Source organism: Gossypium hirsutum, chromosome A12 (genome assembly GCF_007990345.1).
Source record: "Gossypium hirsutum isolate 1008001.06 chromosome A12, Gossypium_hirsutum_v2.1, whole genome shotgun sequence".
Classification (NCBI taxonomy): Eukaryota; Viridiplantae; Streptophyta; class Magnoliopsida; order Malvales; family Malvaceae; genus Gossypium; species Gossypium hirsutum.
Window position 1 is genome coordinate 108,703,188 of NC_053435.1, and position 288,358 is coordinate 108,991,545.

Sequence of the window (288,358 nt, forward strand, 5' to 3'; positions counted from 1 at the left end):
ATCCCAAAATCCACCACAGCTTATAATCAACTCTCATTTCGTATTTGTGTAACTTACTTACCGTCTAATCATAAAATATTAATCGTTGGGAGAACTTTGCCTTCAAAATTCGAAACTAAGAGCTGTCAAATTTGAAAAAATTGAATCGAAATAGAATCTCAACTAGAAATTTTCAAGTTCATGGATGCTGACAAGGATGCAATCGAAGAAGGAAAAAAATACCTACATATGAATTTTCATTAACTCAATGATCACATTTTAAATTATTTTCTTTTCTTTTTTTACTAGTTTCTGCCACAACAATGAAGATGAAGCTTGACCTAAATTCAATCAAATACTACATTCTATAGGGCAAAAATTTTCATGCTGTCTGAAATTTTAGCAATGTCATTGGCAGAGTAATGTACTGACAAATTACATGTCTTATTTACTTGCTGGGGTATGCCCCATTATAAAAATTAGTCAATATTCGACAAATTCCTGCTTCTTTGTTCCTTTGTTTGGCCCGACATAATGTGAAAATTTTCTATTCTTTCGATTGTGTTTTCAAACTTTATTCAAACCTTAAATACGATATGAATATTTGAAACCCTAATCCTTTTCAACATGATATAAACATTAGACGTTAAATCTAATATAATCCTTTACTTGGTCTAATGTAATACAAAAAGTTGTTGACCCGATAATGTGAGATGTTATTTATTGATAGCTGCATAAAATTTATACACCGATGATGAATTGGATATTATTTTTATTATAATCGGTAAAAGTAATGTGGAACCAAGTAAGATTGTATTTTCTCTCATTTATTCAACAAATGAGTAAATTAATCCTTATATATTAGATCAATGAGTAAATTCGTTATTTCTATTAAAAATTTTATTCATTTTTACTATTAAAAACTGACATGGCTGACAAAATAACCAGACAGTTTTGTTACATGTACCTCACGCTAATGTACATGGATTAGTTTTTAACAGTAAAAATGGATATAATTTTTATTAGAATGACTAGTTTGCTCTTCGATCTAATGCACAAAGATTAATTTGTCCATTTTTTTAGTAGAGGAGACAAAAATGTAATCTGACTTTTAGTATAAGGACCTCTATGATACTTTTATATTAATTATAATCCGATTTTTTTCCTTTTGATATTTTTTCAGCCACCTTTATTAATTATTAAAATTTTTTTAATAATCTTATTATAAGTTCTGATTATATTAGCTATTTTTGATACAATGCCTAGAACTACCCATAATCCCTTCCTAATCCATAAATAAGAAAATAATGCGCTTCAACTTACTTAATAATACCTATACCAATCGAGCTAAGACTCAATCGACATTTATCATCTTCTTCTTATATTACATGTGTATATATATATTTCAATAAGTCAATTTGTGGGTCTACTAATTTTATTTTATTTTATTTTTTTAAATTTAGCTAGAAATCTATTAGCTTAATTTAGTATATAACCCCATTGCATAATTACGTGATTCTAATTAAAATCAAAGTATTTGGTAATCAAAATTAAGGATTTGATTCTAGAAACAGAATTTCTTAAGCTAATTAATGTTATTGACAGGAGAGATGTAGTTGCTTCGAATTTGACATTAGCTAAAATCGGCTCACTCACTCTTTTCATGAGTGATTTGTAAATTATATTTAATATAGTCATAATATATAATTTTATATGATGTTAGTAAATTAGATGCTTTTTTATGGTACATATTATAAATTGGAAGAAGGATGATAACAACAGGGTTTGACCTCTAGTGGTAAAAATTAGACAAATTCAGAAAATTTTATAAATTCACTGTAATTGAATTATAAATTTTTGAAAAGTTAAAAATATAAAATTATTATGCATTAATTTATAATTTTATTATTTTTAAGGGACTAAACATATATTTTTGAGTTTTAAATATTTTATTGCAAAAAAAAGTTATATGGAAATAAGAATGGCACACAAAGCACCAAAGATAAAAAGGAAAAAGTGTAAAAGATTAGAAAAAGAAGAAGCAATGTATAAGAATATAAATAAATGTGCAATTAAAAAGAGAAACTATAAAGAAGAAACTATGGATGCGACTGATGATGTCTCCCAATATTCCAAAGGACTCACATAATATCATATAATTATATATATACACCCTTCATCCTAGATTTATAACATCGACATAATCTTCATAGGTAAGATTTGATAATTTATATATACACCTATTTAAAAAGAAAAAAAAATATAGATAGGCTAGATTTCACGTATTAAAGAAAAACATGGACAATATAGTTAAAGTTTAGGGAAGATTATCTTTTTATACTTTAAATTAGTATCGTAGAAGCATTATATTAAGAGTTTAATTACATTTTGTTCATTTTATTAAAAGAATAGGTAAATTAATCTATGTATGTTAGATTAAAAAAGCAAACTAGCCTTTTTTATTATTATTAAAGTTTTTATCCATTTCTACAGTTAAAAACTGGTATAGCTATGTTGATGTATAGAGACTATGTTTGCTTTTTGATCTAATATGCAGATACTAATTTGCCCATTTTTTGAGTAGAGGGGGTAAAATACAATCCAACTCTTAGTAGAATGGCCTCCATGGTACTTTAACCTAAATTTAAGCTATGTATAAACATATTAAAAACTCTATACATTTCTATTGTTAAAAACTATTCATTATATGTTAGAAAGAGATACTCGTGATATGCCACATATAATTATTTGGTTATTCTAATAGTCATGTCAATTTTTAACGGAAGAAATAATAAAATTTTTAACAAAAAAAAAGAGACCAATTTACTCTATAATATTAATTTGCTCAATTTTTTAAATAAAAAATAAAAAACAATCTAATTAGTAATACAAATAACACCAAAATACATGTACCAATTAATACCTTCATTAGCAATTCAAATGAAACATTAATATAAAATTTTCCTCATGTACCCATCATTTTCAACTTATATTTTCTCATTTATTTTGGGTGACTTTTCAAAAAAGAGCATAAATTCGAATAACAACTCTAAATTATGATTAACTAGAAAGAAGAGAGAGAGAGAGAGGGGGGAGAGAGAGGAGAATTTGTTTTCTTATAAAATTGACTACAAATAAGATTTTACAAATTTCACTACCAAAAAAAAAAGGAAAAGAAAACATTTGCAATGATACCCTCGATTTTCTTTTCTTTTTCGTGGCTTTGAATTTTCAACGAGGGGTTTTAATTTCTTCGCATCTTTGACCCTAAAAAAAGGGGCTTTCTTTGGTTGGCTTTAATTTTGAGGTGATGCCATAAATTCTTTGATACCGGTCATGCCCCCACTTCATATACCCAATAAAATGTAGTACACTAGCGTTATGGGCAAAGCTATTAGCATCCCAAAAATTACACTGCAATTAAAACGTAAATAATATATTAATTTTAAATATATAATAATAAAATAATTTTACAAAAAGAATAAAATATATATAAGGCTTACGCTGTGCTGAGAATATCAGGGTGTACGTTGTATTCCTTGGCAAAGACAAAAGGGACAATTCCTTGTGGGAGAGCTGCCTGTTATTTATTTATTTATAATAATAATAATAATAATAATTTTTAAGAAAAATAGATGCAAAGCCAAAAAAAAAAAAGACAAGTTAAAATTTGTATAAATGTGTAATACTATTTTTATTGAATTTTAGTTTTACTTATATTTTAATTTGACATGATTTGATTGTTTTAGTTTATATAATAGTTAGTTAGATGGACTAATTAAAGATATTATAAAAAATTAAATTATGTCTAATGAAAATATTGAGACTAAATTATAAAATTGAACATAATAAAAGTACCAAAATTGAAATTTGACTTTTTTTTCAGAGGCAATTACTGTGTCTAATTCAGATTTTAATTTATGAGATAGAACAATATCTAGCCCGACAACTATTTTTTATCATTTGAAAATTTTAAAAATTTTATATAAAATTTAAAATTAAAAAAAAATCTCAGGGTGGCATATCAAATTAGGACCAAATTAAAAACTGTTTAAGAGATCAAGATGAGAAAAATTACTAAGTTTAGTGACTAAATATTACCCTTATTTATTTAGGCAAAGTGAATGGAAAAGAAAAAAAGGAAAGGAAAAAATAAGTGACCTGGACAATGGCAACGTGTAAGAGAACGCCTTTAAGACCAACAGCAATGGAAGCAGCAGCCATGACAGCTGGTCCTGTAAGGAATCTCACGGCCATTGCAAAAGCTGCAACCGAATTCCCACATGCTATGATCTTTGGTTGCAATGCCATAAACAGACCTGTCATTCACATCAAACCGTGCCATGCACCCGCCAGCATTAGATTTTAAAACATTTAAATGAGAAAAAACACCTTTCATCATTATTTCAACATATATATTATCATTACCAAACACAGTTTTTTCTTTGTTTTCTTTAAAAAATGATTTGTTGTTTGTAATAAGAGACACTGACCAAGACTGAACATAGCCATGCCGAGACCTGCATCTGACAGTATAGATATCGACTTTGCTATTATTGCAGGCATTTCCACATTCCACCTTCAAAAACAAAAAAGACAAGTAACAACAAAGCTTCATTACGAATGATGCACAATCAGGGAGGTGGATCTCGTAACCTCAAATAGTAAAAGTATTATGAATGGAGTGTTTATGTTGGATTTTACATTTTGGGTTTTTATTTTTTAATTTTGAGAAGAGTTTAATGGGTTTATTGAGTTTGAAAAAATTTTGGTGAGATTTAAATTTTTGCCCTTAAATGATATTAATAAGTAAAAATACTATCAGTTAATTAATTAAATTTCATAAACTCGTTAAAATTTTCTCGAAATTGAAAGATGAAAAATCGAAAATAAAATTAAATATGAACACCTTAAACATAATACCTTTATTATTTGAAGATCATTTGAGTAATGGATATTGAGCTCCATCATATAATAAAAAAGGTTTATAGTTTCATACCTGAATGAGATTAATGACCAAGTGAGACCAATTAAGCTTGAATAAGTATTGGGGTTTCTAATAAGTTTTCTCCAAACCATAATCAATATAAGCCTTGTCATTACACTCGTTGGTGGCATGGTTTTAGGGTTAGCAATGGCAATGGCTTCCCCAACTTTGTTGTTTTCACCACTTTCTTGGACATTGTTCATTTCTCTTCTGTTCCCAAAACTGAACTCATCTCTTTCCATAAACTCCTCTTGATTATCTCTATGTCCTTCCACTGTCAACAAAACAAACAATCATATATATATGTTAAAAAAATCAGTTAAATGCCGTATAAATAGTCTTTAAATTATGAATGACTTATTTAAAAATTAAATCAATTAATTTTATACATTAAATTAAAAAATAAATTAATATTCTCTATTAAATCTTTTAGCTATTTTATTAATAAAAATTATCTAAAATTTTTAATTAAAAACATTAATTCACTCTTTAATCTAATCTCCATCTAATTTTACCATTCATGTGTAGGTATTAAAAAACCAGGTCAAAAGATTGTACCTTTGCCAGGGGAGACAGCTAACCGAACTTCTTTCTGGTCGGTAACACCATATTCATAGCCGCCGCCGAACACATCTGATACCGGAGAAGCACTTGAACTCCAAACAAACATATGAAGATCCTTACCACCACCATCTTCAACCTTTTGATGAGCTTGTCCATTAGGTTTCTTAACACCTTTAGACCCAGTTGGTGAAAACATACCCGGATTAGGAGCCGGGTAGTGTCCCGTTACACCACTTTGTCCATGGTAATGGAACCTCGGCTTACCAGAACCATCTTCCTCGTAATTTGATGGTCTGGGTGTCGGTCCACGTGAAGCAGACATACCATAAACATCACCGGAACCAAAGTTCGAGTTCCGACCACCGGCCATCATAGAATAAAAATCAGTATGGTTAAAACTCGAACCTCTCGGTGTTGGATTCCTCGATGATTGTAAAGAGTAAATCTCAGCATTCGTTAAATTCGAAGGCCGGGGGGTAGTCGAAGACAAACCTTGTGACCTTCTCGAAAAAATATCAGACCTCGAAGCATTAGATTTTCGGACCGTAACATGCAACTTACCGTCGTCTTTAATCTCAGCTTCGGTTTCTAACGGCTGCCGACCGTCGAGCGACATGATGTCGGAATCGACATGGATAGACACAATAGAACCAGCAGTGTCGGGGAATTGTTCAGAGATTAACATCTTAGCACCTCGATATTCAAACATAAATAGCATTAAAGTATACCAAATGATACATTGAAGTACAACGATTTGTACCATTAAACTCCCTGAAAATTCACCATACATACCTTTAAGTAAAGGTATACCCATAACTAAAGTATTGGGTAATGTTGAAAGTGAAAATAATGTTATGGTCCATTCTAAACAACCCCTTTTACTTACTTTGGACCAAATGGCTAACACGACTAAAACTATAATCTTTTGTAGTGTATCAGCTGCTATGAACCGGAAGTTCATGGTGTACGGATTGTTTGAAGCTATGAAATGAAATGAAAGTAATGGAACGGCGAAAAGAGCAACAAACCGGTTGATGCCGGAACATTGGTCGGGTGTGAAGATTTTCCACCATTTCACTGAACCGTAAGCTAAAATCATGGCCACGTAAAGTGGTACCATTGCGGTCATAACATGGTAAAAATCTGTTAAAGTGATCATCTTTGAAACACCCTGCTTACAAGCTTACTAATAAAAGAGACCCAAAATTTTACAAGAAGAAGAGAGTTGGTGGCGATGATGAGGGAAGAAGAGCATGTGTTTTTGGGGTTTAGAGAGGAAAGTGAGAACAAGAGGGGGGGGGGGATTTTTTTTTTATACACTAAAACAGCTCTTGAGAGATGTGAGCAAGCTTTGCACTTCCAGTCCCCAATGCTTTTGAAAGGAATAAGGGGATGGGGGGTTGCTTTTTTATGGTAGATTTTGGAGTTTTTGGCTTTTGTTTTGGTTAAATTTTATTTTAAGTTGTTGTATTTTTTTATAAAATTAGAATTTAGTTTTTGTATTTTTATTTCTTTTAAATTTAGTCTTTTTTATTTTAGATTTTAAAATTTAAATCTAATTATTAATATTGTTTAAATTATTTTATTAAATTCAAGTTCATGTCATGTTTTTTAGTTACACTATTACTAAGTAATGACAAATCTAAAAAATTGCTTTATGGGACAAAGATAAATCATAATTTTTTTAGTAGAGATGAATCATTAATTTTTGGTTAGTCAAAGTACAAATTTATTATTATACTAACTTCAAATTTTTAGATTTTGAAAAGTCTATATGATAATTTTACTAGTTTTGAGAGGTTAAGGCCACTGCCTCTCCTTTATCTACGCCCTTATTATTAAGTAAATTTTTTTCTTATAAATATTACATTAACAAATTTAATATAAAAAAATTAATAATGTTAATATTCAACTTAAATTTATATTTTAATTTTGAATTTAATATTTTTATTGGATTTGATAAATCTTGGTATATTTGTATTGGTGAAGTATACTATCGATGGCTCTATATTCGATGAACTCTCATGTCCAAAGTTTAGTAGAAAATAAGAAAAAAGAGAAAGGCATTTTGGTTGGGAGAGGTGAGTGGGATGTGTCTCCAAGTATTTGTTTGGGGTACACAACACTTTATTTTTTATTTTCAAGCATTAAAAAGAGGACCCTCAACTTTTCCTCTTTTCTTCTTGGATTCGCTTTTCTGCTCATGGATTCTAGATGGCTTATGGCTCTGCCTACCCTTTTTTTTTTTTGGGTAAATACAATTCAATATCATTTAATTATTGATAAATTTATGTTTTAATTACTCAATTTTAAAAAGTTATAAAGTAGTCACTGAATTATCTGAAAGTCTTCATTTAAGTCATTAGACTATTAAAATCGATAATGATATTTTTATTTGAACCACCTGCATTAATCGATAAATCTTCTTCTACTTTTCTTTTATAGTTCTTTTATTTTCATGAAACAATTTGAACGTCATGAATCTATGAACCAAAATCTAGACAACTTTCTTCTTTAATCTTCAACATTGACTATTAGATTGACTTGGATCTAAGGCGTTTTATTTTGGGTTAATTAGCCGAAAATGCCGAATTTAAAAGATAACGAGGGAATTAGGTCGGTTTTTTCACAAATCAAGGGATATAAGCCAATTTTAGAGAGACAAACAGAAAATGCTTCCACCAAGAAATGTTTTCGTCGTTCCAATAATTATTATTATTATTTAGGTGTAGGAAATTTAGGGAGAAAGGTTATTTGTGTTTGTGTTTTAAGGAGAAATTGTGATAATTTTAATGTATGTTTGAGTTCATGGTGATGAGGTGGAGTTTGGAGACCTACACATTTCATTTCTCATGTGGGAAGTGCACTATCACCTTAGAAAATGTCGCATTGAAATTTAGGCTCCTAATTCGCGATGGTTATATGATCACGGGTTCAAGTATAACTCGGGTCCCCAGTTGATAGTGGTTATGCGATCACGGGTTCAAGTTCCATGCCACTCAAAAAGGATGCTTTATAAACCCTATACATAAGTTTGAGATTATAATCATTGGGAAAAAAAGGGTTCACCAGTATAATCAACTTATTCTTTTTCTCCATTAAAGTAGTATTATCAACCTCATTGTCCAAAACCTGTGTCAGAGGTGGGGACAAGAAGACTTTCAAGGGTGAAGTGGCTGTGACAGTGGAGAAAAGCTGAAATTGACTTGGGGAGATTGATGTGATTAAAGAACTACAACCACTGTCGCCCCAAGTCGCATTTCAGCTTTTTTCCATCACCACTCCCCGTTGAAAGTCTTATTGCCCTACCTCTAACACAAGTTTTGGACAATGAGGTTAATGGTATTACTTTGGTGGAGAAAAAGAATAATTTGATTATACTAGTGAGCCCCCTTTTTCCTATGGTTATGATCTCAAATTTATGTATAAGGTTTATAAAGCATCCTCTTCTGGTGGCATGAAACTTGAACTTGTGCGCATAACCACCATCAATTGGGAGCTCGAGTTATACTTAAACTCGTGATTGTTAGGGGCGTTTACTCGGGGATGTAAAAATGGTAGGCGGTATCATGCCCATGACTAAATAAGAAGTATGTAACTTTATACTGATTTTAATTTTTTATGATTTCGTTGCCCGACACATCTCTTGATACAATGTCACAAACATAACAAATCCCCACTCGAGTCTTCCCGCTTCTTTTAAGTTGACTAGTTGTAGGAGTCACCTTAAATGTATTAGATTTCAAGATCCATCTGGCATTAGAAGACCTCTGATTAACCTCAGTATGAATGCTCACGCGTATTGTTGTCTTTGAACGGCACTAGTGGAGTTGTCGATATATGAGAAATTATATTCTAATCATTTCATCTCTATCTGACTACCACTAAACTTGTTCGACACATTGCCTAATAATTGGTTGCAAATTGCCCTTCAAACGCCAACGCCTATTATCCTTATAACACCTTTTGCCCGACCCGATTGTCAGGTCTAATATACAAGTTGTTACATTTGTTGCCGGAGCAATTATAATCAGATTTGCAATAAACCTTTTAACATGAATCAACCTTTCACTTAAAGTAATGTTTGATTTGGGTTCAAAATAGAAGGATAAAGCTTTTATTTAGGTATGAAAAGGAATAGGGGCTTTTTAAATAAAGTGATAAAGTTGAGGGGCTTTTTAAGTATTTTAGATAAAAATATTTATTTAATATTTAATATTTAAAATTTTTTATAGGACTGGCATTTCATCAATTACTAAAAAGTTTAAAATTTAAAATATAAAAATGAATGATAAATGTTGAAAAATAAAAAGATGGCAATTATGAAAATTTTGAATTAAATAAAATGAGATAGACATATTACTCTCCCTGACTCATATTCTACATCACCCATTCCTTCTTCTTCTTATTGTAGGATTTAAGAGAGAAAAAGAATAATTTTAGTGTTTTTTTAAAGAATTTTGTTAAGAGATTTTCGATTAGTTTGACACGAGTTTGTGAAGTGTAATTTGCTTGGAATCGATGAAATTTGTTATTGGAGATAAAATTAAAGTTTTAAAATTTTGACGGGTTAAAGGTAAAAATTTTGTTTTAAAAAGGCTTAAATTATATATAAGGTTTATATTTTGGTTATTTAATTTAAAATAAATTATAAAATAATTATTGAATTATTTGAAAGTTTTTGGTTTTTTCTATTTGTATCATTTGTATTGCATCAAATGAAAACTTTCTCTTGTATTGTTTATTTTTTTCATGAAACAATTTTAAATATCACAAATCTACAAATATTTTAATGGCTTTAGTATTTTTTTTGAATAATTTATTAATTATTTTATAATTTTTTAAAATTTAGGGAGTCGAATTTATTAATAATTTAATTATTTGAGAATAGTATACGGTATACCCATCATTTTATTCTCTTTTTAACAGATTATGCTTTGTTGTATTATTATCAGAGAAGTAAATACCGGTGCCGGCCGGTACGTCTCGTAGCAGTAGTAAAACGAAACCTTAGGTTGTACTTCCCGTTCCGGTTAATTTTCCGGCCGTACTGGCGAGTTTGGTTCTATTTCGGCTGTACCGCCCGAAATGCTGAAACTTGAATATTTTGTCGGTGGTTTGAGGGTTTCTCGTATGGCTTTAAAAAAGAAATAATAAAGATGAAGATTTGGGTTGTGAATGGAATCAATATTTGCTGGGTTTTGTTCGCTAATCTATGAGGTAATGTAATATGAGAAAAGGGAATGGTGGTAAAGGGCCAGGTTGAAGGAGTGAGAAGCTGATTGTGATGGTTCATTTTTGGGGTTATATAGCAGGTAGTAACTGGTCTTTTTGGAACGAGAATGAGGAGAAAGTTTTGTGGTTATCAACGACAAACCACATAGCTGGATTTTATTTTCTCTTTTTACAAATTTCTATTGCTTTTATCTACAGTTGATATGGTTTCTCTATAAATATTGATTGTTGTTATGTAGTTTTGGCGGAATTCTGGGATTTAGGTTTAAAGAAGTTAATACTTGAAATAGATAGTATTAAAGTTATCAAAGTTATCAAAGTCATCTGAGCAAATGAAAATGAACAATTTTTTTTAGTTGTGGAGCATACCATTAAAGACCTTCTTAAACGTTCATGAATAATCTGCATTAAACATGTGTTTAGAGAAGGACATAACACTGGGGAAGAATTGACAAAAATACAGTTTGGTTTTAATGGAGACTCACTGCCATAATTTTGTATTACTGTCTTGGAAATTTAATATTATATTTGTAATTGATATATATTAAAATCTTTGAAAATAATGATATATACTAATATTAATATTAATAAAAAATAATACGTACATCTTACTAAGCAATATATTTTGATAGTAATTTGAAAACGGAAAAAGATATATTTGAAAATCATTTTTGGGAGAACTGAATGAATCCACGCGCTTAAATATGCGGCGGCGGCTAAATTTGGAGCGGTGCATCACAAAAGTAAGAAGAGTATTCACGTGGACCCTAATTTGTCCTAATCCAACAATTAATATATAATAATCCAAGTTACAAAAAATTAGTAGAATTTGTATTTTATGAATGAAAAAAAAAAAGCATTAACCGAATTTATTCCTCATTTAATGATTCAATCTTAAATTTGATGGTGGTCGTAGGGGCCACGTCAAGGGACTTGGTAGGGGTTTGTCCCTAAAATTAAAATTTTTAGTTACGGGCCACGTTAAGAATTTTCTTTTTACAAATCCAAATTAACTTAGAAATTTTACAAATTCACATTTTTATATTTTTAGGCAAGTCATCTATATTAATTTGTAACTTTAAATTTTAGAGGGATTAAAACATAAATTATCCATTTTATGGTGTCAAAGACCCTATTTGCCCTCTCTAGTGTTGCTCTTATTTGTGGCCCTTTAAAATTTATAAAGTTTTAAATTAGTACATAGTAAAATTATACTTTAATCCCATAAGATAATAACACTTTGATTTAGCTCAAAAAAGTCTTAAATATATAAGCTATTAAGATGGTAAAATTACATTTTACCTCAAAAAATGATAAACCTTAATTTCAACCTAATGTTTTTTAGCTTCACCTCTACGTAGTCCAATGTAATTATCAAATATAAAAAATGTCTCAAACAGAAGGACATAATATAATAACAAATTAACATAACATAATTATATTATGACATAATTTTTTTCATATCGAATCAAGTTATTTATTCGGAAAGAATGATTACATCAATAGGATTTGAATCTTGATTATTGGGGTGCGGACAAATGGCTTAATCACTACTCTCTAGCAGGTAATAAGTTTAGGCTTTTTAGCAAATTGGCCCCTAAAGTAGAGCTAATTCCCAAAATTATCCTCAAAGTTTTTTTAGTCAAAAGTGGATCTTAAACTATCAATTTTATCCTTCCTTACACAAAAAACGATATAAACTAATAAAAACGTGACATATAGCACCTTTTTTATCGGATGCCGAACATTTTTTGATAAAAAATTTAAGGACCACTTCTAACAAAAAGAAAACTTTAAGGAAAAATTTGAACATTGGGTATAATTTAGAGGTCAATTTACTAATAATGCCAAAAAATTATCACTACATCTTTCTTGCCATTTCCAATCCTTCCAATTCAATTTCCCCTTGGGTTTTTTTTTTATGGGATAGAGCAACCTTTAGTCTTTGAATTTGGTAAATTTATTCAATTTGATCCTTGAACTTTTTTTTATTCAAATTACTCCCTAAATTTAGAATTTATTAAACAATTTTTTGGGAAAAAATGACTAAATAGTCACAATTTAACAAGTCGATAAAGACATGAACCAAGAATGACCAAATCCACAACTTATAATATAAAAATTAATAGTAGTATTAGAGGTAAAAGTACCATGGAGACCTCTATATTGTGAGTCAAATTGCATTTTGCCCCATGTACTCAAAAAATAGGCAAAATTGTATCTATACATTAAATCAAATAGCAAACCTGTCCTTTCTATTAAAAAAATTCATTCATTTCTACTATTAAAAATTGACGTGGCTAATGTATAAGGACTAGTTTTTAACAGTAAAAATGGATGAAATTTTTAACAAATGAACCAATTTACTCTTTGATCTAACATACAGGGACTAGTTTGACTATTTTTCATGTAGATGGAACAAATACAATCTGAATCCTAATATAAAGGTCTTTATGATACTTTTGTCTAGTGTTGATATAGTGTACAACAATAGAGGAGTAATGAGGAAAGGAGAGTGATTGCTACTGGGGCCGGTTCATCCAATCATGTGGAAAGCCAAAGGTTATGAAAGGTGCTAGTGAAGAGAACATAAAGGTTTAGAGCTAAGAGTGTGTTGACAGAGTGTGGATTTAGTATTCTTGAAGGGTCAATCCTTTCTTCATCATTCCGTGATGCTTGGTAATCCAAAGACTTTATGTTTCCAATGAAAACTAGACCATCTGTTGTCCGGGTAGTCATCCCAAGAAGGTGAATTCACATGTGACCTCTAGACTTGTTGGTTGTAAATTTACTATTCAAACGTCTTTTAAGCTTGCCACGTGTCCTAATACGGATAAATATATAACACCTAACATTTAAACATTTAATTTTAATGAATTGCTAGATTTTCCTCCACATTCGAGATGATATGCTCGCTTTTCATTTTTCCCATCAACATGGGAAATTAAAATCGGATTATCGATTTATTAGAGATTAGTGTTTATTGGAATTAGGATAACGTGGCTTGTTGGCTATCTCTTAAAAAAAAGACCATTCCTTGGTTTAAATTATTAAGTATATTTTGACCCTAATATTGATAGTAAATGGATTAAAAAATGTGGTTATTGTTTATCAAACAAAACAATGTGTAAGAAAATTATTGAAAATAGGAATTTCTAAATCCCATAAATCATAATTAAATATGTCACATATCCCCCCAACAAAATAAATATTTATTATATGATAATTAAATGAAATTCAACAAAATATTATTACAATAATTAAATAAATATTTTTAGTTTGAAGCCAGTTTCAGAATGATGGAGTGAAGAGCTTTAGCCTTTCTGGATAAGGGAACAAATATTAGTTGTCACCTATTTTCAACACAAGTCAACTGCCAGAGTAAAAGATTCTAAAAAGACAGACACGTGTTTTATAAAGGTGAAATGAGTCGAAATTAAATTATATATTTTTATGATAATAAAAATAAAATTTTATTATTTTAATAGTTTATATTTTTATAATTTTTAAATGTTTAAATTAAGTTTTTTTTTGAGAAGTTAAAGTATAATTTTACCGTATATTAATTTAAAATTTTTAAAATTATAAAAAAAACTAAACATGAAAATTTTTATTTTAGAAGAGGTCGAAGCCTCCGATAACTCCCCTTGACTCCACCTAATTATGTCTAAAAACATGTATAAAAGATTCATTTTTAATTTTTTTATATTATTATACTTTACCTTCTAAATATAAAATTTTAATTTAATCTTTAAAATTTTAAAAAATATATAAAATAATAAATTTATATTTTAACTATAATAAAAAAATATATAATTTAATTTCCATCCCTTTGAAATTATTTTTTACTTTGCTCGTCTCTAAGCCTCCACGTATGGACACCTAGCAATGGATATATAAGACCATTAAGATTAGAATCTCTCAGAAACCAAAAAAAAAAAAAAACACTAAAATATTAAGACTCCATTTCCTAGAAACCCAGAATCTCCCAAAACTGCTAAAAACCTCTTGACGATTCCTTACACAACCACCATCCATGGCCGTAAGAATGAAGAGTAACAAGCCAGCTTGAGAATGATAGAGCTAAATGCTTTACCCTTTGTTGCTCACTCAGAGTCGGCCAAGAGAACAAATATTGGTTATCATCTATTAGCACAAGAGTCAACCGCCATGCAAACTAGAAGACCCTGAAAAGACTTGTTCAATCTCACGACGCCCATTATAACTCAGTCTCTAAAACTCTATATATGGATACCTGGCAATGAGTATATAAGACTACGAACAACATTAGAATCTCTAGGAAATTAGAAAAAAAACACTAAAATATTGAGACTCACTTCATCAAGAACCAGAACTCACAAAACCTCTTAACGACTCTCCGCACTTAAATGCAATTCCCTCTTGCCAAGTAAGAGGTATTCAAGGAATAACATGTACCATTGTTTTGGTGTTACATCTCTTTGCCAACACCACTTTAATGGAAAACCTCAATTTTTTGTTGGAATTCATTTGCAGAGATTAGTGAAATGAAAGCAGAATCTTTGAAATGGTGTTTGTCCACAAGGTCATGTGAACTTTTTGGTGAAAACCAAAACGAGGTCATTTTCAAACAACAAATGAGATATCTTTCATGTTCTTACACCTTTAGGATATATAACTTTACAACCTATGAACAACAAATTGAAGTTACAATGATATTCCACTGCTGGCAATTTGATAAGGGGGACAAGTGGTTCCGTTCCTTTTTCTTCTTTAATGAATTCAACCCTACCATTTTCCAAATATTCTTTTAGAAAAGTCTGGAATTGAATTATAAATATGTGAGAAATTAAAATTGAATTATAAATTTATATTTTCATCATTTCTGAAAAAATCAAATTGATTTTTTTAAAGGAATCCAAAACGTAATTTTACTATATTGTAATTTTCCTATTATCGAAACCACCGTCTACACTAACAATCGAGAACTTCGGAGAATTAGCATTTATGATTATTTTGATGCCACGCCATATTATATTTGTTGATGTCTTTTGAGGGCTACACCTGAAATTGACTGGTCGGAAATGGTAAGCTAGACCCGGAACCTAGGTGTCGCCCCTACAAAGTACACAAAAGTCTTAAATGTGTTCCAAGAAAAGAGTAGAAAGGATAATCGGAGTAAGAGCTATTCATGAACTCTTCGGCACATGATCATTGATTGGTTGTCTAAGTGCACTAACTTATATAGTAAAAAATATCATCAAAATTCTTGTAATAGGAATCTTTACCCTTTTACACAAAACGTGGACAAACTATTTCTTACATGTTTAAGAAAAGAACAAATTAATCATTCTGTTAAAAATTTCCTTCATTTTTCTATTAAAAATCAATCCTTGTACATCAATATAAGATACATATAGTACATCACATACCTCTGTCTGATTATTTCATCAACCTCGCCAGTTTTTAACACTACAAATGGATAAAAATTTAACAAAAAAGGGCCAATTTGTCCATTTCTTGAATAAAAGTGACAAAATACATCTTGGCTCAGTACAAGGCTTCCATTATACTTTCACCTTCCTATCTGACCTGCTTAGTGATCAATTTGTTGACTCTACGTCTTCGAATTAGGCAATTTTTTATCCTCAATTAGTATATAAAAACAAGTAAAATGGAAGTATAATTTCATAATCCAAAATTTACAGAATCATAAGATAAGTATTGAAGACTGTTCAAAAAGGAAAAGCTTCTGACAAAGACCTGAAGCTCAGAAAATTAAATTGTACAAAAGGCAATTACTTCACTTTGGGGGGGGGGGTATACGGTGCTCGGTATTAGAAGCTCCCCAAACCTGCAACAAAAAACATAACGAGATGGAACGAAACCGCATTTTTATGAACACACACTTCATGATAAACCTTTAGACCCGGGAAGTTCAATCCATTGAAGTTGGATTTCCACTTCACCGCACTCCACGTTTCTCAATCGGAGGCAAATGTCTTGCACAACCTTCCTGTCGACCAAAGTGATGGCACTCTCCTCGGACAGGCAGTTGGTCCTGCAAGGTTGCACTCTGGCTATCGTGGTTCCATTCGGGATACCATCCACATCCACTTTCAAGGCTTCTATGTACGGCCTGATGTCAATCTCTGCATTTCCCATTTTATCATCCTTGCTAAAAGTGTCATGGTCATAAACTGTCTGGAGTCGTGCAGAACATAAAAATACCGTGAATGACACTAATGGCAGAAATGGCCTTGTACGTTAAAATGACAAAAGAAAAAAACATGATCATAGCACTAATAGAGAGAGCAAGAGGATTTGAGAGTAGATATGAGCCGACAAATTCACAATACTTAAAAAATAATTACTAATAAGAAATTTCTAAGCATTCCATTGGCTTTATTTGATTTTCTTGCCAGCACGAATATTAGAATCAGTAGGAAATTAAAAGTAAATGAAAAACAAACAAATAATAAAAACTGGGCTAGAAGCACATTGAGTTACGCTTGTTCTTTCTTGTTTTGTTTACTTTTGTTCATTAAACCGATGCTAAGTGAACCAATCATGCATGCAGGCAAATATTCTATTATTTAAGCCAATTTTGCCGTCTATCATCAATGTGAAAATTGGCAGAAGGGCAACTACACAAGAAACCACTAAAACAGCAAAATGCTCGTATAGTTCCTCGATGGTTAACCAACTAGAAAAAGAAATTTGGTATCAGCATATATTGCCATTAATTACAGTTTTGGCAGTTTTCACTAATAACATCTCTGCAAAGAACAGACATTAACCCACCCAAGGAAAAAAAATAATGAAATAGCATTAGCATCATTAAGAAAGCAAACGGCAATTTAAGCATATAAACAATGAGTCGATCAAAAACTTATATTAAAGATTAATAGAGAATCAGCAACTGAGATGAACCAAAAATGAGTTTCATATTTTAATGAAGTAATAGAATCAAAATCAACAAAACATGAGCTATCTTGCAATATAAAGATAAAGGTTTAGCATATCTAATAGGGGAAAATGAAATACATATACACGCATTGTGCAAATTCCTAATTACTAGTTGAAACCATAAATGTTTTTCTAATATATATAGGTAACAAGCATCGTTATGCATCGGAAAAAAATTGGTTACAATGAAAATCTAGAAGCTATAGAACATTGGGAATGGTTATCTAGGAAAAGAAGCAGCTTCAGAATCTAAGCACAGAATGTTCTCCTATATGATCCGAGTGTTGGTTTATCAAATCACATTTCTGTTATGCACTCCATCGATATAGTAACTAGTAGTTGAAAACTTACCAGTTTTATTGGAGTACTAGGATCTGTTATGGAAAGAGTTAAATCCTCATTCCACTCAGGATTAACATCCTTCTTTATTACACGAGTCTTCAATTTCTGCAAGCAATAGTTACACACGAAAAAAATTAGAACTGAGCAAGTTGCTCGAAAATGACTCCAAAAACAAAAAAGGGTGAAAAATGGGAATTACGATATCATGTTCAGGCTGCACGGTCCAAGTAAGACTAAAGGGAATTACGGTATAAAAGCAAATGAGGGCTTCTCGATTCAAGATTGTTCGATGAAAAGAATGAATACCGTAGATGATCTTAATACAATAAATAATTTTACATGGTTAAAAAAATTATAAATTGTTACCTTCAATCTAATGACTAACATCGAATTTTCCAAGATTATTACTGATTTTAAAGTGAGATTCAATGTGAAAGTCAACTGGATGAATTAGGGCTTTACCAAAAAAAGATTTTTAAAAATCTTTGAGATTCATCAATCAAAAGAACCCTATTTTCACCTTATTAATTTCCATACATTCAATAATCAAATTCAGCCAAAGAAGAAAAGAATCTAAACCATATAAAAACACTAAAATTCCTTCTTCTTTTTTTTTAAATTTAAACATTTCTAGTTGCTTTTGAGTTCTGAATTTTGATAAAAACCCAAAATTCTAAAGCTCTTAGGAGGCAATTCGTAGCAACAAAGTGATTTTCATCATAAAATAACATATAGTTTCACCAAAAAAAAAGGATTTCCCTGCAAATTAATTACTGATTACAAATAAATAAAAACGGACCTGTTTATCCAATTTAACAACAACGTAAGGATCGCTGCTTCGAACATCACGAACGGCGAGGTTAACGCCCCGTTTAATCCGAATCCGAAGAAGGCCCAATAAGTTATCCATCAACGATGAGCTCTTCGTTTTTTCTGAGCCTGGAGAATCAGCCATGTCTTTTTTGTCTCCCTTTTGTATTTATACCCAAAAGAAAGAAGAGTTCTTTTCCCCTAGTTTTAACTTTACCAAACAAAAATTCAAAATAAATAAAATATTAAATTTACATTTAAGTTGGTTTTATTATTATAATTTAAGGGTAAACTACTTAGTTAGTCATCCAATTTTCATAAGTTTTCATTTTAGGTACTGAAAATAAAAAAATTTCATTTTAAGCACCACCGTTAAAATCTATTTTTTTTTGGTCAGGTTAGACAATGTTATTTTATACTTATTTTAGTCACCTAAGTTTTTCCTTATAAAAATCGAGGTAATTTTATGTAAAACACGAGTTTTCCACTTTTAATAGGAAAAATGAAAATTACTTCACAAAATAAAATAAAGGAAGTTAAAAATATAAAATGAGTGACTAAAATAAAAATTTACTAAAGTTGAGTGATTAAAATGAACATTGAATTAGCGGTAGGTGACCAAAATGAAAATGTTCGTTAACGATAATGCCTAATTTTTATTTTTTATTTTTACTTTTGGAGCCTAAAATGAAAACTTATGAAAGTTGAATGACCAAATATGGAATTTACCCTCATTTAATTTGAGCTAATTTCACGAGAAGATAAGTTTTAAATTGATTTCCAACTTCCAAATATTTCAATTGAGTTCTCAAAATATTAGTATCAAATCAATCTGGATATTCCATTAGCTTAGTTATCATCTACAATGATCAACACCAACTCAAACCTAATTTGAATCAATTTGTAAATATGTGTAAATTTATTGAAAAAAAATTGGGATCTCGAGAACCAAAGGTAAAAATTTTGTTTTAAAAGGGGCTTAAATTGAATACCTTGTAACTAAAAGAGACTAAAGTTGATAATATACCATTTAGTTAAGGGGACAAAGGTCCCTTCCCGCCCCTTAAACTAAATATGCTTCACATAAAATCCAAACCATTATTTAGCACATAAATTGACAACTAGGTTAATTGAAAGACCCAAATTAATACAATAACAATACTTTGAGAACTCAATTAAAATGTTTTAAAATTTAGGGACTAATTATAAATATAAGCAAAAGTTTGGGACTAATTAAAAAATAGAAGGTACCTGATCTCTCTTGGTTGAGAGAAACTTTCTTTTGGAAAGTGTGGGAATTTTATTTAAGCTATAAGAAAAGTGTAGGACGGAAACGCGGAGAGATGCTGTGGGACCCAGGGATGGGGGGAATATGGGGGTAATATCCTAGGAAAGTAATCGGGAAAATCGGTAACCAGTCGAGAAATATCTGGACGTGAATTGGTCGTCGTTATAATTAGTGGAGGGTTTGACTAAGAAATTAGGCCATGAATGACGCTTTGTTTGTCGAGAAATATTGCAATTCTATTCTATATATAAAAAAGTCAACTATATCATGTAATAAAATCATTAATTAATTAAAGATTAAATCGTTATTTGGATACTGAATTTCACAGTTTTTTTTTATATTGGGATTGAAATATTTTTTTATTTAAATTAGTCCCATAAATATTTTTATATTAAAGCATGAATTTTAAAATTTTTAAAGAAAAATGAAGGAAAATTTATTAGTAAACTAAGAAATAGGCCGAGAATGACGCTTTCTTTGTCGAGAAATTCTGCAATTCTATATATATAAAAAGTTAACTATATCATGTAATAAAATCATTAATTAATGAGTAATTTACATCTAAAAATTATTAGTGAATTAATGTTTTAATCATTTAGCTTTAAAAAATTATAAAATAACTATTAAATTATTTTAGTTTTTTTATTTAAATGATTAAATTGTTAAATTTGATGGTGTATGACATTCACTTTTTGTACTTTATGCACCATTAAAATTATATTTGCAATTTATAATAGCTTAATCAAATCTTTTTGTTTTTTCTTAATAGTTCATAATTCATTATTTGATAATAATAAAAAGCATATAAAAAGAATTAAAGCTTAAACCTAGAGTATATAAATTATTTAAACCAACTTAATTGAACTAAACTCAAGTAATTCAATATCATTTCGAGTTGAGCTAGAGCTCAAATAATAGTATACATCAATTAATTTTGAGTTAAGCTAGTAGATTGCATTACATATATTTCAAACATATTTATTGGTTAAAGTACTTGGGAGGTTCTTGTGTTATAAGGACTTTGATCAAACTAGTCTCTATAATTAAAGGGATTAATCTAGCACCTATATTATTAAAAATAATTAAATAAGTCCAAATTGTAACAAAATTAACATTTACCGTATAAAAACAGTCTTGAAAATTATTTCTTTTTTCAATTGGAGTTCAATTCTAAACAAAATATTTCATTTACAGAACTATAAAAGCTTTTAAAATGTTAGCTTTGTTAAATAATAAATGGGTAAAAATACTTTTCCAGTCCCTTTCAATTTTGAAATTGAGCAAATTGATCTCTCTCAAAAAAATCGAAGCAATTTACTCAATGTCAAATTTGAAAATGAGCAACTAAGGATAATTATGTCAGCGCTAATGTCTCGCGTCAATTTACATATTTTGATTAGTATAATAAAAATTTTAGCCCGTGTTTACATATCTCGTCAATTTGACATTCGTTCTAAAAAACCAACAAATTTAATCTAAGTTTTTATACATTTACACAAATGTTGCAGGTTAAATTTATTAAATCAAGACTAAATTAATAGAATGTGTAAATTTTAAGGGCTAAATTTACTATTATATCAGTCAAATTTATGCATAATTGACTAAAAATATTAACGTCGTGATAAATTATCGTTAATTGCTTACTTTCAAATTTGATAAGGACCATTTTGCTCAATATTTAAATTGAGAGGCATTGAAGAAGTCTTTTGACCCGGTAAATGATATATTTTAAACAGCCAATGTTAGTGTTATTCCAATTTGGGTTTATTTGATTATTTTTAATAGTATAATAATAAATTAATCCATATAATATAATAATAGAGGGACTAATTTGATCAGTTCTCTATAATAGAGCACCTCTAGCTACATTCACCCATATTTATTATTTATGCAATTATTTATTGCATCTTCATCGATGCACATATGCTAGCTACGCTCTTCTTCTCCGGTGATCTCCAATAAGGCTATTTCTAACATTGTGAAGCTCTCTCAGCACATCTCCGATTATCATTCGCTCAATCGGCGAATCAGCAGAGCATGCGACTCCGATGCCAAGGACTGAGCCCAACCATTTCCCAGTGTTGCCGGTGCCACCGCCGCTGCTTTGGCCATTTTGATCGAAGGCTTCATTTTCAAAATTGAGCCAAGGATCGGCTATCTCCGCCGCACGATCAGGCAGCGCCGCCTTAACGTAATCACGTAGGCTAAGCTCTCCCGTAAACATGCTGTCAGTGGGTCTTTTGCCAGTAAACAACTCCATTAAAACGACGCCGTAGCTGTACACATCACCGAATGTGGATATTTCCTTTCCCATTCCATATTCTGTAATTCCAAACATCGTTCACATGAATATCAAATACAAAAGGTCTAATTCTGATTTTAGTTCCTCTATTATGCTGAAATTAAGTTTTAATCTATATATTTTAATTTAGTATAATTTAATCCTTTACAATGTCATAGTAAGTTTAAATTGATATTAAAGTGAAGTCCATAAATTTTTTATTGTTATTTGATTACTTAATCAGGGTATGTAAAATTATAATAAATCATATTTAACTAATTTTTTTTTACAAAGTTCCTAACTGAATTAAATACTATTTTTTATTTAGTTTATAATTTTATGGCATTAAACTAAATGTTTTATATTTAAAATATAAAAATGATTTCTCAATCATTTATTCTAAATTAAATTTTTTATAAATATTTATGGAAAAATTTTAAATCTTTATCTAATAATATTCAAAATCCATAAACTAAGAAAATAAAATCTAAAAATTTAAAAACCAAAATTAGTAACTGAAATAAATTATTATGAACAACTCGACCGAATCAAACTCAGCCCTAAATCAATTTAGGATCAAATTAGAGTAAAAAGATTTAAGATTTCAGCTTTTTACCTGGAGGGATATATCCCATGGTTCCTCTTATTCCAATGGAACTGCTTTGCTCACCAATGGAGAACTCAGCTGTCATTGTAAGAAACTGCGTTAGTCCGAAATCACTAACATAAGCAGTTAAGTCGCCGTCAAGAAGAACGTTGCTCGGCTTTAAATCACAATGGACGACCGGATTGCCGAATTGGGAATGAAGATAATGCTAAAGCAACATCAATGGCGATGTTGAGTCTATGAGTTAGATTTAGCCTCGTTGAATGGTTTAACTCAGTTGAACTTGGATGTAACCAGGTTTCTAAGCTCCCATTTGGCATGAACTCGAACACCAAAGCTTTAAAATCGTTGCCTTGAAAATCGATGCTTGAGCAAGAAGTAATGACCTTGACAAGATTACGATGTTTAAGGTTCTTAAGGACTTGGCATTCGGACTTGAAAGTCCGTTCGGCACCACGTTGTTGGAGATCGAGTACTTTCACAGCGATAGGTTTTTGACAGTCGGAAGTTAGAGTACCTTTATAGACCGAACCATATCTTCCCTTGCCGATTAAGTTGGCCGAAGAGAAACCATCGGTCGCATGAAGGAGTTCGGCGTAGGAAAGTTTCGGGTGTTTCTTATCCAACGGGGAGGCAATGCCCTCTTTCTTTCGTGACCAGTTAGCCCGTTGTTTGATCACGAAGAGACATATCGAGAACAAAACGACGAAGAGTATGACACTGGTTGCAATTATCACCTTATGTGGGAAGTTCTTCCCTTTCGTTTCGGTTTCCCTAGGACAAACAGGCAACCGGAGCGGCTTAATTCCTCCGCATAACTTCTTGTTCCCAATAACCGAGAATGCACTTATGTTGCCAAACACTCCATTCATGGGCACTTCACCTTCGAACATATTGAAAGACAGGTTGAGATCAGTGACAAGAGGGACTTCGGCTAGAAACATTGGTATTCGCCCTGAAAAATCATTATTCGAAAGATCAAGAACTTGTATGCTTCTTAATCTTTTGAATGAAGAAGGAATGGTTCCATTAAAAGAGTTTCCTTGCAGAGAAAGCAACTCGAGCATCAAGCAATTCTCGAGCGAGCTAGGAATTTCCCCATAAAGATTATTGTTTGATACATCCAACAAGATGAGATTTTTGCAGTTTCCAACCTCTGATGGTAAAGTCCCTGTTAAACCATTTGAAGCAAAGCTAACGGCTATAATGGACGAACAGAGACCAAAAACTTCCTTCGGTATTGTGGCGTTAAGACGATTCTGAGATAGATCCAGTTGTTCCAAGTGAATGAAGTTACCCATTGTTACAGGTATGTTTCCTTGTAACAAATTATCCTCAATGCTAAGAACAATTAGTTGGGTCATGTTCCCTAAAGATAAAGGAATTTCCCCTGTAATTCTGTTTGTGTATGCGTATAAATATTTCAACTAGGACATTTTGCCTATAGAATCAGGGATGGTGCTTGTGAACATGTTTTCAAACAATCCAAGGTATTCCAAGCCTGCAAGGTTTCCTATCCCTTTCGGTATAGCACCGGAAATGAAGTTGGTTTCTATCCGGAATTGATTGAGATTCGTAGAGAGGTTTCCGATCGAGTCTGGCAAAACACCGGTCAGGTTATTTTTGTATAACCATAAGAGACTGAGATTGGTACAATTAGTCAATGAACTGAGGAAACTCAAATCATTGGAGCTATCAAGGAAGTTGTCGCCGAAATTCAATGCTTGTAGATTCTGAAGGCTTCCCAAGTTCGGTATCGGTCCAGACAACTCGTTTGAACCCATATCGAGTTGTATGAGCCCAGTTGCATTGGCTATTGATGTTGGAATTGGCCCTGAAAACTTGTTTTTCCCAAGGTAAATGAACCTAAGGTTAGGGAGGCTCAAGCTTATATAAGGAGGGACCTGGCCTTGTAACTGGTTATCAGCTAAACCAAAGGAAAAAATGGACGAGATATTGTATAGTTCTTTAGGAACTGTACCAGAGAACTTATTTGAAGCTAATTGAAGAAATCGCAAGTTCGAGAGATGACCGAGCTCAATCGGTATGCGTCCTTCAAGCTGGTTCTGCATTAACGAAAGATACTGAAGGGAAGAGATGTTCCCTATTGAAGGTGGAATTGTTCCTATGAAGTTATTCATGGCTAGTTGAAGCATACGGAGCTTCGACAAAGAACCGAGCTCAGCGTGTATTTCCCCTCCGAGAGCGTTTCCGTTTAAGTTGACAAATTTTAGGTTCGAACAACGAGCAAGGTGCCTTGGAAGTTCACCATGGAAAGAGTTGTTGGCAAGAACCAATTCCTCTAAACGATGCAATTGAGTAACTTCTAGAGGGATCGGACCACGGAAACTATTGTTCCCGACGTTGATCACTTTAAGGAACGTAAGATAGGCTATGCAAGGAGATAGATCGCCTACCAAATTGAGTGACGGTAGACGCAAGGCGGTCACACGTCGATGCCGTCTACCACAAGTTACTCCTGGCCAGTCGCAAAAATGTCGAGAACCATTCCAAGAAACAAAGACCTCGTAAGGATCAATGAGTATTCGAGCCTTGATTGCAAGCAACGCTTGTGTTTCGGTCTCGTTTATGGACCGAGAAGTGGCTGCACTCAGAATGGAAAAGAGGAAAAGAGAAAAACATAACAGGTTTGACATAATGGGGACTTGTTCGATCAATAGGCAAATTTGAAGTCCCCACTTGAATTTGCTTCTCCTTTTAAAGGCTACATAATACTGTGCCTCGTCTACCACTTGAAGTCCCCTCAATGGACTTTTGCCCCATAGCTTTTAGATTTGGCCGTTGATTTTATAAACTATAATTATAGGTTTTTTTTTGTCAATAATTATAATTATAGTTGGTTTCAGTCTCTTTTCTTCTTCATACGAGTATACGAGGAAGAAAATAGAGAAAATTTTATCTATTTTTGTTGGTAAAAAAATGGGTTTCTATACATCAGTATGAAGTATACATAGCATATTATGTATTAATATTTAATTATTTTATCAATTACATTAGTTTTAACAATACAAATTAATAAAACTTTTAACAGCAAAAATTAATTTACTTTTTTATCAAATATATAATGTCTAATTTTTCTTTTTTTCTTTTTTAAGTAAAGAAGAAAAATATAATCCAAGACTAAGATTTTTATGATTTCAAGATAAACTAAAATCATAAATAGTAAACCTTTGTCCCATAGCTTTTAGATTTGATAACAAGTCAAGAAAAAGACGACATATCATAAAGTTGGTCTGCAGTCTGATCACTAAGGTCTTTGGTCTTCCTAGGAAAATAATGAGGACTAACTTGTAATAAGTTCTTAGCCTCTTGCAAGAAAGTCTCAAAGAGTTTACAATAAAATTACTTTTATATTTCTTTTTTTTTAGCGAAATACCTTGAGTGGGTAGGTTAAAGATGTGACTGATGACAGTGAGAACTGGGGAAATTTGAATAAAATATAGGTCAAAGATGTCATTGATGAAAGTGTGAACTAGGGAAGTTTGAAGAAAATTCATGAGATTTTCCAAGTAGCAAACATATATTGAGTCAATTTGATTGAATTGGATTCTACTTTTTAATGGGATAAATGTTTAGTTTAATGTGTAAATGTATATAGAAATTTTAATTTAGTGTAATTATATACATGAAATTTTAATTGTGGTTTAAATGTATTTTTAAAATTTTAATTTTGATTTAATCATACATATTTAAAGAAATAAATATATCAATTTATTTTTATATTAGATAAATATAATTATTCATGTATACAATATGTAAACATAAAATAATGTTATATCAATAATTGTGGTAATAATTTATAAGAATTAGATCAAATCAAAATTTCATATATAAAATTGCACAAAATCAAAGTTCAAGTATACAATTGCACATTAAACCATAATTCATGTATAATTTTGAGATTTTTCCCTTTAAAAAAAATATTTGGAGCTAAAGAGAGTTGATCTAATTTTTTGATTAATCAAATCCGATTTAGAAGAAAAACTACCCTCCCTATCTCGAGATAATTGTCAAATTATCGTTAAATATATATAATAAAATTCAAGTTGGGTATATGTTGTAAATTCCATTTTTAAACTTCTATTTATATTAATATACAAATACTACTATTAAGTAATTCTTTTAGCAACCTAAACCCATAACATGAGTACAAAGATGAACACCATTAATCAATGAATTCAACCGTAAAAGTTAAGTATTTTCCTTTTCAAAACTAAAAAAGTTAATTCAGATTTTCAATCGTGTCTATCTAAAAATATAAGAGATACTCAAAATTAGATATGTTCATAAGCAAAACTGAGTTGAATCAAACATAACTCTAAACTAATTTATAGACTCAAATTTAAGGTCAACCTACCTAGACTCATCCAAATAACTTGTTTTATTATTTAAAAATAATAAATTTCATTTAAATTTAATAATAAAACTATATTATAATTTATTATTATTTTAATATATTATATATTTTTATTATTTAAAAAAAAAACAAATCGAATCATACCAACTCAGACCAAATCGACCAGGCCATCTGAACTGCCGGCCCATTAATATCTCTACTTAAAACTCAGTTAAGCAAACTCAAGAAAAAGGGGCCAGCCCAGTTTAATTCTGCTAAAATACGCGGTGGGATGACACTGGCACTCCCACACTCCGTCTTGCGGCCCAAGGATATTCGTTTGCCTTTTTAACCATTAAAAAGAAACTCTCAAGTTCGGCGGCTCAACCCACCACCACCGCTTTGATTCGCTTGAGGTTTTTTTCTCAGTATTCTTCTGCAGAGTTGGAGTTTTTTTTTTTAAATGGCGGCGTCCAACTCTGAAAACGATTTAAAAACCGAAGTTTCAAGCTCACATGAAGCAGAACAGCCTCAGATTCAAGCTATTCGAATGCCAAGCATGGAGGAAATCCGTGCCCAAGAAGTTTGGAATAACTGTGCCGTTCGTAGTGTCGCCAGTGGAGTAATGGGTAAAGTCCCAATTCGGCTTTCATTTATTTTTTTAAAATAGTTTTTGTTTTAAATAAATTCTTTTTGAATGATAATCTGTTTGGCAATAAAGAAAAAAATTGGTAAATCCCAATTTGATGTCAAGTTGTTTTTATTTGGAATTATTTGAAAAAAAAAGCAATAAAGATTTAACCTCTGCGTTTTACTGCCTTCAATTAATTGTAGGGTTTAAGTGAGGTTTAGGGTTTTAATATATATGATTATATTTGCAGGTGGCGGGCTTGGATTCATGATGGGTATGTTTTTGGGTGCATTGGATAATCCTGTAATGCAAGATCAAATGAGTGGAAAGCAACAATTACTCTATAATTTGAAGCAAATGGGTTCAAGAAGCTGGAGTTCTGCAAAAACATTTGCAGTTATGGGTGTAGTGTTTTCTGCTGTTGAATGTGTTGTTGAGAAGGTAATATATAGAAACTAGAAATCAAAATCACACATATAGACATTGAAATTGAATTAGAAACTGAACTTCATATTCCGTTGTTTGCTTTTTAAAGGCTCGGGCGAAACATGACACGACGAATACCGTTGTTGCTGGTTGTGTAACAGGGGGAACTATGTCGGCAAAAGGTATCTACTTCTCTTACTCTTCTTGGTATTACTTGTGATGGTCTCCATGATCTTAGTAAGCAGCTTTCTAATGTAGATTTCGTGTTGACATTATTCTATAAATTGATTGATGTGAGTGGAAATGCTGTACCTTGTTCGCTAACAAACCCTTTAATGCTAAAGCTAATATATCAGAAATGTTGAATATGAACAAGCTGACGTTCTTTTATAAAGTAAATTAACATGACTAAAGAAAACTCGATTCGGATATGTTGTTTATGAATAGTATAACAGAAATGCTATTGAGACACCGTTTTATTGATTCTTTTGAGCATCTTATACCTGTCGACCTTTTTCTTCTTTTAATATCAGTATGAAATGTCTTGATAAAATAATGTTGATGTGTTCATAGTTGACGTTTCTTAGTCGATTGATTTTGGCATTTTCATTAATGGTTTCATTGGTTACCAATTGATTTACCACATTCCCTTAATTTGCATTCTAAACAAACATGAACATATTACTGAACATTTGCCCTTGCATTATTCGTTATTATCATATCCTCCCTATGATTTGCTACAAAGCAATTTACTTCGAGCCTAATGAACTGAATTATGTTGTTTTCTGATATGTTTTCCTGTCGGAGAATTAGTATGCCATGTCTCTCTCTTAGGCTTATCAATTCCAAGTTTAATATAGAATCATTAGTCTCTTTTCATTCGAGTGACATGCCCTTGAAACTCATTTAAGTGAAACTGATAAAGGCCTGACGGAGAGCTTTCTCACTTTGCCTTTTCTTTGTGTACTTTTCACATACTTTAGAACCCTCTAAACTGGCACTTAAAAACCTTAGCAGCCTGCCCTCGGCGTTTCACATGGTATTAGGCAACTAAATATACCCTGCATTTATGAGGAAACCTTAATGCAGCTTCGATGATAGCTATTTGATGTAATGAAATTTTGAGAATGATTTTATCAAATACAATAGCTACAATTGAACATAAGAGAAAGAAAAAGAAAAACCAAAACCAGCCGGAGAAGTGTCGTTCTTCCAATAGTATCCTTGGTTAGGCAAAATTTTAGTTTAAGTAAGCTTTTTGCTCATATGAATGTTGGTCCCAACAAATACTTATATCTTCACATTGTTTTCGGTAAAATTACCGTAGAAGCCCTTGTACTAGGAGTCAAATTGTATTTTGTCCCCTCTATTCAAAAGATGGGCAAATTAGTCCTTGTACTTTAAACCAAAAAGCAAATTGGTCCTTTCTGTTAAAAATTTCATCCATTTGTACTGTTAAAATTTAGCGTGGCTAATGGACTAACCAGATAATGCCATGTGTACCTTATGTGTAGGGACCAGTTTTTAATAGTAGAAATGGATGGAATTTTTACCAGAATGATCAATTTGCACTTTCATCTAACATATAGGGACTAATTTGCCCATTTTTTGAGTAGATAGGGTGAAATGCAATCTGATTCTTAGTACAAGGGCCTATGCACTTCTACTGTCAAATGTTAAATCTCCCACATTTGCACAGCTTATATGATTTTGTTCTGTTTCGGGTTTCCCCTATTTATCTTACATCGCATTCCTCTCGTGCATTGTTGATAGCTGGTCCGAAAGCTGCATGCGTCGGTTGTGTGGGTTTTGCTGCATTCTCAGTTGCGATCGAGAAGTTTTTCGATAGACACACTTGATGGTAGAATTATCCTTTTGCTCCAATTTTGCGTACACCTTTATTTATAGCTGACCTGCTAAATTTTTGTCATAAAATATTTTTGTGCAATTTTAATTGATTCAGAATAACAATTTAAAAAGTGTTGTTATGTTTTGATTTTTGATTCACACTATACGTCTCTGAATCACAGGATGTACACCCCTAATATAATGAATTGGATATTGGAGATCATTTATATTGTCTGAGAGCCCATCATATGCTATTCACATCCTTCAACTTTATTTGGTTGGTTTTCAATTTTTAAATTATTTTGTTGATGCAATTAACTTCACAACATTGTTAAAGCTTTACTGTATGTAATTTTAATAGGGATAAATTTTAAAATTATACATGAATTTCGATTTAATGTGTAATTGTATACAAGTAATAGTTCTGATGTATATTTGAAACTTTAATTTTGATTTAATTATGCACATTAAAAAAATAAATACATTAATTTATTTTTATATTTGATAAATATAAATATTTATGTATGTAATATATAAATAAAAATAAAATTATATTAATAATTGTGTTAATAATTTATAAGAATTAGATTAAATTAAAATTTTATGTGTAAAATTATACAAAATTAAAATTCATGTATATAATTGTACGTTAAATTATAGTTCATGTATAGATTTAAGATTTATTCCTTTTTAATACTACTTATTTTTGTACTAAAATTTTAGTATTACCCATTCCTATTCCTTAAATAATTCGAGATGGGCATAATTGGAATGTTATATATTTACTTATTAATATAAAATAAGAATTATCATAATTATAAAAAAAAACCGAGACTAAAAAATATTAAAATAATTAATTATTAATTTTTTAAAAAAATATTTTTTATATTTCGTGAACTAAATACTAAAATATTACATTCAACCCCCAGAAAGTTAACAGACCCAACCTTCCATACTGTAGACTTACATAATCTTTTGTCGGATACATATATTTCGAATATTTTTCAGTTTGAATTTAAGATGGTTTCCAATTAATTTTAAATCAGAAAAACATTTTATTGATTCTAGAAAACCGTGACAGATGTCAATAGAACCACCTTTCGATGAATTTAAAATCGAAAATATAAAGAAAATGAACAATAACGAATTCAACCCAAAATATTTACTTTTCTTTTTTTTTATCATTTTAATCCTAATTCTTCTTCTTTTTATCAAATTGTCTTCAATCTTTAAATTTTAGTTAAAATGCTTTTTCTTAATTAGAAGAATTGAGTAGACTGTAAAATTTTTAATAACAATTAATCAACCCGCATTTCACAAAAAATTTAAAAAAATTATATATATTTAAAAAAAACTATCGACATTAACAATGAAATGCATATAGAATATTACGCAAGTATTCACTTCAATGTCCTTAAAATTTTAATAAGTTAATTACTTTTTACATTAAAAAAAAAAGTAATCCGACTGAAATGTAAAAGTGAAGTCAAAATGAAGCAAAAAATTAAGACCAAAGTGGCAAAGGAAGTAAATATTAGGGACTAAATTTCGTATTTTGCGTAAAGAAAAAGGGATGGAAAAAAGGCATAAGATAGGTGGACAAAGGCAAGGCAACGATAATGATGTCATTCACAATCCAAAAGCTAAAAGAAAACAACACTTTATCTATCAGTATCACCATTTTTTTTTTTAGCTTCAATTAAGCCCTTCAATCACCAATCCATGTCTTTTTCTCTTATAATCCCTTAAATTCCCGTAAAGAACCCATATTATATACCATCAGAAAATGCTAGATCCAGCCTCCGATATGCTTCCGCCGCCGTCTTCCCCCACCATCTCTTCCGTTTCCTCTTCTGATCTCGACACTGAGGTAAATTTCTTTATTACCCTTGTTTTTCACTTCTGTTTTTCAATTTAATCCTTTGTTCATGCAATTTTTGGGGGTAAATGAAGTCGACAGGTTCATTTTTCCATGATAGAAGCACTACATTGGGTACTCTAATGGGTGTGAGTTTTCCGGCCATTGCTTTCCGAGCACCGTCACGGCACAACCACCGCGAGACGCAACTCGCGAACTCCGGTTCTTCCACGGCGAAACCCAAGAAGAGGAGGGCGTTGACGGCGGCTTTCGGGTCGGAGCGTTCAGGTAGACGGCGGAGGAAGTGGTGGCAGATCTGCCGGGATGGGGATTCAAAGCCGGCTTCTCTGGGTGAGTTTCTGGAGGTTGAGCGGAGGTTCGGCGACGGAGCGTTTTACGGTGCGACGGCGGAACTGGAAGGAGTGATGGGGACGGGTCACGATGAGAATCACGAGGCGAGGAATGGACGGTCGTTGTTTGCTGATGGAAGGGTATTGCCTCCTCCTTCGGCGGCGGCAGCTCCTCCGGCCGGTGATGACGACGACGAGAAATCGACGGCTCTTTGTAGATTCCCGGTGTCGCTCACGGGGATATGTAGCGGCGGCGTTGGATAAAGTGTACTTTTTTGCCTTTTCCACTCCTTTACCTTTTCATTTTTTATTTGTTTAATTATAATCTAATCCACCGCATTGCCCATTGAAACTAATTTAATTTATATCTTTCTTTAAAAAAGACAATTTAATTTGGCTTTATTTATTTCAATAATTTATATTTTCTTCTTAATTCTATTTTATTTTTATACATTTACTTTTCCTTCAATTAAAAATCATTATGTTTAGCTTAGCTAATATTCATTTAATCAAAACTATATATTTCATTTGAATTTAGGTCTCCACTTTTTATATCTATTATTTTCAATTTTGGAATTTAGTTATTTTATTTTTAATTTCAATAATTTGTTAATTTAAATATTAAAGTCTAATTCACTTGTTATATTAGAGTTGGATTGAATTTTGTTATCTCTATTTAAAAAATAAAAAATATTAATCCTTAAATATTAATCAAAAAGAAAATTAATCTTTTTTGTTAATAATTTTATCCTTTTCTACTACTAACAGATGACTCTTTATAAGATACACGTGACATGTCATGTATAATTATCTGATTATTTTATCGACTATATCAATTTTTAACAATAAAAAAATTAATTTTTTAACAGAAATAATTAGTTTATTATTTTATTTACTATGAACATTAATTTATTTATTTTTTAAATAAAGAGAATAAAATGTAATTAAACTACCATAAATATAACTTTTCTGTCAGTGTAATCATTGAGGGACTAGATTCTTTAGGCTTTTATTTTTATTTTTTAAAAAGTTATTTACTTTTTCTTTGTATGATTTTAAATTTTCCCTTTTGCTAAATTAGGGGGAAATGATTATAATTTATAGGAATAAAAAATTTAAAGTGTAAACTATAAAAATATTATTAAATTATTGCTTTCATTGTATTTTAGTCATTCAACTATTAATTTTTTCTATTTAGTTGGTAAACTTTTTGAAATAAAATATTTTGGTTACTTAAAATTGATTTGGGTTTTTTATTAATTTAATAACAAATTTAACCCTTCAATATTTATATATTATATTAATTTTATTCAAGATATAAATTATTTAAAAAATTTAGTCTCTAATGTTTATAAAATTTGTCATTTTAGTTTAAATTATAAAAATTCAATAAATTTAGCCTTCAATTTTTACAAAATTTATCAATTTAATTATAATTCGAAAAAAACTCAATAAAATAATTTTGGTCCTTTACAAAAATTAATAATTTAAGCTTCTTAACTGAGAAATCTTAGCTTTTAAGTTTCAAAATTTTATAATTTTATGCTACTCCAATATAAAGTTTCTAACATCGATTTCGGCATAGACTGTCTTTATACAATTATTTTTCAACCCAACACATGAAAAAGGGAAAAAATGAAAGAAAAAAACACCATATAGTAACAATATTTAAAACGTTACAATTGATGAAGTAAAGTTGATTACAATTTTGTAAAGGCTACAACAGCCAAGCAGCCACCTTATAATAAAAACCATCACAAAACAACAAAATTCAATACTTGAAATAGAAAAAAAGTGAGCTCAAGTTGTCATCTCCAGCTTCAAAACAGAAGACAAAATTATGATAAATGGATTGTTTAGTTATAGATAAAGTTATGTGAATTTTTTAGAATTCGAACTAAAATAATAAAATTTGTAAATATTGAAGATTAAATTTGTTGAATATTGTATATTTAGGATTAAATTGATATAATGTGCAAACATTGGAGGGATAAAAAAAATTATTAGACCAATTAAATAAAAAAACCCAAATCAATTTTGAGTCACCAAAATATATAATTTCTAAAATTTTAATGTCTAAACCGAAAAAATTAATAATTTAATGAACATTTTTATAGCTTATCCAAATTTAAAATTCCCAAAATACAGGTATTATTTTAAAATTCCCAAAATTTTATATGAAAAATTTCCTAATCATTATCTATGGCAAAACTTTATTTAATTTTAGTTATAAAAAGATTTCTAAAATGTTAGAATATAAATATAAAAAATAATTTTTATATTTACTTTCTTATCCACCTGCCACCTACTCCACACTGTACCACCTTCCCCCCCCCCCCTTTCTTATTCTACCAAATCCATGCAATATCTATGGTTGAATCCAATCCAATATGTAAAGTGTACATCATTAAATTGACCAATGAACATTGGAACGCCAAAAACAATTTTCTTCAACTGAAACATAGTATTATATATCATCATCATCATTATAAAAATAATTAATGTGCTCAATAATGGACCCTTAGCTACCATGAAGCTTGAGTGCTAGGAAAGTAAATGGAACATCCCAAGTAATCACTACACTATTTCTCGGATTTTTAGCATTTCAGAAATGTAAGGTGAAATCAGAAATTTTATTTAATAAAATTATAAATTTTTGAAGGAGCTGAAATTAAAAAGGGTTAAATTGTATTGTTATTATTTCTAGAGAGGCGAAAACTGGAATTTTTCCCATTCAATTAAGAACTAAAGAAACTAAATAGCATGATTTAATGTTTGCGAGCGGCTCAAGGGAAATTTTCCTATTTAACGTTGGGACCTTGGTCAAAACAAATAAAATTTGAGGAGCCTTTTAAGTAAAATTTTCAAAAATTGTAGGAGTTTAATGAATATTTCAAAAACTTACAGGATATTTAATTAAAATTTTCAAAAAGTTTAAAAGACATATTTAGAATTTTAAATTTATTTTTAAAGTCTAACCAAAATTTTCAAAAAATTTAGGAGCCGTAATCCCAGTCTTCAATAGGTACAGATAATCGAGTTAATTCCATAAAAAATTACTAAGTTATGTTCCAAATTTAAAATCAACCCTTAAACTTCAAAATGTTTTAATCAAGATTGTATCAATTAGATTTTCCATCAATCTAACACCATTTTGAGTCATAGCTTAAATTTTGATCTGTGTTCTATACTCACAGGTAAATTAGTGGAAAGATATTAATAATAAAAAATTAGTAGTTTAAGGACTTAATCCTCATTATTATTACAAAAAAAAAATTGTAGAGGGGCATTTTCAATATAAAATCTACATGCAATTTGGTAGTGCCAAATATTCTTATTTTTAAAATTTTAATTGAAAATGTTTAACTAATACACCAAGAAAATAGCAACTTCACCATCCCATAATCTTCCAACAACTCCATGCATATAACATAATGATACTATATGGTCTCTCTATTTAAAGACCATGTTTCACATAATGATGGCATGTTAATAAAAAAAAACCCTAACACACCAGCCACTGATATCGTACCATTCGAGCCCCACCCCAAAAAAAAACACTACAAAAATGGTGATGAAACAATCTCCACTTTTCATTACATTACTTATTGCTACCGTCTACATGGTGAGTTGCATGGCTGCTGTAAACCCAGCAACAGCAACAGGTGAAGAACCAATTCTTGAGTTCTACATGCATGATATTTTAGGTGGTGGTAGCCCCACAGCTAGGCCAATCACTGGTTTACTTGGCAACATTTATGGCGGTCAAGTCCCTTTTGCTAAGCCAGTTGGGTTCTTACCACCCGACGGTGCCGTCCCGATCCCCAACGCAAATGGTGCTATCCCAACCGTTAATGGTGTCACTGGTCTCCCGTTGGGGACCGGTTTAGCCGGGACGGCTTTTGCGGGAAACCCTAACCAGAATGGTCAGCCTCAATTCCCTGTAGGACCAGATGGGTTAGGATTAGGGTTCGGGACGATTACCGTCATCGACGATGTGTTAACCGTTAGCCCTGACTTGGGGTCTCAAGTAATAGGGAAAGCTCAAGGGGTTTATGTGGCAAGCTCAGCTGATGGGACAACACAAATGATGGCGTTCGCGGCGATGATCGAAGGTGGTGAATATAACGATAACCTTAACTTTTACGGTGTGTACAAGATCGGGAGCGCCGTGTCGCAAGTGTCAGTGATTGGTGGGACCGGGAAGTTTAAGAATGCTTGTGGTATTGCTGAGGTCCGACCACTTATACCACCTGGGCAACATGTTACTGATGGTGTTGAAACATTGTTGAGGGTCACTGTCCATCTTAAATACTAGGGTTTGCATTATTACATATACTTGTTTTGAAAATTTTATGTGTGGGATTGTGTGAAAGAAAAAGTTAACATATATGGGTCTCGTTTGTGAGTTGCATTAATCTTTCAGTATGTAACTATTACTACTAGGGTTCAAAATATTTCTTCTTTAAATTTCTCAGTATTCCCCCTTGCTCCATTCAGACACATATATATAGAAATTGAAATGGCTAAATATTTTGCAATTAGCTTGCATCTGAATTTTTAAATATATCATTTGGTATGTGGGGTTTGTTTCAATATCTAATTTAGTATTTGATTTTTTTTATTATCTCAATTTGGTACTTTGATCAAATTACATCACGTGGTCCATTGAATAATTGATAGGTGTACTTTAGTAAAAGAAATTATAGGTACTTAATTGGGATTAAAAACCCTCAATTTTCAAATTGAACATTGAACCCAAACTTATAATGTGCTTAATTAAGAAAAAAAACTCAAATATCAAATTAAAAAAACTTAGACACTAATTTAAATATTAAAATCAAATGCAGGTATCAAATTAAAAAAATTAAAAAACTAAATTTAACATTAAAATTAAATTCAAATAAATTTATTAAAGCAGTATAATATAACAGTTGCTAGTTACAAATAGAGGAGCCTATAATAACATAAATTATTAATATATTAAAATCATATAAATAATAATTTAAACACAATTACATTATGTAAAAATTAGAAGAAAAAAAAAAGAAACTTTAAATGATATATACAAATATTTTAAAAAAAGTAATATATATTTATTTATTTTTAAAAGAGAGGTAAGATTTTTAAAAGAAACTAAATTCAATAAACCACTTAATTAATAATAATATAAATATATACAAATACGACATAAATATATGAATTGTCGATAAATTATAAAAAAAAAAGTTGTAAAATAAACAAAGAAGCATCGAGTAGTTGTCGGAGAAAACTACTGTATATGGGACATAAACAAATGGTGCTAGTCAAAGAAAAGTTAGGAGTAGCCCTCCCAAAAAAAAACTACTGTTATTTAGTACTTACCCAAAATTATAATTTATTCCTCTCAAAATTTAAGGAAAAATTGTTTAATCTCTTTAAAAATGATAAAATTATAAGTTAACACATATAAATTTTATACTTTACCTCTCAAAATTTAAAATTTCATTCCACCCCCTAAACATATTTTCAATTTCGCCTTTTCCGCTTAGACCTGTTCATAGATTGGGTTAACCATCTAAACCTGAAGGCTTGCCTGAAATTTAAGAGAGGTTGGGCAAAAATCTTAAGCTCGAAAATTGGACTTGGGTAAAAAAAATAGGCTCGTTTAAAATATGGGTCGAGCTCAAACTTAAGCATTTAAGGTCCGAGCCCTACCTGACCTGTTTTAAGTTTATAATACTTTGTATTATGTTATTTTTATTTATTATATAATTTAAAACACATTAAAAAATAAATATATACTAAATATATAATACTACTTTAATGTAAACATTAAAATAATGTTAAGATGACAATATAAAAAATTTCAATAAATAAAAAATATATAAAATTATTAAATATTAAAATAAAATAATATAAATATTTTTTAAAAAAATTAAAAATAATATGAGTGAGCCTAAAATGGACTTGGGTTAGTCTTTTGCAAATTTAGGTGGATTTAGGCAAAATTTTAGGCCTAAATTTTGGACCGAGCTTAGCTAAATTTGAACAAACATAAAGTACGATAATATTATGCTTAAGCTCAATCCGAACCGGTCCATGAGCACCTCTACTGCCACCTCTGAGCACAAGAGAAGAAGATGGATATGCGAAGCATGGTTGGTTCACAGCCTTAATTACCAATTCGAAACATCCTATGAAATTGGTTATACGACTTAAGAGTGATGTTTGTCCATCGGTTTTGCAAGTCTTTAAAAATACAAGACATAATGTTTACCCCAAGGGCAGTGGTAGAGATGGCAAGTTCTGGTCCCCTTAAAATAGAAAAATAAATTTTACAATTTTTATAATTTTAAATTAGTATATAATAAAATTACACATTAACTTTTTGAAAATAATAAAATTTTAGTTTAATCTTTAAAAATAGTAAAAAAAATATACGTTATTAAAATAATAAAATTAAAATTTAACTCTTATAAAAATATAAATATAAAATTTAATAATCGCGTCTTAAAAAATTATCTGAGGGACCACCTGTTTGAACCCATCATCAACATCATCCTAATTGGAATCATCGTCAACAAAGGTAGGATCTTAATGGCAAGGTCGAGGGCTAAAGTCGCAGTGCCATGGCCATAGGTGAAGGCTGGTTGGGTACTTCTATTCGTGTCGAGTGTGCAAGGATAGTATTAAAAAAGCTACTGCATTAATGCTTTTTTTATACATAGTAGACAATTAGTTGGAATATGTTTTTTTAAGACCAAGACTAGTTTTGTCCTAAGAAACACAAGTTGTCAAATGATAAAATCCTTAAACCATAGCTGGAAGTGGCATATTATCAAACAGGTTAAGTGCACGGTTAGAGTAGGTGAAACCGTGAAAGCTACTCTTTTTTTGTATATAATAATATGTTAATCATGGAACCAGTGAGGTGGGGAGCTATCATACAGTCTGTCATTTCTTCTACTTTTTTGTCCATTCCAATACTTTTCGAGGACTAATTTTAAGCTAATAAAAACGTAAACGATTTTTTGGTGAGAAGTGGAATCAATAATGATTGTTATTGTTTGTTGTTGAAATTTTGTTTTTCTAACTCTGACGAGAGCAGGGGAGAGTATTCGTAATTTTTAGGTTGATTTAATCGGTTTTTTATTAAATTTGACTTAACTGATCATAATCTACAAACACTGATCTAGTTAAATTAAAGCTCAAGAGATATATAAACGAACTAACTTTAGGTTGATCGGTTAATTAACTTTAATTATTGAGTTTGAATAATATATTTATTTTATAGATTATAAATTATATATAATTAAAAAATGTTAAATTAAGTTAATTTTTTAGTCGGGTTGGTTTGAAAAAATGATAACCGATCAAAATAATCTCTTAAACCAAACTCATAATTAAAAAATCACCTAAACTGACTAAATCAATTCAATCGGTTAATCAGTCTTTACCAAAATTTACTTTGATAGATGAAAGCCTAAATGCTTTAAATTACTTGTAGAAGTGATGAACTTAATAAAGTCGAGCTTAATTTAAAAGGTGAACTATAAAAATAGTTACTTATATTTAATTAACATTTTAATCAAACATTTAAGGCATTACAATTTAGGATTAAGATATTGTAGATTAGTACATCTAAGTAAAAAATAGCAATTTTAAATTGGAGTGTAGCTTAGTTGATTACAAAGATAAATGTATATAGACATTGTTATTTGATACACTATGAGTAAAATAGATTAAAATCGTATTTATTTTTTATATTTTCAAATATCAAAATAAAGACACATATTAACTTATTAATTCGAAAAAGAAAAAAAAACTCCACCGTTGGATGTATGGATGTACAAAATTAGTTGGTCTAACATTGCCTACAAGGGGTTTCAACTTTCAACAATGGTCTCCAACGCCGGTTTCCACGATCTCTGCTTCGAAAACCTCACCACGACGGAATCTTTCGCACCGTCGTTCACGGCGTTTTGCGGCGGGGACTTAGCTTCAAACGGGAAAATGCAAAACTCATTAAAAACAGGTAAAATCTTCCCAATATTAAAGCTCGCATGTTTCAACGCCTTATCTGCCTTACAACTGAGGCAACTCATTTCCTCTTCCGTCAGCACCGAGTAAAGCAATTCCATGGGAAGAAGGAAATAAAGTCGCCGCCGTTCCAACTCTTCATCTGCCGTCAGCCCATGAACCCGAAAACCCACTTTTAAACCGCCGGAATCGCACACGAACTGACCCGGATTCTCCACCATTAGATCCGCCGCTTTGACTGATTTCGTATACATCTGAATGTTCCCATTTGGAAACACCACTTTCACTGCTCCACCGCCGGAGATGATCGACGGCGTACAAGAAACTGCATTCCCCATTTATCAATAATATATAAAAGAGAATTATAGGAATAGAGGAAGTTGCTAGGAAAATGAGAGACCCTTATGAAATTAATGATGAAGAGGTGGATGATATATGTGCATGCAAAGATGGTGGTTGAGCGATAAAAGGAAGGGTACTTATTTATTTATTGGATTGTGGGTTAATATTTTTTTAGTCCTTCAACTTTGTAATTAAGTCCATTTTGGCATCTGTATTTTTTTTAACTTGCAAATGTAAAATTTTGGTTCTTTTTCTAAATAAAAATATACAAGAAAACGCATAAAAAAAAGAAAAGAAAAAGAAGGGCTCAAAATTGCAAAAAATTTCTCTACAAGAACAATTTGTCTATTGGAACTTCAACTCCAATGAGATTAAAAGACTCTAAACCGTCCAACATTGAAAAAAAAAATGCTTAAAACAAGATTGTTTTAATTGAATCGGATCAATTAGATAGAGAACCATTCGAATTAGACAGATTAGTCGAACTAGTGATTTAATCAATTTGACCACCAATTTGATTCTAAAAATCTTGGCTTAGATACCTAAAGTTTTATTTTTGATCAAAACTGATTGTTAAAATATTAATTTTGTCTCATTTTATCCAAAAATTGTACGATATCTCATAAGAACATGTCATGTCTCATGGTATTATTGGCTCGTGCAATTTTCTGAGGTAAAATGAGATAAAATTAATAGCTTAAATATCACTTTTGACTAAAAAACTTTAGGAACCTAAATAAAAAATAGTATGGTTTAAGGACCAGCTTTGTATTTAAACCTTTATTTGATATACTTTTAGAGCTTCACATATCGCTATCAGACAACCAAGATGCAGGCAGATTTTCATGAATTGAGGACCTGATGGGACACTTGTCATCAATACAGTTTACTGCCTTTTGGTATATTTCTCTTTTTTCAGGTCAAATTGTAATTTTGGTCCCTATATTATGCTCAAGTTTGAAATTTAATCTTGTATACTATTATTAACTAGTACAAATAATTAACACTGTTAACTAATTATGTTGAAATTTTGACATAGATTTTTCGTAAAAACACTCCTTCTAACAAAAAAATAATGAGTTAGAACGAGTGTTAAGAAAAGAAATTTACATCAATACTTTAACCATTTAGAATAACTAATGACATTATAAAAATAAATGGATCAAATTATGCTGAACTGAAGTATAAAAAACTAAAATTAAGTTCTAAAATTTAAGTTTAAGCAATAGTAAAAGGACCAAAACAAAAATTTGACTTTTCTTTTGTTATTATTACTATTATTATTAAAGAAATCAAAGTTAAGTATAATGATTTAACTGCCACAAATATATTAGAATTATCAATTAACCATACAACTTACAATGATATGATAACTAATTTCATTAAAGGAATTTTTAGGGAAAATTACGCCCAAGTTGACTAAACTATTAGTAAGTTTAATTTTGGTCACTCAACTTCAAAAAGTTACAAAATAGTCATTGAACTATTCAAAAGTTTTCATTTAAATTACTAAACTATTTGAACGTTTTTATTTAAGTCACTGAACTAATTGAATATTTTTGTTTAAGTCACTGAACTGTTAAGTTACTTTTTAAAGCCCGGCTAGTAAGATCCAAGCAACGATTTGTCCAATGGATCAATATCCATCAACGGGTAGAAGAACATACCTTAAATCTAAATTAATCTGACAATCAACATCGGAAATTGGAGAGAAAAAATTGGTGTAGGCGATGTGAATAGAGAAGGCCATACAATAGTAATCCCTAATGACTTAAATGAAAACTTTCGAATAGTTAAATGATCAATTTGTAACATTTTAAAGTTGAGTGACCAGAACATAGAGTTACTAATAATTTAATGATGTTGGGTGTAAATTACCCATTTTTCGGGGGTTAAATATGACAAAAAAAAATAGTATAAATAAAATGAAGCACATGTAGAGGGATGGAGCAAAATGCTAAATACCCAAATGTAATGGGTATTTGGGAAAACGACACTAACAACCCTTATGATTAGATATGGTAAGAAGCAATTTTTTGGATTGCATACTCTGCGGCTCATCACCTAACTTTACTTTTAAATCATTAATCATTACAAACTAATTTGTTTGTTTTTTTGGGGGTTTTATAAGATGACAAAAAGTTTAGGAATATTTAGACAGCAAATTGATTTTCATGTCAAATCTTTTCTATTCTTGTTGCTAGCTTGCAAAATCTCTTTTATATATATTCTTTTATTTGATATGAGGTAGTGATAGGCGTTGTTTAACATCAAATTTGAGGGATGGATAATGTTTAGGGATTGACTCTAACACTTAATCTCAATCACTACTTCATTTCAATGAAAGTCTTTTTTCATTATATTACGGGTTTAATTGACAATATTAGTTAAATTTTGTTTGGGACTTAATGTTAGCTGTGACTTTATTTCAACAAAAGTCTTTTGTTATTACACCTCGGGGTCAATTGATAAAGTTAAAATTTGTCGAGTAAAACTTCATTTCAATGAAAGTCTTTTGTCATTACACCACGAGCTCAATTGACAATGGTAGATAAAAATTTAAATGCAAGTCCTTTGCTATCCCAACATTATATAAATCTAATACTTAAATTCAATTCATTCATATAATTAATTTTTGTTGGTAAATGTAGAAACCACCGGTATTTAAACTACGACCATTTTAGGTACTATAAAACCATCCAAATCATCATGTAGAATTTGAATAATTGCATCAGGTACAGTGGTGGAATTAGAAAAACAATTTTGGGGTCAAAATTAAATTTTATATTTTTTCGATAATAAAAATATAATTTCACTATCTTTATAATTTTTAAAGGATTAAATTAAATTTTTATTATTTTTGAGTGAAAGACTACCATATCCGCTAGTTGATATCTTGCAAATCCTGAGTGCGAAACACCATTTTCATCTTTGGCTAATCCTCCAACTGATGTAAAACCTTTCAAATTGTCTAGCACCGTCTGTGTTCACTTTGAGGAACAGATATCAAAACTCATATAATTATTTTTAGTGATTAATTCATTTGGTGTCAAAACTCAATACTTTTTTTTTTTTGTGTGTGTGTGTTTATTTTTATGATTTATTTTAATCTATGACTTCATTTGGGAAAAAATGAAGAGGAAAACTTCAGTTCTTCATGTCATATATAAATATATATATATTTCATAGTATAATTCTTTATAAGTTTATATTTAAACATATATTTCATAATATGAATCTAAACAATAGATATCAAATCAAAATGTAATAAATATTTACATACTTTTAGATATAATGATTTCCATGCATGTATTTATATTATAATTTAACTTTTCTTTATTTATACCATACTTTTAAATCATAATTAAAAAGAAAAGTCTATAGCTATCCTGCTCTAAAACATTTCACTAAGTTCCTTTTTTTATAAATTATCTTATATTTTAATTTTACCATCCATAAACTACAAATTATATTCTTTATTTTTCTTTTGCCATAATCAGTACAACCCACAAGTTCAAAAAGGTAAACTGTCGATCATGAAATGCGTCCCATTCTCATGAGCAACGATTAAACTTCCGACCACCCAACCACGTGAAATGAGATGAGCAAGCAGAAGAGTTTGTCTATTTTCCCCAAAAAAAGGATTAACTCAAGAAACTGAAAATCTGCAACTCAAAAATCATGTCCACAAAGACAGGGCCTAATAAGAAAGAGGGAAATAATATGTAGTCAATCCTCACGCCACATCTTTTCGCATTTCAAGCACTGATAGAATGTTGTTGCCGGCTCATCAGCTGACCGGATCTGCACCTGTGAGAAAAGCGCCCTCCCATGGCTACAAGAAGGGCATGTTGCTGCAAGACAATAAAGAAAGAACGTTTACAAGGCAGCAATAGCAAGGGACGGCACTTAAAAATGACTTTCTCAAACAGCAATCAACCACGAGAGTTAGAACACATAAAAGATGATTGTGGCTCAGCCTTGCAACTCTCAACTGCCAATTTTTACATAAGATTTCTATCCCAACAAGAATGGATAATTATACGACAGTCGAAAAGAGGTTGAAGAAGTAGACGAGATCAATCCTCGTGTCCAGTACAGTGATATAGGGATATCCTCCAAACACACAGAAAATTCTAACTATCTCGAGAATCCCCCATGAGAAAAGATCATCGAAAGAATCATAACTACTACAACCAAGCGTTCAATACATCAACAACATGGTTTTGACTTCAATTCAGCATAATCATGTATCTCATAGAACCAAACAAACACCCAAAATTTCACATTTCACAATTTATAACCACAAAAGGCAATGAAGAATAAGAAGCAACATTCAGGAATAAAAATATTATATTACCATCAGTCTCAGACCCGCCCATTTTCATATCTTCTTTGTTGAAAACGGGTTCTATTTCTTTCTTAACAAGATGCTGCCTTCCCTTTATTTTAACCTATTACAAAAATCAAAATCAATCCACAAAAAAATAAAAAATTTGACAACATTCGCGAAAATAAACTCGCATTAATTCAAAAAAAAAAAACCTTGTTCTCAAGGTGACAAACGTAAGGACAAGTCGGGCAAAAGAACCCCGAAGGCCGACCCATATGCGGCAACTCATACTGTAACATGTTCCCACAACTTGGGCAAAACTCCATTTTTTTACCACAGTCGGAAAACCTAAGAACTTGTGTTTTTTTTTTCTCGATTCCTCTGTTTTTGGGAAGCTTCAACCAATGTTCTGTTCTTCACTTCTCTCAACTGAAGGTGACCCTTTGTTTCGGCCGCCGTCTCAAGTTGGTATCGCCACCGGAGAAAAGTGCAAGATGGGGAGAACGACAAATCAAAGTGAAGAGGGAGAGAATAGAAAAAAGAAGTAAAGAAAAAAATTGATCAATTTATATTGGGCCATATTATATTAGGTTAAAAAGCATCATCTGGTTCAAATGGATAGAAATGGGCCTTATAATTTTTATTTTTCAAATTATATTTTATTGTTTTGTTTTTTCATTTCTTTTATTTTTAATATTGAACCGGTAGTGGGATTGGAAATTGGTAGTTTAACCGGTTCAAACATCAATCCAATTATAAAAATATTGGTTTCAACTATAATTTATATAAAAACATAATTTCAAAAAAACTTATGAATTAATGAAAATACCCTTTATTATTAATTATATTACTAAATTGATATTTATATAATAATTTATTAATATTGTTAGGTGATAATCATAAAAGTAATATTATGCTATATTACAAAATTTTAGATAATAGAGTTAAATTATTTGATAAAGGATAATAAAGTTTTAAATGAAATAAAATAAACAAGATTTTGCAAGCTAGATCGAATTTGAAAATATATTTTTTTATTATTTTGATACGAGGGATAGGTAATGTTTAGGGATCAAATCTAAACCCTAAACTAAAATTTCATTTTAATGATTATCTTTTATCATTACACCACCAGAGACTCAATTGACAACATTATATAAATCTAATACGTAATTCAATTTGTTCATATAATCAATTTTAAGAAAATGATATTTAATTTATGTGAACTTAAATTTCGAATTTTGTTGTTTGTTTTCATGATTTTATCTTAATCTAAGACTTCATTTAGGGAAAAGTTAGGAAAACTTCAATTCCCTTTTTTGCATATTTGTATATAAAAAAATATCACTGTTATCTTTAGGTATCAAAATGTATTGATCTCTACCAAATACAGGTATCATATTCGACTAAGAAACACTCGGGTACCAAATTATAAAGGAAAAAAAGTGTCTAAGTACCAAATTAGAAAAAGAAATGTCTAATTCAGGTAACAAATGATATATTTAATCTTTACAATACCATTAGAAAGAACTTTCCAAGCAACTACTTGTACATCTTGGGCAAACACCCAAGAGAACATACTCTTAATCAAAATATGCAGAAATTTGGCAAGACTAAATATGATGCGACTAAAAAATTCTCAACATCCATAAATTTGATTGGCTAAATCTACACACTGTACTATACCTGTACATGTGAAATTTTTTTCACTTCTAAAAAGAATACAAATCAAAGAATACTAACACAAAGTCATGAACTTTGGCGCACACAAACACACCATGACCAACCACAAACAAAAATCTCACACAAATGAAAGCACCCAATTAAAAGAATGAAATGAATATGGAACATGAAAGGAAAAAAATAAAAATAAAATAACACTAAAAAGACACTCATGATTTATATCTTACAAGCAATGGAGATAATGTCATCCCTAGATGGATTGCCTTCACTAATGCCACAAATTGGGATAGACTTTCTTGAGAGAACCACTTCAGTTTCCACTTCTTACTACTCAGACCGGCCCTTTTTTGCGTTTTGGTCGATGAACCGGCTTTCGATGTGCTGGACTTAATGGCCAATGTTATACAACACGTCTCTCCTTGCTCGATGACCTAAAAAGTACAAACCGGATTAACAATTTCCTTTCCTAGACTCAACATCGATGGTAAGTAAAACGAAAAAGGAAATTGTGTATGTCATGGTACATATAATCCCACTTTCTACATGGATTTTAGAAACAACAGAAAAGGAGATTTTGGGTAAAAATACCCTGGAAGCCCTTGTACTAGGTATCAGATTGCATTTTGCCCCCTCTACTCAAAAAATAGGTAAATTAGTCTATGTACATTAAATCAAAGAGCAAGAAAGTTCCATCCATTTCTATTATTAAATAATAGCATGGCTAACAGAAGAACCAAACAGTGAATTGTAGTGTGTCATGTGTACGTCTGCGGGACCAATTATTAATAGTAGAAATAGATGAAATTTTTAATAGAATGATAGTTTGCTCTTTCATCTAATGTATAAGGACTAAACTGCTATTTTTTAGTAGAGGGGACAAAATGCAATCTGACTCCTAATATAAGAGCCTCTATTGGTACTTTTACCGGAGATGTTGCTGTCTATTTTGAATGGCTTATAAACGTCTTAATGAACATCTAATAGGGAAAATAATTATTCTCACGGAATGTATAAAGTATAAACCAAAAAATATGGTCATCTTCTACATGCAATTATAACCATTGGTTGCAGAATGCAAGACAAAAATAACAGAAAGGTTACCATCTCTGATATGCCTGCGATGTTGCAGCTTGAATCAAGGGAGAAATATGGACTGGAACATGCATTGTTTAGGAGAGAACTAAACTGAAAGATGTCTTCAACGCACACAAGCACATGTCCTCCGATAACAAACAATGATCTTGAAAACCACGGTTCCTCTGTCCAGTTTTCACACAAAATAAGATTAAGCATTATCAAGTCCAAGGTTCATGTGTATATACCTTTGCATTCGCATGCAAGTGGGAGCTTAAGAATGCTAGATGAATAGTTGATAATCAAGTGTTGTCATATAATCCAAAGAATATGAACTGCTAAATATAATCATACAACTGGTAAAAGTACCATGGAGGCCTTTGTACTAGGAGTCGGATAGCATTTTGCCGCCTCTACTAAAAAATGGGTAAATTATTCCCTCTATATTAAATCAAAGAGTAAATTGGTCCTTATGATAAAAATTCCATCTATTTCTACTGTTAAAAATTGGTTCTTGTATGTCAAAATGAGGTATACATAGCACACCACATAAAATTGTCAAGTTATTCTAATAGCAACACCAATTTTTAATAGTAGAAATGGATGAAATTTTTAACAGAAATGACCAATTCGCTTTTTGATAGAATGTACAAGGAATAATTTGCCATTAAAGGAGGGAAAATGCAATATGACTCCTAATACAGAGGCCTCCATGGTACTTTTACCTCATACAACCACCTTTTCGTCTGAATGCATGTATGTATACACAAGAACAAAGGTATCAGCATTCACAACCAAGATACTATGCAAGCAAGACAATGATATTCATGCAGAAGTTATAACCAAAAGATATCCCAACATCGTAAACTATGAACATACTTTCTCACAAACTGAAAGCATTTTACTTTTAGCCCTCGGAGAAGGAAACATATGAGACCTCCTACAAATTAGTCAAGGGTTCTGGACAAACAAACACGGAAACACAGACTCCGCAATAGAATCTTATCGGCAAATACAACCTGTTGACATCTTCCTATTGACATTTTCAAACAAACACCAAGTCAAGTCAACCAATCCCATTCATCTAAAGTTTCATGTTAAGAGCAACCAAAAGTTCATCAGGATTTGAAAGAACAGAACTTTTCAATCCTTCCCGTTCCACACAAAATTATTAGTAACATTATAGAGATGACAAGTAAATTAAATAAAACAAATCATAACAGGATAAAATTCATTGAACATACCTTCATGGCCACCTTGCCAGAAAAGCACCATGGAATATTGGAAAATGCTTAATTTTAAACCCCCACAAATTTGTTTCTCAAACAACTCAGCCTGAACCTGCTCCAAACTGCCATTTAAATTTCCAAACCTCAATCTATCATGACAAAGAAAATGTACGTTGTATGGCAGTTATTGAAGTCAAAACTAATCATTATTATAATCCACGTCCCATTCGTTGTAAGATTGTTGATCTAGAGTTGTTTTTGGAGCAGTGCATGCAACTTATCCACATTCATTGAGACATAGGTAAGGAAAAATATTTGAACATAGAGATAAATAAACCAACACTAATATGAAATCTAGGAAACACAGACATGGACACATAATATGGGTAGAACATGAGTTCCATAAAATACAAGGTTCCATTCAATGTTGATTCCATTTGAGAGGGAAAAGAAAAACTTTATTATGCACCTAGGCATTTTATGTGCCATCACATGTCCAACATATTTTGCCACATTGGAGTGGTGTTCATGTCGGACACATGTTCGACACTTGAATACTCCTGACAGAAGTGTCGCTACTTCATAGTATGAAATTCATTTTAGGATGGATGTCCAGAAAAGTATTTATGTCACATAAACACATAGAGACACATACGGCTGGTATTTTAAGCATTAAGTTTCATGGTTAAGTAAAAGAGTATTGAAATCACCTTCTTAAAGGACATTTATCATTTGGTGTGGATGAATCAGAAGCTTTCAACATGTAAAGTAATTGACTTGATTTCTTGATGCTCCTTGTTATGAACAAGTATGCTACATTCCCTTTGACATACACCCTATTCAACAATAGAAAATATATGGTTATAGAGGAACGATTAGTTTCTTAACTTCCATTGAAGTTATAAATCACTAACCTCACAACCTGAAGACTCAGACCAACTAAAACCTCTCTTATATCTTCAACCCTATGGGAACCTAATAAATCCAAGATACTCTCTGCAAAGAAATCAAAGAGCACACCATAATGAAATTTGGCAATCCGCACAAGAAATTTTGTCAACAAACACTGAAAAGACTATCAACAAATGACTACTTCATAATCCAACCTGATCCATCAAATGTGACGCCAACAAGCAGCACATATAACTTCTCCTCACTGCTCAATACTAGAGCTACTTCTCTGCAGAAACAAGGAAAGCAAGGAATTATTTAGAATGCCAAGACCTCAATTTACAAGAATGACCTGGTTGGTGCGGGTTTATGACAAATCATAGCTAATATAGAAACACTCCAAAACCATAACAAGCAAATAAGATCAATGATTTGCACAAGTACCCAATGTAAACACTTCTATTTTACTACAGGCATCCAAGAAATGACCTAGAAAAATCTAGCCTAAAACACATTAGAAAACCACGAAGATTAGCACCAAAAAGAGAGAAAATTTCCTCAGAGAAATAGGTTCACTAAAATACATGAAGGGCAAATACAAATGCAAAAAGAATATAAAATGGTAATTGATTGACACAACTTCACAAAAAATTCCTTCGTAAGACAATAATATTAGATGCTATTGTGCATTGAAACTCATTATCAAAGTAGTGTCAATCTATCGCCACTAATATGATTTTGAATTCCCTAGCAGGAGACTGGAAAGGCCTCATCACAACAAAGTAAAACCCTTTTTCCTTTTTTTGGCAGTACTTACCGTTCTCCACAAAAAGGTTGGTCAACCATGCAATTGCAACGCATGTATGACCTACAAGCCTCATGAACTGTCAAATCAGCAACATTTTTATTGAAATAGTCCTCAATAAAATCGTTCTTCCCCTGAGAAGAGCACTCAGCACCAGAATATCTCACAGCATTATCAACTTGTGGTATTGAAATAGCTTTTTTAATCTGGTTTTTATCAAAACCTTTTTTATGATCACTACCATTTAAAGAGCGCTTCCCTTTGATTTCTTCAATATCAACCCTACTAACCTCCAAGGTGCCGTTTGATTCTTGTGGTACCTGTTGACAGCTATTCTCTTCCAACAGTGAAATCACTCTTCTTTTTGGTTTCCTTCCGCTTTTTCTCTTTTCAAACCAATCAGCCTCTCGGTTCACAAAAGAAGATATCTCTGGATAATTAGAACCTGTATCTAACTTACTGTATGGTTGCAGGGATTGGTTCATACTTACAATTTTGTTGATCCTGAGGGTTTGTTCAGTGCATGAATCAATTATGCCAATGCCATTTTGACTCCCATGTGAAGTGTTATTTCCTTTTTCATAATAAGTATGTGCAAAAGAATGCAATGGAGAATGCCCTTCAGTGCTCCCATTGGGATATTCCTGGACAGGTATCCCAGCTTCAGAGTAATCATCTTCACTGCAGCTTGTATCACTGTCAGATGATGCTGCTGAATAGGACTCTGCTGATAACTGCAGAATTTCTTCCACCAAATTATGACGACGGTGCAGAAGGTCCTTCTGATAATGAGGTGGCGATCCAGGGTTAGCAGATGAAGAATTAGACTCGGTCATAATACCAACAGTATTCAAATGTGATACTACGGCATTTTGAACCATTCTATTACTTTCGTCAAGGGCAAAAATATTACGATGAGAACTCTCAGCTAAAACGGATCCGCTACTAGCCTCATCGTGCAAGTAAGATTTCTGATACTCGTGTTTTACATCCATTGTTCTCAAGCCTGGTAAAGTGAACCCACCAGTAATACCTGACGAAAAAATAGGGTCACAATATCTGTTGGCATTCACACTGCCAGACGTATCTGCAAAAGAATTATCAGATTCCAAAATGTTCATACTACTTTCATCTCCTGAAGCTTGAACAGAATCTGAAACATATCTAGAACCTTCACTAAGATGCCTCTCGCTTTTCCCACCTTTCTTATAATTTTCTTTCCCAGGATGTAACATAGCCACATTAAAATTATCATCATCAGCAAAATTCTCAGAAGCATGATCCATCCAGTCCTTGAACTCTCGCAACCAAAGAATAGAACGCTCTTTCTTCAATTGTTCTACTCTTTGCATCAAATCAACTATTTCAGCCTCATCCTCAGATATGATGTTCTCTTCTCCACTTCGCATTTCATTACCGCATGACAAAGAATCTTGATCAGAACAGATGTAAGTACTATGTTGTTCATTCTCAATCAAAGCAAGTCGAGACGCCTTTCTCTGCAATAAATTAAAAAGATAACCACCTATTAACAATCATAAACAAGTTATAATAAATTATGAAGTACATGAACAACCAACATTGCATCAAATGCATCCAAAAGACTAATCAGTGTGCCAAAATTTCACCACAAGGAGATGGAGGATGGATGACTGCAAAGTTAAAAAAACATACAAATTTGAGAATTAGTAAAGCTTTACGCACCCTCTTTTTGTTGATACCCTCCTCTCCTTCTGCACCTTTTGCAGGAGAGTAGAATCCAAAGCTGGAAGGTCGCTTCTGTCTGCTGGCAACAATAATCTTCCTCTTCCAATACTCTCTGGTGCTGATTGCTTTGTCATCTAATTTCAACTAGTCAACCATATAATAGAACAATGAATAACGGTATGAATAGCAGGAAAACAAGATAGAAAATAAAAATATAAAATGTTTTACCAAAGAAGCACAGAAGTTCAACAACCAAAACATCCATTTCCAAATAGATACCTGTAAAACTTACATTTTCAGGACAACTGAAGTAGCTGAATACTTGTGCGCGATACCATCGGGCACAACATAGTGGATTCCCTTCAAGCCATAAGCTTCGAAGAGATGGGAGCCCTCCAAGGAACTCCAACTCTAAAAAATTGGAAATAATATTGTAGGAAACATCAAGCCCTTCAAGAGACTTCAAATTTTCAATCTCACGCAGCGTCGTTAGAGAATTGTTCCTCAAAACAAGTTTAACAACTTGACAGGAGACCTGCATTTTTCATCAACAATGATGTGTAGGCCCAAATAGAATTCCTATATCAAAATATTTGGTCAAAACATAAAGGCAAAGACCTTGTAATAAAAATAAAAAAAAGTTTAAGAAAGTTTTCCATACACAATTAAATGAATGTCAGACCACTGAATCTTTAAAGAGACATATAATACCTTAGCTAACTGAAAAGCCCCCTTTCTTTTATGCAGGTTTCCAACTTTCCCCATTCTTTCCTTTCCTTTACCTACCCTCCCAATAATCTAAAATTGGTGTTAAAGTAGAACTCATAATTTCCTTAATGAGTTCTTTTATGAATAATACCTAACAAGCTTCTTTCGTCAATAGCTCCACAATCTTTCAAAAATGATTAAAGCAAAACAGGAAGTACTAAAATGAAACTCTGACAAAATGGATGCCATATGGGCAATTGCACAAGTAAAAACACAGCAAAAAGCAGTCAATTTAACAAAAGTACTATGTGAAAGAAACCTAGAGTCAAGGCAGTTGATAATGCCATACCAAATACATACATCCATTTATAAATTTTTGAGCATCAAGTCACAATCAAAGTCACAATTTCATTAGTAAATAATCCAAGTAACTTACCTCACTAAATGATGAGATGGATCGCAGTTGATTGAATCCAAGGTCCAAGTGCTTCAACTTCACACATTTCCGAAGATTATCCACCTTTGCAAACCTGTTTCGACTTAAATCAAGCGTTTCAACAGCAGGAAGAAGGTTCAAAGACTCATCCATTAGTAACAAGCCATTGCATGCACAAGAAACAAAGGACAACCGGTTCCACTGTGGAGAGCCCTTTATCTCAGCAATTCTACTAGCAAACACATGTCGCAGAGCATCCTACATAATTTTGAAAAACAAACATAACCCATGAATTATTCTGAAATTCTAGCAGTAATTCACCTACTATTAATATTACTAAACTGTCATTAAGAGACCAAAAGAAGGAATAGTATATTACAGTTCATAATACTATAAACTAAAATAAGGGCAATTGATTCTTAGTTCGTTGGTTTAATAAATGCAAAACATCCCAAATAAACTCACAGTTGAATTATGACAAACAATCTTTTCCAAAGTATGCCTCAATTCAAGCAACCCTTTAGCTGCTGAAGTAGACAAATCACAGCCTCTAAGTTCCAAAACCTTCAATCTCCCAAACGGCAACAGAGAGAGAGGAGTGGGATCACGCGCAGGCGGTGGCAAAGCAGACACCACCTTCAGAGTCGTCAACAGCCGCAGAATCCGACGAAGTTGTTCAAGCGCCCGGTGGTCCCCAAGGTCCGACACGTAAGCCCGTAGATAGTCAACTGGAGCTCCGGCTAAAAGCCTCTCGAGTTCCTGCAACGCCTCGAGCCGTGACTGTACGTAGTGAAGCCCTGCCGGGTTAAGCTTCAATACCTTGGTCCCTTCGATCAAAGCCCCAGCCTGGTCATCAACAAATTTAACCAGCTTCTCAAGGTAGCGATCCCCTGTGACGATCGCCATTGGGTAAAGTAGTAGAATTAGAGTTTAGAAACAGAAGGAAATCATCCGTTGGCTCGCATCAAAGCTCACACATTCAACTCCCACACTACACGCACATGTATATATATATATCAGAATTCTTAAACGAATTCAAAATAAGAGATCAAAGGGAAAGAGAAATGGATTCAAAAGAGTGATGAGGTTTTTGCTTTTGTTATTAAAATCATAACATAATTATAGGAAAAGCGGTTCAAAGGAAGATTTGGGACTGGGGAGATAGGCACACGGCCTTGAGATGGGCAGAGATTTTCTTTTTTGGGGTTTTCTCTATTTTCAAAGGGGATTTTGAGGATGAAGATGATGATTAATTGGGTGAAATGATTTGAGTTAAACTTTAAAAGACTTTGGCATTTGTGAAGAACTGGTTTTTTTTTCTTTCGAATTTCCAAGGGGATTGAAAGGAAGTTTCTTTACTATGTAAATAAGATATTTTATGTTTGTACATTATTGGAAATAATTTTGACAATAAGTTTGGTTTGGTGTCGGTGGGCTCCACCTAATCCCTCTCTATCCCGTGTTTGGTTTAAAGTATTGGTAATACGGGTGTAATCGGTTACTTTCCTAATCGCTGAAAATCACCGATTTCTATTCCCCCTTTTGCCCAGATTAGGAACGGCTTCAGCAAACCCTCCCTGTTTTACCCTCCCCCGATCCCCTGTGTTCCTCTTCCGTTCCTTCAAGCTTGCTCCCCCGTTTCATTTCTTTTCTTTTTCGGCCGATTTGCTCTCTGTCGATTTGCTCTCTGTTTTACCCTCCCGATTGCCTTCCCCATTGTCTTCATTCCTTCTACCTTCTGCCCATTTGCTCAAGTTTCAACTGATTTCCTTCTACCTTCTCCCTTCTTTTCTTTTTCTTTACAACTTCTCTGTCACTCTTTCGATTGGCCTTCTCAACCAGTCGACACTCTTTCGATTGCTCTCAAGTAGTGGGTTTCGACACTCTTTCGACCGATTGCTCTCTCGAAAGGTAAAGGTTACTGCCTTGTTAGTGCATTCACTTCTTCAACTTTTGTGTTTAGACTGTTCTAGTGGATGAGACTCCAATTTGGAGTTTGTAACTCGAATCTTATTGAGCAAATGTAACACAAAAGTGAGGGTGATTTGCTAGTTTGATTAGACCAATTTTCTCTGATGCTTCTTTGATGCTACTGAGATTCCCCTAGACAGGTGGACATTAATTTTTTACTTTCACTTTGTAATCTTGTTTCCTTTAGGTCACACAAGGGATTTGCTAGTTCATGCCAACACCTTCTGAGAACCGTGAATGTTGCAAGAACAAATATAATGTCCAACATACAGTACTGGTATGCATTTTGTGCATTCTATTTGGTTAATTAGATGTTGTAGGTTGCTATTGTGTTTATTCTTGGGAACCTACATCTGTTTTTTGGTGAAGTTCAACTTTGACACAATTGATGAAACTGATCTCCTTGAAGAGACATTGTTTGAGACGTTTTGAAGAGTAATTGCCCAAATTTTGTGGTAAGTTGATTCTGTGCAGGCACACAGTTTATTGAAAATATAATTATGTGATAATTATCTATTGATATCTATTGATGGTTTGAAAGATTTTACATGTGATAATTTGGTTGAATGGGGACTGATATAGTAAATTAGATTGAAGCTGCAATGAGTTTGATATGCGTCATTCACATATACTTACCGTTCTTATGCAATTTTAGCTAATTTCTAAACATTTTCTCTCAAAGAAGTAGAATTCTGTTTATTGATCATTAGATTGAACTTTTTATCCTATACTTTCTTGTAAAGGACAAGATGATACTGGGTTTACTGCTATCTTTTCTTAAGTTGTATTATCTTTGTCATACTGGTTAATGTCTCAGCATTTGGAAACTGTTATCAAGTCTAGAATCCCTGGCATTCAGTCCCTTATTAATAAAACAATTGCTGAACTTGAAACCGAATTGAGTCGCCTTGGAAAGCCTATTGCAGCTGATGCGGGTGTAAGTGTGCTCTTGTGTGTGGAGTTTGGAATTCTTTGGCTATTCCACTTGCAGTTGATTATTAGTTATAAGCTCTTTAGGAATTACTGATGATTGAGATGCTTATACAGGGGAAGTTGTACACAATTATGGAGATTTGCCGTATTTTTTATCAAAATTTCAGAGAACATTTGGATGGGGTGTATGTATCACGTCTTGTTTGTTTTACCTTCCTTAATACACCTGTCTTCAACATCATTCAATTTTGCTAATTTTGTTAGAGATTTTGTCTTGACTTTCAATGTTGTTCACAGGCGTACTGGTGGTGATAAGGTTTACAATGTTTTCGACAACCAACTTCCTGCTGCTTTGAAAATGTTGCAATTTGACAGGCAACTATCAATGGAGAATATTAGGAAGCTCATTATTGAAGCTGATGGCTATCAACCACATTTAATAGCTCCTGAACAAGGATACCGTTGTTTGATTGAATCTACTTTAGTTACTATCAGAGGTCCAGCTGAGGCTGCTGTTGATGCGGTATGAAAGTAAATTTTAGAAAAAATGCTATATCTGTCATATTCAATTTGGCATGCCAAGATCATCTGGTTTTCTTTTTCTTTCAGCATCAGTTCAGTTGTGATTCTTAAAACACATTTTTTTTCTTTCAAGTATCAATATTCTTGCTATCCTCTACTATTTAGTTGTCTTACATAAAAAATGTTGATAATTTTTAACTGCTATTAAGGTCTCGGTTTACTAGGGATCATGTTGGTCATAGACTGATGCTTCAAATTGGATTGATTTCATTTGTTACATTTTTCAGACTCATTCCATTCTGAAGGATCTGGTTCACAAGGCTATGAGTGAAACTCCGGTATATTCCCATCTTTGCTTATATTGTTCATGTACCAAATAAAATTTGCCTGCTATTTTTCTATCTTTTGACATTGAGTTTAGTATTCTTCAAGGTTTATAAGAGTCAACTTACCGTCTGTTACTTATTTTGGTGAAACAGATGATCAGTGAATGATTTCTAGGAAATTTTTTTTGTAGCAAAAACGATTATCGGCATTACTGAATGAGGATCCAGCAATCATGGAACGCCGATCCGCTCTTGCGAAGAGACTGGAATTATATAGGAGTGCACAAGCTGAAATCGATACGGTCGCTTGGTCGAAGTAAGAGTGGGTAAATTTAGAACCATGGGGCATGGTATTGGGATCTGTTTTGTTGTATTTTCGTTAAAGCAATATATTTTTTACCATATTTTAGAATGCAAACATCATTTGTTGTGTATTCTAAGTTTCTTTAAAGCTGTATAATATGCAAATGTTTTGCCACTTTATCGCTTATGTGATTTTTCATTCATTAATTTAAGCATCCGAACACATTTTGGAAATAACTTGAGTCTGACCCAAATACCTCTCGATTTTTTCTTTTTTCTTTTTGCAATTTATTAATTTAAGCATTTTTGAGATAAATTTTAAAATTACTAGATAAATCCTCTTCCCATGCTTCGGAAAATTAGTCATATTTTGACTAAGATAATAATTATTTTAAATTATACAAATTCATATAAGATAATTTATTAGTTATAATTATTTTAAATTTTATTAAATCATATATTTTAATTAAAATATATTTAATATTAATTATTTCAAATTATCTTTTATAGTATCATATATTATGATTTGAGTAAATTCATATAAGAATATTAATTATTAAGAATTTTATTAAATTATATATTTTAATTATAATATATTTAATAATAATTATGTTAATTTATATTTTATAGTATCATATATTATTATTTGAGTAAATTCATATAAGAATATTGATTATTAAGAATTTTATTAAATTCTATATTTTAATTATAATATATCTAATAATAATTATGTTTAAATATGATTAAATTATTTATTATTAATAATAATAATCTTATTAAAATTTAAATAACAATAACAATAATCATTTACCAAAACAAATTTATGGTAAGGGTATTCTAGTCATTTTAGTTTTTTCCATTATGCTATTACACCTCTATTCCATTCAACCAAACACAAGATTACTATTACGCCTCTATTCCATTACATTCAACCAAACAGTTGATTTGTTATTACACCTCTAATCCAATACAACTCTAATCCAATACTTCAATGTTAAGTTAAATTTAAAGGGATAAACTAGTATTTAGTCCTTAAATTTAATAACCTTTTTCACTTTAGTCTTTGAACTTTTTTATTCATATTAGTCCTTGATTCGTAAACTTGAATTCCATACAATGTGACATTATAAGATTAATTTGAAATTAGTAATTTTTTTTTTGTCTTTAAACATTTTTATTCATATTAATCTTTAAATACCACGTGTTTTTGTAATTTAATTCATGATTAATGCGACATTATAATATTGTGCTGCCATTACCTAAAAGTTTTGATTTTTTTTTTAAATTTTGATCTTTTTATTTTTATTTTTTAAATTTATTTTAGTCTTTCAACTTTTTTATCTTTGAACACAGCAAGTTTTTCTAACTTGATTCGTAACCTTAGATTTTATTAAAATATAATGATATAACAGTGTAAGATTATACCAAATTTAATAATTTTTTTTCATTTTAATTTTTGAATTTTTTTATATTAGTCCTTGAACACAATAATTTTTTTTTATTTTGATTCGTAAACTTGAATTTCATTAAAAGTATGATATGAAATTAAAATTAAAATTAAAATTAAATATAAAAATTCTAAATTTGTTTTTATTAACTGAATCAGCTTAATTTAGTTTATTCTTATATATTTTATATTTATATTGAATTAAAATCTAATCAAAATTTTAAAATAAAATTGAGCCCAAAATTTAAGTTGTAGTTAGCTAAATTCAGTTACATTTTTTTATCGCTACTCTGTTAAAATATCTCTAATCAGTATTCACTTCATTTTTTTTAAACTCTTTATTAACTTAGGTATCAGAAAACGTAAGTTCTAATGCCTCGTAACTTACTCTCTTTTTTTCTTTTTCTTTTTTGCAAAGCTTCCAATGATCTTAGTCCAAACAACTTACTCTCAATCCAAAATTTTACTAAAAAATATAAATAATATGTACCATTTGTGAGGACATAATTTGAATCTATCTTACTCTTGATAAAAACACAATCCACAACTTTGTAGTGGTATGAGGAGGGGGATCCCACTTAATCAACTAAAATTATATTATGAAATTGCTAAGTAATTATTCTCATATTAATGTTTAATATTTTTATCTAAGTTAGTCATTGAAAACCCTATAGTTTAAATTTCAATGTGGAAACAATTACCAACATCAAAGCTTAATTTGAATAAAAAAATTTTATGCCCAATATAAAAAAATTTACCAAATTTAAACCCCAAAAATAATTTAACCCTATAGAAATTCTCACCTTCCTTCAAAGAGGAGGTTTTTTTTAAAGAACAAATCTTCAAAGAGGAGGGTTTTTTTAAAAGAACAAAACTTTTGGTGCATTATCACTATCCTTATGTAAACCTTCTATAAACTTTGTTATTAATTTTTGAGGTTTAATTTTTTTTCCAGTAGTAAATTTGACAAATGTTCTCACATTAATATCTAAATTAGGTAATTATTCTCACATTGTGGCTTGAATTTTTTTATCAAAATTATTCCTTGAACTTGGTAATTGTTCCCATATTGAAGTTTGAATTTGACAATTGTTCCCACATTGAGCTCTTAACTTTAATGTTTTAAAGGAAATATCAGGGATAAATTTAGACAAAAAAAGTTTAAGCCCCAACACGGAAATAATTGTTAAGTTTAGGGTCTAACTTATACTAAAAAAAATTCAAACTCTAATACGAAAACAATTGCGAAGTTTAGTGATTAACTTAGAAAAAAACAATTCAACCCCTATAATTACCAAAATTAAACCTAAAAAGTGATTTTACACCTTAATAAATTGAGCAATATATTTAAATTTTTTTGAGATATCTTTTACCAATTATTACCCACAAATATCTCAATTTAATATTTGATGTTACGAATAAAAACTTTCGAATGGTTCAGAGATTATTTTGTAATTTTTTAAAAGTGAGTGACCAAAAGTAAACTTACTAATACTAGTGACCTTGGGTGTAATTTACCCTATTATATAAGTTTTTTTTTTTCTTCTTTCAATTACTATTACAGCATTGACGTGCACGTAATGTGATTTTAACATAAAATGGTATTTAATGTGCGTACAAGATTATATTACTATATACATACATATAAACCATAAAATTAAAAGAAATTATATTACTATTTATTATTTTAGTTTTTAACAATAAATTATAAATAAACATATTTTTATTAAATAATATGAAAATAAAAAATAATTTAATATAATCATTTAGAAATAATTAATCGGCACATGTGAGATGACACAAAATTTAAGTATTACCTAAATAGCATCACAAATAAATATAAATATAAAAACTAAAACTAAAATGTACCTGAATTTATATAATAAATGTTAATTAGGTGCCAAAGTTTGTATTTATAATACTTTAAATGTGATTATAGTAATACATGTATTCACAATTTTTAATTATATAACTAGTTTAAAATATATTATTTTAGTAAAAGAATCTTTTGTAGTTATAGCATCGAGGGATTGAAAGAATATTCGTGTTATAGAAATTTGAGGAGAGCAAAATATAGGCTATTTTACTAAACTAACTTAAAAATTTTTATTATTTATAAAAATAAATCAAGTTTAAAAACAATTACTAAAATGACTTGAAATGAACATTAGAATAGGGTTTTGACCTTTTAATGGCCGGCACCACATCGTATTTTGATCCCATGATTGTCTGGTGATTGTGTCAGGCTTTAAAAAATTGATTTTTTTGGTTTTGGCCTTCCAATTGCCGACACTAGGGTTTTTTTTTAAATCGTATCATACTAGTATACAAAAATACGAGAACTTAAAAAAAAATTTTGGTGCTGGCCTTATAATGGCCGACACCAGTACGAGTATTTAAAAAAAAATTTTGGTGCTGGCCTTGTAATGGCCAACACCAGTACGAGTATTTAAAAAAAAATTACCTTCTGTTAGAATTAAATGACCCGAATCCTTATTTAAATAAAATACAGTGATAAAATAAAATAAAAGAAGAATTCATATAGAATTACACTTCTTTTATTTTATTTAGAATAAGGTTTTTTAAACCTTATTATTAAATTCTATCTATTTGATATTGATTAGAATAACGTATTTCAGTCTTACTAGAATATAGCTTTACAAGCCTATAAATAGACATAGTCTATTTCTCTTGTAATTAATTCGAATTCGACATAGCGAATTTTCTTCTTCTCTGTCCGTGGTTTTTTCCTGAAAGAGTTTCCATGTAAAATATGTGTGTTCTTTATTTTGTTTTATTTTCACACCTTCTAATGGTCGGCACCAGTACGAGTATTTAAAAAAAAATTGGTGCTGGCCTTATAACCGCCGGCACCAGTACGAATAAAAAAATCAAAACTTTTTTGTGCTGGCCTTGTAATGGCCGGCACCAGTACAAATATTTTAAAAAAAAATGGTTTTGGCCTTCTAATGGCTGACACCAGTACGAAAAAAAATTCATTTTTTTTTGTGCTGGCCTTCTAATGGCCGACACCAAAACTTATATATATAGTGGGTGGCTTGAGTTCTGATTGTAACACCTTTAACTCGTATCCATCGCCGAAACAAGGTTTCAGAGTATTACCAAAATTTACAGATTATTTAACAGAAATTTCGCTTCACATAACATTCATACCTGTAATTAATCAAATTTAATCATAGTGTCCCTTATGTGAGCCATCGAGGCTCAAAATATATATCGGTACTTAACCGAAAACTCGGAAATTTATTCGAAAATATTTAAAATTTTTCAACACTATAGGGGTCACGCAGCTGTGTGGCCAAGCCGTGTGGTTCAAACAATACTCATAAAGCTATATTCATCAATTTACAAGGTGAATAAATCCACAGCATCACTTATACATATCATCTCTAACTTAGTAAGATTTTAAATAATTTTAACTCTTCGTAGTTTCTTTATTTTCATATGTATCTCTTTACTTTCCACACTCATTCCTTATGTATAACACACTGGTCATAAGCATACTATACCATTATAACCACAAGCTAGTGCAGTTGAGCATAACTCTTTTCAATTAATCATATGATAAGCCATTTCATAAGATATTGCGTAACTTAAAATTTGCCACTCTCTTACGATCACAAGTATATTTTCATTTGAGCACTTGTCCTTTCAACACATCATATAAATAAACATATTATCATTTAACCAATAGCTTGCCACTTGTCTAAAAATCAACAGTAACACTTGTTAGCATACTTAAACATATTCATATAAATTCAACATAGATAAACTTATTTTCTCATCATATTACACTTGAGTTTATTGCTCAACTCAACATACATAATTTCCTTGTAGCAACATATCAAAGATAATCACATTTTTACATGTCACGATACCTATCATTCTTTTGTTGTTTCTTTATAAACATATATCATTCATTTCATTATATCAATATCTTACGCACCATCATTTCCATATATTTCAGGTATATACCTGTGATAATTCATTTCAAACTAATGTTATCTCATATCAGAACTTTACCCATTGAATCATTTAAATATCAATGGTACACTTATTTTAGATCAATATCAATAATAACCATAAGTCTTCTAATACTACTTTCATATGTCACTTACCAATATTTGTCAAATTAGAGAACGTCTTGCGAATTTGAGTCCATTGTTTGCTCAGTGCCACGATTCACAACTCAGTATGGAAACACCATACCTATGTTTCACAGCTCGGTATGGAAATACCATACTTACGTTTCACACATTGCCATGGATCAACCATGGTCTTATTCGTCAATTCATCACTAATCACTGAACACTTTGCTATGTTTGGCAGACTATATCACTTTGTCATGATTGGCACACTTTATCACTTTGTCATGATTGGCTCACTTTATCACTTTGCCATTGTTCAACTATGGACTTGCACTTCCACACTTTTACTTGTCACTGATCAGATAAGTGTAGCTAAAGCTACCACTTATCACTTGTCACTTTTAGCCGAAGCTACCACTATTCACTGATCAGGTAGCTGGAGCTACCACTTTTCACTAATCAGGTAGTCGAAGCTACTACTTTTCACTAATCAGGTAGCCGAAGCTACCACTTTTCACATTGTACACATAAGGCATACATTTCCTTTTCAAGTGTACACACAAAGTGTACGTTTCATTTTTAAGTTGTACACACACAGTGTACATTTCCTTTTCCAGTTGTACCTTTTAGGTACATGTATCCTTTTCAAGTGTCACCCTTTCAGGTGAAATTCTTTTTCATAATGATATCATATGATTACTCCTTTCGGAATAACCTTTACTGCAACACATGCAAGACCTCATTTATAAGGGTAATCACCTGTCCAATTGAAATTCAATATTCAAACGGATTCTTGTACCCTTTTTATCAATCACATATATCATATGTTAACATTTTCATGCTACATATTCATGTCATTTACATATCATAATTCTCACAAGTAAATAATCAAATCAATACATTTTCATACTTAATTAAGTTATATGAGCTTACCTGGCTAAATTACAGAAATATCAAGATTCAGGGACATTTTGGTAATTTTTCATTTTACCAGATTTTTCACCTGATCTTGATCTAAATTAATAATTCCATTCAATTTATTAATTTAAACGCTAAAACAATTCATTTTCTTCAATTTGGATTTTTTATATTTTTACAAAATTACCCCTAAAGTTTTACTCTTATTCAATTTAGTCCATGAACCTAAAACATGCAAATTAGCCATTTTTAAAGTAAACCCATACTAACTGAATATTCATATATTTTCCTCCTCTTCCTCTCCATTCCAAATCCTTAATTTATACATGTAATAGCCTAAATTTTCAGTGGTGTCGGAATAGTGATTCGAGATCACTAAATCCGACAAATGAGTAGAAAATATTAATAATTTAGTGAATATAAGTTAAGTGTGAAGTTAGGAAAATTTTTGAAATAGCGAATAGTGTACTAGAAATAAAAAATTTTAAAAATTAGAATCGGAAATGAGATATCAAGAGTTTGAAAATTTAAAAACGAGCCATAAATATTTTTATAAATATTTATGGAGTGTTAATAAGTTAGTATTAAAGTTTCGTTAAGAAATTTTAAAGTTTCGATAGTTAATTGAATAAAAAGGATTAAATTGTAACAAATGTAAAATTATGGGAAATGATTAAATAGCTTAAATGATAAAAGAAAGAGGGTTTAAAAGGCAAATAGACCCAAGGTCTATTTGGGCTGGACGGCAAGGTGCATGAAATCAGCAGGAAAATTGATGAATTAAGGGCAAAATTGGAATATTGCAAAATTTACTTAATAAACTAGGACTAAAGTGGAATTATCTAGAATTCTCATTATTTTTCTGCATTCTCATCAGAAAAAACACCATATAAGGGTTTTATTAAGCTGTTTTTTCATATTTTTGCTGCAAGTAAGTTCAATTCTTGATTATTTCTTGAAATTTTTGTGTTTTATGACTTTTACAACTAGGTCCACTTGTTGAATTCATTAGTTTTTAATTCTATGAAAGAAATTGGAAGTTGTTATGAATATGTGTTGGAAGTATATGATGATTTAGCATGGAATTAGAGTTTTAAATTGTTTATATGTTGATTTTATTGAAAGAATTGAATAGAAAGTGAATGTTTGGGACCTAATGTTGAAAGAGTTTGAAGTTAGGGTTTTATGTGGAAATTATGAATTTAAATAATTGTAAAATAACTTATAATGTCTAGGTAAAGCATTAATTGGAAAAAATTAGCTTCATTGAGGGATTAATTGAGCAAGGACTGAATTGTATGAACTGTGAAATTTGGGGCAAAAATCGAAATCAACATTTGCACTAAAACAGTTTTGGACAGCAGCAGTAATCTAACTTTGAAAAATCACCATAAATTGTAGAAATATAATTAGAAGATGAAAAAAACATGACATTAAATATTATTGAGCCTAGTTTCTCATAGAAGAAACGGTGTAAGCAACGGAATTGTAGATCATGAGATATAATAGATTTTGTGAGACAATGTTAGAATAATTTCGGGTTCCCCTGTTCTGAATTTGGAAAATCATAAAAAATTGGATAAAAATAATTAGAGGCTTAAATTTATATTTTTAAAATCCTTAATTAGTCTATTTTCAATATAAATAAACATGGACATCATCCGAATTCTGTACGAAGAGATAATTAATTTTTAGTGAAGAAGGGTCGGAAATGTCAGACAGCAGAATAGGGGTGACTTTAAAGAATAAACTGTACTTATTGGCTAAACCAAAAATTATAAAAATTTTATGATAAGAAGATATATGAGTCTAGTTTCAGAGAAAATTAGCGGATCTTAATTTGGAGTTCTGTAGCTAAAGATAAAAATAATTTAGTAACTATGGCACTGATGGGCAACATTGGAATATACATAAGTAAATAATGAAATTATAGATAATATTACTTATAAGCAGGTTAAAGATGAAGTCAATACTGATAAGTGAATGATTTTACAATGATAGATCGAGAACCCGAAGCAAGTCGAGGAAAAGAAAAAGTAGCTGATTAGTCCCTGAACTTTCACAAATTTTGCAAATCGACCTAGGTAAGTTCATATGGTTGAAGTTTAATGATTATATGTTAATTTTATGAATTATATAATGTAATATGTATGATGAAATATATTTATTGATAAATAGATAATAAAATAACAACACGAAAATCGAATAAATGATTAAATTGAGCGGAATGTCGGATTTGAGTACTTCTGATCAGTGACAAGTGATAAGTGGTAGCCTCAGCTACACTTATCTGATCAGTGATAAGTGACAAGCGACAAGCGACAAGTGATAAGTGGTAGCTTTAGCTACACTTATCTTATCAGTGACAAGTGATAAGTGGTAGCTTTAGCTACTCTTATCTGATCAGTGACAAGTGATAAGTGATAAGTGGTAGTTTTAGCTACACTTATCTGATCAGTGACAAGTGATAAATGTGATCAGTGTAAGACCGTGGTAGGACTATGACTTCAAAAGGTGATAAGTGATCATACGCAATACCATAGTTATACCATGGCAAAGTGAAAGTGAAGTACTCAATTTTCCATAACCATTCCCTAATTTGGTTAAAGAATGATATGTGACAAATGGGCCCAAAAGAATTAAAGGAAATGGATAAGTAGTAGTAAGTTTATACAAGGGAACTCACCAATGGCTATGGTTGACAGGTGAACTTAATAATTGTGTATATTGTATAAGTGTATAAATATTTGGTAAGATTTATGTTTTATGCCTATGAACTTACTAAGCTTCTATAAGCTTACATGAGTGTAATCAATGTCTCTTGTAGATTGACGTGGAAGTATACAGAGGATCGGATCAACACAGAGGATCACACTATCCAGATTATCTCCGGTAGCTTTTGTAAATTTCTTTTTGATTTATATGGCATGTATAAGGTTTGATGATTATATAAATACTAAGACTTGTTTAAGAAATATACATTAAAGTAAAGAATGATGAATATGTTAAATAGTATAATTATAATAATAGTATAATTTGGTATCAAATTGATTGAAATGAATTGGTTGGTTGGATTGGTCTCGGTTTTAAAATTTGCAGGGAAGGTTAGATATTTATAAAGGGGTTATATTGAGCAAAAAAAAACTTTGAGATTTTGCGAAAAATTCCCTATGGTTTCGATTTAATTCTAGTTTGATCTCGAAGTATGTTTTGGGCTTTGGAGGCCCATCTAAAGGACGCCATGACATGTTTTAGTAAATGAATAGTATTTAACTCGTATTAATGGAAAATTAATTCGGTAAACTTCGGTAATGCCTCCTACCCTATTCCGGCGATGAATACGGGTAAGGGGTGTTACATTTAGTGGTATCAGAGCCCGATTTAGTCGGTTCTTGGAACATGTGTTACGTGTAAAGTGTTTAGAAATACATGCCATATAAATCTGTGATAGTGTGATGTGTATGATCCGATCTAATCTTTGTCATTTTTATAGATATTCTTCGATTATAAAGATGTCAGATAGACCTGAACGTACTGAACAGGAGGAAGTTAACAGTAGAGTGCAGACTTCTGAACAAGGAACAAGTAGTGATATTCCAATTTTTATGATGCGAGAGCGAGAACTTAAAAATATGATTTATGGAGTTATGAATCAGTGGTATAAGGAGATGATACAAGAAAGAAGTCAGGCTCAACCACCTCTTCCCCCTACTGCACCACCTGTGGTACCTCCGGTTGCTCCTCCACCTCCTTCAATAATTGAAACTAGTAAACGTTCTCCGATTGAAAAGCTTAGGAAGTTTGGAGCTGAGGAATTTCGAGGGAGATTAGATGATGACCCTGTAAAAGCTGAGTATTGGCTATAGAGTTTGGTAAGAATTTTTAAACAGATAGCTTATTCTCCGGAGGATTATCTACGATGTGCTGTCTCATTGTTAAAGGAAGAAGCATATAACTGGTGGGAAACTGTGGAAGCTGTAGTACCTGCAGAGAAACTTACTTGGGAATTTTTCCAGAACGAGTTTAAAAAGAAATATGTGGGGAAATCTAGACAAGAAAAAGAGAGAATTTCTTGATTTACGGCAGGGAAATAAGTCAGTGGCTGAATACGAAAGAGAATTTGTCTACCTCAGCAAATATGCTCGAGACATTGTACCTACTGAAGAAGAAATGTGTATCAGATTTGAAGAAAGGTTAAATGATGAGATTAGAATGATGATTGGGGGTAATGAAATACGGGAATTCATTTTTCTGTTAGACCGTACTCAAAAGCTCGAAGAAATATATAACAGAAAAATGTAACGAGATCGGAAAAATAAAGAGTCATTTTCAGATTTGCCGGTGAAGAAATTTAGAGAAGAAATTAGTCAAACTACATCCGTGCCGGGAAGATTGGGTAGAGGTAGATCAAGACAATCTGATTTCAGGGTATTTGATAGACTTGCAGCAAGTGTGAGCAGTGTTCAGAATACTCCCCGGCCTAAGTGTCAATATTGTGGAAGACATCATTTCGGTGAATGCAGGACTAAGATGGGGGCTTGTTATAAATGTGGGGCTACTGATCATCTTATTCGAGATTGTCCCCAGCTGCAAAAAGATGAAGTGGATCAGAAAAAGATACAGAGAACCACTCCCCAAATAAGTAGACGTTCGAGCCAGAGCAGTGCTACAGGGGCTACCCGTTCGGGTATAAGAGAACCAGTTAGTCAATCAGATAATAGAGCACCAGCACGTACCTATGCCATTCGAGCAAGGGAAGAGGCTACGGCTCCTGATGTAATTGCTGGTATTTTCTATCTTTATGATGTTACTGTTTATGCATTAATAGACCCTGGGTCTACTCATTCATATATTTCCAATATGCTAGCATCTGAAAAGAAATTATCTGTTGAGTCCACTAATTATGATTTACAAGTCACTAATCCATTAGGTCAAAGTGTGATGGTTAATTTAATATGTCGTAGTTGTCCACTGAAAGTGAAAGGCTGTGAATTCCCTGCTGATTTGATGTTGTTACCCTTTCAGGAATTTGATATTATTCTGGGGATGGATTGGTTAACAAAACATGACGTTGTAGTAAACTGTCGAGAGAAACGGATTGATTTGAAAAATCAGACAGGAGAAATAATTTCGACTGAGTTTGGAAATATGAAAGATAATGTCCGAATTATTTCAACCTTTTCAGCTCAGAAGCTAATACCGAAGGGTAATGAGCATATTTAGCTTATATTCTTGATACTCGGGATTCTGAATCAAAATTGAAACAGTTGCCAGTTGTTAATGAATTTGCTGATGTGTTTCCTGAGGAATTGCCGGGTTTACCACCAGATTGCAAAGTTGAGTTTGTGATTGATGTGATCCTGGGAACAGCTCCAATATCCGTAACACCATACAGAATGGCACCGACTGAATTAAAAGAGTTAAAGACTCAGTTGCAAGAATTGTTAGATAAGGGGTTTATTAGACCGAGTACATCTCCTTGGGGTGCACCTGTTTTGTTTGTGAAAAAGAAAGATGGTTCGTTGAGATTGTGTATAGATTACAGACAATTAAATAAGGTTACAATCAAGAACAAATATCTTTTGCCCCGCATTGATGATTTGTTCGATCAATTGAAAGGTGCTGCTGTGTTTTCAAAAATAGATCTTCGATCTGGGTATTATCAGCTGAAAGTTAAAGAATGTGACGTGCCAAAAACTGCCTTCAGAACTCGGTATGGTCATTATGAGTTTCTGGTAATGCCATTTGGTTTAACTAATGCCCCTGCTGCATTTATGGACTTGATGAATCAGATTTTCAACCTTATTTTGATAGATTCATGGTTGTATTTATTGATGATATACTGATCTATTCGAAGACCAAGCTTGATCATGCACAACACTTGAGAAGTGTGTTACAGACTTTGAGAGAGAAGCAGTTGTATGCAAAGTTCAGCAAGTGTGAATTTTGGCTACATGAGGTTGGATTTCTAGGTCATATGTAATAACCCGAATTTTACCGTTACCGAAACAGTGTATTTTCGGGTCTTCGTTTCTGAAAAACGGATTCGTAAATATTTATTAAAAATATTTACGAAGTAAAATGAGTGGTTAATTAGAGTTTAATTAAGTAAATTTAGCTTAATTAAGAGTAATTAGGAAAAATGACTAAATTGAATAAAGGATGAAAGTTGAATTGTAGATTAAAAGAAAATGAAGATGACCAAAATGGCAATTATGCCATTTGTCCTAAGTGAGGCGGTATAAACATAAAAATCTGAGATTTTTATGTGTTAAAATATATATTAAATTATTATTATTTATTATAGTTTTATATTTAATTATTATTGTTATTTTTGTTATTATTTAAATTGATATTATATTATAAAATGAATAAAAGTAAGACAAGTGTGTGGTAAAAAAAAAATTATATGTGTACCAATGATATACATACACTTGTAATACACATATATGTTTACTTATTATATAAGTATATTATATATTATTAAAAGTAAAGTAAATAAAAAGGAAATAAAGGAAAGAAACAGAATGAAAAGAAACAGAATGTGGGAATGAAACAGAGAAGAAACAGGGGAGAAAGAAAGAAAGAAAAAGGAAAAGGAAAATTTGGGGTTTCAAGGTTCAAAGTTAATTTGGTAAGTCAATTTAGCCCATTTTCTTGTAAATTTTGAGTTTATGGAATCCTAGAGATGAATACTACTTGATTTAAGTGAAAATTTTGAAAGTTGTTAGCTTTTTAGATATTGTTCTTTTTGAATAAAAAGATGAATTAATGGCTAAATTGATAGGAATTCAAGTTAGAAATGAAATAAGGATTAAATTGTAAAGTGATTCATAAGTTTTATGCTTTAAGGACTAAATTGAAAGAATTTCAAAATTGTGGTTTTATGATGAAAAATAGATAATTATGTCTAAGTTTGGTTAAAAATTGAATAGAAATGAAGTATGAATTGAGATAGAAAAAGTAAGTGAAATCTAGTTAAGATTAAATTGAAATTAAAGTAGAAATTGAATAAAAATTGTATTAATTAGATATAAATTAGTAGTGAATTAACGAATATGAATTGTTTTAATTCCCGTAGCTAATGTTGTCTCGAGAAGTTTCGGCTAAGTAAGAAAATAGCAAAGTTGACTCGGAAAAGCTTGGAAAAGCTCGGAAAATACGGTTTGTATTTCTATAATCCGAACCTAGTTATTATTTGTTATATTTATATACATATGACAATTGTTAGTGTTAGAATTATGATGTTTTACTATTGAAATGGATTGATTTTGGTATGTAATGAATTTATCAAATTTATATTGATTGAAATCATTTTGATTGAATTTATATTGATTGAAATTATAATATATATACATATATATACATATATATATGATCTATGTAAAAATTTGAATATTAAATGAATGTTATATTGAAAAATTATACTGATTGGAAATATGAGGGAATTGATATGAATATATGAGATTTGTGATAATTGAATATTTGATATTGAAAAGTGAATTGAGCTGTATTGGATTATGAATTAATGTGAATAATTGAAATATATTTGTTATATTGAATGAAAATGTATGAAATTGTGAAAATGTGTGAAAATATGTGATTATTAGAATGGTATATTGATGAAAGATTTATTAAATTGAGAAAGTGAATCAAATACCCTATTAACAGTATTGGACCAGATTGGATACAAATGGCATGCCATTGGATTTGTGATGTGACGAGGAGATTGTAGTTCGGCCGAGAAGATGTTTCTGTTATTATATACTTCGATTTATCCGAAGAGGCATTTAATGCCTTATTGGTGTGTTTGGGAGGATATGATATACTAGTGTGTTATGGAGGATTTATAATATTCCGGGTGTGTTTGGGTTGGATATTCTGGTGTGTTTGGGAGGAATCCGCGTATCTATCAGAGTCCGAGTCTTGTTAATAGGGGTAAATAAGTGAAAAGATAAATCGAGTGAATTTGATTGATTGAGCTATTGGAATGAAATGAGAAATTGAATTGAGAATTGGAATTGAGATATGAGAATTAAAATATGAACCAAAAGGTTCATGAAATGAGTGAAGTTCAAATGGATGATAATTGATGCCACTTAATGAATTGAAATGTGAATTGAGATATATGAATTGTATGTATTTAGTGAAAGCTATCTGGAATAGCACGTTGATATGTTATAAATGATAATGATTGATGTTAGAATGAATTAAAATGATATATTGTATAGAATTTATACGGTAAGTAAATGAAAAGAATTGAACAAATATGTTATTGTGTTTGTTATATGACTTGTATAGAATTTTTATGGTAAGTAAATGAAATTTATCTATAAAACAAATAAATGAATACTTATAATTGTTATTGTGATCTTAAGTTTAATTGTTATATTATTAAGTGTTCGGATTATAGAAATACCATTGAGTATACCATACTCAGCGTACGGTTTGTTTCCATGCGCAGGTTTAGTAAAGATAGAACGTTGAATCAGCATCCCAGTTCGATCCCGAATTCATTAAGGTAAAGTGTGTTAATTATTGGTAATGGCATGTACCTAGGATGTCTTATGTGTGTGTCATTTTGAAATTGTAAATGTAAGGATGAAATGATATTGTATGGATTTAGTGAATAATAGTGGTAAATGAATAAATATGACCTTCAGTAGTGTAACTTTTGAAATTCACCATAAATTGTGGAAATTGAATTAAGGGCTGAATAAAATATGAGATTAAAGCCTGATGAGTCTAGTTTCATATAGAGGAAACAGTGCATGCAATTGGATTTTATGTTATGAGATATTTAAATTGTTGTGAGACAGAGTTTGAATGACTTCGAGATCCTCTGTTATAATTTTAGAAAATCATTAGAAATTATAAAAAAATAATTATGAGTTTTAATTTATATAGTTAAAATCCTTATCGAGTCTATTTTCAAGAGGGATAGATAGGAACATCATCCGAGTCCCAAATTATGAGATAAATAATTTTTAGTGAAGAGAGGTCAGAACTGTTGGACAGCGAAACAGGGGAAACTTTTAGAAATAAACTGTACTAATTGGCTAAATCAAAAATTCTGAAAATTTTATTGTAGAAAGGTATATGAGTCTAGTTTTAAGGAAAATTAATGGAACATAATTTGGAGTTTCTTAGCTCCAGATATAAATATTTTAGTGACTGTTGCTCAAGAAGACAGTTTTGACATGAACATAAGAAAATAATAGAATTATGTGTAATTATTCTGTAAACTCCGGTAATGCTCCATAACCCTCTTCCGGGACGGTTTAGGGTTAGGGGGTGTTACATCATATTGTTTCATCTGAAGGAATTCGAGTAGATCCAAGTAAAGTGTCAGCAGTGGTAAATTGGAAAACTCCAAAGAACGTAACAGAAGTGCGAAGTTTCCTGGGATTAGCGGGATAGTACCGCCGATTTGTTAAAAATTTTTCAATGATTGCCTTGCCGATGACTCGACTACTTCAGAAGAATGTTGAATTTGTATGGTCTGAAGAGTGCCAACAAAGTTTTGACCAGTTGAAGAAGATGTTGACAGAAGCTCCAGTGTTAACTCAGCCAGAATCAGGTATACCATATGTTGTGTATAGTGATGCATCTTTAAATGGTTTAGGTTGTGTTTTAATGCAATCAGGGAAAGTAGTGGCATATGCTTCTCGACAATTAAAACCGCACGAGAAAAATTACCCTACCCATGATTTGGAGTTGGCCGCAATTGTGTTTGCTTTAAAAATCTGGAGACATTATTTATATGGGGAAAATGTTATGTGTATACCGATCACAAAAGTCTGAAATATTTGATGACACAGAAAGAGCTGAACTTGAGACAGAGACGGTGGCTCGAACTATTGAAAGATTATGATCTTGTTATTGATTATCACCCGGGGAAAGCTAATGTAGTCGCTGATGCACTTAGTCGAAAATCATCATTGTTTGCACTTCGAGCAATGAATGTTCATTTGCTTATTAATGAAGATGGCTCAGTATTAGCAGAATTGAAAGCTTCCTTCAACAGATCCGTGAATTACAGAGTGATTATCCGAAAATAGTGCTGAAACGACAAACGGTTCAGGATAATTTGAGTTCAGAATATAGCGTTGATGATGGTGGTATGTTGCGTTATCGTAATAGAATTTGTGTTCCGAATAATCCAGAATTGAAAAATGATATTCTTGCTGAAGCTCATATAGTAAGTATTCTATTCATCCGGGTAGTACAAAAATGTATTGCGATTTAAAAAGAATGTACTGGTGGCCTGGTATGAAGCGAGAGATTTGTGAATTTGTTGCAAAATGTTTAATCTGTCAGCAGGTGAAAGCAGAGCATCAAGTACCAACGGGTTTATTACAACCTATTATGATTCCTGAATGAAAGTGGGAACACATTACGATGGATTTTGTATCAGGATTGCCTGTGACTTCGAAAAGGAAAGATTCAATCTGGGTTATCGTTGATAGATTGACAAAGTCGGCACATTTTATTCCAGTCAGATCAAATTTTTCATTGGAGAAGTTAGCGGAATTGTATATTTCTGAAATTGCGAGATTACATGGAGTTCCAATATCTATTATTTTGGATCGAGATCCGAGATTTACTTCGAGATTTTGGAATAAATTACAGGAGGCTTTGGGCACTAAATTAAATTTCAGTACAGCTTTTCATCCTCAGACAGACGGGCAGTCAGAGCGAGTGATTCAGATTTTAGAAGATATGTTAAGGTGTTGTGTGCTTGAGTTTGGCGGCAGCTGGGAAAGGTATTTACCTTTAGTCGAATTTGCTTATAATAATAGTTATCAAACTAGTATTAAAATGGCACCATTTGAAGCTCTGTATGGAAGAAAGTGTAGAACTCCATTATATTGGTCTGAATTAAGTGAACGGAAACTAATGGGAGTGGACTTGATTCGAGAAACTGAAGAAAAAGTTCGTATTATTCGAGATTGTTTAAAAGCTGCCTCCGATCGGCAAAAATCATATGCATATTTAAAGAGAAGAGATATAGAGTTTAATGTGGGTGATCGTGTATTCTTGAAAGTGTCACCGTGGAAGAAAGTTTTGCGGTTCGGTAGAAAGGGAAAACTCAGCCCACGATTTATCGGGCCGTATGAAATCATTGAAAGAATCGGTCCGGTAGCTTATAGATTGGCTTTGCCCCCGGAGCTTGAAAAGATTCATAACGTGTTTCATGTGTCTATGTTATGATGGTACAGATCAGATCCATCACATGTAATCCCTCATACAGAAATAGAGCTCCAACCCGACATGACTTATTCAGAAGAACCGGTGAAAATTCTAGCTTGGGAAATTAAAGAGTTAAGGAACAAACGGGTACCGTTAGTAAAAGTGTTGTGGCATCGACATGGTGTGGAGGAGGCAACCTGGGAAACAGAGGAATCAATGAGATCACAATATCCGAACCTATTTAAAGCTAAAGCTACCACTTATCACTTGTCACTTTTAGCCGAAGCTACCACTATTCACTGATCAGGTAGCTGGAGCTACCACTTTTCACTAATCAGGTAGCCGAAGCTACTACTTTTCACTAATCAGGTAGCCGAAGCTACCACTTTTCACTGATCAGGTAGCCGAAACTACCACTTTTCACATTGTACACATAAGGCATACATTTCCTTTTCAAGTGTACACACAAAGTGTACGTTTCCTTTTTAAGTTGTACACACACAGTGTACATTTCCTTTTCCAGTTGTACCTTTTAGGTACATGTATCCTTTTCAAGTGTCACCCTTTCAGGTGAAATTCTTTTTCATAATGATATCATATGATTACTCCTTTCGGAATAACCTTTACTGCAACACATGCAAGACCTCATTTATAAGGGTAATCACCTGTCCAATTGGAATTCAATATTCGAACGGATTCTTGTACCCTTTTTATCAATCACATATATCATATGTTAACATTTTCATGCTACTTATTCATGTCATTTACATATCATAATTCTCACAAGTCAATAATCAAATCAATACATTTTCATACTTAATTAAGTTATATGAGCTTACCTGGCTAAATTACAGAAATATCAAGATTCAGGGACATTTTGGTAATTTTTCATTTTACCAGATTTTTCACTTGATCTTGATCTAAATTAATAATTTCATTCAATTTATTAATTTAAACGCTAAAACAATTCATTTTCTTCAATTTGGACTTTTTTGATATTTTTACAAAATTACCCCTAAAGTTTTACTCTTATTCAATTTAGTCCATGAACCTAAAACATGCAAATTAGCCATTTTTAAAGTAAACCCATACTAACTGAATATTCATATATTTTCCTCCTCTTCCTCTCCATTCCAAATCCTTAATTTATACATGTAATAGCCTAAATTTTCAGTGGTGTCGGAATAGTGATTCGAGATCACTAAATCCGACAAATGAGTAGAAAATATTAATAATTTAGTGAATATAAGTTAAGTGTGAAGTTAGGAAAATTTTTGAAATAGCGAATAGTGTACTAGAAATAAAAAATTTTAAAAATTAGAATCGGAAATGAGATATCGAGAGTTTGAAAATTTAAAAACGAGCCATAAATATTTTTAAAAATATTTATGGAGTGTTAATAAGTTAGTAGTAAAGTTTCGTTAAGAAATTTTAAAGTTTCGATAGTTAATTGAATAAAAAGGATTAAATTGTAACAAATGTAAAATTATGGGAAACAATTAAATAGCTTAAATGATAAAAGAAAGAGGGTTTAAAAGGAAAATAGACCTAAGTTCTATTCGGGCTGGATGGCAAGGTGCATGAAATCAGCAGGAAAATTGATGAATTAAGGGCAAAATTGGAATATTGCAAAATTTACTTAATAAACTAGGACTAAAGTGGAATTCTCTAGAATTCTCATTATTTTTCTGCATTCTCATCAGCAAAAACACCATATAAGGGTTTTCTTAAGCTGGTTTTTCATATTTTTACTGCAAGTAAGTTCAATTCTTGATTATTTCTTGAAATTTTTGTGTTTTTATGACTTTTACAACTAGGTCCACTTGTTGAATTCATTAGTTTTTGATTCTATGAAAGAAATTGGAAGTTGTTATGAATATGTGTTGGAATTATATGATGATTTAGCATGGAATTAGAGTTTAAATTGTTTATATGCTGATTTTATTGAAAGAATTGAATAGAAAGTGAATGTTTGGGACCTAATGTTGAAAGAGTTTGAAGTTAGGGCTTTATGTAGAAATTATGAATTTAAATAATTGTGAAATAACTTATAATGTCTAGGTAAAGCATTAATTGGAAAAAATTAGCTTCATTGAGGGATTAATTGAGCAAGGACTGAATTGTATGAACTGTGAAATTTGGGGCAAAAATCGAAATCAACATTTGCACTAAAACAGTTTTGGACAGCAGCAGTAGTCTAACTTTGAAAAATCACCATAAATTTTATAAATTGAATTAGAAGATAAAAAAATATGAAATTAAATCTTATTGAGTCTATTTTCTCATAGAAGAAACGGTGTAAGCAACAGAATTGTAGATCATGAGATATAATAGATTTTGTGAGACAATGTCAGAATGATTTCGGGTTCCCCTGTTCTGACTTTGGAAAATCATAAAAAATTGGATAAAAATAATTATGGGCTTAAATTTATATTTTTAAAATCCTTAATGAGTATATTTTCAATAGAAACAAACATGGACATCATCCAAATTCTGTACGAAGAGATAATTAATTTTTAGTGAAGAAGGGTCGGAATTGTCAGACAGCAGAACAGGGGTGACTTTAAAGAATAAACTGTACTTATTGGCTAAACCAAAAATTCTAAAAATTTTATGATAAGAAGATATATGAGTCTAGTTTTAGGAAAAATTAGCGGATCTTAATTTGGAGTTCTGTAGCTAAAGATAAAAATAATTTAGTGACTATGGCACTGATGGGCAGCATTGGAATATACATAAGTAAATAATGAAATTATAGATAATATTACTTATAAGCGGGTTGAAGATGAAGTCAATACTGATAAGTGAATGATTTTACAATGATAGATCGAGAACCAGAAGCAAGTCGAGGAAAAGAAAAAGTAGCTGATTAGTCCCTGAACTTTCACAAATTTTGCAAATCGACCCAAGTAAGTTCATATGGTTGAAGTTTAATGATTATATGTTAATTTTATGAATTATATAATGTAATATGTATGATGAAATATATTTATTGATAAATAGAGAATAAAATAACAACACGAAAATCGAATAAATGATTAAATTGAGCGGAATGTCGGATTTGAGTACTTCTGATCAGTGACAAGTAATAAGTGGTAGCCTCAGCTACACTTATTTGATCGGTGATAAGTGACAACCGACAAGCGACAAGTGATAAGTGGTAGCTTTAGCTACACTTATCTGATCAGTGACAAGTGATAAGTGATAAGTGGTAGTTTTAGCTACACTTATCTGATCAGTGACAAGTGATAAATGTGATCAGTGTAAGACCGTGGTAGGACTATGACTTCAAAAGGTGATAAGTGATCATACGCAAGACCATAGTTATACTATGGCAAAGTGAAAGCGAAGTACTCAATTTTCCATAACCATTCCCTAATTTGGTTAAAGAATGATATGTGACAAATGGACCCAAAAGAATTAAAGGAAATGGATAACTAGTAGTAAGTTTATACAAGGGAACTCACCAATGGCTGTGATTGACAGGTGAACTTAATAATTGTGTATATTGTATAAGTGTACAAATATTTGGTAAGATTTATGTTTTATGCCTATGAACTTACTAAGCTTCTATAAGCTTACATGAGTGTAATCAATGTCTCTTGTAGATTGACGTGGAAGTATACGGAGGATCGGATCAACACAGAGGATCACACTATCCAGATTATCTCCGGTAGCTTTTGTAAATTTCTTTTTGATTTATATGGCATGTATAAGGTTTGATGATTATATAAATACTAAGACTTGTTTAAGAAATATACATTAAAGTAAAGAATGATGAATATGTTAAATAGTATAATTTGGTATCAAATTGATTGAAATGAATTGGTTGGTTGGATTGGTCTCGGTTTTAAAATTTGCAGGGAATGTTAGATACTTATAAAGGGGTTATATTGAGAAAAAAAAACTTTGGGATTTTGCGAAAAATTCCCTATGGTTTCGATTTAATTCTAGTTTGATCTCGAAGTTTGTTTTGGGCTTTGGAGGCTCATCTAAAGGACGCAATGACATGTTTTAGTAAGTGAATAGTATTTAACTCGTATTAATGGAAAATTAATTCGGTAAACTCCGGTAATGCCTCTTACCCTATTCCGGCGACGAATACGGGTAAGGGGTGTTACAATACATAATTCCACTATTTACTTATATGTTCACATCAAGCTGTCTACTTGAGTCATAGTCACTAAATCATTTATATCATGAGGTACAGAACTTGAAATTAAGATCTACTAATTTTCCCTAAAACTAGACTTACATATCTTATTACCATAAAATTTTCAGAATTTTTGATTTAGCCAAAAAATACAGTTTATTCTTTAAATTCACCTATGTTCTGCTGTCTAACAGTTCCGATCCTTCTTTACTAAAAATTAATTATCTCCTCATACAAGATTAGAATGATGTTCCCATTTGTTTATCTTGAAAATAGACTCATTCAGGATTCTAAAAATATCAATTTAAGCCCCTAATTATTTTTCTAAAATTTTTTATGATTTTCCAAAGTCAGAACAAGGGAACCTGAAATCAATCTGACCTTGTCTAACTAAATTTTTTATATCTCAAAATTTACTATTTCATTGCTTACACAATTTATCCTATAAAAAACTAGACTTATTAAGATTTAATTTCATATTTTATCCAACTTCTAATTCATTTTCCACAATTTTTGGTGATTTTTCAAAATTAGACCACTGCTGCTGTCCAAAACTGTTTTAGTGCAATATATTAATTACCATGTTTATAACACCCTTATTTTCTTTCTCTACACTATTTCTCATCACTTTCTCTTGTTTTCTCTTCACTAACATATTAAGAACATAGGACCATATGTAAGGAAACATCAATCCCATGCTTTTTCAATAATATCAAACTTAAAAATATATTGATATCATGATCTTACCTTGTTCTAATCTTCATATTTATTTTCTCTCTCCTCCAGCTTCTATTTCTTGAATCCAATTTGATATTCTAACTCCCCATAGTCTCCTTAACATTTTTCTCTCTTGGTAGCTATGAAATTTCTTTTGATTTCTAGGTGAAAATAGTAAATTTTTGGTGGAAGGACTAAATTGTAAAGAAAAGAAAATTTTCTTTCTTTTGTTCTCCTCTAATGTTTGCATGCATCGAAAGATGATGAGAATTCTTCATCTTTCCTTCCTTATATACTAAATAAATAATAATAAAATAATAATAAATATCTACTAAAATATTAAAAAAAATAATATTTATCTAATTAATTAATTTAAAATATCATCAACATAATCATTACGTTCTAGAATTCTCTCTCTTACTAATTGACCATTTTGCCCTTCATGATCTTTTAGAATTCCATCCTTGAGTCATCACTTAATTTGGTAAAATTACCATTTAGTCCCTCATAAATTTTCACCTATTCAATTTGGTCCTAATTCATCCATTTTCCTTAGTTTCTAGATCATTCCACCCTTAAAATATTTTCACTATTGGTCCTTCAACTTTTTTCATATTTACATTTCAACCCCTCAAATTTTGAGTATTTACTTTTGTGCAACAAGACTTTTCTCGTCTTTACAATTTAGTCCTTTCTTGAATTAATATATCATAATATACTTCCTAAGGTTGACACAACTCAAAATTTTTCTTTTTGTCAATTTATTTTCTTATTTTACTATGTCAAGGATAATATCTTATTATAAAAATTGTCGGGGTATTACACAGATAGTGTAAATGGATAATTTTTTTTTGAGAGGCATTAAAATGAGAGTGTTTTGTAGTATATCATAAGATGAGGGCTATTTTACCAAACTGACCCAAAAATTTTAATATTTATAAAAATGACCCAGGTTCAAAAACAATCACCAAAATGACCTGAAATGAACAGTAGAATGGGGTTTTGGCCTTTAATAGCAGGCACCACCTCGTATTTTGACTCCATGATTACCTGATGATTATGTCAGGCTTTAAAAAATTGATTTTTTTGGTTTTGGCCTTCCAATTGCCAGCACCAATATATATATATATTTTTAAATCGTATCATACTGATATACAAAAATAAGAGTATTTAAAAGAAAAAAAAATTGGTGCTGGCCTTGTAATGGTCGGTACCAATACGAGTATTTTAAAAAATATATATTTTTGGTGTTGGCCTTGTAATGGCCGGCACCAGTACAAGTATTTAAAAAAAATTTGGCTTTCTAATGGTCGGCACTAGTACGAGTATTTAAAAAAAAATTGGTGCTGGCCTTATAATGGCTGGCATTAGTACGAGTATTTAAAAAAATGGTTTTAGCCTTCTAATGGCCGACACCAGTACGAAAAAAATTTCAAAATCTTTTGGTGCTGGTCTTATAATAGCTGGCACTAGTACGAGTATTTTTTTTTTAAAAAAATTGGTTTTGGCCTTCTAATGGCCGACACCAGTACGAAAAAAAATTCAAATTTTCTTGGTGGAGGCCTTCTAATGGTTGGCACCAAAACTTATATATAGTGGGTGGTTTGGGGTCTGATAGTGTAAATGGATAAAAAAAAATTTTTGAGAGAGGCATCAAAATGAGAGTGTTTTGTAGTATATCATCAAATGAGGGCTATTTTACCAAATTGACCAAAAAAATTTTTATATTTGCAAAAATGACCTAGGTTCAAAAATAATTATAAAAATGACCTGAAATGAACAGTAGAATGGGGTTTTGGCCTTCTAATGGCCGGTACCACCTCGTATTTTGACCCCCTGATTGCCTGATGATTGTGTCAGGCTTTAAAAAATTGATTTTTTTTTTGTTTTGGCCTTCCAATAGCCAGCACCAGGGTATTTTTTTAAAATCGTATCATACTAGTATACAAAAATACAAGTATTTTAAAAAAAGAATTTGGTGCTGGCCTTGTAATGACCGGCACCAAACTACCACTATTAAATTTTTATTTTTTTTGTTTTGGCCTTCTAATGGTCGGCGCTAGTACGAGAATTTAAAAAAAAATTTGGTGCCGGCCTTTATTTAAAAATAAAAAGTTTTCTTTTTAGTTTTGGCCTTCTAATGGCCAGCACCAGTACGAGTATTTAAAAAAATAATTTTTGGAGTTGGCCCTTTAATGGCCGGCACCAGTACGAATATTTTAATTTTTTTTGTGCTGGCCTTGTAATGGCCGGCACCAGTACGAGTATTTATTTTTTATTTTTTGGTTTTAACCTTCTAATGACCGGCACCAGTACGAGTATTTAAAAAAAAATAGTGCTGGCATTGTAATGGCCGACACTGTAACGCCCCAAAAATTGGGCCTAGAAGAGTTGGGCTTTGAGTCTGGGATTCGGATAGAAGAAAACCTGAATATTGAGAAGTTTTAAATATTACTAGTGTTTAAAAAAAAATATATTGATAAAATATTTATGTTATTACTAATATTTTAATTTTTATGAAAATTATTATCATTATAATTATTAGATACAAATATATTTATAAAATTATTGATGTTAATTTAATGTTTAAATTAACATATTATTAAAAAATTTTACTGTATCTATTTTTATTGAGTTATGGAAATTATAATTATTATTATTATTAGGAAATATATATATATATTATCGTATTTGAAATTTTCATTATTATGGTTATTATTATTATTTTAGTTTTTAAATAAAATATGAAGGGCTTATAGTGTGGGAAAAAGTCCGGGGCTTAGCCCATAACTTTAGCAAAATTTTAAATTTTGCCTCTTAAGGGAATCTGGGAAGTAGGCCTTATTAATAATTTGGGCTGAGTTTTCGCATAAAGGAGCACCTAGCCTAGTGGCTAAGCATGCTAGGTAGTGGGAAGGAGAGTTTTATTTTTTCTTTATATCAGGGAACGACGCAGGAAAGTGTTATATAAACTTGGGGTTAAAATGTAACACAAAAGGCAAGCTTGGCCCAGTGGCAGAGGCGTTGGGAGTGTGGTATAGTGCCTAGGTTCGAGGGTTGGCAAACGCAAAGGCTTGTTTTTATTTTAATAAGCCAGATCGCACTAAAGTAAGGTTTAAGCATATTTGCGACCGAGCTATGGCACAAGAAGCGCCTGTAGCTCAGTGGCTGTAGCGTGCTGGGCATATAGAGAGGGCGCAGGCGAATTCTGTTTAATTTTTAAAGTGGGTCAGAACTGAAGCGGATAAAGGTTAAAACTAAATGTGAAAGGATTATGTCATGAAAGAAGCTTTGGTGCAGTGGCAAGCAACGTGAGTGTGTGGTTAGAAGGTCGCGGGTTCAAGTCGCGTGGAGGGCGCTCTTTTATTTTTAAGCGGACCAAAGCTTCAGGGGATAAGGTTTATAATTAAATGTAACCATATACTTGTAAAAGAGAGCGTGGTGCAGTGGCCAGCAGCTTGGGCATAAGGCTCAAGGCGGACGGAGGTCTGGGGTTCGAGCTGCAGTTCGCGCGCGCAAGGTTTGAAATTTTGCTGCTCACGTGGGGAAGAGTCAGAGTTTGACTGGAACTCTCCTAGCGTTGGATTGAGTCGGTTGAGCGGTGGACTGCTGCTCAGCAGTGGATGAGCTTGAATTAAATTCAGACTTAGAATTTAGCCTTGAATTAAGGAGATAATGAAGGAATTAAAATTGGAAAAGGACCTTTTTTTTTTCTAATCTAATCTCATTTCTTTTTCTCTTATTCTTTTCTATTTTTCCAAAAGTTGAACAATTCTCTCCTTTTCTATTTTCTTTCCTTGAAGCCAAATTCTTTCTACTACAACTTTTTCTTCTCAAATATTGGTTGCCGATTACTCTTTTGGTTGAAACCATACTCCTTTCTTTTTATCTTTTCCCTTATTTTCCTTTCTTCATTATTTCTCAAAAGCCGAATCTTGCTATAGCCGAATTTCTATCCTTTTCCTTTTTCTTTCAAAAGCCGAAAACCTTCATATCTGGGGTGTAGGAAGCTGAATCATTGGCTACTTGAACCTGTCTCTTCGGACTACGGTAGATCGGGATTAGAATCATAGATAAGAACACTCTCTTGGATAGAGCAACGATTGGTAAGTATTCGAATCACTTTCGTTAGTTATTCATGGTTTAAGATAAAAGTCGAAACCCTTTAAGGGTGGCTAACGTTTGGACTAAGGGTGTTGGTGCCTTTTTCTTTTTCATTGTATAAGCATTAGCGTGGACAATGGGGCGTACAGCAAAAAAAAGGGCTTGAAGACTGTTTCGGTTGGATCTTTGGATTTAACCCATATTTCGGCAAAAAGGTAAATAACTCTGGGATCTAAGGCTGTGTTGGAGTATGGTAAGAGGTTAAATAAGTAGTTTGTTTTCGATATTTAGATTGACGTGGTAGTAATACAATTGTAGGCAGTTCGTGTGTGGATCTCGCCAACATATCGTTCTAAATCAGGTGTGTAAACGACACCCACTCATAGACTAGATTCGCAAAAGTCGAAAAGCCGGCATTTATGAACTTGCGAGCGTGCGAGCGCTTGTGAGGTGGTTTGGTTGTTAATTTTGATAATTGCAAGTAGTATGATTGCAGAGTGCGTAATTCCGTGCACTTCGATATATTTGGGCTTAATGGGCTGAAAACGGGTTAATGGGCCAACAGGCCCGATTTGGTAAAAACGCTCAGTAAGTGCTTCTGTTAATGTGTTAATGGTTAGAATATGTATGTAAACTCTAGAATAGTAAATTTTATTAAACTACCCTTAAGTATGGAAATTACCGTTTTACCCCTAGGTGCAAAATGACCGTTATACCCCTAGGGTTAATTTTGATTGAAATGCATGATATTCTGATTATGTTTGTTGTATGCCATGACATGTATATCTGTTGCATGGGGTTGGGTTTTGTTATGGAGGAAGAACCCGTTCTGGTGGCTGTGCCACATATTCTGATATAAGCAGCTTTGCTGCGGATTATAGTTAGTGCCGCAATCGGTGCTAACACTGTAAGTGTAGGGATGGCGTGGGTGATTTATTCCCCACAGGAAGTGTAGGGATGGACGGAGGCAAGTGCAGGGTTGGATGGGGTTATCATGCATTAATCATATGAGACTGTTCTGTTATAGGCCAATTGTATTGAAATGGGCCCAACTGTGTTGATATGGGCAAGGCCCAATATATCTCGACTTGTATAGGGCTATGGCCCAGATTGATACTGATATGGGCTAGGCCCAGTATACTCTATTACTGTAAGGGGCTATGGCCCAGATTGATACTGATATGGGCTAGGCCCAGTATACTCTGTTACTGTAAGGGGCTATGGCCCAGATTAATATTGATATGGGCTAAGGCCCAGTTAACACTAAATTCTGAATAGGGTTTAGGCCCAGTAAAGCTTGAACTGATTTGGGCTCTGGTTGGGATACTTTACACACTGAGTTTTCCAAACTCACCCCCTTTTTCCCATCTTTGCAGGTGAGCCTTAGATCGATGGACTTGGAGCTGGGCGGGATTCAGAGTGGCCACGAAGATTAAGTTTATGTTTTCTTTAAAATAAGTTTCGCATTTATTATTTTGATAATTTTTATTCTGGTTTAAGTTGTAATAAGGCCGCTCTTTTTTATTATTTTTAATATTTTGGGTTATTAAATTGGTTAGCTCTAAAGCGCTTTTTGTAAAATTACTTATTTTCAAAATATCACGATTTCCGAGCAAAGCTTCCGCAACGTAAATGTTTTCAAAGGAAATAAATATTTTAAATAGACTTAAACTTAATTTGTTGTTCGTGGACAAGTAATAGGCTTAAAGTGTGGCAATGGATGTGTGCATGTCTAGGATTGGATCATGGAAGAGCTAGGTACTTAAGCAGTCTAATTGACTCACCTCCTCTTTTCTTGAATCCTACCTGGTGCGTAGTATCCATTCACTTTAAGCCGTGACAAAGAAGGTTTGATACTTAACTGTTTTTTTAAAATAACATGATTCTGCCACTACAAAGGTTTACAAGTTTTCAAAGTTTCCCATAAGATTTTACAAGGTTGTTAACAATGTTTTGATTATTACAATGAATCACGTTTTGGAAAAAAATAAGGCTAAGGTTTTATTCAAGTTTAAACGATGAAAGTTTCTAAACAACAAGAAGGGTTTCAATGAAAACATGGTTTTCGAAAAACACTTCAATGTGACACGCCGGATTCGGTCGTAACGTCTGGGCCGGGTTTGGAGTGTTACAGACACCATTATGAGTATTTTTTTTGGCCTTCTAATGGCCGGCACTAGGACGAGTATTTAAAAAAAAAATTTGGTGCAGGCCTTGTAATAGCCGGCACTAGTACGAAAAAAAATTCAAAATTTTTTGGTGCTGACATTGTAATGGCCGGCACCAATACGAGTATTTAAAAAAAGAAAATTTAATTTTGGACTTCTAATGGCCAACACCAGTACGAAAAAAGTCAAAATTTTTTTGTGCTGGCCTTCTAATGGACGGCATCATTACAAAAAATAAATTCAATTTTTTTTTTGTGCTGGCCTTCTAATGGCCAGCACCAAAACTTATATATATATATAGTTGGTGGTTTGGGTTCTGATAGTGTAAATGGATAAGAAATTTTTTTTTTGAGAGAGGCATCAAAATGAGAGTGTTTTGTAGTATATCATCAAATGACGTCTATTTTACCAAACTGACCCAAAAATTTTAATATTTACAAAAATAACCCAAGTTCAAAAACAACACAAAAATAACCCAAGTTCAAAAACAATCACAAAAATGACCTAAAATGAACAGTAAAATGGGGTTTTGGCCTTCTAATGGCTGGCACCACCTCGTATTTTGACCCCATGATTGCCTGATAATTGTATCAGGCTTTAAAAAATTGATTTTTTTTTGTTCTGACCTTCCAATAGTCGGCAACAGGGTATTTTTTTTTAAATCGTATCATACTAGTATGCAAAAATATGAGTATTTAAAAAAAAAATTTGGTGATGGCCTTGTAATGGCCTAACCGGGGGTGTCACAGGTGGTACGGTTAGGGGAGTGGTGGTTGAGCCTGACTTCTTTTTTGTATCGTCTCTCTATACCACTGGTTCATAACCCCATAAATCATATTTTTAAATTCTCGTTCTCACATCAAGGAAATTGGAACATCACTACTTGTTCATTGTTCAGAAGTCTGCGCTCTACTGTTAGCTTCTTCCTGTTCAGTACGTTCAGGTCTATCTGACATCTTTATAATCGGAGAGTATCTATAAAAGTAACAAAGATTAGATCGGATCATACACATCATACTATCACAGATTTATATGGCATGTATTTCTAAACACTTTACACATCACACATGTTCCGAGAACCGACTAAACCGGGCTCTGATACCACTAAATGTAACACCCTTTACCCGTATTCGTCGCCGAAATAGGGTACGGGGCATTACCAGAGTTTGCCAAATTAATTTTCTATTATTACGAGTTAAATACTATTCATTTACCAAAACATGTCATGACGTCTTTTAGATGGGCCTCCAAAGCCCAAAACATACTTCAGGACTAAACCGAAATTAAATCGAAACCAAAGGAAATTTTCGTAAAATCCCAAAGTTTTTTTTATAAGTTCAATATAACCCTTTTATAAATATCCAACCTTCCTTGCAATTTTAAAACCGAGACCAATCCAAACCAAACAATCCATTTCAACCAATTTGATACCAAATCATACTTCTATTATAATTATTCATCACTCTTTACTTTAATACATATCCATTAAACAAGTCTTAGCATTTATATAATCATCAAACCATATACATGCCATATAAATTAAAAAGGAAATTTACAAAAGCTACCGGAGATAATTTGGATAGTGTGATACTCAGTGTTGATCCGATTCTTCGTATATTTTCATGTCAATCTACAAGAGGCATTGAATACACTCAAATAAGCTTATAGAAGCTTAGTAAGTTCATAAGCATAAAACATAAATCTTACCAAACATTCATACACTTATACAATATGTAACACCCTTAACCCCGTCCCGTTATCGGAACAGGACTACAGAGTATTACCAGTCATTACAGTACATTTGCACTTAAAACAAGAATAAACGAAATTCTATACATCTAAACATAGATTTAATGGGCCTACAGTACTTATTATACACAATTAAAATAAATCGGGGCTCGATCGAGAGCTTAGTAAATTTTTCGTGAAATTTAAAAATTTATTCTTTTAAACAGTACCACACGCCCGTGTCCTAAACCCGTGTGCGACACTGATTTTTAAACACGGCCATGACACACGTCCGTGTGGCCTGTGTAACGCCCCTTACCCGAGACCGTCGCCGGAGTCGAGCACAAGGCACTACTAAACTTATTTGAGCACTTAATCAAATTCAGATAATTTATATCATACTTTTCAGACAAGCTGTCCAACTGCGTCATAGTTGCTAAAAAAATCATATCTTGAGTTATAAAACTCGAAATTAAAATCCGTAAATTTTACTTGAATTTAGACTCATATATATACTTAAAAACATTTTTATATAATTTTTGGTTGGTCCAATTAGTACAGTTTATTAGTTAAATTCTCCCCTATTTCAGGGTTTGGCTACTTTGACCCCTGTGCACTACGAACCAAATTTCTCCCTGTACAGAATTCAAATAACCATGCCGTTTGTTTCTCTTAGAAATAGACCCAATGAGGAATCCATACATATATAGTATGACTCATAATTATTTTTTTGAAATTTTTAATGGTTTTTACAAATTAGAACAAGGGAACTCGAAGTCATTCAGACTCTGTCTCACAACAATTTAAATATCTCATAACATAAAATCCAATTGCATGCACCGTTTCCTCTATATGAAACTAGACTCATTAGGCTTTAATCTCATTTTTTTCTCAGGCCTTAACTCAATTTCCACAATTTATGGTGAATTTTCAAAGTCAAACTACTGCTACTTACCAAAAACTATTTTAGTACAAATATTGTTAACTAGTTTATAACATCTTTTCTTCAATTCATTCAAACTCTATACATGCCATATAAATCTTTAAACATAAAACAAAAACTACCGGAATTGATCTGAATAGTGTCCCTTGTTGTGTTGATCCGATCTACCAACTTCTCTTTAATTCAATCTACAAAAGAAATTATCAAACACACACAAGTAAGCTTATTGAAGCTTAGTAAGCTCATAGGCATAAAAACACAAATCTTATCAAATATTGTACACAATCATATATCTATTAGTTTAACTATTTCATCCTCCAAATCACAATTTCATTAATAACTCATTTGAATAATTTCCATATGGCTACTCACAATTTAACTCCCTTAGGCCCATTTCTCATTTACTTCATTGTCAAATTAGGGAACAATAAGGGAATTGAGTGCTCCATTATCACATTGCCATAGTAAACTATGGACTTTCACATTGTTACACATCACACACCGAAGCCATAGCCTTGCCATGGTCTTACACGATTCACATATCATACCGAAGCCATATCCCAGACATGGTCTTATACAGAATCACATTATCACATTATACCGATGCCATAGCCCAGCTATGGTCTTATACGGAGTCACATTATCACATTGCAATGATGCCATAGCCCAGCTATCGTCTTAAACGGGCGCACTTATCACATATTTTTCATCAATTCATTAGGGTCACAAAATAGAAGCACTCAAATCCATTGTTCCTACTAATTTGTACTTTTAGTTACACATTATTTATTAGTTAATGCAAATTAATAGTATTCATCAACAATAAAATACTTTAACAATCATAAGATTTTCATAACAAAACATTGAACTTTGCCATATGAACTTACCTGGGCTAATTTGCAAAAGTCGTAGAAATTCAGGGACTATTCTAGATTTTTTCCTTTCCACGATTCAGTTCGTTTTCTTGATCTATAATTATAAAATCATTCCTTCATTAGCATCCATTTCAATTCTATTCTATTTCACAATTTATGCCCTTAAATTTTTGAAATTACACAATTACCCTAAACTTTTCAATTTTTACAATTTAGTCCCTGCTCAATTTATTCAACAATTGAACTTTTCCTTCTCAAATAACACTTTATTTAAACATTATAAACTATCTCGCAGCTTTTGACATTCAAAGTTTCATCACAAAACCCTAATTTCACAACTTTCACAATTAGGTCCTAAATATTTATTTCTAAAAAAAATCTCTTCATAAAATCATCATATAATAAAATTAAAACCTCAATTCCATGATAAATCATCATAAAATTTCAGCACTTGTTCATGGCAACTTTCAAAATTATCCATATAATCAAAAACTAATGAATTAAACTCTTGAGCCCTCATCATATAATATGAAGAGATCTCTAGATTCTTCAATTTTGTTCTTATTTTATATGTTAAAGTTGTAAAATTTCCAATTTTGCCCTTATTTCTCTTATTTTTATGCTGATTTTCTTGCCTTTGCCGTCCAGCCTATTCACTTTTAGGCTTAATTTCCCTTTAAATCTTCCTTCTTTTAACACTTAGCTATTTAATCCTTTTAGCAAAATTTATTTTTATTACAATTTAGTTCTTTTTATTTAATTGACTACGTAATGATTAAAATTTCTCAACCAAACTTTAATACTAGCTAAATGAAACTTCATAAATATTTATAAAAATATTTATAGCTTGATTTTCAAATTCGAGGTCTCGATACCTCGTTTTTGACCCATTTGACCTAATAAATTCTTTTAATTCACTAATTTCACCATTTCACAAATTCTTCTAAATTCTTACTTGACTCATAAATATTAAATTACTATCTTGTTCAATCTTATTTGTCGGATTTAGTGATCTCAAATCACCATTTCCGACACCACTGAAAATTAGGCCGTTACAGCTTGCCCGTGTACTAAACTGACTTTAAGACACGGTCGTGGCAACCAAGACACACGCCCGTGTGACAAACTATGTGAACTCAAAATGAACCTTGTATTTTAAAAATTTACCAATCCCGAAAATTTCAATCTACAACCAATACAAATACCAATGTTAAACCAATCCAAACGCATTTTATATATTATCTAATACTTAACTTTAAACACTTATTATGTATCATTATCAATTACCAATTTACTTACTTCGTTATTACAATCACAATCTAAAATAAGACACTTAAGATATCCTAGGTACATGTCATTATCATCAATTAACATACTTTACCTTATTGAGTTCAGGATCGGCCTGGGATGCTGATTCAACGATCTGACTTTACCTTAACCTGCGCACGGAAACAAACTGTACGCTGAGTATGAACTAAGTGGTATTTCTATAAACCAATACTTAAAATATAATATATTCATAAAATCATATAATGATCATAATTATTTAATCATTCAATTCATAAATAAACTCTTCATAATTCACTTAATCTTTATCATTTATTAACTCGATTAGCTTTTCAAATGAAATCATAAATCATCTAAACATTAATACTTTCCATTCGTATGTTTTACTCATACTTCAGTCCTCGATTCAGTATCAATAAACATTTATAGTATCAATTAATTTATCGATTTTATGTAATAACATTCCTTCACTCTGTAACAATCAGTTATGCAGTAACAGTCATTTATTCAAGAACAGTCAATTATTCCGTAGCAGTCAACCTTTAATACTTTTAATTACCCCTATTAACATGACTCGGATCTAGACGGATACACGGATCCAACCCACACACACCGAGGATGGTATACAGTGTTTCATCGGCCAAAGCCGAAATACACCGTAACGATAACAGTAACAGTAACAGTAGCAGTAGCAGTACACAAAGTACCTCATCGGAACAAATCCGAAACAGTAACAGTAACAGTCAAGTACAGAGTACCTCTTCGGAACGAATCCGGAACAGTCACAGTAGTCGACACATATAGTGTCTCATCGACACACAGTCGAAATATCCCTGAACACTTCCAATCCTGTGGCATGCCAATTATATTCGACTAGTCCGATACTGTTAATAGGGATTTTAGTAAACTTTCAAATTTTCAGTTTCATTTCAATACACTTTTCCATATCAATTCACATGCAATTCAATTTCAATACAATATACATATTTCAATTTTAATACAACATACCTTTTAATTCATTTTCCAATAATCACACATTCAAGTATTTCATACTTTAATTACTGGTCACATATCAATCATGATACAACAATTAATAATCAAATTCAATAAATTATAAAACATTATAATTCTTACCTTAGCATTTCCATTCTCAAGCCCAAGCTTCAAAATCCCTATTTCCCCTTTTTCCTTTCTTTCCTTTCTTTTTCTCCTTCTTTCTCCCCTGTTTCGTTTCTTCTTTATTTCTTTCTATTCCTTTTTCTTTTTCTTTTACTTTGTTTTATATATATATATATAATAACAATAATAATAACTTAATAATATACTTATATAATAAGTAAATATACATGTATTTTTCAAATGTACATATACTAATATTACACTTGTTACTATACATACCATACATTTGTCAACTTTTTATTTATTTTTCACATAAAAATATTAGTGTATGTATTTTTATTAATACACTTGTACCCAATCATTAGCACACATTTGTCTTACTTTTATTTATTTATCATATAATATTAATTTAATAATAAATACATTAATATTTACTTAAATAATAAGTAAATGCATACATGTATTACAAATGTGTGTATTATATTTATTACACTTGTATTTATTTTTTCCATACACTTGGCGCTCTTTTTGGCTTATTTACTTATTTAGTCCTTTCAATTTTCTTTATTCTATAATTAAACTTTCACAATTCATTCAATTTAATCCTTTTATCCAATTATCCTTAATTTAAGCTAATTCACTTAATTAAACTCTAATTAACCACTCGATTAACTTCATAAATATTTTTAATAAATATTTACGAATCCATTTTTCAGAAACGGAGACCCGAAAATACACTTTTTCTGTAACGGTAAAATTCGGGTCGTTACACAGTATACACAATTATTAAGTTCACCTGTCAACCACAATTTCACATGATGAATTCATTTCATTGAGCTCAATTTCAAATATCAAATATCCAATCGTATTCCAGCATTTAGCTTCAACTATCACTTACCAACACTTTTCAAATTAGAGAATGTCTTACGGATTTGAGTACGTTGTTCACTCGTTGTCACATTTCACTTTGCCATATTTGGCACATTTTATCACTTTTTCATGTTTGGCACACTTTATTACACTTTGCCATGTTTGGCACACTTTATCACTTTGCCATAGTTCAACTATGGATTTGCACTTTCACACTTTTCACTTGAACACTTTGTCACATTGCCATAGCTTAGCTATGGTCTTTGTAACAGCCTAATTTTCAGTGGTGTCGGAACAGTGATTCGAGATCACTAAATCTGAAAAATGAGTAGGAAATATTATTAATTTAGTGAGTATAAGTTAAATATGAAGTTAGGAAAAATTTTGAAATAGTAAAATGTACTAAAAATATATATTAAAATAATTAAAATTGAAAACGAGGTATCGAGACCTCGGGAATTTTAAATAGAGCCATAAATATTTTTATAGATATTTATGGAGTGTTAATAAGTTAGTATTAAAGTTTCGTCAAGAAATTTTAAAGTACTGATAGCTAATTGAACAAAAAGGACTAAATTGTATCAAATGCAAAATTGTGGGAAATGATTAAATAGCTTAAATGATAAAAGAAAGAGGGTTTAAAAGGCAAATAGACCCAAGTTCTATTTGGGCTGGACGGCAAGAGCATGAAATCACCAAGAAAATAAGGGGAATTAAGGGTAAAATTGGAAAATTGCAAAATTTACTTAATAAAGCTAGGACTAAAGTGGAATTATCCAGATTTCTCTTTATTTTTCTGCATTCTCATCAGCAAAAACACCAAGGAAGAGTTCCCTTAAGCTGGTTTTTCATTTTTTTTACTGCAAGTAAGTTCAGTTCTTTATTATTTATTGAAATTTTTGTGTTTTTGTGACTTTTACAACTAGGTCCATTTGTTGAATTCATTAGTTCTTGATTCTATGAAAGAAATTGAAAGTTTCTATGAATATGTGCTGGAAGTATATGATGATTTGACATAGAATTAGAGCTTTGAATTGTTTATATGCTGATTTTATTGAAAGGATTGAATAGAAAGTGAATGTTTGGGACCTAAATTGTAAAAGAGTTCGAAGTTAGAGTTTTATGTGGAAATTCTGAATTTCAATAGTTATGAAATAACTTATAATGTCTAGGAAAAGTATTAATTGAGAAAATTAGTTTAATTGAGGGGTTAATTAAGTAAGGGCTGAATTGTATGAACTGTGAAATTTGGGGCAAAATGAAAATCAACATTTTGCACTAAAATAGTTTTGGACAGCAGCAATAGTCTAACTTTGAAAAATCTCCAAAAATTGTAAAAATCTAATTAGAGGATGAATAAAATATGAAATTAAATCTTATTGAGTCTAGTTTCTTATAGAAGAAACGGTGTAAGCAATGGAATTGTAAATCATGAGATATAATAAGTTTTGTGAGACAATGTCAGAATGATTTCGGGTTCCCCTGTTTTGACTTTGGAAAATCATAAAAAATTGGATAAAAATAATTAAGGGATTAAATTTATATGTTTAAAATCTTTAAAGAGTATATTTTCAATAGAAATAAACGGGAACATCATCCGAATCTCGTACGATGAGATAATTAATTCTTAGTGAAGAAGGGTCGGAACTGTCAGACAGCAGAACAGGGGCAACTTTAAAGAATAAACTGTACTTATTGGCTAAACCAAAAATTCTGAAAATTTTATGGTAATAAGATAAGTAAGTATAGTTTCAGAGAAAATTAGCGGATCTTAATTTCGAGTTCTGTAGCTTAAGATATAAATAATTTAGTGACTATGACGCAAATGGACAGTTTTGAATATACATAAGTAAATAGTGAAATTATTGATAATGTTACTTGTTGCATGTTATATAAATTAAGGATGTGGAATGGAGAGGAGGAGGAGGAAAATATGTATGAATATTCAGCTAGCATGGCTAATTTGTATGTTTTAGGCTCATGGACTAAATTGAATAAAAGTAAAATTTTATGGGCAATTTTGTAAAAAAAATGTTAGAAATGACCAATTTGCATGAAATGGATTATTTTATTATTTAAATTACAAAATTGAATGAAATTATTAATTTAGCTCAAGATCAGGGAAAAACATGTTTTAAGGATTAAATTGAAAAGTGTTGAAATTATGGAAAATTCTGACATTTTATAGAATTCATAGGTTGTTATCAATTTGTGTGAGAATAACGGCTGGAAATAAGGATTAAATTGCAATAATTTTATTTTATTTTAACCTAAGGATGAAATCGTCATTAATTAAAAGTTTAAGGGTAAAATGATAATTTTGTTTAGAGCATTAGTTGAATGTATTATAGCATGAAATAAATGAAAACGACGATCAAATTTCTTTATAAAGATCCGGATGACTTGAATACGAGAATTGAACGTCGAAAAGAAAATATATCAGATTAATGAAATATCTGATAAATGAATCGTTAACTCCGGTAATGCTCTGTGACTCTATTCCGGTGACGGATTCGGGTTAGGGGCGTTACATTTATTGGTATCAGAGCTAAGGTTTAGTCGGTTCTCGGACCGAACGTAGCATATGTGAAGTCTAGAAATACATGCCATTATATAACTTGTGATAAGATAATTTAATATCTTCCAGCTCTAATGAGATTTATTTTACTTAAAGATAGAGATACTTTCCCAACCGAGCTAATTACGATAATGTTGAAAGCGATACTCAAATATATGAGCAAAAGTAGATTGTGATGAGTCGGAACTCATAAATGTATGAATAAATGTTATATTTAAATTTATGTGTATAGTAAGTAAAATTTTAAGGTAAGTATCAATATTGAATTAAATTTGTATGGATATATGTGATTGATGTGGAAATAGAATTTTGGATATATGTTATATTTGAAAAATTTATTGATTGGGAATATGATGAAATTGATATGAATATGTGATTAATTGAAATGTGTATTGATTGGAAACTGAAAAGTGAATTGAATACCCTATTAACTGTACTGGACTGAGTCGGATATAGTTGGCATGCCATAGGATTTTGAGAAGGGATTTGGAGATGAGATTTGGATATGCTGATGTTTATATCCTTCGGATTTATCGGAAGAGGCACTTTGTGCTATTCTGGTGTGTTTTGGACGGATTATATAATTCTGGTGTGTTTGGGAGGATTATATGATACTGGTGTGTTTTGGAGGATTATACTGGTGTGTTTTGGTTGGACATTTTGGTGTGTTTGGATGGAATCCGTGTATCCGCCAAAGTCCGAGTCTTGTTAATAGGGGTAAATATGAATATTAAGTGAAATTGAAATGAGAATTGAATTCCCTATTAACTTGTCGGACTAGTCGGATATAATTGGCATGCCATAGGAACTGGAAGTGTACGGGATTTGTCGGCTTTACTGATCAGGCACTTTATGTGTCGTATTTCAGGCACCTTGTGTGTCGCAGCAGGCACCTCGTGTGTCGTTTAGGCACTTATGTGTCGTATTTTGATCAGGTACTATGTACCGTTTTAGGCGCAATGTGTCTTACTAGTGTGTTTGGTTGGATCCGTGTATCCGTCTGAGTCCGAGTTATGTTAATAGGGTTGAGTAAATGAAATGAGAAAATCGAATGAATTTGAGCGATTAAACTATTGAAAGTGTGAAAAAGTGGAATTATGAAAAGAAATGTGAATTGTGAATTGAAATAGAGATATGAGATTGAAAGCTTGAACCAAAGGTTCAGGAATTGATTAAAGATAATATAGATGATATATGATGCCATTTGATGAAAGAATATTGCCGAGATATGAAATTAAAGCATAATTAACACATATGACTTATATTGTTACATGTTTGATGTCTATTATTTATTATAGTATTTATAATTTGAATTATGGTAATACCACTGAGTACAAACATACTCAACGTACGATTGTATTACTATAATTCAAATTATTTATTATTAAATGTTAATTTTAAATTATGTATATGGTAAGAGAAGTATAAGTTAGTGATATTGAGATATTTGAAATGTGTTTATGATTAGAAGGAACTTAGAAATGTAAGAATAGAAGTTCATGATATGTATGTGACAATGTACGAAATGAGATAATCAAAAGTTGATAAATGATGAAACATGAATGAAATGAAAGTTTATATTGTGATAAACTTATCTATGTTTGTGTGGCATTCATATGATATTATGTTTCTGACTTGTTTGGTTAAGTAAATGCTATGAGTAAATTTACTCAAAATTCATGGAATGTATGTTTAAGTACACTAGTTTGAAATGGATAATTGAAAAGTTCGTGTAACATAATCATGTATGTTAATTTGCTTGAAGTGAATCATGTAATTGTGATGATATGATGTTGATGATAAACGCTAAGTTATATGTGTGTATTTATGAGAACTCAGCTAGAGGCTTTACGACCTCACCCTCTTACCAATGTAGTATTTTATAATGAAAGTTTACAAAAAAAATGTTGAATAAGTTCACAAATGTGAAACTAATGAGTACAGTAATGGAATAATTAATAATGCAGACGGAGTTAAAAATAGTTTGACAAGTGAATACAGTTTTGAAAAAAAAAAGATATTAGATTATTCTAAAGATCATTCAGATTACGTAATGTCACGGTTAAAGAAAAAGTTAACCTCGGCTAGTCGACTTATTCAAATACGATGTCTGAAGTATATGTTTGCTGAAATTTTTCCCGAATTGGTTTTCGTTAGTGAATGGAATGATGCAGGGTTCATGATGACAGAATTAGTAAAAAAAAATGATAATTGAGTAGTAAAGATGTCTGTGTGTGATAGTTACAGTTGAAACGAATATGATCATCTTTTTTGGGTATTCTATATTTTTTTTTATCCTCAGAGATATGTGTGTGGTTGTTCAGTCTCTGGTGGAGTTCTGATGTTTTGAGAATGCTAGTTAATTATGATGTTAGACGAAAGCCCTATTGGTCTGGTCGGTTTATGATCGTCATTTCTTCATCTTCTTGGAATTCTATTTTAATATGTTGGAAATGAAGTTACTGGTAAAAATTTATGTGAGACTATTCTTATGTTTCTACTGATTATGATTTTGTTTTATACATGCGGGAAATATATTATCTCTGTTATGATGGAAGTCCAGAGTCGGTAAGCAGTGTTTTTCTTCTGGCTTTCTTTGAGAAATTATCAAGATCTTTATTATCTTCTTGTGAGTTAGATGTACTAGTGATTGTACGAGCGTTACATAATATCTTTGAGTTCATGTTCAAATGTCTCTTTGTTAGCAAGTAAGCCGAACATTAAGAACATTTAGGATTATTGCACTCAATGATAATACTAGTGTGTTATGAGATAGAATGACTATAGATTTCGAATTGGGATTGTCATTAACATCGGAAAGAAAAATGTTATTTAGTTTATGGTTGTTCATTTGACAAAGAAAGATCTGTATGATCATTTCAGTAGGTACAGAGTTTTCATTTGACAGATCAGCTGAGTATATGTATCCCTGAGAGGGTAATTTAGAATTTTGACATGTGTTCCAACATTGTGTTCTAGAGTTCAAAGGTGAATGGAAAAAGATATTCGAGGTTAAATCAAATTGTGATTCTGAGAAGTTAGTAAAGGTGTTTTATGAGTGTTGAAAGCAACTTCTTCTGGTAAGATTTTCTGGGACGAAAATCCCTAAAGGGGGGGAGAGTTTAACAACCTAATTTTCAGTGGTGTCGGAACAGTGATTCGAGATCACTAAATCCAACAAATGAGTAGGAAATATTATTAATTTAGTGAGTATAAGTTAAATATGAAGTTAGGAAAAATTTTGAAATAGTAAAATGTACTAAAAATATATATATTAAAATAATTAAAATTGAAAACGAGGTATCGAGACCTCGGGAATTTTAAATAGAGCCATAAATATTTTTATAAATATTTATGGAGTGTTTATAAGTTAGTATTAAAGTTTTGTCAAGAAATTTTAAAGTACTGATAGCTAATTGAACAAAAAGGACTAAATTGTATCAAATGCAAAATTGTGGGAAATGATTAAATAGCTTAAATGATAAAAGAAAGAGGGTTTAAAAGGCAAATACACCTAAGGTCTATTTGGGCTGGACGGCAAGAGTATGAAATCACCAAGAAAATAAGGGGAATTAAGGGTAAAATTAGAAAATTGCAAAATTTACTTAATAAAGCTAGGACTAAAGTGGAATTATCCAGATTTCTTTTTATTTTTCTGCATTCTAATAAGCAAAAACACCAAGGAAGAGTTCTCTTAAGCTGGTTTTTCATATTTTTACTGCAAGTAAGTTCAATTCTTGATTATTTCTTGAAATTTTTGTGTTTTTGTGACTTTTACAACTAAGTCCATTTGTTGAATTCATTAGTTCTTGATTCTATGAAAGAAATTGAAAGTTTCTATGAATATGTGCTGGAAGTATATGATGATTTGACATAGAATTAGTGCTTTGAATTGTTTATATGCTGATTTTATTGAAAGGATTGAATAGAAAGTGAATGTTTGGGACCTAAATTGTAAAAGAGTTTGAAGTTAGAGTTTTATGTGGAAATTCTGAATTTCAATAGTTATGAAATAACTTATAATGTCTAGGAAAAGTATTAATTGAGAAAATTAGTTTAATTGAGGGGTTAATTAAGTAAGGACTGAATTGTATGAACTGTGAAATGTGGGGCAAAATGAAAATTAACATTTTGCGCTAAAACAGTTTTGGACAGCAGCAATAGTCTAACTTTGAAAAATCTCCAAAAATTGTAAAAATCTAATTAGAGGATGAATAAAATATGAAATTAAAGCTTATTGAGTCTAGTTTCTTATAGAAGAAACGGTGTAAGCAATGGAATTGTAAATCATGAGATATAATAAGTTTTGTGAGACAATGTCAGAATGATTTCGGGTTCCCCTGTTCTGACTTTGGAAAATCATCAAAAATTTGATAAAAATAATTAAGGGATTAAATTTATATGTTTAAAATCCTTAAAGAGTATATTTTCAATAGAAATAAGCGGGAACATCATCCGAATCTCGTACGATGAGATAATTAATTCTTAGTGAAGAAGGGTCGGAACTGTCAGACAGCAAAACAGGGGCAACTTTAAAGAATAAACTGTACTTATTGGCTAAACCAAAAATTCTGAAAATTTTATGGTAATAAGATAAGTAAGTATAGTTTCAGAGAAAATTAGCGGATCTTAATTTCGAGTTCTGTAGCTTAAGATATAAATAATTTAGTGACTATGACGCAAATGGACAGTTTTGAATATACATAAGTAAATAGTGAAATTATTGATAATGTTACTTGTTGCATGTTATATAAATTAAGGATGTGGAATGGAGAGGAGGAGGAGGAAAATATGTATGAATATTCAGCTAGCATGGCTAATTTGTATGTTTTAGGCTCATGGACTAAATTGAATAAAAGTAAAATTTTATGGGAAATTTTGTAAAAAAAATGTTAGAAATGACCAATTTGCATGAAATGGATTATTTTATTATTTAAATTGCAAAATTGAATGAAATTATTAATTTAGCTCAAGATCAGGGAAAAACATGTTTTAAGGATTAAATTGAAAAGTGTTGAAATTATGGAAAATTCTGACATTTTATAGAATTCATAGGTTGTTATCAATTTGTGTGAGAATAACGGCTGGAAATAAGGATTAAATTGTAATAATTTTATTTTATTTTAACCTAAGGATGAAATCATCATTAATTAAAAGTTTGGGGGTAAAATGATAATTTTGTTTAGAGCATTAGTTGAATGTATTATAACATGAAATAAATGAAAACGACGATCAAATTTCTTTATAAAGATCCGGATGACTTGAATACGAGACTTGAACGTCGAAAAGAAAAGATATCGGATTAATGAAATATCTGATAAATGAATCGGTAACTCCGGTAATGCTCTGTAACTCTATTCCAGTGACGGATTCGGGTTAGGGGCGTTACAGTCTTACACTTGAACACTTGCACATTGCCATGATATAATCATGGTTTCATCCGTCAATTCGTCTCTATTCACTAAACAACCGTACTCAATCCTGCGTTCTGCTAAATTTGAACTTTTGCTTCGATTTTCATATTATTACAATATTCATGATTCAATAACAAATATATATACAATAATACATTTAACCATTCTTAGTTTAGCAAATAATTATGAAAGTTTAGGGACTAATCAGCTACTTTTTCTTTTCCTCGACTTGCTTCGGGTTCTCGATCTATCATTGTAAAATCCTTCACTTATCAGTATTGACTTCACATTTACTCTATTTCACATCTTTAATGTTTATAACCCACTTATAAGTAACATTATCTGTAATTTCACTATTTACTTATGTATATTCAATGCTGTTCATCTGTGTCATAGTCACCAATTTATTTTTATCTTGAGCTACAGAACTCCAAATTAGGATCCGCTAATTTTTCCTAAAACTAGCCTCATGTATCTTATTACCATAAAATTTTCAAAATTTTTGGTTTAGCCAATAAGTACAGTTTATTCTTTAAATTCACCCCTGTTCTGCTGTCTGACAATTTCGATCCTTCATCACTAAAAATTAATATTCTCCTTGTACGGGATTCAGATGATGTTCCCATTTGTTTATTTTGAAAATAGACTCATTTAATATTTTAAAAATATAAATTTAAGACCCCAATTATTTTTATCCAATTTTTTATGATTTTCCAAATTCAGAATAGGGGAACCCGAAATCATTCTGACATTGTCTCACAAAATTTATTATATCTCATTATTTACAATTTCATTGCTTACATAGTTTCTTCTATAAGAAACTAGACTCAATAAGCTTTAATTTCATATTTTATTCATCCTCTAATTCAATTTCTACATTTTTTGGTGATTTTTCAAAGTTAGACTACTGCTGCTGTCCAAAACAGTTTTAGTGCAAAATATTGATTTCTATTTCGCCCCAAATTTCACAGTTCATACAATTCAGTCTTTACTCAGTTAACCCGTCAATTAAGCTAATTTTTCTCAATTAATACTTTACCTAGACATTATAAGTTATTTCACAACTATTGAAATTTTGAATTTCCACATAAAACCCTAACTTCAAACTCTTTTACAATTAGGTCCCAAACATTCACTTTCTATTCAATTATTTCAATAAAATCAGCATATAAACAATTTAAAGCTCTAATTTCATGCTAAATCATCATATACTTCTAGCATATATTCATAGCAACTTTCAGTTTCTTTCATAGAATCAAAAACTAATGAATTCAACAAGTGGACCTAGTTGTAAAAGTCAAAAAAACACAAAAATTTCAAGAAATAATCAATAATTACTTACTTTCAGTAAAAATATGAAAAAAATCTTAAGGAAACCCTTATATGGTGTTTATAAACCGCTTATAAGTAACATTATCTGTAATTTCACTATTTACTTATGTATATTCAATGCTGTCCATCTGTGTCATAGTCACTAAATTATTTTTATCTTGAGCTACAGAACTCCAAATTAGGATCCGCTAACTTTTCCTGAAACTAGGCTCACATATCTTCTTACCATAAAATTTTCAAAATTTTTAGTTTAGCCAATAAGTACAGTTTATTCTTTAAATTCACCCCTGTTCTGCTGTCTGACAATTCCGATCCTTCATCACTAAAAATTAATATTCTCCTTGTACGGGATTCAGATGATGTTCCCATTTGTTTATTTTGAAAATAGACTCATTTAAGATTTTAAAAATATAAATTTAAGACCCTAATTATTTTTCTCCAATTTTTTATGATTTTCCCAATTCAGAATAGGGGAACCCGAAATCATTCTGACCTTGTCTCACAAAATTTATTATATCTCATGATTTACAATTCCATTGCTTACATAGTTTCTTCTATAAGAAACTAGACTCAATAAGCTTTAATTTCATATTTTATTCATCCTCTAATTCAATTTGTACATTTTTTGGTGATTTTTCAAAGTTAGACTACCGCTGCTGTCCAAAACAGTTTTAGTGCAAAATATTGATTTTTATTTCGCCCCAAATTTCACAGTTCATACAATTCAGTCTTTGCTCAGTTAACCCCTCAATTAAGCTAATTTTTCTCAATTAATACTTTACCTAGACATTATAAGTTATTTCACAACTATTGAAATTTTGAATTTCCACATAAAACCCTAACTTCAAACTCTTTTGCAATTAGGTCCCAAACATTCACTTTCTATTCAATTATTTCAATAAAATCAGCATATAAACAATTTAAAGCTCTAATTTCATGCTAAATCATCATATACTTCTAGCATATATTCATAGCAACTTTCAGTTTCTTTCATAGAATCAAAAATTAATGAATTCAACAAGTGGACCTAGTTGTAAAAGTCACAAAAACACAAAAATTTCAAGAAATAATCAATAATTACTTACTTTCAGTAAAAATATGAAAAAAAGCTTAAGGAAACCCTTATATGGTGTTTATAAACCGCTTATAAGTAACATTATCTGTAATTTCACTATTTACTTATGTATATTCAATGCTGTCCATCTGTGTCATAGTCACTAAATTATTTTTATCTTGAGCTACAGAACTCCAAATTAGGATCCGCTAATTTTTCCTGAAACTAGGCTCATATATCTTCTTACCATAAAATTTTCAAAATTTTTGGTTTAGCCAATAAGTACAGTTTATTCTTTAAATTCACCCCTATTCTGCTGTCTGACAGTTCCAACCCTTCTTCACTAAAAATTAATTATCTCCTCATACGGGATTCGGATGATGTTCTCGTTTGTTTCTATTGAAAATAGACTCATTCAGGATTTTAAACATATAAATTTAAGCCCATAATTATTTTTATCCAATTTTTGATGATTTTATAAAGTTAGAACAGGGTCGATTGAGTTTTTACTCGATTGATGTAATTGTTAATATAAAAAATGTAAATTTAAATGCGCTGAAACATATTATATTTATATTTAAGAACATAAATAGTTGTAAGTATTGTATCAAAAATGAAATATATGATCATATGGACTATAGTTACGGTGCCATGAAATCTTTTGTCTCATAGCGACGAAAATTTTTGCTCCAACAAGAAAAGCCACGTGTAAAATGTCATTTTCCATTAGATGAAAATAAATAATAATAATAATAATAATATAATAAAAAGTAGTAGGTGCTTAAATGGAACAAAAGGCTTTATCATCTTTACGGTAACACCAAGGCAAAAAATTGACAACCCCAATGGAGCAAAGAAACACATAGCTCATTATTACCGTCCATTTCTTTGTTTTTTCTTCTTTGTCTACAATCTTTCATTACATATTTCCAGGCCAGCAGCTTACCCTTTTGTCCACACTTCATTTTCCCTTCTTTATAACCCCTACACATTTTCAACTCTTAAAAAACTTCAAGGCCTTCATAACTAGCCATAGTTCAAGCAAGTCTTGATTTTCCAATGGCGAAGACAGGGCGGCACACGGCGAACAAAAGTCTAGAGAGTCTTTTAGACATGGACAAATCAGCTGCCACAGTTGGTGGAGGAGGAAGGAAGAGTAATGCCATGGCGCCGCCTATGCCTGTAAGGAAGACGATATCGGGTCATGGGTTCGAGTTCAGTAACCTGTCTTACAGTGTTATCAAGAAACAAAAGAAAGATGGTGAGTGGATCAAGAAAGAAGCTTATCTTCTTAATGATATATCAGGTCAAGCTATGAGAGGTGAAGTGATGGCTATTATGGGACCTAGTGGTGCTGGGAAGTCCACGTTCCTTGATGCTTTGGCTGGTCGGATTGCTAGAGGGAGTCTCCAAGGTTCTGTCAGAATTGATGGCAAGCCGGTCAGTAAATACATACATGTATATATATATATGATATAATTATATACCCTTTTTCAAAGCAGGTTACTGTATGACCTCCATTTCAGTAATTTTCCTTTTAGGACAGAGCAATAAACCTCTTGGATAGGGGCGGAGAGAGGGGCAGACAGTAGTCTTTTCCCTCCAAAAATGAAAATTTGCTATATAGTCTATTTAATTTTTGGGAAATCATAAGTTTATATAGTGATAAATTTACATTTTGACTTTTCAAAAAAAAATTATTCATTTTTTCCCTAATCTATTTTAACAAACTGACCCAAAAAATTTTAATATTTACAAAAATGACCCAGTTTCAAAAACAATCACCAAAATGACCTAAAATGAACAGTAGAATGGGGTTTTGGCCTTCTAATGGCCGGCACCACCTTGTATTTTGACCCCATGATTGCCTGATGATTGTGTCAGGCTTTAAAATTTTGATTTTTTTTTGTTTTGGCATTCCAATGGCCGGCACCAAGGTATTTTTTTTAAATTCATATCATATTGGTATACAAAAATACGAGTATTTAAAAAAAATTAGTGCTGGCATTGTATGGCCGGCACTAGACTACCACAATTAAAAAAAAATTTTGATGCTGGCCTTGTGATAGCTGACGCCAGTACGAGTATTTAAAAAAAATTGATGTTTGCCTTGTAATGACCGGCACCAATACGAGTATTTAAAAAATTTAAATAAAATTGGTGCTAGACTTGTAACGGCCAGCACCAGTACGAGCATTTAAAAAAAAATGGTTTTAGCCTTCTAATGGTCGGCACCAGTACGAATATTTATTTATTTATTTTGTTTTGGCCTTGTAATGACCGGAACCAGTATGAAAAAAAATTCAAAATTTTTTGGTGCTGGCCTTCTAATTGCCGGCACTAGTACGAGTATTTAAAAAAAATGGTTTTGGCCTTCTAATGGCCGACACCAGATACTAGTATTTAAAAAAATTCTGGTGCTAGCCTTCTAATGACCGGCACCTGTACGAAATTTTTTTTCCTGGTGTACGTGCTTCGGGATGGACCTTCGGGTGGTATGAGGATGATCCGGATCGTGTCGAATGTTGAGGCTCGAGGTCATCACCAAAAATATCATCGAACAATGGAGGAATTTCTTGCAGCAGATTCTGATCCAGGTGGTATGATGATGAGCCAGATGCTTAATATTGGGGCTCGAGATCGGGGTTCGAGGCAGTATCGGGCCAGTACCAAAAAAAATTATTTTTAAATACTGGTATCTGGTGCCGGCCATTAGAAGTCCAACACCAAATTTTTTTTTAAATACTCGTACTGGTGCCGGCCATTAGAAGGCCAGCATAAAAAAATTTAAATACTCGTATTTTTGTATACCAGTATGATACGATTTTAAAAAAAATACCCTGGTGCCGGCCATTAGAAGGACAAAACCAGAAAAATCAATTTTTGAAAGCCAGACACAATCATCAAGCAATCATGGGGTCAAAATACAAGGTGGTGCCGGCCATTAGAAGGCCAAAACCCTATTCTACTGTTCATTTCATGTCATTTTGGTGATTGTTTTTAAACCTGAGTTATTTTTGTAAATATTAAAATTTTTTGGGTCAGTTTGATAAAATAGCCGTATTCTTAAGGAGCCCCATTGGCTCAACACTCATAAAGACCCTACCTATTAACCGTTATTTGAGATAATCACTATATCTCATCTGAGATGATTGAAAAAATGTCAAATCACTACCCTACCTATGATTATAGTGGCCAACCATTTGGGTACTTGGCTCTGACCCTTTCATAGGAACTCAACACGTGGCATCTTAAAATCAAGCTAAGAGTAAATAAAATTTAAAGCTACTCAAAACCCAGAGTCTCTCTCTCTCTTCGTATGTCCTTCCTCAACTTTTCTCGCTTTTTCTTATCTCAACCACCTTACACTAAGCGAGACGAATTGCCGATCCTCGCCACCATCTTTGCACAGTTCGATTAACACATCAACAATACATAATTGATTATGGGATATATTGCTTATATTGTTTTTGGTTCAGGTAACTACAAGCTACATGAAGATGATTTCGTCCTATGTAATGCAAGAGGACCAACTTTTTCCAATGTTGACGGTTCAAGAAACCTTCATGTTTGCGGCTGAGGTGCGATTGCCACCTTCTATTTCTAGGGCGGAGAAGAAAAAAAGAGTCAATGAGCTACTAAGTCAATTAGGCTTAGAGGTAAAGTCTTCTGCTCAGCCTTTTACTACATACAATAGGATAGATAATATTTACATTATTATGTAGACTGCAGCACATACATATATTGGGGATGAAGGAAGAAGAGGAGTATCAGGAGGAGAGAGGCGAAGGGTGTCGATTGGCATCGACATCATTCATAAACCACCATTGTTATTCCTCGACGAACCGACATCTGGTCTCGACTCTACGAGCGCTTATAGTGTGGTGGAGAAGGTGAAGGATATAGCTCGAGGTGGTAGCATCATTCTCATGACCATACATCAACCTTCTTTTAGGATTCAATTGCTATTAGATTGTATCACCGTCTTAGCAAGGTACAATGCTTTAAATTATCAATCTCTCTTCATGCTAGAAAGTTTTAGAATATGATTGGTGATGAATCTATAGATTTTACCAGGTGATAGTGGCTTATAAATATACAAAATTGACTTCAAATATATTTTAAATACGTAGACATGTCGGTAAAAGTAACATAGAGGTCCTTATATTAGGAGTCAGACTGCATTTTGCCCCTTCTACTAAAAAAATTGACAAATTAGACCTTAAATGTTAAATAAAAGAGCAAATTGGTCATTTTTTTAAAATTTTTTATCCATTTGTACTGTTCAAAATAGGGCATGGTTGATTGAATAACAAACACGGCACATGTACCTAAGGCTGATGTACAGGGATAGGTTTTAAATAGTAGAAATGGATAGAAGTTTTAATAGAAGGATTAATTTGCTTTTTAATCTAATGTATATGGACCGATTTGCCATTTTTTTAATAGAAGGAGCAAAATGCAATCCAACTCCCAGTATAGAGACTTCCATATGGTACTTTTATAGTAAACATGTTTGTATTAAGAGGTGTGGATCTTTATAAGAGTTAGGACTTTGGACCTCAAAATATTTGAAAAATTATCATTAAGCCCTTCAAAATTTTGAAATTTTTTCTAAAATCTTTTAAAATTTTAATTGAACCCTCCATGTGTATTTAAAATTGTCATATAGATGCATGTATTTAAAAGTTCATCCACATGCTTTATACTATTTGAGCTCTAATGGCTAGGCTAATGAAAGCACTTATGAAACATTTTAAGGTTTAGGACCAATTTAAAATTTAGACCATAGTTTAAGGGCATCTTATGAGATTAACCCAAAATTAAAACATATATAAAGGTGCTATCATTGACATTAGGTTTGAAATAAGATTAGAACCCATGAAAATGTTAACAATATAATGGATGGTAGTACTTTATTATGTACATATACACATTGTTACTAATGAACTAAGCTATGTATATATTTACAAAATGTTACAGGGGTAGACTAATATATATGGGAAGCCCAGCCTCTCTCCCGGCTCACCTTTCTGGTTTCGGAAGACCAGTTCCCGACGGTGAGAACAGTCTTGAATATCTCCTCGACTTAATCAAAGAATACGATGAATCAACTGTCGGACTGGACCCTCTCGTAGTGTACCAATGTAATGGTATCAAACCAGACCAAGTTGCACGAACACCGGTTCCAAAAACACCCAAAACACCTAAAACACCGAAGAACATGAAAACACCTGGTTCCAGACATGCTATTAACCTACGCAGCAATGCTTTCTCTCTTACAAATCAATCACAGTCCGGCCAATTTGATTACAACGAAGATGAAGATGAAGAAGAAGAAAACTTTAATTACTCATTGGAACGGAAATCATCCCGGTGGCGACCTCAGACTCCAATGAGTACTTCACACAGTGGTGCTTACCCACGTTTGGCTTCTCAATTCTATAAAGATTTCTCCATTTGGGTTTACCGTGGTGTTACCGGAACTCCTCGTCGTGCACCATCGTGGACACCGACGACAACTCCTGGTGTAACACCGGCTACAACTCCTGGTGTAAGAAGCTATGTTTTCGGCCGACAGCATGCAATGGCTCAACCCCAAACACCTTCACACTACCGAAAGACCCCGATTGCTTACAGTTCGTCATACGAAGAATTTGACATGGAAGAAGTGTTGGACAAGCCAGAACACGGCCCCAAGTTCGCTAACCCATGGCTGAGAGAAGTCGCAGTGCTGTCGTGGAGGACGGCGCTTAACGTGGTTCGTACACCGGAGCTTTTCCTTTCTCGGGAAATCGTATTGACGGTCATGGCGGTGATTTTATCTTCCCTATTCCGAAACTTAAGCCATCACGATTTTCAGACGATCAACCGGCTGTTAAATTTCTACATCTTCGCCATTTGTTTAGTCTTTTTCTCCTCCAACGATGCCGTCCCAACTTTCATCCAAGAACGGTTCATCTTCATTAGAGAGACCTCTCATAACGCTTATCGTGCGTCATCTTATGTCATCTCTTCCCTCATTGTCTACCTCCCGTTCTTCGCTATCCAAGGCTTCACATTCGCCGCCATTACCAAATATTGGCTTCGCCTACAAAGCAGCGTATTAAACTTCTGGTTAATTCTGTACGCTTCTCTAATCACCACCAATGCTTACGTCATGCTAGTGAGTGCACTCGTCCCGAGTTACATCACTGGTTACGCCGTCGTAATCGCTACCACAGCTCTTTTCTTCCTCACTTGTGGGTTCTTTCTTAAAGGTAACAAAATACCCATTTATTGGAGATGGTTACATTACATTTCCGCCATTAAATACCCTTTTGAAGCTTTGTTGGTGAATGAGTTTAAAGATAAAGAAATTTGTATTTCCGGTAACCCATCGGATCTTTCGCCGGGTCCTTTAGGGGAGTTGAAACATAGTGATTTGCACCTTAAAAACAAAGCACTTGCAGATTGCACCATGATAGGAGAAGACGTGATATCATCTATGGGGATTAAATTGGAGAATCTTTGGTATGATATCCTTATATTGTTAGCTTGGGGTGTACTTTACCGCCTATTTTTCTACGTGGTTCTTAGATTTTATTCTAAGAACGAGAGAAAATAAAAAAAAGTGTAAAAGCGTGTTTTATCTTTCTGGGATTTTTGTCCCATGTTTGTAACTTTGAAGGTTTCAAGTTCATTGCTAATGCATCAACATATCATTGTCATTTAATTAAAGTACACTTTTTAGAGACACCATTTAACTAGATTACCATGATTAGAGAAATTAATTATACAATAATTAATTGAATCATATGTTTGTGTCATTGTCTTTATGACAAGGAAGTCCTCAAACATTTTTTCCTCAACAAAAAATTGGTATGCACTGTTAATTTGCATTATTATTATTTTACGATATCTAATTTCATCACTATCTAAACTGAAGTCATCACCGCTAAGGGTGAGTTTGGATGGGCGATACGTTTACCTGCGGTTAGTGTAAAAATAGTGGTGACAGTGAGATTAGATACTGTAACGTGAGATAAAAAGTAAGCTAAACGCACCACACCGCCGCCCCAAACGCACTCTAAGAAAACTAATCCCATTGCATATTCAAATGAATTTATATATAAAAATATAACGAACACACTTAATTATACTAGAAATAAAATTATATTTTATTCTCTTTATTGAAAAATATATAAATTAATCTTTATACGATAAATTTAAAAATAAACTAATCATTTCTCTTAAAAAATTATTCAATTAAATGAATAATCTAAAAAATAATAATAAGTTTGAGCGTGGCGAAACCTTATTGGGCCTTTAGGATTTAACTGATCGTTTGTCGTCACTCTCTCTGAAGCCCGCGAATCTTAATATTAAAACCTTATTTTGGCTAGTGAATATATAAATATATAATTTTTTGTTTGTTCGAAATTTTCGCTCGTGAATCATTGTTTACTCACTCAACAAATCTCATTTTACGAGATAATATATTGTAAGACATCGTGGCTTTTTAATTAACAATAATGGATTTTTTTTAATTAATTTAAGGAGTTGAAAACAAATCTCACTATTATTATTATTTTTTAAACCCACATGGCTTCTACGGTGTAACCTGTTAGTGTTTTTCTTCTCTTTTTTACTTCACAATTGTTTAAAATTTATGATTATTATATTGTTTTATATTTAAGTTTAATTTGAATATTCAATTTTTTTCATATTAAAAATTTTATTGAAAATTTAATCATTTATATATTTATGTTGATATTTTTCTCATATTATGTTATATTATATTTTAATTATTTTTATGAAATAAAGTAATAGTTATTCTCCCAATTAGATAAAATTTTCCTTTTTATTTTTGAATTTTTTTCGAGGCTTGATAAGTTGAGAATCATCACTTCAAAGTTTCAAGTTTTTTTTAGATTTTATATAAAATTTTTAAAAATTTCAGACATTATTACAACTTAACAAAAATATAAGTCAGAAACTAAATTTAAAAAGTTAGGACAGATTAAAAAAATTAAATACCAATTTGAAAAGAATTACAAAATACAAGGAAAGGAAATAAAAAAAAGTGATCTTTAAAAATATTTTTAAAAAATAATAGTTCAGTCCACACTCCACCATGTGATTTTCATTAAAGTTAAAAAGTCAGACTCTCTCTCTCTCTCTCTTTTTCTCCTTCCACGCCCTTTAATTTAATTTAATTATAATACAAAAACATATATAATATATTTATATAGTGCTTCCTCTTCTCTTTTGTTCCTTTGCTTCCCTTCTCTTCCATACCTTTTTTTCTCCTGCTCCAAGAAGCTAAGCATTGTCTTTTTTAAGAGAAAATTTTCCATTCGATTTTTGTTTTTTTTTGGTAGATTTTATATATTTTAAGCCCTTTTCTTTTGGAGATTATGGAGAGAGATTTTATCGGTTTGAGGTCCAAAAATGCTGCAATTACAATCAAAGTAGAGCCTTCCAATGCTCAGCCTGATGATTCAGGTAATTGATTTTATTTCGGAATTTTTTAAATATTTTTTGCTGTTGAAATAATGACGGTGTTGAATTAGGCTACGTATATTTAGTTTTTGTATTCGTTTTTCTTCTTTGAGTAATTTAATGCATTTTCTCGAGTTTCTCAAGTTTCTCGGGAACCAAACAAGTGGTAAGGTAGGGTAGGAAAAGTTTTGCGCCAACAAGAAAACCCACGAGTAAAATGTCCTTTTCGTTTAAATGAAAATAAATAATAACAATATAATAAACATTTTTTAAAAAAAAAAGCGCGTTGGGGTACAACCCTTGGATTTACACAAGGTACAATTACTTTAATGCAGTCCTAGGTACTTTTAATAAAGCTTGACAATTTGTCAGTGGCTGTATGTTGCTTTGAGCGTTAGATTCTTAGTTTTGGTTAGGTGTTACTCGGTGTACTTTACCATTAAATATATATATTATTTAATATATAGTATTTTTTTTATATCCTCTGTCCATACTATTTAATAGATTAATGGTAAAATTTATTAATTCTAAAAATGAAAATAAAAAATGGTTATGTGTTTTATTTATCATTTTTAATTTTCAAACATTAATTGGTGGCACATGTTAGTTTATTTACCTGTTAAAATATTTAATGATATATGTATCAAATAATTATTTTTAAAAAATAAAATTAAAATTAAAATTAAAATTGTACATTAACTTTTATTTTATGTAATTTTATAAATAAAATTTTAATTTAATTTAATTTTTATAAATTATTAATATAATTATTAATATAACATTATTTTTTATATTTATGTATTACGTACACAAATAATTATATTTCTCTAATTTAAAGTTATTTGATGTATTTATTTTTTTAAATATATATAATTATACTAAATCTAAATTTATGTATTAAATTACAAATTAAAAAATAAAAATCGTATCTAGAAAAGTCTAGAATTCTTGTGAAATTTTTGCATAATATGTCTAATAATAATATAATAATAATTTATATTTGTCGAAAATAATGCTATGTATGTTTAATAAAATAATAAAAAATATTATTCAAGTGATGATTGATAATTGAAAATGTAATTATAAATTAATTTTTTATTTGCGACAAATACTAATGTGAGCAGTCGGTGCGTGGTAAACAATAACCCGGAATCATTTTTGTCTCTGTAAGCAAAAGCTTGTCCTTTTTTTTTTTTTACTCGATTTAAAAACGAATAAAAAGAAAGATGCAAAAAATATTTTAAATCAATTTTTAAATTTAGTTGTTGAGTACATATTAAAATGCGGCATATTGAGTTGTCGAGACTAGGGATTCTAGTGGTATATTTATTGTTTATTAAAATATCTGAAGCCATTAAATATTTCATATAAGGGAATTCAAATAACGTAATTGACATATTTGATACTATTTAATCTAAAGCCAATATTCGAATTATGATGTACAATTTTTTTATTAAATTAGTTTATTTTATTTTATTTATATGTGAAAAGAAATAAATTTTAGTTAAGATTTTATTTTAATAAAATATTTAAAATTTATATTTAATAGTATTATTAATATATTATAATTTTTAACTTAAAAATTTTAAAAAAATCGATATGATTTAAATTTTAAATGTTATTATAATGATCTCAAATGCTGGTATTATAGTTTTGTACAAATCTCCTCTTTGAGTTGTGAATATTAAATATTTTAAATTATTAAATTACGTTATCATTAATTGTGCTTGGATTAGATCATTTGAGATAAAATAATATATAAGGCTATAAAAAAGACAATTTTATTATAAAATGTTAACAGATAACATGGTTGCGTGTTAATAAAAATAACATGGGTGGGTACAACATGATTAAATAATGCTCTTATCAAGGACTTAAATTATTAAGCTTTATTTTTTTTTTCATAAATGTGGCATTTAGAGAGGTAATGACATGTGATATGAACATATTTTTTTATGGAAATACTCATTAAATAAATTATTTTATTTACAATGTGATGAATAATATATTTTATTCCAATGCCATAGATGATCTGACCAATGGGTTCCTTTTTTTTTTATTTCTTTTCCAGTACTTGGCAAGGTGTTGTACTTTTTTTTTCTCTATCCATCTATTAAAATAAACAACATGAATTGGATTCTTCATGATATGATGTATGGTAGTTTTGGCTTCATATATATATTTTTAATTTAGTCTTATTTTTTTAAAATGTCAATAAATGCTTCATTTACAATTCTAATAATTGTAAGAAGCAAGCTCTTTTGACCTTATTCTATAAGTTCTATAAGGTCCCCAATCAACAACATAAACATTTATATATTTTTCATCTTGAACCAAATAAGATTAGCTGTGTTTATGTAATAGAAAAATCATATTTTGGTTTCTACAGTGTTGTTGAGGGGTTCAGGGATGCAGTTGTCTTTCTCAAACAAGGTATCTACAGTTCCTCAGTTCTTGTCGTTTGATGGTGCTCGAGACGATAAACCGAGAAAAGCCACGCATGACACTCTGTTGTCATCCGGTTTTATGACTATTCCAGCTGCTGATTCTAACAAGAAACCGCATCCTGGCTTGACTCAGGTTTGTCGATTCACATCATGAACTTCTTGGTTCAACGATTTCTTTATTCATATAACTGGTTGGCTTTTAGTTTCATTGCTAGTTTACTGATTTTTCGTCCTATGACTGGCAGAAACAAGGGGGAAACCACTATGCGGCTACCACCTATGGTCTCCAACAACTCGATGGACACCAATCCCGCCTTTCCCACGAAGCAAGGATATTTCCAAGTTCAAGTCAGCCGAATCACACGATTACGGTTTCCATGAACACTCCTCTTCTCCAACCCCATCTTGCTTCCCCCGGACAGAACATAATCGGTCATACTATAAACCCGCAACCTTTTACCGGAGTTCCAATCATGGCTGCACCTGTATCTGTTGTTCCTCCATCAAGTCCTATCATCGGTACTACCGATCTTAGGTATCTAAACTTCCATTGCAAGTTATTTGTTGAATCTGAATAACAGTATGATAAATATTTAGCTTAAACCTGCAACCTTCTGTAGGAATGCTGCCAAATCTTCTAGGGCACCAGCTCAATTGACTATCTTTTATGCTGGATCTGTATGTGTGTACGATGATGTATCTCCCGACAAGGTGACCATATTACTTCTTCGTATTTTGTTGAACTGTTGGACACAGTTAATATTTAGTTCTTTGCTTCCATATCTAGGCCCAAGCTATTATGTTACTTGCTGGAAACGTTTCTTCTACGACTCAAAGTAAAACGGCACCTGTGACTCAACCGCAGACACATATTCCACGACCTTGTACCTTGTCCCCTTTCTCGGGTCTTCCAAATCACCTTTCTGTAACCTCCCATGTCAGTTTACAGCCTGTTGCAGGATCTAGTGGCACCAATGAACTAACAGCTGCAACAAGGATAGGAGCTTTAGCATCTACTAATAACCAACCAGATCCTCCAAAATTGGTTAATCCTGCAGGTACTAACCTCTTTCTTTTCAGGTAGGATTCTCCGGTACTCTGCTTTTGTTTTCTGAGAGTCATGTTATCTTTTCTTGCAGTTGCTGTGCCTCAGGCTCGTAAAGCATCCTTGGCTCGATTTTTAGAGAAGCGTAAAGAAAGGTATTTGCTTGTTTTATCAATTTGATGACAATCATTTGAATGTTCATTGAAATGGTACATATTAGATGCCTGTGAAAATATGTTACCATAATGTATTTCAAAAGAACTTATCTTACGTCACTTAGATATGCCTCTTGACAGCCACAATGAGGGTAAAAGTATCATGGAGACTGTTGTAGTAGGAGTTATATTGCATTTTGCCTCTTTTACTGAACAAAATGAATAAATTAGTCCCTACATATTAAATTAAAGAGGAAACTAGTTCTTTCAGTTAAAATTTTCATTTATTTTTACTGTTAAAAACTGACATAGTTGATGGAATAAATAGTTACACATTAAGTGCCATGTGTATCTCATGACAACGTACAGAGACTAGTTTTTAACCGTAAAAATGAAAAAAAATTTTAATAGGACCAATTTGCTCTTTGATCTAATATAGATGAAATAATTTGCTCATTTTTTAATAGAGGGGGCAAAATGCAATCTGACTCCTAGTACAAGGACCTCTATAGTACTTTTACCCCATAATGAGTTATTAGGTGAGTAAGAACCAAAAGAAAGAAATGCCTCATGTGCACTAGAACTATGCCCGATGTACAAGAATATGGCGAAGCCTTGCTTTTGCTTTTGTTCTTCCTGTTCCTTTTGAAATGCGGTGTTCTACATGCCTCAAGCATTATTTCCAGTTTCTATCACCTTGATCCATTGTTTTTACTACCACCCTTGCAGTACGGATTTTGGTGGTACCGAGAATACACACACTCACACACATATACATATACAGTTAGAAAATGAGAATTGAACATTTATGCTGCATTGCAAATCTGAGTTTCCAAGACTTTACATTACTCCGGTTTACATTTCAGGGTATCAAACACCTCACCGTACAACATCTGCAAAAGATCTGAATCTGGCCCTCTTGCATCTGATGGCATAAGTTTTTCCGTGACTTCTGCTGGATCTAGTCCTTTACAAGCCATCAATTAAGGATCGAGCCTCGAGACTTTTTTGGACCGTGGGTCTAATAGATAATGTAAGAGCTCATTGCAGACATTTGTTTTTGTTGATAATCAAATGAATTCGATTATTTTGATGTCAAATTTTAGGTCGAGTTATATACATACATATATATATATATATGGTGGTCATATGTTTTTGGTTTTCTTGTTCCGAAATGCTTAGATTCGGAGTTTTTTTTGTATCAGTTTTCTTTTGGGATGACTTTTTAGAACATCATGTAACTCTTATTGTTGTATGTTCTACACGTTGATTGTAGAAAGCATAATTTTGTATTCATCTGTGCTAATAATATGTTGCCGGATTTTGATATTCCAGTTGAGAATATGGGTGCTCATTTCTTGCATATCTTTGTGTTACATGTATAAATATCACTGAAGCTGCGCAACTTATGGAATTTTCTTTCCTTTGGATATACGTAAAGCTATGTAGAAAATAAATAGGTTAAATAACTGTTTGGAACTTATACTTGGCAACAACTTTCACTTGTCTAAGTTAGTCCCTAAACTTCACAATTGTTTCCACATTGAAACCTAAACTTTGGAGTTTTAAGAAAATAAACTTGGATAAAAAAAAATTCAAGTCCCAATGTGAAAACAATTACTAAGTTCATGTACTAGTTTAGACACAAAGAAAACTTTAAAACCTAGTGTGGAAATAATTATCAAGTTCAAAAATTAATTAAGATAAAAAAAATTCAAATTTCAATATAAAAGTAGTTACCTAATTCAAACCTCAAAAAGTAATTCAAACTTATATAGGTAAAAGAAACTTATGAATAAATTTAATTTGATACAGGCAAATTTTTTGAATTTTGAAATAGTTAGATGATAATTTAGTTTGGCTCAATTTTTTATTTTTATATTAATTTTGAGTTCTTACTTTTTTTAATAGAATGAAATTTATTTTATTTGATAAAAGTTTTAAAAAAGAATTTATAAACATTACTAAAAATTAATTTTACAAATATACAAAAAAAATCATTATTATTTATATTCTATTTCGGTTTCTCAGCTGTTCTTAACCAATTTCCGATTTCACAACTTTTCTTTCTTGGTTATATTGCCATCTATATCGTTTTCATTTCTCTTTTCATTTTTTTTTAAATTTGATAATTAAATCTTTTTTATACCTGTATTTGTTTTTGTCCTCTTTGACATTTGAACTTGATACTTTATTTCTTTTGTCCCCTTTAATATTTGATTTTAATCCCTAAACTTGAATCTAATTAAGATTTGAAGACACGATTATACAATATAATTACTTTTAAAAGATCAAGTGATAATAATATAATCTCATAATATCACATCGAACTTTAAAATGATCAAAGTTGAGAAACTAAAATAAAACTAATTACCAAATTCAGTTAGATAAAAAGTAAAAATAATATAAACCTAGTAACCAAAGTTTAAGGACCAAAACTTGGTCATAATAATTTACAAACCTTCCTCGAAGGCTAATTTATTACAATCAATATGATAATCTGAAGAATCGGATTTAATGCTTGATTTTAAATTAAAAAAATGCATATCAATAAAAAAAAATCCTTAAAAGTAATATAATAAGTGCAAACATACAGACATGGAAAAATATATATTTGTTTAAATAGTCTAAAATTAAATTACAGCTAAAAATTGCTAACATTTTTCATGGGCAAGTCTTTAAATCCTAAGCAAACATTGCAAGTCCAAAAATAAAACAGTATCAAGTTGGCAAAGTACAACTGCTGATCTACCTGTTTGTTCAAATAAGCATAGAAAAAGCTGGGTGTAAGCACTATACGGTATTATTTGAATCCTTAAAACGATTAAATAAAGGAGAATCATTTCATACACTGCCACTAGGGTTGTAATCGAGCCAAGCCAAGCTCAGATACTGTCAACCTCGAGCTTGACTCAAAATTCAGAGTTCGATATTCAACTTGACTCGACTCAAGATATAATCAAGCTACTCAGGCTCAAGCTCGATTAACCTTGTTTACTATAAATTAGAGAGAAGTTCATAGGCCGTGTATATAATTACCCGTAAATAAAATGATAAAAGAATTCATTCATTCAGACAGAAAATAATAATCTAGAACTTTTTAATCATAATAGGCATGTAGAGGACAAAAGGTATATAGATGTAACGAACTTACTTTCAGCTGTCAATGGAACATGTCCTATAAGAAGCTCTCTATATCAAGTTCCAAGAAGGAGCATGGGTCCGGAATGTCGAAATTATTCAACACCTGCACGCCACACAACAAAAAAGAATATATATTTATATATATTAGTCATCAAGGCACTTTAATTTGAAGTCATATAATGTTGATGCTGACCCAGTTTCAGAGTATTCATTTTAATATGTAACAAGAAAATGAAAGGGAGGGGACCAATTTGGAGCAAAAATCATCTATAATGTCCAATATGGTTAGAGCAAGAACTATAAATTAGAGATTTTCAAAAGACTGAAAATGAGCCAAAATTTTTTTTAAGAAAGATGTTTTACAAATTTCCTGAAAAACTAAGGGAAGGCCATTTTAAGCCAAAATCTAAGAAAAATAAAAAATAAACTCCGATAGATCTCTCCATTGGCAAAATAAATTAACAAAAGGTTGAGAAAAGAATCAAGGGAACACACGTAACCTCCAACCACAATAGTAAAATACCTCAGGGTGCACGATACCAAAGATGCCAATGCGCCCTCCTTTGTAAATGATTTTCGCTTGCCTACCTGACAGAAATTCAGGCTCCTGAAGTAAACATAAATACCGTAAGTACACCATGATTAAAAGTAGGTGGTAAAGAACATGTCTTTTCGTTCATGCCGTTTCCCTCTCCCTCTTGCACTAAAGAAAATAGAGAACAGAAAACTACACTCTTACATTAGAAAGCTCTATAAAATATCCTGATTTATCGCCAACTGGAACAAAAGGAGTCCCCATAACTTCCATGATTCTGTCCACCAGGCTATGAATCAACTGTAGACAAGAGGTACTTACTTCATTAGGTTCCATCAAAGCATAGGGAAAAAACAAATAATTGTTGTGCTTTGAATGTTTTGACATTACATAGTGCTTAAACTGCACAGAATAGCTAAACTGTAGCAGATAGTTGTAACCACTATAAGTTACAATAAATTTTAGGGTTAGGAGAGGTCTATGACATCATGTAATAATAATTTTAATTGGCTGATAAACAACAATGTAATGGTTGACATTTACATAGTTGTCTTGTTCAATTAGACCAGTTGAACCATTTGGACCAGGTCACACCTCTTAAACATGTTTAATTTAAATCCAAGCTTAAAAACAGATAGAATTAAGTGCACATAATACTATTAATAAAGTGATGAAAACTTATTAGCGCATGAAGAAAATAATCATTTACATGGAACTTTATCTGGTTTGGTTTTCAAGGAGTAAAGGTGAAGAGAAAAAAAACAAAAGGCCCCTTGAGAAGGAAAGACTAGAGTACCACCACTCCAAACTGGAAACTCTTAAAGGAGAGGGTAGAGGGTCTAGAGGGCATAACTTTTTGCCCTTTGTATTTCTCCAAGCTCTCATTGATTTTTGTTTTTCCCCCCTACAGACTCGAGTACCATCTCTCAAATTTCGAAACTCTTAAGGACAGGGTAGAGGGTTTTGAAGGCATAACTTATCCCCTGTTGTACCTCTCTGAGCTCCACACCATCACAATGTCCATATATATGCCCAGACGAAGTTCACTAATGGCTTCACTCTTAAAGCTCCTAGCTCATTTTCTTTCCCCCTCTAATTTCTATGGGTGGGTATGACGGCTAGCTCTCAACCAAAGACCATTCAGAGACATGCGTGGACAAGATGGAATTAGAGTTCACCAACTTAAACAAGAACTGACAATTAAAGATTACAATAATTCACATGGAGTTATCTAATTACAAAAACAAGAGGTTTACCTCAAAACCAGAGTTAGCACCACAATATAATGCACCAAGTAGGCGGCGGTTTGATGCACCAACATCTTTCTTCTCATCCAAAAGTACTACATCACCCACTTCATAAATCTGGACATGTTCAAAAATATAGAAAAAATATATGTAAGTGGTGAGCATAATTTAAGAATGAAGTCAAACTTGAGAAGCATAACAGTAAAATAGTAATCCAAGAACTTTTAATTTTAAGGGACCATCTTCCAATGAAATATGTGTAAAAGAAATAGCTATAACAACTATTACAGAAGGTGCCATAGTTCAAAAAAGTAAAATTCTAACACTATATTCTGCGAGTGTTTCAGCCTGAATTATTTAAAACCAAAACTGTACCTTGATGGGCTTTGGATGGTCTTTGTTATGTCCAACAGTCTTCAGCATGCCAGGCATGAGACTTGTGCGGACCACCTATGCAAACAGAATAAGCAATCTTCAATATTCTTTTAGAAAGAGTTCCAATAAAGGCTTCTAGGAAAAACACAGTTCCTTTTTTTCCTTCCCTTTTCTCCTTTCATCCTTCAAATGGACCAAATATTTATCACTCCTCAATTGACTGTTCAATTTTGAAGTCATGTCAAAAATAAATTTGTCACAAACATAGGCATGCATGATGTTCCAAGAAGTCTTGAGAAAATATTTTTAGGTTGACACAGAATAGTGAAAGCTACCACTCATCTCAAGCAGTCTAAAATGCAAACCTCAAAATCAGAAGAGCGAGGGTTTCCAATGATCACTGCAGTGGATTTATCATCCTTCCGGTTTAACATCTCAAAATTCTCTTTCTTAGAACATAAAATCCATGTCAACACCTCAGTAAAACCATTCATCGCAATCTAAAAAGAAAATTAGGGCATTAGAAAAAAATGTACAATAAAAAGAAAATTCTACGGATAAAAATAAACAAGCAGTAGAATGCTGAATAATTAAGCTTAGGCAACTGTGTGTTTAGGCACCTCATATCTAATAAGATCACTGAGCTGATTCAAGGGAAGGGGCTTCAAAGAAGAAAGCGTTCTCTTTGGAATATTATTATAGCCATAAGCAATTGCAACATCCTGAAAAGTATCAAGAGCCTCATTTAAAGAAACCCACAAGGGATGAGCCCAACAACATTTCCCCCAAAAATGTGTCAGCAAACTACGATTCATTTGTTCATTACCTCCATAACATCACATGGATGAAGAATGTCACTTCTGGTTGGAGGTACAGACACACTGATCTTAGCTTCACCCGATTCAGCTTTTTCAGCATGCAATTGCATTCGTTTTAATAGACTTGTGACCTGTTTAGCGAAGACAATGGAAAAACATATTAGCAATAGCTAGCTACAAAGGTATGGTTATCAAATTACATCCAATAAGCAGGCTTCTAGATGATGAGCAGACAGGAAGAATAGCCCCCAGAGGTGCCTAGGGAGGCATCGTAAGGCTGGTTCAAATGTCAAAGCCTTGATTGACCACATGCCTAATGATGGGAAGCTTAGGTGTGAAGCTTAGGGGCTTATTCTCTAGCTCTATTTTCTCTCTGTTCAGTTTTCCCTATTTTCCTCGAGAAGTTAGGAACACGCTATAAAACCTATTCACCCACCTTTACTAGATCATCATCACTAGAGGAACTGAAACATTAAAATGAGCAGTTTGGTGAACAATCTCAGACAAAATATACCAGTTTACAACACATAAAAAGATCAAAACAAAAACAATCAAATCAACATGAGTGGAACTCCATTAACAATTATTTTCACTATATGACAACATAAAAGATAACAAAGAAATATGAGGCAAATGAAAATGGAAGCAAAACCTCATCTACTTCCAGAGGAACTCCAATGGAACCGGTAATATATGATAGTGGAACTTCCATATTATATTCTGATAAATCTGGATAAACACTTGACTTTCCATCAAATGATATCACTTCAACAGGTTCCACCTCAAATTTCCTTTTGCAGTATGTTGAAAATGTTGTTACCTGTGGAAAGAAAGAAATTTCATTCTTACCACTACTTGTATAAAGGTGAGGACAGAAGCTAACAGCACTCAATTCCTTACCATTGTATTTAAAACAATTTTGGCTTTTGTTAAATCAGTTGCAGTGCATTCAATGAAGACATTTTTTGTCTTCAAAGTGATTGCCGAGTGTGCACTATTGATAATTGGTGGTAAAGACAAAATAGTTCTGCGTAAAGACAAGAAAAACAGAAAGTTCATCCAGCTGTATTTCAGTACACGATTCAAAAGGAGTAAACGTTGGTAGAAGGTTAAGTAGCTATAGTTTAATGTGAAATCGGCTGTTGTCACAAAGCTAAAATCAATAATCAGATGCACATTACCAAAATCACCCATACCTATTGCGGTCATAAATGACGGGGTACACACTTGAATTCTCAATAATGTGCAAGAACTTCTTCAACTTCAAATCTGACTGTCATATTAGTACTACATATTAGTATAACCCTTCAGTGAAATAAAAGTAGTCAAATTCCATCTAAAACTAGGAGAAACAAGCGCAAAAGGTACAGACAGAAATACCAAGATACTAGTAGCTTAATAAAGCAACTTCACAGGTAAGCACAACAAATAAGCTTTTATGAAAATTTACCTTGTAAAATTCCATCAGCTCATCAGCTCTGAAGTTCTTCGCCTAAATTAAAAAGATCAATTCCAGGGAAATCAGTTTGCTCAGAGGACTGAGGAAGGTTTTTCAAATGAATAGAAGTGTGCAGAAGATTAACAAGAGGAATAAAGGAGTTCATGATCAACAAAGAATGCTCAAGTAAAGACTAACTGCTATCCCTGAAAAATGAAGGTAGTTTAAACAGAAGAAGGCACCCTTAAGAAGCTTTGTTCCTAAAACATCAAAGCATTACGTGGCCAAGATTATAAAGCAATGTAACAATTTCCAGAAACAGTTTTTAAATTCAAACAATACCCAAAAAACTAATAATAATCATTTTCCATCTAGTATAAGCAAAGTTCCTAATACTCGAACAAATGAAAATAAAAGTGACCAGGTACAAATAGATATTTTAGTCAATAAGAACATTGTAAATAGTATCACTCAGAAAATGGTAATACCTGTTTCAGTGGAACAAAATTTATCTCTGGAGGTGGCAACGCCTGGAATAAACATACAAATTTAAGTAGTTGCTTACAAATTAGAAGATCAAAGATCAAAGCAAACTTTACATTCGTTCAACAATTCCCTATCAAACAGTATATTCTCGGTTGATAATTTGAAAGGGTAGAGAAAAAAAGAACTCAAGGAGTTTGAGCAAACTATATGAATTGTAACAATTACACTAGCAGTTAACAAAATAGAGAAAAAAAAAATTATTACTAACATTGCCAACTTGCCAATAGACAATCGACAGCTCAGTTGATGCAAAGTAAATAAAAAATAACAAATAAACCTCTACTAGCCAACGAAAATACAAAAATGAAAAGATATCTCATCTACTGCATAGGCTGCTTGACCAAATTAACAACAGACACCAGATTTCAGCCTTGGGAAGGAGCAACTGCCCTTTACCCCTCAAGGATTGACCTTCAACAAGGCTCTAAAGCATGTTCAACTATTTGAATGCCCAACATTTCAACGTGCCATAAGAAATTTACCAAAACAATTATATTAATAAAAAATGTATTAGACTATTAGGAAACACACCTCATACGTAAAAGGCCCTTGTAATGTATCCAAGTCATGTGTCCCAATAGCAACTAGTGTCCGTTTCCTGAACGGATAAAGTAAATGTAAGCAGAATAACTTGAAAAAAAAATGTGAAACCTTTGTACAATAATAATTGGATGCTTTAGTTTATAAAGTTTTGAAGCATTAACACTTGAGGAGTTAAAAATGAAAGAAAGAAAGTCTGAAAAGTACATAAATTTAAGGTCCCCGTAAACAAGTTCGATGATAAAAATTCAGATTTAGCCTTCATTTCTTCATTGTCAGCACTTTCAGTTTTCAACAATGTAATTTCTTTCTAAACTTAATCATTTCGGATTATTGTGACAAAACAAAGAAATCATCTTTGTCTTCATCAAAAACATTTCAAGAGTAAAGTGATTGTCAAAATTACTTTAAATTAAAATCCAGGCGCAAGAATCCTGCTCCAATTGGAAGCGAATATCAGTTTTAGTGCTGGAAAAATTCTAAATGGATGCGACACTCATTTCAACAGCTGAATGCAGCTACCACTCCCAAAATAACTTCCCATGCATAGAGAAATGAATTGCTCTGCATAGGGGCTAAATTAAATTTCAGTATCGTGAAGATGAAACTCATACATGTTGCTTTATACCAAATTTTGTGCACAAATTTCCCCCTTTTGATTACTTTTCACCCCACCCTGTCATCCCAACAAAGGTCATGCTAATTTATTTTGCTGGTTCAAGCATAAACAAACAGAGGCTACATAGAAAATGGTAAGCAGATTTACTAGGTAGATGAGGATACCTGCAAATGTTTTGGTGCAGCTTATCCTGGAGATCAATGAAGCTGTTATAGCTTGCTTCATCAAAAGTTATGCCCCTCAAAACCGCACAGGCAATAAAAGGCCGGATTAGAGATGTCTGCAAGCCAAGGGAAATAACTAAGCTATCGGTAACTTCCAAAAGTATGTCAATACCCAAAACCAATTTTTTAACCTTCAAAACTACCTCTTTTTTCACATGCATTTTAAGCATCGATGCCTTACTAATGTTGGCAACTGTGTATTTAGGTATCTTCTCCTTTCCATTGAAAACTAGAAGGGCTTGTGCAAGACCTTCCAAACAAAGTAAATCGTACCTGTCCAGGAATCAAAGAAACCTTCATTGAATTTTTTTCTTTTTAATTTGCACGAATTATCAAGTTCCAAGTAATTCTCCCCAATTTTCACGTAGATTAATTTCAAGTTGGAGCTATTTTTGCAAACGAATCTAACAGTTACTAGACTAATGGCCTTAATAAGATTAAAATAAACACATAAACAACATTCGAGAAGCTACCTACATTGTTCTATTCCTTCAAAATCATTAGAACGAAATCAAAGTAACATAAAATTTCATAAAGATAAGCAGTGATAAAACCTGTTAGCAGGCACTTCAATCTTGTAAATGATTTCATCATCAGCAGTAGGTTTTTCCTCTTCCAAATGTTTTTCTTTCGAAATTATTGCTTTCTCCGTTGTCTGATTCACAATATCAAATTCACTCTTCAAAATTTCAATACACATAAACGGTTTTCATAAATACAAATCGTAAGAAAACAAAAACACTCACCACATCATCAAGTTCAATCCCGAAACTGAAACACAGATCTTCAAACTCTTCTTGAGCTGAGAATTTTTATTTTTATTTTTTCACTTCCGTTAGATGCTAAAGAGAAAATTCGATTAAAAAATGAGGAAAATGAGGCTTTATTTAATTAGAGACTCACTGTAAGATCTGCCAAGAGCTGTGAAAAGACGATCCCTCCCAACGCTGACGGTAGGCATGGCGGCAGCTGTGTTTGTTTCTCAAAGCAAACACAGTCACGAAAAGGGTTTTAGCTATCGAAACTAGATTCCTATTGGGTGAATTTACCTGATAGGTACTCTATTATGGACATCTTATCAAATTAGTCTTTATACTATTAAATTTGAATGAACGACGACTCTCCAAATGATGGGTAGCCGTGGGGCCCGATAGGCCTTGGATAAAAATTTTCACACTTCGAGACTTAGCCTGAATTTAACTTAAATAATATAAATATTTTTTAAATTTAAATTTAATTAAATATATAATATAATTAAAAATATAATATTAAATATTTTAAGCTTATTATATAAAAAATATCCTTTAAAAATAATTTAATAATTAATTAATCCCTCAATCAAAAATAAAATTCATTGAGCCTTCAATCGAATTTAAACAATCTATTAACATTTCATCTTTTTACACCATTAACATTTTTGTTAAGTTCACCTTGGCCACGTGGCATGCAGTGAAATCTAATCATTTCTAGTATGTTTTTTTAAAAATAGTAAATATTCAAAAAAAATTAGATTTCTTAAATTTTTATTTTTTTATTAGTGAAAACAATTAAGAATTAATTGAGTATTGCTTAAATTTAAATATCAATTAAGAGATTTCATTGATTGAGAATTCACCCGTTCCAAAAATATTTATAAAAATATCCTTAATATATGTATATGTTAAGTTATTGATTTCAATAAATAAATATTTTAAATTTAAACTAAAAAAAATTTATTTATTTCAAAAATAAAAAAAAATAAAATAATTAAATTAAATTTTGATTAGGTTAGGAGTCAAGTATTCTGTTAAATTTCAAGTTTTGCATTTAGGGTGAAATTTTTTTTTGTTAAGAGCGGGAGTCAAAGGAGGCAAAAATTCGTCTCCTCCCACTGCATCCCTAAGTATTACCTTTAATATTTAACAATGGTTAGAAAAAATGTTGTTATATTTATATGAGTTTGAAATTTAATTAATTTATTTAAAGTGGAAAATTATTATAAATATGATGGCCCTTCCAAAAGGATGGTATTTTCAAATTTTGTAATTTGAGTTTGAAGGTTACTTTTATTATTTTTTAGGATAAAGTAATATGTATTATTCGAATATGATTACGTAGTGTTTTGAGATTGTGTCAAGTTTTGAGATTCACGTGGACTAAAAAGATATCCGTTGACTAAGTAAAATTTGTTAAGTTCAGAGACTAAATATTGTTTTACCTCAGTTATTTTTAAACAATATCTAAACTACTTCTAACTCAAAATCCTTAAAAGTAAATTATATTCCATGTTCTAGCATGTTCAGATCCATATCCTTTAAATTACAATAGCATTACAATAGTAATAGCAATAAAATTAACTGTACAAAGATTTAGTCCAATAATTTTATAATTATGCAATAAATAAATGAAAAATCATTATCGGGATTAATTTTGTACAAAGAATGAATATATATTTTTACATACACAAAAGAATATTTTGAAAAATCAAAAGATATTTGTACATACGAGATTCTTTTGCCTACAATCTTCAAATGCATTTATGCATCGTTCTTCAACTTTATTTTTCTTCTTACTTGTGGCACCAATAGAAAGAACCCAAAAAATGGTGGACCAAGTACTTAGAATTTACACTAAACGAATCCCATGATTGCTATAAATTTTTTTTCCCCTTCACTTTGCAAGTTCTTTCAATTTACTTTCTCATCCGTTGCCGGCTGCATATGGCGGCGGACTAACTCTTCTAAAGCTTCTTTCATCCACAAATGTGGGCATTCTTCTCTAGCTTTGGAGATGGTTACCTACATAAACAAAATAACATTAGTCTCAAATTCCAAATCTTATCTTAAAGTATCAATATTGTATTAATTAGCTTCTTTCATTAACCTAATCGTCAAATTATGTGTTAAATACATGAATGGCACCAGGGGAGAGGGCAAAAAAGGAAAAGATTTTAGGGGCCTAAATAGATTTATAAATTTTAACAGACTAAAAAATATTTTTACCATCATACTAATTTATATTTCCATGATTTTCAAAAGAACATAAAAGCAATTTTACCAAAGAGGGCAACCCCCATTGCTTGGTAAAATTGTGCCTTTATGTATAAAGTTGTAACTAATAAACGTAAATTTTGTCTTTTGGCCCCTAGTATAAAATTTATGACATCACCTTTTGAGTGTATTTATTATATGAATAGTTTAGATTTGATGTGTTAAAAACAAATAATTCATTAAAATTCAAGAAGTTCGTTGCTTTCTTAACATATCAAATTCAAGTTATTCATGCAATTAGTATAATCATATTTAAAATTTGATCAAGTGTTTTAAAATTGATCCACATCAAACTCGATTTAGTATTTAATGTCCAAACTAACAATTGTTTTAAGAAAATTGACTTGATTTATATGATATTTATATATATATATGATGATTTCTTACTTACCCATTTCCTTTCTCGGATGTTTTTCTCAGGCCATGGATCTAATTCTTTCTTCACAAGCAAAGGAAACATATGGCCTTCATGGAAGATACTTTGCCTCTTGCTTTTGTACGACCATTTCCCTAATTTGCACTATAATATACATACATTGAAATGGTAAGGTTAAAATCAAGAAATGGTAAAAAAGAATCGTAGACATATTTATAGGTTGAGTAGCTAGTCCAGTTCACTTTGGGCTAGATTTGGATTTAGATTTTTTTAATTTCAAATCAGCTCAATTCGGCTTGTGTAAAATATAAAAAAAATAATTGTATATATATTAAACAGTAATATAAATCATTTGGGTGGGGTAAGCTTGGGCACGAGCTTGGAAAAGTTTTAGAACCGAATTTAGATTTAGCCCAATCAATGAACACTTCTCATCACCTGTCAAAATGTAAAGATTTATATTTAAGTCTTCAATTAACACTTCCCTAAAATTCGTCCCCTTGACAACCTTTACTTTTTATCGGCATAGATAGAGGACAAAGTAGAATCATTGTCCCCTTAATTAATTGAAATAATATTGATTTGGTCCAATGAAGTTCTTTTAAAACATTCTTTTTAAATTTAATCCCTCAAAATTTTATTATTTTATTTCAATCCCTTAAATTTCTAATTTCTAATTTCATCCTTACCTTTATCCGTATATATAAAAAAAAGGGCTTGGTTTGGTATGAAATACTAACTTCAATAATGCCAAGGACACCAGCTTCTTCAAGTGTCTCACGAATGGCAGCATCTTCCATGGATTCATCATTTTCCCATCCACCTTTGGGGAACAACATGCCTTTACCATTTTGTGCACTGATCACAAGCACTTCAATCTCTTCTTCATTTGAACTTGCCTCTTCAAGTTTCTTGTATCTGTATGGTATACACCTGATCCAACGATTATAATATCAAGTTACAGTGTTTTTTTTTGTTTTTTTTATTTATCAAAATTTAAGTCTTTGTAATTTGATTTACGCGTTTAAAAACATATTTCAGGTTAGATTTATTTAACATATTTAATGCTATGTTGATGAAAAACTTGATTAGATTGATGTTGACTACTTTAATGATCTCGATTAAAACATTTTGAAGTGTGTGGGATCGATTTAAAATATGAATAATAGTTTGAGGACTCTAATGCAATGAACCCTTTTTTGTATTAGACCCCACAAGGCAAAAATAACACTAAGGCTTTTATACTAGAAGTCAAATTGCATTTTGTCCCCTCAACTAAAAAAAGGGGTCAAATTAGTCTCTGTATTTTTAATAGAAATAATTTCTTCTTTTTTAGTAGTGGAGGCAAAATACAATCTGACTCTTGATATAAGAGTCTTCATAATTAGAAATTTCATTTTAGGAAAAAAAGAACGTAATTATAAAGTTATAAATTCCATTTAAATTCAAGGTATTCAAAATCGGATCAATGGTCGAATTGGTTAGGCTTCCAATTCTTCAATCCTACCAGTTCGTTTGGTTCGATTGAATAAACCATTAAAAAATCATAAAAATTAAAAAATATATATTAAAAGTTTGGTTCAACTCTTTATTTTTTTGCTTGGTTCAATTAGTTTTTACCGGTTTTCAAATCAATCGATTCAATCTATTTCTTCAAATAGATACCTTAATTAGTTCTTAATCCAACCGGTCTGACCAACTAGTTTAGTATTGTTCAAACAATCATGAATTCCAGCAACAACAAAAAAAAAAAAAGGAGGAAAAAGGGAAAAAGATTTTACCCAACAACTAAACGAAAGCCTCTGTTATCATAGCGTTGCAAATGCCTACCAGTACGAGGATAAGAAACATAAGAAACCATTTTCTCAAGAGGGATTGGTAATTTGACAGGGATTTTTTCAAGGATTGATTCGAAAAGATTGGTAAATGGGGAAAAATTTGTGAGAAATCCAGAGATTCCCCCCATTTTGTTAGAATTTTAGTGACAAAATAATTGAAAAAAATTTGGGGAATTTTTTTTTCCAAATGCATTGGGATTGTGCTGATTATATACATCACACCCTTCAACTAAATTTAGAGTTTGAATTTGTAAATTATTTGTAACTATTTCTAACAATTCTCAAATTATTGGGGAAATTGTGGATAACAAATGAGGACCAAATTTGGTGTTTCTATTTTAACTATATAATTTAACTTTTTTTTCTTTTTTTCTAGCAAAACATATTCATAGAATGATTGGAAAAACACAAAACATCACCGTATCAATAAAAAAAACACCACAAAAATAATAGAGGAAGAAAAGTCTAACAAAGATAAACAAACAGATATAAAATCGACTCTACCAAAGTGAGACCGAACCTAAAACTATCAAACATGTTTTTTCATGTTAAAAAATATAAATATGTTTTGAAATGTTAGTTACAATTTTACATAAAAGTTTCCTTGGTGAGGTTTGGTTCAATGGTAAATTTCAACTTTGAGATCATATATTTTAATGATTAAATTATGTTATTAATTTTTATATTTTATGAAAATTATGAGTTTAGTCACTATGCTTCAAATTGATCATTTTCAGTCTACATACTTTTTAAATTTTAAAATTTCAATATTTATCAAATGATAACTATTAAATTTGCTAAGTTAAATTTTGGTATTTTCAAAATTTGACGTGGCAGTCTAATGTTATGTCAATTTGTTGTTTCCGCATATTAGTTATTCAAAATCTAGTTAACGATTGTCATTTGAGTTAAGATTCAAATTTTGAAAAAGGTCTAGAGACTTAGAATGATTCCATTGGAGAATATGAACTAAACATATAATCACATACATAGTACGTGATAAGTAATTTAATTTAGCCAAATATATTTAATTGCTACTATTTGGGTCGATACTAAAATTCCATGTTACTTCTAAATTGGACAAATTAGTTTGTATGCATTAGATCCAAGATCAAATTGATTCTTTCTGTTAATAATTTCATCTAGTTTTAGTATTAAAAACTGGCGTGACTTATAGAATAACCAGAAAGTTACACGTTGTGTATCATATGTACCTTATTTTGATGTACTTAGACTAATTTCTAACAATAAAAATGAATGAAACTTTTAACAGAATGATTGGTTAGCATTAGTCATTTTTAATAAAATAGGCAAAATGTAATCCAACTTTTAATATAAAATCCATCGAAATACTTTTATCATCAAATTAATTACTCGGTTTAATGAAGCAAAACTTGCAGTAATTATGTGTATACAACGAGGTGATGGTTGTGACCAAATAAATTTATTATCATCGGCTAACAAAATAAACTTAGTTAGCTGATTGTCTATTTTATTCTCGTTAGGAAACACATGATGGCTACTTAATTTCCTTAATTATAGGTTTAATGAAATTTTTTGTTATTAATGTTTGCATGTTTTGTTAAAACAGTCTTAATTATATTTTTGAGTTTCTTTTGCCATCAACTTTTATTTTTTATTTTTAAACTGTATTTTCTAATAGATTTGATAAAAACACCGCTAAAAAAGTTAATAGGAGTGATGTGAAATTTCATATGTGAAATATTTAGTGAGATATAATTTATTATTTAGATAATTTAATAAAATAATTAAATGCGGGAAATAATAAAATAAATAAATAATACATGAAATTAAATAAAAAAACTCTTAATTTAAAGAAAATCATTCAAGGTTTCAACCTTATTTTTTCAAAAATTTTAATTATTCATATGTTGTTTATTTAGAATTTTTTTAAATAATTATATTTATTCTCTTTAAATTAAAAATTATTTTTTAATTTAATGTATTATTTATTTTATTATTTCCAGCATATAATATATCTAACTGTTTTAAAAAGGGAGCAACTTAAGTCGTGGAATAAAAAAATGGATTAAATAAAACGTGAAAAAAATGAAAATTGATACAAAAAGAAAATGTTGGAATGGATTTTATAAAATTTGAAATATTATTAAACCTAGGATGGAATAAAAAAATGGATAGATGTTTGGTATGAGGTAGGATGTAAGGTCAATTAAGTCTGGAAATTTTAATTATGTTTGGTAAACGAATGTAATGGCACGTGGCAAAAAAAAAGGGCGCAACTTAAGTCTAACCGCCTAAAACCGACCGTGTAAACGGCATTTTGAAATTTCCAGATATAGAAAGCCGGCTTTCTATTTTCAACCTAGAAAGCAGCCCAGCCCCCTTTGAAATTTTGACCGTTCCACTTTCTTCGATTCAACAGAATCTGACTTATTATTTGGAAAATTCGCTGAACTAAGTTTAGCTTAGATTTATTGTTAATCTAATATGGTTTCATTTCATTGGATTCAACACCTTAAATTAATATTATAATTTTATTAAGTTACTAAATTTTAATTTAGGACTCCCCCTTCGTTATTATTGACAGATTTGTTTATCTAAATTAATTTTTGTATTAAAAAGTAAATTAATTTATTCTTTGTTGTAACATATAATAATTTATTTATTTAATTTTTTAAAAAAGGATAAAAGTATAATTTAACTCTTAATATAGAGGTTTCTATGGTAATTTTTACAATTGTTAAAATGAGGGGAAAATCCAAGCACGACTTGGAGTAAGCAAATGACAAGAAACAGAAAGTGACTCATATTGACATCTTGTTTAGTTAATATGTTTTTTTGTGAATTTGGCCCTCAATATTTACTTTTTTGGTCAATTTGAAAGGTTGAAAGTCAAATTTAACTAAAAAAAGGAATAATGATCAAATTGACAAAAGATATAAGAGGACCAAATTTGATATTATACCTTTTATTTTTTTCATTTGATTTGATATGTACCAAAAAAAATTACAGTCAAATTTTTAATAATGTAAATTTATTTTTTAATTTAATTATAATATATATAATTGATTTATCCAATTTTATTTTAATTTAACTCCAAACACATCTCGCCTTTAAATCCATAAAGTAGTATATTTTATAGGAGAAATGATTGTATGAAATAGTGACGTCATGTCAACTGTATTCCTTTCCAATAGTTTTATGCCACATCAGTACTGTTATTCTGAATTTCAGGATTTTATCCTGAAAAAAATCTAATCTAAATTAAAATACTGAAATTCAAGATAAGAGTATTGATATGACATAAAACTATTAAAAATAGATACAAATGATATAGCGTCACTATTTTTTACAATCTTTTCTCATTTTATAGAGGTAAACACTTAAAAAAAATGGTGAAGTTGACTAGATACGTCATATAAGAAAATGGTTATGGGAATGGGTCTTTAGTATTTATCCATTTACAACAGAAAGGCATCAAATAACATTCGATGGGCAGTCAAATGAAATTAATGCTTTAGTTTGGCACATTTTGGGTGAACGTCTCCGCCGCTTATTTTTATATTTGAATTCAACCAGTCTACATTATTATACTTTCAATATATAAAATATTATATAATATATGTTTTAATTCTCGATTTAGTTTTTAAAATATATTAATTTTTTATTTTGACATTTAATTTCCTCTATTTTTAATTCATTTTGTAATAGCCATTAAAAAAAATCTGTTAAACCATTACGAATCAAAAAGTGCCAATAAAAAAATATCATGTGGCATTTAAATTTATTTAAAATAAAAATATTAAATTTAAATTAAAAAAAATTATACTATTAAATAACATAGTTGACTTTAACCAATCATGGACTTGCCATGTGACACTATTAGAATACATCATGTGTCTTTTTTTTAATTATTATATATATTATATTACTTAAAAATGTAAAAAATCATTTATATTATATAAAAAAATTATAAAGTATAGTTTTTCATAAAATTATAAAATTTAAAAAAGTCAAAATAATACATAAAAATTGAAAGTTATCGTAAAATTTTAAAAAGTATTTAAATTTCAAGTAATTACAAAAGAAACCTTAAAATTTAAATACCTTTTTAGAATTTTATAAAATAAATTTATTTTTAAACTCTTTAAAAATATTTTTTTACAATTTTTTATAATTTCTACAATCTTTTTACAATTTTTTGTAATAATATTATTAATTTCAATTAATTTCTTTTCAATTATCATATTTTCTTGTAAATTTTATTTTTATAATTTATATATTTTTCTAGATTTTATATAAATTTATGAATTTTTATATATTTATTTCCATTGTTATATTTTTTAATGTGTATATATATATTTAATAAAAGAAAATATTTATATTTTTACATAAAACTCCCACATGGCATTTTGAGATTGACTATCATATTTTTTTAAATGTTTGTTAAAAAATGGACTAAAAAATATAATGAAAGCATACTTTAGATACTAAATTGGGAAGTGGTTGATACTTTAGGTATCAAATTGGGACAAAAAAATTTAGGTACCAAAATGAGAATATAGATATACTTCAGGGGCCAAATAGTGAATTAAGCCTTTGATATACTGCTAATAGTCAGGGGGCAACCAATTTCTTTTAGGGGTGAAACTAAATTATAAAATTTTTGAGAGATCAAAATGTAATTTTGACATGTATTAATTTATAATTCCATTATTTTGAAGGGGTTATAAATTATTTAATATTTTGAGGCCAAAGTTCAAATCTACAATAAATTAACTTGTTCTTTTATTATTTCTAAAGGGACTAAACTGAAATTTTTTTTAGAGGGGCAAGGCCCTTGCCAGCACCCTAGTTATGAGTGTAATTGAGCCAAGCTGAGCTCGATATTTGGCTCAAATCAATCAAATATTTATTTTTTAAGTTCTAGTTTGGCTCAAAATATAATCAAACTACTCGAATTTGATTAAACTCGTTTATCAATTTTTATATTCAAGCTTGAGCTCGACTTGATAATTAAGATTAACCCAATAATATATATTAAGTGCAACAATATAATTTAATAATTAAAATAATTAAAATATATATTAAAAAAATCAATAAGACTCTAAAGCCATTCAAGCCAATTATTACTAAGAATGGCCAAAGTCGAAATTTTTTTATGAAGAGTAAGAATTAAATTATATATTTTTATGAGAATTAAAATACAAATTTATCATTTTAATGACTCATATCTTTTAATTTTTCAAAGAACTAAATTGAAATTTTATCATTTTTGAAAAGATAAATATACTTTTACCATGCACTAATTTAAAATTTTTTAAGTTTTGAGATTTTCCATTTTAAAGCTCTGTACCCTTAGTATGAATTCTGTAACTAAACTCAAATTCAACTCCAACAATACCTCAGACTACTGGAACTTAAACACAATTCCATAATTACCGAATTAAATTTATTTTTTAATCAAACCCGAATAAATTACAAATACAAATATTTCATTTATGTCTCTTTCTAAATGCTTTTCAACATAGTCAATGGTATTTGATCCGCAGGAAAAAAAGAAGAAAAGGAAGATATTTATTCCCCCACCAAACCACTTCGATCTTTCCCTGTACTGCCAACCTACGTCTCCTCATCCCTATCCTTTTCTTCTCTCTATATAAATAATTAATATATTTATAACCATCGACATAGTTTTGAAGAAACAGAGATGGAGCTAAACAACAACTACAACAAGAGTAATAATTTCAAAGGAAAAGAAGACATGGTTAGTGTTCCAATTCATAGCCAAGTTCGAAAAATAAAGCAAGAATCGGAGCATATCATTGACCGGTCGCCTGGACAGCCTGAGATGATGAAGAGACCTGTTCTTAGATATATTTCCCGACAACAGATTTCTCGGTCTCCTTTGGGGCTAAGCGACACAACAATCTCTGTTGGTCACTAGGTTTGTTGGATCTAAAGCTAATAAATCTGTGTTTAAACAATATAGGGAAGACGACTTAATCCCCTGTTTTTTTTTCTTTTCATAATACAATTTTCATAGCTATTTTATTTTTTTATTTTCTTTGCATATCTTTGTGTATATATATATGCATGGATATAAAATGGAATTTAAATAACTTTGAATCTTTGCATATATCTAAATTAATCTTCGTATTCGTTTTTTTATGAATCAAGTGTTTTTTCTTGTGGAAGCCTCACTAATTGATGTCATCATATTCATAGGCATAAAATTTTCGAGTAAAAGTAGGACAAGGGAGAATGCAGACAGAATGGGTTTCTAAATTTATTGGGACCCAAAATGAAAATTTACCATTTTTGTAAATCTTAAAGGGATACAAACATAATTTCACCTTTTTTGGGCCAAGGGTTCCGTATTGTCATCCAAACCAAAATGACTGAATTTTCAAAAAATTCAGCTACAATTCAAACTAGAGTAGCCGTAGGTGTTCAATCCACGAATTTCGCTATTAATTGAATCTTAAAACTCTTAATATTTGAATCCATTGTGTTTGATTGATGCTTAAGGTGTTCTCCATTTCGATCGAAGTTTAGGTTTAAATCTTGATAATTCTACGGATTGTTAGTATTTTACCCTATTTTTGTAATTTATCAAAAAGCTCATATAATTTATCAAAAAACTCATAATGATTCATTGAACCAAACCAATTTTTTCTTTTAAATAATTAACCAAATCAAGCTAAATCAGTTGATTTTCTGAAATTGGTCTCATTTTAGTTCAAACAAGTTAACAACATGACAATGAAAACACTAAAAAAACATAATATCAAACATTCTCTAAGTTGTTCAAAGTGTTTTTGTTAATTGTTATATTTTATTTTATTTCAATTCATAATATAGATTCTACTGTGGGCAATTATATCAAAATTTATTGAGTATATATTATATATAATTTTGATTAATAAATTAATTCGACTAATTAACTGTTTTTCAATTAAATTGATCACTAATTAAATTTTTTAAACTTTAACTTTGAATCAAATTATTTTCGATAACAAATTGATTAATTGAACTAATTCGATTTAACTTATTAATTCAATTTTAATTGAACAATGCACATCCTTAAGCCAAAATTATTGAAAACTACAATTTATTTTGGTATTCACAAAGAAAACAACCAAGCTACCAACAAGTTGTTGGTTGCAATGGTAAGGCATATTGTACTGATCTCTAATGAGGATACGCAGGTTTGAACTTTGAAGACGATATTGTATATATTTTTCTACTCAATAACTTCACAAATTATATTATATAGACCATACCAACTTCCACCAATGCTGCATGAGGGATGTTCAATGCCACATGAGGTTCTCTGCAATTTTTATCGAAGAAAACATATACCATTATGAGGAATCGCTTGATAAAGTTTGAGCCGTTACGTACCGCTATATGTGATTGACCCAAGAAATATGCTGTCCCGCTTTCCCTCGCATCAACCAGTTCGTTTAGTTCTTCCCGCACTGACGAACGCATTTTTGGGCTATTAGCCGGCAACATGAATCGTACCTTTTTCCTCTTTCTTTTCAGTTTAGTATCCTCGGTTGTGTTTATGTTCGTTTGAGTTGATGCACAGGGCGAGCTTGTGGCTCCTGTATAGTGTAATGGTATCAAAGCATCCCCTTCGGGGAGTTGTTTACCTACGATGATCATTTTTCCTTCGGTTGACATCAAAGACTCGGCGTCGTGTTCTTCCAAGGAAATGAACTCTCCGATCGAGCGGATGATTTGTTCCTCAAAATCATCTGAGTCTCTGATGTGATCGTGGTATCCGTATCGTACGATGCATCGGTAAATTTTATTATCTCTATTACCAACTCTGCCTATAAGGTAACGCTTAGTTGGTGAAACAAAAGGTTCCGGCAATGACTTGAATGACACAAAAATCAGCACTTGATGAAAAGCAGGTACATTCGTGATGAAATGGGAGAAGAAAGCTGGGATTCCGGTTACTATGTCGGTGTAAACAAAGCCTATTCCGGGCACCCTGGAAACTCTGAGACCTGAGCTGGGATCCGTAAGCCATTCCATAGACACCTTGTTTTCTATATCAAACTGGTATTTCTTCAATGTCCCATAATGCCATGCAACCATGGTAGTCAAGCTTAGTGCCAAAAGAACAGCAAGATACCATGCTCCTTTGTGAAAATTCAACAAGTTCGATGACAAATAAACGGCTTCAATCGACCCAAAAAACACCAAAAAGCAAGTGGACAGCAGCAGACTCTTTTCCCAGTATAGAGCAATCACAAGTGACATTAAACAAGTTGTTACCAACATGCCAGAGACTATAGCCATGCCCGATGCATTTCCAATTCGCACGATATCATGGAAACCGATTGTAATACCGAGGCTAAGAATCATTATCATCCAGTTAAGATCCGGGATATAGACCTGGCCGTGTATCTTATCTGATGTATGAATCACTTTTACTCTCGGGAAGCAACCAAGCGCTAGGCATTGGTTTACGATCGAAAAACATGCAGTTATCGTTGCTTGGCTTCCGATTGCCGATGCAAGTAGAGATAAAATCGTGAATACGTAGTGAATATGATCTGCAATTGCCGAATCAATCTTCGGTTTAGTGATAAAAATGCTAATGTGAAGTGTAGAATAGAAAGTAAATGAGTGAATTTACCGGGTACGGATCTATAAAAATGGTTATAATCATCTATAGCGAAGGATGAATCCTTTATGGAGAGTGCGTGGGAGATGAATGCGGCTTGACCGGCATAACTTAAAATAAGAACCGGGTAAATCAAGCATATGAACGTCATCTGTCGGAACCAAGAAAAGTTAATATAAAGCTTGCATTTTTAATGTAGTGGCTTAGAATGTGAACTAAGATTGAGCACCTTGATCGATTTCATCGAGAAATGACCGATATCGGCAAACATTGCTTCCGATCCTGCGACACAAAGAGTAATACTGCCAAATGATCTCCAACTACGCCAGCTTGTACTTTGGAAAAACTTGTACATGTACTTCGGGGAAATTGCAAATACGATATGTGGATCGTAGTGAAAAATGTTATATATACCGACTCCGGTAATAAATAAAAGCCATAATATGACTACTGGAGCGAATATCGACCCGATTCTATGGCTGCCGTATTGTTGTAGAGTGAAAAGGCAAACCAATATGGCACATGCAGTAGGCACAGGTACGTCTGAAATAAATAAGAGGCTGAGTCACGATACATCGATATCAAAAACATCGAGTTTCGTAAAAACTTACATTTCCTTAGATCTTTCAATATCGAATCCTCTGTTTCACGGGATGACGAATCTGCAGAAACAACATAAAAAGTTTATTATCAGTGGTTGAAAAACATTAACTTGTATGTTCCTATTACTTAGTTCTTACATTTGATATCCGTTAACGATCGTCGAAGACCCGATGCAGCCGATAAAACTGCCGAAAGAAAACAAAAAAACGAAACATAAACACAAGAAGGTATTAAACTACAATGTGACATTGAAAGGAGACAATCAAACCCGAAATAGCCGGAGTAAGGACCGCGTCGCATATTATCATGCAAGAACCGAACAATGCTAAGAACAACATCAAGTAATGACTACTCTTATGTTTTGCGATAGCCCTTCGTGCTCTTGATTCGGCTTTGGTTCGGGAAGGACTTCCAGTCTCGCTATTTGTAACATCATCGGAAGTTTTATCGTTAGGGAGTAGACCGACTTTTGCATGCTTACACAATAGTGAGTACAAAGCAAAAGTACCACCTGCAAAGATATCATTCGAAGGTGAAATTCGGTTTTGTGATTGGTTTATAAGTTGCCGAAAGGTCATCGGTACGTACCTTCTCCGTCATTGTCGGCTTTGAGTACTATGAAGGTATACTTCACTAACGAAAGGACCGTTAACGTCCAGAAGATAAACGAGAAGTATTCGTACGCACTCTCATCAGATATGAAGTCGTTTTGAGGGATCGAACCGAAGACGTATAAAGGAGCAGTACTCAATCGACCGTAAACTACTCCGATGCTTTGGAATGACAGAAGGATTGTATGCATCCAGGTTTCCTTCTATACATCATTAAACGAATCAAACACATAATCAAACCGGTATAGACACTGTAACAAGCACCTCTGACAGGCAACAAACTATCCAAACAATTTTTCATAAAAAACAACCAAGTTCAGTAAGAACAAAATAACAACAACAAAAATCGAAGACACTTCTTAACATCATAAAACATCAACTGTTATGAATCTCCATCACAAATTCACACACAATTCGAATATCCCCTCCAGAAGCGTAAAGTTAGAGTGGGCAAGGGGCCTTGGCACCCCCCAATTTGGCTCCCTAATTCTTGAAAAATCTCATTCTGCCTCGTAATTTCAAAATTCTCAATCTCACAAAAAATTTGAAATTTTTAACTAGATCCCAATATTTTTTTAAAATTTTAACTAGATCCACTCACTGAATTTCCTCGAGAGATAATCAAGCACTTATCCTAAGGTACTGCAGATGATTCAACTGAAACTAATACAACATATATCAGATTTTTTATAAGATGCCATCACTTTAATGAATCAAATATGGAATCAAATAAAATAATACTAAAATGGGTTATTGATTAACACTAGAAACTGCATTTGGATTATGATAAAAACAAAGCAAAAACTGAAACAAAACATGCAGAAAGCAAAAGAAGAAGAAGAAGAAAACAGGTTAAAGTATCTGTGTTTGGAAAAACAAACCTTGAAGGGATAACAGTAGGTTCCATGTCTCAATGGAGAATCCATTAACAGATAACAGTGGCTAAGTTACAGGTAACCGAAAAGCTTTCATTGGGAAAAAAAAAAGGAGCTTAAAGACAAGATTGGGAATTAAGGAGCGGTCGAGTCTATGTAGTTTGGTTGACATAAACAAAGTGAAAGGTCGGCGGATTTCAAGACAATTTGCTGTTTTTTGTATGGATATTTGAATGCCGAACTGACAGTGACGCCTGAGATTCTATTTCATTTATATATATATATATATATAAAGGAACAGAACAAGAACAAGAAATGGAGTGATCACGTTTTCACATGCAGACCATGAAAACAGCTTTACATGTAATGATTTATATCATTAGATGATTTTTGCATTTCTTTAATCTTTGGGTAAACTATACCCAATGTCAAATTTTACGTTTTAATAGTTTAATTTTAACAAGTTACAACATAGTTATTAAATTATTCAAAAGTTTTCATTTAAATTAACGAACTATTCAAAAATTTTTATTTAAGTTTTTATGCTGATTCGTTTTTTTTTTTAATTTCGACTAGTGAACTCCAAGTAACAATTCAACAATAAATCAATACATCGACGAGTAGAATAATATATCATAGATCAAAATCTATTTGACAACCAATAGAGGAGATTGAAGAAAAAAGCTGTATGGATTTTGATTCACAAATTCGTGATGATTAAATATGTTTTCATAAAAAAAATTGAATTATAAAAAAAAAAGGAAAAGAAATGTTTTTGATTGGTGCAGGCAATGTGAATAGAAAAGACTATACAACAACAATTTTAATAGCTTAATGACTTAAATAAAAACTTTCGAATAATTTAATAATCATTTTGTAACTTTTTTAAAAAGCTCATCCAACGTAAAACTATGAGGCATTCTGAATGGCTTAAAGCTCATCCAACGCAAAGGTCATAACAACGTGACTATTCATTCTGATAGTTTGGAGGTAATCAAAGCTATTATGTAAATGTTCCGAAGAGCTCAACCTCTGCTCTGATCAGGAGAATACACTGGATTTTGTCTCAAGAAAGCCAATGGATTCTACGACACATTCTCCGGGAAGATAATAAATGCGCAAACTATCTTGCTAAATTGGCTTTTGAAAGAGATGAGGTTTTACGCCTGTTTAATTCTCTTCCAAATGATGTGTTAGATTTCTTTTAAGTCTAATAAAGAGAGGAGCATTGCACCTCTTGAGTATTCCTTGTAATTTAATTTTATTATATTTTTTTTTCACCCAAAAAAAATATTTTTTTCACAAAAAAAAAAGCGATCAAAACATGCTTCTTCTTTTTCTTTTTCTTTTTCTTTTTAATTGTGAAAAACTATAAATGCTAAGGTATTCCTCACGTGTATATTATAAAATAACATTAGATCTAATTGGTACAAGGTTTGATCAATTAGAAGATTGGATGGATAGTAGAGGTTTATAAAAATTTGATTAATAAATAATTCATGATCTGCAATTGCTAATTTACTTAGTAATTCACATAATCCTTTATGATTTAATCCTATGAAAATTGATACTAAAATATTTATTTTGAATTTAAAAATTTTAATATTTAAACCTAATTCAAGTTTAACTCGTCAAAATTAACCAACAAAATAATTACTACATAAAATCAAACAAGAAATGAGCATGGAAAGGTGGTGTTTTTTATTTACCTTTGAAATCGATAATCAATGGACAATCACCATGATCCTCTTCATCATTTCCCTTTTAATTCCCAGATGTTGGTTAGGTTTAGGGTTATGAAAGGTTGGGTTTGGTTATTAGTGGGGGGAAATGTGCATGTTGTTGGACGAGGGGCAGGGTCATTGGTCTTGACGACTCGGTTTTATTGGTAAAGCATGAAAAAAGGAGAAGATGGGTGTTTTCTTTTAAAGGACAGGGTTAACTTTATGCTTCATGCAAGCAGCCATTTTTAGTTTTCATTTTCGTCCCTCCTATTGGATTGATCTCAATCACTTTAAATGGGGATTGAGAAACACATTTTATTTAACACCTCATTTTAATTCCACCTCCAAATGGTGAAGACAAAGTGGGCATAGGAACCCCTAAAACAAATTTCATGGAAGCTTGGATTAGCATTGGGTATTTGAATTTAGAATCATCTACTCTCAAATCTTTGTCTTGTATTCAGCTTCCATATTTGATGAAACTATGTTTTCTAGAAGGGAAAGAAAATGAAGGAATTTCAAGGGAGTTGAAAGAAAATAGTTTTTTGTTTCAATTTCCACTTGAATTAAGGAGTAGTAGAGTAGTGCAGATTTCTTTTGTAGGCTATGCCTTTAATATGAAGTCCCAGATTGCATGTAATTTGATACAAAACTTCAATTTATTATAACTACAAATTATAGTTTGTATAATACAAGGGAAGGGAGGGGGACAAGAAAAGGTTACTCTCTTAAAATAGAAAATTATGCATCCAACCCTTAAAGTTTTATAAAATTTTAAGTTTTAATCATTCCCAAACTGATAAAAGTTCCGATTTAATCCTAAAATTACAAAAATATGTGTTAATATAATGGTGAAATTGTATTTTACCTCATCCCTAAAAATTTATTTGTTTTTGGCTTCCCCCTATATATATATATATGTGTGTGTGAAATTTTGATTTTGATTTAATTGTACATATTTAAAAAAAAATGAATGCCTACAATTATTTTCATATTGGATTAAATATAATTGTTAGTGTATGTAAAAAATCAACATAAAATTATGCCAATTCGATAATATTGGTGGTGATTTATAAAAATTGAATCGAATCAAAATTTCATTTATAAAATCAAAGTTGATATTTGAATCAGATTTTATTATCCATATAAGTCAAACAAATGCAAAATATACATACAAAAATGAAAAGGCAAGAAACTGTGGCAATACATAGTTGAAGATTTATTGAATATGTTTGGGGATTTTGCCTTGTTTCAAAAGAGAAAGAGAGTATTCAGCAGCATCGATGAGGTCTTCAATGTTGTGAAGCGAACGCTCTTCAGAACCCAACATAAAAATGGTGCGTGCCTCTGCTTTCTTCGCCAACCTTGCTGCTAAATTGAGTTCCAGTTTCGGAGAGTTAAGGCTCCGAAGTATTTGTCGGTACAACGAAATTACTTTTCCTCGGTTTCTCGCTAAGTCTTCTGCTGTTGCCCATATCAACCCCTTAGTCATTTCTGACAAAATTGGGAGAAAGAAATTCATGTAGACATTTCATCGAACACTTTTCGTGCAGACAGTGAATAAATGGCAATAACAAAGCTAACAAAGTAAAAATGTAGCAGCAGCCAGCAGCTAAAAACAAACAGCCTCACCTCAGTACTCGACGACGGGCGGCGGAAGCTTCAGCCGGCAGCAACGAGAGGCGGCAGTAGCAGGAGAGAGACTTTCGGCCTGATAGATTTCAGTTTTTAGGGACTGAGTTCTTTGTTTTATTTTTTTTATTCCTTTTAGGCTATGTTAGTACTTTTCGTTTGGGCCATTTCAATTTTTGGGCCTTATACAAATAATGGGTTGGTCCAATTTTATAATTTTTTGGGATAATAATATTTAGGTCCAATTTTATAATTTTTGGGGATAATAATATTTAGGTCCAATTTTATAATTTAGCCCCACACTATTTAAAAGAATTAAATAAATTTAATTTTTAATAGAGCTTACATTTACTATTTTTTAAAAAATTTCATTTCTTGTTAGCAAAGTTAATATTTTGAATTTTTTTATAATTTTGTGAATGAAATCTTTTATTTAGAGTAGAACTGCAAATGAAAATAATATTTTTTATGTCATTTTTTAACTATAAATGTTAACTTTGTTACAATTTGATATTATTATATTCTTTTTTAACAATACAAAGAATTAAATTGATGTATTTATTAGTAGAAGAACTAATTTGATTTAGTCCCTATAATAAAGGGACTTGATAGGTACTTTCACATTAAAAATTAACGAAAAAAATTGTACCAATATTATATTTGAAAGGGATAAATATCAAAACTATACATGAACTTTGATACAATATGTAATGTCATACATGAATTTTAATTTTGTGTGATTTTATACATGAAATTTAAATTTGACTAAATTTTCACAAATCACTAACAATATTATCAAATTACCATCCTTTTACATTGATATATTGCGCATACAAATAATTATATTAATCCAATATGAAAATAAATATATGTATTTGCTTCTTTAAATATGTACAATTGTATTAAAATTAAAATTTCATATATACATATAAGTCACAATTTAAATTTTATATGTATAATTACACCGAATCAAAATTTATGTACATAGATTATCCAAAACTATAAATAAACCCAAAACCATAAGCTATATAATAAATTGATAATAGTTAATTATTACTTTTTTTTACTTTATTATTTACTGATTTTTGATAACTTTAGTGTCAAAAACTAAGCTTTATACTTTTTTTAGTTGTACAAAACTATAAATATTAACATTTTTCTTCAAATTTATTTTGATTTTAATTAATTAAATAATTTTGAAATCATGATATTTAATATTTGAATTTTACCATTTTTGAACAAAGCTTCGGTTGATTTTTATATCACTTTTTGTGTATAATTTTACTATATAAATTTTTTTACCTACATCACGATGAATTTTTCTCAATAAACAATTTTGGTTACACTAGATTTTTAAGTCTTCAATTTATAAAGAGATAAATTTTAAAATTATACATGAACTATGGTTTAATGTGTAATTGTATATATAAATTTTGATTTGATCCAATTCTTGTAAATTATTAGCACAATTATTGATATAACATCATTTTATATTTATATATTACATATATAAATAATTTTATTTATCTAATATAAAAATGAATTGATATATTTATTTTTTTAAATGTGTATGATTAAATCTAAATTAAAATTTCAAGTATACATTTGAACCATAATTAGAGTTTCATGTGTATAACTGCACCAAATTAAAGTTCATGTGTAGAATTACACATTAAATCAATATCCATGTATAATTTTAAGATTTATCCCATTTATAAATTTAATATTAATTAATAAAAAACGAAAAGCTATATACATAAAAATATTTAATTAAAATATTATGGATTTTAGTAATTATCATAAAAATATAATTATTAAATCCGGCTAAATATCAGGATTGGATGAGAACAGTGTTTGTTTGATATATATTGAAAAAATGATAAATAAAACTAAAATTTCTGAAAACATTGGGGACAGCTTTACAACTGTCATTTGTTTTTCCTCAATTCTCTAAATATGCATAATTTAAACTAATAAGTTTTTCAAAACAGGTAGGTCTTACTATTATCACATCCTCATGGATCCATTCACATATAATATATATATATATGCACTTTATCAATTTTAGTGGCATTTATAGTTTGATTGGTTGATTTGCTTAAATTTTTAAGGAATCCAATTAATTTAATTAAGAAAAATACAACTATTAGAACATGCGAATTGAGTTTAAAAGATTTTAAAATTTATTTGTATAAAAATTTCAATAACTGCAAGAAATACTTAGCAGTAGCAAAGCTAGGATGTTAATTTTAGAGGTCAAGCTAAAATTAGACGTGTTACGTAATCGTCGATTTAAACATATAAATTATTGATTCAAAAGAAGAAGAATCAGTGTTCTACGATAAAAATCGATTTAAACATATAATCAATCCAACATAACAATCCCTTTGTTTTTATCAAGAATAATTATTTTTAATGTAATAAAATTATTGGAGGGACCTACTTATATTTTTTAGAGGGTTATAGTATATCTACAAATGACTAAATTGTAAAAAATTTAAATCTTAGAAGGCCATGGCCCCTCTCATCCTCTACTATGCTCTGACATTGGCTATAAGCAATGTCAACTATTTGTGGGATTATGATAGATCAAAATATACATATAGAGAAGTTTATGTATTTCGATTTTTCTACATATGCAAAATTTTATTAAAAAAGATAATTCACTATTTTAAATTATACAACAAATGATTTAAATTATATCACAAACCGGTTTAACAACCTATAACTTTTGCAGCTAAAGATTTACATCATCATTCCCCTCTAAATTTTCCACTTTAAAGCTTAGATGAATAAGCAAATGCTAAAATTCTTGATACGTAACCTATACAAGGGTTAGGTATAAATATCTTTTTTATCTTACTAATATACTTACATCAAATACAATCACTCTCTCCAACAAAATAGTAGCTAAAAGAGCCTATACAATATACATTACTTTAAGCTATTATTAAGATATCCAATTTATGTCTTCAAGCTAATTCAATCCAATCAATCTCTTTAATACGAGAGATTTGATTGCACGATTTAAATTAATCCGATTTCTAGGATATATTATTACATTTGAATCGATAAGTTAACACACATTCAAAATATCAGTAGAAATTATAACCCAAGTACTTTGTCTTAATTAAAATATTCATAGTTGATAATAATAATTAATTTTTTTATCACAAATACCTCGGGGATTTTAAGAGTGGATCTTATACATGTGAAAAGGGTTTTCAAAGAAAGGTATCCCTGATATGGGACACCAATTGAACTAAATAGGACCCCATTTATGCAACCTGCCAAAACCATTCAAGTACTATCCCTTCATCAAACAGTACATTTTGCTCATCTCAAACTCGTCCACTCCACTTGTCTGTATCATAAACATTCTATTTAATAATAATATATATATGTATTGCAGTAGCAGACATCGAATTGTCAATGAATAGTGAATGAACCAGTTTTTTTTTGGAGTAGGAACAAGCCAGGAGGTGATGATGAAAGGGTACCCTAATAAACAGTAATCGAATTTGGAGTTTTTCGGTACGAAAAAGTTAGGGGCAAAGAATTGAGCAGTGGAAATGTCAAATAAAGACAGTGTAGCTCTACAGGATTAAGAAAAGAAAAATAAATTTTATTTTTATTTATAAGGATAACTGACGAAAGGATAGCTTGAAAGTTTTTAAAATTGAATTAATCATAATTTTAACTGTTAACATTTATATATTATGTCAATTTAGTTTTGATTCTATAAAATAAATCCTCAACATTTATACATTGCGTAATTTAGTTTCTTTTTTTATTATGTAATTTTATTTTTATTTGTGATATTGAATGTTAATTTTGAAATAATGAAAAAAGATAGAAATTATTATATTGAATTTTTGGGTGTTTTATTTTTTTATATATTTTCGATGAAATTTAGTTGATAGAATTTTCTTTTTGAAAAAATTTTTAATTGATAAGGTCATAAAGAAAATTGAAATTGAAAAAAAAATCAAATTATACGGTGTATAAACTTTGAGGGTTAATTTTTTTTAAATTAAGACTAAATTGACACAATGTATAAATATTAAGATTAAATAAAAGCAAAGAGAAGGAGTTGGCAAGACCTTGTCCCTTCAACTAGAAATTTATTGCTTTTAGTCCCTCAAAATTCATAAAATTTTACATATATAATAAAATTGTAATTTACTTCCCAAAATATTAAAATTTTAATTTAATTCTTTTAAAAACTATAAAGATATGATTCAATAGAATAAAATTATATTTTACTTATTATAAAAATATATGATTTAATCTCGACTCTCCTAAAATAAATTTTGACTTTCTCTTTAAAGTTAAAATTATTATTATGTACATATAAATTTTCCGTAAGTTACCAAATGGTTGGTGATAAAAAAATTTTAAAATTATTTTAAAATTTTTTATAATTGAAAAATGTAAAAGAAAAAAAACAATAGTTAAGTAATTAAAAAAAAAAGTGTACGATCAGGTTTTCCCATTACTCGAGAAAGCTCAACTTTGAAATGTTCCTTTCGTTTGTGCAGGCGAAAGGGAAAGTGAAAACCTACTTTTTCAATGAGTGTGTTTCTGTGTAAAATATATCTGACTGATAAGTGATTTATTATTATTATTATCAGCATATAGGCATGCATGGGTCATTCCAAAAATGGGGACTATCTTTGTTACCAGATAGTACCTACAGTGACCTTCTCTCTCTCTCTCACTTCACTTCGCTTTTTTTGGTTTACAAATATGGCAAAACTATTTAGTTGTTGTAGGCTCTGCAAAAGAAAGTGGAAAAATGGAGGCTAATAAGAACAATAATGTTGGAGTAAATCATCATCATCATCACAAGGAAGAAGAAGATGATGATGAGCTTCTCAAGATCAGGATTTCAAGCCATCCTTTGTATGAGAGGCTCGTTGAGAATCACCTCAATTGCTTAAAGGTTCTTTTGATCTCTCTCACAACCCTTTAATGGCTTTAAACTATAGATATAGCCAATTTTTGCATTGCTTGTTGTAGGATATCCTAAGTACTCATTATTAATTTTTATGATAAAATTGGGATTTGGGGTTTCAAAACTTTACACATGCTTAAGTAATGATAGTACCCAGTTCTCCAACCCTTAAATCGCAGTCACTTTCACACTCACGTCTTTGTTGTTGTAACAGCAATAGTAATAGTGTTAACTTTAAGGGCAAATAAATGTGAAAGTCATATATTTGAAAGAGTAGTGCATATTTTTAGGGTATGCTTTAATATACATTATTATTATAAAGTGGAATATGTATATTGTTTATCTATATATAGAAGTCGGCAAGTTGAGTAATTTTTTATTGATTTGGTCAGGTTGGAGGCATTGGAGATAGAGGCAGAAATAATAGCAAGAGCAACCAAAGGAAAGCTGAGCATAGTATTAGTACTAAGATTAATCCATGTTGTAGCAGCATGCAGCTGAATCAATCAGAGTTAGACCTCTTTATGGTACATATATACATATTATAGGTTTGCTTGGTCACCTAAATATATTGATTACAAGAAAAAGGACTGATTTTGATATAGGTTTTCAAGCCTTTTGTTTAAGTTTTTATTTTTTTAAGTGGTGGTAAAAGATTTTTTTTATACTATGTCAACTTCAACCCATAATTATTTCCAACTTTTAAATTCGATTAAAATTACATTTGAAATCCACTTCTTTTTAATTATTGTAATAATATTCTTATAAAAAAATTAGAGTTAAATAAATTTTAAAGTTTGAATTTTAATATATAAGTACAAAACATAATTCGATTAATTTATACAATCACTTACAAATTGATATTTGATTAGTTTGATATCATTATTTGTCTAAAAAAATGCTACGTACCCTAGCTACATAAAGGATATAATATTTAATCTTTATATCAATTTAGTTATTATTGGTATAACCATTGCTAATTTAGCATATATATATATTTAAGAACCCTAACTTGAAGAATATTTGCTATATGAATGATAATAGTATCTTAAATTTCTATTCTTAAGTAGTTTGCCATAAATTTTAAGCTATGAAATTAATTTAGATTTTTTTTTGACACTAAGATATCTTTTGTAACTGTTTTACGTTGACATGACATGCATACAGGAAGGATATTGCTCGGCGCTGAGCAAGCTAAAGGAAGCCATGGAAGAACCTCAGCAGCAAACAATAGCTTTCATCAATGGCATGCATTCTCAACTCAGGGACCTCGCTAGACCTACTCACCTCTCACCTGATGTTTTTCTGGTATGTTGTTACCATAATAATTTAAACAAAATACCCATATGGAAGATAATTAATGATTGTTAAAAAAATTAAATTAAATCACCAAAAGTTTATCATCTTATTTGAAACTTGTGCAGCAAGAAACAGAAAGGAATAATTCAAAGTACGTGGATTAATGCTGCAAAAGTTGTGACAATTGGGTACCTGAAAAATGACTAAACTTGAAGAAGCCATTGCAGCCAACCAAACCCCTCCTGCTTCAACAATCCCTCTCTAACATCATTATCCAAAACTTTGTAACCTAAGCTTATTATTTATATATGTGATGCTTGACATCTTATTTCCTTGATATATGTTATGTTGTACTGGAAGATAGTTAAGCGTATATATAAATAGATGTGCTGGCGGTGCCACTACAATCTATAGCACTTCATATCTAGTCTAGTAATGGTTCTAGTTGATAAGGTTGGTGCGTATCATTTTAATAATAAATCGATGTAATTAGTTCTTTTTTTCGTACCAGTTACATTGATATGTTCTGTCCGATTTTGATCTCATCGTAATATTGTGTATTAGTTTGCATATGAATATTTTATATATGAAATTAATTTAATATCATGAATTTGATATTTTTTAAGTAATTATATATACATATATTAAATATATATTTTTAAGATTGTTAATAAATTTGAATTGGTACATTGAAATAGACCAATATCAATGCACACCAATTTCAATAAAAAAATGGTGCGTCTACCAATACAGTACTAACTACTTTAGTATCAGCTCCTATCTAACTTACAAATTATTTTTAAAGTACGTATGTATATCTTGCAAGAACAACTTGACCTAGTGTTAAGAAAAAGATAGTATCATTAAAACTTATGAGGGTATAATGAATGCATTTAAAAGTTCATCTGTGTGTTTTAACTATGTTACAAGTCAAATCCGAGTATTTGACTGAATTGATAAAAAAAAAACTTGATTAAGGTGGTGATATTTTAAATACTAAATTAGAGTATTTTGAAGTTTGGGACCGATTATATTCTACCATTAATCATTAATGTTAATCATACCACAAAGAAGGCTTACTTTATTGTGCGTAGAGGCATTCATGGTATTAAAATAATCTATGCTTGTTTAAGTTTGGCCTCAACTTAAAATATGAACATTGAATTTTATTCAAATTTACTTATATTTGTGAATGGTTAATCTGAACTCATTTTAAGACCACTCATATTTAAATAAATAAATTTATGTTATTTTTAATTCAATATCTAATAATTTTATATTGTTATAGATTTAAATTTTATATGATATAAATTAAATAAAAAAAGCTATATTGAAAGGATAAAAGAGTCTTAAGGAAACTGAAAAACACCATAAGAACAAGAAAAGGACCAAAATGGGAAACCAAATTACACCCACGCAACAAACAACTCCTCATGACACCCTTTTTGGCGAAGAAGTCAGCCATTGAGTTGGCTTCTCTACAAACAAGAGAGAATTGAATCACTTTCATACGAATCCAAGCAAGAGTGACCATGGAATCTGATTCAATCACCAAACCATTGCGACGTCTCGACATACAGTTTGAAAGCTGTGCATGTAGCAATAACCTCAGCAATGTTTGAATCAAGGTGACCGAAGAAAATACCTCGGAGATGACCATCATGGTCATGAAGAATGCCTCCACGACCCGCTGGACCAGGTTTGCATCGACATTAAATTTCAGCTCACTGACAGGAGGAGGGGTTCAAGAAACCAAGTTGGGACGGATGATTTTAGGAGTTGGACGAGGTCCAGCAAAAGGATGCAGCCACCAATCAAGTTCGCTAACAGATTCATGATCAGATACCTTAATCCAAGCAAAAGAGTGAAGTTAGCAGATATGTAATAGAGAATCAACATCCCACGATTTATTCTTAAAAGACAATCTCAAGTACACGAAACAAGCCAACGCTTCTTGATCACACCAACAATTGGAGATGAATTCCATTATAAAAGAAAATCCAAAACATTATTAGGAAACACCCAAATAACGTTCCACCAAAGAGACCAACACATTGGGCAAACAATAAATTATTACAACATTAAAAATGGGCAAGGTTGAGGATCTGAATGTTGGAGCTTAATACTAGTCAGATCCAACGAGATCCCTCCCAAAAAAATTTTCGAAAATTCTTTTTAGACCCTTAAAATTTTTAGTTAGACCCAAAAAAAGATTTTTGTCTATTCTCCTTAAGCTTTTAAATTTTCTAAAAATTTTAATATAACCTACCAAAATTTTTAAACATTCTCATTAAATCTTTTAATTAATGTAAAGATCTAATTGTTTGGGTCTAATATTTTAGCTAAGTCATATTTAATCTGGAGCTAAACTTCTAACATGAACGAATAATCTACCTCTTAAATAAATTCAATTGTCACGTTTAATCTTGAATTTGAGATATTAATCCTATTTTTTCTTTTTTCAAAATACCGACACTTTCTATAACAAACAAAAATAATAATAAATTCAAATGGATAAGTATCGAAGATAAGTATTGATACGCCAATTGTTTGATTTTGGATTTAACTAATAAGTGGATGAAAATAACACCTCTTTTAAAAAGGGAGGAAAAGAGTGCAACCTTAAGGGTTAAAATTTCCTATTAGTCCCTATATTCTATAGAAGTTATAGATTTCATTTTTATACTTTGATTTGATTATTTTAATGTTATGTTTGTTTGTTGATTCCACAAATCATTATTATTTAAGTCAATATTAAATTTTTAAAATTTAAAAAATATAAAAACTAAAAAATATCAAAATAAAGAACATGGAAAAAGAACCCCAAAACTTATACGGATTAACAGCAAAATTTGACCTAATACCATTTAATTCGAGACTGGAATATTAGATTTTCAGCTAAAATTGACCCATCCAAGAAATATAAAGATTAGAATTGACTAAATTAAAATACAAAAATTAATAATAAAATTAAACCAAAAATAAAAACATGACGTAAGGTGGGACGTCATTGATTGAACAAATGAGTGACGAGTGTAGCTGGGTTCGGCTTGCCTTCCAAGTTGCCAACTAAATTTTAATTGGGTAAGTTGGTAGACTACGACCACTAATAGAGTAGTAGATGTCGGCTCGGCTTGGCTTGGCTTGCAGCTGGTGCATGCATCTTTCCGGGTTATGTGACTAAATCCTTCCCCTATCGTACCCTTTTTGGATCGACACTCTCAAGAAACATCCATTTTTAAGTCATTGTCATTTATTTATTTATTTATTTTATGAATTTTAAATTCAAATGGCAACGCTCCACTCTGCCCCTTTCACTGTCATTCTACATATTTTTCTGTTTATCACTTACTTGGAAACCGGAATCTCCAAGCCACCATCCTTTATTTCTTTTGGTTTAATTCTAATTTTAGTCCTTTTACTATGTTACAATTTAAAATTAATCTATTCACTTTGATTTAGGTATAGTATAGTAGTCTTGTTGTTTTTATAATGTTATTAGTAGGTATGATTTGATAAAATAGTCAATTGTTGCTATTAAAGTGATGGCGTGAAACTTTTTTTAAATGACAATCTCATGTGGTTGGTTACAATGTAAAATTTATTTTGATAAGAGGTGAAACCAAGGGGGAGCTACCTCACCCAAAATAGAAAAAAATGAAAATATTTTTATTTAGTCCCTCTAAAAATGATGAAGTTATAAGTTAATACATGATAAAATTACACATTAACTTCTAAAACATATAATTCAATTCTGACTACCCTAAAAAAAAAATCTAGCTTCACCTGTAATTTTGATAAAAGGAGTGGTATGAGCGTATAAGAATCGAATCTAAAATTTGTTGTCAATTAGAATTCATTTTAATGGAAACATGATTGATTGGATTTCACATGACTCCAGTTCTGTGACCAAATAATAGTATGAAAAATCTACTTCATCAATTTAATGATAGTAATTAATGGCATTATCAATTTGGACCTACTAGTAAAGATATAAGATTATGTCAAATTAAAGTAAATTGATTAAATCTCAGATTATAGCATAATAAAAGGACTAAAATCAGAATTAAACCTGTTTTATATGTTTCAGCAGCCTACGGGTCTTGGATTATGACAACAAAATGCCAAACACCTTCAACTATAATAACTTCACGATGTAAATATGTTTAAATAATAGTTTTCCCCATGCTACTTCTTTTGTTATTTTCCATATCTTAGGTTGGCAACGTTTACATTTCAAATTAAAAGATGTAGATATTTAAAATTTATTTAGTTAATATGTATGATATGACAAATAAAAAAATTATATTTATATTTATCAATCATTTTAAGGATTATTATTTTTGGAAGTCGTAAATTATAATTATACGAGAAGTTATATTCAAAATATATTAATTTTTTTAAAACGCAAAATTTAAAAATTTTCACTTGGTTTCATGAATTATAGTAATTATTTCAAGAAAAATTAATTTATTTACTATGTATATTGATTATTCTATCAATTATATTAATTTTTTAATAATAAGGATGAATGATATTTTTAATAGAAATAATTAAATTTTTCTTTAATTTAAATAAAATAGAACAGAATAAAATTTAAGTCCTAATAGAAGAGTCTTCATAATATTTTTACTGGACAATATTCTTTTGTCATAAAATTTTAAAAATAGGTAAAAAAATATAAAAATAATTTGGGAAATGATCTAATTTCTAATTATTGATAAAATTTCAATGTAAAATGAATCTAATTTTGAGATATATCGTGGAACAGCAAATTGATTGCCGCATGAAAAGGGAAAAGAATATACAAATGCAAAGCAAAAAGGGAAAAGTAAGATCCAAGTCCAGATTAATTCCTGTCTCTACAAAAAAAGGGTATCCGGATTTAAGACTAGGTCGGGTCGGTCGGTTCAGTTGTCTGCGGACGCCGGCGATGGATGTTTAATAAAAAATGGATGATTCAAAAGCTGAGAAGCTGTCCATCTTTTACTAGACTCCTTTTGCAAACAACACTCCATGAAATTTCTGAACTCATCGGAAGCACCCGGCGGCAAAGACGGTGGATCGCCGAAACATATGGCGCACATAAGTGTAGCCCAATCGGGTCTTTGACCGGCCGGTAGAAACGGGAAGTGACCCACGTAAAGTTCCATTAAAGTTAATCCCAAACTCCATATATCACCGAGGAAGCCGTCGTAGTTACCACCGTTAGCGTCGGGATCGAACCGCTCCGGACTCATATAAGCACAAGTTCCGACGTACGAATTACACGCTTCCAACGTCCGAGTCATCATCTTGCTAACCCCGAAATCGGCGATTTTGACTTCCATCTTCTTGTTGACCAATAAATTCGACGGCTTAAGATCACGGTGAATGATTTTATGTGCATGCAAATAGCTTAATCCTTTTAGAATCTGTCTTGTTATATGAGCAAGTTCAAGCTCCGTGAAAGTGCCTTTATTACGAAGAAGGGTATCTAAAGTGCCGGCGTCCATATACTCCATTAAAATCGCCACGTCGCCGGAAGGTTTCTCGTACGTTTCGTAACAACGAACTATGTAAGGTGAATCAGTCTTTCGTAAAATATCCATTTCCCTGAAAACTTGCCGGCGAACAGTCTGGTCACCGTCGCCGTACACTACTTTCAAAGCGTAAATCTTTGAAGTACGTTTATGTTGGACTTTGTACACTGTTCCGCCGTTTCCGTGACCGAGAACTTCGAGTCTTTCGAGCTCAGTGGCGGGAATGGTGACCGAAGAAGCAGCGACGGCGGTGGCTGTGGAGGAAGGAGGGAGTGGGAGAGGGAAACGAGGGCGGCGATCGGAAACGTCCGGTAACGGAAGACGGAGATTAAGCTGGCGTCGTTCACGAACTACGGCCATGTGAAGGAAAAAGATGCGAGTTTTGGGAGAAAAAAGGATGTAATTGAAAGGAAAATAAAAAAGGAAGAAAGTATATATAAGTAAAAAAAAAACTGAAGTGATAGAGTCGGCTAGAAGGAAGGTGTGAGGATAGTGGGGGGAAGTGGGCTCCGATATTTTAATTTATGAACGAATGGTTGGCGATTTTATTTATATTTTCTAATATTTAATTATTTCAGAGTTTATAGACTCACTTAGAGTTTTTAATTACAATCTCTTTATATATTAGAAAAAAAATAAATAATTTTTAAAATTTTTTTTTAATTTTTAGTTTTAAAAGTTAGTGTTGATATAAAATACACCTCACATATAACTGTATGATTATTTTATCAATCAAGCTAATGTTTAGTAGTATAAATGGTGGAATTTTAGATAAAAATAATTAATTTACTTTTTGATGCAATATACATTTATAATATTTTTGAAGTTTCTAATCCTATTATGCGTATATATTATGTATGGATTTTGTTTGATTTATCGTTTATTGTGCATTGTACTAGTTTGATTCTAAGACGTAGTTGTATTTTTATATTTATATATATTACTTTATTTGTAATAGTAAATCTTCCAAGAATAAAAAAATATAAACAAATAAAAAATTATAAAATTAGAAGATAAATATTTAAAAACCCTAAACCTTTGAACTTTTAGCAACAGTACCTCGTTAACTTAAAAAATAATTTTCTATTAGTGGGGCAGGGAGTTGTTGAATTTCTTTATATTTTTGCATGTGACTTAAATGATTAAAGTATTTGTGAAATTCTATGGAAAATGAATGACTTTTTGATCAAGCGAATGACTTTTTACTAAAGTTTGGTACTTTCGTATCTCTTCATTCTTTCCTTTTCTTTCTTCTAAATCATAAAAAAATTAGGGTAAGTTATAAAAATAATCGCTTTTATTTCATTTTGTTACGAAGTAGTCATTCTACCGTTAAGTTTCATTATCTCTATAACTACAATCTTACGTGGTAATTCAAATTAAATTTAATTAATTAAAACATTATTTTTATCCCAATAATTGGACATCTAAATTGGCATTTAAATCCCATTTGGACTGCTACGTAGAACTTAATGGAGTTTAACGACAAAATTGACCACTTCGTAACAAAACGATAACGTAAGTGCTTAAAACGTAACATTTCAAAAATAAATTACTAAAATATAATCTGAGACAAACAAAACTAATTATTTTTGTAATTTACCCAAAAATTTATTTTATTTTATTTTATTTAAGTAAACTTTTATTTTTAACTTTTAATTTACGCTCAAAGAAGTATTTCATATATAATTATTTTAAATAAATGTTAATGTAAAGTAAAATTTATTTAAAATAAAAAATCGATACTTTTAAAAAAAATTAGTTCTTCAAGTACCACAATACTGTAGGGTTTATTTTAAAAAGGTGGAATTGTTGAAAAAATATTGTAAGTAATTCAAAAAAAATTAAAAATTTCAGTATTATAGATAATCTTAAGTGTAAAGCATTAATTTAATTTTTAATTAAAAAAGTGCATTAGGTAATTAGGAAAATTGGTGGAATACAGGTCATACAATTATGGATATTGCATTAGGTTTTTTTATTAATTAATCATAATCTTAAAGTGCTTAACAGTTTTAGGAAGATCCTTGGAGGATTCACTTGGTAAGGCATATTCTAGAAATGCTCCATAAATTAATATATAAATAAAGGGAATGGTTGTAGCTTCATTTTCATAGCCATTCTTTAAATATACATGCACAAACTTGAAATAAATAAATATATTTTATTATATTTAAATGCATGATTAAATTAGTATTCCAAGACATTAATATTAAATAAAAATAAAAAGATTCTCTCGATATATAGAGATAAATTTATGAAATAAAAAATTATCTATTTATATCATATATATATATATATAAATATTTGGTTAAATTTGTACCACGAGTTAAAAGGAAATTAATTTATAAAATAGAAATGATAAAATTATTTTAAAATCTCTTTAGAAATATGAATAACAATAACTTCTACCATGTGTCAAGCAATTAATGATTTTAATTTTAAATTATAAATATTAAAAATCCTATCATATGTGTATGTACATAGAAATTACAGATTTAAAATATATATGTTTAAAATAACATAAAATAAACAATGAAACGTAAAAATTGTGCATATTAAAGAATGTATAAAAAGTATTTAAACAAAGTTTTGATCAAGTAATAAATTTAAGATTTTACCAATCCAATTGTCGCGGATTCAAACTCACAATACTCATATTTTTATTGTTTTTTGTTAAAATAAAAAAACTAAAATACATTTGATTAACCTGTGATACCAAATTAGTCAAGGGTTTTTATTAATAGTTGTATAGATATGCAACTGGCGGAGTTAGTAAATTTGCATATATAAAAAATATTAAAAGAAAAGTTTTGGTTGAATGATAAATAAGAAAAGTTTTGGTTGAATGATAAATTTAATATTTCAACAATCCAATTGGCGCGAGTTCAAATAGGCTTATTTTAATTATAAACAAAAATTTTCGTAATTTCCTAAATGAGTTGATACACAATTAATCCGAAACACCAAAATTTTATTAATAATATAAATTTTATTGAATTGATTTATATTTTCTTAATTAACTATATATGAATATTTAAATGTCTTTTAAAAAGAACATATTTAAATGTCACAACTCTCACATTACATAAAGCAGGTTACTATTAATTTCAAAATTGACTTAAATTGCAAAATTCAAAAGGAAAGTTTTGACACATTTATATGACATTGTAATACCCTAATTCATGGAATTATTATATATCACACTACAACTTTTCTACACCTTAATTTGTGGAAGTCAATTTTTTTATCTATATTTTATAGTCAATATATATTTCTTCTAGTTAGTCTTAAGCTAAAATAAATTTAATTTTTTACAAAAGTAAATGCATTTGGTATGTATGGTATTACCAAAACTATTTTATTATTATATTTAAATTTTATATTATTTAATATAATGCATTGTATTTTGATTGAGTCTTAGTTTAATTGGTATTGATATTATTACTAGTGCAGGAGTACATGAGTTTGAATGCATTGAAACGTATTATTATTCTATTTAATGATTGGGAGGGGCTATGTGTAGTTCTAGATATTACATAAAAAAATGACATATATAATAAGAACCTATAATGAGATTGACGTTAAAAAAATACATTATATTTAGTTTTTTTTTTAAGTTTTTAATAGACTAACCTTATTTACATGGTTATAAATAAAATATTAATCTTATATATAATATTTAAAATAGGAACCTCTACAAATAATGAAAAAAATCCTTACTTATTAATGTCAAATTGGTCTTAAATTACAAAAAGAAAAAAGAAAAGTTTGACATATATTTATCAATATTATGAATTTGACACATTTATATGATATCATAATGCCATAATTCATGGAATTTCATATATCATACTATAACTTTTCTACACCCTAATTCATGGAAGTCAAATTTTGTTTTGTCTATATTTTATAGCCAATATATATTTCTTCTATCTAGAGTTAAGAGAGAAATAAAGAATGGAATAAGATAAAATTTAATTTTCATACATAGAAATTCATTTGGTATGTATGGTATTACCACTCATGATTGCAGAAAAAAGTTTATCTATATATCTTCCATTGTTAAAAATAATGCAATTTTAGTTGCATTTAATTACTATTATATTTATATTTTATCGTATTTAATATTGTTTGAGTTTTAGTTCGATTGGTATGACATTATAAGTTGGGAAAGGGATATGAGAAGTTCTAGGCATTTTGTTTAAAAACAAAATTTATCGTATTTAATATAATACATTATATTTAGTTTCTTTTAAGTTTGAAAGAATATTTAATTCTTTTTCACTTGACCGGTAAATATCAATTAAATAGATACCAATATTTAAATTCGTGTTATCTAAAGTTCTAATACACTCTTCTATATGTTTTTAAGAAAAATCATGATATTTAAATGTCGAATATTAACAAGCTCACTCTGTACAACCAATCCTAAAGTGCTTGTTCTTCATCATCACTTTCAACATTAACGATTAAAGAGAATAAAGGAAAGGAAGTCCAAACAAAAATAGCATACTGCTCAGAAAGACTTGCATATAATAAAGCCACCCTAATAAGTGAATAAGCCGCCTTATATTAATATAAATATAAAATAATCCAGAAGGAAATAATAAGAATAATAAATTATGAAATTTGGCTTTACTAGGAGTGAAAAAAAAGTCCATAACCCTTATTGGCTTATTCCTTGATTATTATTTTAAAAATTGTTTGTTGCTGCTAAGTTGCTTCGTGAATCGAAAAGCTGAATGTGGAAAAATCCAAAATATCAGGAAAATAATAAAAACATGTGTGTCGAAAATAAGAAAAACATGGGCCAATTAATTCTAAAGTTATACATATTTTGACAATAATCAGCATTTCAAGTTGTATCATACGTGACGTTACTTCATAACTATCACATTTTTTCTACTCTTTGTGGTTATTTCCACCTTTTTGGATTACTCAAAATGGAATTATTTCAAGATATAACCATGAGTTTTACATTTTATATGTTTTTTCACATTTTATTCAACAATGAATATAAATAGAGTAGTAATTAACTTATATAGTAATGTTGGATTCTGAATTTATAATTTATAATTGTTTTATTTAATAATGATATAAAAATATAAAAAGATAAAAAAAATTATCATCATCATAATATTAATTATAATCACAAATTCAAAAATAGAAATTTGATTTAAAAAATTAGATATATCAAGCTGTAAGACACGTAACTACAAAAAGACAATCAATTTACAAGACTCGACGTTCTTAGAGCCAAATCAAAGAACTGTTAAAGAAAAGGCAACAACTAGATGTAGTCAAAACATCAATCACGTATTGATCAAAGCTGTGATAAAGAAAGATGCAATGTCACTACATCACATGAAGAAATGCTCACACCACTTCACTTTGGGACAATCATGGAATCTTGTCTCTCCTATAATAACGAGAGAGAGAGAGTACAAGTCAGGCGTTTCTAAACTCTAGAAAAGATGATACTTGTTGAGAAATAAAAGGTGGAGGGAGCATGAGGTTATAAATATTTTTTTATGTTAAAATATAATTTTATCATATGATTTCATCATTTTTAAATAGATTAAACAGAAAAATTTCGTTTTTTTTGAATCAGTGTATATTTTTATCATATATTAACTAATTTTAATTTTATCGAAACTAAATAAGAATGTTTTATTTTTGGCACCAACTATCCCTAACACAAGATCTAAAAGAGAATGCCAAAATAAGAGAAAAGTGGAAAAGAGAGAAAATATAAACTTTTTGTATTAATTAAATATTTAAAAATAATGAAGATATTTATATCGGTGTAAAATTAACATGGTGTTACATTATTTCCGAACTTTTTCTACGAGACTATGATTGATAATTTAACAATTCAACCATTAAAATTATCAATATAATTATAGCATGTAAAATTTTGAATCAATCTAATATATCTATTATATCGATATAAAATAGCGTTATAATATATATATTAAACAATTAGAATTTTTTTTACATTAAAAATATTTATTTCCTCCAACTTGATATAAATTATTTATAAAAATAAAATATGAAATGTAATGATTGAATTGATACAATATCAATATAATAAAAATATTATGAGAATTCCTTTAAATATAAATTATTTAATAATTCACTTGAAAGTTTTAATTTTAAGATAATGGGAACATCACATCATGGTTACGGAAAAATTAGGAAGAGAGCAACATTTGGAGAAAAATCCGACATGCAAGTTGTCGCTGATATTATTATTATTATTGTGTCGACTTCGTTAGTTGGGGGAGTGGATAATATTTAGGAAATTAATTTGGGGGTTGTCTAATCGTATTCAAGCTACTCACATTTGATTATACTTGTCTCACCACTTCTCCCAATCTTACTATTAATATTCGAGTTTCACATTATTTGTACATGATGTTTGTGGGGTTTTAGTGATAAACCTTTTGGGTCTTATACACTCATATAAATATTGATTACGAGTTTTAAAATTATCATATTTAAAGTGAGAATTATACTTTCAACCATTAATTGAAGTAGAAGATAATTTTATTATCTTACTTAATTTTGTGATTAATATATTTAATTTTTTAATTGTATAACTTGTAGGGGCTAGTTTGATAATGCTTTTGAAAAGTACTGTAAGAAAATATTTTTGAGAAATTTAGTTTAAAATTTGAGTGTTTAGCATTGCTGTTAAAAAATTCCATTAAATAACTCTCAAGCTCCAAATATCAGCAAGGAATCCATTGTAGTTACCGCCATTAGTGTTAGGGTCGAACCTCTCCAGACTCATGTAAGCACAAGTTCCAACGTACGAATTGCATAAATCCGACGTCCGATCCATGATCATACTTTCACCGAAATCGGCGATTTTCACTTGCATTTTGTCGTTAACGAGTAAATTCGAAGGCTTGATGTCTAAGTGGATTATTTTATTGCCATGCAAGTAGCTTAATCCTTTTAAAATCTGTCTGGTTATATCAGCAAGTTCAGGATCCGAAAAGGTACCCTTTTTACGACGAAGGGCATCTAAATTTCCAGCACCCATGTACTCCATTAAAATCGCGACTTCCCCCCATGGCTTCTCGTATGTTTCGTAGCATCAAACGACGTGAGGGGAATCAGTTTTACGTAGAATATCAATCTCCTTGTAAACTTTCCTGCGAGTTGTTTCGTCTCCGCCGTCGTGAATGACTTTCAGTGCGTAAATCTTTGAAGTGCATTTGTCTTGGACTTTGTATACGGTGCCGCCGTTCCCATGGCCAAGTACTCCAAGTCTCTCGAGCTCCGTCGCTGGGATAGTGACCGTAGAAGCTGCTACGGCGGTGGTTGTGGAGGCCGAGGGAGGGAGTGGGAATCGAGGGCGGCGATCGGTAACGTACGGCAGTGCAAGGCGGAGATTAATATGTCGTTGGTGACGAACTATTGCCATGTGAAGGGACGGTAAATTTTAGGATTTTACGGTGAATGACGGTAAAATTTTGTGAGAAAATTTAGGGTTTCAGGTGAAAAAAGAAGAAGAGAAAGTAATAAGTGAAGAAAGCAAGTAAGTTTTTTAAATTATAAATAACTTTTTATATTATTTAAACTTCAAATCGTACTCAAACTCGACTAAGTATTTTCACATTTAATTTATTATTGGATAAATATTAACATAAATTAATATTTCATTTAAAATAATTTTTTATTTTGGTGGAAATTAAATAATAAATACTAATGTACGATTTACTTGAAAGAGGTGAAACTGTTCAGTTCTTAAATTTGTTTTTGTATTTTTTTTATTTTAGTTTATAGAATTAATATATAGTTTTATTGCATTCTTTTTTTAATATATTTCTTCTGCTACAAAAAAGATTAAGTCCAAAAAATAGAGATAATACGTTCGGCTTTTTTATATGAATATAAAACTTTTTTAATTAATAATATACTTATTTTTTAAAATATACAGGGTTATTATCCTATTATTAAAAAGAATTAATTATTATTATACAACATTTATAAATACATTTTATGATGAAAGCTATTTCCTAAATTAAAAATATATAATATTAATAAAAATAAGTCAAATCAAATCGTACCAATAAAAAATAATCCAAAAATTTTAAATGAATGCTTTCAAGTATAGTAAGAGAAACAAAATTTTAAAATTGAAATTAAAAATTTATATACGTGTTTATTATTGATTAATAAAATAAAGTTTTATAGATAATTTTTAATTGTAATGCATTAGTTGAGTAATAAATTGAGGTGGGATACAGGTCACTTGGGATACCAACCATTCCTCCAAAAATTTGTATAATTTAATTATACTACCAGTTTAAATTAATAATCGAATTAATTTTGTGTTTATACTATTCAAAAATTAAAATAATGTCAAATTTTAATAAAATTAATATTTATTGTTTATGGACCAAATTTAAAAAAAATACTAATTTAAAAATTTTATGCATATAAAAAATTTTAAAGATTAAATTGAAAAGAAACTAAATTTAATTACTAAATATTGCTTAGTCCCTTTACACATAAATAAGTGGGCACATGCAAAATGTCGATGTCCCTAGTGAAATCCGTTCTCGATTCCTTCACTCTAATATATATATATATATTTGAAAGTATAACAAATACAATTAAAGTACAAATATGTGTCTAAGTAAACATAAGCATCAAATTATTACAAATGGATTGTTTGAGTAAACACAATACAGAATTATACCATTAAGGTAGAAACAAACTAGACTAAAACCAACAAACTGAACTAAAAACTATCCATAACAACTGTACATGATGGGGCTTGGAAACCAATGTATGTGATTGCGCATGATAGATCTCAAATATGAGTATTTAAGACCCTAGGCCTCACAAACTATTTTTGTTTTATTATCTAGCATTAGTCTTTAATGTTTACATTTTTATCAATTTGAAATTTATTTTTTAAAAATTTAATTCGACTTTCAATCTTTTTAAAAGAGAGTCTAATTTGACAGTTAACATTTAAAAAATAATTTATGAAAATACTAATTAAAACATTTTTTTAAACATAGCAATCCTTATGACAATCCGCCTATGCTTCATGCATTTTTTTTTATAATTTCATTTGAAATTTGATTTTTTTATATTTTTAAAATTATTTATTGGCGTGATATACAAGAAAATTAGTATCATGCAAATAATAAATATAAGTGAACTGCCATGCTAACATCATTAAAAAATTAATATTTTAGTCAATATTTTTGTTAAAAAAATAATTTAACCTTTTTTGAAAGGTTAAGGTTAAACTTAATTAAAAAAAAAAGAAGAATGATAAAATTGGAAATATATATTTAAATGTTAGAAGAGAGAATTTTATGATTATGTCTATAAATTATTATTTTTTAAACCTGACAAATTTTTTTTAATTTTGCCATATGTATATATAAATGTGTATATGTAAATAAATAAGGATTTTAAGTTATAGGCTACGTGACATTCCATTATTATCATATGTTTCACATTTTATATATTTTATTAATATATAGGATAAATAGAATTATTGCAATAACTAGTCAATTATCTCATCTAACCCATTTTGTTGTATTTTTCTAGTTAAATAAAACAAATTAATGTGTTTGTCATCAGCGCATAATTGTTCAAAAAATATATTATAATATTTATATTATTTTTATAATTAAATTTAAAATTTAAAATTAAATATATTTTTATTATTTAAATTGAATTTAAATTAAATTTGATTAATTCGAAATCTAAAAATTATTGTCTAATTCAGATTTAAGTCGAATATAACCTATCAAGTGTAATGGATCAAGCTTAGCTCTATCAATTTTTAATTTTATTTAAATATTATGCACTATAGAAATGAAAATTAAAAATATGATGTTACAATGTAAATTTTATTGTTCATATTTAAAAAAATTTAAAATAAAAAGAATTATTGGGGAAATATATAAAAAAAAGAAAAAAATGTAAGTAAATATAAGTTAATCATTTTAAAATATAAAGGAATTTAAATAATGTAGATAGCTAATGTCTATACCTTACTGACATTGTAAATTCCGATGCTTATGCTTCATTCGATTAACGAAATTACTCAACGAACCTTTTAATTTGTAAAACTATATTAAAAAGCCCAATTTCATCTAACCCAATTACCAAAATCAAACAATAGCACTCACCCATACCCGTTATTAAATCTCACCCAATCAGCCCTAATCAAATTTTTATATTTTTCTCAAATTAACCTTTTTTTAGTATTCAATCTTTTTTAAAAGAGTCGACTCATTTTTTTAACAAAAAAATTGGCTAAAATATTAAATTTTTTAATGATATTGGCGTGACAACTAACATGACAATCCATATGTAATGACCCAAAATCCACGGACACCGGAAAAGTGAATTATAGGGCCTCCGTCTTAGTGAAATAAGTTCGAAAATAATTATTAAAAATATTTATGAGCCTAGTAGTGTGTCTAATTAGGATTTAATTAGGTGAAATTAGCTTAATTTAGAATAATTAGCAAAAATAACTAAATTGAAAAAGGGGTAAAAGTTTAATTCTAAAGTAACAGAAAATAAAAACGATCAAAATGGAAATTAAGCCATTTACATAAATTGAGGCGGAAAATGGAAGAAAAATCAAGATTTTTCTTGAATGTATGTATTATATATATTAAAATTATTATTATGGTTTTATAATTATTATGATTATTTAACGAATATTATATTTTAAATAAATTAAATAGTTCATAAATATATGGTAATAAAATATACATGTGTAAAAATTATATTGGTACATTTGTAATTTAAATACTAAATTACTTATCATTTAAGTAAAAAGATATTTGTTAATTAAAGAATTAAATTTTTAAATTATGAGATTTTTGTTTGAGAAACAAATTAAATAATGACAAATGTAATAAAATTATTGGTACAAATGTAGAATTAAATATGTGTACAATTATAAAATATGTAAATGATGTTAAAATAGATATTTAAAATAAATATATTATAATATATGCTAATTAAATAAGTAAAGCAAATAAATATAAAAGAGAAATAAAGAAACAAAATGGAATAGAAACATAATTGAAAACGGGAAGCAGGGGAGAAAAAGAGAAAGAAAAAAGGAAAGAAAAATAAAAGAGAAAACTAATGATTTGAAGCTTGGAGTTAATTTGGTAAGTCAATTAAGTCCTTTTTAGTTAATCTTGATGTTTTAGAAGCTTTGAAACAAGATTTTGATGAAATTAAGTTGATAGTTCAAGAGTTCATATGTTTCCAAATATGGTTCATGTTGGACAAATTATGGAATTAGGGATTTAATTGAATGAATTCTAAGTTAGAATTGATTAAGGGATTAAATTGTAAACTAGGCTATAAGTTTTATGTTGTAGGGACTAAATTGAAGAAATTTCAAAATTAGGGAAATATGCAGGAAAATTTTATAGTTAAATATAAGTTTAGACAAAATTTGAATAGAAAAAGAGAGTGAATTGGATTAAGAAAATAATTAAGTTTAGTTAGGATTAAACTGGGAATAAGGTAGGAATTGTTTAGAAATTTAATTATTTATTATAATTAATGCTGTAAATAATAATGTAAATTACTATTATTTTCGTAGCCAACAAAAAACCTGAAGCATCAGCATCAAAAGGAAAGGAGAAAGTCATCGAGGACTAAAACGGGAGAATTACAGTGTGTATTACTATAATTCGAATTTTAATTATTATTGATTGCTGAATTTTTAATTGTTATGTATGGTAAATAAGACTTGAGGTAAGTATGTGAAATTGATATGAATATTGAGTGAAAATGAAAGTGATGCAAATTGAATTAAATTGAATAGAATAAGTGAATTATGGAATATGTGGTTATTTGAAAAGTGTATTGATTGAAAAATGAATGGTGATTTGAATTGTGAATTGAAAGTGATATAGAATTGAGAAAGTGAATTGAATATCCTATTAACTAGTCGTGCTGAGTCGGATATAGTTGGCATGCCATAGGATTAGAAGTGTTTAGGGATGCTTCGACCTTGAGTCGATGAGACACTGGGTGTCACTAAATTTCTTCGGATAGATTCGATGAGGTATTGGGTACCAAATTTACTTCGGCTAGGCCGATGAGACACTGGGTGTCAACTATTACTTCGAACTATCCGACGAGGCACTGGGTGCCATATTGGTGTGTTTGGTTTGATCCGTGTATTCGCCAAAGTCCGAGTTACGTTAATAGGGTGAAAAATTGAAATGTGAAATTAAGGCATTGAAAAAAAAAGAAATTGAATTATCAATAGAAATTAGAATTGTGATAGAAAGAGAAAAGTATGAGCTAAATGTTCATAAGTGGTTTAAATTCAAGTTTGTGAAAAATACATTGATTGACGAATAATTAAATTGAATTGTTATTATGAAATGATGAAAATAAAAATAAAAATAAAGTATGAATTAGTATTTAAGAAATTAATTGTTATGTATTTTAATATTTATATTTTTATTATTGATGATATATTTTGAATTATGGTAATACCACTGAGTATATCCATACTCAGCGTACGATTGTTTCCGTGCGCAGGTTAGTAGAAGTCAACTGTCCCGGCTCAGCATCCAGAACAATCCCGACTCCAACACAAATTTGGCAATGTATATTTTTCTTTTGGGTAAAGGTGGCATGTACATAGGTGTTGTTTAGTCACTTGAATATGTATATTACTTTGGGTAGTGAAGGATGAATTATAAGATTTAGATGGTTAAATGAATGAAGTTTTTAATCAATTTAGAATGATGCATTGATAGTTATTAAGTTAAAAATTATGTTAATGATATAAATATTAGTTATATGAATGTGAAACATTGGTGTTGGTTGTTTTGGTTTGAATTTGCAGGGGGTTTTAGGTAAAAATAAGAATAAATGCTGCCGAATTTTTTTACAAAAAAAAAATCCCTGAATACTGGAACAAGTCCCGTTCTACTTTTAATACGTGTTTGAACTTCGAGAGTCCAATATAGAGACTTAATTATTATATTATACTATGAAAGTTATATTAATTGTAAATTATTCGTAAGTTGTCTAATATGTCCGATAATGCCTCATAACCTTGTTCCGGCGACGGTTTGGGGTTAGGGGGTGTTACACCATATGTATTTTATATTGATATGACATTATTTAACTTATATGTTACGTTAATAAATAATTTAAAAATTATAAAATATTCATAATAAAAATAAAAAATCATAAATATACAATAAAATAGCATGAAATATAGTAAATTACTATGCAGATTGTCATACTTAAAAATTTAAAGTTTTAATCAATATTTTAATTAAAAAACAAATTAATCCGATAATGCTTGCTTTTTAAAATACAAAAAGTAACAAGTATTTTAAGGTTGAATTAATTATTAAATAAAAAATAAATTATTATTATTATTGTTGTTGTTGTTATAATTATTATATGCAATTGGTTTCTTCAAATTCAACACTCTCTTTTTCATATCATTTCAACACATCAATATTAAATCACGCACTCTGTTTGTTTTATATAAATTTTGATGGGTTTATTGTTTAATTTAGTATTTGAGTTTGATTTTAATATTCTGTTTGGTGTTTGAGTTTTTTTAATTTGATACTTGAATTTAATTTTTATCTCAATTAAGTACCTGAGTTATTTTTTTTCAATTAATTATCTTTGTTTTTTTAACTAAAATTCATGTGTCAAACATTCATTATATCATTTGATCTAGGTACCAAATTAAACACTGAAAAATAATTCAAATGAATAATAAAACCAAATTTAGATACCAAATGGCGTGTTAAACCTTTGATTTATGATTTTATTTTGAAAGTTTTGCCATTGACAAACATAAATATAGTATAACTACTTATACAAATTCGAGTTACAATAAACAAAAAAATCGAAAAGAATTGCACAAAATTCATTCATGACAAACGTATATATATTAAAATAGAAGACTCACGTATTATAAATAAGCATAATAAAACTTAAATTGCAGTACCTAAATTCTCAGCTTAAACCACCAAAGCCTAAACTTTGAGGATTGAAATTAAAAAAAAAAATGGCTATTTTCATATTATAAAAGCATAATTGTTTACTTATTCAATAAGGAAACAATGCTGCTTCTTTCTACATAAAAATGAATCAAAATAATATATATATATATAATTAATCAAATCAATATTCATATATAAATTAAGCATTAAATAAAAATTTATAACTTAAAGTATTTTGGGAAATCCTTGTATTTTAAGGATTAGATCGAATTAGTTCCACTATTATTAAATAAATCAATTTAACCCCTCTATTATTAGAAAGAATTAAATAAATTAAAATAATAACATAATTAACATTTACAGTATAAAAATATCTTTAAATTTTTTTTCATTTATAAAACCATTAAAATTTTAAAAATATTAACTATACTTAAATAGTAAATATTAAATCTAATTCAATTTAACAAAATTAATCTATTGATTACCTCTTTTAACTCCAGTTTTGGAGTAAAAAATTATACAATAAACTGAAACCCCTAAACAAATGATGAATCGTATTAGCTTAGATTTTTAAAAGAATAAAGAATCTTACATTAAAATAAATGAAAAATTCAAAAAGATCTCTTGATGTTCTTAAAATCCAAAGAATCAATGCATTCCAATCCAGGCCTATAAGGATTCAACAACTTCAAAAGCTCAGTAGCTTTCTCTTTGGTTTTATCATTACACCCCACTTGTATAAGCAACAGAAGCTTTTGAAATGCACCGAATTGAAGAGCTTCCATTAAAGCCTTTTCATCACCTTTACTCAGTTTCCAAATGGCCGAAACAGAGTACTCTGTTGCCAGTTCTGAAACTCGTAATATCTTCTTCACTAAAACCGGCATTGCAAGAGCATCATCATAAGCAAATCCCCTTCCCTGTGCTGTCTCACAAAGCTGGTCTATAATGGCTAATGCCTTTTCACATATTGCTTTTTGGGAATCGATCATGATTTCCAAAAGTAAAGGGGTTAAACCCATGTTGATGAACTCTGTTGTGGTGTTTTCATTTGAAAGTGAAACCATGTGGTAAATCAAAGTGAGAGATGGTTTGGTAATGGAAGGACAAATTGGGTTATTAATGAAATGAAAAAGGGTTTTGTTGATTCCATCAATGGTTGTCAATTCTTGGGCGTATTTTTGGTTACAAGACAAAAGCTCTGCGAGGACAGTAATGGCGTTCTGTTTCAATGATAAGTCTTTGGATTTTAAAAACAGAGCAATGCAATATAGTGAAGCTTGTGATCCGATGTACCGTTGAGCTTGTTCGGTAAGTGGGAACATCCAGTTTATAACAAACAGTATCTCTTCCAACACGTTGATGTTCTTATCAATAGACTCACCGGCGAATGCGTCGAACCCGGCGGCGATGGCTCCGGAAGCGGCGGCGTTAGCCACAATGCACCGCTTGTTACGTTCACTTTCCAAACCCCATTTTTTTAACTTATGCAACGAATCGAGACAAGCACACCGATCCAACTGTCGCGTAGAATCCATAATCGAAAACAGAACCTCCGAGACCTCCGCCGAACGCACCGGAATCCGCGGTGTCGGAATCCTTTCAACGCCGTAACTCCGATTCTCAACACACCAATCTTGAATCATTTTCCTTAACGAATGATTGGGTATTTGATCGAAGCTTCTAAGAACTTGATTCGAAACAGGGCATGTGAAATTCCCATCATCAAGCCATTTTTCGATACTTTCACGATCATAAGTAATCCCAGAAGATAATGTGACTGGATCTTTCAGAAGATCAAGTGTTATTGGACAAAGAAAATGCCTAGGAATCTCAAGCTCTTTCTTTTTATCGCCATTAAAGCTTCTGGGTTTCTTCTTTCTCCAACTGAAAACCATTGCTAAAGCTTGAAATCTGATTTCAGACTATCAAACGTGAATGAATTTTGAGAAATGGGTTAGTTTTTGTTTTTGATTTCTGTGAAGGTTAAAGGGAGTCTATTGAGGTTTATATATATATATATGTATAATAGTGTTTGAATGAAAAAACAGGGGATTGATTTGAAGATGATGAACCTCACACGGTGTTCAAAGACTAGGACTTTGTTATGAATTGTTGAAAGTTTATTGAGAATTGTTCAAATTGAATTTGTGAGTGTAGAGAAAGAGAGACTAATTCACATGCACAAAATGTAAGATAATTAATAAAATATTTTGGTTCAATTTTGCTATCAGTTCTTGTGCTTTACAAAAGTTGTGGATTTGGTCCCTATAATTTAATTTGATCAATTTTAGTCTCTTTACTTTTCGGATTGATTAATTTTAGTCATTATACTTTTTGGATTCTGAAATTTTACTTCAGACCCATAAATTTGTTCTATTAAATTCAATTACTAGTCATGTATTATGTGTACAATTGTAGATTTAATCCATATTCTCTAATTGGATCATTCTAATTTCCTATACTTTCTAAATTATGAAATTTTTGTCTTGACGCAAATGATCATTGTTAATCCATTAACTAGATTTTTAGCGAATAATATGTGAAAATAAACAAATTGACATAGCATTGCACATATGATAATATGTTTTCTACATCAAATTTTGGGAATAGCAAAATTTAATTTAATGAATTTAACAAGTATTATTTGGTGAGAACTGAAATTTTTAAATTTGAAAAGTATATGACTAAAAATGACCAAATTCAAGTACATGTATTAAATCCACAACTTTTATAAAGTACAGGGATTAATAATAGAATTTAATCTTAATAATTTTTTTTTGTGTTTTTAGGGAATGCGAGTATTGAATTTTGACCATGGAAAAAAAATTAAAAAAAGGGCTTGTTTTTGAGGGTTTAAAATCTGAGAGTGTCAAAGGTGGAAATGGTAAAAGGATGGTTCTTGCTTCAAACTCGGACAAGTAAACGGAAGCTTGTTTGAACATGTTTTTCTATGGTTGCGGTTTTGACGGGTCGACTTGGATTTTCTTGCTCTTTCTTACATCCATATTATTTGATCATCTCCTTACCCACCGACCATCAAAAACATGTATATGTCTATATTCACTAACAGTATCATGGAAGTATTTGTATTAAGAGTTAGATTTTATTTTACTCTTTTTGTATTGAATAAAAGAGTAAATTTGTCATTCTATTAAAAATTTCATCCATTTCTACTGTTAGAAATGAGTTTTTATACGTTAGTAACACGTGACATGTCAAGTATTATTGCCTGGTTATTTCGTCAATCACAGTAGTTTTTAATAGTATATATAGATAAAATTTTTAACAAAAATGATCAATTTACTCATTGAACTAATGTACATAAACTAATTTCTCCATATTTTGAACAAAGAGGCAAAATATAATCTAGACCTAATTATGGGCCAAGCCACCAAAAAAGTTGGAAGGTTTAGTTAAAAATCTAAACTTGAAAAATGGGTTTCGATAAAAAAAATAATACCCATTTTCTAAACAAGTTAGGCCTTATGTAAGTTTTCTGACTCGGGCCTAGCTCAAATTAAAAAAAAAAACCTATTAACTAAAAGCTTTTTATAATTTTTTAAGAAAAAAAATGTGTCATGACTGATGACTTGGTTTAAACATAATATGTCAACAATTTCTTAAGTTAATGATGAAATTATTATATTGGGTGGTATGAAAGTTGAATGTCTTATAATCTCTAATAGGTTTTCTATTACATATTCAACCTAACCTAATAGAGCTCACCAAATTCAAAATCCTAGAAACTGGGTTCTCATCTTGTTTTAACTTGTACTTTTTCCATTTTGGTTAAATTATACTTGTGGTCCTTTTATTATGGTCAAAACTAGGGTTTAATTCCTGTTCTTTAATTTAGTATGGTTTTTCTCCTTTATAATGTCATTATCAGTTTAAATAATTAACCATTTCAATTAAAATGTTAATGTGATTTTTTTTCTTAATAAAAAACTTTTTTCAACTCTTTTTTGGGTGTTGGTAAAAGTAATTTTAAGAAAAATCTACATTAGTAATAAGATTATAAAAAAGGATTAAATTTTTAATTTGAAGACAATAGAAGGATTAAAAACAAAATTTGACACTATTTTTTTATTTGTTCACAAACAAGTGGGAAACTGTGTTAAAACCAAAGGCTATTAAGCGTAAGCCATATATACAACTAATATAGATAGGGGGTATTTATTTTCAAATTTGTCATAAGGATCATGTGGAGACAGGTGAGGATTAAGTCAAAGCAAAATACAGTCCATAAAATAGAAAATAAAAACTCTAGGGTGGGATAATATAATTTTGATCCCTAAACTTAAAAATTAAGTTTACTTTAGTATTTGTATTTTTTATTATCTATTTCTGACACCTTAAATTTAACAATTAAGTTTATTTTGATTTTTGAACTTGATAAATATAAAAAAATTGATGATTTAACACTCTAAAATTTTATCATATCATCACTTGAATCGATGGTTGAATAGGTCAAACCACTAATCCTCAATTCAACCATTTTAACCAGATCAACTGTCAAACCAACAATAATTAATTAATTAATTAGAAATTTATAAAAGCCTATAATTTTTTTTTTAAATTATTAAACTAGTTCAACATATTCAATTGTTGATTTTTTCTCGGTTTTAGATTTTTACCACTTTCAAGCTATTTATGAATCAACTCAACTCTTTTGTTTTGACTATATCAATTTCCACTCCATCCGATCTGATCCTATTCCAATATCGCTAGCCACATCATAAAATCTTGATAGCATATAAATTCAGGGATCAAAATGAATATAATTGCTAAGTTACAGGACCAAAAAAAGTTACATTACTAAATTCAGGGGCCAAAAATTATATTATCCCTTCCAAAAAAAAATTTTAATTTATATACATGGGATAGGATTTTGCATCCTAATTATTCCATGTCCAAACAAATAAACTATACAGATATTCAATCTGCTGCAAAATCTATGATAAATTTGCCAAGTTAAAAATCTTTTAAATAAATCAAATCTGCAATTATTCTTGCCTTATATAAGGAGATGAACTCATTTCTGTACTGTAAAACGAATCGTCCCCATGGATTTCGTACATGTTCTCGTTTTTCTCTTCGTCCCATTTCAGTACTTCCCTGATATATTTGAATGCTTCATCGATTGATCTGCGTTCTCGCCCTTTAGTTTGCCAAACAAACAGTTTTTGGCCGCATATCGATGAATATAGTTCCTTGAATTTCACCGCTACGTAATAGTATGCTTGTTGTGCCAGGGCATGGTGGTTGTGGTGTGCCCTTAAGGGGCTGAAATCTCTGAACCATTCACAGGTGGATAAAGGGGTTCGGTTTATCTTGTTCTCCAAGGCATCGTATTTGGTCAACAAAAGCACGAAAGGAATGTCTTTAAACGATGGGTGTCTCACCAGATTCTCGAACATATCTCTGCTAGCCAACATTTTGTTATAGATGGGGCCTGTACCACGGGACCACATCTCGTCGTAATCGGTTAAAGCAACACAGAAGCTCACTGCCCTTACGTCTTCAAACATTGCTAGCCATTTGCAACCGTCATGAAGTCCCTTGGAATTTATTCGGATTAGTTGGTACCTAATACAACAGTGATTGCCAATAAAAGAATATAACATATAGAACAGTTACTCCCGGCAGAAGCAAAGAAAAAAAATCAAATAATGGACCATTAGAGGGGGACAAGATTCTACTTGGTCAAGGAAGGAGGGCATTCGAAGTTGTTGTCGTATATTTCAGACATGGGGCTTCTATCATCAAATGAGAATTCAAGGGAGGCAAGACCATTACTTTGAGTAACTCCCTCGGCATACAATATATCCTTTTCTGAAGGTTCATACTCATTGCTCGATATTTCAACAGCCTGCAGAAAGGAAAAGAAAAACAGTTGCAAACACAAAACCGAGGAAACAATTCCTAAGCCAAGGATGAGCTACGCTCAATTAAACGTTGCATACAACGTGAAATTAACTAAAAATATTGCATAACTCATCTGGTTAACAAGAACAATGCCTTCCTACTGAAATCCCATAAAGCAAATATAGAAATTCGAGAACAGTGACTTGTTAAATGCTTCATAAAACACACAACGATGAACTGATGTGTCATACCCTTTCCAGAAAGTATTTGGCAACATCTGGAAGATGATGGAGTTCCTCGATTCTCTTGCATGTTTCCTGAATGGCAGGATCCTTCCAGAGCTCGTCTACAGTACGTGCATACTCCCGGGTTGCGGCAGGAAAGAATTTATCGAAGTCTCCCATAGCCACAATATCCAATAACCAATCAGAAAAATGCTTGAACCTTGGGTTAATTGAATAGATACACTGGTTACTTCCATCAATTCCTGTTTCATCTGTAATCAATTTTCATAATTAGCACATAACATTATTTGTTCATGGAAACAAGAAATACCCTCTATTTACATGTAATATCACAAATGTACTTTCATGTATTCAAACAAAATTGTATAGTTTATGTTAAAAAGTTAAATTTAAGTTCTAATGAGCCTCCTAACATACCACAGGTTGCAAACATCATCTTACCCTCAGAAAGCATGCTTCTTGACGACGTTTGGTTTCATAGATCATTAAAAAGTTCATTAATAATCCTAAAAATATCTATTAATGAAGACTGGTTAAATAGACAGAACAAAGCAGTGGCTGAGACTGGCTAGGATCGACAGGGAGAAAAATTGTCATAAAATCTGGCTAGGATCGAGACCTGAGTCAGACTTTTCAGCATCCAAATTGTTAGTTCTTAACTCCGATAAAGCTTCTTCTTCAAATCTTTCTCGTCCTTCAAGTAATACACTAAGATACTTGTACATGTTACTTTGAATCATATGCTTGATGTTCCCCATCTCTTCTGGAGAGAATCCATTTCCATATAAAACTTTGCCTGTTCAATGGATTGAAAAGAAAATGTGTTACCACAAAAGAACAATCATTCTAGCATAAGAAAGGTTGAAGTTGCTAGAGATCCTATACTTGGTCAAATCATTCAATCCAGATAGCTACAAATGGAAAAGTGAAAATTGAAAGAAAACAAGTAATTCCCACAAATATTCATGCTTATATAGGGTATTATTTTTAATTAGTTATTCCCACAAATGTTCATATTTATAGGGTATTGTTTTAAATACCGAATTTGCCAATATTAAGAATGAGACCAGAACAAATATATCAAGGAAGGATCAGACAGATGCTTGTAGACACAAACAACACTAAGTATTTTACCTAATCATAATGGAACTTATATTTAGCAAGGAACGATTATAGAAGCAGGAGAAATGAAAGTAAAATGCATGCAGTCAAAATAGTTTGAAACAGAAACCATACCTGCTTGAAGATGGTACTGGTTCCAGATCCTTCCAACCCAAATAGTAGCAACTTCTGTACCCTTCCATGCCCCAAATACTCAGGCACTGACCTCCCTGAAAAGGTAGTTGGATCTTCTTGTGGCCCATGAGGATTTGTAGGAGGTACAGGCAGGGAAAACAATGAACAACAGAAACGAGTAAAAGCCTGCCTACCAAAAATCAAACTCTACTGAATAAAAAAACCAATTCAATCACTCATTGAATTTTAGAATTTATATCTAGTGTAAAGATTACAAGAGAACCTTTTCCCATATCTTGCCCTTGATGTTATTTTGACCTTCCTCCTCATAAGATCCATCTTCGTATACCCAAAAATGAGTATCCCTGGGGCATTGTACCTTTGCCAGCTGAAATAAAATTAAAGTACAAATCAAATCAAACCATTATACAAAGTAGTGCCCATGCTGAAAAAAAAAAGAAAAAAAAAACTGTTCCAACCATCAGAATTAGGAATCATGCTTTAGAGAGTGAAAAAATATTGCCAGGATGACCTTAAATTTTGGACGAAAAGTATCAACTATATTCTAATTTCTAAGCATGACTCCATAAATGAATTCTTTTATCTCCTCATATACCAAGCCATGACGATCTATCACCAGAATTATAATTTATGTATATGTGTTTATGCATTTTCCAATAAACATCATCAAAAATAAAATGAAGGTTTTGCTTAAAAAAGGCAAGCACTCAAAAAAATTAGTCTTTGATCTAAGAAATTCTTTACTCTCAAGCAATGAAGAAATGGTATGCAATAAGAAGAAAAGAAGTAATTTAAGTACCTTCAACACTCTAAGCTCAGTCTTTGTGATTTCGCGGCCATTGATGAAAACCCTTGTATTCCCATTGCTAGCATCCTTTTTCAGCTTACTACCAATATTCAACTTGGAACTAATTATACTGTCAGGCTTTTCCCCTTCCTAAAATTCCAATTCAAAGGTCAAACACATGAAACTAATAATAATAATAACAAGAATAATCTATTTTGAATACAGAAATTTACCTTTCCCCAAAATCCAGAATCCTTATCATACCAATACCTGCCAGGCTTCAACTTCTGAGGTGGTACTGGACACCCAAAAAGCTCAGCCAATTCTTCATGATTCAATTGTCTCCCATTCACAACCAACTGCTCAGGCCTCAATTGATTGGCCGCGCATTCCTTCTCAGCCTTCATTATTTGCTGAACCTCTAAGGGACTACAAACTTTCCTCAATAACCTGGAACTCTTCCCAAGTCTAGACCTCTTAGCTTCATCAATAGGCTTTTTAATGCAACTCACACACTTCCTTCCTTCAGGCATTGACCCCATAGCCTTAAGCAAACAGTTGCTACAATACCTCGCATCACAAACCAAACACGCCTCTCTTTCCTTCAATCTACTCCGTTTCCCACACCTGCTACAAATCCCTCTCTTCTTCTGCTTCACTATCCCCCTCGTTTCCACATTTTCCGCTAAAGCACCACGACCCGCCACGCTGGATTGCGAAGAAGTGTACCCATCATCATCATCATCATCTTCTTCTTCATCATCATTTTCCGAATCTTTCGGCGTATTAAACGTCACAACAACATTCTTCTTATCAGGGTGCTGCTGCTGAGACTGCTCCGGCGGCGGCGGTGGCGGCGACTTATCAACCTCGATCTCAGAATCATAATCCCCGTTTCGAGAATCAATCTGAGATCTTGAAGCTGAAGAAGGTCTCTGACTTTCTAAAGGACTTCCATTTCTAACAGCATACCGATTCTTTTTAAAACTAGAGAATTTAGGTTTACTAGGGATTGAAGCAGCGACAGGAATAGAAGATATATCAGAAGCAGAAAGGGAATCCAGATCGAGTGGATCAACACGAGGAACATCATAAGGAATAGGAGGACCTTCATATTCAATAGCGATCGAGTAATCGAGATGATCCTCGTCCGGTAACGGGGCTCCGACCGGTAACATTCTTCTAATTACATCTTCCCATGCTCTATTCTCTTCTTCAGCTTCTTTAGCTGCCATGGTGAGTCAGATTCCGAGTTTCTGAATCTCTGAGTTCGAGTCCAAGCTTCCACCTCAGGTGGCAGCTACGGCAGCGCTTAGGGAGTTGGCAGAAAGTAAACGGAGGAAAAATTAACGCTGAAGAATCAGTCCGTTATATTTGACGCTTTCAGAGTATATGACTCAGTTTGAACGAGTTCGAGTTGGAAAATTGAGTTACCTAAAAGCGAAAATAAAATTCAAAATTCACGCCATTGGGGACCTTTATATAGATTTATAATTTATGGAAAATTACAAACAAGTGCAACGTAACTAAATATTTGGATTTTTGTTGTAATCTCAAACTCTATTAAAATTTAGGGTTAATTCAAAATTAACCCTTAAACTATATCCATTTTTTCAAATAGATATTTAAACTATAGTGCCGTTACCCATTTAATCCCAGACCTTAACCCCGTTAGTTCAAAAGAATTTTAGTCCAACCAGAAGCTGTCATGTCACCATCCACCTCTATTTTTTTTGAAAATTACATGAAATTTAAAAAAAAAGGGAAAAAAGAAAAAAATATATTTTTAATTAAATTTATTATAGTAATTAAATTTCCAATCTGTTTCCATCTACTCAATTAGGGTTTAATTGTTTTCAAAATGGCATCATATGGCATCATATTCCTTTCCCCTTCTAAACCCTCTAAATTATTAGTTTTTTAAATTTATTATTGCAATAAATTTAATTATTTTTTAAAAGAATTTCATGTAAAATTTTTAAAATGTGGATGGTCACAATGGCAGCTTCTGAATGGAAATTTTTATTTTAGACTAACAATGGTGAGATTTGAGAAATTTTAAATATTCATGTTAATAAAACAATTGCACATTTAAGAAAATAAGTATAATGTAGGGGGTAAATTTTTAATTAAGTCTAAAATATATCTTATCTGATCGATTCGAACAATTCGATTCGATAATAAAAAAAATCAAATATTTAAACTCATTTTACTAAATTCCAAATTTATATGAACTTAAAATTAATTAAATCAAAAGCATTTAAACTAAACCTCAAAATTCTCCAACCGAATTCAAAAAATGATTGTATAAAATCGTTAAACGATGATAAGATATGTCATTTCCATTGTCACATAATTGCATTTATAGAAAAAATCGATCATGCATTTTATTCTTTTAAATCCATCCTTCATTGATGAATTGCTTTTTTTTTATAATTTAATTATTACATGTAATGCATAATCCACAGTTGACTTATTTTATAAATGTGGTACGTGGCGTTAATTGAATGGAAGTAGATGTGGTATAATTATTTCATACCATTATTTTTTTCTTCCTCAACTCAAAATAATAGACAAGTTAATTATGATAGGCTATATCAATAAGCAATTCTTTTATTAAAATTTCCATTAAATTACTATTAAAAAATGGTTCATGCACGTCAGTACGAGGGACATGTGGCATGTCACGTGTAACTGTTTATTTATTTCATTAATCACGTCAGTTTTTAATAGTAAAAATAAATTAAATTTTTAACAAAAATGATCAATTTACTTTTAATCTAACATAAAAACACTAATTTATTATTTTCTTTTAAATAAATTGAAAAATATAATCTAATTCTTAATATAAGGATTTCTATAATACATTTACCTAAAATATTTTTTAAGTTGGAGTCAACTTAATTCACTAAACCGATACATCTTAATAAAATAAATAAAATATTAAAAAATATATAATTTTATACTAATATTTATATAATTTAAAATCTTTTTAATTTAAACTAATATTGAATTTCAGTTAATTCAAAATTATTAAAGTCCATCCAAAACCAACTCAACAAACTAACCACCCAAACCGTGGACCGGTATGGTCAGAACCCGTTCGAGCTCAAAAAAACCGGCAGCTACTATACAAAACAATCTTTTATGTTATCCGTAACAAATTTATCCTTTTATTGAAAATTATATTGGTATTAGTTCCGCCGTAGATGGAGGCCGCCGCCGCCACCGCCACTTTGGTTGGATCTTCTTTACATTTACATCCACCACCTTCAAGCTCTGTTACCAGATCGACTGTTTACGCTGCCAGACCTCGCCTCTCCTTCCCGATTAAGGTTTCAATTTGCTCACTGTTCTTTTCATTTATACCAGTTTTGGGTTTTATCCTCTCTTTTTTTCTCCTTTTTTTAACGTATATTCCGAGTTTAGATCCTTCATTTCATATAGTTATTTGAAAGGGAAGATTTTGATGCATGTAATTGTAAACACACCAACCGAAGAACACATTTCTCTGCTGATTATGATTTTTTTTAAATAAATTTAGGTTTTATGTTAATGATTTATCATGTTTATTGAATGGAAACTTCATTTCCTGTTTGTATCTATGGAGTCTATTTAACAGATTTCTTTTTTACATTAAATTACCACACTCAAGAGTTTGAGAGGTAACAGTGGTTTTTGAATGAATTGTGGCCATGTATCAAGGGTAGCATGGTATAGCCCTCAATGAAAAGATAAGGTTATGGATTGGTATCAATTGAACGGGTTGTATTTGAAAAGTTTTTTTGTGTTCTGGATGTGTTTCTGATTCCTGTTCAACTCATTATGGTGATTTGTCTTCGAATACGAAGAAGCCTTCATAATGGAAATGGGTGATCGATATATGTTAATTGCTATGTTGTTTAGGTCTGGATGGTTTCGTGGATATATATATATCATTGCAACATTTTATGATTGATGCTGTCTGATATAGTGTGATATATGTATCATTGCAGCATTATTCTTCTCTAGCTTGTTCAGGATCATGGAATAAAAGAATGGTTTTGGAGAGTAGGAGAGGCATAGTTGTAAGGGCATCGTCGTCTCCCAACTCGACTGACCCATCTGATCCAATTGCACCCCTAAGGATGGAGTCTCCAATTGGGCAATTTTTGTCTCAAATCTTGATAAGTCATCCACATCTTGTGCTGGCAGCAGTTGAGCAGCAGCTTAAACAGCTTCAAACCGAGTGGGACACTGAGCAAAAGAAGGAAGAACTCTCTGCATCAGGCACGGATTTGGTGTTGTATAGGTTGGTGATTCATCTTACTATCGTGGACTTATCTTGAAATTGTATATCTCATGGTAAAGGTTTGGCTGTACAGGAGAATTGCTGAGGTTAAGGCGAACGAGCGAAAAAGAGCTTTGGAAGAGATTCTCTATGCATTGGTTGTGCTGAAGTTTATGGATGCCGATGTTTCCTTGGTGCCTGCAATAACTCCCTCTTCTAAAAATTCTTCAGGTCAAGTAGATACTTGGCCGAGCCAAGAAGAGAAATTCAAGCAGCTTCACTCGCCTGAAGCCTATGAAATGATCCAAAGCCACCTAGCTCTCATTCTGGGAAATCGATTAAATGATTCAAAATCCGTTGCACAGATTAGTAAAATTAGGGTCGGGCAGGTCTATGCTGCATCGGTAATGTATGGGTATTTCCTAAAACGGGTTGACGAGCGATTTCAACTAGAGAAGACCATGAAAATCCTTCCAAATGGTTCAGATAGTGAGGGAAGTAGTATCGAGAAAGCCATCAGAGAAGACATAAGACCTGCAGGGGATTATCTAGTTGTTTCATCACACCTGGAAGTCTCATCGTGGTCTGGAGGTTTTGGGAACAGGATAAAGCCCTCTCGGTTACGGACGTACTTAATGTCCTTTGATGGGGATACACTTCAGAGGTTTGCTACGATTAGATCGAAAGAAGCTGTTAGCATTATCGAGAAGCAAACAGAGGCTTTATTCGGAAGACCCGAGATCGTTTTAACCCCTCAAGGTACTGTTGATTCTTCCAAAGATGAGCTTATTAAGATTAGCTTTGGTGGTTTGAAGAAACTTGTTTTGGAGGCTATCACTTTTGGTTCTTTTCTATGGGATGGTGAAAGCTTCGTAGATTCAAGGTACCATTTTGTTATGAATTAGATATTTTTCAATTGCGTCCCTGTTAAAGTAAAAACTTTGTAGTGGAGTTCTTACTATATTATGGTTTAATAAAGTGTAAATTTTGTTGATTGATACTTTTGCATTGATTATTCTCTATGCATTTATGTTTTGCTGTTGGAATTTGTATCACATAATGCATGAGGCACTTGTATTAGAAGTCAAATTGCAATGTACCCCTTACTCAAAAACAGGCGAATTAGACTTTGTGCGTTAAATTAAAAAGCAAATTGGTCCTATCTGTTAAAAAATTTACTCATTTATACTGTTAAAAACTGGTATAACTGATGAAATAATCACACCAGTGTACCTTATATTGACATAAAAGGATCAATTTTTAACAATAAAAATGAATGAATTTCTAATAGAAAGAATCATTTGCCTTTTTATCTAATGTACAAGAGCTAATTTACTTACTTTTTAAATCGAGGGGCAAAATGCAATTTGGCTCCTTATACAAGAGCCTCCATTGTACTTCTATCATTTGAAGTAATCTTGGTCCTGATAGTTAGAAATATGGTTTTGGATAAGAAAATGAAGTTCATTTGAAATATTAATTTACTTATATTTCACCATTTAAGTTTTGAACTCAGTTTAACTCAAGCCAACTCATTTTTAATATTTCAATATCTTATTTTATTTTTTATATATTATATAACTAATATCACATAAATTTAGAATAAAATATTATAACATAACATTTTAAAATAAGTAAAATTGTATATGTTTAAAAATTTAATAAAAATATCAAATTAAATCAATTTTAAATTAACCATTTAAAAATATTGATGAGCTTAGAACAAAAAATGACTCACAATTCAATTTGAATCAAGATTAAACAAACGTATACAATAACTCGGTTCAATTGGTCTCATGAATATTTTTAGTTACATGGATGAGTGAAAAAGGGATTTCCACGCATTCCAAGTATGCAAAACGGTGCCGTAAGCATCATAAAAGGCAATGTGGGCATCAAATTGGGACAATTGAAGAGACATGAAGCCTTGGCCATCATAGAAGAACCTTAGTCCCTCTCTCCTTTGTTTCTTCATATCTCCCCTCCATGCCTTGGATCCTGCTCCACTTGTTAGGAACTCAATGCGGCTGAAAATTTTCACTTTTTAAAGAGTTAAATAATTAATCGATTGCTCAACTTGGTAATTATTTTCACATTAAGGTTTGAATGTTTTTTTGTTCAAGTTAAGTTTTGAACTTAACTATTGTTCTTACATTATAGTCTGAACTTAATAATTATTCCTACGTTAAGGCCAAAGAAATATCAATGATTGACTTGAACAAAAAAAAGTTTTAAACCCTAATATAAAAATAATTGCCAAGTTCTAGTCCAATCTTAAATATTTGTAGTCACCATTAATTTCAACTTTGTTGAACAATTAGTTCTAAATTTAGCATTGGTCTTTTACCTGTGAGTGTCACTGATGTGTTGCAGGCAATGATCATGGCCGTTGATGTAAAAATCAACGTTGTTAGCCTTGAGAATAGGGAGGAGGTAGTTTACAAGTTCCTCGGTGTCACCATGGAACCCAATGCTTCTAATTGCATAGTGTCCTACAACTATCTTCTATTTTGCGGTTGATTCTCTCAATGCACACTCCACATCCTATACAGAAACCATGGATTTTCATACATAGATACGTATAAACTAATTTGGAACCCAAAACTATCTTATATTTGTCACTACCAATCACCATTCGATCTGCTTCGGCGTCGTGAGCACAATGCTAATATCGTACTTTTAGACTTCTACAAGTTTCTTGAAGTTTTATTATATAAATCTAATGATGTTTGAATCAGGTCAGACTAGTTAATTGGGTAAAAAATTGATATGCCACCAACAGATGATCTATATGCCATAGGTCTCAAGGGTTTGAACCCCACCAAAGTCGAAAAGCTCATATTGCCTCTTGGTGGGTGGTTGTACACCCACGTATGGTCAAGGCGCTCTCGTCTCTATGAATCAGACCCTTGAGGTAACCGCACACGGCACACTAGCTCTCAACAGAGCAAGGGAGACAAAAGCCTCCTCTTGGAGACAATAGCTTCAGTTGTTGGAGGACTGAATCAATAATCTGGTGAATAATACTTCGAAGATTTCTCTCGAATGAGCCAACCCCACTTAGCAAATTTATTTTGAATTTTTAGTGATTTTTTAAAATTGAACGGATCGGATTGGTCGAATTGGTGACTTGATCTATTTGACGACTGATCCAATTCTTAAAAGGCAATGTATAAATCAAATGATACAATGTATGTTTGCAAGAAAAATTGACTTTACGTGTTGTAAGAGGTCTTGAATTCGAACCCAACAATGCATACTTTCGAGTGACAAAACATTGAGAGACCTATAAGGTCCTAAATAGTATAATGCTAGGATTGTGCTCACATGCTTGCATGACAAGGCTTAAGGTTGATGGAATCATGACGACAAAATTCTTATTTGATCCAAATATAATAATAATAAGTTAAGTACCTTCAATAGATTTGTAATGTAGCGTTTGCGAGGTATTACACCGCGCCAGTCATAAGTGTGATTGTCTGAGTTTAAAAAATAACTCTTCACCAAAGGTGTGGTATCCACAAAGATGATCTCAGCCAATTCTGGCCAAATTTAAAAGTAATTACTATAATATGATAAAATAGGTGTTCTGCATTTTAAGCTATTATTAGTAGCAATGATAATAAGGAAAAAGGAATAGAGACAGACCAGCATTGACGATGAAGGATCGTAAACAAAGCCATCTGGAATCAATTTGTCGGAGAAAAGGACTGAATTGAGCCTCTGCATCACCCCTAAAATCATGGTTCCCCAAAACTGTAGGCAATGATATCCATGTAAGTAATCAATTGGTCATTCAACATTGCTGAAATAGTAAAATGTATGTAAACATGAATACGATAAAAAGTTACAAACCGCTGAACCAGTGGGTTTGCAGGCTCTTGGATTTGTAAATATTAGTGAAGGATTGTAGAAACGCAGGGTCGTGTTGGCTGTTCAACCCATTGTCATAAAAATTATCTCCCGTCGATACCACAAAATCTATCTTTAATTTTTCTCCAATCTTTCCCATCTACATCCATATTGTGTTTACAATCATCTAAAATTTGTCAATAGTTTACAATATTAATAATCCCACATTGTTGAAAAATATATAATATAAAAAAAATTTAAATAACAAATTCTTTATAATCAAAATTAAAGAATTTAGGGACTAGCGACAAAGTAGATGAGCCAAGACCAGCACTTCAATTTGATGCATTTTTTTTAAATAATTATTTATTGTTTTATGACTTGTATTAAAACAGTAAGGAAAGTATTTGACACCTTAAATATTATTTAAATTTTCTTAATTTCCGTTATTCAACCACAATATTTTTTAAAAATGAATTAATCTCATAAAAGCATTAGTCATACTTTTGATAGATTTTAATCTCTTTCAAATACGGTAAATATGTTATTGTTTTCAACCTAGCCGTTAATTTAAGCATTAAAATGATATTTTTATAAATTAAATTTTATGAGTTTTAAAAAAGGAAATCAATTTTGTATAAATATAATTATAATTTGACTCACGTTAAGACACAAAATACTAAACAAGTTAGAAATGCAAAAATAAATAACCTGGAATGCAACTCGTGATTGATTAAAAGCCCCTTTTCTACCCCAATCACCGACCACCAAAAAGCCAAGGAAACCATCGCCTTTGCTGCTGTTGCCGTTCCTCGGCTGCCCCTTCAGATGAACTCTCTCAAGCTCCCCTGCTACATAATTTTGACTCACAAAGCATGTTATCGCCAACACAAACCACAGATGCCATTGACATTGATTACCCATCCTCTCTTTCTCCTTGCTTGAATCATTAAGGTTTTCAATGCCAAAGCTATGGTTAAATTAATTGGCATTTTGAGTCATTTTATTCCCATCGAAACAAATTATTTTCCCGAACATTGCAGTGATGAACTCATGCAAAACCCTGGAATATTCGGTTGTGATGATGAAGGTGACGCCTCTAATTTTTTAAGTAATTTTTAGCACTCATCTAATTAATTCCTATATTTTAGCCGTAAAATTTTCATCCTATATATTGGACTGCAATTTTTCATCTGATTTATGCTTCTTATTTTATTTCCCCAAATTTCTAAGGGTTTATTTACCAATTCCTTGTTCATTAATATTGTTTTTTATGAACTCGTATTCAATGATGGTCAAATTTATCCTAATCTAATTTGGAATATACTTCACTTATTATTCCGTGATTAATAATTTATTTTGATTAGTTGTAATTGTCATAATGAAACAAAACAGCTTTAAATTCACTAATTTTAGACACAATTTAATAGAAAAGATTTTATTGAAAATTACTCAAACTACTAAATTTTATGTATAAATTAATTTTAAAATATAACACCCTTATACTATTATTTGCTTTTGCTTTTGCTTTTGCTTTTTTATAATTAAAATACCCTTTCAAATTTCTCATCAACTTCAAATTCTATCTCCCATCAATTATGGTTGTAAAATATAAATTATTTACTTCTTTATATATATTAATTTTTACTTGAAAATAATATTTTATAAATTTAAACTTATACCGAAAAATGATTACAATAACACAAAACAATATAACACAAAAAACACCTGAAAAAAATGACTTAAAACTAAACCTCTAATAAAAGTACAAATTCAGGATACTACCAAATTCCAATTCAAACCATAGCAATTTAATTAAAGAGGAAAAAAGAGAGGCAAAAGCTACAAGAAATGGCAAAGGCCAATGTCATAAGAGAGGGTAAAAAGAACATTTGTTCATACTATCATGAAAATGGGAAGTTTCCTGTAAAAACAGATCACCAAGATGCAGTACATAACCCATTTAGAACAAGGATGCACCACAAAATCTTCCATGAAATAGAATACCAAAAGCCACACGCATACAGAGTAAAAGGAAGGTCCACTCCGGGCTTAAGTTGGCTTTCGCATGTTTCTGCCAGCACGAATCACTTCATCCACCAACAGCAATTGCGAAGCAATTACAGGCCTGACAAACCAAAGTACCTCCATTTTTAACAACTTATGCTTTTTATGTGGTAAACATGAAATCATGATAGACATCTAATAGAGGGAATCGGTGAAAAAGTACCACGAGAAACATTTCTACCTCAATTAGAAAAAATATTCCAACTCAAAAAAATTTTGAAAAACAGAAAAACCAAACCGAACCAATAGTTCAGTTCAGTTTATTTGGTTTTGCTCCCTAGGTCGGTTTGGTTTATTTGGTTTACATGAACAAATTGATTTATTCAGTTTTTTATATAAAAAATCAAACTGACCAAATACACACCCCTAAATAAAAGGGCTTCCATGGTACTTTTACCATGAAAATGGGAACATACATGCCGATAATGGCAAATTATAAAAGACAAGTGAGGCAAATGAATATCGAGAGCTATTACGTACCCAGAGTTTATAATTTGTCGTTTAACAGAGTAGTTATCAAATATACCCTCCATTTGGGGGTCCATAGGTTCTCCTGTTTGTTGGTTTAGACCAACAATATTTCCTCTGTCATGCTCCCCCTGTATCAACAGTCAAAATACAATGTTCAGCTTAATACTATTCTCTTCAGCTTCCATTTTCTAGGAGGGGTTGAAACAAATAGTGAACTAGATGAAATAAGTAGTACCGTTAGACCAATTATGACATCCTGAGTGTCAAGTCCAGAATTTTCAGCAAGTGTCTTGGGCACCACGAGAAGGGCATCGGCAAAAGCTTCAACACCTAATTGGGCACGCTGTTCCATTTTTATGTAAATCAGATGTATTTCAATAGTTGTTTCAGTAGTTGTAAACAAAGAAATATACCAGAGACATACCCCTTGAACAGTTTTCTTTACTTCGTTAATTAGGTGTTGTCTTGCTGCAACTTCGAAAGCTCCCGCACCCTGAAGAACAGATATATATATTCATATATCAGAGTATATCATGAAATGCTACCGTGCGTAAAGATTCGAACCAAATAATCCTAACTCCCAACAAATATCTTTTTGGTTCAAGGAAATTTGACAGAATCTAATCAAATGAGCCAGCCGATTAATAGCACAGAGATCAAATATTTAAATTTGCCAGCTGCCTCTATCAGGGAAATACACATTAGAGAGGATCACCCACGATCAACTTGAAGTTCAGTCTACCCCATCTAATTTCCATTCTCTACTGGGTCAATCAATCATAAAACAAGTTTGGCGACCAACTATTACAGACAAGAGAATCAATAGTAGATGAAAACCAGCTTGAAGAACAAATGCAAATGAAATGCTAAACAAGCAAAACTTACTAATATAACTGCCTCATCTTCAATAGTATTCTTAACAGCCCGCAGCCCATCACGAACAGCATCCTTAATTTGGGCAATTGTGTGGTCATTAGGCCCTATGTTATTGACAATAGCATTAGTATTATATAAATAGCAATTAAAATGTTGCACGAGCAGCACTAACAATATTGATATTAAATTTACATAAATTATATGGAATGGCAACCAGTTCTACACACCTTTGATCAAAATTGTACATGAATGGGGATGCCTCACATTTTCCACAAATGTATACTTATCTTCCCCAAGGACATGCTCGTAGACAAGTCCCGCCCAGCCAAGACAATCTGGGGTTAAATCATCAACAGAATTTACAGCTTCTCCTCCGCAAGCCAAAACAAGCCTTTCCATATTTCTTCTCTTTGCTCTTCTGAGGGCAACAATCTACAACACCACAGATCAGCCCATTGCAAAGAAACACAGGTGTGACAAACTTCAACAAAAACTATTAGAAAATTCAGTTTTAGACATAATGTAACACTTAAAAGAAACAAAGAAATATATATCAGTCACATCAGCCTCGTATCTCACTGGTGATCAAAACTGTGTGCAACTCAAATTCATTTAGGAATAACAATATCACTGCAAAATACATGTTACAATCACAATTATGAAATTATCTTACGCCAACAGAAAGGAAGACAGCTACATGGGATGCACCTTCCTCTTGATATTCTAGAAACATATATCAACCCAGATATCCATTGGATAGACATATACAGACAGGAAACAGGGATGACAACCAAGGTAGTCATTCTCTAGCAAAAAGGGGAGAAGACATTGGTACGCTGAGGTGAAAAACTGAAGAAAATACTGACAATGACAATGATATCATGAGTATCAACACGAGAAGGCAAAATAATAGTCAAGCAGTGCTGTAAAGGTGTGCACCTAGCATTGTGCCTTAGCACTGAACAAAATAAGTGCCTCAAACCCTTTCAGACGAGACACATGTGCCTGATCATATTTTTGTAAGGTGGCAGTTGCAAAAAAATGTGTTAATTGAAGTTCCGTATGATTTCTTCACTTTTTGATTTTTTCAATAATTGTACCTTTAATGGTTAAGAAGAAAAGAAACTATCATACTCTCTACTTCTCGATATTTGAATATTTAATAACATGGGACCAAATGGAAATCACGCATGTTAGCCAACAAAAGAAGAAAATTTTGCAATTTCTATAGGAAAAAACCAAATCACTCTTTTTAGAGTTTTTAATCAAAATATCTTAAGCATATACTATATATACCAACACAAAAAAAACACACACACACGTGTGCATATTACAGCCTTTCTGTGCCTTGCACCTCACAAAATATGATGTTCTCGTGCCTAGAGAACGACTTGCACCTTTGACAACACTGGTCAAGCATCTAGATCACCGTATGTTCACTTGTGATACTTTCTCTTCTTTAATGGGGAAATTTGGATAAATTCAAACACTTGCAAGAACGTTATAGGCAACTAACAAAGAGTAGGGCATCATGAAAATTTCGCAAGTTGGAATAGGGATTAAAAGAACAAAATTCTATAGCTTACCCCTGCTTGTTGAAGTAGATGCAACGAAGGAGGATCAATACCCTTTTGATTGATAACAACAAAGTTGCTGTCATTGCCGGCACAAACCTACAGATGGACAGGAGTAGCAGTATCGTAAGAATTAATATAAATCTGCTACACCAAAAAAGCCACATTTATAATAGGTACATCAGGCATAACAATAGATACCTTATTTTTTAGCTCAATAATTTTTTTGACTCGTTCATCAACTGAACGCCTTTCAGCTGCAACCATTGCCTCCCTCTGCTCAGCATTTGAGTAGAAAAAGCCTGCATTTATTTCACTGAGGGCTAAAACATTAGTTCCATGATGACAATCACAACAAAATAAATCCAGATTAAGGGTAACCAAAGAAAAGCAGGCAGACACCAAATGAGCAGCTAAGCACATGAAAGATTATATTTCAAGGAGAATTAAAAAGCTAACAATGAAATTAGTGGCCCCTCCACTTGCAACCCCAAAGCACGGACAAATAAAAAGGGAAGTTAAAGACATGCACATATATGTACCTTTTCTCATACTCCAAGGATACATTACATGTCAAGATGTAACAATTTTCTGCTCGTCGCTTCATATCTGGATGCCTAGAACCATGGTCCAAAACTAGTCCCTCCACCTAGGGAAACCACAAAAGGTAAATATAAGAAACGGCATGATACAGATGGATACCAACACATGCACACACATAACAAAAACATGTACAAATAAAACAGAAATATTCAAGCTTTATTACACAAGCTAAACTTAGCTCTAATCAAGAGAAAGGAAGGTGTAGTTTCAAAGCTTTATTAATACATTCCAATAGCAATAAATTCTGTGATTTCCCATCCATATCGTGATCACCTTGTCAAAAAAAGTTTTCTACATTTTATTTGATAATGGCCAAATTTGCATATGTTCATTAAAGAGAACATTGTTTCGTGAAATCAAAATTAAAAATTACTTTAATTGTAGCTATTGTAAGGAAACAAACAAATTGGCAAATAAACTGGTTAGAATATAGAAAACAACCCCCCTTCCCTTCAAGTGGGTCCCTCTCTTGAAAAAAAAAAAGAACTTAGCCTCGTGCCTCAAAAGAAGTAACAACCAACCAAAATTCTTAAAATCATTCATAATGTATGAGTAATAAGTAATCCCCACTTCAGTATCATACTGTAGCAGCAGAAACCACAAACAAAGACATTGAATGCTACAATGCATCGAGAAAGGTGGCATACATACAATGCAAGATAAAAAGGATATATAAACATACCAGCCGTGTGTCTACATCAAACTTATGTCGCATGTGCATTATTTCAACCATAAAGAGATCAATAGGCTCATCAGGTTTTCGGACACACAGTACCTGGGAAACCAAATAAAAGTTTATATCACGTAAGTGTAAAAAGGTATAAAAAAATAAGTTTCCCACTTACAGCATTAACAACTATGTCTGTCAGTTGATCTGCCAATCCTTCATACAACTGCATGACAGTACAAAAAGTAAATCAAATGAGTAAGATATTGTTAAAAACAGATAAGAGAGTGAAGTAGGGAGAGTAGAAATTTTGAAAATACCTTAGTCCTTAGTGTAGTTCTTGCTACCATTTTCAGGATCTCCTTATCAGGTTCAGAACCCATTACCACAGGAGTCTTAAACTTCTCAAGGAACTGAAGGGTAGCTCTTTTGGCAATTTCAAAACCATCAACTAGAACACGGGGATGCATACCTAAATCACAAGCTTTATCACTATGCATATAGATAATGAATAACGAGAAAAGAGAAATATGCGTACATATATGGAAATGCTATGTCAATACTTGTATATTACAGCCATTTGGTTCAAATCTAATTTTTCTTTAATCATTTTCAGTGGGCAATAATCTTAAGCTAAAGAATCTAACATGACTGCAACTGCTCATATTATCCAATTTGCATCTCACTGAGGAAAAAAACCTTAAATCTAATAGAAAATTGCAAAGCTGAGCAGTTCTTTTACATGGATTCAAATTAGTCATACGAACCCTAACCTTCGTCAATGTAACGCTCAGATTGCTTCATTAGCTCGCCAATGAAGAGTACAGTAGATGTAGTTCCGTCACCGCTAATGTCATCTTGCGCAACAGCTGTCCTTGCTATCATAATAGCCGTCGGATTTTGAATTTGCTGAAATATTTTTCAATCAAACAACTCAATAAGATCTACATCATCATCCTCAGTAATCATTTAACATGCTTTTACTAATATCAAAGGATAATTTAAATCTGGTCAAGGAAATGAAATCGCTATAAAAAAATTGCAGGGAAAGAGAAGGTGAAAAAAGGAACCATTTCTTTCAAGAGAGTGTTTCCATCTTTAGTGAGCTTAATATCACCGGCGCCACCAACAAGCATTTTGATAGTGCCTTTAGGTCCAAGATTTGTTTTGAGAACATCTTGTAAACCTTTGGCGGCGTTGATGTTCATGTGCAGTGCCGCCGATTTGTTGAGAACTTCGGCATTAGGGTTCAACACTCGAAGCGACATCGTCGGCTAGGATTTCCGAATGACACCGCTGGAAGAACGATGTGTGTGACCGAGTGAGCAAGTGACTGAGTCGGGAGGGAAAAACTCAAAACTCTGTTTACTGCAAAGAAGGGACGAAATGCTCGGAAGGGTTTTAGGGCTTTCGAGAACTTTTTTTCTATAAATAAATAGATGAAAAAAATAATAGTACATGAAAAATAAAATATATATGGGCTGACCCGAATTTGAAATCTGGGTTTAATACCTTAAGGTTGAATAACCAATGTAATAGGCCAAAAATTAACCTCAAGCCCAAATAAATTGTGGCATAGTAATGCCACAATTCAAAGTCTTAAATAGTAATATATTATTAAATTATTAGTAAGTTTACATTTTAATCATTTAATTTTAAAAAATTATAAAATGGTCTTTAAATTATTTGAAAATTTTTATTTAATTCATCGGGCTGTTAAGTTTTTTTTCTAAAATAAATATAGCTAGAGAGCTCCAAGCTATGATTCAATGATCTGTTTGGTGGATCAATACTCATTGATAAGTAAAACATACCTTAGATCCAAGTTGATCTTACATTCAGTGTCGGAGATTGAAGAAGAAAATTGTTTGGATATTGGTTAACAAATTCATGATATTCAAAGTTGTTTCATGAAAAAACTAAACCGTAGAAAGAGGAATGAGAGTTTTCGATCGGTGCAGACAGTGCGAATAGAGAAAGCCATTGAGTAACAATTTTAATAACCTAATGACTTAAATGAAAACTTTCTAATAATTTAGTGGCCATTTTGTAACTTTTTAAAATTTAACAACTAAAATATAAACTTACTAATAATTTAATGACATAGGATGTAGTTTACCCTAAATATAAACCAATGGATTTAATTTTTTTAATTATTTTCACATATAACTTTTAAAATTTAATCGAATTGTGTTTTCTTAATGAAAAGTTCAATCAAATTGTTAAAATGTTAATCACTTGGCATGATAATCTATGCATGCTTCATTGTTGACGTACATTTTTAAAATTTTAAAATTTTAAAATTTAAAATTATGTATTTTCTAAATTTATTTAATACATGTAAATTATTATGCGGACTATCAACATTATTAGAATTTTAACAGTTCAAATGACTTTTTCTTCAAAAAAAACAAATTGATTAAAATTTGAAATTTTAAGAGTTAGAGTAATAAAAAAAATATCAACTCAAAATTGACAATATATATATATGTTAGGGATAAATTTTTTAGTATGAGTTTGATAAAAATAAATAAATATCAAAATTATACATGAACTTAAATTTAATGCGTAATTTGATACATAAATTTTAATTTTATACTATTATACACATTAATGAACTTCGATTTTGGTTCAAATGTATACATAAAACTTGGATGTTAATCTAATTGTACAAATTTAAAAAAATAAATATGTCAATTTAATTTTATACTATATAAGTATAATTATTTATGTATGTAGTATATAAACATAAAATGGTGTTGTATCAACCATGAAATTAGTGGTTTATGAAAATTGAATCAAATGAAAATATTATGTATAAAATTATACAAAATTAAAGTTCATGTATACCATTACATATCAAACCAAAACTCACGTGTAATTTTCAAATTTATTCCATATGATTTTCTTTCGAGTATTGCATTTTTTTTATTTAATTTCAACATGCTAATCTCAGATTCCAATTAAAAAAAGTATTTGATTCAAATTGGAAGTCCCAAAAGAAAAAATAAATAAATAAATTATGAATGCAATGCAATTTAAATAAAAAAGTGTTTTAAAGAATCAGCATAAAATTTAAGTGTATACGGAAAATGTAATAAATATTCCCATGCAAAGTTTTTTTGTGTTTTTTCTTTAATTTATTTTTTTTTAAAAGGGAAGATAAGAAAATTAAAAATGAAAGCATCTTATTCCGTATTAGCGTAAGTTACTAGGAAAAGAAAGGGATTATTTAAAAATACAAAGAGAAGTTGTTGTTTTTTTTAAAATCATACCTTCTGAGTTTAATTTTATTCCGGTTCAACTAATACTTTTTCGATAATAATAATTTTAATATTCGAATTCATTTCAATTATTCAGAAAATAAATTTATTGTCACTTTTTTTACTACTAAATTTTGTGAAGAACAAAGATATTTGGATAAAATATAAAAATAAGTTGTACAATATCTATATTTATATTTAATTCTATGACTGAGTTGTACCACAAGTTAACCTGACACAAATTTAGTTGATAAAATATTAAAATACCATCTATATCTATATCTATATTTAAGTCATTGATGAGTTTGTGTCATAAGTCAATCGGACACCAATTCAATTGAGAAATTTCTAAAATACTATTTTATATGCAAAGTAAATTATAGCTTTATGAGGGTGTTCTTTGTCTTTTTATATATTTTTTTATAAAATATAAGATTAAAAAACTTAATCATGTTAATATTTGAACCCACAACTCAATAAATTTTAAACACTTCACTTTTCTTTTGCTCAAAAATTAAACAATTCATTTCTCTATTTTTAATATAAACCTCATTTGATCTTTAGATAAAATTTTAATAAATATATTTATTACATAATTTTGTTTATATTTATGTCATTTTTGCGTGTATTTGAGTATGACGAAAAAAATAGAGCATTTGTTCAAAGTGTTATTAATTGAACAAACGCTGTTAAAACTTTAAAATATTTTAATTGAATCTTCAAAATATTAATATGGTATGAATAAAATCTTTGTTCACCTAACTATCAAATTAGAAATTAAATTGTTGAAATATAAATATATTTAAAATTTGATCCAAGTGTTCAAATACATTCTAAATCAAACTAAAGTTTCAGTTAAGTTAACTATTATTAAAAATTTTGCATCATAATTTAGGGATATTTAATGCAATTAATCCATTTTTTTATTTGTGTATATATATACACACATGGAGGTAGAAGAAGAAGCAAGTAAAAGTCATTAAACAGCTTTCTCTTTTGTTCATTCCCAAAAACCATTCCCTTTATATATATACATAAAATTATCATATAATCATTGCAATACTACACTTTTCTCTCAATATATATATTATTACATATATATATGTGCAAGTTTTCTTTTGTTGGCCCCTTGAATTTTTCTTTCTTTAGGTAAATTCTACATTCAAAGGGTTTTGATTTTCTTTCCTCCCTCAGCTACCCAATAATCCGTGTTTGTTCATATCTTCTTATTGGATTCTGTGAGAGAAAGTATTTTTCAGTGAAACCCTATTTTTTTCGAGAATAAAAATGGAGGAAAAAGGGGGTTTCGATGAACAGTGTATGAATCGGATTCCCGATCTTTCACTGCACATTAGCCCTCCCAACACTGCTCCACCATCGATTTCCACAGCTACTACCAGCGAAAGCCATTCATCGACCTTTGATATTTGGAGCAACAAACAGTACGATGCCCTAAAACCCTGCAGCAGCTCCCAAGCAGCTGAAACTGAGCTTTCTTTAGCTAATCCACTAGGTCCAGTCGGCAGTGGCTTAGAACCTGAGAGTTGCCCACGGCAAATTCATCTTCTCAAATGCGGTCAACTAAGTGATATAAACTATGGGGTTTCATGGCTTGATGATATGCCAGAACCAGGTTTGAAACCCATCAAGGGAATCCCAATATATACGGATCCTCGTAAGTCACGGCCGCTATATCAAGTGTCCCCTTATTCGTCTTATAATTGTTCATCATCATCATCAGCTTCAGCTCCTTGGGTGCTACACTCAGCCAATGGTTATAGGTTTAATGGGATCTCAATGCCTCAATACGAAGGAAGCATGGGTAGTTCAAGGTTTATAGCTAAAGTGCATAGCAAAAAGAATATAAGGGCACCAAGGATGCGTTGGACCAGCTCTCTCCATGCTCGGTTCGTTCATGCTGTCGAACTTCTCGGTGGCCATGAAAGTAATCAATTATTCAATCTTATTCTTTCTTTCTTTTTTTCCTACTTTTTGTTACAGATCCATATAGTTTTCAATGAATTTGATCGAGTTTTTTTTCATGTAGGAGCAACCCCAAAGTCAGTTTTAGAGTTAATGGATGTCAAAGATCTAACACTTGCTCACGTCAAAAGCCATTTACAGGTACAATCAAAGAACCAGAAATAAAAAAGCTGGAAAAACCCTGGTTTTTCTTTTAGAAAAAGAGACTTTGAGCGAAGAAGTTCAACTTTTAGAAGAAAAGAAAAGGTCAAAGAGAAAAAAGAGAGAGAAAAAAAAGTAGCCATCATTTCTCAATAATTCAAAGCAATTACTGACCTTACCAAACATCGACCTCGTGGTTAATAAACAAACCAATAAAAATCCCATAAACAGACAAGAATTAGAAATAGAAAGAGAGAGAAGGGTATTTTTTTTATTTGATTTTTTTTACCCAGATTTTCTATTTTTGTTTTTAAATTGATAAAAAAGAGGCTTCCTTTGATTTGTTTCTTATCAATAAGCAACTCTTTTTCCTTTCATATCGCAGATGTATAGAACTGTTAAGAGCACTGATAAAGCTGCAGCAGCTTTCTCAGGTAATTGTGCATTGTTTAGCCTTAGCCTTCTCCAGTCCCCCTAATATTTATTAACTAGTACTTCACTTTTACCTAATTATTTTTATTCATTTACATATACATCATAGTAAATATCATATATTTTTAATCTGTATTTAGATTCTTTTTTAATTCAATTAAATAATAAATAATAGTATGTGAATCATCCTTGAGTTTTTTTATGCTCACACAAAATGTATTATATGTTCATGCAATTATTGTATATCTATCCTATAATTTAATTTGTATGTATGTATGTATATTTACGGAGAAAGTATAATAGAGGTCTCGTAGGGAACTTTGCCTTTTTCATTAAAAATATGAATAAATTAATGTCTTCAGTGTTAAATCAAATAGTAAATTGATCATTTTGTTAAAAAAATTATCGTTTTCTACTATTCAAAATTAATTTCTATGCGTCACCATGAGTTACATGTAGCACACCACGTGTCACTGTTTACTTATCATGTTAGTCATGTTAGTTTTTAATGATAGAAATAAATGAAAATTTTAACAGAAATGATTATTTTACTTTTTAATCTAATACAATGATTATTTTTTTAATAAAAAGGTAAAATATAATATAGCGCTTAATAAAGAAGCCTCCATAAAACTTTTACCTATATTTATATTGTGTGTATGTATGTATGAATATTTATGTTGGGATCTATTATTAATATTTTAGTTTGTTAAAATATGTGAATAAATATATGTATGTATGACAGATGGATCAGGAGAAGAAGATGAAGATTGTTTGGGTGTAGCCAAAAATAGAAACAGTTCAGTGAAGCAGAGATCAACAGAGACAGAATATAGTCTTAATGGCTGCCCCTCCTCTTCTAATCTTTGGACTATCTCTTCTACGTATGTCTCCCAACTCAATCTCTAGTTTGGTATCCAAACTTAATAGCTTCTTCCATTTTAATCCCTAAATTTAAACTCCATAAAAGTGTGATAATGTGGCAATCTGAGTTTGTGTCTCGTGTTATCTAAAACATAAATATATATATTTAAAATTTTTAAGTGATACAATCTCAAAATATCACATTATAATATTTTCACAGAATCTAATTTCAAGTATAAAAGTGAACTTAATTAACAAATTCACATAGTAAAGTGAATAAAAAAAATATAGATACTAAAAAGAACTTAATTATGAAATTCATTAACCAATTTTTATACTATATATTAAACTCTTAAATAAATTGATATTAAGAGTCAACTTGACTCTCAATGTGATAATCATTAATAAAATACCATTACTTTACAAAATAAATAATGTTATTTTAAGTATATTTTTATCATTTCAAGTAAAATTTCATTTTAACTTTTATATAAAATTTATTACATTAAATTTTTAATGCAGAAACCATGTTTTTTTATATAAAGGGAAAAAACCTAAAAAAGAGTTTATTTATGGATGACAGCTTTTCCTTTCGTTAAGCTTTAATTCATCTTTCTGCCTTTCTGCTTTATTTCTTTTTTCGTAATGACTGATCAAAGAAGAAATTCATACCAATGTGTTTATATTTAACATCATTTTTTTATATATTAAATTCAACAAATTAATAATTATTACATTTAATTTAAGATATCATGACAAAGGATTTTACTAAAGAGCACTCTAATACTACTTACCAATTAGTATTTTTATTTAGTTATACACGTATACATATGTATATATATACACACATTCGTGCATTTTAAGTTGATTGATTCATCTTTTTCTTCTATATATGTTTTCTTCTCTCCGTTCACATTTTCCTAGGTGGAACATGATAGTCGCCCAACATTTAAAAGAACGGGTTGAACCAACCCGAACAGGATTATACACTGTAAAACGTATATAAAAATGAAAGAGTTAAAAAAAAATACTTGAGGAAGCCGATAGGAAACGACAGCAGCGATGGAAGGGGATAGTTTCAACTGGTTGAGTAATGGGGTTTTGTTTGATTCCTATAGAAAGTACCAATTGTTAATGAAAAATAAGCATTTAGATAAAAATGGATTGGATGATGTGAAGTGAAAGATCTATAACATAAGAAAGATTATGAAGGTGCTAGAGTTTGTGCTTTCAAATGCATTCGAATGATTAAGTCAGCAAAAGATAGGTAGTAATAAGACGAAGGTAAGAGCTAGACTATTGAGAAGGTCTTACCATATATATATATAATATTACGGCAGGGATGGAAGATGATAGTGTTTGAATTGATATTCGGAAAATATGACAGGGTTTAAACTTATATTGGTATAATATAATTAAAGACTTATATATTAAATAAAATGTATAATTAACTATTAATTATTAACTATATATTTAAATATATCTTAAATACTAACCATAGCATGCATGATGAAGAACAATCTATTATATTGCATTTTTGTCCCTTTCTCTTTACTTAGTTTAATGGTTGGTTTATCACTTTGATTGCTTGTTGTTCAGAACATGCAGCTATGTATCTTAGTGACAGTAAACTGATTAAACTATATGAATTTTTTTGGTGCACCAGAGGGGTTCAGTTGTCGAGTTCCAGGACTCCGGTTGGGTCTACACCCGAAGCTCCATCGTCTCAATCCGGAAACCACTTCGAGGTAAGATTAATGAAAAGCATTTCATTATCTGCATTTCATTATTTCAGCTTCTAATACATCTACATATACATATATGCATGCAACACTGAGCAGCATAACGTTAGATTTGGTTAGGGTTCAGTATTATAAGTTTTAGAATTTGTTAGTTATTACTGCAAAAAGAGAATAAAAAATGAACGTGGATCTAAGAAGTGAAAGTTGCGCCATTTTCTGTGCATGTATCGTATATATAACTATATATATATGTATATTGCAAAGATCTTTCACTCTCGTACTTTACCCTAGCAATAAATAAGAGGTTGGTGACGCAGTTGTAAAAATATTAAAGCTAATTAAGCACCTTGTTGAAAGCGACTATACACAAATTTTCTCTCATTTAGTTTTGAATTTATTTATACATACAGGACTGTTGGTGATATTTAAAAACTTTATAAGTAGGTAAAGAGTATGACATTTGATTGTAGGGTATATACGTTCGAAAAAGGATATATGGTAATTTCTTTAACTTCACTTAGTTAAAATAGTGAACTTTCATTATATCAAGCACCAGCTTATATTATATATAGAATATTAGTATTTGATATATTACATATGTAATATGAGACATGCGTCATTATTTAATAAAAACTTAATTTGATAGTCTATCTATACATATAAATTAGAAAAGTATCATTAGCAAATAATTTTAAGGCTAACTCTACTAAACGTCCTTAAATTACATTTTCGATTTTAAGTTGGTCCTAAACATCGAAACGTTATAGTTAAATGTCGATTCTTTAGTTTAGTTACAATTTAGAAGTTAAATACAATATTTAAATATAACATATTGTATATTTAAAATATATAGATGAAGTTTTAAATACAAGTGTAACTAGACAATTTAAATTTAATGTATTAAAAATGAAAAGAATAAAAAAAACCTTTATCATTTTTTAAACATGTCAAATTTAAATGGTCTGATAGTGTATATATATATATATGTATGTATATATGTGTTTTCCAATATAATAGCTAGAATGATTGACATGAAAACTTAAATGATATGATATTAATACTTTAAAATTTTAATTAAAACATTTTTAAAGTTTAGAAATCAATTTAGATTAAGTGCGATATATAAAGCGAGCTCAAATGGAATTGACCCATAATCTAAAACTATGCAGGGAAGCAATAGTTTTGCTGATAAAAAAATCACAACAGGGTCAAATATAGATCTCCATAATCCAAGCTTGGAATTCAGCCTGGGAAGATCAGATTGGCAGGGTGAAGAACATGAGTGACCATATATTTTAAGCTAAATTTTACGAAAATCGAGCCAAATCGAATCTCATTTTAAAAGATAAAACATTGTCAGTATTGTTTTCTCCGAGCCGAAACAGGTTTGGAAATAAAGTTGCTGAGCAATGCTAGTCATTGAAGAAGAAAAAAAATGGAATCAAGTTTTATTTTAATAGTGAAATTTGCATTGTATTTTCTTAATTGATGTATATTATTTTTTTAGCCAATTAAGCTAGCAAAGATCCTTTTTCCATTGTCTTTTCAAGCTTTTAAGTGAGGGTGTGAAATTTTGACTTTAAATACTCTCTTTATGTTGTTTATTTATTTATGATATGAAAGTTGGTCTCCTAAAAAGATACATAAAATTGAAAATAGGAAAAAGAAAAAAAAATAAAGGAGTGGTTGTAAAGATATGGAGATAAGAATATTGGATTTAGTGGTTTGATCACATTTATAAATAGGGTTCACAATTATTTCAATATAAAATTAATTTTTATATGATTAGGTAGACTTCTTTTCTTTATAATATTTCTATTTTCATTTTTTAATCTATTTATTATTTACACTAAATCATTTTAAATATGGGTGATTAAAATTATCAATTTTTTAATGAAATAAGCAACTAAAATATAATTTGAGAAAAATAAAAGTGACTATTTTATTAGTTCACCCTTTAAAAAAATATTCAAAATTGAGTTTTTCACTCTGAATCTAAAAGTGATTTTAAAATTTAAATTTTTTATTCGATATTTATAAGAAAATAAGAAAAAGTTTTTTTCAAAAATAGTACTTGAATTTTGAATCAGAAATTGCGAGTTTTAAAAATGTAAAAATGGCTTGTGAAAATATAGGATTTGTTGCCAAAATCTGAAAAATTTTAAACTTTGGGATGAAAATGTAAAATTCTCAACTATATTTAAAATGGAAAATGCTTTTCAGTTTTATATTTAAAATGGAACCCACCGCGCACCACATGGTTTTCAGCTCATGGTCTGCGATTTTTTTAAATGGATTAATTCCAGCTTTGGTCCTTCATAGTATGTAGGTTATGTGATTTAATTCCTCAATTCATTCAATTTGATTTCTACCTCTACTTATCTTAATGACTTATAATATTTCTTATTTATAAATTATTCTTGATTATTTTTCATGATTAATCTAATTTGAGCATGATTTAATTTATATTTATTTTTGTTTGTTTTAGTTTAGGAACTAGTTTTTTTTACCCCTGCATCTATTTAATAATTAAAATTAAATAATTTAGTTCATGTATATTTTTAAAAAAATTTAAAGATAATATGATAACAAAGGTTTAAAAAATCTTAATATTAGACTCAACTAAAAATAATAATATTTAAAAAATAAAATATCTTTATAATTTATTTAAGAAATTAAAATTTACATTAAAAAACAAATTTGTTTAGAAAGATTTGAATTGTATTTTTGATAATTTTGTAGAAAAGAAAAATTAAATATTTCTTCTTGTAAATTATAAAAAGATATTTAATTATAATTTTATACATTAAATTATAAATTTTTTAAATATTTCTTAAATTTCATTCATTTTTTATTTAATTTAATAATTTTTTTAAAAAAAAATTTTTAATTCAGATTTTTAATAATTCAATATTAATTAATTTTAATATTAAAATATATTTTCTCAAAAATAGTGAATTTTTTTTAAATTGTTTTAAAAACTTAATTTTAATTTAAAACTTAATTTTAATCTTTTAAAATTTAAATTGTTTTGAAGTATAAATTAAAGTTTTTAAAAAATAAATGTTTAACATTTTAATAAAATGTTTTTTAAATAATTTGGTAATAAATATTTTAAAAAAGTGTTTTTTTTCAAAATTTTATAATAAAAATCATTTTTATCATTTTTTAAAATTAATTTAAAGAAATAATTTCCTCATTTTTATAAGAAATAAATGTTTTTAATAACCGAATCAAAAACTTCAATCATAATATACTAAGAATTGAAATTCAATACATGATATTCAATTATATAAATATTTATGAATAAAAAAACAAATAATTTAGAAACATGTATTTAACGAATGTTCTATATTGTATTAAAAAATTGGATAAACATTTCACTATTTTCCTCAATTATTGTATTGAGCCAATTTGTGTATCGTGAAATTTGAATATTAGTTAATTAGGTCTAATTTTCGGGTCTAAATTTGAGTTCTAATCGCTCCAAGTTTCAATTATTTTATGTCTGGGTTGAGTTATTTTTATGGTCACATAGGGTTAGATATGATTTTTTATTTAAGTTGATTAGGTCTAGTTTTCAGGTTCAGATTCAAATTCCAATCACTCCAAGTTTCAATTATTTCATGTTTGGGTTGAATTGTTTTTATGGTCACATAGGGTTAGATATTATTTTGGATTTGAGTTGATTAGGTCCAGCTTTCGTTCGAGTTTGATTCTAATCACTTTAAACTTGAATTTTTTTGAGTTTGAATTATTTTATTATTTGGATTGAATGGTTTTTATAATCAATTTGGACTATATCAAATGGATTTTATCAAAATTCCAAGTGCACGTGAAAAGTCAAAGTCTGAGACAAATAAAAAAAATAAGGATCAATAATCAATCGAATCGAGTGAAAAATTTTCAAATTATTTGAATCCATTTGATGAAACCTATTTTCTCATCATAACTCAATTTTTTTTCCGAACCGAATGAAGTTGAATGAACTTGTTCAAGTTAAATTAAAAATAAATAGACCAAATTAAAACCTTGTTGATAATATGATTAAGTTTAAAATTTTAATAAATAAAATTGAGAATGTATATATTTGAAAAATATTTAAAAAATATTTTAATATAATAAACTTGTTTTAGTAATTTACTTATTTAAACCATCGAATTTAACATTTAAAAAAATTAACGGTTCTATACAAATTTATGCAACTTAATAATTTTTTTTATAAAATATTGTAAATTTTTAATAACTTTTTAATTTTTTAAGGAATCAGTTTGTTAATATTCTAAATGGACTTTTCGATTTGTTTTATTTGTTGAGTTGTAAATATTCATCTTGACTCAAATTTTAAAAAAATTCAAATTATTTATTTAAATTAATTTGAATAATTGAATAACTTGATCGAAACATAACTTGGATCAAAGGGTGTATATGTGTCATAGTTGAAGATACATAAATTTTTTAAGGTTAAAATATGCCATAAGCACTCTTTAAAAAATTAATTTAGTTCATATATTTTTATTTTTAAGAATTTAGTCCCTCTAATTTTTAAAATTTAAAATTTACGCCTAATTGTTAATATTAATATTATTTTTGTTAAATTTAGGTTTATTATAATGTCATTTATTTAATTACATGGCAACCATATGAATATTTTTTTCATTTCAATATGTTTCACACTAACAAATTTAAAAAATAAATTAACATTGTTAACAATTAGACCTGAATTTTGAAATTTAGAAAATAAAGGGATTAACTTTCTAGAAATAAATGTATAGAGACTAAATTTCAATGTTTCAAAATTTCAGGGGCTTATTGCATACTTTAACCATTTCCTAATAGCCACTCATCCACCCAACAGCTCGCCGCATATCCGGCACGTGCTTCCCGCCATCCCGCGTCTTTCGAATCTTAGCGCCAATCCTTTTTCTTTGGTTTATTTTTCTTCTTGCCCCCCTGATTTTCCGTCAAATAAAAAAAAGTTCCTTTTTTCTTTAATTTTATTTTTAAACTTAAAATATGCTCTGCGTCTTTATATTTTTTTATTTAGAATTCAACCACCATACTTTTATTTTTAGAAATTTAATCCCTTAAATTTTAAAATTTAAGAATTGAAGTTAAAAAATTAACACCGTTTATTCTATTAAATTCTTTATTGTAATATTTTAAAAAAATCATTTGATAGTCAAGTAACAAAAAAATGACATTATAACTTATATGAATTTAATAAAATTTTTAAACAATATTAACACTTGAACTTACATATTTAAATCATTAAAATACTAAATTCATAAAAATAAAAGTAGAAAGGATGGACCATAATGGGGCCACGGGCTTGGCCCCTCAAAATTTTTGAAATATTTTATTTTCCCTTGAAATTTGTTGAAAATTTTAATTTAACCCTAATTTTTTGGAAATTTGTTATTATACCTTTTTTGTAAATATTTTCGAAATTATCATTAATCACATATTTTTCTATCTTTTTAAAAAAATCTTATTAAACTACAAATTTTAATTAGAAACTAAAAAAATTAGTGCAAATATCCGCCACTTATTCTAAACAAGCAAAGAATAGATTTTAACCTATTTTTAAACAAATAGGCAAGCTAAATTTGAACTTTTACTTCTATTTTCTCTGCCATAAATTCGTCCACATAAACGTCATCTAAAATGAAATTCAATCCCACATTACCCGTAAACAGATGTGTATATATATATATTTTCCCAGAAAATGAAAGGTTTTTACTTTTTATGGATTATGATATGAATTTTGGGTTGGCTCTAAAATAGGTAAAAGCTTAAATTTTCAATTCTCAACAGTCATATATGGCCATAAGAGAGTAATTATTTGGAATATCTGAAGACAAATTAGCGTTTTAACGATATTTTTTTTTCTGTTTTTTTTTTCGTTTTGATTTGGTTTCTCTCGGTTGATGATCTTTGTTCATCAAGTAGAGTGGTTGTAATTATAACCAACAGAATCTAAATTTCAAAACGTTTTTTTATTAATTTAAGTATTCTTTTTCCAAAATTTTTGAAACCATTGCTGAATTTCGTGGATTTTGAAATTTTCTAATCCACTGCTGAAAACAATGGCGGTGGAGCCGTTGACGTCTGGCGTAAGTGATCTCATCAACGCGCTCTTCTCGTTACGATCGTTGAGGAGCTTGTTGGTGGTGTTGAACGCCGTCGTTTTGCTTCTCCTGTTGCCGACCCGGAGACGGAAACGGACCTCTACGTTGAAATCTGAAGCGGGAAAGGATGAGAAACACGAGGGCAGGAAGAAAGGGTCTGTGGGGACTACTAAGTTTAGGGTTCCGGCCGCGGTGGTGCCGCGGAGAAGCACGGCGTTTGCAGTGGACCTAGAGGCGGCAGCGAGGAGATCGCTGGCGATTCGAAGGGTGGTTCAGGACGATGACGGCGTTAGTATGAGGGAGTTTTCGTTGGTTTGTAGTGTTAACATTAATGGAAGACAATTAATAATGGTTGCCATTAACATTAATGGGAGACAATCAATAATGACAACCACCAACTTTGGAAAAGTGGCAAGGGATAATTTTTTTTTGGTCCTTTAGATAATGGGCTATTTATTGTTTGGTCCTTGATCCTCAACTATAAATAGGCCTTCTCATTTCTCATTTCAATTCATCCCAACCAATCTTTCTCTCTTAGTTTTCTCTCTTCTCCCATTTGAGAATTCTTAAGGAATTCTATTTGTTTGTAATATTTTCGAGATAGTAAAGTTATCATCTGGTGTTAGTGCCCGAGGACGTAGGTATAATTTACCGAACCTCGTTAAAACTCTTGTGTTCTTTTTTTGTCCTATTTTTCTTTCAATATTTGAGGGTATAATAGTAGTATTTAATTGTGCTATTAAATTACTATAGAAGGGATATTCTGACTAAGGAAAGACTTGGTATTTAAGAGATCCTTGTGATCCACCTCTCTTCCCTGGGAATTGAACTTTGTGTGTTTTTTTAGTACAATCATTTACACGCTTCCAACCCTATTGGAACAACAAGTGGTATCAAGAGCCGAAGGTTAATCGTAGTATGCTCTGTGGTTGCAGTTTAAACTGATCTTCCACATCAGAAAAGATTTCCTTAGGTATATTGAAAGATTATGGAGAAAACGGTCGGTGTAGGAGCTTCAACATCGTCCATGTGGACAAGACCGACAATTGCAAATGCAAGATTGGCCGTGGAGATCTTTGATGGCACAGGCCATTTTGGTATGTAGCAAAGTAAGGTTCTAGATGCCCTTTTTCAGCAGGGTCTAGACATTGCCATTGATGAAGAGAAACCAGATGATGTACAGGAGAAAGATTGGAAAGCGATCAATCGGTTGGCATGTGGCACAATTCGATCATGCCTTTCTCGAGAGCAGAGGTATGCTTTTTCAAAGGAGACTTCTGCAAATAAGTTGTGGGTGGCACTTGAAGAAATTTTTTTGAAGAAAAACAGTCCAAATAAGCTCCACTTGAAGAAAAGACTGTTTCACTTCACATACGTCCCAAGTACCACAATGAATGATCACATTACCAAATTTAATCAGTTAGTCACTGATTTGCTGAATATGGATGAGACATTCAAAGATGAAGATTTGGCTTTGATGTTGTTGGGGTCACTTCCTGAGAAGTTTGAGTTCCTAGAAACTACTCTACTTCATGGCAGGAGTGATATATCTCTGAGCGAAGTTTGTGCGGCCTTATACAGTTATGAACAGAGAAAGAAGGACAAACAGAACAACTCAATCAGAGATACAGAAGCTTTAGTAGTCCGAGGTCATTCATACACTCGGAAGAAAACTCAAAAGGGGAGATCAAAGTCAAAGTCCAGACTTGGGAAAGATGAATGTGCCTTTTGTCATGAGAAAGGCCACTGGAAGAAAAATTGTCCAAAGCTGAAGAATAAGGGAAAAGCTGCTGTAGATGCTTGTGTTGCAAAGCATGATACTAGTGACTCTGAACTATCACTGGTTGCATCATCATCGTCGTTCCATTCAGATGAGTGGATATTGGATTCGGGTTGTACCTTTCATATTCCCCTAACCGGGAGTGGTTCTCTGATTTAGTAGAACTAAATGGATGAGTTGTTTATATGGGCAATAACAATGCCTATAAAACTGTTGGGATAGGTTCAATCCAATTAAAGAATCAAGATGGATCAACCAGAGTTCTGACTGATGTTCGGTACGTGCCCAGTTTGAAGAAAAATCTCATCTCATTGGGAGCCTTGGAATCCAATGGTTCAGTTGTTACTATGAGAGATGGGATTTTGAAAGTGACATCTGGCGCACTTGTGATATTAAAGGGCATCAGGAAAAATAACTTGTATTACTACCAAGGTAGTACAGTTATTGGAGCAGTCGCTACAGCTTCCGGTAACAAAGAATTGGACTCAATGCAGTTGTGGCATATGAGGTTGGGACATGCCAGCGAAAAATCCTTGCAAATTCTGGCAAAGCAAGGATTGTTGAAAGGTGCAAAGGCTTGCAAATTAAAATTTTGCAAGCATTGTGTTCTGGGAAAGCAAAAGAGAGTGAAATTCGGTACTGCTATCCATAATACAAAAGGTATTTTGGAATATGTTCACTCAGATGTGTGGGGGCCTTCCAAGACACCTTCATTGGGAGGAAAACACTACTTTGTTACTTTTGTTGATGACTTTTCCAGAAGAGTTTGGGTGTATACCATGAGAACTAAGGATGAAGTGCTTAGATTTTTTCTTAAATGGAAAACTATGATCAAAAACCAGACTGGCAAGAAAATTAAACGGCTTAGGACGGACAATGGAGGGGAATATAAAAGTGATCCGTTCTTCGATGTGTGCCAAGAGTATGGTATTGTTCGACACTTCACAGTTAGGGATACACCACAGCAGAATGGATTGGCAGAGCGTATGAATCGAACATTGCTGGAGAAAGTTCGATGTATGTTGTCCAATGCTGGGTTGGGCAAGCAATTTTGGGCTGAGGCTGTGACATACGCTGGCCATCTTGTTAATCGTTTGCCATCATCTGCATTAGAAAGAAAAACTCCTATGGAGGTATGGTCTGGAAAACCGGCTACAGATTATGATTCCTTACATGTGTTTGGAACCACTGCATATTACCATGTGAAGGAGTCAAAGTTAGATCCGAGGGAAAAAAAAGCTCTCTTTATGGGAATCACTTCTGGAGTGAAGGGATTTCGTCTTTGGTGCTTAAGCACAAAGAAAATGATCTGTAGCAGAGATGTTACCTTTGATGAATCTGCCACATTGAAAAAGGTAGCAGATAAAGATATTCAGACGAGCAATACTCCACAGCAGGTGGAGTGTACTCCAAAACAGGTAGAGTTTGAGCAGATGGGGATTTGCCCAGTTAATAAGTCTAATTCTCCAGCCACAATGGAGGAATTAGAGGTTGAAGAGGTTCTGACCCAAGAACCACTAAGTACACCAGAACCAGTTGCAGTTGCAAGGCCACGGAGAGAAATTCATAAACCTGCTCGATTTACTGATATGGTGGCCTACGCCCTTCCCGTTGTTGATGATATTCCTATCACTTATCAAGAAGCAATGCAAAGCTTAGAAAGTGATAAATGGAAAAGCGCCATGGATGAAGAAATGCAGTCTCTCCGGAAGAACAATACTTGGGAGTTGGCGCAATTACCGAAAGGTAAAAGGGCAATCGGATGCAAGTGGGTATTCGCAAAGAAAGATGGATCTCCTAGCAAGAAGGATATTCGCTACAAGGCAAGATTGGTAGCTAAAGGCTACGCTCAGAAGGAGGGAATTGACTACAATGATGTATTTTCCCCTGTTGTGAAGCATTCCTCCATTAGAATTTTGTTGGCATTGGTAGCACAGTTGAATTTGGAGCTAGCTCAACTTGATGTTAAGACGGCTTTCTTGCATGGTGAGTTAGAAGAGGAGATCTATATGACTCAGCCCGAAGGATACACAGATGCTGGTGGTAGAAATTGGGTTTGTAAGCTTAACAAATCGCTATATGGATTGAAGCAATCCCCGAGGCAGTGGTACAAGCGATTTGATAGCTTTATGAGAAGGTAGAAGTACACAAGAAGCAAATATGACAATTGTGTATATTTGCAGAAGCTGCATGACGGATCTTTCATTTATCTACTCTTGTATGTTGATGATATGTTAATCGCTTCGAAGAGCCAAAATGAGATAGATAAGCTGAAGGCTCAGTTGAATCAAGAGTTCGAGATGAAAGATCTAGGTGAGGCCAAGAAGATTCTCGGCATGGAGATAAGTAGAGATAGACCGAGAGGCAAGCTTTGTTTGAATCAGAAGCAATATCTGAAAAAGGTATTACAATGTTTTGGTGTAAATGAAAACACAAAACATGTAAGTACCCCACTTGCTTCTCATTTGAAACTTAGTGCTCAATTATCTCCGAAGACTGAAGATGAAAAAGAATATATGGCGAAAGTCCCATATGCTAATGCAGTTGGGAGTTTGATGTATGCGATGGTGTGTACGAGGCCTGACATTTCACAAGCTGTTGGAGTTGTGAGCAGGTATATGCATGATCCTGGAAAAGGACATTGGCAAGCTGTGAAATGGATTCTACGGTATCTTCGAAAAACCGTAGATGTTGGTTTAATTTTTGAATAGGATGAAGCACTTGGTCAGTTTGTAGTTGGATATGTTGATTCCGACTTTGCTGGTGATTTAGATAAACGTCGTTCAACTACGGGGTATCTGTTTACTCTTGCGAAAGCCCCAGTGAGTTGGAAGTCTACCTTACAGTCTACAGTAGGTGTGTCTACTACAGAGGCAGAATATATGGCAGTTACAGAAGCTGTTAAGGAGGCTATTTGGCTTAATGGATTGTTGAAAAACTTAGGAGTTGTTCAAAGTCACATAAGTTTATATTGTGACAGTCAGAGCGCTATTCATTTAGCGAAAAATCAAGTCTATCATTCAAGAACCAAGCATATCGACGTAAGATATCACTTTGTGCGGGAAGTCTTTGAAAAAGGAAAAATTCTACTTCAGAAGATTCCGACAGCAGATAATCCCGCAGATATGATGACCAAGGTGGTAACAACAATCAAGTTTAATCATTGTTTGAACTTGATTAACATCCTGAGAATTTGAGCACCTTCAGGTGTATGGCGCTCGAGAGCGCATTTGTAGGCACTACAAAAGATAGCTTTATCGAATTTGGGGAGTTGAAGGAAGTGTGTGAAGATGTGATTATCCTAATCAAATCTTCAATGTGGAGATTGTTAACATTAATGGAAGACAATTAATAATGGTTGCCATTAACATTAATGGGAGACAATCAATAATGACAACCACCAACTTTGGAAAAGTGGCAAGGGATAATTTTTTTTTGGTCCTTGAGATAATGGGCTATTTATTGTTTGGTCCTTGAACCTCAACTATAAATAGGCCTTCTCATTTCTCATTTCAATTCATCCCAACCAATCTTTCTCTCTTAGTTTTCTCTCTTCTCCCATTTGAGAATTCTTAAGGAATTCTATTTGTTTGTAATATTTTCGAGATAGTAAAGTTATCATCTGGTGTTAGTGCCCGAGGATGTAGGTATAATTTACCGAACCTCGTTAAAACTCTTGTGTTCTTTTTTTGTCCTATTTTTCTTTCAATATTTGAGGGTATAATAGTAGTATTTAATTGTGCTATTAAATTACTATGGAAGGGATATTATGACTAAGGAAAGACTTGGTATTTAAGAGATCCTTGTGATCCACCTCTCTTCCCTGGGAATTGAACTTTGTGTGTTTTTTTAGTACAATCATTTACACGCTTCCAACCCTATTGGAACAACATGTAGTGCAAGAGGTGACACGTTATTCATTCAGATTTGGACTCCCATTTCCGTCAAAATCAGGTCAGTTGCAGATAAAAATTTTCCCATTTTTTAAAAACCAATCATGATTATTATTTTTCCCTTTGTCTCTATTATTATTTATTTTTTTTAATAATATAAAGATTAAACTAATATGTTTAACAATAGACTATTTCAAATTTTATTATGTCTTAAAAATTAGTTTAGAAATGGGAATTTTGAGAAGGTTAAAATCTCACGTAGTGATTGTATTTTTTATAAATTTAAAATTTAACTTTTATATTTTTATTTGTACAAATTTAGTCTTTTTACTTTTTCAGATTTTAAAATTTAGATTTAATTGTTAAAATTAATAATTTGTTGGTGTTGTGAGGTGTGCATGGTTCAGGTCGGGCCGGATCCAACTAAAAATTTAGGCCCGTTTGCTAGGTTCGGGCTTGCTCAAAAAACGGGCCTAAAATTTTACCCAAGCCCAACCCGAATAAAAATGTTAAAACCCAAGCTTGACCCGGCCCACCCATATTAATTTTTTATTATTTTTATATAATTTTAAAATATATATAAACAATCAAAAATACTAAAAACATCAAATAAATATTTCTCAACAAATTGAAAATAAATTTTAAAAAATATGTATACTTAAATAATACTAAAATAGATGCAACTTAACAAGCAAATGTTTCTAAAATAATAATAAAATTAACAAATGTCTTTAAAATAATAATAAAAATTAACACTAAAATAAGTTTTATACAATATCCAAACAATAACAACAAAATAGTAGCAACATAGAAGTAAAATAGTAGCAAAATAAGGAGAAAACAATAACAAAATAATATTTAAAAAAGATTTTTTTGTCATGTAGTGAATTAGCCGGGCCCGGGGTCAAAAAAGCCTTACCCGAGGCCGACCCGTTTTTTAAACGAGCCTTATTTTTTTACCCAAACCCATTTTTTGGGCTTATATTTTTGCCCAAATCTTCTCACATTTTAAGCCGGCCTTCAAGTTAGGCCGAGTAGCCCAGCCCATGCACACTTCTAGTGTGACATTTAAAAAAAAAAAATCTTACTTGATAGCAAGGTAACTAAAAAATAACCAAGGTAATGAAATTGAATTTAAAAAAATAATTTAAACAGCGTTACCAATTTGAATTGAATTTAATATTTGAAAAGTAGAGTAACTAAATTCCTAAAAATAAAAATAAAAATTTAAATATTAAAATTTAAGTTTAAATTTATAAAGAATATAAAGATTTACAACATATTTTAACCTTTTCATAATGAGACAGAGAATTTTCTTTGTTATAATTGTATAAATGTTAAAATAGTATTGTTGCAATATTTAAAATCTCTGGTTCAAGTCTCACCACTAGTCGATTCCGTTACTTATACTTGATGATGTATTGATATAATAATTGATCGTAATCGTAATTATAATTATGTTAAGAATTTATCAAAATAAATTTAACATCTTTGCTTCTTTTTTGATGTTATGGTTTAGAAATATTTAAGGTGGGAAAATTAATTTTATAGGTTAAAGTAATCGGGAGATGTCTATATTATAGGAACTTTCATTTTATTCCTTTCGATATTGATGTTGTTTTTGTGTGTTTTCCCAGGGGAGTAGTTTTTCTTATGCATGGCTTGAATGAACACAGGTCTGTTATTAGGATTTAATGCCGTTTTAAAGTAATTGATTCCGTAGTTTTTTTTTTCTCCGTGTGCGTGTGTCTTCTGGTTAAAATGTTTGCCTTTTATGTCCCCCTTTCACTCGCACGACAGCGATAGATACAACGATTTCGCAAAGCGACTTAATACTAATGGATTCAAGGTCTACGGAATGGATTGGATTGGTAAGTTTAAGCATAATATGCATAACAATAATAAAAAATAACATATCGCTTGCTCCGAAAGTAATTTCTTTTTATTATATTATGTTAAACACGCCGTATATTATCATTTTAGTTACTCTATCAGCCACATCAATTTTATACAATACAAAATAATAAAAATTTTAACTCAAACGATCAATTTACTCTTTAATTTAGCTTATAAAAACTAATTTACTTAATTTTTGAGTAAATGAAATAAAATACAATTCAATTCCTTTTAGTATAGAGATTTTTATGATATTTCAATTTTATTTTATTGTTGTTGATAGTGTAGAAGGCACCTTCGACAAAGCATGTATATTTTGGATGCTGAAGGGGTTTGAGTATTTCCATTGGGATGGTGCCAAAAAAGCTTTAAAACAACTTCCTGTTTTATATATCGCATCGTTTTTAGATATTGAAGCATCTTGCGGCATGCTATATGGCATATAACAGTTTTCATGCTTGTTTGCCGCTAAGTTTATTTGTTCTTAGTATTCATGTAGGACATGGTGGAAGTGATGGACTACATGGATATGTTCATTCTCTTGATTATGCTGTTAATGACATGGTATGTTTTTAATGTTTAGCTACAAAAGTTTATTTGTAAAATATCTTTTCGTTCTCTTTCAATTTAGATAATGAGTAAATTGGTTTCTCTTAAAAAAAATTTAGAGTAATTTAATTTTTGTTAACTTCAAAAGTGAGTAATTAAGGACAATTAATCACGGCTTTAATGTTTTTCATGAATTGTACACGGTTTTGATTGATATAACAACAAAATTAACTTTTGATGTTTACATATTCTGTCAATTTGGTCCTAATTTAATGAGTTTAACTTGTAAGATTTACACATTTTGTCAAATTAGTCTTGGTTTAATAAATTTTAACCTACAACATTTGTGCATTTTGTTAAATTAGGACTACATTGACAAAATATGTAAATTTTGATGGCTAAATTTATTATTATACATATAAAAATTATGTACAATTGACACTAATATTATGATTAATTGTCCTTAGTTACTCACTTTTGAAAAGGAGAGAGATTAAATTGATCTTATTTTTTTAGAAAGACCAATTTGTTCAATATTGAAATTGAGAGAGATCGAAAGGGCCTTCTTACCTAGTTTATTCGAAGTAAATATTGAACCAAATTAAATCATTTCATCTATGTTCTTGACTCGTTGCAGAAAATGTTCCTCGAAAGGGTTTTCGTTGAAAACCTAGGGCTTCCGTGTTTCTGTTTTGATCATTCTACGGGTGGTGCAATTGTCCTAAAAGTAAATCCTTTTTGTTTACTCAAGCATGCTGAGAAAATCACTCAATTTGTTGGATCTAAACTCACTTTTCACATTGTAGGCATCACTCGATCCCGAGGTCGAAAATCAAGTAGCAGGCATTATACTAACTTCCCCAGCTGTTGGTGTCCAGCCATCTCATCAGGGATCTTCGTGGTAAGAACCTACTCGGTTATATCACCTTTTCTTGTTCGAGATATTGAAGAACATAAATAGTATGGCATGCCATTTTAACGGCAGGTACTTGCCCCGATCATCTCATTTCTATTACCAAGATTCCAAGTCCATGTTGCAAACAGAAGGGGGAACCCGGTTTCTAGGGACCCGGAGGCACTAGTGGCTAAATATTCTGATCCATTGGTATACACCGGACCTCTTCGGGTAAGAACCGGCTACGAAATCCTTAGAATCACATCTTACTTGCAGCACAATATGAAAAGATTGAAAGTCCCTTTCCTTGTTCTCCACGGCATGGATGATACCGTAACCGATCCTAAAGCTTCACAAAAACTATACGACGAGGCCTCAACCGACAAAACGATCAAATTATACGAAGGCCTCTTACATGATCTCCTCTTCGAACCAGAACGAGAAGCTATAATGGATGACATAATTCAATGGCTAAATGTTAGAGCTTAAAAAGGAAAAACTCACCACTTCAATGTTGAAAACACACAGTTTTGTTTTTTGATAAAATGTTGTGAATTTTAGGGATTGATCCCTCTTTGATAGCATTTTATGGTATTTGTTCATAGACTAGATTGGTACCATCCTGGCTCATGAAGCTTTGCTTGTAATGGTGGTCTCTGTTACGGTGTTGACGCGGTATATATGGAAATATGTGGTAGCCTTTTTTTTTTTACGGTAGAATTTTCATTCATTCATTCATTAATCCCATCCTACATTAGTAGGGAACTGGTCAAATTCTGTTATTACACCCTAAATTATATCTAATTATGGTTTTAGTTTTTATACTATATTAAAATTTATTTAAGATAAATTCATCATATGTTTATTTTAATTAAGTCTAAATTTACATGAATGAATCCTCAAAGATATTTAAAAAATTACAACATTACTTTTGTTTTTGGTGGATTCAAATTTCAAAGTATCTTTTATATATGTTCGTAATTATCCTAATAATATTATGGGTAAACTACGTCCGAGATCATTAAATTATTAGTAAATTTATGTTTATGTTACTTAATTTCAAAAAGTTATAAAATGATTATTGAACTATTTAAAAGTTTTTATTTAATTCATTTGGTTGTTAAGTTTTTTTTTAAAGTGTCTAGCTAGCGAGCTCTAAGTAATAATTTGACAATCGATATGGTGGATCAATATCCATTGGTGAGTAGAATAACATATATTAGATCCAAGTCAATCTAATGGTATTAGTGTTAGAGATAGGAGAAGAAAGTTGTTTAGATATTGGTTCACAAATTCATAACGTTTAAAGTTGTTTCATGAAAAAAAATTGAACTGTATAAGATAAATAAAAATTTTCAAATAGTTTAATGTTCATATTATAACTTTTTGAAGTTAAATACTAAAATGTAAAATTAACAATAATTTAATGATCTTGAGCTGAATTTACCCTAATATTATCTCAAGAGTTGAAACTTAAATTCCCTTTCTACCCTTCCACAGTCCCACCTAAGGCATCACTTTCACAACAAAATTATCCATTTCAGCTTAATAGATTACTAAAATCATAATTAGTGCGCATAAAGATAGTTTCTTCTGCAAAAATAATCAATTCCTTAAAATCTTTGTACTTAATAAATTTGATCATTAATGTTTTTATCTTTTAGTTAAAATGATCATAATTATATTTAATTTTTTTAAACTATTTTTTTAACATATTTAAGAAATAAATTCAAACTTTCAATTTTTCATACGGTTTATTTATTGATAAGTTTATCTAGTAAGTTAAAAATATTTTAGATAAATTGAGTAAAATTATACCACAGTGTTCTGAATTAAACGACGACGTTTCACTTCTTCTTCTTCTTGTTGCTTTAACGTTTCATAAAGCGGAGCATTTTTAGTCTCAGGCAACCACACACTTAAGGTTCCACTCACGATGGCAAGAGCCCCAAACACGGCGAACGAAAGCGACGGGCTGAGGCGGCCGACCACCACTAATAAAGGCGACAAAGAAGCCCCCAACATTAACGATTGACGCAACATCGACACCGCAAAGTTCCTTACGTTAGTCGGAAAAAGCTCAACACAGTAAATATACGACACGTTGAACGCGATAGAAGCAGCCATGAAACCAATAGCTTCGATCGTTAATTGAGGCCAACTGCTGGTGGTGGAGGATGCGGCGGAGAAAATGATGCAAAGGAGACATGAAACGCCGGCTGAAATTGCTGATAACGATGAAAGGAGACGTCGGTCGGTGAAACCCAATAGTATGCCGCCGATGAAAACGGCGGGGATTTCCATTGCGGCGTTGATTATAACTGTTAAGTAGAGATTGAAATTGAGATTCTCGGCGTTTAGTTGGATTCCGTAATAAACGAAGCCAACCCCAAAGCCAAATAACATCATTGTTATCATCCTTTTAGCAGCCCATCTTGTTGTCCATATGTTTTCGTTTTTGCCACCTTCATTCCCTGTGCCTGTAATAATAATTGAGACTTAAATTTTCAATTGGAGAGGGTAGGATCTGTAGGGGATAATTATTAAAATACTAATGTTCCAATGCCCGAACATTTACAAGTTTAGGGTCAAACTTAAACAAAAAGAAGTCTAAACTCCAAGAATAATTGTCACCCAAAATTCAAGCCCTTAATTTAATCGTTTAACTAAGCAATGTCTAATTAAATAAATCAATTAAATATAAACTATACTAGCACCTGTTGTCGCTTGAGATGGAATTATGAGCTCTACATTATTAGGCAATTTCTTCCTGTTCCATCCTGCAAATTTTTGTAACACCTCAAGAGCTTCTTTGTTTTTCCCTCTAACAAGGAGCCAACGGGGAGATTCCGATACCAAAGGGACTAAAAAAAGAGTATAGACCAGAGGGGGAAGGGATATGATCCTGTACAAATACCTCCATTGGGTTCTAGCAGGATATGCAATGAAAGGGAGAGACAAGAAACCCGCTGTGAAGAAAAAGAAACCATATTGGCCAACTTGGCCTCGCCATTTACGGCCAACGACCTCCGTTGAAAGAACAAGGCAACATATCCCATTTCCAGAACGAGCAAAGCCATTTGCAAATCGAAGAAAGGAATACACCCAAATATTTGGTGAAAAAGAAGTGAGGAAAGTGGTTGTGGAGGTTAAGATGCATGCCAACAGAAGTGTTTTCTTTCTACCTAGCCATGCGTCGGCGAGGCGGCCGTAGAAAGCACAACCTATAATGAAAGTGGAAACAAAGTAACATGGAGGTTATGTATTAGGAGTATTGTATTTTATCACATTTATTCAAAAAATAAGTAAATTAGTTCATTTCATTACATTAAAGAGTAAATTGACCTTTTTTATTAAAAAATTAGTATGACTAAGAGAATAACTAGATAGTGCCAATCAAATATCAAGGGCGGCATCAAGAGGTAACCCCTTGGCCCCCACCATTCAAATTGGAAAATTGCATTTTAACTCCCCTATTTAAATTTATAATTCAATTTAAGCCCACTTAACCCAAAATTATTATATTTGTCCCTCCAAAATTTTATAATTTTATCTCAATCCCTAATATAAAACTCTTTGCTTCATTCTTGCTGGTCTATATTTCAACCTAACCATTAGCTTGGGTGTTGAATACCAACCCAAATATGAAATAGAGCACGTAGAGGATTTTGCCGTTAATTTATGGGAGCTTAATTAAATTTATAAAAAAAAGTTGAGGGTTTTAATTAAAATTTCTAAATTTTTAGAGGGCTTAATGAAAATTTACAAAAAAAATTATGAGTAATTAAATTTTGTTAAAACTTTTGGGGGTTTAATAAGAATTTATAAAATTTTTGAAAGGCCCAATTCAAATTTTCGAAAGAATTTGAGGGGTCTAAAAAAATATAAAATTATATAGATAAATTGGCTTTAACAGGCTAAAGAAAAAAAAAGAAATAACTCTTAAATTGTATTATCATAATTTGTAAATTCTCTATATATTCGATAAACACATATTTATAATTTCATCCACGCACCATAATTGAAGGCTATAGCATGGAGGGGAAGAGTGACAGTGATAGCTGATTACCGAAAATTGAACCAATGAAGAAGAGTGAAGTGGGAATAGCAGCAAGAAACTTGCGATGGCAGATAAGATGCCACTCCGCAATAGTGGTGGCGCTATTCCCTCCGATCCACTCCCAACTACCGGCTGCCAATCCACAAACATGACCGACCGATTGCCCTTTGTTGCCACCACCACCACTAGCAGTGTTGTTCATGCACCAAGATGAGGATAATGATGGATCAGCACTGGTTTTGCATCTCCAACCAGATGGCTGAGCATCAGTAAAGATGGTGACCAAGGTGTTTTGAGAATCAAATACCCATGCAAATGACACTAACACCACTTGCAACAGCTGGGGTAACCCAAAGGATCCCACATACCTTTCTATAATCTCATCCACATTGAGCTCCATTTTTTCTTCATGGGGAACCTCTGTTGTTGTCTCTTCTTCGTTATCCATGGCACCCCTTAATGTGGATTTTGTGTTGGGATGGCTTTGATAATGTGTTGGTTGCCCCATAATATATGATATTATTGATATGCATGACTTTGGTTTTTTTTTTTAATTATTAAAGGTAGAGATGGGAAATGAATGGTGTCATCATATGTACCACTAATTGTGTAAAATTACTTGAAAAAGCCAAATTCTATTCATAACAACAAAGGAAGTTAGGTAATTTAAAAAAGTTCTATTCATAATAATAGAGGAAGTTAGGTAATTTAAGAAAATTATATTCATAATAATAAAGGAAGCTAGGTAAATTAAGAAAGGGATAATTATTTTTTGCCCTTGAACTTGACAATTAGTTTTACATTAGTACTTATATCTTTTTTGGGTCTACTTTGGTATTTGAACTTGACAACTAGATCCACTTTAATCTTTGAACTTAAAAAATATACAAATTTGATGATGTGAGACTCTAAAATTGTGCCACATCATCACTTGAAATCTAAAATTTTATATAAATTTTCAAGGGATGTTGTGATACAATCTTAGAGTTAGATTTAGTGTTTTAGTAACCAGATTGGTGGTTGAATAGGTCAGATCACTGGTTCCCAATTCAACTAATTCGACTGATTCAATCGCCAAACCAACAATAATTAAATAGTTAAAAAAATCAGCTTAGCCTATTCATGTATATATTTTTGCCCCAGTTTTCAATTTTTACAAATTTCAAAAAGTTTCTGAGTCAATCGATTCTACCCCTTTGTTTGGAGTATTATATCGATCAATTATCAGTCCATCCAATCCGGTCTTATTCCTGTAACATTGGTCACATCATTAAATATTAACAAAATCCAAATTGAGAGATCAAAATGAGTTGCCAAGTTCAAGAATCAAAGTAGAAAAAAAAAGTACCAAATACCAAAGTAGTTCTAGTTGTCATGTTTAGGGTGTCAAAACAATTGTATTGACTTATATAGAGCTATGATTAAAGCTCTTAACATGGATTCAAATCATATGAAACCCTTCTTCTATTTCCAGTATTGTATAAAAAAAAGAAAAGAAAAACAATCGGGTTAGTATTTAGCTTACTATTACTTTCTTGTGTTGTGGTTAATATTTATGTCAAAACACTTGCATAACGTGAGTTTCAAATTATCATCTTCTTCAACAAACCTTATCGTTCCTTTGCCCTCCGTAAAAATAATTAAATATAAACGTTTAAATCATTCTAATTTAATGTTCCTACGATGAATTAAAATAATATTATATCATTACTTATGTATTAATATTTTACTTAAACTCCACAAGAATTTGATCCGGCTAAACATATGTGTAATTTTTTTCCATATTAAGGACAACAAAGTCATATATAATATTTCACGCACTTTGCATAGTGAGTGAAAGGGTCGGGAACAAGAGTAGCTGGCGGTGGGATCATGTTTAAAAGCTGGACTCCTCGTTTCATAACTTATTTACACATCATGTGCCACTAAATTGCATTCGAAAGATACCCCAATTTATTATTTTTAGTATAAATTATATTTTAGTTTGTTTAATTTTAATTTTTGTATTTTTTAAAGACATCAATTTTAGTTTTGATCAAAATTGTAGCAGTTAAGTACATTTCGTTAAATTTAGTCATGTATTATGCATACAATTATATATGTAATTTGTATTTTTTAATTGAATCATTTTAAGTTTTTATGCAAAGAATAATAGTTTAATCCATTAACTTGATTTTTAGTAAGAAAATAAAAAAAAAGTTAATATTACATTACACATATGATAATATATTTGTCGTATTTATTTTTAAAAATAATTAAATTTAATGAAACTAATAATTATCGTTTGATGAAGACTAAAATTTTAAATTTTAAAAAATACAACATTAAAATAGATCAAATTAAAGTACAAAAATAAAATTAAATGCATAATAAAATTTACCCTATTTTTAATAATATATTTCTTATTAATAATGCTCATCAATAAATTATTATAGAAATCAACGATATGATAATGAAGCATCCATTAGCAAAAGAAGAAAATATTCAGTGGCTGAGGAATACAATAGAAAATTTTTGGTGGCAAGGCGTGCAACTGAATAGCATCCGCACTTCTTTTTGTCACACTGCATGTTTTTATCCTTATAAGTTAGAAAGAGTTTAAGTATAAAAAAAAGTTTAAAATCAAATATGAAAACTGATAAGTGAATTTATTTGAGCTTAAGTAGTTTGATTATGTTTTCAATTAAGCTCGAACTTAAAAATTAATGTTAGATCAAATATTGAGTTTTAAATTTTAAGTCGAAATCAATCTTCATATTTTTATTATTTGTGCTCAATTTTACTCAATTACAGTCTCTAACCAAAATGATATCAATTAATAAAAAAGTGTGAACTTTTCAAATAAATTTAGACAAAAATAATAATTTAATGATAATTTCTTACCAAAAGAAACCTTAATATGAGATTTAGAATATAGCTTATGACTTCTTCATTCATACTATAAAGACATGATCAATGGATTTTAATTTTAAAACCCAATTACTCACACAAATTTCATGGGACACAACAAATAATAACGTGAGATTATATCCCATCTTTAATAGAATTTATGAATATAATTTCATTTATTAAAGATTATTTTTATTAATAAAATATTATTAATAGATTTTTTTTACATAAATTTAGTCTTGATTTAATGAGTTTAACTTGTAATATTTACATATTTTGTCAACTTAATCTTGATTTAATATTTTTAACCTATAACATTTGTGTATTTTTTTAAATTAGAATCAAATATATAAAATATGTAAATTTTGATCGCTAAATTTATTATTATACTTATAAAAATTATGTACAATTGATAGTAACATCATGATTAGTTGCTCACTCTTAAAAATGATAGGGATTAAATTAATCTTTTTTATTATTATTTTATTTTTAAGAGATAAAAATATATTAATTTCTACTTTTATTATTTATAAGATGTTAAAAAGACAAATTTTCTATTTTTTTTATGATAAAAGGCTTTGTTCGGCCTCTAGATTTGCCTATGCGCACTCAAAATCGCAGGGCATTATTGCATTAGCCTTTATTAATAAATCATCTAAAGTTGGCTTAAAACTCGTGTTTGATTTTAAAAATTAATAATATTATTATTGTTTGTATGTTTATTTTATTAATAACATTGTTCGTGAATAATGTTATGTCCACTAAAAAATTGTCGAATTATTTTAAAGTACTTTTAGAAATGGTAAGAACACCAATTAGAATAATGATAAAATTTTATTTTATCCCCGAACACTTATAATTTACTTCAAACCCCTCAAAAAAAATTTCTAAGTTTACCCAACAAACATATATAATTTTAAATAAACAAACAAAATGGAGAGGTCCCAAAATGGGAGAAAATGGATCCCCATTTCAGAGAAAACTGGAGGCTCAAGGAGTAGTCTCCCACTTTGGGGTTTAGAACTTCCTTTTATTATGCTGGGTCCAACCCCCGGTCGGACTCTGGTGGGGTATTTTTATTTTATTATAATTATATTACAGAAAGGATGTTCCTTCAAGGTCGGTTAATTTTTTATTGTTAGCATAGTTCTATGCTCTAAAACTAGACCATGGTGGGCTGTCTTAAACGGCGATGTTTCTCTTCTTCTTCTTCTTCTTGTTGCTTTAAGGTTTCATAAAGAGGAGCATTCCTTGTCTCCGGCAACCATACACTTAACGTTCCACTTACAATAGAAAGAGCCCCAAACACAATAAATGAAAGCGACGGACTAAGACGGCCGACCGCGACCAATAAAGGTGACAAAGAAGCCCCCAACATCAACGATGCACGGGACATCGACACCGCAAAGTTCCTTACATTGGTAGGAAAAAGCTCGACGCAGTAAATGTTCAACACGTCGAACGTGATAGAACTAGCCATAAAACCAATAGCTTCGATCGTCAATTGAGGCCAATTGCTACTACTAGTGTTTTTCGACGATGCAGCGGTGAAAATGATGCATAGGATACACAAAACACCGGCTGAAATGGCTGATAATGATGAAAGTAAACGTCGATTGGTGAAGCTCAATAGTATGCCGCCGATGACAATGGCGGGGATCTCCATTAAAGCATTGATTATAACTGTTAAGTAGAGATTGAAGTTGAGATTCTCGGTGTTCAATTGGATTCCGAAATAGACGAAGCCAACCCCAAAGCCGAATAACATTACTATAATCATTCTCTTAGCAGCCCATCTTGTTGTCCATATGTTTTCGTTTTCATCACCTATTGTATTTTTGTCACCTTCACTCCCTGTAAAAGTTAAATTGTTAGCTTAAATACAGCTAACCCTTCGCTCTATTTTGTATTTTTTTTTTGGGTAAAAGTATCATGGAGTACCTTGTATTAAGATTCGGATTTATATTGTCATTTTTATTTAAAAAATATATAAATTAGTAATTTCAATTAAAAATTTCATCTATTTCTACTGTTAAAAACTGACCACGATATTTTAGAATGAGGTACATATGACATGCTAGATGTAACTGTTTGATTATTTTGTCAACCACGTCAATTTTTTAATAATAGAAATAGATAAAAATTTTAATATAAAGTACCATAAAGATCCTTGTAATTAGAAGAGAAATTGCATTTTACTCTTTTACTAAAAAAATAAGTAAATTTTTCATCTAATGTACAAGAACTAATTTACTTATTTTTTTAGTAAAAGAGTAAAATGCAATTTCTCTTCTAATTACAAGGATCTTTATGGTACTTTTACCTATTTTTCTATTTTAATTGTTTTTTTATATAAAGTATATGTTATTTTATATTCTTTATTTTAAACTTTTGGATAAACTACATCGGTAATTACCCAACTTTTAATAAATTCTATTTTTAGCCACTCAACTATGAAAAGTTATTACTTAATTATTCGACTTTTTTTTATCACCAATTTAATCTTCAACTTAGAATCTTATAAAACTGATGAAGAGTGAACTGAGAATGACTAAGTTATCTTAACACTTAGTTTCTTGAGTGTTTTTTTTATTTTTTGTATATAAAAAGGTTTAAGGTAAACTACATGGGTGGTTACCTAACTATCAGTATTTTTTTGGCATAATGACTTGTTTGACCTTTCAACTTTACAAAAATATCATTTTAACCCTCTATTTAATTTTTCGTCTCTTTCATCTCTTATCTCTTGAACTTGCATTATTTGTCAAATCATCCCAAAATGGAAAAGTTAACTTCTATTAACTTTGCTGACGTGTATGCTACATCAACAATTAATTAAATTTTTTAATATTTTAAAAACACTTTCTAATATTTTTATACTTTTTAAATAATGTTAATAAATTTTTTATTTTATAAATATTAAAAAATAATTAATTGTTGACGTGGCAATCCATGTGTATGCTAAATCAACAATGTTAACAGATGTTAACTTTTTCATCCATTTTGGAGTGATTTGATAAACAACACAAATTCAAAGGCTAAAAGAGGTGAAAATTAAATGGAGGGCTAAAATGATTTTTTTTGTAAAATTGGAGGGCCAAATAAGTCATTATTCCTTTATTTTTTATCACCCAACTATTCAAATTTTTTTCTTTTTTAGTCATTAGACTTTATATCAATTTTTAAAATTGATATAATAATAACTTTAACTCTACTTTATGTCAATTTAGTCTTAATTCTAAAAAAAATTAACAATACTAATTAAATGTATTAGAACCTGTTGTTGCTTGAGATGGAATGATGAGGTCTATATTGTCAGGCAATTTCTTCCTATTCCATCTGGCAAGTTTTCTTAACACCTCAAGAGCTTCTTTGTTTCTCCCTCGAACAAGTAGCCAACGTGGTGATTCTACTACCAAAGGGACTAACAAAAACATATATACAAGAGGGGGAAGGGATATGATCCAATATAAATACCTCCAATGGGTTCTAATAGGATGTGCAATGAAAGGAGAGACAATAACCCTGCCGTGTAGAAAAAGAAACCGTATTGTCCAACTTGGCCTCGCCATTTATTGCCAACCACTTCCATCGAGAGGACGATGGAACATATCCCATTTCCGGAACGGGCAAAGCCATTTCCGAACCGGAGAAATGAATATATCCAAACATTTGGTGAAAGGGAGGTGAAGAAAGTGGTGATGGTGGTTAAGATACATGCCAGCAACAATGTTTTCTTTCTACCTAACCACGCGTCTGCAAGGCGACCATAAAAAGTGCAACCTATAATGCAAATGGAGGTTAATAGTTTGCAATGTTAATAAATAACAAATATAAAATATAAAGAATTTAGATAGACAATTCTTTATAACTTAAGTAGATAAGTTGGGTCGACTTATCTGCTTGTAAGGTCAAATTTCGATGGTGCAAATAATTTTTATATATTATTATTTTCTTATTTTTTGAAATAATTATAATAATTATTATTATTTTCATTTACATTTGAACAAATTTATTCAAATAAACATAACTTTCAAAAAAGATTCGTAACGAAAAAATATAATTTTTTAAAAAGAAATTGATATGTTACGAAAAAACGTAACTTGAGCTATAAATTATGTACTAAGTGACACTTTCTTTGATCAAAAAACATAATCGGTCTATATATAAAACTCAATAATGTTATTTTCATTATTTTGTTTTGTTATTTTAAAATATGTTATATTTTAGTAACAAAATTAAAACCTTAAAAATAGAAAATCACGCTTAAGATCTATATCTCATTTTCCTCGATTTTCCTTCCTTGCATCACAAGTTTCTAAGAAGGTCATTAACTAAAGATATAACAACTTCTAGTGATGGGTCATCGCAAATTGGATAATTAAACTTTTTGTTATACAAATTCATATAAAATAAGTGGGTTAATTATATTAGACTTCCTCAAAATTTAAATTAATCTTTAAAACATTTAGTATCTTCTCAATCAAGTATCAAAGATGGAATGTTATCTCGATCCCTTAGTCCTTATGATAAAACTGCATTTTAGCCCTCTTTTCAAATTTATAATTCAATTTAAACCCTTCAGTAATTTATATTATTATCTCATCCTGTAACCCAAAATTTTTCATTTTGTTCTTATAGTTTTTTTCTATCAAACTAACCATTAGCTTAGGTGTTAAATGCCAACTCTAAGTTTTGGGAGCCTAATTAAAATTTATTTAAAATTGAGGTTTTAATTAAAACTTTCCAAAATTTTACGGGGCTTAATAAGTTTTTTTGAAATTTTTGAGACGTCTAACGAGAATTGCTAAAAACTATGGGGCCTAATTGAAGTTTTCTAAATTTTTTTCAAAGTTTTGTGGGCCAAGGCCCCCAACCTTAACTACATTCAATCTTTATAAAATGTTTGGATCATATTATAAAACACATTTGTACCAACAAAACAATGTGTTCAATAAATACATATTTATAATTTGATTCACATATTTTAAATATATTTCAACTTTATATATACTATTTTTTTCTTTAGAGTAAGAGTTAAAATTATTGTTTTTAGAATTCGATGGAATTGACCGGTTGAATTGAAAATTGATTAAGATATTGATTCGAGAGAAGAGATTCAATCAGTTGAATTAGGTTAAAAAAATTGATTGGTTGAATGTTGTTTTTTTTAATGGATGGAAGAGTTGATTACCAAGAATTGAACCAATGAAGAAGAGTGAAGTGGGAATAGCAGCAAGAAACTTGCGGTGGCTTATAAGATCCCACTCCGCAATAGTGGTGGCGCTATTCCCTCCGATCCACTCCCAACTACCGGCTGCCAATCGACAAACATGACCGGACAATTGCCCTTCGTTGCCACCGCCACCAGCAGTGTCGTTCATGCACCAAGACGAGGATAATGATGCATTAATAGCACTGGTTTTACATCTCCAAACAGATGGCTGAGCATCAGTAAAGATGGTGACCAAGGTGTTTTGAGAATCAAACACCCATGAAAATGACACTAACACCACTTGCAGCAGCTGGGATAACCCAAAGGATCCCACGTACTTTTCTATAACCTCATCCACACTCAGCTTCATCTTCTCTTCTGCAACTGCCGCTGTTGCTGTATCATCAATCTCTTTTGTTTCCTCTTCTTTTTTTATCTCCATGTCCACCATCCTTTGTGTTGGATATTGCATGGCTTTTGGAAATGTGTTTCTCGTCTCTTAATATATGACATTATTGAAATCAATGCCACAAGAGAGAGGGAATGAATAGTAAGATCATCATTTATGGTGTTTTAATGTACCATTAAATGAGAAATATTAGTTAAAAACAAATTAGGTACCTAAAAAGAAGTTTGATTAACTATCCGCCATGTATGATCGATGAATAATAATATCATAATTTATTAAATAAAATAAATAAAAATAGTGGAGGACTTATAAATAAATATTAATAACTTTAAATACTAATAACTTTATTTAAACATAATTAAATAATAATTAATTATAAATAAATGCTCAAAACTCGAGATATGAAACTCTAAATCCAAGAGTTATTAATATTTATTTATAATAGTTACAATTAATGTTTAATTATGTTTAAATAAAATTATTAGTTATTTACAAGTCCCACATTATTTTTTAATTTAATGATGACGTGTGATGGTGAATGAGACTTATGTCATGTACCAATGGTGCATTAAATATTATTCCATAAAAAATAAAAAAAATTGGGTTTGTATTTACCATATTATCACTATATTAAAAACTTAAATTTAATAGCAACAAGTGTCGAGTATAATAGTAAGACATACTGTATTTTCACAGAAAACTCATGTATGAACCCGTCAGATAATATTGTTGGAATTGACGACCATAAATCTCGAATAAATTAATCTTCATGAACAATAAAATAAACATAAGGATCTCTTGATCATAAAATAAAAATAAAAATTAAACTTAAATAATGTGGAGTTAATCAATTAACTATTAGTAGGGCATGAATTAATTTAAGCCCAATTACGAAGTTACAGGTAAATATATCAATAAATATGAATCACTACAAATATAGAATTGAGTAATAACCAACACTTGATCCTAAATATAATAATTCCTTATATTCTTATTAAATATTAATTTTAGTTACTGTATTTTTATTTTTAAGATTTTAGTTTTTTTATATTTCAATTTTTAAAATTCAGGTCTAATTATTAATGCGGTTAATTTTTTATTAAATTTATTGGTATAACCTTTTGAAATTGAAAAAAAAATCTCACTTGATAGCCATATAATTAAAATGCCGACATTGCAATAAATTTAAAATTAACAAATTAACTTTAATAGCCTTAATCATTAGACTTACAATTTTAAATCGAAAAAGTATAAGTAAATTTTTTCAAATAAAAATAAATGATTATATTTCAAAACATATAAAAAGTATATTAACTTATAACATATTTTAACCTTTAAATAATATTTATTTAATATTTTTTATAATTTATATTCGAAATTCGTGTTTATCCTTAATAACAATACATATATATAGAAAAATATATATCCGCCTAACATTTGATACTAACTTTTAAATAATATGTCATTAATTAAACATTGATATCCTACTAAACACGGTCTAATTGGAGCTATACTCTGGGCATTTATTTCTGTTGCTTTCCCAAATGGTAACTTTATGAATTTTATAAGTTATATTGATTTGTGGGGCAGCCTTAATGAGTTAGTAATATGGAAAAGTTTGATGACCTTTTATTATTAAATAAGATAAAAAGATATAATAACTTCATTTAAATATAATTAATTATATTAAAATATTAAAATTCTAGAATTTATACTAGAGATCTTATATCTTCAACCTTTAAATTTAATATTCTAAATTTAAGAATTATTATTTTTTTATAATTAATATTTAATTATATTTAAATAAAATTATTAGTATTTTTTTACGAGTTCTCCACATTTTTTTATTTAATTTAATAATAATGTGTCAAATTATCATTTACTAATGGTACATGAGATTTACGCATTGACGCTATATCAAATATTATCCATTTTTATGGTATTAATGGGTATTTCTTTTCGAAAAATAATTTCATTTCTTATGATCAAAAGAAAGGAGCGTTAAAGCTCCAATAGATTGGAAATCGAAACCAAAGAACTACATATCAGAAACTGATGTGAACCATACAAAGAAAACTATCTGCCTCGAACCTATCACTTCGAAAGAAACATCGAAAAGAAAAACAATTGTTTCTGATACAAGCCTTATCATTGGTTGTCTACCACAAAACTTTCATGAGCTCATACGTCAGATCTAAATGATCCAAACCACTAGTCGAAGTGTTGACAAAAACAAGGCATTGTGGATTAAAGCTAACCATGCAATATCAATTGGACTTGAGAAAAACAAGCCACCATGGACATGAGAATTACCCGAGTTGCTACCAACTTGAGGGGATTTATTATTCTAAAAATATTCATTTGGATTGAAAAATAACCAGATCTTGCAAAAGAGAAGAGAGCGGGGAACGAAGAGGAGATGGAAGAAGAGAAAATTAAATAAAAAAACAGGAAAATATATGAGAGGGAGGAAAGAATAGGAGGAAGAGGGGGGAGAAGAAAGGAAAGGAGATGAGGGTGGGTGGCTTCTAGAGTAGTCCATGGGTTGGGCCGCCCAAAAAATATAGGCTTGAAAAATGACTTTGAGGAAAAATACAATGCTTATTTAGAAAATGAGTCGGACATTGGGTAAGTTTTTTAGGCCCTGGCTTGGCCTGACTTGAATTTTCAATAATAAAAAAACCTGTTGTTTTTTTGCTCCTTTTTTTCATGTTTTACAGATGTTTTCTCACTTTTTTGCTACTATTTCATTATCATGTTGCCACTATTTTATTATTAATTCTTGGACATTGTATAACATTTGTTTTATTGTTAATTTTACTACTATTTTAGAGGCATTTACTTGTTAAGTTATACTTATCTTAGTGTTATTTAAGTATAAATATTTTCTTAATTTATTTTCAATTAGTTGAAAATATTTATTTTAACATTTTTAGTGTATTTGGTATATTATATTTTTTAAAATTTTTTATATAAAAAAATAGAAGTAAAAAAGTTAATACGAGCCAAGTTCGAATTTTAGTATTTTTATCCAAATTGTGCTTGGACAAAAATTTAGTCATATTTTTGGGATTGGGCCCACACCTAACAATCTTACTTAAAATTTTGTTAAGACCCTACCCAATCCATAGACAATTCTAATAATTACAAATTGTCAAAAGACGGAATCGCTGGATCCCAAAAGTAATCGGAAAGAAGATTCAAAATTTTAAATGTAATTATAAAAAAACTAAAAATAATTTAAATATTGAAGAAAATATTAATTAAAAGTACAGTAAACAATGAAAACATACCAAAACAAACGTACACCATTTAATAGGGAATTAAAATCTAAGTTGGGCAGCAATTAATGACTAATTCACTATCATCATGGCTAAGCACTGTCCTGTACCTATTCGGCTATTCTTGACCCCTATGGCCTATGGGTGGGGTTATAACCGGGCAAATGCAACCTATTCTTGACCCCCAGTATTATCTATATAAAGTTGGTGCTAATTTTGAATAGTAGTTGAAGTTTCTGTATTCATAAAAAAAACGTGTATATAATATAATTATTTAGATGTGGAAACTAACATTAATGAAAAAGGTTTTCGGGTCATTTAGAAGAATATATAATTTATTAAATATTATAATGCTTATTTATAATTAATTTTTTGTGAACTTTTTTTTTAAAATTGTTAAATTTTTATAAAGCATATGTAAAATGTTACCTAATTTGCATAAAGTATATTTAAAATTAAGATTTTAACAATCCAACTAATTTTTTCATTTGAAAAATTAATTTAACTAAAATTTAAAGGTTGAGTACCAAAGTGATAAAAAAAATAGTGCCAAAGTGATAAAAGAGATAAACATTAGGGGTTAAATATTTTATGATTTTGTCAATATTTTATAAATATAGCTGTTACATAAAAAAATGATATAATAATAAATTTAGGCTCAACGTTTATATTTTTGTAAATTTGACATTTATGGTTTTTTTAATTAAATTTGGCCATTAAATTTTTAAGTAAAGAGTTAAATAAATCTTTTAATAAAAATATTAACTAAAATATTAATTTTTTAACGTTGTTGGCATAGCAATCCACGAGTACACTGATATGACACTATTTATTTTATATGTCACGTCAATAAATTATTTTAAAATAAAAATAAAAATTCAAAATTCAAAAAATTAGAATAAAATACATGCTATTTTTAAAAAATTAATGATTAAATTTGACTATTTTAAAAAAGTAAAAGACCAAATTTAACTAAAAGAAAGACCAATTTGATAAAAAAATAAAAACATTAAAAATTAAATTTCAAAATTATGGAAAAAAAGAGTACAATAACCTCATAGATGTGTCATAATCTAAGACACATAACATGTAATGTATATGTGTACATATATACATTTACATATGAGGTGGCATAGGTTGGTAAGAGCCACGACGTTAAACTGATTCGCGGCGGCAGAGGGGTAGGTTTGGGTCAACGTGCAATCACCGTCCATCTATATTGCAAGAATCTAATTCTTCTTACTCTTGCTTTGGAATCTAAGTATGCATGTCCCACTCCCCAAAGATTTTGTTATAACTAATGTTCTTCTCTTACATAAACTGAATAAATAGTCAAAGCTAAAGCCAATCGCCGATCACACTTTTGTCTGAAACCAGCAACAATGGTGGACCAACTCACCGACGAACAAATCGCTGAGTTCAAAGAAGCTTTTAGCCTCTTCGACAAGGATGGCGATGGTATGCTATGCTATGTTCCATTCATAGTTTGATTTTCTTTTTCCTTTTATTTCCCATTTTTTTGTTCCTCTTTGTTCAGTTTAGAATTAATGTTTTAATATCCCCTGTTTTGGTTGGAATTTGAATAATGCTTTGTTTAAGAAGGGTAAAAGCAGCTTTTTGTATTGGGAATTAAATTCAATTATGTATCATTTACTCAAAAGATGAGTAAATTAATTTTTATACGTTAAATAAAAGAATAAAATATTTGTTTCCGTTAAAAATTTCGATTTATTTTTAGGTTAAGTGATGATGTATCTTTATCTAGTTGCTTGAACTAGTCCCTTCATTTTATTTGAATTAGTTCCTTCATTTCAGTATAAGGTATACATGACATATCACATGTCACTATATAGTTATTCCATTCATCATGTTAATCCTTGACAATAGAATTGAGTGGAATTTTAAACAGAAAAACTAATTTACTCTTTAATCTAATATATAGAAATTAATTTATTAATTTTTTTAATATAGGAGCAAAATATAATCCAATTTTTAATAAACAAACTCCTACGTAAAATGCTTTGTTGACTTTCTTTGAGATGCTTTGTATTTGCTATGCCTTGAAAGCTAATGTTTACATGCCTTTTCTTAGAGCCAGTTTTGCTTCTTATTTAAGGGATATGCATGTATGTATGTCGATGTTTGTGTTACCATATTGTTGATTCCGAACTATGTCTTCGATCTAATATGGTTATGTTCTAGATTAAAGCTTTGCTCGGTACCAAGGTTTTATTCTGTTTTTGTCTGGGGTGTGTGTGTACAGGCTGCATCACTACAAAAGAGCTGGGAACGGTGATGAGATCTCTTGGACAAAATCCAACTGAAGCTGAACTGCAGGGTATGATCAATGAGGTCGATGCTGATCAAAACGGCACCATCGACTTCCCCGAGTTCTTGAATTTGATCGCACGGAAAATGAAGGTGACTTAAACACTGCATTTAGTCGGACTTATTTCACCGAAACGCACGCTCATTTGCAATTCCGATGACTATAAACATTGTATTTGAAAATGTTCAGTAGAATCGGGTTTGTTTCTCAGATTCCAACGGTAATCGGACGAATGAAACGCATAGCTATATAAATGATCAAGGCATCATCGGATTCTCTTCTCTTGAACCGACATTTAATTGTATTGATACATTTGGTGATTTTGGTCTTTTAATTCTCATATAAAGGATACCGATTCGGAGGAGGAACTTAAGGAAGCTTTCAAAGTTTTCGATAAGGATCAGAACGGCTTTATTTCTGCAGCCGAGGTAATAAAACACGAAATACTTCCTCGAAAAATCGCTTGCTCTCCAACGGTTGGTTTGTTTTTTCACTGTGCAGCTCCGGCACGTGATGACGAATCTCGGGGAAAATTTGACCGATGAGGAAGTCGATGAAATGATTCATGAAGCAGATACCGACGGTGACGGGCAAGTGAACTATGAGGAGTTTGTAAGGATGATGGTGGCAAAGTGATGGCACTTTGTTTTATTTGTTATCTTATGTTTAAGCAGCATGAAGTACTTTTTCTAATATCTGAATTAATTTACCTGAAAAGTTCCGTTCTGAATGTTGCCATCTTCGTTTATGTCCGAACCGAACCAAGCCGTAATATAAATTATTTTAATATGATTTTTGGGTGGCTGTGAATGTGATTGGTAAAACGTACCATCCAAAATTGTAACTTGTATTCGGCTAATGTTGAGTTTATGTTGGCTTAATAAGTATTGTGGTCCTTTCTAATGAAAGCTTTTGTATTCTGAGTTAGATTTTATATTATATAATTTATTTAAAAAAAAGTGATTGTATATTAAATTAAAGAGAAAATTAGTTTTTTCTTTTAAAAAATTTATCTACTTCTTCTGTTAAAAATAAAAGTGACTGACAAGATAATCAGATAGTTACACGTGGTGTACCATATGTATCTCATGCTAACGTACAAAAATCAATTTTTAATCAACTTAATCGATGAATCCCCAAAATCAATTGGTTACTCAATTGATAAGTTGGATAGATTTTCAAAAAATGTTGATCCACTGCTTTCCTTTGTTCTTATGTAGGGGCGGTAATAAGGGAGGCAGGTAATGGCCTTAACCTCCCTAGATTGGTAAAATTTTTCTTTTAATCCTTCAAATTTATTAACTTGTCAATTAATTAAATGATAAAATATACTTTAAACTCTTAAAAGGTTTAAATAATCAATCTTGATCTCTTAATAAAAATTTTCTGAATTATGAAACTAGTTGAGTTAGAAATTAGTAGAGGTGTCCATAGGCTAAAGTTTAGTTCCAAAAAAAATTCAAGTCTAGACTCATTTTTTGGCCAGTTTAACTCAACCCGCTCAAAAAGCTCATTTTACTTTTAAAAATATTAAAAAATATATTTTAATTGATATTTTATATACTTTTTAAAGTAAATTTAAAAATATTTTTTATTATTTAAATTAAATTTAGGCTGAAACAGCTGAAGTGCGAAAATTCTTATTTAAGCTTAGCCCTGATCTAGTCAAGTAGAGCAAGATACCGACCATTGGACAGTTCTAGACACTAGGGATGAGAGGAGCTTTTAATTATTTGAGGGTGATTATTAAGAAAAGCTAAAGTGAAATGAAATGCTTGAAAATTGATGGAATGTTAGCCCAAGCGATGACAAAGTGTATTTGATAAATTGCAATGCCAAAAGATTTGGAAATTTTAGGTAGGACTAATTTGTTGTTAGGTCCTCAACTATTTGCCAAAAAAGAGTAAAACGTTTCCAATATATCACGACCCATGCCTCGTAGATCAATATTTTTGACTAAGAGGATCACTTTGTGAGTTGAGAAATCTGTGAACTCGAATCATTAGGACCACTTGCTTAACATGAATGGAATGTTAACCATTCACGCATCATATATATTCATTCTTTGGACATGACAATTCATAGGAGAGATTAGTTCATGACAACCTATAATAACAAAAGACATATAAACTGACTAACTATCAAGAGAGCACTTCAAAAATTTACAAACACCAAAAAAAAAGAACCAAGACATATTCTCTTTTACGAGTGAACCATCTTAAACTACTACATCCTTATCTCTCTACATATTTCCATCAAGGGAGACAGGACCCTCTTTGCTTTTTTATAATTTAGATTTTTTATTTTTGTACATTAATCCTTACGTGAAATGAAGGCTACAATGTCATTGTTTGCACATTGGTTCCTTTTTATAAAGCAAAAGACTTTTGATCTTTTAGCTTTGATGCCTTTGACTTTTTGGAGTTGCCCACAGCAAACTTCTCTTTTTGGATTTAAAGAGGAGTCTCCTCTCCCCACCCCACTCACATGGTTTGTTTCTTCACCCATCACTATTCAACTTTGGGGGAAATTTCTAAAAGGGGTTTTGTGGATCAAAAGATTCCCATTTCATCATTAGGGTTTACTGCGGCTAGCCTTTTAACATACTTATATATATATGTGCTCATTGATTCATTTTACTTAGTTTTGTTCTTTATATATAAATTTTAGATACAAAGGAAATGAATAGTTTTCTTAGGCCTAATATAGGCCCAAAGACATATATAGCAAGAGATGGCATTTGAGGTCAAATTACTTTAGAGCTGATGTATATTGTCGAGAAAACTATCACGTAGGGACAAAGGGAGGGGTAGACAAGGATCTGAGCCCCTCTCCCCCCCCCCCCCAAATTGAAAATTTTTGTTTAGACCCCTTACAAAATTATATGCTAATACATGGTAAAATTATAGTTTTACTCCTCAAAATAATAAATTTTCGAATTAACCTTTTTAAAAATTACAAAAATAGAAGTCAATATAGTAATAAAATTATATTTTATCTCTTATAAAAATATATTAGACAGATCCAAATTTTTTTTTAACTATGCCTCTACTATCATAAACCTTAAGAAAATCAACTATTTCTTGATATTAACTTATCGTGAATTAAAAATCAATATTCATCAACAATTTAATTATTATAATTTGATATTCATACATTGAAAAAACACATTTCCCACATCATGCATACATATTTTTTAAACTCTAGAAGCCTCCATAGCTAGCCCTCACCTAACAACAACAAGAGATTAATCAACTCAACCACCCAAAAACACCTCGATAATAAACATACCAAAACCATGGGCCATTTAGATCCTTCCTCGCAAAGCATTTGTCCCTTCATGGAAGCCTTTTTCTCTTGTTATCTTTTTAACATTCATTCTATTGTGAGACACATGCTATGGTGTTACCACTTAAAACTTCCTTTTCTTGGTCACTTTTTGTTCCTAGTTCTCTCCCACCTACAATGCTTATCATACATAGATACATATCAAAGACAAAGACATAAGGAGGCAGTTTTGCCCCTCAAATAGTAGATTTGCCATTTAACTCTTTAAATTTTTATAAAATTATATGTTAACATGATAGTAATTTATGATTTATCTCTGATTTCTTTGAAGTAATTTTCTGATTTCGTCCTTATACATAAATAAGGTCAAGATTTGCAACACAAATCCATGCAGTCCAAGTTGATGATGGTATCACACACTTTTTAGGTGTGTGTTTTGGCTTTAGAGTAAGATGATATAATGAATCCACTACTACCATATTAAGATGATAGAGGTAGGCAGGCACATGGAGACTAAAAAGGGACCTCTACCCAGAATAGAGTATACATTACAACCCAAAAAGAAAAAGGAGATAGAAAAAGAAAAGGGGGATCAAAAAGAAAGAACATATCCACGCTCCTTGTCTGATCTCTAGATGCATAAATTTACTTTAACCTCTTTATTATTTATATATATATATGTGTGAAGGTGATCGGTGGATGTCACTTTGTAATAAAAACGAGATTAATTTTACAATTCAATAAATAGATTTAATTTTTGTACTATTAAAAGAATTAAATAACGTTTTTTAAATCCTAATGTAATTCCTCTTTTCCTTAATTTTATATTTAAAAAAATATTATCTAGTGAATTACAATAATGATGGATATAACAAATGTGAATGACAAACTCAACGTTAGTTACGTAGGAGTCTTAATACACTTAACATCCAATTCAATGAAACAGTTATAAGGTATAATGGCCCTTGAATTATACTTATTTTTTGGATTGACCCTTAATTTTTTTAATCATAAATAATCCCTAAAATTTTATCCTGTCATATATTTTAGTCCCAAAATATTACAGGGTTAAAAAAAATCATATTATATAAGATAAGAATAAGAATGAGAGTGGAAAAGGCAAAGGCAAAGGCTGCCTAACTCGGTGGTAATCCATTTATTTAATTATATGAAGGAAAGAGTGGGATTCGAAAACACATGCATCGCAGGTGAATGGCGCTAATTGCAATCATATTGCCCATGCATTTCGACGATCCAATTCTAATGCTTCAAATCTTTTGTCCTAATTAAATAATTAATTACATACCCGTAATGGTCCCACTTCTTTTGGAGAGTAGCAGCCCAGCTGCTTCTATTATTTTCTTTCCTATCATACGTATGAGGAGAGATTCATTCTTATCCTTGCATTCAATAACATAAAATTTTGAGTTAATTTAGTATTTTCTTAATATGCATTTAAATGTTAAATGTTGCTTGTATGGAATACATAGTTATTCACTTTTAATTAGGATAAATATTAAGCTTATACATTAACTTTGTTTCAATATGTAATTTGATACATGAAGTTTGATTTTATTCAATTGTACATATTTAAAGAAATAAAGACATGCGTATAGTAAAATGATGTTAATTTGATAATATTGTTAGTGATTTGTAAAAATCAAAACAAATCAAGATTTCACGTATAAAATTGTAAAAAATCAAAATTACTGTATAACATTGTACATTGGATTATTCCTAAAAATAAATTAATGTTATAGTATTGTAAGTTGAACATCCTATATGTGGTGCATACAAAGTAACAATTTTAGGGTGTGAGATGCCATGAATTATAAGTGGTTGTGAATAGAATATTTTTTTATAGGATTTTTAAACTCCTTAAAATAGAAAATAATATGTATTTCAAATGCACTTGAATTTATGTTATTTTAATTATTATTATAATAATAACGATACAAGTTCGAAATATTTTAATAGGCAGTTTGAATACCTGCTGAAGATCATGAGAGGTGAAATTTTAAGAGAGGAAAAAAAAAAGGCTGATATAAAAGCTGAATGTTTAAAGCAAAGCATGTAACAAAGAAAGCTGACCCTAAGGCCAAAAGAAATGAAAGCAAAAAGGCCTTTTCTTTCCTATCCCATGTTATAGTAATAATTCTATTAAACTGCGGAATGAATAAGGACAAAATATCTTATATTAAAGGTAAATGTGTTATGGAGTTACTTATATTAAGATTTATATTTTATTTTGTTCTTTCTATTAAAAAAATAATAAATTAATCCTTATACATTAGATTAAAAAGTAAATTAATCATTCTGTTAAAAGTCTATTTATTTTCACTGTTAATTCATATACATTAGTATGAGGTATATGTAGCATGTTTAGTTATCTCATCAAGCACACTAAATTTTAACAATAAAAATAAATAAAATTTTTAATCGAAATGACTAATTCACTCTTTAATCTAACGTAGCGTGACTAATTTACTTATTTCTAAATACGTAAAATACATTCTTACTTTTAATATAAAAACTTCCATAATACTTTTACCTATATTACATTTTAAATCAACATCAATATCGAATTTCAATAGTTTGAAAAATCTATTAATCTTTCTCTCTCTCTCTCTCTCTCTCCATATCCTCTATCAGCCTTCCCTTTTTTATTTTCTTTCCAAACATAGCCTCTTCAATTTTTTCAAGAAGAAAAAGGCAAGATCAACACCAATTTATTTGCAAAAGAATATATACATACACGCATACATATAGCTTCTTTGGGTTTATATCAAACAAGGGAAGTTTTTAATCTGCTCCAACACTAACCCATGCTAGCCAACACCTCTTGTTCCTCAATTCCCTCTTCAAAGCCAATCCCATGCTTTGAAAATGGTGATAATAACAACAATAAGAGAAAAAGAAGACCTGCAGGAACACCAGGTAACATATATATATATATGCATATCATATAAATTATATACAGTATATTGAATACAATTTACAGTTCTTGGGGATGGTGGTGCAGATCCAGATGCTGAAGTGGTTTCACTTTCACCGAAAACACTACTAGAATCAGATCGTTACGTTTGTGAGATCTGTAACCAAGGGTTCCAACGAGATCAAAACCTACAGATGCACCGGCGACGACATAAGGTTCCATGGAAGTTGCTGAAAAGAGAAACACCGGCGGTGAAGAAAAGGGTGTTCGTTTGTCCCGAGCCGAGCTGTCTCCACCATCAACCTTGCCATGCTTTAGGCGATCTGGTTGGGATCAAGAAACACTTTAGGAGGAAACACAGTAACCATAAACAATGGGTGTGTGAGAAATGTTCGAAGGGGTATGCGGTTCAGTCTGATTATAAGGCTCATCTTAAAACTTGTGGTACCCGTGGCCATTCTTGTGACTGCGGCAGAGTTTTTTCAAGGTTATTTTTATTTTCTTTTGCCATTCTTTTTCTTGTTAAATCAACAGTGGTTCAGATTCTAGTGTTACTCTATCTTTTCAAAGGATAAAGATTTCACCAGTTCCAGACCATGATTAAAAAATCTTTTCTACACTGTTGACTTAAGAATGAAGAAACATATAAAGCTTTTGATTTTTTTGACTGATGGAACCTTAATATAGTATTAAGCAGCTGTTTATATACAGTTGGCACATTTTCCGAAGATCACTTTCCCGTTGGTCGTGTTGCTGGGAATTAATTAAGCTTCAACACAGTCTACCTACTGATTAGGGTAATAGATATAAAGTCAATATTTGATATATAATGAATCCATCATTCGAAAGTAACCCTATTACCCAATATATATAGTATGCTTACAATAAGGTAGGTTCTTCTATTAGTACTTGTAGCATTTAGTTTTTTAGGTTACTTTCATTAGTTTTGTAATAACCTAAATGGTAATAGTTATAAATTAATTATTTTTTATAATTAATCTTGTACTATGAGTAAATTTATATGATTATATCATATTCTCAATTATTCTTAATTTATTAATTAATTTTTTGTAAGTAATATATAGATATAATAAGTTAACATAGTATTACATATATAATAGTATATTTTATAGCATAAAATTTTAGAAATAACAACATTTAATCCGCAATAATTTAAAAAAAAATTTGATTTCATATTGATTGATTATCCTTTTTATTTTTTCTAGAGTTGAGAGTTTCATAGAACATCAAGATGCATGCCGTATGGGGCAATCACAGAAAGTGCAGCAGCCACCTAGCTTGTCTCCAACAGCTTCAACCCCAAGTACTCCATCTAGTGATATCATGTTCTTCAGCCCTACAAAAGATAATCCCACCACCACAAACCGCGGCGACCACCACAATTTGGAGCTTCAACTCTTAACCACATCCTCAAACCCAACAGAGCCCTTTGTTCCCCATAAAGAAAACCATAACAACACTCATTATTCCACTCAATTACACCTCTCGATCGGCTCATCCGACGAAAAAATGGAATCGACTGTAACGACTGATACGAGCAAGGTATCGGCGCTCGAGCAACTGAAGATGGCGATGGCGGAGCTAGCTTATGCCGAAGAGGCGAGAAAACAAGCAAAGAGGCAAGTTGAATTGGCCGAACAAGAGTTCGATAGGGCGAAGAGGATCAGACAACAAGCACGAGCTGAATTTGAAAAGGCTCAAGCTTTAAAGGATCGTGCGAACAAGCAAATCGAGACCACCATTGTTCAAATAACTTGCCATGCTTGTAAGCAGCAAGTTCAAGACAGAACACCTGTGGAAGAGAACTCCATTGTTGTGAGTTACGTTTCATCAGCTATATAACGAGTACCGGTTGAAAAAAAGAAGCGATACAGCAACATTTGGTGATTGAATTTGGTAATTTTTCACTTTGGTCCTTGACTTTTTTATTACTTCATATTGGTCTTGAAATTTGGCAACCTTTTTCAGTTTGATCCTTTCTGTTAAGGCATGGTGACATGGTATTATGAGATTGTTCCACATCATCACCTAAAATTTTTTTAGTTTTTAAAATTAAATTTATTTATGATTTTATAGTATTTTCAGTATTTTTTGTAATTTTTAGATTTTATATAATATTTTTTAAAAATTCAACTTAAAAAACACAAGTTCAGGATCAAATTGGAAAAAAAATTGTTAATTTTCAGGATTAATGTGAACAAAAAAAAATTAAAACTGAATTTTAAAAATTTGTTAAATTCAAAGGCTAAATATTGCTTTATCTCGTATTTAAAGATATTTTATAAAGGTTAATTACTAACAGTAACATATAAACCAATTAATCACATTCATATATACATAAACTTTCCTTTGATCTAAGTGTACCTTATACTCTTTGAGCTTTTGAAATTTAGTTCTCTGGTTTAGTTCCAAGAATTTAAACCCTTTAGTTGTTTAATTTAAAATCCAATAATTTGATTTTTAAATCTCATATGTAGAGGCACAAATTCTTAAAATTAAAAACAGAGAGATTAAATTTTAAAAGCTTGAAATGTAGAGGGATTGGAGTCAGAATTAGACTCTTTCTTTAGCCTTGTATGATATATGCTGATATACCAAGTTGAATGAAAGGATTGTCGTATGCTGCAATTTGTGTGATGTAAGTTGTTCATTGATTTGGTTAAATGAAAGCTACAAATTATGGGGTGTTGTAGGAAAAGTATTCCTAGGCTTTTGTGTGTGTGTGTGTGTGTGAATGTGATGGATGCATTGAGACAACTTGAAAATGAACCTTCCTTGTCCTCATCTCTGCCTTCCTTTTTTTGTGTGGTTATTTTGGCTTTTCTACTTGGACTCTTTAGGTATCTTCGTAGCTTGAAGGTGTAAGGAAATTAATGGAGGTGTTCTTTCCTTTGGCATTAAAAAAAATTATATCATTTAGTATTTGAGTTTGGTTTCAATATTTAGTTTGATACTTAAACTTGATTTTGATGTTTAATTTGGTACCCAAACCAAATGGAATAAGGTGGGCTAATGAATATTTAACACGCGTTCTCTACTAGAAAAACATATAGGTGCTTAATTGGGACACAAAAAAGTTTAGGTAGTAAATTGAATATTGAAGCCAAACTCAGGTATTTAATTAATACAAAAAAAACCCCTCAAGCATCAAATTGAAAAAAATTCAAGCACCAAAGTAAACATTAAAACCAAACTTAGGTAGGTAAAACTTCAATAGATGCCCCTATACTAAGAATCAAATTACATTTTGCCCCCTTTACTCAAAAAAAGGCAAATTAGTCATTGTACGTCAGATCAAAGAGAAAAATGGTCCTTTTGTTAAAAATTTTATCCATTTCTATTATTAAAAAATCGATCCCTATATGTCAACATGAGGTATACGTGGCATGCCCCACGTTTCATTGTTTGGTTATTCTGTCAACCCTACTAATTTTAAATAGTACAAGTGGATGAAATTTTTAATAGAATGAACTAAATTGCTCTTTGGTTTAACATACAAGGATTGATTTGCTTATATTTTGAATAGAGGGGGTAAAGTGCAATCTAACTCCTAGTATAGGGCTCTATTGCACTTTTACCTATATATCTAAGGTTGGCTTTAATGTTTACTTTGGTACTAGTTTTTTCAATTAATTGATGCTTGAGTCTTTTGGTATTGATTAAATACTCGAGTTTGATTTTAATGTTCAATTTAATACCTAAATTTTTTTTGTGTCTCACTTAAATCCTTCTGTTTTTTTACCAGAGAACATGAGTTAAGTCACATTATTTCATTTGGTATAATTAAATTTTGTAGCCAACCTGAGATAGTAAATGATATATTAACTTTTTTTTATGATGAAGAGCAACACCATCTCCATTAATTTTCTTACATCTTCTAGCTAAAAAAACTCAAGGATCAAATTGAATATTAAAACTAAATTAATGTACTAAATAATATATTATCCCTGAAAAAGGCATGTTTTTCAGTGCCAGAGTTTAATAGTTAATGACAGACTCTCAGTCGTCGCTCTCAACGTCCCCAACCAAAACTCCATTCATTCATTCACTTTCAGATCCCACTATTTATCATAGTGAGGCCCCTAGGGCAAAGCAATGCGTTGTTAAGAAGAAGCAAACGCCATTTCTTTTTTTCATTCAATGGAGAGGCCATTAGAGCTTTTCGGCTCAGTTGAAAGGACCAAAAATGAAGAAGAAATAAAAAGAAAACTGGGTCCATCTTGTTGACGTTATCTTTCACGATTTCAACCAAAACAAAAAGGTGAACTGCAAAGCTAAAGCTGCAACTTTCGAAGGGTCTTTTTTTCTCCCTTTATTTTGCCTTTTTTATTGGAGAATGTGCTTCTCTTTCGTTTCCATCATGTTGGCACGTTGCTAAGCATGTCTTTCTTTTTATCTCACTCTTACCAAACAAACATTTAATATTGATGTATAAAATTTAGGTAGAATAATATTAAATTATTAGTAAATTTATGTTTTAATTATTTAATTTAAAAAATTTATAAAATAATTATTAAATTATTAGAAAGTTTTTATTTAAGTAATTGGATTGTTAAATTTAATATCTGGTTAGCGAGTTTTAAATAACAATTTAACGATTAACACGGTAGATTGTTACCCATTGATGAGTAGAAAATATATTTAAATTTTGACTCGCAGATTGATGACATGCGAAGTTTTTTTATGAAAAAATCTGAATTGTAGAAAAGATGGGGAAAGAGATGCACGCAATGCAGACTATACAACAACGATTTTAGCAGTATGATGACTTAAATAAAAACTTTCGAGTAGTTTAGTGATCATTTTATGACTTTTTGAAGTTGAGTTACCAAAATGTAAACTTGTTGATAGTTTAGTGATTTTAGGTGTAATTTACCCGAAATTAAATTAGTTAATAGTTGATGATATACTCGCATGTATGGTAAAAGTACCATAGATGCTCTTGTACTAAGATTTAGATTGCATTTTGCCCCCTCTACTCAAAATATGAGCAAATTAATCTATATACATTAGATCAAAATGCAAATTGGTTATTCTCTTAAAAATTTCATCCACTTCTACTATTAAAAATTCATCCTTGTATGTCAAAATAAGGCACACGTGACACGTCACATGTAACTAATTGGTTATTTTGTCGATAATGCAAGTTTTTAATAGCAGAACTCGATAAAAATCTTAATAGAAAGAACTAATTTGTTCTTTGATCTAAATACAAAGACTAATGTACCCATTTTTTAAATAAAAAAGATAAAATACAACTAAACTCTTAATACAAAGAACTCTTCCATATTACTTTCACCATAGGTATATAAATTAATGACCAATTTAATATGATTTTGAGGGTGGCTGTGAATGTGATTGGAAACCAAAAAATAAAACAAGAAATGGAACTTAAAATTGGAGCCAGAGTTGAGTTTATGTTGGCCCAACAACTCTTCTTACGTAGGCCTATTAGACCTTAATTCATTTTTTTTTCATGTTGCTTTATTTTTTAAAAGATTGGTAAATTTTAATATTTTTTTTAATAATTTCATTATAGATTTTGATAATATTTATTTTTAATATAATATCTAGAATTACTCATAGTTTTTTCTCAACCCATAAATAGGAGAATATTATGCTTTAGCACACTGAAATCTACGTCCTCTCACATTCACAACAATAATTTTATATAATATTTTTAAAAAATTTCCAGATACAAATTCTCATTATTTTCCTTAAGATTTTTTGAACATTATATTTAAATTTTACACGGAATTCAATACCCATAATTATCTAAATATTCCCAAAAAAATAGGAAATAATTTTTTTTCACAATATTTAATTTAATTTGTTTTTAATAAAATATTTAATATTTAATAGCCCATTTAAAAATTTAAATTTTATTTCACAAATTCATTTTTTATATATCAAATAAAAAAAATAGATTTGGATTTGATAAATCCATCATTAATAAAAAAATAATTCAAATTTGAATTTTGAATTTTTTGAGAATTTACATGATTTATATTTTCTTGACATATTTCTCTTATTATATTTCTAGCTCTACATAATAATAATAATAATAATCAATCTTGCTTGATTATAAAAATACAAATTTATTCATAATATTTATTTTTGTGCATGTATTTTTTTCTTGTCATGATCTTGTATAAATTTCAATACATTAGTAGTATTTTTTTTTAGGTTTTTCTATGTTTATGCATTCGTCACACGTAACATGTGATAGTACGTCAATAATAATGTTATTGATTTTTGTACATGAAATCATATTGATGTTTCATATATATATATATATATATATATATATATTTAACTATAAAAAATCAAAATTCATGTATAGCATTCAATTGCATTACACTATATTTATTGATTCCATGCAAGAAAAGAAAAAAAAAGTAAATACTATTTTGTATAAGCAATATATAGAACACATAATCATGCTTTTTTTTTGTCTATATAAACCCTTGGGTTTTTTCATAAATGGTCTTAAATATGCTATGTCAAATGATGAATGCAATGGCATCAATATTATCTATCAAAAGTTGGTGTTAGATTTGGTTTTTTTCCCTTACAATTTAAGTTTGATGTAAGTGATGACTGTTTTAGAGAGCTATAAGAAATTGAAGAAGGAAGGCCTAGCCTTTGTGTGGTGTTCCATTAATGGCATTGCTTCTTGTTGATTTACCTCTTCATCGTCTCTCCTACTGTTCTCTGTTACTTCACTTTTATTATTGGAATCTGTATTTACTTGAAGGAAATCATAGAATTCAATTGCCTCCTTTTTATCTGCAAATCATCCATATAATGTTGATTAATTATTTGGTAAAACAAAGGTAATAAACTTTCCAATCTATCTATATCTAATCTAATATATACTTATATTTAACTACTTTTCTGAGTTATGAAATTATGAAAATATTTCTTCTTTTAAATTATAATTAATATTATGATGTTGATATTTTTGTGTTTTCACATTTTTATATGAAATATGTGTTCAATAATATTAAATATAAGTTCATTATCACTTCACATTACGGATCCATAATTAAGTTAATGTCGAAATTATTAATTTTTTTTATATTTTTATATAAAATTATTATAAAAATTTTAATTAAAAATAAATCTATAGAGAAAGAAACTTCAACCTAGAATATTAAAGTCTCAAGAGAGTCAATTTTACTATTTTAATTAAAGTTTGATTTATTTTTTTACATACCATAATATTTTTTTACCAATATTACGAGGGTAATATAATCTAATATAAAAATCAAATTATAAAATAAACCCAATATGATTGTAAGATTGTATTAGTATTTTGTTAAAAAAAACAAAATTACATCTCTTATTATTAATCCACCTTTTTTTTTCATCTTTTGATTGTAAATGATTGTTATATAAAAAAAATTGTACTTTAATTTTTTCCAAAATTTATTTATTTTCCATTCTAATTATCTATTTTTGATAGGTATATAAATAATTTTATGGACATATATTTAAATATCTATTGAAATTATATGAATACGATATTTTGAAAGGGAATCGACTCCTTCGAGAAAAATTTTTAAAATATCGTCCATCATGCAATCAATCGGGTCTTCCAACAATTGAAGGTATTATTCTCAACCTCCGTGGAGAGCTGTAGGTTGAGGAGAAAATATTGACTAGAAAACAATACCTTTAATTGTTGAAAATTTAGTCGATTAGCCGACGGATAATACTTCCAAAACTACTCCTAAAGGAACCAACTAAGGATTCAATAAAAAATTGCAATTAAATATAAATATTGAATACGCACCTTGGGTGGTTGTAACACAATGGTTTGGGTTCAAAGGAGAACAAGTGTTGTGAGGGAACCCTTGCTTGTATTTATGTAAAAGTGGGAGAAAGCCATGACCAGCACCCATCTGTGAGTGATGAAGAGGTTTAGAGGGAGTGGTGTGTGACGTTTTGGCATAGAGACTCGACCGTTGTCGGCATCTACGTGCCATAATGACATGCCAATGGTTCTTAACAGCGTTATCAGTACGACCGGGAAAAAGCCTAGCGATAACAGCCCACCTATTCCCATGGATCCTATGAGCACTCAACAACCGTTCTTCTTCCTCTTCCGTGAAAGGGCTCCGGTTAATCCTCGGATCTAACTGGTTAAACCATCTCAGCCTACAGCTTTTCCCTGCTAAGACCAATTCATATTATCAAACACCAAAACCGAAACCCTAGCTACACAACAATCATGATATTCTAAAACAAAGTAATCATTATTATATCACTGGGCATACTATTTTTATTTTGGTATTGGTATATATCGATATTTTCATGTTTCATTATACTATTTCTAGTTTACCGATGTTTTTAAATATTTTTCAAACGGATATATAGTTTCTTAAATAATTAAAATGGTTAAAATGAAAATTTTAAAAGTTGATTTAAAAAACAAAATTTGTATCAACTAATACAAATTGGTATTGATCGAAATAAGTCGAAACCCACTGAAATTTTAATCAGAACGGAATATAGACTATTTGATACCGGTTTAAGACCAAAACAGTACATATCAACCAATATGATATAGTACCGACTACCATGTTTTAAAAGGTAATAACAAACTATATACATGATTTAGGGTTTGATGATCACCTGATCTGCCTTGAAGCTTTTGAGCTATAGCATTCCAATTATGAGGGCCATGACGTTCCACCAATTCTCGTAGCTTTTCATCTTCGGCAGGCCTCCAATGACCTCGGCTACACATCTGTTAATCTTTTAACTCAATGAAAAACTCAACACCCAAAAAGATGGGAAATAAACGGGCAGATAGGAGAATAAAGATGGTAGAGGGTGGGCTAACAAGACAACAAGTAGATCACATACATGTATATATATATATTAAGGGGGAAGTAGAAGAAGGGCAAAGTGATTTTCCGTTAAAGAGTTGGGAGGAAACAGTGAGTAATCAGGCGATTGATGTAAACGTTTTGGCTAACGAACGCTCTCTCACAACAAAGGTTTTTTTGGAGTAATCAATCAACTTTTTACACACACAAAATGGAAAGAGACAGAGACACAAAGAGGTTGCTTGGTGGGCTGAATTTCGTTTGCCTTTCAACGTCTTTCTAAATTTCTAACCTACAACCCTCTACTTGTAACCCACCTATCTACCATTTCGCCTTTTACATTACATGTTCTCTACACCATAGTTGTTGAAAACTGAACCAAACCGATGATATTAAAAACCAATTGATCTATAACTCGATATAAACTGATAATTGAGTCCATAATAAAATTAAATTTTTTTAATAAATTTATTTAATTAAAACCGAATCGAATATGTAACAGATGAGGAAATTAGTTCCATTATATAGTTCCATACGTATTAATATGATAGCATGCAGTCGCAGCAAAAAAAAAAAAAAACATGAGGAAAAAAAAGTAGTGCAAGTGTATATATGTAATGGGGTATTGGGGGATTTTAGGTTTTTGATAACCTTTTCAGACCTAACTAACATTAACAGCTTATTTTATTCTTTTATTGGATAATAACATTAACAACTTAATTAGCTTAAACTGGGATGCGTAGGATTGATGAATTAAGCTGTTTTTTTTCTGTTAAACGGCTGCTCTCTCCCCCCTTTCCTTTATTGCCGTAAAACAGCTGAAATCTCAAAAATAAAAATCATCGTTCTTCTTAGGCACTTGGATTGTCAAAATCTCGACTACTCGGGTTTAAGGTATATGGAAATTAATAACAAGTTATTTGAATTGAAATTTATAAATTTGTTTAAGAGTTCCAATCCATTTATTCTTCACAAATTATTTGAATACCATTATGCAAATTTGAATTTGTCGGATATTTTGTATCTGCAAAAAAATATATATATATTTTAAAATTCATAATCATCTTTTAGATATCCAAATTCGTAAAAATTCAAATTTGAATTAAGTTAAAATTCTTTTTTAAAATATATAAACAAACATATAAGCAATTTTTAATATGTGGATTCAGTTATCTGAATTTGTATTTACTATCTGAATCAATAATATCAAATCGAATATCCAAATCACCTCCCTAGAGAATAACTTTTTCGGAGTCCATGATTGTCATTCCTAACAATGTTATCTCTAAAGTTCAAACTTGAATTTTTTTTTAAGAGTGTAATATGTCATATTACTACATCCAACACTTATGGTATCGTAAAATAGTTTTAATAATTTTTTTTTTGTTTTTTATAAATCGGGAAAAAAGTATTAAAAAGAGGTTTTATGACTAGCAAACTAGTAGAACAAAGCAAATACGAAGCCACAAATTTTTGGAGTCGAAATTTACATATATATATATTTATAGTTTTAGAAAGATTAAATCACAATGTTTTATTCTAAGATCATCCTTAAAGTTAAGATAACAAGTTAATTTAACCAACAAAACCTATTAATTTTAACGGAGATTCTAAAATCTTTAACATATCATATTCGAGTTTATAAAAACTTGAATTTATTTTCTAAATAAGAATAGGTGGGAGAGATAGCAATAAGATAATTAAGAAGAGAAGCAAGATTAATGAAAATAAGGAGATGAAATGAGGAAAAGAATAAAGTTAATAAAGTGAATAAAATGTCCCCACATATAAAATATAAGTACAATTTTGAATTTCTAATTTGTACAACACGAACCATATGCCACCTAATGTGAATTTAGCCGAAATCAAAAGTAATAGATTCATAGATATTATTATATATCGGTTTTGATTGTTGGCCTAACAGATATATATTTGCTTGTTTATTAAGTGAAGGAAACCCATCTTCTATCTTTCGTCTTTTACCCACCAACGAATAAACAGCTACCTTCTTTTTTTCTTTTTCTTTTTTTTATAACATACTAAAACTAAACTTATAAAGCTGTTGGTCTCATCTAATTTTATACCAACAGCTTCAGCCTTTGGACAAATTTATTATGTGGTGAATTTTTTATTTATTTTTTTAGTGTAAGCGATTCATAAATAAATAAAAATACTCATATTAATATTTAATATATCATAACCCAAAACAATTACCAACATAATTTATTTAAAATAAAATCACTCCTACTAAGATGAGGTGTGATTTCCTGTCCAAAAATATCATATTACTGTTTCATGAATAATAAATTATATATTAAAATAAAAATATTTTGAAAAATGAAAAACCATCTAATTTAAATTTGGGCCAAAGTGAGAGCCTAAATCCAACATGAGGGGCCACTTGAGTACAGGTCTAGTTGAAAGTAGCAAATTGTGAAAACATAAAACATTATGGTCGTTGGGTTTTTAGTCTGTTTAGCCCCAAAGAAATACTGCAGCCAGGCCGGTCAATTCGGCACGAAAATTTCAACCCCACCCAATATAATCCCAACATCAACAATTTAAATTCAATTGCCAACACGAACTCAAAGCCACGTAATAATCTTCCAACTTTACAAAAAAAAATTATTTTAACTCTTTATTTAATTTTTTTATTCTTTGTAGTCTTTAAATTTAAAGTTGTTTGTCAAATTACTTCAAAACGAATAAAAATTAACGCTCGTTAACTTTGTTAATATAGCATTCACGTGTATATCACGATAACAATTAATTAATTTTTTATAATTTAAAAAACTTAAAAAAATATGAAAATTATTTAAAATTTATAAAAAATAATTTTTTTGAAAAATTAATTAATTCTAACTAGAGTCAACAAATGTTAATTTTTCTATCTATTTTAGAATGATTTGACAAATAATGCTACTTCAAGGGCTAAAAAAGTCAAAAAATTAAATGGAAGGCTAAAATGATTTTTTTGTTAAGTTAGAGGATTAAAAATTTATTATATCATTTAATATTAATTAAAATTTTATAATATACATATGCACATGAAAATACATTTATTTATTCAGATCTAAAATAAAATTAAATTAAAATTTTCAAATGCAATTAAGTGATATATTTAAAAAAAACGATTGGAAATTTAGTGTTGATTAAATCTTTCAATTGGACGATTTGGGTGGATTTTTGGTTGAAGTAATATGGATCTTATCAATTTGAACAACTTAGATATAATTTGTTAAAACGATAGTAAAATTAAAAATTAATAATGTTGTTTATTTCTTTTTAGAGTTTGTAAGTATAAAGATATACAATTACAAATATAAGTTTAAGTAAATTTAAAATAAAATCAATACAAAGTATAACCGAACGAATACTATGATTAACCCTAAAATCATATCAATCGGGATTGTTATACTTATGTTTCACAAGCCCATCTTATGTGCCTTTGATTTCATAAGTCAACATTTTTGACCAAAAGAGCTGAGATACCAATGAGCTCAATATATCACGAACCTAATCCATCAAAACCACATACTTAACATAAATAGAACAATTTTCATCCACATGTCATGTATTTTCATCTCCAAACATAACAACACAATAATTAATATCGACTCCAACTAATCTACGATGACAGGATATTAATAAGTCAACAAACTTGCAAGAAGTTTGAAACCAAAATAAGAACACTTCAAAAACTATTAGAGAAAACTCCTTTAAAAGACTTTTAAACTCCAATAGAATGGACCAAGACACATTCTCTTCCAAATAAACCTTCAACTCATTCCTATTTTCATCTCCCCTCTCCAATCTTATTTTCGCACCTATATTTCGGACACTTCCTGATCTTCTCTCGACACTTACCTTTTGATTGTCTTAACTCATTTACTGGTTTTCATCTTCCAAATGGACACCGTCACAACCTCCTCCTTATATCAATATGAGCCTTAAAAGTATAAACAAATATTTATTGATGTTCACTTCATTTTTTAATTAATCATAAGGTTAGAAATTTGACATCATATATAAAAATGAAACACATTTTATAATCAACCATTTATCATTTTGGAGAACACCCACAACAAACATGGGATACATTAATTCAATAAAGAAAAAAATATCTATTAATTAATTAAATCAATTTCACGTTGAAAGTTGAAAAAGAGAAGAGGCGCACCCTACAGCGACCCAACACCCTAAAAGTCATAGCCCTTAGCACATGGCATTCATCGACATGTTTGGGTTCACTAAAAGTTCCAAAATTTAGCTACCATCACGATGATTTTATTTAATTTCATTGCTCCACCACATATTCCCAATACTATTCCAGATATTTATTTTATGAACATTATTGCATGGGGCACTTCCAAACAAAACTTTCAAAAAGAAGTAATCACTTTAATTAACTTTTTCCCGTCTCGTCTGAAAATAGGTAAAAATTAATTTTACATTTATTAGAAATTAAATTGTATTTTATATTTTTTTAATCTAAAAAATGGATAAATTATTTTTTACAAGTTAAATTAACGAGTACATTAATTGTTAAAATTGTTAATTTTTTTAACGTGACTAGCATTGGATAACCATCATGATATCTAAGAATTGCTCCACCACCTATTCCCAATGCTATTCCAGATATTATTATTTTTGGATGAATTATAAGAAGAGCGCAAAAGCCCTAAACAATAATCCAACAAGTGTGATTTGAACTCAGGCCATACCTAGGGCAATGAATACATTGACCATTAGGCCAACTCCCAATGCTATTCCAGATTTTATTATTTTTGGATGAATTATAAGAGGAGCGCAAAAGCCCTAAACAACAACCCGACAAGTGTGACTTGAACTCAAGCCATACCTAGGGTAGTGAACACCTTGACCATTAGGCCAACATACGTAGTTCTCTACATATTATTTTATAAAGGTTAAAATTATATCTGTTCATGGGTCAAGGCATCTGTCCAAACCCAAAGGTTCGTCCAAAATATGAGAGGGTTTAGAAAAAATACGAGATCTGAAAAATGGGCTTGTGTAAAATTTAATGCTTGTTTTCTGTAAACGTTGGGACTTGGACAAAATTTTTTTTGGCCCGAGCCTGACCCAACCCAGCCTAAATATGTTATGTTATAAAATAATATTATATTAGTTATATATGTTAAATAATAATTATATGTTCTTATATTAAATCATTAATCCAGTAACAATTAATCCCATTATCAAAAACCTAAAAACAATTATCCAAACTAAATAACCCAACCCAAAATATAGAATTTTAAAAATTATATTTAAAACAATAAAATATTTATTATATTTATTAGTGTTTTAATATAATAAAACATTTATTATATTTATGATAATGTTTTCTAATATAAATACATTTTAATGTATTTTTAATGTGTTAGAAAATTTTTATTTTAGCGTTTTTAGTGTATTATATATATTTTAAAAATTATTTTAAAAAAATAATCCAAAATATCAAATATGGGTGGGTCGGATCGAGTTTGGGTTTATTTTTCTTAAATTGAGCTAAATTTGGATAAAAGAAAAAGTAAACCCATTTTTTAGGTCGGACTATGCCTAGGCTTGGAAAATTGGTCTAATACCTTGTATGGGCATGACCCGACCCGGGTCATTAGTATCTCTAGTTAAAATATGCCATTAGTTCTTATACTCTTTGTAAATTTGAAATTTAGTGTCTATACTTTTATTTTTAGGAATTTAGTTCCTCTACTTTTCAAATTTCAAAACTTAAGTCTCAATGTTATTACTCTTAAAATTATTTTGTTAAATTCGGGTTCATTACAATATTACTTTTTTAGTTAAATTACTATCAAGTGAGTATTTATTTTATTTTAAAATATTACTATAACAAATTTAATAAAATTTAAAAATATTAAAAATTAAATTAAAATTTTTAAATCTAAAAAGTAAGACTAAATTTTTAAAAATAAAAATATAGAAACTAAATTTCATATTTGAAGGATATAATGTGAAGGATATAAGGAGATATCTTTTCATGAAACAAGATTGCATGGGGCATAGGAAAGATTCACTTCAATTAACTTTATTTATGAAAAGGTTTTAGATTATAATATTAAGTACCTTCTTTAATTATTTGTTGTGCTTGCAATTTTTTAATATTATTTATATTTAGTTTAAGTTTGTTTTAAGTTCATTTTTGTTGTTATTATTTTTAGTTATTTTAAAAAATAAATTATAACATATTTATGATAATGTGGATAGAAAAAATATGTAATAAATTTATTAAAAAATTGATATAAAAATTGAATAAGGATTTGATTGAAATGGTAAAGTTGAAATATTTTAGATTTTATATAAAAATTTTAAAAGATAAAAACACTCTCAAAAAATATTTGCTATTTTGTAAAAATAATTAGTTCGTGGTAACTCCAGAACTAAGAGTTGAGGTTTCATTGATCAATAACACCAATTCAACCAAAACGTGAATGTGTTAATAGTTTAGTGATTTAAAGTGTAGTCTTCAATTCAACCCTGTTATTTAAAGGCTTAATGCTACAATAAGTCCCAAATTTTAAAAGAAATCAATTAAACTCCTTTAAATTTTTGTACCTAATTGAAACATAAATTAACAAAATTAGCTAAATAGGTTCTTTGACTGTTAGTATTTATTGACAATACTGATGTAGCCATTAAGAGATTTAATGTTAGCGATGCTATCAAATACTAATAGTCGATGTCCGTCCAAGTGTCTATTTGATTAATTTTATCAATTCATGGCTCAATCGGAAACAAAGATAATTGATTTTTTTAAAAAAATGAAAGTCTTATTTTATGAATAAACCCCATGTAAAATGCAAAAACCGAGGACGCCGCGCATTGAATAGGAAAAATTAAATTTTAGATTGATAGTGGTACAGGATCGGATGGAATACTACACAGACGAGTGGAGCTTAACGCATCGTCCAATTGTCGGCATTCCACAAAATTGACTATTGCCGATCCATACATTTCCTTTTATTATGATTCGTCTGTTTTTGCTCAACTTTTAGTCTTTTATACTTTGAAGGTTAGGTTAGCTTAGCCTTTGCCTTTGCCTTTTCCTTGACTTGATCAATCACCTAAGCTTTCCTTCTACATCACTCTTTGCTTAACTTCACTCCATTCCCAATTCACACTATTTACTATTTAGAATAAATTACTAAAATAAAAATCCCCTTTCCAAACCCAAAAAAGCTCGTAGTAAACGAAACAGCAGCAAAAATGGTGCTCACAACCACGAACCCGGCGCCGAAGCAGTTTGTTGAATCCAGTACCTTTGCTTCCAGATATGTCCGCCAACCTCTTCCCAGGTATTTATTCCTTTTGCCTTAATATTCTGATTTTCTCTCTCTTATATATATATTAAAAGCACCGATCGTTGCTTTATTTATGTCCGTCCTTTTAAAAAGATTATTTTATGTACTTGATTTTTTTTTTATCGCCAAAGAGCAAATTCGGAAATGAATGCTAAACGTAAGATAAAGCTGACTGAAAGATGAATAAAATAAAATAAACCCTTTTTTTTTTCTCGCGAAAAACGGGGAGCTATATATAGCGAAAAAAGAAATAATTATTTTATTTACTTTGCTCCTTGTTATTTGCGAAAACTAGATTTTCCTTTTGAAAAGCAAAGAGATAGATAAGGTAGCCGCGATCCTACCGGATTTATTTAGAGAATGTAGGCATTATCCGACGGCGGTCATGGATTGCCGGGTTTCACAGTGGCATGACTAAATCCGGTCTCGACAACGTACCGGTGATGGAATTGATTAGATTAAAATGTTGAGTTAGATTAAATAATTAATTAAAAAATCATAAAAATAAAAAGAAAATCAATTTTTCTCGAATGCATAAATTCAATCGAGTATATAGGTTTAATACTTTTTTAAACCGACTGGTCCCAACTCCCAACTCCCTATCTTTAAATAAATGTTTGAGTTAATTTAAATTTAAATTTTTTTATTTTAATTTTTAAATTGTATCAAGTAAGTTACAATTTTAAAAATATATATAACTTATTTTAATTTTTAAATTATATATTTTTAAATTTTTAATTGATGAGATACCATAATTTTAAAGTATGATGTTATCGTATTTTTATAGATCCAAATTTACATATTAAACTGGACTAATTTTAACCCTAAATATTTTTATTTATCCCTTACAAATTTCATTAATTAGGTCAAATTAATTTAATTTAGGAGCAAAGGATGGTAGTCAAGGAATGTATACTCAAACTCATGTTCTCTTGCATTGTGCTTGTGTTGAAGGTAATACTCATACCAATCGAATTAAGATTCAATCACTCATAATAAACAGATAATGGATTTAGCAATAGTAAAATTAAGAAGGTTTGACATGGATTAAATTTCAAACTTTATTGACATATAAAAACTCAGTTCAACTTAATTGGTGATGAAGGAAAATTATTTTTCGAAAATAAGTAAAACTAGTGAAATTTCCTTTATGAAAAAACAAGAAACATACTTACCATATATGATATATATCTGTATTTAATTATTTATAGTATATATGATTATGAATGAAGAGCTTCTTTCTATGTATTTTTGGAAATACGTAAAGTTATTTAGCACAATCCAATCTCTGCTTTTGACAAATTAAAATTCTCGTGTATAAAACTAATAATCCCCACATACATTTAAGAAATTGATCTGGTTTTATTTTATACATCATAACCATATTGTGCATTTTTATGTTTTATTTTTATATTATAATAAATATTTTATGCGATATAAAAGATGTTTTGTGTAATAATTAGTATGTGAGTGAGTGAAACAATATGTTGATGTTTTTTGAGGTGAAGTGATACTATCCAAAGGGGTAATGGTAATGGAGATACCGTGTTTACCATTCTACTAATTTATAGTTTTATATTTTTTTCAAGGGACTTAGAAAGGAATTTTACCATTTGTAGGATCCAAAGCTACTGCCTGCCCTCTGTTTTCACCTCTGTTTTATATGGAGTGGAAGGGAGGGATGTAAACATCAGTCTTATAAAGCTGTTAAAAACTATAATCACTTTGTAATAAATGTTATTATGTTTGTAAATTGCATGCAACGTTGTCTAATTTTAATACCATAAATTGGTGCAGGTTCCAGATGCCAGAAAATTCAATGCCCAAGGAAGCAGCCTATCAAGTAATAACTGATGAACTGATGCTTGATGGAAATCCCAGGTTGAACTTAGCATCATTTGTGACCACATGGATGGAACCCGAGTGCGATAAACTCATGATGGCTTCGATAAACAAGAACTACGTCGACATGGACGAATACCCTGTCACCACTGAGCTTCAGGTACCTTACCTTTCTTGTTTGCTTGTGTCGTAAGTTACTCTTAATAGGCCTTGTTGTCGTATTAGTGAACCGATATTTGCTCTGGTTGTGTAGAATCGATGTGTAAACATGATAGCAAACTTATTTAATGCTCCTATCGGGAGCGGTGAAGCCGCGGTTGGTGTCGGGACAGTTGGTTCCTCTGAGGCAATAATGCTGGCAGGATTAGCCTTTAAAAGGAAGTGGCAACAAAAGATGAAATCACAGGGAAAACCGTATGATAAGCCTAACATAGTCACCGGAGCGAATGTGCAGGTCAGCTTTTTGTGTAATATTTCGTTGTTTGCGATCGGAGATGCGTGAATTGATTTGAAATGTTGTTCGAATATGGTATACACAGGTTTGTTGGGAGAAGTTTGCGAGGTATTTCGAGGTTGAATTGAAGGAAGTGAAGTTGAAAGAGGGATACTATGTGATGGACCCTGTGAAAGCGGTTGAAATGGTTGACGAGAATACCATATGTGTTGCAGCAATTCTCGGATCCACCCTAACAGGGGAGTTTGAGAATGTGAAGCTCCTTAATGAACTTCTCACCAAGAAGAATAAGGAAACCGGTTGGGATACCCCAATACATGTGGATGCTGCTAGTGGAGGGTTCATTGCTCCCTTTGTTTACCCGAAAATCGAATGGGATTTCCGCCTGCCGTTAGTAAAAAGCATCAATGTCAGTGGGCACAAGTATGGCCTTGTATATGCTGGTATCGGTTGGGTCGTGTGGAGAAGCAAGGAGGATTTGCCAGACGATCTCGTATTTCACATCAACTACCTTGGATCCGATCAGCCCACATTCACCTTAAACTTCTCTAAAGGTAAAACTTTCATGCATACATCAATACAGAGATCTCATCCCTGAAAACTTTTTACATTGTGGCAGGCTCTAGTCAAATCATAGCTCAATATTATCAGCTTATTCGGCTCGGTTTTGAGGTAAATTCTACTGAAATTTTCATACATAGGCTCGACATCGAATGGATATTAACGATTTGTAACTTTCTGATATTTTTGTCTATAAAAGGGATACAAGAGTATCATGGAAAACTGCATCGGGAATGCAAGAATCCTGAAGGAAGGGATAGAAAAAACGGGACGATTCGAAGTCGTCTCCAAAGACGTGGGCGTTCCCCTCGTGGCTTTTGCTCTAAAAGACAGCACTAAATACACGGTGTTTCAAATATCCGATGCCTTGAGGAAGTTCGGGTGGATCGTCCCTGCATACACGATGCCTGCAGATGCCGAACACATCGCAGTCCTGCGCGTGGTTGTTAGGGAAGACTTCAGTTGTAGCTTGGCCGAGAGGCTTATCTCGCACATTCAAGAGGTGTTGAAGGAACTCGACTCGCTTCCGAGTCAAATCGTGAAAGATTCTCACGTTGTCACCGTTGCGAAAGAAGTGGTAGGGGAGAACAAAGATGCGGAGGCAGCTAAAATGGGTGATAGAAAGATTCAAGAAAAGGTTACTAAGCAATGGAGGCATTTTGTGAAAACTAAGAAGACGGGTGTGTGTTAAAAGACTCCTACAAAATCTATGTTCTATCGTATAATGTTTGTAGCTATATTTCCAAACTGCAGCATAATTGACCTATTACATGTTAATAATCTCGTTGTGTCATGCATCTGTAACATATGTTGTGTTTGAGGAACATTGTGTTCAATTTAAGCATTATATGTATGTTTTTATTTATTTATGTTCGTTGCTATTGAGCAACCATTAATTTAGCTAAATGGTTGAAAACAATCTTTTACCATACTTAATCATGAATGGTAGTAAATTTGAGCTGGATCGAATTTGGTTTGAGAATTAATTGAACTATTTTATTTCGGCTTGAGATTTAATCAAAGATATGGGTTATAGCTTGATGAATTAAAAGAACTTTCATCTCTGAAAATCTATTATGATTTACAAGCTCGATTCAAAATTCAAAGTTCGATATTTGGTTTTAGCTTGATTGTACATTAATTTTTAAGTTTGAGCTTGGTTTGCGACTTCATTAAACTACTTGAGTTTGGTTTTAGATTTAATCAAATTTCTTTGATTAAGTTTGTTTATCAATCGCATCTTACCTTCTATGTTGTTATATGAAATTAGCTATGGGTATAACATGATGGATGGTAAAAATATTAAAGACCCTCATATTAGGAGTTAAATTGTATTTTGTCCTCTCTATAAAAAATACTCAAATTAGTCTCTATATGTTACATCAAAGAGCAAATTAATTATTTCTATTAAAAATTTATCTATTTGTACTGTTAAAAATTTTCATGACTAACAAAATAACCGGAAATAACACGTTGCATGCCATATATACCTCACGCTGACATACAGGAATAAGTTTTTAACAATACAAATGGATGAAATTTTTAACAGAAGGACTAATTTTCTCTTTGATCTAACTTACATAAACTAATTTATTCATTTGTAATAGATGAGATAAGATGCAATCTAGCTCTTAATATAAAAACTTCTATAATATTTTTATCCTTAATAAATCGAAAGAAAAATCATATCTCTTACTTCAAAATTTTACTTAGATTTACAAGTTCTAAAACTCATCATTGAATAAATGACATTGCGTAGAGCTTGAACCCTCCACAGCATATACTACGTTGAATAATTAATCTTTATAAACACTAAAACTGATATAAAATGATGGTACCTTCAATTTCTGGAAAACAAAGAAGCGAGGAAGAATATCAAGGGCGGATATTAAATGCATGGGATTAAGTGCACCATTATCCAAGTTTTTTAACTGATTTAGAATGTGGTTTGATTAACTCTTTGACCGGTTTTATTATTAAAAGTAATTTTTTTTAGTAAATAAAAGATTTTGTTGCATATGCAAAAGAAAATATAATAAAAATTAATGACTTGATATCAAATGATTATAATTAAATTATGCATAATATTAAATTAGCAATTAATATAGCTATACCTACTTTATTGATTAACAACCAAAATAAGAAAATTAGTTTAGTGAATGAGATTTACTAAGTATTACCAAATTTATCATTTCGAATTAAATATTTTACAAAAGGGAAATTTAATTCTTTTTAAGGGTAAACATCAATATACCTTAAATTTTTTAATCATACTTTTAGATAGTTAAAAAAATTGACATGCCCAAACTAAAATATACCTTATTTTTAGAATGATGATAGGAAGAATTAAAAGAAATTTAGAAAAGTAAGTATTGGGTGTTGTGGTAACTGGTAAAGTACGATGTACTCTTAAGAAGAAAATTCGATGATATTATTAGAAGGGATAATCGTGAGTATTAAAAAAACTAGTCTTTATAAATCGTAAAACAAATATTGATACACCTTAGATATACAAATATATATAATTTAGGGGGGCATGGCCCCTACTAGTCCCCTTATCACTAATCTTATTATTAAAAGTTGAAGGTGCATAGTTTAGTTACTTTTTTAGAGTTATATTGTATGTCTCCAAACTATGAGTTAAATTTTAAATTGGTTTTTAAGCTAAAAAATGTTATAATTATGTATTAGAGTATCAAATATAGCATCGATCAGATCTTTCAATTTGTATAACCCTAGTTTGGACATTAAATACTAATTTAGAAATGAGATGAAGCATATTTTAAACACGTAGATCAAAAGTTTAACCACCTGTATACCTATTATGGGCAGCCCCAAGAGGGCTGGCCAGGCTCTCAATTCCTAAAATGAAAATTTTTAATTTTTATGTCTTAAAATTCATAAAATTTTAAATTAAGACATGAATAGTCTGAATATGATACAAATAAACTGAAATTTAAAAATGCATATGAAACCAAAAGGCTTACAATTAGAATCTGCATAAAAATGAAAGTGAAGGACATGACAGTTGTGACAGATATGTGGATCCAATATTGAGTAATTTATTTACAAGAAAATTTAGTTGATGATCTTAAATTTTGGGTCTTGAGGGGTAAATTACCCCTACCCTTTTTAATGATTGACAACCATTGACAGGCCAAAGTAATCAATTGTGATCATATTCAGATTGAGGGTGGGATTATACGAGGCAAAACCTGCCAAATCTAAATGGTTAAATCGACCAAACCACTCCATTGGTCGTTGGGTGAAGCTATTAAAAATTATAAGTAATGTTGGATGCAACAATATTCATTGCATCAATGGGAACAAGAAGAAGTGGATGGTTTCAATTTTCACTTTCACAATAATGATTTATCACAAAGTTTTGAAGAAAATGCCACGCCTCCGCCTGCCTCAAAAGGTTTAATTATGTTATTAATCCTTGTATTCTTTAGATTTTTGAAATGTAGAAAAATGTTTAATTTAATTTCACCCTAGTTTTTGTGATTTTGGTGTTTAGGTTTGAGGAGTTTATTTTGGGGTGTGAACGATGAGTTCTTTTCTTCATTGCTTCACTAGCTTTAAGCTAGAATTGTAACCTTTTGGTATTTAATAAATTTTTTGGCTTAAATATAAATTTGGACCTCAAATTATATTACTTTTTTCTCAATTAGGTACCTAATGCTTTAATGTGTACACTTTTTTGGACAAAAATGAGATAGAATTGATAGTGTATATACTATTTTTTATTAAAAAAATTAGATATCTAAGTGAAAAAATAAAGGTACAAATTGGGGGCTAATTTTATAGTCTTAATTTTAAGAATTTAATCTCCTTATTTGTCTCATTTAAAAATTAAAATTCACTTGATAACTAGATTTATTGATTTTTACAAACATTTGAATGTTAAAATATGCATATTTAAATTTAACATAAATTTATGAATAGTATTATTGATTGGACTTTAATATAGAAGAAGTCTAAACGGCAGAGTTAAACCTAAAATCCTCCCTCACCAGTCACCACAACATGCAATGATTCGATCATTACGACTAAAGCAAGTGCTGAAAAAAAAAAAAGGTCCATATTTTATATACACACGTAAAGTTAACATATAAATTATGGTAGCTCGAGCCTATAAATATTCCCATCATATTACACATACTATAATTATTATTTCTCATCATCCATATTTAATTTACGTATGCATGAGCCCCAAAAACAAAACCTCACCAACCCATCAAATATATATATATACTCCATTTTAAACACACATCTAGACGTTTAAGTTCATCATCATAAACAAGTTATTTTCCATGATTAATATCTGATAATTTTTTTTTAAAAGAGAGAGAAAGAGAGAGAGAGAAAATGGCAATGCCGTGGAGATTATATAACAATAGGCAGTGAGGATATTAAACTAAGTGGGTATATAGAGATGGTAATGAAATAAATAGGGGTAGAGCTGGACCATCTGTTTTCATTAAGGGTGTATTTAAAGTGGATGATCATCTCAAAGTACTTTTTTTTTTCTTTAGCGATCATCACTTTGCCTTCATTGTTAGGTTAACTATCCACCTTCTTAACCTACTGTCTTTATGTTTTCTTTCTTTTTTCGTTTTAATTTTAAATAAAATAGTAATGGAGCCCTTTATATTTCTAAAGCTTTCAATATGCTTCAACTTCATTCATTTTCAACGAGTTTAATTAGGTTTGTTTTGGTTAAAGATTAAGTAAGATAGAAAACTTTGGGGGTTTATTACGAAAATTAAATTATGGAATTATGAAGGATTTATTTGGACTTTATTGAAATATTTCAATATAAATTTTTGTTTAAATTCATCCCGGTTTGCCATGCAATGGCGAGACTCTTGTTTTTCAATTCGTACAAATTAATTAAAAAAATTAAAAAATTTTAGGAAACAAAAGGAGTGAGATCAAATATGATATTATCTCGTTTAATCAAATCTCATCGGTCGTCATATTTATCTTTAAATCTAAACATATATTTTATTAATGATTTTAATTTCACTAATTTAATACATAATCTTATTGAAATTAATCTATCCAAACATACTCTTAATCCGCTCTCATATTTAAAGCTCTGCCAAATTAAAAGATATAAAAAAATGGTGATGACTGATTAAAAAATAAAAGAGAAGTACGCCTCCCCATTATTAATACAATTTATTTAATGTTGACAGTCTCCTTTCAACCAGCTTGACACATTTTAATCAAGTGGGGAATCATCCATCCTTCTTCCTCTTTAAGCTATATTAGGATAAATATAAAAATTATACATAAATTTTGATTTAATGTATAATGTTATATATAAATTTTAATTTCGTGTGATTTTAAATATGAAATTTTGAATTGTTTCAGATTTCACAAATTATTAACAATATTATCGAATTAGTATCATTTTACGTTGATATATTGCATACAAAAATGATTATATAAATACAATATGAAAATAAATATATGTATTCATTTCTTCTTCTTTTTTTTTAGTGATAAGAAAATAAAAACTAGCTACAAGAACTTAAACCCTTCACCCAATGGGGGATTCTTGAAAAGTCGAAACCCAAGCCTTCTCTCATGGGCCATCTTTACCAAGCTATCCACGTCTTGAATATCTTCTCTAGGAATGTGCCAAATACTCTAATGATTAAATCGTGACAGTAGTTGATGAATTCTCCTAATCAGGGTAGAGTTAGAACCCTTCAAAGAACTTAATTTCCTGAATGTTCTTAACCGCTTCAAGACTCTAAGGGCACGTTTGGTTCGCTGTATTGGATTAGAGGTGTATTGGATTAGAGGTGTATTGGATTAGAGGTGTAATGGAATAGATGTGTAATAGCAAATCAACTGTTTGGTTGAATGTAATGGAATAGAGGCGTAATAGTACAACTGTGTTTGGTTGAATGTAATAGAGGTGTAATAGCATAATGGAGAAAACTAAAATGACCAGAATACCCTTAGCATAAATTTGTTTTGGTAAATGATTATTGTTATTGTTATTTAAATTTTAATAAGATTATTTATTATCAAAAATAAATAATTTAATCATATTTAAACATAATTATTATTTAATATATTTTAATTAAAATATATAATTTAATAAAATTCTTAATAACTAGCAGAAATTTGTTTTGGTAAATTATTTTATTTAAATTTTAATAAGATTATTAATATCAATAATAAATAATTTAATCATATTTAAACATAATTATTATTAAATATATTTTAATTAAAATATATAATTTAATAAAATTCTTAATAATTAATATTCTCATATGAATTTACTCAAATCATAATATATGATACTGTAAAATATAAATTAAAATAATAATTATTAAATATATTATAATTAAAATATATAATTTAATAAAATTCTTAATAATTAATAGTCTTATATGAATTTACTCAAATCATAATATATGATACTATAAAAGAAAATTTGAAATAATTAATATTAAATATATTTTAATTAAAATATATGATTTAATAAAATTTAAAATAATTATAACTAATAAATTATATTTTATGAATTTGTATAATTTAAAATAATAATTATTACATATAATTTAATTATTACATATAAAATTAGTTTAATTAAGGTAACCTAAGTTTAAAACAAATAAAATAAAGAATGAGGATTTGGTTTAGTGTATTAAGTATATCTATTTTGTTGACAATATTCTTATATGAATTTATATACTCATTTCCTTTTATATATTAATATACCACATTAACCGGTATATATTTATATTAATGGCACAAAAAATTTGGGAGAAGATTTTTGAGGACTGCTTTTGTTTACAAATAACATCATTCATTCTGTGGGGAAAAAATTATAAACACTCTTGTTTACAAAAGATCATCAATACAAACTACTATAGCAGCCATAAAATTATTATTGCAATTCCACCCAAAGTATATGGACGACATCCCATTGCCTCAGCACTAACATAGCACATTATTTTTCTTAATTGAACAATTGGGCAATAAACTGATTTAAACAACAAAGTTGAGTTAGTAAAGGAAGATATGGCAGCTATTAAAAAAAACATATCTTACATCTAGATCATACTTTTTAAAACAATCTTCACATAGTGCCCTATCATATGTCCTCTTTGTTTTATTTATTTTCCACATTAGCATGTTGCATCAAAGCTGGACATTGACAACAAATATGCCCCTCACTATAATCACTAAGGAGGAAATATTTGAAACAAAGGCATTATTATAAATCAAATGGTCTCAGTTTTGTCCTACCAGTATATGCATCACTGACAATTATCTACACAACATTTTATATTTGCTAAGCTAAATAATGAAATACCTTGAAGAAATTGCTACACCTATATAGGTATGCCCTACAAAAAGGATCTTTCTGTGTAGCGCTCCAATAATCATTACAACAAACTAATTCAACCAAAAAATAATCAGTTAAAAATATATTTTTTTGAAAGTTCAACAATCTCTAAGTTACTTGGAAGTTCAAACCTTCACATAGTTTTAGTTTATATCCATACATCATTTCTCTAGCTTTTACTTTAAACATAAATTTGTTACCACAAAAGCAAATAGCAATAGCAACAACAAATAAGCTTTCATTATATTTGAGTTCACAGACAAATGTATTCACCCATCACATTCTCATTGGTCCAACCATATCACTTCCTATTCCAGACTCCTGAGTAGTTGAAATACATCATTGAGCACCTCACAGGTTCAAAGAGTGCCCCCGAAAAACTATACTTCATCATTTAGAAAAGGAAATCTTATAAAATTCAGCTTTCACAATCTTTCCATCCACTTATTCCCAATATGTTCTTGCTTCTTTACATTTTTAATCCAACTCAATGTATAATCCAACATTTTCCTACTACTTGGCCAAGAAATAACTATTTACTGCACTAACATTTTCCAATATCCTGTCATCTTTACCAGCTCCCAGACAATGTCAACAAGATTATAGCAAAATTAATACTAAATGGAAAGTAAATGCCCCTTCTTTGGCAGTAAGAAAAGCTTTCAGCTACCAAATTTTGCTATTTCTATGGATGTGAAGAAAACTAATGCCTCTGATCATATCAAAATAATAATAATCAAGACTACAGTTCAACAAAAGTTAATTCACAAATCATAGAGCAAAGGCAAGAAAACCTTCTTTTCAGCTTCCAACAATGTATGGTAGTTCTTTGATGCGCGCTGTAATGCTCTTAATGCATGGTTCCGGTTCCAAAATAATTGTTATTGCATGGTACACCATGCCCACCAGCCCCCATGCGAAGAATAATTGTTATTGCAGGATTAATGAATGCATGCTGACTTCTACGAATCTGCATAAACCAAATGAAAATTATAAGCATAAACAAATTAAAAATAATAATCTCCACCATGGTCAAGTCAATTCATGTAACATTTATAAAATAATTTTTTTTAATATCACAGAACTAACTTTAACTAACTTATCAGAAGAACAAAGTTTACCTCATCTATATCCCCAAATGGTATCACCACCTGTCATGTAAAAAAAGGATTGTTAAGATTTGAAACACTGAACATCTCTTTTCGGTTTATAATGCCATAGAAGGTGTCAAATCTATTTCTTTTACTATCTTTATATAGTTCAATTGTTTTTGCCTTTAGAAAAGGAAGATGGGGAGATTTTAATGTGAAAGTTTACATGTCTCTGGATTCTACTGTAGGTAAAATTGCCATTAATTCAGCATATATTTTGACAGGGTTACTGAAATTCAACAGGCTAAACCTTGGTAAATTATTAACCAAAATTACAACCTAACCTTCATTTGTTTTGAGAACACATTAGAATGGAAACAAATGTGCCATGCGGAGACATACATACGACCATGGTACAAGAATGATCTCTCAAGTGCACATGAGTAACTATGCTCCACAACCTGAAAGAAAATGCCTGTTAGATAACCCAAGGCCTGAAGTGATTAAAAGGGATTACCTAGAACTCCTATTTGTTAGTACAACCATATCATGCCAAGTTTATTTATAAATAAAACTTACAAATACAATCTAAGAAACTTGCCTCATCTGGAAGGAGCTTAAATATTGTTTGTAAAGGCCCTGGCTTTTGATGAACCACAGTAGGTCCTTGTTTATCTGAAGAAATCCTTCTTCGAGTATTAGCTCCAGCATATCCATTCATACCCCTGTTAGTAAAAGCTCTCCAGTTTGCAAATCCAATGAAAATAGTTGATGATAAGTGAGATATCAAACGAAAAGCTTTTGATATGATAACAAAAAGAAGTAATTCAGATTGAGCTAATGACCACATGATAGTCTTAAGATGTGAAAGATAGATGGTAGGAAATCATTTTCATTCACTCTCTTCTGAATCATCACCACTACTGTCTTGTGAATCAATTTTCATAGCCTTCACAACATTGCTTGCTTTAAAATCTTCAACAGCCTTGTCAAAAGTGGTAGGACTATTATCAGTGAAAGACCCGTGTTCTATTGTTTCCTTTAATCCAATTTCTAGATTTCCAAACCAAGAAACAAAACTATTAAAAGGATGAAATTTAATCCAATAATCATTGGGAAAACATATTTTTAAATAAAAAATAAGGTTGTATCTTCCTTACCGGTTCCAATGGACAGAACATAGTTTCACCGATAGAGAGGAACAGAAAACGTGAGAAGGAGGCTGCTTTCTGATTGGTGTTCAAAGTCCAGTTGTAACGCCAAAGAGAGGTAAAACAGAAAGGTAAAAGCGTGAATCGGTGGAGATAGAAAGGTAAGACAGAAAGGTGAGGAGAGTGGAGAAGAAAGGTAGAAGGAAGAAACAGAATACGGTGGATTTTGGGTAAGACAGAAGCGTGAATTAGGAGGGTAAAACAGGGACCAAAACTCAATCCAGACCTAAACTGAGCACAAGGAAGGGATTGGAAATCGGTGGAATTTGGGGATTAGATCAGTAATGGAATAGACCCGTATTAGGCTAATACACCCAACCAAACAATGTATTGAGTGGGGCCCACGATTAGGGGTGTAATGGCTATGCCAATACACCCAACCAAACATGGTGTAAGAGCTTGTTTGGTTTGGTGTATTGGCTAAGCCAATACACCCCTAATCGGTGGGGCCCACCTAATACCAATCTAAGACGCCGTTTGGTTGAGCGTATTGCTAATACGCGTGTATCCCCTTACTTCCCTAATCGGTGAAAAACACCGATTTCTACTCCCCCCCTTATTCTCAGATTAGATGACCCTACCCTAAACCTTCCCTCTTTTACCCCTAATCGATCCCCTCTGTTTCTCTTCCGTTTCCCACATTCATCCGAATTGCTTCCTTGTTTCATTGCTTTTTCCCAGTATTATTTTCTTCCCTTTTCTACCGATTTGCTCCCCCGATTATTTTCTTTTCTATTTCGGCCGATTTGCTCACAGTTTCTGCCGATTTGCGTCATCGGTTAGTCTATGTTTCCCGATAGATTAATATCCTTTGCTATTGTAGATGAAAACCAATACTTTCGAGGTAAATATGATCTATTGTTTTTATCTAATCGGTTTCCCCTTTTGCTTTTTTCAGGTTCTTCATTGTGCCCCGATTTGCTAATAGGTTAGTTTTAGCCAATTTTATTCTGTTTGTATTGCATGTTGAATTGAAATGTGTTTTCTGTTGTTGGTTAGGCTTAAGAAATGCATGCCGTTCGAAGTTGTTCTCTCTTCTCTGCTAATCTTCGATTTCTGTTTGTTCTGTTGTAATTTTCGAGTCCTTTTCTGATCTTCAAAACCGCGAATGAGATTTCTTCCAATGTTTGTTTGTTTAAGTGCCTGAACTGAGTAGCAAAAATAGGTAAGATCATTGAGTTCTTTTGGTCCTCTGAAAGTAGCAAAAATAGGTAAGAATGCTGCTCAAGTTTTGTCAATTTGATTTGCCTTTTGCATCTTGCTCACTCTTGATGCTCTATAAGGAAAAGAAAGAGACGGAAAATGGGAGTCAAAGTAAATGGAAATTGTATTGAGAAATTCTGGTGGTAGAGACTAAGAGAGTATTAGTGGTTATAAGAAGGTGGGGAACTGAAAGAGCGTCAATACTGAGGAAAGGCTTAAAACTTGATATGCAAGTGATTATAGGTATAGACCATAAATCCATGAGATAAATTGAGCTTCTAAATATATCCGTACAACAAAAAACCCTAATAGAACCTTAAAGCAATATCCATTATTCATCCTTGTTGGAAGAGATTGTCTTTAGAGTTAAATTGCATATACCCCTCCTTCCTTGAGTCAAAATAGATGACCTTCCCAATGAACAGAGATTATGTCATTGATCTAGAATTAAAAAGCTCATCACCAAGTTATTTCAATCCATCAACTTATTGCAATCACTAAAACACTTGTAAGGTGTGTAATGGAAAAAACATAAGGCTCAAAGATGTCCGATGAAATAATTTAGTGTTAGAATTTGCAATTTGTGTATCCAAGGCTTGTTCATTTGTTTTCTGTGTCATAATCATGTTTAAGGTGTCATGTATTTATTATAAGTTTTGACATTTTAAAAATAAGTGGTGTTATATTGATTTTGATATGCTTTTGTGCTTGTGTAATATTGTATTTTAGCTATTTTTCTTGTGTCTGTTTAGTAACAATATTATCTCTACTTTTGCCCTTAAATTTTGTCGTAGTCTGGTTTTATTTTGTGAAACTTTTTGATGTTGAACAAAAGTTTCCAAATCTTTATTGAATTAAATTAAATTATCATTCATATTTGAAAATTACTCCCGACTCATTCAGACAATAATAGTGCCTCAAATCCTCTTTTGTTTGTTTGTTCTGTTGTAATTTGGTCATCTGAAAGTAGCAAAAATAGGTAAGATGAAAATGTTAGATGATAACGAATGTTCAAAACAATTTATAATGTTAAGAATATTGAATTTCATGCTGAGTGCAGATCAGTGAAACTAGAAGCTGTTAGATGCAATTTGTGTAGTCTGGCTTTGGGGTTTAGGGGTGAAGATACTGATACTGGTACTTAGAGGTCTTTCATGTATTCCATTTTTTCTAAATAGTTAATTAGGATGAACAGAAATATGATTTTTTTAAGATATTAAACATTTTGGAATTTGACAGCTTGTTATTGATTGAATAGGATGTTTGATATGAGTAAGAATTTCTATTTTCTTTTTGTGTTTTAATCTATGAATTTGGGCAAAATATGAATTTGAGTCATATGTATATAACTACTTTGTTGTAAATTACGAGTAAAATTTGATATTTTCAGCCTTTGATAAACAGAAAAGCAATGATGAGTTGGATTTTCCAATCAGTGTAATATGATTTTTTTCTTCTAACCAAGCTATCTATATGTTTATGTTTAATTGTAGGTCCAAAGTTCTGAATTCTATAGTCAAACTTCTAATGTTTCATCGGAACTTTTTAAAAAGCAATAATATTTTTGCAAAATTCCCTACAACTACCTTTTATCAACTTGTTACAGTCATTAAGTTCTATTGTTGGTTTTTGAACTTATCAAAGTACATTGTGTTTGGATCATTTATTAAACATAATTATGTATTTTCTGCTAGTAATATCACAAGATTTTGTTGGTTTGTTCTGGACATTGTTTTGATAGTCTGCTGGAAAATGTTATTTTAGTTTGTTAGTGAGTATAAGATGAAACTGTTGTGGAAGATGAAATGTTATTTTAGTCTGCTGGACCTTGTTCTTGATTTGTTAGTCAATAGAATTTGTTATTTTAGTTCTTTTGGACCTTGTCTGCTGGAAAATTTTGATTTGTTCTTGATTGGGACGAGTATAGGATTTGAAGAGCATGTGTTTTGAACATAGGCCATGATAATACAAAGGAAAAAGTCAGCCATTAAAACAAGCAAGTAATTACTTTCAGTTTCAAATAGCATTCAAAATAGGCTTTCCTCATTTGCTTTCAAAAAAATGCTGATGTTATTGAAAAAACTTGTAAAAGTAAGTAATTAATTTCATTAAAATACCTTACCTTTCAAGCATCACTTTTCATGCCCTTCATGATGTTTTAGGGTGAAAGTTTGTAATCTATTTACCAAAGCTAAATTATAATTATATCTTTCTTTATATGACATTTCACCGACCAAAGTAAGCTAATTTAATGTGATTAATTGCTCTCTTTTTATTATGGTTTACGTCACTATCGCTCAAACCATATTAATTTCGTTTACTTTTGTCTCTAATTTTTTTTACATTGGTATTTAAATTATTTATCGATTACTATTTTTAGTCAAATAATTTAACGAGTTTAAAAAATAAATAATCCATCCGATTATTATTTTTATTCATATTTAACAATCTTAAGATTTGCTTACCTAGTTTATTACTTGTATAATATTTGTCATGAGAGCAATTTTAAGTTAAAATTGTCACTTAATCCAATTTAACAAAGTAAAAGGATTAAATTTTTAAAATTATAAATAAATAAATTAAAATTTAAATGTGTAAAAAATATAGAGACGAAAGAATAATTAAACCAAAAATGGGGCTTGTGACCTAATCTATCAAAAAAAATTCTTCATGCGGCAAAGGTTGTTATTATTTAAAATAGTACAGGTAATTTATTATAAATTCGATGTTTAATTAAATTATAAATATTATGATACTAATAATGAGAACATTATTAATAACATAAATATAATTGTAATTATTATAATTTTTATCTTTAATATTAATAATTTGAAATTAATAATAAACATGAAACCTGTTTGTTAAGTATTAATGTTGATATAATTATTATAATTTTTATCTTTAATATTAATAATTTGAAATTAATAATAAACATGAAACCTGTTTGTTAAGTGTTGACACCATTTTTTTTGGATAAAACGGGGTCGACTTGGGTTTTGACGAAAACAAAAAAAACAGGAGTCGCCACCGATCTTTTTAGATGAGGTGTGATCGGGTCACCTCGAAAAGTGGTTGTTTTTAATAAACGGTTTGATTTTATTAAAACAACAAGTTTGGTCCATGAAATTCAGAAAAATGGGTTCGGGAGTCGGTTACGCACGAGGAAGGATTAGCACCCTCGATACGCCCAAAATTGGTACCTAGTTGATTACTTAATGTCTTAGTGTCGAAAAACTGAAAACTTTAAAGAAATTTAAAATACGATTCGAAAAAAACTCGAATGACATGGATTAAAATTCAAGAGGATATTTGGCTATTCGGTCAATCGGGAAATCGAAACCCAGCACATTAGGGCACGTTCCTTGAATTTTCGAATGCAAAATATTGCCTTATTTTGAAATTTTTGGAAGAATATTTAGCTATTTGGTTGAACGAGAAAAATCGACACCCAGCACCTTAGGGCATGTTTTCTCGAATTTCCAAACGCAAAATATTGCCTTTATTTAAAAAAATCCTCATCTCGAGAAAACGACATGTCATATCCAATGCACTAGGACACAACGTATCAAATTCCCGATACGAGAGTACATGCCGAAAAATTTATTTATTTAAAAAGACTTTTAATTATCTCGGGTTTAGAAAAGGGATCATGCCCAGTAAGTTAGGACACGATCTTTTCTTAATTCCCGAGATCGTTTGAAAACTCGAGTTTGAAAATATTCACGTGTTTGGATTTATTGTGAAAATCGAAACCCAGTAAGTTAGGGCACAACTTTTCAAATATCTAAAAACGAGATTTAATTTATTTGAAATGGATTTGATATATTGGCAAAATGAAACACGATGCTAATATGTATTGCGATATATATATAAAAAACATATGTATGTGAATTATAAAATATAGAAAATACGTAAGAAAAATATAGATTTTAAAATATAAATAATATGTATAAGTATGTGTATATATATATAAAAACACGTACATACACATGTATATATATTATAAAAGTATAAATATGTACATATATAAATAAAAAAATGGGTATGTGCATACATATATATTACATAAAATAAATGATATAAGTTTGTCTATTGTAAAATAAAACAGTGTAAGTATGTACATATATATGTAAAAAAAAAGACGTATATACATATATTTTATAAAAATGAATGATGGATATAGACGTATATGTATGCATGTATATAAGCTAAAAAACGTGTCTATAAAGGGATATATAGATATATATATAATAAGATATAAATATATAATAAGATGATATATATAAATAGTTATAATAATAATAATAGGACAAATATATTCAAAATTTAAATAAGTAAATATAAATAAAATATAACAATAACAATGTACAACTAAATGGTATAATAATGGTGACGTAAATATACATATATATAATGGGAAAATATAATAATAATAGCTAGATTAGTTAATAAAACAACAAAAATAAAGAAATGGGTCAATTTGTGATAAAAATAAAATTTAAAGGTTAAGACTATAATAAAATCCACAAAGGAGGACCAAAATATAAGGGCGCGAAAGGAAGAAGGACTAAATGGGTAATAAACCCGATTTTCAGGCCACGCGTCCCTTCCTTAGGGGCCCAACTATTTGAGGATCAAATTAAAAAAGGGAACAAATCCGTGGTCCAAATTAAAATAGGAGAAAAAAGACAAATGGTCCAAATTGAAACAGACTGAAAATGCGGAAGGGCCTGAAGCGCAAATTACCCCTTGATAGAAAACACGCGGATCCTTGGCAGGCGGGTCGGGTGGATCGGGTCAAAGCCAAAACGACGCCGTTTTGGTACCTAATAAGGCTGCCCAAAACGACGTCGTTTTGGAAGCCTATTTAAGTTAGTTTTTTAAAAAAAAATTCATTCTTCTTCTTCTTTTCAGAAAAAGACTTCAAAAACACTCTCCCCTCTCCTTCTTCTCCGGTCAAGGGCCTGGGCAAGAGCCACCGTGCCGGCCACCGGTCGCCAGCGCCGGCGCCGCCGTGCACGGCGGCAGGGAGACCAAAAGTCTCCCCTTTTTCTCTCCGATGCCTCTCCTCGACCTCCTGAACGCTCCGGTGACGGCAAAAAAGGGTAAAAATGCCTCCTTTTTTATTTTTGTTTCGAAATAAAATAAAATAAACGGAAAAGAAAAAAAACAACCTTTTTTATTTCTGTTTTCTTCAAATCTTGCAAAGAGTTACAAAAAGAGATCTCTTTTTTTTTTGCAAAAGACCAGATCGATTCCCCCTATAGATCTGTTTTTTTCGTGGCTTTATAGTCGATCTACAATGTATTTTTTATCTATTTTTCTCTACTGTTTTGCACTATTTCTTGCGTGCTTGCAGGAGTGGTTGAGCGGTGGAGCAGGTGGAGGTTGTGGCGCCGGTCAGAGGGCAGGTGGACGAAGGGACAGTGGCGTCTGATTTGGAAATTTTATTTTTCTGATTTGTGTTTTCTAGGCTAGGGTTAGATTTGGGCTAGGGACTTTGGGCTTGTTATTTGGGTTCTTGTTTTGTGTTTAATTGGGCCTCGGGCAAAATGGCCTGTAACAGCTGCCCCTCTTTGCTCGTTGTCGTGTAACGAGAACAGAGCAAAGACCAAGAAAGGCCAATTTGCCCGGTCTTGCTGAATCTTGACTTCTTCTAGTGCTTCTTTCTTCAAATAGCCTCCTCCAGTCCACTATGTCTTGTTGCTTCGATCCACTCCACTGCACTTCAGAGTGTTCTGACTTGCAGCTTCAATCTTCTTCGCAACAACTTTAAGAGGACGATATTTGTGGTTTTAGTCTGCCCCACTGCTACGTCAGGGAGATAAGACTTGCTATGATAGATTTAATCCGACTTACTGCAACTTCAGAGGTATAGGCATTGGCGCTTCGGCCCACTCCGCAACGTCAGGGAGATAGAATTACTGGCTTCAAAGTACTCCATTGTAACCTTAAGGAGGTAAAATTCGCCATATTCGATCTACTCCACTACTGCTTAGGGAGATAAGATCTATAATCTTCAATCTATTCCACTGCCCACCAGGGAGATAAAATTACTGGATTCAATGTACTCCACTGTAATCACAGGGAGGTAAAATCTGCCATTACTCGATCTGCTCCACTACTGCTTAGGGAGACATGATCTGAAATCTTCAACCTATTCCATTACTGCTTAGGGAGATAGGATTTGCAATCTTCAGTTTGCTCCGCTGTCAATACAGGAAGGCAAGATCTGTTATCTTTCACATGCTCGACTACAACCGAGGGAGGCAAGGCTTGTGTCTTCGATTTGCTTCGCTATCAATGTAGGAAGGCAAGATCTGCTATTTTTTTACCTGCTCCCCTACAACCAAGGGAGGCAAGGTTTGTGTCTTCGATCTGCTTCACTGTCAATGCAGGAAGACAAGATCTGTTATCTTCAACCAGCTCCATCATAACCGAGAGAGGCAAGGTTTGTGTCTTCGACCTGCTTCGCTGTCAATGCAGGAAGGCAAGATCTGTTGTCTTCAACCAGCTCCATCACAATCGAGAGAGGCAAGGTTTGTGTCTTCGACCTGCTTCGCTGTCAATGCAGGAAGGTAAGAACTTTTGTCTTCAACCAGCTCCATCACAACCGAGAGAGGCAAGGTTTGTGTCTTCGACCTGCTTCGCTGTTAATGCAGGAAGGCAAGATCTATTCTCTTCAACCAGCTCCATCATAATCAAGAGAGGCAAGGTTTGTGTCTTCGACCTGCTTCGCTGTCAATGCAGGAAGGCAAGATCTTTTGTCTTCAACCAGCTCCATCATAACCGAGAGAGGCAAGGTTTGTGTCTTCGACCTGCTTCGCTGTCAATGCAGGAAGGCAAGATCTGCAACTTCATTAATCTGTTCTCTGGGGAACATGGCATGTATGTTCTATTTTATGAACCTAATTATGCCTAGTGATTAGGATGACATGATCAAATGCTCCTAACTAGATGCGTATGAATGACATTTGAATGAATGCAAAATGTCATGAAAATGACTCCTTAATGCTTAAGTTATCATCACGCAAAAGCTTATTAAGGTTATATCACTGACATGCTACAACGCTTTCTTGCTCAGCTGGCATATCCAAAGAAACACTTAATCTGATTGCCCCCCACTGTGAACGTCAAAGTTCAATCTATTGGGACGTAAAAATGTACCATCATTCTCCCACTGTGACCCAAGGGTAGAAAGATATGACTTTTCTCAATCTTCTCCTATCGCAATTCGAGGTTACAGAATGTGAAGTTTTTTGGTTTTTACCCCATTCCCCAGGTGTCATACCAAATGCTCATGCACAATTGCAAAATTTTCTTCTCCGAGAAAACCTTTTCTTACCACTCGGTGATCATTGCTTGTTTGTTCATTGAAGCTTTGTCACCAACACGGCATCTTGTCATTTTGTTCAGTCAATGTTTGGACAACAAAATCCGAAGGATAGCCTTAACTTAGACTCTTCCTTCTTAGATATTTCACCCTTTAAACTTGATGTTTCTAAACAATTGTCCTGTTTCAGGTTCCTATATTATTTAGAAACTTCTAGAGTAATATGCAAAACTTTCATTGTGAAAGTATCATCATTCCAATGCAACATACTTGCAAAAAGAATATAACAATGGATGAAATAGAATTGATTTGAGAGCAAGCTCGAAATGAATGAATTATCAAGGGTAATAAAATAGGAATTGATTGGAACACGTATCTTGAAAAAGAATGAAGTATTCCAAGAACAACAACAAATTCAATATATAAATAGTATGAAGGTTAGGTGCCCCAGATATCGCAGCTTGAACTTCTCTGTACAAACTTTCTGAAGACTTTCCTGAGTTTGACATGTGTTTAGGAGACCTATAGGACTTTGTCGATGCCCCAAGATGTCGCCCTACTCTTTCAGGTATAGCAGGATCACCACATGCCCCAATCTGATCACTTCATACCCCATTCTGATCAATATTTGAGCCGCCCCTTTCGGGTTTTCAACTCAAATCCCCTTTGGCCTAAGGTGCCCTTTGCGGGTTTTCCCCTTAGCCTCTCCATTTTTACTTTTCATTTTTCATTTTTCATCTTCTTCTTCTTCTTTTTTTTTTTTTTGAATCAAAGTGCCCTTTTGCAGGTTTTCACCTTGGTCCTTCCTTCTTCTTTAAACGAAGTGTTTCTAGACTGGATCCGAGTTTATAGGATTAGCATTCTCACTCAGGATCAGTGCTCTTCTAAAAATGGTCTTCTTTACAACATAGGGACTTTCCTAGTTTGGCATTCATTTCCCTTTAGAATCCTTTCGTTAAGGAAGAATCTTTTTCAACATCCAGCCCTTTTGTGGAATTCTCTGAGACGAGCATGTTTATTATGGGCTCATATTATTTATTTATGGTACATCTGACCCTAATGAATAGCTTTTAACCCTTTTCCTAGGGCCAACTGATCACATTGCGATTGGATCCCTTCAACAAGCAATGAGGGGATTCTAATAGGTAGAACTACCTCAATCCTGTAAACCAAAAAGAGAAGTGTTGCCCCAGTGCCGATGTTCGACAAACAATGAGGGTAAATGGTAATTTCTCACGTCAATCCTCGTAAGTCTCAGTCATTTTCCTTCAATTTTTGATGTTCAACTCTAGGAACTTCAGTGACGAATCGTGGTGTCCACTTCTGAGCTAATTTGAGACTTCAGCTATCGTGCTATTGTTTAACCTCAATGCATTCTCCAGTACTCTCTTCTCTGAAATTCTGTATCGGTATACGATGACTTTAGCTCATGAAGTAGCCTCTCAAAATGAAACAATGCCCATTAGAAGTCTTCGATAATGGTGATGTCCATGCCCCATTGTGCTCAAAATTTGAGTCGTCCTTTTTCGGGTTTTCAACTCAGATCCACCTTTGGTCAAAGCGCCCTTTGCGGGTTTTCGCCTTGGCCTCTCCTTTTTTTTTCTTTTTTTCTATTTTGACTTTGATTTTTTTGATTTTTTGATTTTTTGAATTCATGATATTAGGCAAGTTCTGGTCATGCTTTTCGACCAGAATCAATGTTATTCTAAAGTCTTCCACATAAGATCTTCCACTTTCATCTTGTATGTGAGAAACCTTCTTTGGTACCAGATTTCTTTCATAGAGCCCTTTTGGGACGCAACTACGACAGAAAAATTTGGATATTCCTCTTTAATCAGGATAAAATCCAACAACATCTTGAAGGGATGGAAACTCAACTTCAAATGGGTAAAGCTATGCTGACTCAACGAGAGAGGCATTGCCCCGGCAAAGAATTGCATCGTTCGCACTGTAAATTTCTGACATCGTGCTGTTGTGCAGGTTTTATTATAAGAATTGAGGCATACCCTGGTATGATCATACAAAGACATCTTTGAATTTTTCGTCTCTGTAGGCAGGTCAATTCTAGTCTTCATCAAGCTCACAATTTCTAATGATTCACTGAGAGGTAGGATCTGTTTATCCTTTTGTTCTACCATCCTCAACAAGTTTGGAGATAAGCTACGATCTGTGTCATCTTCAAAGTCGTGAGATCCCTCTAAACACATGTCTCGCTAAAAAGGAGATTCTAAGTCTGTAGCAGTGTCATTCATGTCATTGATATCCAGGGACCTATTGTAGGTACAAAATAATATATAAAGAATGTATGAATTTAAGAATAATTATCTGCACAGTATGATTATGAATGAATGAAAGAATGATTTGGATGGAAGAATAAAAGAATAATCAATGAAAAAATATTAGTTCAAAAGATCGCAAAGATGCATTCCATTAAAATAATGACGTTCAGACATAAGCCGTTTTCACGAAAGACTTCTTGTTGCTCTAGGCTGAAAGCAACAAGTGTGTTTTGAATATTACTCTGAGTAAGCTCTAAATACTACAAAGGTTTCTTTAGAACACTCCCAGGTTTATAAGGGCGAACATCTAATAAGGTCCCTTCTTCAGTTGCTTGTGCATTGCATTCACTCCACTCGTCAATTATGATTGGGTAATGGATTTTCCGCAGTGGAGGAATCATCAAATTTAACGATGCCCATACTGATAAGCCTTTCAACCAGTTTCTTAAAGGCAATGCAGTTTTCTATGGAATGCCCCGTATTTCTCGCATGATACTCGCATTGTGCATTCGCATCGTGCCATTTGGGGTACGGAGGCTGTGGAGGTTTCGTGTAGAGAGGGGCGACAATACGTGCGTTGAATAAGCTTTGATATAACTCCTTATATGACATCGGAATTGGCGTGAATTGAAGGTTCTCAGTGCCTTGCTTCACATACAATTCTTGTCTAGATGAACCTTGCTGACTAGTAATCACCTTTCTTGGCTGTGCAATCGATTTGTTGTAGGTGTTCACATTGCTCACCTCATTTTCCTTCTTCTTTAAGTCTGACCTCCTATTATTTTCTCCAGCATCAATCTTTCCACTTCTCACGGCACTTTCAATCATTTCACCGCTCATGACTATGTCTGAAAAACTCTTCGAAGCACTTCCTAACATGTGGGTGATGAACGGGGCCTTCAATGTGTTGATGAAGAGCATCGTCATTTCTTTCTCTAGGAGTGGCGGCTGAACTTGGATAGCGACCTCCCTCCACCTTTGTGCGTATTGCCTAAAACTTTCATTAGGCTTTTTCTCCATATTTTGAAGGGTAATTCTGTCAAGGACCATATCAGTTACATGACTGTATTGTTTCATAAAGGCTTGTGCTAAATCCCTCCAAGAACTAATCTGGATACGCGTCAATTGATTGTACCACTTAGACGCTGCCCCTGTGAGGCTATCTTGAAAGCAGTGTATGAGCAGTTGGTCGTTGTTGACGTATCCGGCCATACGCCTACAGAACATAGTAATATGAGCTTCTGGGCAGCTGGTCCCATTATATTTCTCGAATTCCGGCATCTTAAATTTGTAAGGAAGCACCAAATCTGGAACTAAACTCAGATCTTTCGCATCTATTCCACGATAGCCGTCGATACTTTCTATCGCCCTAAACTTCTCTTCAATCCATTTCCATTTCTCCTCAAACTGCTTTGGTAACTCCTCCTTCATCTTGTCTTTCTCCGCTACTTCATCGAAGTCCGGGACAACCAGATTATCGTCAGGACTAGAACCAGATCTGACCTGAAGGTTCTTCGGTATTGAAGCGTCACCTTGAAAGTGCTGAGGCCTAATCGAAACAGAAGATCTTCGTGGATGTGGTTCAATCTGAATTTGCGCTTGCGGAGGCGTGTATCCTGGAGAAAAAAGTGGCTCATCATTGTTTCCTTCTTCATCGCAAACCACAGGATTTTTCCCTTTATCCACTCCCTTAGTTATTAATTGCGTCAATTTAGTCATTAGTTCATCCTGAGACTCCTTCATCTTTTGTGCCATGTCTTTCTGGATCTTTTCCATATGTTCTTTCATTTGCACCTGTAACTGGTCTTGCATCTCTTTTTGCGTTTGCTCCAGTTTCTCTAATCTTTGATCCATTTCTTTGGCTTTGCGACGAGTACCGTAAGGATGTTTGGTTGATTGGTTTTCCAGATTAGCTGAAATAATTTTACATAATTAGGGTCACTTCGTGAAAATCTAATGCATATGATGCAATGTAATGCAAATGCATGAAATGAATGCCTAAAGAGACGTTGATTCTGATTCAATTACATTTAGGAAACTTTTCTAGAAAGCAAATTCCCTTACATAAAACGGATACATGTACGACCTTACCCTCATATTCCAAGAAACAACATCGATTTTTTCTTCATCCGCATGTTTGAGGTAATCTCACCAATAGATGCCATTGCTAGCTCATTTTCTTGATCTTGGTCGCGATCCATCATCTGCCCATCTTCATAAGGCTCGTCAGCTTGCTGAAGGCTTTTGGACAATCGTCTCGAATCCCCAGGCCACCAAACAAGGTCACGAACTCTTCCATCGCCATTCTTGTGTTTCTCAGAATATGTTTGGGAAGTCGTATTGTTTTCCACTTTATCAAGGAATTCGTATTCCATGACAAGCTTTCTAATTTAGTAATTGGATTTGAATCCATATCTCTTTCCTAAGATGCAAATGCAATGTAATCATAATCAAAACAAAACAAGATCGGTTAGTAAAAAAACAGAAGCAAACAAGGAAAACAAAAAGTACCTAATCAGGTAGATACTAGGGGTTTGGAGTGGCTCTACCTAGGTTAAGTTCCTAAGTCTACCATATGAGGGTTGGTTCTAAAGTAAGGGTACCCGAACCAGCAGATTCCTCGATCCTCACCCATTATAGGCTCATATGGACTGAGTTCAGTTCAGGGGAATACATTTCCCTATGGCCATGCGGAGATGAAAATCTCACGAAGACATAGGTACGGATGTATCCCGAAAGCGATTCACTATCCCATGCGGAGGTGAAAACCTCACGAAGGCGTAGCTTCTCACTCCCACTTAAAAAGGGTGTGACCAACGGTCATGCAATGCAATGTGCAAAAATAAATCTGAACTTAAACACAGCAATTATGAATCACAATGACGAAGATCATAATAAAGATAAATAAAAATACAATGAAAGGATCGTATATTTAAACTAAGTTTTTGATTTTTGACAAAAAAACAAAAAGTAATCAACTCATGGCTTGACTCTCGTGTTTCGTCCCCAGTGGAGTCGCCAAGCTGTTGACACCATTTTTTTTGGATAAAACGGGGTCGACTTGGGTTTTGACGAAAACAAAAAAAACGGGAGTCGCCACCGATCTTTTTAGATGAGGTGTGATCGGGTCACCTCGAAAAGTGGTTGTTTTTAATAAACGGTTTGATTTTATTAAAACAACAAGTTTGGTCCATGAAATTCAGAAAAATGGGTTCGGGAGTCGGTTATGCACGAGGAAGGATTAGCACCCTCGATACGCCCAAAATTGGTACCTAGTTGATTACTTAATGTCTTAGTGTCGAAAAACTGAAAACTTTAAAGAAATTTAAAATACGATCCGAAAAAAACTCGAATGACATGGATTAAAATTCAAGAGGATATTTGGCTATTCGGTCAATCGGGAAATCGAAACCCAGCACATTAGGGCACGTTCCTTGAATTTTCGAATGCAAAATATTGCCTTATTTTGAAATTTTTGGAAGGATATTTAGCTATTTGGTTGAACGAGAAAAATCGACACCCAGCACCTTAGGGCATGTTTTCTCGAATTTCCAAACGCAAAATATTGCCTTTATTTAAAAAAATCCTCATCTCGAGAAAACGACATGTCATATCCAATGCACTAGGACACAACGTATCAAATTCCCGATACGAGAGTACATGCCGAAAAATTTATTTATTTAAAAAGACTTTTAATTATCTCGGGTTTAGAAAAGGGATCATGCCCAGTAAGTTAGGACACGATCTTTTCTTAATTCCCGAGATCGTTTGAAAACTCGAGTTTGAAAATATTCACGTGTTTGGATTTATTGTGAAAATCGAAACCAGTAAGTTAGGGCACAACTTTTCAAATATCTAAAAACGAGATTTAATTTATTTGAAATGGATTTTGATATATTGGGCAAAATGAAACACGATGCTAATATGTATTGCGATATATATATAAAAAACATATGTATGTGAATTATAAAATATAGAAAATACGTAAGAAAAATATAGATTTTAAAATATAAATAATATGTATAAGTATGTGTATATATATATAAAAACACGTACATACACATGTATATATATTATAAAAGTATAAATATGTACATATATAAATAAAAAATGGGTATGTGCATACATATATATTACATAAAATAAATGATATAAGTTTGTCTATTGTAAAATAAAACAGTGTAAGTATGTACATATATATGTAAAAAAAAAGACGTATATACATATATTTTATAAAAATGAATGATGGATATAGACGTATATGTATGCATGTATATAAGCTAAAAAACGTGTCTATAAAGGGATATATAGATATATATATATAATAAGATATAAATATATAATAAGATGATATATATAAATAGTTATAATAATAATAGGACAAATATATTCAAAATTTAAATAAGTAAATATAAATAAAATATAACAATAACAATGTACAACTAAATGGTATAATAATGGTGACGTAAATATACATATATATAATGGGAAAATATAATAATAGCTAGATTAGTTAATAAAACAACAAAAATAAAGAAATGGGTCAATTTGTGATAAAAATAAAATTTAAAGGTTAAGACTATAATAAAATCCACAAAGGAGGACCAAAATATAAGGGCGCGAAAGGAAGAAGGACTAAATGGGTAATAAACCCGATTTTCAGGCCACGCGTCCCTTCCTTAGGGGCCCAACTATTTGAGGATCAAATTAAAAAAGGGAACAAATCCGTGGTCCAAATTAAAATAGGAGAAAAAAAGACAAATGGTCCAAATTGAAACAGACTGAAAATGCGGAAGGGCCTGAAGCGCAAATTACCCCTTGATAGAAAACACGCGGATCCTTGGCAGGCGGGTCGGGTGGATCGGGTCAAAGCCAAAACGACGCCGTTTTGGTACCTAATAAGGCTGCCCAAAACGACGTCGTTTTGGAAGCCTATTTAAGTTAGTTTTTTAAAAAAAATTCATTCTTCTTCTTCTTTTCAGAAAAAGACTTCAAAAACACTCTCCCCTCTCCTTCTTCTCCGGTCAAGGGCCTGGGCAAGAGCCACCGTGCCGGCCACCGGTCGCCAGCGCCGGCGCCGCCGTGCACGGCGGCAGGGAGACCAAAAGTCTCCCCTTTTTCTCTCCGATGCCTCTCCTCGACCTCCTGAACGCTCCGGTGACGGCAAAAAAGGGTAAAAATGCCTCCTTTTTTATTTTTGTTTCGAAATAAAATAAAATAAACGGAAAAGAAAAAAAACAACCTTTTTTATTTCTGTTTTCTTCAAATCTTGCAAAGAGTTACAAAAAGATATCTCTTTTTTTTTTGCAAAAGACCAGATCGATTCCCCCTATAGATCTGTTTTTTTCGTGGCTTTATAGTCGATCTACAATGTATTTTTTATCTATTTTTCTCTACTGTTTTGCACTATTTCTTGCGTGCTTGCAGGAGTGGTTGAGCGTGGAGCAGGTGGAGGTTGTGGCGCCGGTCAGAGGGCAGGTGGACGAAGGGACAGTGGCGTCTGATTTGGAAATTTTATTTTTCTGATTTGTGTTTTCTAGGCTAGGGTTAGATTTGGGCTAGGGACTTTGGGCTTGTTATTTGGGTTCTTGTTTTGTGTTTAATTGGGCCTCGGGCAAAATGGCCTGTAACATTAAGTATTAATGTTGATATAATTTTATGTGGAGAGAATTATATTTTTATATTAATTAATAAAAATTATCATATATATCTAAAATATACGTAAAATTAAAAGATTATACATACACCAACAATGTTTTTTAGGGTAAATAACATTAAACCAACAATTATACATACACCAACAATGTTTTTTAGGGTAAATAACATTAAACCAACAATTATACATACACCAGCAAAGTTTTTTAGGGACAATAACATTAAACCAACAAGTAATTTTAGGTCAATTATACATACACCAACAATTAATTTTAGGTCAATTATACATGCTTTATAATTTCTTTATTGTTTGGGTGATTCATAAAGAAATGAAATTAAAGTTGCAACGATATCATTTAGTATCAACTATTTTGCTTCGTGTGTTCTAAATTTGTATTGTTTATTTTTATTTTATAATGTGTAATTGCAACTTCAATTCATTGATAGTGTGTGTTATAATTTTAATATGTTGCAGTAATGGCTCGTCTGCCTTTAATTGCACAAAGTGTGAGACGTAAAAGAATTGGTCTTGCTTTGACATTATGGTTGGAAATCTGTAGAATTGCGATTTGGTTCTTGTTTAGAATGGGTGCCAGCCTTAGCCTACAGACTTATCAACCAAGGATTAGGTCCTACACCTTAGATTTTTATGCAAAACGGGATTATGTGAAGAGGCTTGTATATGCTAGTGACGAGACTTGTATTGAACAAGTTAGGATGAATAGAACTGCCTTTTGTAAACTATGTGAGATGTTAGAATCGATAGGGGGATTGAAGTCGTCAAGGTTCATGCTTGTTGATAAGCAAGTAGCAATGTTTTTACATATCATCTCCCATCACCTGAAAAATCGAGTTATCAAGCATCACTTTAGAAGGTCCGGGGAAACTGTAAGCAGAGCATTTCATAGTGTTTTAGATGCTGTCATACGCTTACAAGATGTCTTATTTAAAAAGCCGGAGCCAATTACAGCCGACTCTTCTGACACAATGTGGAAATGGTTTAAGGTAGTAGACTGAGTTTTAGATATAGCTTGTACAACATTTAGTTGACTTAGATTTAAATTAGTATTCTAACACAAGGTTTTATATCATGTGATATAGAATTGCTTAGGTGCTCTTGATGGAACCCACATAAAGATTAGGGTGCCAACAGCTGATAAACCTAGATATCGAACCCGAAAAGGTGACATAACAACAAATATGCTAGGTGTTTGTACACCTGATATGCAATTTGTTTATGTTCTTCCTGGTTGGGAAGGTTCAGTTGCCGATGGACGGGTGCTCCGAGATGCCATCAGTAGAAGACATGGACTTAAAGTTCCTCATGGTACAGTGTATACTTAGAGGAATTTGAATTACTCATTAAGATCAAACTTTGTTTGCTGAATTAATCATTTTTTAAAAAATTATTTTATAGGTTGTTATTATCTAGTTGATGCTGGATACACAAATTGTGAGGGATTTCTTGCACCATTTAGAGGACAGCGATATCATTTGAACGAGTGGCGTCAGGGTTATCAGCCAAGTTCTCCGCAAGAGTTTTTTAATATGAAACATGCCTCAGCACGTAATGTCATTGAAAGATGCTTTGGCTTATTAAAACTTAGATGGGGAATACTTAGGAGTCCATCGTTTTATCCTGTAAGGGTGCACAATAGAATTATTATTGCATGTTGTTTGCTCCATAATTTTATTCGAACCCATATGAGTATTGATCCCATTGAAGCGGAGGTGGGAGAAGGATTACCTACTAATGTGGTGGATGACGATGAACCGATTATCACAAATATTCATCCATCGGATGCTTGGGCAACTTGGAGGATGGAACTAGCCAACCAAATGTTCGATGAATGGCAAACATCTAGAAATTAGTTAGGTTTAGGGACAAATTGAGTTTGAATTGATTTGTTGATGTTATTTTATGTATCTAGTTTATGAAACTTTGGTGGTCAGTTTCAAATATTCTGTATTGTACTAAACTTTGTTGAATTATAATTTAATTATCTTTTCATTCAGCATGTGTTATAAATTTAAAATTAGTATTGAACTACCGATATAATATTATAAATTGTTCACCTTTTGATTCATGATATTCAAAATAGTAAATAATGT

The 288,358-nt window shown here is 30.9% G+C and overlaps 27 protein-coding genes, 2 long non-coding RNA genes and 4 pseudogenes across 38 annotated transcripts; 13 read left to right on the forward strand and 20 right to left on the reverse strand.

The window, feature by feature from the left end:
* Nucleotides 1-3,078: 3,078 nt before the first annotated feature.
* LOC121211249 (probable auxin efflux carrier component 1c) lies at nt 3,079-6,937 on the reverse strand. Its single transcript, XM_041083823.1, has 6 exons — nt 5,525-6,937; nt 4,979-5,240; nt 4,473-4,558; nt 4,141-4,298; nt 3,483-3,559; nt 3,079-3,393 (listed from the first exon to the last, which is right to left on the reverse strand). The coding sequence occupies exons 1-6, from the start codon at nt 6,687-6,689 to the stop codon at nt 3,327-3,329; spliced, it is 1,815 nt and encodes a 604-aa protein (XP_040939757.1). The 5' UTR covers nt 6,690-6,937; the 3' UTR covers nt 3,079-3,326.
* A 9,477-nt stretch (nt 6,938-16,414) lies between these two features.
* On the reverse strand, nt 16,415-20,230 carry LOC107930946 (protein C2-DOMAIN ABA-RELATED 4). The gene is made up of 4 exons (XM_016862716.2): nt 20,117-20,230; nt 18,855-19,076; nt 18,065-18,160; nt 16,415-16,948 (listed from the first exon to the last, which is right to left on the reverse strand). Exons 2-4 carry the CDS (start codon nt 19,008-19,010, stop codon nt 16,655-16,657), a joined length of 546 nt encoding a protein of 181 aa, XP_016718205.2. The 5' UTR covers nt 19,011-19,076; nt 20,117-20,230; the 3' UTR covers nt 16,415-16,654.
* Nucleotides 20,231-22,370: 2,140 nt separating this feature from the next.
* LOC121203355 (probable LRR receptor-like serine/threonine-protein kinase At3g47570) lies at nt 22,371-25,730 on the reverse strand. Of its 2 annotated transcripts, none has more exons than XM_041083825.1 (2): nt 23,051-25,730; nt 22,371-22,475 (listed from the first exon to the last, which is right to left on the reverse strand). In XM_041083825.1, exon 1 carries the CDS (start codon nt 24,403-24,405, stop codon nt 23,206-23,208), a length of 1,200 nt encoding a protein of 399 aa, XP_040939759.1. In that variant the 5' UTR covers nt 24,406-25,730; the 3' UTR covers nt 22,371-22,475; nt 23,051-23,205. The 2 variants fall into 2 exon arrangements, with proteins under 2 accessions (XP_040939759.1, XP_040939758.1); XM_041083824.1 differs by having other exon boundaries at nt 22,372-22,475.
* Nucleotides 25,731-27,650: 1,920 nt separating this feature from the next.
* Nucleotides 27,651-30,574, forward strand: LOC107930955 (mitochondrial import inner membrane translocase subunit TIM22-4). 3 transcript variants are annotated; one of them, XM_016862731.2, is made up of 5 exons: nt 27,713-28,027; nt 28,280-28,470; nt 28,565-28,637; nt 30,229-30,316; nt 30,486-30,574. In XM_016862731.2, the coding sequence occupies exons 1-4, from the start codon at nt 27,862-27,864 to the stop codon at nt 30,312-30,314; spliced, it is 516 nt and encodes a 171-aa protein (XP_016718220.1). In that variant the 5' UTR covers nt 27,713-27,861; the 3' UTR covers nt 30,315-30,316; nt 30,486-30,574. The 3 variants fall into 3 exon arrangements, with proteins under 3 accessions (XP_016718219.1, XP_016718220.1, XP_016718221.1); XM_016862732.2 differs by having other exon boundaries at nt 27,728-28,027; nt 30,471-30,574; XM_016862730.2 differs by having other exon boundaries at nt 27,651-28,027; nt 30,229-30,574.
* Nucleotides 30,575-31,886: 1,312 nt separating this feature from the next.
* Nucleotides 31,887-32,944, forward strand: LOC121211250 (uncharacterized protein At3g17950). The gene is made up of 2 exons (XM_041083826.1): nt 31,887-32,173; nt 32,257-32,944. The coding sequence occupies exons 1-2, from the start codon at nt 32,090-32,092 to the stop codon at nt 32,773-32,775; spliced, it is 603 nt and encodes a 200-aa protein (XP_040939760.1). The 5' UTR covers nt 31,887-32,089; the 3' UTR covers nt 32,776-32,944.
* A 2,611-nt stretch (nt 32,945-35,555) lies between these two features.
* On the forward strand, nt 35,556-36,886 carry LOC107931004 (dirigent protein 16). The gene has a single exon (XM_016862779.2). It carries the CDS (start codon nt 36,080-36,082, stop codon nt 36,827-36,829), a length of 750 nt encoding a protein of 249 aa, XP_016718268.1. The 5' UTR covers nt 35,556-36,079; the 3' UTR covers nt 36,830-36,886.
* A 3,249-nt stretch (nt 36,887-40,135) lies between these two features.
* On the reverse strand, nt 40,136-40,965 carry LOC107931007 (uncharacterized). The gene has a single exon (XM_016862781.2). It carries the CDS (start codon nt 40,869-40,871, stop codon nt 40,380-40,382), a length of 492 nt encoding a protein of 163 aa, XP_016718270.2. The 5' UTR covers nt 40,872-40,965; the 3' UTR covers nt 40,136-40,379.
* Nucleotides 40,966-44,333: 3,368 nt separating this feature from the next.
* On the reverse strand, nt 44,334-45,796 carry LOC107930967 (DNA-directed RNA polymerase III subunit RPC10). Its single transcript, XM_016862745.2, has 3 exons — nt 45,421-45,796; nt 45,236-45,329; nt 44,334-44,729 (listed from the first exon to the last, which is right to left on the reverse strand). Exons 1-3 carry the CDS (start codon nt 45,532-45,534, stop codon nt 44,605-44,607), a joined length of 333 nt encoding a protein of 110 aa, XP_016718234.2. The 5' UTR covers nt 45,535-45,796; the 3' UTR covers nt 44,334-44,604.
* A 1,032-nt stretch (nt 45,797-46,828) lies between these two features.
* Nucleotides 46,829-55,102, reverse strand: LOC107930999 (uncharacterized). Of its 4 annotated transcripts, none has more exons than XM_041083827.1 (12): nt 54,207-55,102; nt 53,742-53,999; nt 52,890-53,132; nt 52,595-52,741; nt 51,382-52,389; nt 50,903-51,294; nt 50,301-50,374; nt 50,109-50,190; nt 49,905-50,030; nt 49,210-49,316; nt 47,993-48,150; nt 46,829-47,322 (listed from the first exon to the last, which is right to left on the reverse strand). In XM_041083827.1, the coding sequence occupies exons 1-12, from the start codon at nt 54,645-54,647 to the stop codon at nt 47,101-47,103; spliced, it is 3,258 nt and encodes a 1,085-aa protein (XP_040939761.1). In that variant the 5' UTR covers nt 54,648-55,102; the 3' UTR covers nt 46,829-47,100. The 4 variants fall into 4 exon arrangements, 3 of the variants coding, with proteins under 3 accessions (XP_040939761.1, XP_040939762.1, XP_016718265.2); XM_041083828.1 differs by having other exon boundaries at nt 50,903-51,024; nt 51,181-52,389; XM_016862776.2 differs by having other exon boundaries at nt 50,903-52,389.
* A 1,386-nt stretch (nt 55,103-56,488) lies between these two features.
* On the forward strand, nt 56,489-57,554 carry LOC121211252 (dynamin-related protein 12A-like). Its single transcript, XM_041083829.1, has 4 exons — nt 56,489-56,649; nt 56,760-56,830; nt 56,943-57,168; nt 57,455-57,554. The coding sequence occupies exons 1-4, from the start codon at nt 56,521-56,523 to the stop codon at nt 57,545-57,547; spliced, it is 519 nt and encodes a 172-aa protein (XP_040939763.1). The 5' UTR covers nt 56,489-56,520; the 3' UTR covers nt 57,548-57,554.
* Nucleotides 57,555-83,824: 26,270 nt separating this feature from the next.
* On the forward strand, nt 83,825-84,795 carry LOC107931018 (uncharacterized). Its single transcript, XR_001693100.2, has 3 exons — nt 83,825-84,439; nt 84,560-84,652; nt 84,756-84,795. It is a non-coding gene; the product is annotated as an uncharacterized lncRNA (long non-coding RNA).
* A 20,054-nt stretch (nt 84,796-104,849) lies between these two features.
* LOC107931063 (ABC transporter G family member STR) lies at nt 104,850-117,265 on the forward strand. The gene is made up of 12 exons (XM_016862847.2): nt 104,850-105,245; nt 107,285-107,464; nt 107,531-107,799; nt 108,789-110,065; nt 110,734-110,819; nt 112,169-112,292; nt 114,679-114,869; nt 114,982-115,271; nt 115,357-115,447; nt 115,524-115,794; nt 115,876-115,936; nt 116,803-117,265. The coding sequence occupies exons 1-12, from the start codon at nt 104,865-104,867 to the stop codon at nt 116,921-116,923; spliced, it is 3,342 nt and encodes a 1,113-aa protein (XP_016718336.2). The 5' UTR covers nt 104,850-104,864; the 3' UTR covers nt 116,924-117,265.
* Nucleotides 117,266-118,483: 1,218 nt separating this feature from the next.
* Nucleotides 118,484-126,494, reverse strand: LOC107931066 (phenylalanine--tRNA ligase beta subunit, cytoplasmic). Its single transcript, XM_016862852.2, has 20 exons — nt 126,326-126,494; nt 126,169-126,224; nt 125,977-126,077; nt 125,566-125,695; nt 125,363-125,478; nt 124,571-124,637; nt 123,982-124,023; nt 123,506-123,547; nt 123,252-123,328; nt 122,956-123,082; nt 122,708-122,875; nt 122,064-122,186; nt 121,858-121,959; nt 121,603-121,737; nt 121,238-121,312; nt 120,872-120,979; nt 119,820-119,915; nt 119,604-119,687; nt 119,091-119,183; nt 118,484-118,688 (listed from the first exon to the last, which is right to left on the reverse strand). The coding sequence occupies exons 1-19, from the start codon at nt 126,381-126,383 to the stop codon at nt 119,115-119,117; spliced, it is 1,776 nt and encodes a 591-aa protein (XP_016718341.2). The 5' UTR covers nt 126,384-126,494; the 3' UTR covers nt 118,484-118,688; nt 119,091-119,114.
* A 1,573-nt stretch (nt 126,495-128,067) lies between these two features.
* On the reverse strand, nt 128,068-130,828 carry LOC107931000 (nudix hydrolase 4). Its single transcript, XM_041083830.1, has 4 exons — nt 130,609-130,828; nt 129,568-129,760; nt 128,843-128,971; nt 128,068-128,199 (listed from the first exon to the last, which is right to left on the reverse strand). Exons 1-4 carry the CDS (start codon nt 130,791-130,793, stop codon nt 128,089-128,091), a joined length of 618 nt encoding a protein of 205 aa, XP_040939764.1. The 5' UTR covers nt 130,794-130,828; the 3' UTR covers nt 128,068-128,088.
* Nucleotides 130,829-137,859: 7,031 nt separating this feature from the next.
* On the reverse strand, nt 137,860-143,244 carry LOC107930982 (potassium transporter 6). 2 transcript variants are annotated; one of them, XM_041083832.1, is made up of 8 exons: nt 143,093-143,244; nt 140,486-140,711; nt 140,166-140,408; nt 140,035-140,082; nt 139,906-139,956; nt 139,524-139,837; nt 139,307-139,445; nt 137,860-139,223 (listed from the first exon to the last, which is right to left on the reverse strand). In XM_041083832.1, exons 2-8 carry the CDS (start codon nt 140,697-140,699, stop codon nt 137,914-137,916), a joined length of 2,319 nt encoding a protein of 772 aa, XP_040939766.1. In that variant the 5' UTR covers nt 140,700-140,711; nt 143,093-143,244; the 3' UTR covers nt 137,860-137,913. The 2 variants fall into 2 exon arrangements, with proteins under 2 accessions (XP_040939766.1, XP_040939765.1); XM_041083831.1 differs by lacking the exon at nt 143,093-143,244 and adding an exon at nt 141,390-141,639.
* Nucleotides 143,245-144,222: 978 nt separating this feature from the next.
* LOC107931008 (uncharacterized) lies at nt 144,223-144,959 on the reverse strand. Its single transcript, XR_005906562.1, has 2 exons — nt 144,740-144,959; nt 144,223-144,601 (listed from the first exon to the last, which is right to left on the reverse strand). It is a non-coding gene; the product is annotated as an uncharacterized lncRNA (long non-coding RNA).
* A 4,422-nt stretch (nt 144,960-149,381) lies between these two features.
* On the forward strand, nt 149,382-151,491 carry LOC107931012 (homeobox protein knotted-1-like 1). The gene is made up of 4 exons (XM_016862785.2): nt 149,382-149,684; nt 150,089-150,223; nt 150,864-151,004; nt 151,121-151,491. Exons 1-4 carry the CDS (start codon nt 149,538-149,540, stop codon nt 151,157-151,159), a joined length of 462 nt encoding a protein of 153 aa, XP_016718274.1. The 5' UTR covers nt 149,382-149,537; the 3' UTR covers nt 151,160-151,491.
* Nucleotides 151,492-155,729: 4,238 nt separating this feature from the next.
* LOC121211254 (mitogen-activated protein kinase kinase 9) lies at nt 155,730-157,053 on the reverse strand. The gene has a single exon (XM_041083834.1). The coding sequence runs from the start codon at nt 156,875-156,877 to the stop codon at nt 155,906-155,908; it is 972 nt and encodes a 323-aa protein (XP_040939768.1). The 5' UTR covers nt 156,878-157,053; the 3' UTR covers nt 155,730-155,905.
* Nucleotides 157,054-163,229: 6,176 nt separating this feature from the next.
* On the reverse strand, nt 163,230-164,048 carry LOC107931001 (mitogen-activated protein kinase kinase 9-like; annotated as a pseudogene).
* A 6,959-nt stretch (nt 164,049-171,007) lies between these two features.
* Nucleotides 171,008-172,630, reverse strand: LOC121211255 (U-box domain-containing protein 21). The gene has a single exon (XM_041083835.1). It carries the CDS (start codon nt 172,422-172,424, stop codon nt 171,138-171,140), a length of 1,287 nt encoding a protein of 428 aa, XP_040939769.1. The 5' UTR covers nt 172,425-172,630; the 3' UTR covers nt 171,008-171,137.
* Nucleotides 172,631-175,326: 2,696 nt separating this feature from the next.
* Nucleotides 175,327-180,135, reverse strand: LOC107931032 (extra-large guanine nucleotide-binding protein 3). The gene is made up of 9 exons (XM_041084256.1): nt 178,920-180,135; nt 178,699-178,836; nt 178,162-178,266; nt 177,879-178,064; nt 177,740-177,776; nt 177,262-177,438; nt 176,649-176,893; nt 176,232-176,401; nt 175,327-176,118 (listed from the first exon to the last, which is right to left on the reverse strand). The coding sequence occupies exons 1-9, from the start codon at nt 179,919-179,921 to the stop codon at nt 175,536-175,538; spliced, it is 2,643 nt and encodes an 880-aa protein (XP_040940190.1). The 5' UTR covers nt 179,922-180,135; the 3' UTR covers nt 175,327-175,535.
* Nucleotides 180,136-181,743: 1,608 nt separating this feature from the next.
* On the forward strand, nt 181,744-183,954 carry LOC107931002 (UV-B-induced protein At3g17800, chloroplastic). Its single transcript, XM_041083836.1, has 3 exons — nt 181,744-182,021; nt 182,682-182,977; nt 183,051-183,954. Exons 1-3 carry the CDS (start codon nt 181,896-181,898, stop codon nt 183,859-183,861), a joined length of 1,233 nt encoding a protein of 410 aa, XP_040939770.1. The 5' UTR covers nt 181,744-181,895; the 3' UTR covers nt 183,862-183,954.
* A 725-nt stretch (nt 183,955-184,679) lies between these two features.
* Nucleotides 184,680-188,330, reverse strand: LOC107931038 (purple acid phosphatase 17-like; annotated as a pseudogene).
* A 216-nt stretch (nt 188,331-188,546) lies between these two features.
* On the reverse strand, nt 188,547-194,508 carry LOC107931039 (T-complex protein 1 subunit zeta 1). Of its 2 annotated transcripts, none has more exons than XM_016862813.2 (14): nt 194,137-194,508; nt 193,840-193,975; nt 193,387-193,538; nt 193,245-193,292; nt 193,082-193,174; nt 192,339-192,445; nt 191,998-192,112; nt 191,809-191,895; nt 190,450-190,654; nt 190,232-190,326; nt 189,771-189,839; nt 189,582-189,689; nt 189,356-189,474; nt 188,547-188,936 (listed from the first exon to the last, which is right to left on the reverse strand). In XM_016862813.2, exons 1-14 carry the CDS (start codon nt 194,332-194,334, stop codon nt 188,861-188,863), a joined length of 1,608 nt encoding a protein of 535 aa, XP_016718302.1. In that variant the 5' UTR covers nt 194,335-194,508; the 3' UTR covers nt 188,547-188,860. The 2 variants fall into 2 exon arrangements, with proteins under 2 accessions (XP_016718302.1, XP_040939772.1); XM_041083838.1 differs by having other exon boundaries at nt 193,387-193,517; nt 194,137-194,505.
* Nucleotides 194,509-197,291: 2,783 nt separating this feature from the next.
* Nucleotides 197,292-203,075, forward strand: LOC121211256 (probable transcription factor KAN2). Its single transcript, XM_041083839.1, has 6 exons — nt 197,292-198,274; nt 198,377-198,453; nt 198,839-198,887; nt 199,631-199,769; nt 201,416-201,497; nt 202,661-203,075. The coding sequence occupies exons 1-6, from the start codon at nt 197,617-197,619 to the stop codon at nt 202,775-202,777; spliced, it is 1,122 nt and encodes a 373-aa protein (XP_040939773.1). The 5' UTR covers nt 197,292-197,616; the 3' UTR covers nt 202,778-203,075.
* Nucleotides 203,076-207,306: 4,231 nt separating this feature from the next.
* On the forward strand, nt 207,307-217,420 carry LOC107931003 (monoacylglycerol lipase-like; annotated as a pseudogene).
* A 943-nt stretch (nt 217,421-218,363) lies between these two features.
* Nucleotides 218,364-221,193, reverse strand: LOC121211257 (organic cation/carnitine transporter 1). Its single transcript, XM_041083840.1, has 3 exons — nt 220,705-221,193; nt 219,353-219,859; nt 218,364-219,115 (listed from the first exon to the last, which is right to left on the reverse strand). Exons 1-3 carry the CDS (start codon nt 221,141-221,143, stop codon nt 218,448-218,450), a joined length of 1,614 nt encoding a protein of 537 aa, XP_040939774.1. The 5' UTR covers nt 221,144-221,193; the 3' UTR covers nt 218,364-218,447.
* Nucleotides 221,194-224,447: 3,254 nt separating this feature from the next.
* Nucleotides 224,448-229,234, reverse strand: LOC107931010 (organic cation/carnitine transporter 1-like; annotated as a pseudogene).
* A 4,496-nt stretch (nt 229,235-233,730) lies between these two features.
* Nucleotides 233,731-235,745, forward strand: LOC121211258 (calmodulin). The gene is made up of 4 exons (XM_041083841.1): nt 233,731-233,947; nt 234,753-234,910; nt 235,166-235,246; nt 235,320-235,745. Exons 1-4 carry the CDS (start codon nt 233,872-233,874, stop codon nt 235,452-235,454), a joined length of 450 nt encoding a protein of 149 aa, XP_040939775.1. The 5' UTR covers nt 233,731-233,871; the 3' UTR covers nt 235,455-235,745.
* Nucleotides 235,746-240,666: 4,921 nt separating this feature from the next.
* Nucleotides 240,667-243,690, forward strand: LOC121211259 (zinc finger protein SHOOT GRAVITROPISM 5). The gene is made up of 3 exons (XM_041083842.1): nt 240,667-241,043; nt 241,129-241,528; nt 242,268-243,690. The coding sequence occupies exons 1-3, from the start codon at nt 240,932-240,934 to the stop codon at nt 242,902-242,904; spliced, it is 1,149 nt and encodes a 382-aa protein (XP_040939776.1). The 5' UTR covers nt 240,667-240,931; the 3' UTR covers nt 242,905-243,690.
* Nucleotides 243,691-247,446: 3,756 nt separating this feature from the next.
* On the reverse strand, nt 247,447-250,100 carry LOC107930984 (transcription factor MYB54). The gene is made up of 3 exons (XM_016862760.2): nt 249,703-250,100; nt 248,861-249,238; nt 247,447-247,851 (listed from the first exon to the last, which is right to left on the reverse strand). The coding sequence occupies exons 1-3, from the start codon at nt 249,815-249,817 to the stop codon at nt 247,676-247,678; spliced, it is 669 nt and encodes a 222-aa protein (XP_016718249.1). The 5' UTR covers nt 249,818-250,100; the 3' UTR covers nt 247,447-247,675.
* A 6,539-nt stretch (nt 250,101-256,639) lies between these two features.
* LOC107931028 (glutamate decarboxylase) lies at nt 256,640-260,965 on the forward strand. The gene is made up of 6 exons (XM_016862799.2): nt 256,640-257,233; nt 259,037-259,241; nt 259,335-259,535; nt 259,621-260,089; nt 260,155-260,207; nt 260,296-260,965. The coding sequence occupies exons 1-6, from the start codon at nt 257,145-257,147 to the stop codon at nt 260,785-260,787; spliced, it is 1,509 nt and encodes a 502-aa protein (XP_016718288.1). The 5' UTR covers nt 256,640-257,144; the 3' UTR covers nt 260,788-260,965.
* Nucleotides 260,966-267,692: 6,727 nt separating this feature from the next.
* LOC107930986 (BAG-associated GRAM protein 1-like) lies at nt 267,693-269,979 on the reverse strand. 2 transcript variants are annotated; one of them, XM_041083843.1, is made up of 5 exons: nt 269,726-269,979; nt 269,167-269,550; nt 268,910-269,026; nt 268,596-268,625; nt 267,693-268,444 (listed from the first exon to the last, which is right to left on the reverse strand). In XM_041083843.1, the coding sequence occupies exons 2-5, from the start codon at nt 269,413-269,415 to the stop codon at nt 268,325-268,327; spliced, it is 516 nt and encodes a 171-aa protein (XP_040939777.1). In that variant the 5' UTR covers nt 269,416-269,550; nt 269,726-269,979; the 3' UTR covers nt 267,693-268,324. The 2 variants fall into 2 exon arrangements, with proteins under 2 accessions (XP_040939777.1, XP_016718251.1); XM_016862762.2 differs by having other exon boundaries at nt 269,167-269,618.
* Between the last annotated feature and the right edge of the window lie 18,379 nt (nt 269,980-288,358).

Bases quoted from the DNA above. Each gene is read 5' to 3' on its own strand.
- LOC121211259 (XM_041083842.1), top strand. From the start codon at position 240,932: ATGCTAGCCAACACCTCTTGTTCCTCAATTCCCTCTTCAAAGCCAATC. The intron at 241,044-241,128 runs GTAACATATATA...ATGGTGGTGCAG, and splicing joins AAGACCTGCAGGAACACCAG to ATCCAGATGCTGAAGTGGTT. The intron at 241,529-242,267 runs GTTATTTTTATT...TATTTTTTCTAG, and splicing joins TGCGGCAGAGTTTTTTCAAG to AGTTGAGAGTTTCATAGAAC.
- LOC121211249 (XM_041083823.1), bottom strand. From the start codon at position 6,689: ATGATCACTTTAACAGATTTTTACCATGTTATGACCGCAATGGTACCA. The intron at 4,559-4,978 runs GTATGAAACTAT...TTGTTTTTGAAG, and splicing joins TGGTCATTAATCTCATTCAG to GTGGAATGTGGAAATGCCTG. The intron at 3,394-3,482 runs GTAAGCCTTATA...TTTTAATTGCAG, and splicing joins CCTGATATTCTCAGCACAGC to TGTAATTTTTGGGATGCTAA.
- LOC107931039 (XM_016862813.2), bottom strand. From the start codon at position 194,334: ATGTCGCTTCGAGTGTTGAACCCTAATGCCGAAGTTCTCAACAAATCG. The intron at 189,840-190,231 runs GTAAGTTTTGCT...TCTGTTCTTCAG, and splicing joins AAGATGAGGCAGTTATATTA to GGTGCGGGAGCTTTCGAAGT. The intron at 188,937-189,355 runs GTACGTAATAGC...TTGGTTTGTCAG, and splicing joins CGACAAATTATAAACTCTGG to GCCTGTAATTGCTTCGCAAT.
- LOC121211252 (XM_041083829.1), top strand. From the start codon at position 56,521: ATGTCTCAGCATTTGGAAACTGTTATCAAGTCTAGAATCCCTGGCATT. The intron at 56,650-56,759 runs GTAAGTGTGCTC...ATGCTTATACAG, and splicing joins CTATTGCAGCTGATGCGGGT to GGGAAGTTGTACACAATTAT. The intron at 56,831-56,942 runs GTATGTATCACG...TGTTGTTCACAG, and splicing joins AGAGAACATTTGGATGGGGT to GCGTACTGGTGGTGATAAGG.
- LOC121203355 (XM_041083824.1), bottom strand. From the start codon at position 25,698: ATGTCAAACCTGTTATGTTTTTCTCTTTTCCTCTTTTCCATTCTGAGT.
- LOC107931063 (XM_016862847.2), top strand. From the start codon at position 104,865: ATGGCGAAGACAGGGCGGCACACGGCGAACAAAAGTCTAGAGAGTCTT. The intron at 110,820-112,168 runs GTAACGTGAGAT...TTTTTTTGGTAG, and splicing joins TGACAGTGAGATTAGATACT to ATTTTATATATTTTAAGCCC. The intron at 115,937-116,802 runs GTATTTGCTTGT...TTTACATTTCAG, and splicing joins TTAGAGAAGCGTAAAGAAAG to GGTATCAAACACCTCACCGT.
- LOC121211254 (XM_041083834.1), bottom strand. From the start codon at position 156,877: ATGGCCGTAGTTCGTGAACGACGCCAGCTTAATCTCCGTCTTCCGTTA.
- LOC107930984 (XM_016862760.2), bottom strand. From the start codon at position 249,817: ATGTGTAGCCGAGGTCATTGGAGGCCTGCCGAAGATGAAAAGCTACGA. The intron at 249,239-249,702 runs GTGATCATCAAA...TGGTCTTAGCAG, and splicing joins AAAGCTTCAAGGCAGATCAG to GGAAAAGCTGTAGGCTGAGA. The intron at 247,852-248,860 runs GTGCGTATTCAA...GATGATTTGCAG, and splicing joins TTGTGTTACAACCACCCAAG to ATAAAAAGGAGGCAATTGAA.
- LOC107930967 (XM_016862745.2), bottom strand. From the start codon at position 45,534: ATGGAGTTTTGCCCAAGTTGTGGGAACATGTTACAGTATGAGTTGCCG. The intron at 45,330-45,420 runs GTTTTTTTTTTT...TTTTTGTAATAG, and splicing joins TTTGTCACCTTGAGAACAAG to GTTAAAATAAAGGGAAGGCA. The intron at 44,730-45,235 runs GTAATATAATAT...ATTGTCTTGCAG, and splicing joins GGGCGGGTCTGAGACTGATG to CAACATGCCCTTCTTGTAGC.
- LOC121211250 (XM_041083826.1), top strand. From the start codon at position 32,090: ATGCTAGATCCAGCCTCCGATATGCTTCCGCCGCCGTCTTCCCCCACC. The intron at 32,174-32,256 runs GTAAATTTCTTT...GGGTAAATGAAG, and splicing joins CTTCTGATCTCGACACTGAG to TCGACAGGTTCATTTTTCCA.
- LOC107930982 (XM_041083831.1), bottom strand. From the start codon at position 141,434: ATGGATTCTCCATTGAGACATGGAACCTACTGTTATCCCTTCAAG. The intron at 139,446-139,523 runs GTGCTCAATCTT...TGGTTCCGACAG, and splicing joins TCTCGATGAAATCGATCAAG to ATGACGTTCATATGCTTGAT. The intron at 139,224-139,306 runs GTAAATTCACTC...CGGCAATTGCAG, and splicing joins TTTTTATAGATCCGTACCCG to ATCATATTCACTACGTATTC.
- LOC107930955 (XM_016862730.2), top strand. From the start codon at position 27,862: ATGGCGGCGTCCAACTCTGAAAACGATTTAAAAACCGAAGTTTCAAGC. The intron at 28,471-28,564 runs GTAATATATAGA...TGCTTTTTAAAG, and splicing joins TTGAATGTGTTGTTGAGAAG to GCTCGGGCGAAACATGACAC. The intron at 28,638-30,228 runs GTATCTACTTCT...CATTGTTGATAG, and splicing joins GGGAACTATGTCGGCAAAAG to CTGGTCCGAAAGCTGCATGC.
- LOC107931032 (XM_041084256.1), bottom strand. From the start codon at position 179,921: ATGGCAGCTAAAGAAGCTGAAGAAGAGAATAGAGCATGGGAAGATGTA. The intron at 176,894-177,261 runs GTCTCGATCCTA...AATTGATTACAG, and splicing joins TGCTGAAAAGTCTGACTCAG to ATGAAACAGGAATTGATGGA. The intron at 176,402-176,648 runs GTATGACACATC...TCCTTTCTGCAG, and splicing joins CCAAATACTTTCTGGAAAGG to GCTGTTGAAATATCGAGCAA.
- LOC107931066 (XM_016862852.2), bottom strand. From the start codon at position 126,383: ATGCCTACCGTCAGCGTTGGGAGGGATCGTCTTTTCACAGCTCTTGGC. The intron at 126,078-126,168 runs GTGAGTGTTTTT...ATTGTGAATCAG, and splicing joins GGATTGAACTTGATGATGTG to ACAACGGAGAAAGCAATAAT. The intron at 125,696-125,976 runs GTTTTATCACTG...ATTCCTGGACAG, and splicing joins ATTGAAGTGCCTGCTAACAG to GTACGATTTACTTTGTTTGG.
- LOC107930946 (XM_016862716.2), bottom strand. From the start codon at position 19,010: ATGGCTGATTCTCCAGGCTCAGAAAAAACGAAGAGCTCATCGTTGATG. The intron at 18,161-18,854 runs GTCCGTTTTTAT...TATTGCTTGCAG, and splicing joins TTGTTAAATTGGATAAACAG to AAATTGAAGACTCGTGTAAT. The intron at 16,949-18,064 runs GTAAGTTTTCAA...GCACGACTCCAG, and splicing joins CTAGTACTCCAATAAAACTG to ACAGTTTATGACCATGACAC.
- LOC107931004 (XM_016862779.2), top strand. From the start codon at position 36,080: ATGGTGATGAAACAATCTCCACTTTTCATTACATTACTTATTGCTACC.
- LOC121211255 (XM_041083835.1), bottom strand. From the start codon at position 172,424: ATGGTTTTCAGTTGGAGAAAGAAGAAACCCAGAAGCTTTAATGGCGAT.
- LOC107931012 (XM_016862785.2), top strand. From the start codon at position 149,538: ATGGAGGCTAATAAGAACAATAATGTTGGAGTAAATCATCATCATCAT. The intron at 149,685-150,088 runs GTTCTTTTGATC...TGATTTGGTCAG, and splicing joins ATCACCTCAATTGCTTAAAG to GTTGGAGGCATTGGAGATAG. The intron at 151,005-151,120 runs GTATGTTGTTAC...AAACTTGTGCAG, and splicing joins TCTCACCTGATGTTTTTCTG to CAAGAAACAGAAAGGAATAA.
- LOC107931000 (XM_041083830.1), bottom strand. From the start codon at position 130,793: ATGGGGGGAATCTCTGGATTTCTCACAAATTTTTCCCCATTTACCAAT. The intron at 128,972-129,567 runs GTTAGTATTTCA...TGTATATTATAG, and splicing joins GTGTCCTTGGCATTATTGAA to TGCAAATTAGGGAAATGGTC. The intron at 128,200-128,842 runs GTAAGTAAGAAA...TTGTTTATGTAG, and splicing joins ACATCCGAGAAAGGAAATGG to GTAACCATCTCCAAAGCTAG.
- LOC107931007 (XM_016862781.2), bottom strand. From the start codon at position 40,871: ATGGGGAATGCAGTTTCTTGTACGCCGTCGATCATCTCCGGCGGTGGA.
- LOC121211258 (XM_041083841.1), top strand. From the start codon at position 233,872: ATGGTGGACCAACTCACCGACGAACAAATCGCTGAGTTCAAAGAAGCT. The intron at 234,911-235,165 runs GTGACTTAAACA...TCTCATATAAAG, and splicing joins TGATCGCACGGAAAATGAAG to GATACCGATTCGGAGGAGGA. The intron at 235,247-235,319 runs GTAATAAAACAC...TTCACTGTGCAG, and splicing joins GCTTTATTTCTGCAGCCGAG to CTCCGGCACGTGATGACGAA.
- LOC107930986 (XM_041083843.1), bottom strand. From the start codon at position 269,415: ATGTGGTCATTAGCTCAATCTGAATTACTTCTTTTTGTTATCATATCA. The intron at 269,027-269,166 runs GCAAGTTTCTTA...ATTTTCTTTCAG, and splicing joins TTAAGCTCCTTCCAGATGAG to GTTGTGGAGCATAGTTACTC. The intron at 268,626-268,909 runs GTTAGGTTGTAA...TTTACATGACAG, and splicing joins TGTTCTCAAAACAAATGAAG to GTGGTGATACCATTTGGGGA.
- LOC121211257 (XM_041083840.1), bottom strand. From the start codon at position 221,143: ATGGATAACGAAGAAGAGACAACAACAGAGGTTCCCCATGAAGAAAAA. The intron at 219,860-220,704 runs GTAATCAGCTAT...CTTTCATTATAG, and splicing joins CTTCATTGGTTCAATTTTCG to GTTGTGCTTTCTACGGCCGC. The intron at 219,116-219,352 runs GTGCTAGTATAG...TTATTATTACAG, and splicing joins TCCATCTCAAGCGACAACAG to GCACAGGGAATGAAGGTGGC.
- LOC121211256 (XM_041083839.1), top strand. From the start codon at position 197,617: ATGGAGGAAAAAGGGGGTTTCGATGAACAGTGTATGAATCGGATTCCC. The intron at 198,275-198,376 runs GTAATCAATTAT...TTTTTCATGTAG, and splicing joins ACTTCTCGGTGGCCATGAAA to GAGCAACCCCAAAGTCAGTT. The intron at 198,888-199,630 runs GTAATTGTGCAT...TATGTATGACAG, and splicing joins AGCTGCAGCAGCTTTCTCAG to ATGGATCAGGAGAAGAAGAT.
- LOC107931028 (XM_016862799.2), top strand. From the start codon at position 257,145: ATGGTGCTCACAACCACGAACCCGGCGCCGAAGCAGTTTGTTGAATCC. The intron at 259,536-259,620 runs GTCAGCTTTTTG...TGGTATACACAG, and splicing joins TCACCGGAGCGAATGTGCAG to GTTTGTTGGGAGAAGTTTGC. The intron at 260,090-260,154 runs GTAAAACTTTCA...ACATTGTGGCAG, and splicing joins CACCTTAAACTTCTCTAAAG to GCTCTAGTCAAATCATAGCT.
- LOC107931002 (XM_041083836.1), top strand. From the start codon at position 181,896: ATGGAGGCCGCCGCCGCCACCGCCACTTTGGTTGGATCTTCTTTACAT. The intron at 182,022-182,681 runs GTTTCAATTTGC...GTATCATTGCAG, and splicing joins GCCTCTCCTTCCCGATTAAG to CATTATTCTTCTCTAGCTTG. The intron at 182,978-183,050 runs GTTGGTGATTCA...TTGGCTGTACAG, and splicing joins ACGGATTTGGTGTTGTATAG to GAGAATTGCTGAGGTTAAGG.
- LOC107930999 (XM_016862776.2), bottom strand. From the start codon at position 54,647: ATGGCGATCGTCACAGGGGATCGCTACCTTGAGAAGCTGGTTAAATTT. The intron at 52,742-52,889 runs GTAAGTTTTACA...ATGGTTGACTAG, and splicing joins ACTTCAGTTGTCCTGAAAAT to TTGAAATTAGATGACAAAGC. The intron at 49,317-49,904 runs GTGATTTCAATA...TTTAAATGGCAG, and splicing joins GATAAATGTCCTTTAAGAAG to TTTGGAGCAGGTTCAGGCTG.